The 288,358-nt window shown below is 40.5% G+C and overlaps 5 protein-coding genes and 1 non-coding gene across 10 annotated transcripts; 4 read left to right on the top strand and 2 right to left on the bottom strand.

Annotated features, from left to right (window-relative positions):
• The first annotated feature begins 35,378 nt into the window (after window positions 1–35,378).
• On the top strand, window positions 35,379–38,966 carry MED31 (mediator complex subunit 31). 2 transcript variants are annotated; one of them, XM_058164603.1, is made up of 4 exons: window positions 35,379–35,453; window positions 37,096–37,173; window positions 37,998–38,094; window positions 38,493–38,966. In XM_058164603.1, exons 1-4 carry the CDS (start codon window positions 35,444–35,446, stop codon window positions 38,692–38,694), a joined length of 387 nt encoding a protein of 128 aa, XP_058020586.1. In that variant the 5' UTR covers window positions 35,379–35,443; the 3' UTR covers window positions 38,695–38,966. The 2 variants fall into 2 exon arrangements, with proteins under 2 accessions (XP_058020586.1, XP_058020585.1); XM_058164602.1 differs by lacking the exon at window positions 35,379–35,453 and adding an exon at window positions 36,063–36,673.
• Window positions 38,967–39,885: 919 nt separating this feature from the next.
• On the bottom strand, window positions 39,886–42,965 carry TXNDC17 (thioredoxin domain containing 17). Its single transcript, XM_058164604.1, has 4 exons — window positions 42,777–42,965; window positions 41,945–42,026; window positions 40,577–40,652; window positions 39,886–40,074 (listed from the first exon to the last, which is right to left on the bottom strand). Exons 1-4 carry the CDS (start codon window positions 42,922–42,924, stop codon window positions 40,006–40,008), a joined length of 375 nt encoding a protein of 124 aa, XP_058020587.1. The 5' UTR covers window positions 42,925–42,965; the 3' UTR covers window positions 39,886–40,005.
• Window positions 40,972–64,207, top strand: KIAA0753 (KIAA0753 ortholog). Of its 4 annotated transcripts, XM_058164600.1 has the most exons (18): window positions 43,218–43,236; window positions 43,338–43,410; window positions 45,201–45,332; window positions 47,032–47,608; window positions 49,131–49,237; window positions 49,401–49,463; window positions 50,578–50,796; window positions 51,785–51,953; window positions 52,445–52,650; window positions 52,865–53,034; window positions 53,607–53,693; window positions 55,058–55,136; window positions 55,452–55,541; window positions 57,521–57,655; window positions 59,316–59,394; window positions 59,713–59,833; window positions 60,717–60,929; window positions 62,912–64,207. In XM_058164600.1, exons 3-18 carry the CDS (start codon window positions 45,240–45,242, stop codon window positions 63,027–63,029), a joined length of 2,526 nt encoding a protein of 841 aa, XP_058020583.1. In that variant the 5' UTR covers window positions 43,218–43,236; window positions 43,338–43,410; window positions 45,201–45,239; the 3' UTR covers window positions 63,030–64,207. The 4 variants fall into 4 exon arrangements, with proteins under 4 accessions (XP_058020584.1, XP_058020581.1, XP_058020582.1 ...); XM_058164601.1 differs by lacking the exons at window positions 43,218–43,236; window positions 43,338–43,410 and adding an exon at window positions 40,972–41,101; XM_058164598.1 differs by lacking the exon at window positions 43,338–43,410 and having other exon boundaries at window positions 43,108–43,236; window positions 45,135–45,332.
• An 8,736-nt stretch (window positions 64,208–72,943) lies between these two features.
• Window positions 72,944–73,048, top strand: LOC131189446 (U6 spliceosomal RNA). The gene has a single exon (XR_009153051.1). It is a non-coding gene; the product is annotated as a U6 spliceosomal RNA (small nuclear RNA).
• Window positions 73,049–85,233: 12,185 nt separating this feature from the next.
• Window positions 85,234–273,868, top strand: PITPNM3 (PITPNM family member 3). Its single transcript, XM_058164597.1, has 20 exons — window positions 85,234–85,621; window positions 162,908–162,994; window positions 178,706–178,813; window positions 190,519–190,566; window positions 206,153–206,229; window positions 210,648–210,883; window positions 226,032–226,221; window positions 228,423–228,542; window positions 229,675–229,856; window positions 231,536–231,708; window positions 237,107–237,277; window positions 238,030–238,215; window positions 238,765–238,913; window positions 239,652–239,768; window positions 240,616–240,732; window positions 241,786–241,934; window positions 243,026–243,175; window positions 258,928–259,111; window positions 259,406–259,534; window positions 266,186–273,868. Exons 1-20 carry the CDS (start codon window positions 85,588–85,590, stop codon window positions 266,492–266,494), a joined length of 2,916 nt encoding a protein of 971 aa, XP_058020580.1. The 5' UTR covers window positions 85,234–85,587; the 3' UTR covers window positions 266,495–273,868.
• An 11,358-nt stretch (window positions 273,869–285,226) lies between these two features.
• On the bottom strand, window positions 285,227–288,107 carry LOC131188920 (C-C motif chemokine 5-like). The gene is made up of 3 exons (XM_058164594.1): window positions 287,951–288,107; window positions 286,295–286,397; window positions 285,227–285,622 (listed from the first exon to the last, which is right to left on the bottom strand). Exons 1-3 carry the CDS (start codon window positions 288,024–288,026, stop codon window positions 285,535–285,537), a joined length of 267 nt encoding a protein of 88 aa, XP_058020577.1. The 5' UTR covers window positions 288,027–288,107; the 3' UTR covers window positions 285,227–285,534.
• Window positions 288,108–288,358: the final 251 nt, after the last annotated feature.

Genomic DNA, 288,358 nt, shown 5'->3' with positions numbered 1-288,358 from the left:
ACAAGAACAGTTTTTTCCTGAACGCCATCACTCTGCTAAACAAATAATTCCCTCAACACTGTGAAATTATGTACTAAGTCTGCACTACTATTAGTCTCCTCATCTTCTCATCGTTCCCATCACCCATCTCCTTACACTTATGACTGTATGACTATAACTTTGTTGCTTGTAACCTTTCAATTTATATTGATATTGTTTCCTGATTGCTTATTTGTAACCTATGACTATCATTAAGTGTTGTACCTTATGATTCTTGATGACGGTATCTTTTCTTTTATGTACACTGGGAGCATATGCACCAAGACAAATTCCTTGTGTGTCCAATCACACTTGGCCAATAAAAAATTCTATTCTATTCTATTAAGAAGCAGTTCTTCCTTAGAACTGCAAAGAGGAGACAACAACAGAATGGGGCTAAAGAGAAAGCAGAAGCAGGAGAGAAGGCACAGCCAGAGCCAAAATCAGATTTGCAGAATATACATTAGAATAGAATTTTTTTATTGGCCAAGTGTGATTGGACACACAAGCAATTGGACATTACTGATTCAATGTCAGGATAACATGTTATGACTACAGTAGGGCCCAGATGGGGTGGGAAAAAATGTTGGTTTTAATACAAAAGAGACCCAGATTTAGCTCAGTCCTGATCAATTATGTTGTACAAACACCAAAACATAATCAACTGTGCAGCAGTGTCCAAGTCTCATTTAGTCAGTTGTCCAAAATGATGCAACAACCCACAACTGGAGATTGAGGCTGTATTCAAAACTTTTTAAACTTAGTTACTGGATTAACTTATTATCTAGGTTTGCAAAATAGAGAATCACAGACAATATGAGTTAAATATTTGTAGTATCCTCAAGGAAATATTGTCTTCAGAAAATTAGACCACTGAAGAAAAATGCTAAGGCTGATATATGGCTATCACAAAAATGTGCTATTTTTAATGATAATTTTTCAGCTGGACTGTAACATGAAATTCTCCTTGAGACTATTGCCAAACAAAATCTTTGAGAAATCTTCCAAGTACTTTCACAATTCTTTTAATGTAAAACCTACTTATTATAGAAGAAGTGCAGAAAAAGAAGAAAACTGTTGGCACTCTACTTACCAACAAGCTGCTTTGAAAAATTATGTAAAACTAAAGAGGCTAAGATTTTTTACCCATATAAAACATTTTGCATCAGTAACCTCCAAGTGAGGGTTGTGTCATATTTTTAGAAATATTTTTTCAGGAATTTCAGAAGCAGCATCAATGAAGAGTTGCAGCAAACTGAGCAAATAACAACCATCATGGGCAAATTGGCTGAAATAGTCCCCAAAATTATTACGAATGAAGGCAAGGATAATATTGCAGGATTTATTTATTTATTTATTTTATTTTGTCACAACAATATATGTAGGTATCATACAAAAAGATTATATAGTATATAAACACTTATATGAGTAAATATAAGGAGGTATAAGCATATATATATATATATAGGAAGAAGAAAAGAAAAACAATAGGACAGGAACGGTAGGCACGTTTGTGCGCTTATGCACGCCCCTTATGGTCCTCTTAGGAGTGGGGTGAGGTCAATAGTAGAAAGTTTTTGGTTAAAGCTTTTAGGATTATGAGAAGAGACCACAGAGTTAGGTAAAGTATTCCAAGCACTGATGATTCTGTTACAGAAGTCATATTTTCTGCAATCTAGATTAAAGCGGTTGACATTAAGTTTAAATCTATTAGTTGCTCTAGTATTATTGCAATTAAAGCTGAAGTAGTCTTTGACAGGAAGGACATTACAATAGATGATTCTGTGAGTTTAACTTAGATCTTGTCGAAGGCAACGGAGTTCCAAGTTTTCTAAGCCTAGGATTTCAAGTCTGGTGGGATAAGGTATTTTATTGTTTTCAGAGGAATGGAGAACTCTTCTTGTAAAATATTTCTGGACACGTTCAATTGTATTGATGTCAGAGATGTGGTGAGGGTTCCAAACAGGTGAGCTGTATTCTAGAATTGGTCTAGCAAATGTTTTATATGCTCTGGTTAGTAGTGTGGTGTTTTTGGAAAAGAAACTATGCAAGATTAGGTTTACAACTCTTAGAGCTTTTTTTGCTATGTAGTTGCAGTGGGCTTTGGCACTTAGATCATTTGATATGAAAACTCCAAGGTCTTTAACGGGATGGGGGTCGTCTGTAAGGTAATGTCCATCTAGTATGCACTTAGTGTTTGGGTTCTTTTTTCCTATATGTAAGACTGAGCATTTGCTGGTTGAAATTTGGAGCTGCCAATTTTTAGACCAAGCGGTTAGATGGTCAAGGTCGTTTTGAATGATAGAAGTATTGTGGTGTTAAATAGTTTGACATCGTCAGCAAAGAGAACACAATTACTTGAGATAGGGTCACAAAGATCATTAATGTATAGTATAAAGAGTGTTGGTCCAAGGATGCTGCCTTGAGGAACGCCACTCTTGACAGGAACAGGATTTGATAAAGCGTTGCCAATTTTGACCACTTGTTGTCTGTTAGACAGAAAAGCAGATATCCATTTGTGAAGGGATCCTGAGATGCCATAGTATATTAGTTTTAGGAGAAGTTTATCATGTACTACTGAGTCAAAAGCTTTGCAGAAGTCTATGTAGATTGCATCTATTGATTTGCCTTGATCAAGATTTGTAGTCCATATGTTTTTACAGTGGAGAAGTTGTAAGTTACATGATAATTTTTTCCTGAAACCAAATTGTTTATTGGAGAGTAGGTTGTTAGTTTCTAAATGTGAGGTAATGGATTGGTCGATGATTGATTCCATGACTTTGCAGGTGACGCAGCAAAGAGAGATCGGTCTGTAATTTTCGACTAAGCTGAGGTCTCCTTTTTTGAAGATAGGGATGACTGTGGCTAGTGACCAAAGTTTGGGAAGGGAACTGGTAGTGAAAGCTTTATCAAAGATAATACTTAGGGGTTCTGCTATATTAATGGAAAGTTTTTTTAAGAAGTATGCACATAGTCCATCGGGTCCAATAGATAGCGATGGTTTTAGGTTATGAAGAGCTTTTCCAACGTTATATTCTGTGAAATCTATATGAGTTAAGTCATCATAATCATTGCTGGTACGTTTGTGAAATGTCGGATATGTGTTATCGGAGTTAACGAAAACTGAGCCAAAGAAAATGTTGAAGAGGTTTGCTTTAACTGTTTCGTCATTGCATTCTTTGTTGTTAGAATCTTTTAGTGGTGGGATGGATCTTGAGTCTTTAAGGTTATTGTTGACATCCAATCTGGGTCAGTCACTTGGACCAGAGGTTTAGTCTTCCCAATTATTTGTCAGTGCAATTCTTTAACTATTTCATTCTGAAGTTTATGGAGCTGTGGCTATCTTGTGGACTACTTTTGGAATGATTAAGGGGCCTTAAAATATTTTTTTTTCAGATTGAATGGTCAGAAAAATAGGTTGTTTTGAAACTAATGTCCTAGCTTGGAATATTTTGTTTCAAGACAATCTTTAAACATTTCCTTCAGTCTCCACCTTGAACTCTGGCTCTAGAAGTTTTGCCCAGACTTCATTATAGGGATGCATTTTGGATGATGGTTTGTTATATTGATCTACCATCCACCTCTTTTCAGAGGCCCATTTCACTAGACCTCCTTGAAGATTGTAAATCATGGAAGAAGTAATGCAATTTTGATTTGTCTCACAGCACAAGTAGTTACTCAGGAGCTGAGCTGTCATGGATGATCGATAGCCCACAGTGCAGTAGCAAACAATGTGTCTATGATACCCTTCATATTCTGAAATGGAACAAAAATAAAAATCATAATCACAAATATATATAGTGTGATAGCTATATATGCTGATACATACTGTATCACCCTGTTCTCTCTCTGTGTAAAGAAAATTATGTAGGATACAAAAAAGAGTAAGGCAAATAAATTAAAAGCATAAAGGAAAAATTAGATTTTAAAAAAGGAAAATATAGCTAAAACTAGTTTATACCAACAGCTTTCCATCCTTTGGTTCTCATTCATTCTCTCTAGTTTCTTCAAGCAGGCTAGGCAAGAGCTGATTAAACAGACACACAGAAACCAGGAACTTCTCATAAGGAAGTTTTATTAAAAAAAAGTTAAGAAGGTATCGTGAAATTCTGGCTGACTGTGCTTTATCAAATATGAGTTCAATTTATAAAAAGCAGTATTCAAATTATTTGTGCCTTTTTCTGCTGGCTTTACAAAGAGAGCCAGTAGAAATTATTCTTTTTAGGCAGACATATACTTTTCATCCATTTCTTAGTGTGGTCACAGTCTCATTTAATATAAGGTTGTTTACTTTTGACCATGTGAGAGCAACCCTAATTACTGGTCACTCACATTTGTATTCAATCACCCAAAGTCTTCTTGTTTTACACACATACTTAAGTACTCCTCTCCCACTGAACTTGCTGATTGACATTTTTATAGCAAATGGCTTGATATAATGGCTTGCTTGAGTCCAGGAATTGGGAAATAAGGATAAGCCAATATTTCCAAAAATAGAACAGGAAGGAGTCAGAAGAAAGAGTTTTGCTGTGAAAAACTAAAGGAAGCCAACTTGATTCAGGATCTTTTTTCCCACCAGTTGAGTAGAGTTGGCGATGTCACGTTCTTTCAATCCAAAATTGTTTGCAAAAGGAAAGAAATGAGAGAGCAATAGGAAAACATCTGTAGATGACAGAACCATAGAGAAAAAAAAAGAAAAGTACAGTGGATAATTTTTACTGCATTAAAGGTCTCGAGAGAGAGGGCAAAAATAGGATATTAGACAAACTGTTATAGCTAGAAGCCTTCATGGCCAGTAGCCTTGTTTCTGGCCATATTATTGCAAAGAAAAAGAGAATTGTCCAAGTCTTCCAACTCTCAGCCTTTTGTGCCATAGTGCCTTTTAGAAATCTAGGCTTATGCAACAACTAAAGTCATGGATGATTAATGGGAGAAATTCAATTCTGCTTGAATTGTCTCAGTTTGTCTCAGTAGTATTTAAGTATATTTCAATCATGTTTCTAAATACTGGTATAGCCTGGTTCATTTGAAAATCTTCACAAAGCAGGCCAATACTTTCTAAAAAATTTTTTACCATACCTTGTTTGAACCATTCTTTGAAAATGTCCTTGACAGCATCGGTTTCAGGAGGAACTAAGATTGCTTCTGGCAAGTGGCTGACTTCAAATTCTGCTGGACTTCGAGTATCCTAAGACCAAAGGAATAAACAAACTGAAATCTTGAAAGGACTGGGCAGAATCACCAAGGGAATTCCCACCCCATCTTTTCCCTTCCTTTGGGTTCCTTCCTGGCAGCAGGATCACTTCTTGAGAAGATGGAATAAAGGAAAGTCATATCATAACACTTTTTACTTTTTCTACAAAGATACCAAGCTTCCAGTCCGCTTAAGTAAGGAGGTAACTCAGCAAAAGTAGGTTAATGGAGAATGATTCTAAGACAATGGCAAAGCTTACAAATTACATATTATATTGGAAAGAGCAATTTTCAGATATCCTCAAATCCCCACTCCTTTTTTTTGCAGGTCTCTAGGCATCTACTGCCAAAAATCAGTAGTATAGTCTTCCATTTTGGTGATATAAACTGTAAATAGTAATAATTTATTAATAGTAGAACATACCTAATAAACTGGCAGTGGCCAAGAACAGGAAAATTGAAAAAAAAAGACTAATTCTGGCTACCCAAGACCAAGCCTTAAGAACAAATGCATACAAAGCCAGAATTGAGAAGACAGCAACAGGTAGCAAGTGCCACCTCTGCAAAAATGCTGGAGAAACTGGTGACCACCTGGTTAAGTTGCTACAAGAAGATGGCACAGACTGACTACAAACAAGAGCATGACAAAGTAGCAACAATGATGCATTGGAATATCTGCAAGAAATACCTTTTGCCTGCCAGCAAGAACTGGTGGGACCTAAAATAGACAAAGTAATAGAAAATGAAGAAGCTAAAATGCTCTGGGGCTGTAGAATTCAAACAGACAAGCAGCTGCCACGTAGCATCCCAGACATATCAATTGTCAATAAGAAAGACAAAGATATCTGGATTGAGGACACAGCAGAACCCAGAGGCAGGAGAATAGAAGATAGAAGATAAATAGAAGATAAAAAAATGAAGAAAATTGTAAAATGAAAAGATCTGCAAATAAAAGTGGAATGACTGTAGCAAAAGAAAGCAAAGATAGTATTAATAGTAATAAGCGCCTTGTTGTGATCACTTAAAATCAACTGGAGCACTATTTGAATACCATCAGCATGGATAAAATCATCACCAATCAACTGCGAAAGGCAGCTTTACTTGGAACAGTTCATAATAGTTTTTGCTGGTCACATCTACCCGACCCATCAGAGCGGGGAGGCAGGGAATGTTACGGGTCCCATCCCTGAGGGAGATATACCTGGTGGGACCCAGAAGAAAGGCCTTCTCTGTGGTGGTTCCCCCTCTCTGGAACATCATTCCCCCAGAGATTAGAATGGCCCCCACTCTAACACTCTTCCAGAAGGCGCTGAAAACCTGGTTCTGCCAGTGGGCCTGAGGAACCCAGAGCGGGATGGAGCCCATTAAATGGCTCGTGTGATCTGCTGTCGCCAGGGCAGGGGGTGGGAGGTGAGGGGTGATTTTGTTATATTGTACTATATTAATTTATTTTATTCTTTTTGTTAGTTTTTATTGTTTTAAATGTGGTTTTATATTCTGTAAGCCACCTTGAGTTGCCACGGGCGAATAGGCAGCAATATAAATTCAATAAATAAATAAATAACCTGTGATGATACTTTTAACACCATCAAACAACATTTGCCTATCCCAGGTCTTGGGAAGGATTCGCTAGGTGGATAAAAATACCAAATCCAGTCTAAACATCTGGCTGATTGTGGGAGCAACTGTAATAATTTATTAAATATGTGCTGCCCAACTCTCAATGAGTCTGGGCAGCTCATAACAAGCAAAGAAATTACAATCAAGTTAATAAAACGAAGATAAAGATAGCAGATTATATTAAGTGAATTCAATATAATTTTTAAAAACAGTTCCATCTAAACTCCCAGGAAACCTGTTCCTGCTCTCAGACACAAGGCAGTCCTGTTTACACTATGTTACTGACACATATATTGCTACTTGTAATTTTATGCCTTCTCCTGCTTCTTCCTGTATCATTCTACTTGTAGCCTGAAGAGAACTGAGGTTAAAAAAAGGCAGTAATGGAGCCTTTTGAACAGATTTTATTGGGTTTTGCTGAGAGGGTTCTCTGTCAAGCAACTGATTAGGCTTGTCAACAACTACAGCATTTTGGAAGACATTGTGGTGCCTGGGAGAATATGAAGTGAAGAATATGATTCATTTTAGCAGAAGAAAAATCACCCAACTGAATGGAGCACTGCTTTAAGGTCGTAAGATAGGAAGTCTACCCAAGTATTAATCAGTGGCCCATTTCAAAAATAAATAAATAACTGAACTAGATATGCTTAGTAGAAGATTGATAAAACTTCAAAACTGGTACAAATGTGAAATGGAAAGGTGGTTTCTTTAAGTTCAGATGGGTCTTTAAAACATGATCCATATTTAACAATTAATGAATTTTCTTGGTTCATAAAAGGTAACGGTAAAGGTTCCCCTCACACATACGTGCTAGTCGTTGCCGACTCTAGGGGGCGGTGCTCATCTCGAAGAGCCAGCGCTGTCTGAAGACGTCTCCATGGTCATGTGGCCAGCATGACTCAATGCTAAAGGCGCACGGAACGCTGTTACCTTCCCACCAAAGGTGGTCCCTATTTTTTCTACTTGCATTTTTACGTGCTTTCGAAACTGCTAGGTTGGCAGAAGCTGGGACAAGTAACGGGAGCTCACCCTGTTACACGGCAGCACTAGGGATTCGAACCGCTGAGCTGCCGACCTTTCGATCGACAAGCTCAACAATCCATACCATATGCCATACCATACCATACCATACGCCAAACTTTCAGATGACCATCCAAGTTGCATTTGTGCCATCTTATTGGTGAAAATGTAGTCGGCTAATTGGGGGTTCAAGGTATTGAGTGAACAGATGCTGTCTAACACTTCATCTTCAGACTAAAAACTTGTTCAACAGATAGTAAATCATCTGATTGAAACAGGAGCTCAAGAGAGCAATTTAAGAAACTAGACTGTTGCACAATGGAGTTTTTGTAAATTGTGCCTGATCACCTCTGTTCCTTATGACTCCCCAAAACAGAACTGGCAGAACATTCAGATCTCTAATCAAGTATATTCCCTGCCTCATTTCAGGCAGTGCTTCCCTATGATCTTTCAGCTGTTGATGTGTAATGACAGAGGAAGAGTAAAGAAATTGCAGGCTACATCCCAGTGGTTATAAATAAGCATCTTGCATGCACACCCTGCTTCTATAACCTGGTTGAAAGTAAAAAAATTTTTTTTTGGTATTTCTACACATTTTATAGGACATATGCTAGAAATATATTTGAAGATTTCTAGATAATCTTGAGAAAGCTGGTTACGCCCTGCTCCAGTTTATTTACAGAAGCATATGCACAAGTGCACACATAATCACACATATGCTAGGAAAGTGACCTCCATCTACAGTAACCTACACCTTGCTCCAGGCATTTTGCTGCTATGAACCATAGAAAAACCTACAAGGAATGCTGCAGAAAATAGATTCTCCCAGGTTTAAAAGGAGGAACAAAGTCGCTGAGGCTTAACACACTTAGCCTAAATTAATGAAGCACAATTTCTATATTCGCATAACTATTGTACCCAAATATATAAAAATATTATTGCTTTGTGTAATGACCATGCTATGACAATCGCTAAATTGTAAATTATCCAACCCCTCTAGTCTAGCATTTGGTGGAAATCCTGATTGTGTGTGCTTTCTCTCTCTCTCTCTTTCTTTTTTGGTACAATTGGCAATATTATTGATAGTTTTGAAGACCAAAAATTAGCCACAGTAGAATCAGATTTTCAGAGTGCATATGAAATTCTGGAGGAAATATATCAAACTGTGGGCTCACTGTATGCAAATAGGTTCACAATTCTCCTGAAAAAAAAAATGGAAAGGGATACATAGTCAAATTCGCTGGCTAACAGGATTTCAAGAAAGTAGCTGCATCAGGCTGTATCAGAAAAAAACAAATTTTGTAATCAGTCACAAAGTTAGTCATGGTCTTGCTAACTAGAAAAAGAGTGAAAATCCAATGCAGTTCAAAAGTATGAGGATATACCAATCCTGGTCTCACATAGAATGTTAATTTTAAATATGGGGCATCTGTCAAAAAGGAAGACGATATTTCAAAGCATGCTAAATTGGGAATAAATGCCCTATTCTGACTGATATGACCAAACTGTCATTTTGAGCTTTTGTGTGATGCATAAAAAGAGAAATGAGTAGAACTGAAATGAGTAGGCTGGTAGCAAAGGGCAGCATATAAATCCAAGCAGTCAAAATGGCATTTGACTTTACTCGATTTTCATTTTTGTGAATACTTTGGCAGGCAAAATGGATTACTGCATATATTGCATATTCTCTTTATTTTTCTTTGTAGAATGCATCTTGATGAACACCTGGAAAGCAATAAAGGTAAGATTAAAAACTCCCTAGCATTGAATTTGACTCAGAAGATAACATTGACATAAGTGGGTTATCAATTTCTTCTTCTAGGATCTCTTTCCAACTTAGCCAACCCTGAATTTTACTCAAAAATTCAAGGGAGTCCTGTAGCAGCTTTTCCAGCTGACATGTTTTATTAAAAGACCACCAGACTCCTTATTTTTTGCTGCCATGGACTAAAATAGCTTTCCTCCTAGCATACTTAGCCACAAGACCGTTAGAGCCATCCATCCTTCCACAGGTGGAATGGTTCCCAAATGGCTACTAGAGGAGGGAAGAATCTGAACTGCAGGCATCCCTCACCTTCTTGGTCTCCACCTCTAGTCCATCCATGCTTCATGATCAATCTCAGATCTGCATGCTGAGCTAGATCTACATATTTGGTTTTTCTTTTCTTTTTCCCCCAAAATGGTTCCAACTTTTGATTGGCAGGAATGAGATGCCAACATTTATTTTCTGTTTCACCAAAATCTTTTACCGTGCACTGACTTCTCATGTGAAAAAGAAATCAGGATTGAAAGTGAATCTGTGGTTTGCTCTCTCCTTTTAACCCAGAGGCTATGTTTACTGGGGAGGGATTCCAATCTTTTAGCTGTGATAATAACAGTTTGGTAACCACTAAAGCATCTTGACTAAAAGTTACAATTTCATTTTTAACAGAAACTAAGAATAAGTCCTTTTTAGAAGGTTTTGTATCTTGTTTCCTAAATGAACCAATAGATTGGGTAGGATTATAGGTTGAAACATTTATAATAGCTCATGGTATAAAAATAAACAAAACCACTACTAAAAAAAGTCCGGATAGATATTTCAAGGCTGCTATTATAAATGGAAGGTTTAAAAATAATGCAGCAAAGGAATGTCAGCTGAAGCTTTGCTATTTGGGCTTTGTGGTTAACCACAGGGGTTGTGTTAACCTCTTTAGGCAAGTTCAGTAGGCAGAGTGCCACACTATTTTTGATCTGACTGCCCCCAAATTTAATATGGCTTTCACTGAGCCCTTTTCATGACACTTCTCATAAGCCAAGGCTTTTGCTAGTTCTCCTACTTACAAGCAACTCTCATCCCTCCCCTCATCCCCTCCCCTTGTGTTGGGACTTGCAGTTACATCTCATTCAAGTAAATTCAAGCAAACCAGGCTGGGAACCTTACTGTGAAGAATGAATGGGAAATGTCCTCTGTTGGGAAATGAAACACTTTACAAAGTCCAGAGACTCTACAACTTGAAGTATTTGTGTAATCTGAAGAGGACTGTTTTAAATGTTCCATGAAGCAGATCATTTGCATGCTGGGGAGGTTGCCATAAGCTCTCAGCTACCGGCAGCCCCATAAACACCAGGGAATGAGCTAGTGATGCATCACAGCTGCACTTGTTAAGCAACTTGTTCCTCCAGAAAGGACTTTGATGGCGTTATCACTTTGGAGATAATGACTATAGGATGACTTTTGATGGCTAGCAAGATTGACAAGCTAAATCATCTGTCAAAACTTGCTCCAGGCTTTGTACAATGGTTTTGCAGGCATGGGTTGAAAAGGGATTATAAGAGAGGCTGTGTGGTGAAACAGCTGCAACACATATCCCTCCTTTCACATCTGTCGCCTGTCAATATTAAAGAAGCCAACTGGGAAAGTGTCTAGCATTCTGAGATAGATCTGATTTCACAACTCTGCATTTAGGATAGTTGCCCGTCCTCTCCCACATCTGACTTGGAATCACGTGAATTCAAGAAATATATGGGAAGCCATTAAAGCAAAAATAGCAGTTGGCAGGAGGAAAACAGATTTATTTATTTATTTATTTATTTATTTTATTTTATTTTATTAATTAATTAATTTATTTATTTATTTTGTCACAACAATATATGTAAGTATCATACAAAAAGATTATATAGTATATAAACATATATATGAGTAAATATTAGGAGGTATAAGCATATATATACAGTATATAGGAAGAACAAAAGAAAAACAATAGGACAGGAACAGTAGGCACGTTTGTGCTCTTATGCATGCCCCTTATAGTCCTCTTAGGAATGGGGTGAGGTCAATAGTAGAAAGTTTTTGGTTAAAGCTTTTGGGATTATGGGAAGAGACCACAGAGTTAGGTAAAGTGTTCCAAGCACTGATGATTCTGTTACAGAAGTCATATTTTCTGCAATTTAGATTAAAGCGGTTAACATTAAGTTTAAATCTATTGGTTGCTCTTGTATTATTGCAATTAAAGCTGAAGTAGCCTTTAACAGGAAGGACATTACAATAGAAGATTCTATGAGTTAAACTTAGGTCTTGTCAAAGGCGACGGAGTTCTTTTTCTAAGCCTAGGATTTCAAGTCTGGTGGGATAAGGTATTTGTTGTTTTCAGAGGAGTGAAGAACTCTTCTTGTAAAATATTTCTGGACATGTTCAATTGTATTGATGTCAGAAATGTGGTGAGGGTTCGAGACAGGCGAGCTGTATTCTAGAATTGGTCTAGCAAATGTTTTATATGCTTTGGTTAGTAGTGTGGTGTTTTTGGAAAAGAAGCTACGCAAGATTAGTTTTACAACTCTTAGAGCCTTTTTTGCTATGTAGTTGCAGTGGGCTTTGGCACTTAGATCATTTGATATGAAAACTCCAAGGTCTTTAACAGGGTGGGGGTCATCTGTAAAGTAATGTCCATCAAGTATGTACTTAGTGTTTGGGTTCTTTTTTCCAATATGTAAGACTGAGCATTTGCTGGTTGAGATTTGGAGTTGCCAAGTTTTAGACCAAGCGGTTAGATGATCAAGGTCTTTTTGAATGATAGATGTATTGTCGGTGGTGTTAAATAGTTTGACATCGTCAGCAAAGAGAACACAATTACTTGAGATATGGTCACAAAGGTCATTTATGTATAGTATGAAGAGTGTTGGTTATATATAGTATGAAGAGTGTTGGATCCTGCCATGATTACCCTAGCTAGGTCTTGCTGTATGTGTTATGTATCTTTAAATATTTTGGCGGGAAACAAGCACGTTACTGATTGGTTGAAGCCGCCGGTTAAACAGTATATAAAGGGTTGTTTTTCCCCAGCTTGGTTGCTGGGTTCACCATATATTAAAGAGCTGTTGTCACTACCCTGGTCTCCAGCCTCGTTACTTCCCGAACTTAACACTGGCGACGAAGGTGGGATCTCGAGGCTAAGGAGCACCAGAACCGAGCTGAAGCACGAAAGAACCGAACCCAGCAAACACAGGGCAGAAAAGCGGAGATGGCCAGTTACACTCCGCCCGCACCGTTTGACCCGGCTAGAGAGAAATGGGGAACGTATATGACCCGTTTCGAAAGCTTTCTAGAAGCCAACGAACTGCAAGGAGTTCCAGACAACCGCAAAAGGGCATACTTCTTGAGCCACTGAGGTCCCGAGGTCATCGACATCGCGGAAGCCCTGGCAGAGCCAACGCCGATACAATCGGTATCGTGGCAAACTCTGCAAACCCTGCTAAAAAACCATTTCGCGCCAACGCCGTCCAAATACGTGCGGCGTTTTGAATTTGGAGAGCGCCGACAGCTAGAGGGCGAATCCATCGGCGACTACATGGCCGCCCTGCGGAAAGCCTCCAAAGACTGTGGGTACCGAGATCTGGACGAGGTGCTGCTGGAGCAACTCATCAGGGGGGTCCGAGACATGCGATTGCGGAGGCGGCTGCTATCGAAAAGCAATCTGACGCTGGCAAACGCCCTGGACGAAGCCAGAGCGCATGAAATGTCCACCCAAGCGGCGGAGACATTGCAAAAGCCTCTCACACCAAAGGCGAGCACAAAGTCAACCCCGGTGCACCAAGAAGAGATCCAGACCGAATCCGACGGAGAGGATGAGGAAGGGGTCTGCCGAACCGAGAAACGCGGCAAAGAGGACCGGGACGAATGCGGAAGTTGCGGAGGTCAACACCAGCGTCAACGCTGCAAGTTTAAGGACGCAACATGTCGGCGGTGCGAGAAGAAAGGGCACCTAGCTCAAGTCTGTCGAGCTCCCCAACCTTCCGCCGAAAATTCAAATCGGCCATCAGAGCGGATCGGCAAGGCGACCCGCGATTGGCTCAAACAAAAAAGGCGCGGATTCGAACCAAACGACTGTGGTCATAGGCCGCGCCTCAACCCGAGTGGAGAAGAAGATCTTCACCAAACCCAAAATAGAAGGAGTACGGTGCCGACTCGAAGTGGACACCGGGTCAGCAATCACCATCATGTCCTGGGACACTTTGGCGAAGTCACTGCCATCAGTCGCGAAGCGCCACCTGCAAACACAACGGCTACGAGTCCACGACTACCAAGGGAATCGAATCCCTGTTCGAGGGACCACCTCTGTCCGAGTCGAGTACGGACCACACAAGAAGACCCTGCCCATCACGATCGTCAAAGGGACCCTACCTAGCTTGTTGGGACTAGACTGGTTTCGCGCATTGGGCATGGGCGTGACTGGCATCTACAGAAGTGACTGTAACCTGAAAGACATACTCATGAATGAGTTCGAAGATGTCTTCAAGGACTGCCTGGGCAAGTACAAGGGGACCCCTATTTCCTTCAATTTAGACCCCCAGGTAGCCCCCATTAGGTTAAAGGCAAGGAGAGTCCCTTTTGCCCTCAAACCTAAAATTGACAAGGAGCTAGATAAGCTCATAAATCAGGGGATTTTGGTGCCAGTCGATCACGCAAAGTGGGAGACGCCAATCGTCACCCCAGTAAAACCAGATGGGTCAATTAGAATCTGCGCTGACTACAAGGCGACGCTAAACAAAGCCTTACAGAAAAGCACCCGTTCCTGTGGTGCAACACTTGCTGCACTCTTTGGGGCAAGGGCAAGTCTTTGCAAAGTTAGACTTGGCCCAAGCCTCACCAACAACTGCCCGTAGACGCCAACACAGCCAAGCCCAAACGATTGTAACTCACAGGGGTGCATTCAAGTGTACCATTACAATTTGGGGTGAGCTAAACAAAGCCTTACAGAAAAGCGCTTACCGGTTCCGTGGTGCAACACTTGCTGCACTCTTTGGGGCAAGGGCAAGTCTTTGCAAAGTTAGACTTGGCCCAAGCCTACCAACAACTGCCCGTGAGCGCCAACACAGCGAAGCCCAAGCGATTGTAACTCACAGGGGTGCATTCAAGTGTACCCAATTACAATTTGGGGTGAGTGTGGCACCGGGCTGTTCCAAAACTTAATGGAGCGACTTCTGCAAGGGCTCCCAGGGTAGTTCCCTACTGATGATGTATTGATATCAGCCAGCGTAGAATTGGGGGGCGTTTGAGAAAGGTCTGGGCATTTTCGGTCAGCGGACTAAAGGTTAAAGTGAACAAATGCCAGATAGGGGTAGAATCCGTCGAATTCTTGGGCTACCGAATAGACAAGAAGGAATTCACCCCACTGAGAGCAAGGTCAAGGCAATCAGAAAGGCTCCAGCGCCCAAAAACAAAACAGAGCTACAGGCATTCCTGGGGCTAGTGAATTTTACGCGGTCTTTTAAAAACAAAGCGACCGTTGCTGAACCGCTGCATAAGCTTCTAGGAAAAATACTGTTTGGTCTTGGGGAAAGTCGGAAAGTAGGGCTTTCAAGCAGTAAAAACCTGCTCTCGGCGATAGCCTGCTCATCCAATATCATAGCTCATTGCCCTAGTGCTGGTTTGCGATGCCTCCCTTACGGGGTGGGGCTGTGCTCAGCCACAGACTTCAAACGGCACAGAAGCCCCTATAGCCTTCTACTCCAGAACGATGTCCTCCACAGAGAGGAACTATAGCCAGTTAGATAAGGAAGCGCTAGCAATTGTGTCAGGGTAAAAATTTCACGAATATGTTTTGGCGAGACTTTGAAATTGTGACTGATCACAGACCGCTGTTAGGAATACTGGCAGGCGACCGCCAACGCCTGTGGCACTTTCGCCACGATTGACCCGATGGACTATTTTCTTGGCCGCTTATTCCTACAAGCTGCAGCATCGACCGGAAAGAAGTGGGGCATGCGGACGCGTTAAGCAGATGCCCACTGCCAGGGCGATCGAAGACCCCACTCCGGGGACGCCCATCCTGCTGATTGACTCTTTGGACTCTGGCCCAGTCACATCTAAGGAAGTGGCTCGGGCATCATACCGGGACATTACGCTAAGGACTGTACTCGGTTGGGTACAAAGAGGGTGGCCCGCTGCGCGAGCAGTTTAAGGAATTTGTAAAAACGTGAGGAGCTCTCGGCTCAAGGGGTGCCTGCTATGGGGTGATCGGTGGTAATCCCGGAGAAATTGAGGGAAGGGTATTGGACCTCCTCCACGAGGTCACCCAGGGATCGTAAGGATGAAGGGGCTAGCAGAAGCTATGTGTGGTGGCCACTCATGGACGCAGAGATTGCTGAGAGGGTAGGAAATGCCAGGCTTGCCAAGAGTCAGACCTCTACCCCAACGGCCCCAGTCAGGGAATGGGAAAAACCCCAAGGGCCCTGGTCGAGAATCCACATTGATTTTGCTGGCCCTTTCCACAGCCAAACCTTCCTAGTGGTTGTCGACGCTTTCTCTAAATGGTTGGAGATCATACTCATGAAATCCACGACAGCCGAGGCAGTAATCGCAGCCCTGCGCCACCTATTCGCAACCCATGGGTTGCCTGACACGCTGGTATCCGACAACGGCCCGCAATTCACGGCAGCCCAGTTTGAGGAATACTTGGCAGAGGAGGGCATCCGACATGCCCTCTCTGCGCCTTTCCACCCTGCGTCGAATGGCCTTGCAGAGCGTTCCGTCCGGGCGCTAAGGAGGCGTGTCAGGCTCAAGCCAGGTGACTGGCAAACAAAGATAGATTTCTTTCTGGCCGTTCAGCATAGAACCCCAAGCACGGCTACAGGCAGAAGCCCAGCCGAATTATTGATGGGACGGAAACTCCGGTGCCCACTTGACCGTTTGAATCCCCATTACACACCAGAGGGTTACAAGGGGGAACTAGAAAAAACGAGAGAAATGGGCATAGGCGACCGAGTGTGGGCCCGCAACTATGGGGACGGCCCAAGTTGGCTAGCAGGGCAAATCATAAAAGCAACCGGTCCAAAATCATACTTGGTTGAGTTAAAAGACAACCGAGTATGGAGGCACCACATAGATCAGATAAGGAAACGACTAGCTGAACAATCCGAGCTAAATGAGACAGATCATGACCACTCATTATTTGATCCCACAGCTGACCATAACCCGGGGGAGGCGCAAGACTTAGCTGAGGTCCCGGAGGTCCAGCAGGTTCCCGATGGAAACAGCAGGGAAAATTCAAAAAGTAATCCAGGGCCGGATGGCCAAGAAAAAGAGTCTGCAAGTAATCCAGGGCCCGATGGTTTAGAGGAAGAGCTGGGAGGAGAAAACAGCCCCTCCGACCAGCTCAAAACACCACCCAGGACTGAACCGCGCAGGTCCGAAAGAATTAGGAGACGCCCAGGTTATTTGCGTGACTACGTCGAAAAATAACATGTAAATAATATGTAAATAGTGGTAAAGTGTTTTCTGGGAGGGGAGGAGTGTTATGTATCTTTAAATATTTTGGCGGGAAACAAGCACGTTACTGATTGGTTGAAGCCGCTGGTTAAACAGTATATAAAGGGTTGTTTTTCCCCAACTTGGTTGCTGGGTTCACCATATATTAAAGAGCTGTTGTCACTACCCTGGTCTCCAGCCTCGTTACTTCCCGAACTTAACAGTATGGGTAGCTGATAGAAATTAGCTGCTAGGCAACGGAAAAATATAAGAACGTAGGAAAAGCTTTGCTGAATTAAGCCTATTAGCCCATCTAGTCCAACACTATCTTACATAATGGCTAAATGAATGCATTTGGAAAGTTCATATGCATGTCTGGTTTGGAAGGCAGCAATTCCTTCCCACAATAATTTATTCATTTATTAATTTTATATGCCTCCCATCTCGCTGTCAGTTGATTCTGGATGGCTATTATCACTTCCCTGAGACTACCTTTCTTCTGTCAAGGGGGAAAGCAAGTGAAGCTGACAAGTACAGGGAAATCTGAGAAATTACCAACAGAAACCCAGATACTCTAGTGCAGGGGTCTCCAACCTTGGTCCCTTTAAGACTTGTGGACTTCAACTCCCAGAGTCCCTCAGCCAGCAAAGCTGGCTGAGGAACTCTGGGAGTTGAAGTCCACAAGTCTTAAAGGGACCAAGGTTGGAGACCCCTGCTCTAGTGAAGAAAAGCAGGTCTGATACTGCAAATATGCAAATGAAATGCAATGAAATGTCATTTCAGAATATTGTTAATATGGCATTTTGATATATGTCCTTTCTTTTTGCCAAATAAAATAATGGTGCTGAAAACTTTGACATAAATACAACAGTCTGGTAATATCCAATGTATTCAGGGGGATAAGAACTGAACATAAGTTGTTGATAAGTAATGAGCCTTTTATGTAGATTTGGAGAGATGGTATAGCCATGCTGTAAATTCTTTACATATACAAAAATGGGAACAAATTCAGTATTTACCAGTTGGTATTAAATAATTTGTGGAAATACTTTTTTTCTCCAGATTATTAAAAAAAACTTGGTGATATTTCTAGCAATATAACTTGTTTGGAAGAGATTAATATTTGGAACTGTACAGCACAGAATACGGGATATTGAGGGGTGGATGAAAATGAAATGGGCAGCATATAAACATAATAATTTTAGAGAGAGGGGAATATATATGTAAGAATAAGAAAAATGTGACCACAACTGTGGTGAGAATCTGATTCTTTGGGATAATTCTAGTTTAAAAGTGACCAAAAAAACACTTTCTTTCGAAAATATTAATGAAAAATAAAAGTTACCCTTAATCACTTAATTTAATACATTTTAAAAACTGTTAAACTCCAGAGATTGCATTGGCAAAGGAGAACAAGCTGCTCTGCCTCTCAGCCTCCCTATGTAGGCCATATAGAGCTGTCCCTGAAGTGGGAGCCATTTGGAAAGGTGCCCACTTCTGGAAAGAAGCCCTGCAGGCTCCACTGGGTAAGAAAGCTGTGTGGTAGAATGGCTGCTTCCAGCAAGAGATCCCAAGAGGCTAGAAATGAAACACAGTGTGCCTCGGGGTGGTGAAGGCCTTGGGACACCCAGAGCAGGCTATGTGTGAGCTGGGGTGGTGGTGCAGTGCAAGCCTGAGCCTGCATTAGGTCTCCCAAGACTCCCCCACTGCTGAGGTACCCGAGGCTTAATGACCTGCCTGATCACTTAATGGCTGCATCGGGGAGAGCTGACTTGCAACTGTAATGAACAAACTCCATCGTATGTTGAGGGCTATCTGTGTATGGAACTGCAAGGCCACTGTTTCCTTAATCATTGTACTCAGGAAAGGAATATTTGAGGTTGGTCTATAATTATAGAGATTTTTTGGGTACATAAAGGTCTTTTTCGGTAAAGACATTATAACAAGGTTTCTTTTAAGCGGGTAGGAATGGATCTGACACTTAAGGAAGCACATCTGCCTTAACCATGAGCTAGGCACAAACTGTTTGATTTAATCAGATGGGTGGAGCAAGAATTGAGCAAGTGGGTACAGCCCTCTCCTGTCCTGATACCCCAATTCTGACTTATTTCTTGCTCAACTTTGTCCCCAAAGGACAATGAAAATTGCTCATCGTAAACTTCTCAGTGTTACCTTCCCTGCAATATGTTGATGGAAAAGATACTGCACAATATGAAAAAGCATCACTGGCATCTTTTGGGCAGGTTCTGGGAAAGTAGAGGAGGTAATAAGACTATTGCAAAAGAGGCATCTCAGCAGGGGGCGGGGGGAAGCGTGAGAAAGAAGCTCAGAGTAACTTCTTCCCAATGTTAGGCATATGTTGAGCAGGCCACTTGCCTTGACAGGCTTTCAAGGTTGTAATGCCAATAAAGATCTTTCTGAAAATCCTAGTGTTTCTCATTTCCTGAGTTTGTCAGCCTTATAGAGCTTGTATCAATAAAAATATCAAGAAATAGTCCATCTGCATCCACTGTCATGGAATAGGGTTTCACATGAGACTTAAAGAGGCCTCACTTCATTTTTGATCTGACTTTCCAAGAGTTCCTTCACCTGTGCCGCAGTTTCCACCTATCTGATTCTTTGCTCTGCTAGAAGAAAGAGGAAACATGTTACATGGGTCACTTACCCTAATCATGTTTGTGTTCTACAGTTCAGCCAACTCAGAAAGCTCAAACTGCCCAAGGAGATGCTGATCCAGTTCTACAGAGGAATTATTGAATCTGTCATCTGCACCTCTATAACTGTCTGGTTTGATTCTGCAACCCAACAAGACAGACACAGACTTCAGAGGATAATTAGAACTGCAGAAAAAACAATGGCTACCAACCTGACTTCCATTGAGGACCTGTATACTGCACGAGTCAAAAAGAGGGCTGTGAAAAAATTTACAGATTCCTCACATCCTGGACATAAACTGTTTCAACTCCTACCCTCAAAACAATGCTATAGAGCACTGCACACCAGAACAACTAGATGCAAGAACAGTTTTTTCCCAAACGCCATCACTCTGCAAAACAAATAATTCCCTCAACACTGTCAAACTATTTACTGAATCTGCACTACTATTAATCTTCTCATAGTTCCCATCATCAATCTCTTTCCACTTATGACTGTATGACTGTAACTTTGTTGCTGGCAATCCTTATGATTTATATTGATATATTGACCATCAATTGTGTTGTAAATGTTGTACCTTGATGAACGTATCTTTTCTTTTATGTACACTGAGACCATATGCACCAAGACAAATTCCTTGTGTGTCCAATCACACTTGGCCAATAAAAAATTCTATTCTATTCTATTCTATTCTATTCTATTCTATTCTATTCTATTCTATTCTATTCTATTCTATTCTATTCTATTCTATTTGTAGCCTATGACTATCATTAAGTGTTATATCATTAAGTGTTACATTTGTACCCTATGACTATCATTAAGTGTTGTACCTTGATGAAGGTATCTTTTCTTTTATGTACACTGGGAGCATATGCACCAAGACAAATTCCTTGTGTGTCCAATCACACTTGGCCAATAAAAAATTCTATTCTATTCTGTATTCAATTGTTGGAAGAAATGTCCATCTGGGTTCAGTTCCAAGTGACGAAAAAGACACTGGAAACATGGAGACTGCTTGGAAAGATGGTTTAATGGTGGTCAGGATCACATGGCTTGAGTTCCTGAACAGAAAAGGGGCGAGGTCCTAGCGCGCCCTGGCTTTATGCTTTTTCTGAGCTTTGAACTTCCTGGGGCACAGGAAGAGTATCCTGATTGGGTGTCAGACTCCCAGGTGGTAGGGGTCTTAGCTAGCCTTGCTGGTTGATGTAATCTTCTTAGGTGCCATGTGGTGAGTTTCTGTTGCTAGATGGGTCCTATTGTGTTGCAGATAATGGTCCCATTGACAAAGGTGGGGGGAGGCAGGAAGCTGCAGGGAGCTGCTTTGTCCTTAAAACATGTTTCTCCATTTCTCATCCAGGGAAATATAATATTCTGCCCTTTTTAATATTTCCTAAGATATTTCATTCTTCTAGGAGGGGGATACACTGGTGGATACACTATTCAGTATCCAAAAGTTTTACTAACAGACAAGAATGGAAATTCTCAAACGCTTTTAGAAAACCAGATCCATCAGATTTTTGAGCTAAGCCATTTTAGTTGTCTCAGTTGCTGCAGAGATTTATGGTAGCCATATACTCATGACAACAGAGTTACAGAGAGATCTTTTAAATCACTGACTCTAGTTAAACAGGTATAGAGAACTAGAGAGAATGATCTGGGAGAGGCTAAGCAGAGACTATAGTAACAAAAATGTGCTTTAAGCCCAGGAAACAGAAAGTGTGAGAAAGAGCTTCAGACTGATTCCTCCCTAAATCACTGGGATATGGACAAATGCAGTCAGGCTTTCATGATTCTGTTACTATAGCCTAGGTCAGCAAAGTATAATTGCAGGAAAACATGTGCAGGCTATTTCCTATTTTAAAGGCCTAACAACAGCAAACAAAATCCAGCATGGGTTCTACTCAAAGGTGAAATGCTACCGATTTACCGGTTCACATTTATTTATTTATTTATTTATTTGATTTTTATACCGCCCTTCTCCCGAAGGACTCAGGGCGGTGTACAGGCAAAAATAAAACAATACAATATACAGATTAAAATATTTAAAAAACTTATTTAAATTAGCCTGAGATTAAAAATTTCCATACTAAAAAACCCCATTTAAAATTAATAAAATTTCCCCTTAAAAACTAATTTAAGCCAGCCCCGCGCGGATAAAGAGATGTGTTTTTAGTTCGCGACGAAATGTCCGAAGGTCAGGTATTTGACATAGACCCGGGGGAAGCTCATTCCAGAGTGTGGGCGCCCCCACAGAGAAGGCCCTTCCCCTGGGGGCCGCCAGCCGGCATTGTTTGGCGGACGGCACCCTGAGAAGTCCCTCTCTATGGGAGCGTACGGGTCGGTGGGAGGCGTGTGGTAGCAGCAGGCGGTGCCGGAAGTACCCAGGTCCTAAGCCATGGGCGCTTTAAAGGTCATAACCAACACCTTAAAGTGCACTCGGAAAGCCCCAGGCAGCCAGTGCACCCGGCGCAGGATCGGTGTTACATGGGAGCTACGTGTAGCCCCCTCTATAACCTGCGCAGCTGTATTCTGGACTAACTGAAGCCTCTGAGCGCACTTCAAGGGGAGCCCCATGTAGAGAGCATTACAGTAATCCAAGAGAGGTAGCAGGCGCATGGTGACCGTGCATAAGGCATCCCGAACAAGGAAGGCGCAACTGCGGACCAGGCGGACCTGGTGGAAGGCCCCCTGGAGGCGGCCGTCAAATGATCTTCAAACGACAGCCGATCGTCCAGGAGGACACCTAAGTTGCGCACCCTATCCTTTGGGGCCAATAACTGCCTCCAACAGCCAGCTGCGGCTGCAGCTGACTGAATCGGTGCCGGCATCCACAGCCACTCCGTCTTGGAGGGATTAAGCTTGAGCCTGTTTCTCCCCATCCAGACCCATACGGCTTCCAAGCACCGGGACAGCACTTCAACAACTTCATTGGGGTGGTCCGGGGTGGAAAAGTACAGCTGGGTGTCATCAGCGTACTGCTGGTATCTCACCCCGAAACCACTGATGATCTCACCCAACGGCTTCATGTAGATGTTGAACAGAAGGGGTGAGAGAATCGACCCCTGAGGGACCCCACAAGTGAGGCCCCTCGCGGTCGACCTCTGCCCCCCTGTCAACACCGTCTGCGACCGGTCGGAGAGATAGGAGGAGAACCACCGATATACGGTGCCTCCCACTCCCAATCCCCCCAACCGGCGCAGCAAGATACCATGGTCGATGGTATCGAACGCCGCTGAGAGGTCTAATAGGACCAGGGCAGAGGAATAACCCCTGTCCCGAGCCCTCCAGAGATCATCCACCAATGCGACCAAAGCTACATGAACTGGTAGTGATAAAAACTACCGGTTCTGCTGAACCGGTAGTAAAAAAAAGCTACCGGTTTGCTTGAACCGGTAGTTTAAAAACCTACCAGTTCACTTGAACCAGTAGTTAAAAAAAGCTACCGGTTCCTCCGAACTGGTATTTCCAATGATCAGCTGTGCCGTAGGGTTCAGCTTTGCTAGAAAGCAGGAAATCCTGCTTTCTAGAGAAGCTAAATCGTGTGGCACAGCTGATCGCCCCCTCGCTGTTCTACTTACCTTCCCAAGCCTTCTTTTGGCGCGAACTGCGCATGCACACCCAGCGAACTGGTAGCAAACTGGTTCAGATTTCACCACTGGTTCTATTGCATGAGCAGATCAGAAAACAGTAGCTGCAAGTTCATGATGGCTCTGAAATCCCTCAAGACAAGCACAATCTAGAATATTTAACTTTCTTGCCAGAAGTCATTCTGGCTAACTCGGAAAAAAGACTATGCAGTGGAATGGAGAATACATTAACAGTGTTAATGTTCCTGCCATCCAGCTAACCAGAGAAATTAGCAAACTATTGGATGGAACTTCTGGTTAGAGAGATGCAGTTTCTGTAAGACTACCATTACACCACTAATCACAGAGTAATTCAGAGGAGCTGGTGGGGATTAACTCAAGCCACCCCCTCTCAGCTTTGTTTTTATAATACATTTCAGGATGATGGCACTTTTATCAAGGATGTTCTTGTGAATTTATCCTGCATGGACAACTGCAGACTGAGATTCACAATTCACATCCTCATGTGCAAAAGACTTGTACTATGTCACATAAAGCAGGGGTCTCCAACCTTAGTAACTTTAAGGTTTGTGGACTTCAACTCCCAGAGTTCCTCAGCCAGCAAAGCTGTCTGAGGAACTCTAGTTACTTAAAGTTACTAAGGTTGGAGACCCCTGACATAAAGGTTATCCCAGACCCTTCCACTGATGAAGGTAGAGAACATTTTGTTTTTTAAATAGAAAAGTCTCTGGAGAAAAGATGGAAAAGGAGGAGGCAATAATTTTTCCCTGCAGACACTGATAAATATTTGGAAGCTCAGAAAACTGAACCAGGAGCTATTCACTTCAGGAATGTAGAAATAAATAAAATGTACTGGTATAATCCAGCCATTTGTATTAAGCTTTTTATATCTATTTTCTGTTGTGTGCTGTGTTACTTCCTTTATTTTCCTGTACAACTTTTTTTCACTGTTCAAATGTTTTTCAGGGTATGTTGATAAACATACAATTTTTCTTTTGAAATCTGATCTGAACCTTTTCCAGACTCTTTATAGTGACTTGGAGAATAGTAGCAGACCACTGCCATCTTGTGATCTGTCTGGAGCATTGCATTTTCTTTTGAAAATTTTTTTTAGACGTTTGGGCAACTCTGAAATTATGTTCTTAGAATAGAATAGAAAAGAATAGAATAGAATAACAGAGTTGGAAGGGACCTTGGAGGTCTTCTAGTCTAACCCCCTGCTTAGGCAAGAAACCCTACACCACTTCAGACAAATGGTTATCCAACATCTTCTTAAAAACTTCCAGTGCTGGAACATTCACAATTTCTGGAGGCAAGTTGTTGCACTGATTCATTGTTCTAACTGTCAGGAAATTTCTCCTTAGTTCTAAGTTATTTCTCTCCTTGATTAGTTTCCACCCATTGCTTCTTGTCTTACCACAGGCGCTTTGGAAAATAGCTTCACTCCCTCTTCTTTGTGGCAGCCCCTGAGATATCAGAGCACTGCTATGTTTCCCCTAGTCCTTCTTTTCATTAAACTAGACATACCCGGTTCCTGCAACCATGTTTTAGCCTCCAGCCCCCTAATCATCTTTGTTGTTCTTCTCTGCACTCTTTCTAGAGTCTCAACATCTTTTTTACATCATGGCGACCAAAACTTGCGAATATACAGTAACAACAAACCTTGGTTCACACCTAAACTTAAGCAGCTACGACACTCCAAAGAGGAGGCCTACAGAAAAGGTGATAAAATGCTGTACAATCAGGCCAGAAATGCACTAACAAGGGAGATCAGAGCAGCAAAAAGAAGCTACTCTGAAAAGCTAAAGAATCAGTTTTCAGCAAATGAACCAGCAAACATGTGGAAAACTCTTAAAAATATCACCAGCTATGGCAAACCTCCTTCCCAGGCTGAAGGTAATCAACAACTGGCAGATGACCTGAATGAGTTTTACTGCAGGTTTGAAAGGAAACTACAGACACCTATCTCCACAACCCCCATCTCAGACACACCAACAACAGCCAAGCCTCCTACAACTGACCCCATTTCATTGGGTTCACAACCCCTAGTGATCACAGAAAAGGAAGTGCAGGACCTATTTCACAGACAAAAGCCAGGAAAAGCTCCAGGCCCAGACAAGATAACTCCTTCTTGCTTAAAAGTCTGTGCTGACCAATTGGCCCCTATCTTCACCCATATTTTCAATAAATCACTAGAGATGTGTTATGTTCCTTCTTGCTTCAAACGCTCTACCATCATCCCAGTGCCAAGAAGCCCACCATCAAGGAACTGAATGACTACAGACCAGTTGCTTTAACATCTGTAGTCATGAAAACCTTTGAAAGGCTAGTGCTTTCCTACCTGAAAACCATCACGGATCCGCTGTTAGACCCTTTGCAATTTGCATACCGAGCAAATAGATCAACAGATGATGCTGTTAATATGGCTCTGCACTACATCCTACAACATCTTGAGTCTCCAAAGACCTATGCAAGGGTCCTTTTTGTAGACTTTAGTTCAGCATTCAATACCATCATTCCAGACATTCTTCTAACTAAGCTAAACCAGCTACAGGTACCGGAACAGGCTTGTAAGTGGATCACAAGCTTCCTAACAAACAGGAAGCAGCAGGTGAAGCTAAGCAAGATCACATCAAATACCTGTACAATTAGCACAGGGGCCCCCCAAGGCTGTGTGCTCTCCCCACTTCTCTTCTCTCTGTATACCAATGACTGCATCTCCAATGATCCATCTGTTAAGCTACTGAAGTTCGCAGATGACACAACAGTGATTGGTCTCATTCGAGACAATGACGAATCCGCATATAGACGAGAGGTCAAACGACTAGCCTTGTGGTGCAACCAAAACAATCTGGAACTGAACACACTGAAAACCGTAGAAATGGTGGTAGACTTTAGGAAAAACCCTTCCATACTTCCACCTCTCACAATACTTGACAACACAGTATCAACAGTAGAAACCTTCAAATTTCTGGGTTCTATCATATCGCAAGATCTCAAATGGACAGTTAACATCAAAAACATCATTAAAAAAGGACAACAAAGAATGTTCTTTCTGCGCCAACTCAGTAAGTTCAAACTGCCCAAGGAGCTGCTGATCCAATTCTACAGAGGAATTATTGAGTCTGTCATTTGCACCTCTATAACTGTCTGGTTCGGTTCTGCAACCCAACAAGAAAAACACAGACTTCAGAGGATAATTAGAATTGCAGAAAAAATAATTGCTACCAACTTGCCTTCCATTGAGGACCTGTATACTGTACGAATCAAGAAGAGGGCCGTGAAAATATTTGCAGATCCCTCGCATCCTGGACATAAACTGTTTCAACTCCTACCCTCAAAACGACGCTATAGAGCACTGCACACCAGAACAACTAGACACAAGAACAGTTTTTTCCCGAAGGCCATCACTCTGCTAAACAAATAATTCCCTCAGCACTGTCAGACTATTTACTGAATCTGCACTACTATTAATTGTTTCATAGTTCCCATCGCCAATCTCTTTCCACTTATGACTGTATGACTATAACTTGTTGCTGGCAATCCTTATGATTTATATTGATATATTGATCATCAATTGTGTTGTAAATGTTGTACCTTGATGAACGTATCTTTTCTTATATGTACACTGAGAGCATATGCACCAAGACAAATTCCTTCTGTGTCCAATCACACTTGGCCAATAAAAAATTCTATCTATCTATCTATCTATCTATCTATCTATCTATCTATCTATCTATCTATCTATCTATCTATCTATCTAACTAAATGCAGTATTCCAAGTGTGGCCTTAACAAGGCATTATAAAGTGGTATTAACACTTCATGTGATCTTGATTCTATCCTTCTGTTTATGCAGCCTAGGACTGTGTTGGTTTTTCTGGCAGCTGCAGCACAGTGCTGGCTCATATTTAAATGGTTGTCCACTAAGACTCCAAGATCCCTCTCACAGTCACCACTATTGAACAAGGTACCACATATACTGTACCTGTGCATTTTGTTTTTCTTGTCTAAATGTAGAACCTTACTTTTTTCACCATTGAATTTCATTTTTTTAGATAGCGCCCAATGTTCAAGTCTATCACGATCCTTCAGTATCTTAACCCTATCTTCTGGAGTGTTGACTATTCCTGCCAGCTTGGTATCATCTGCAAATGTGATGAGTTCCCCATCTATCTCCTTGTCCAAGTCATTGTTGAAGATGTTGAAGAGTATTGGGCCTAAAACAGAACCTTGGGGTACTCCACTGCATACTTCCCTCCATGTGGATGTAGTTCCATTGAGGATTACACGTTGAGTGCGGTTGGTCAGCCAGTTACGAATCCATCTGGTGGTGATGCTGTCTAACCCACATTTTTCTATTTTATCTAGTAGTAGGTTATTCTTCCATATTAATGTTTACTTACGCATTGCTTCAATTCAATTCAGACTAATCTTATTGCATTCTTTGACAAAATGACAAAATTAGTAGACCAGAGGAATGCTGTTGATATAATTTACTTGGACTTCAGTAAAGCATTTGATAAAGTAGACCATAACCTACTACTAGATAAAGTAGAAAAATGTGGGTTAGACAGCACCACCACCAGATGGATTCGTAACTGGCTGACCAACCGCACTCAACATGTAGTCTACATCCACATGGAGGGAAGTATGCAGTGGAGTACCCCAAAGCTCTGTTTTAGGCCCAGTACTCTTCAACATTTTCATCAATGACTTGGATGAGGGGATAGATGGGGAACTCATCAAATTTGCAGAGGACACCAAGCTGGCAGGAATAGCCAACACTCCAGAAGATAGGCTCAAGTTACAGAAAGATCTTGACAGACTTGAACATTGGGCGCTATCTAACAAAATGAAATTCAATGGTGAAAAAAGTAAGGTTCTACATTTAGGCAAAAAAACCAAAATGCACAGGTACCGTATATGTGGTACCTTGCTCAATAGTAGTACCTGTGAGAGGGATCTTGGAGTCCTTGTGGATAACCATTTAGATATGTGCAGCAGCTGCTAAAAAAGCCAATACAGTTCTGGGCTACAGAAACAGAGGGATAGAATCAAGATCACGTGAAGTGTTAGTACCACTTTATAATGCTTTGGTAAGGCCACACTTGGAATATTGCATCCAGTTTTGGTCGTCACGATGTAAAAAAGATGTTGAGACTCTAGAAAGAGTGCAGAGAAGAGCAACAAAGATGATTAGGGGACTGGAGGCTAAAATATATGAAGAACAGTTGCAGGAACTGGGTATGTCTAGTTTAATAAAAAGGACTAGGGGAGACATGATAGCAGTGTTCCAATATCTCAGGGGTTGCCACAAAGAAGAGGGAGTCGGGCTGTTCTCCAAAGCACCTGAGGGTAGAACAAGAAGCAATAGGTGGAAACTGATCAAGGAGCAACTTAGAAGCAACTTAGAACTAAGGAGAAATTTCCTGACAGTTAGAACAATTAATAAGTGGGACGACTTGCCTGCAGAAGTTGTGAATGCTCCAACACTGGAAATTTTTAAGAAAATGTTGGATAACCATCTGACTGAGATGGTGTAGGGTTCCCTGCCTGGGTAGGGGGTTGGACTAGAAGGCCTTCCAACTCTGTTGTTATATTATATTATATATTATAATTGTTTAATCAGTAGCTGACCTGGCATTAAAAATAAGATATTTAGTTTGGAAGGTCTAAAGCAGGGCTGAAATCCAGCAGGTTCTGACAGGTTCTGGAGAACCGATAGTGGAAATTTTAAGCAGTTTGAAGAACTGATAGTGGAAATTTTGGGAGTTTGGAGAATTGGCAAATACCACCTCCGGCTGGCCCCAGAGTGGGGTGGGAATGGGGATTTTGCATTATCCTTCCCTGCCATGCCCACCAAGCCACAGCATGCACACCAGCCACACCTACAGAACCAGTAGTAAAAAAAAATGGATTTCACCACTGGTCTAAAGCTTTCAGTTGGATTCTTTGATTAGATTGCCACTTGAAAGGAAGTCCTGCTTTCCCTGCAAGAATAAGATTGTAGCCTCTCATACATCTGGTGGTGGGGTGATTAGAATCCAGCACTGCTGGCTGACTTTGCCCACAACGTAGAGTTCAACCCTGACAGGATCAAGGTTGACTTAGCCTTTCATCCTTTTGAGGTCAGTTAAATGAGTACCCAGATTGTTGGGGGCAATATGCTGACATTATAAACTGCTCAGAAAGTGCTATGAAGAACTATGGTATAGTATATAAGTCTAAGTGCTATTGCTATCTCTACTGCCAGTTACTCAAAGGTACACTCTCCTGACAATTTTTATATCGTATTACCAAACCTCAGAAATAAAAGCAGGACTCTTGAATGCTGGTAGGTTACAGAAATGATATGAATCAGACAGAGGAAATAAATAAGAAAACTCTGAAGATTTGCCAGCATGTGACATGGTGGCTTTACAGGTCTATCCTATCAATTGATATAATCTAATGACCTTAACCTTACTAACATATTGGAAAACTTTTTGCATATCCATCAGAAAAGACAATGATTCAGCAAAGGAGAAAGCAACTTACAAGAAGGAGAAGCTCTCCTGGTTTATCTTCCATCCACTGCTGGAGGGTTTGTGTTGGTATTGACTCGACTCCTGGAAACCGCTCTTCAATCCATTTGATCACCAAAGGTCTCATTTCAGAGGGTTCCCTCAAACCTGAATCTTCAAGGTCTTTTAAAAATTGGTCAGCCATTGGCTTGTGAGGTTCACCAAATAAGAACTTTTAGCTGTAAAAATAAAAGTTGATTGCAAAAATTCTTGACAAAAAAATAGCTTGCAAACAATTTTGATAGCAAAGATTATCTCTTTAGTTAATATAGGTATAAAATATGTTTAAGTGGTTTGTATGTCTCTGCCCTGTTTCATTTCTGCCTCTTGCTTCTCTTTCCCTACAAGCATTCAGAATTCGACCTCTGGACGAATAGTACATAAAACCTGAACAATGAAAAAAAAGATGATTGCAAAGGGAGGAGACACAGTCACAGTAAAAAGTTAATATTGCCTCCTGTTAACAAAAATCTGAAATCACTCTGCCCTTTGAACACTTAAAAACAGGAGGAGCCAAAGAGAAAAAAAGGTGAAGTCTAAAACAAAAGGCATGCTAAATTTGCTTTTAATGCATTACAGACAATATTCCTGCACTTTTGAGAGAAGTGAATTTCAATCAGTGTAATTTTATGTTTTTCTGTATGATACTTTCCTCTTCAATACAACCCAATTCCAGGCTCTGTTGAATTACACTAAAACCATGCTAATCAAACTTTGAACCTGTTTATGGAAAGAAACAATTTAACTCCACAGTTGTTGACATGTCAGAGGCTGGATGGAAGAAGACTAAATCTGTCATTTTGGATATTTAATTTTTTAAATGGAGTTTTAAATATGAAAGATAAAAATTAACAAAAGCTAATATTTAGAATTTATTTATTTATTTATTTATTTATTAATCATATTTATATACCGCCCTATCTCCCGAAGGACTCAGGGCGGTTTACAGGCACTTAAAAAACACATAGATACATAAATACACTATAAAAACAATTAAAAAAACTTATTCTATAAGCCCGTATTTTAAAATATAAAAAATAAAACCCAGTTAAAACCCATAAATTTAAAATCTAGCTCAGTCCTGCACAATTAAATAGGTATGTTTTGAGCCCGCGGCGGAAGGTCCGAAGGTCCGAAAGCTGACGAAGGCCGGGGGGTAGTTCGTTCCAGAGGGTGGGAGCCCCCACAGAGAAGGCCCTTCCCCTGGGCGTCGCCAGGCGACATTGCCTCGCTGACGGCACCCTGAGGAGACCCTCTCTATGAGAGCGCACGGGTCGGTGAGAGGCATTCGGTAGCAGTAGGCGGTCCCGTAAATAACCCGGCCCAATGCCATGAAGCACTTTAAAGGTGGTCACCAAAACCTTGAAGCGCACCCGGAAGGCCACAGGTAGCCAGTGCAGTCTGCGCAGGATGGGTGTCATGCGGGAGCCACGAGGGGCTCCATCTATCACCCGCGCAGCCGCATTCTGGACTAACTGCAGCCTCCGGATGCCCTTCAAGGGGAACCCCATGTAGAGAGCATTGCAGTAATCCAGGCGAGACGTCACGAGTGCGTGGGTGACCGTGCATAGGGCATCCCGGTCCAGAAAGGGGCGCAACTGGCGTACCAGGCGAACCTGGTAGAACGCTCTCCTGGAGACGGCCGTCAAATGATCTTCTAAAGACAGCCGTTCATCCAGGAGGACGCCTAAGTTGCGAACCCTCTCCATCGGGGCCACTGACTCGCCACCGATGGTCAGCCGCGGATTTAGCTGACTGTACCGGGATGCCGGCATTCACAGCCACTCTGTCTTGGCGGGATTGAGCTTGAGCCTGTTTCTCCCCATCCAGACCCGTCGGCCTCCAGACACCGGGACAGCACTTCAATAACCGTTGGGGTGGTCCGGTGTGAAAAGTACAGCTGGGTGTCATCCGCATACAGCTGGTACTTCACACCGAAACCACTGATGATCTCACCCAGCGGCTTCATGTAGATGTTAAACAGTAGGGGCGAGAGGATCGACCCCTGCGGCACCCCACAAGTGAGGCGCCTCGGGGCCGACCTCTGCCCCCCTGTCAACACCGACTGCGACCGGTCGGAGAGATAGGAGGAGAACCACCGGTAAACGGTGCCTCCACTCCCAATCCCTCCAACCGGCGCAGCAGGATACCATGGTCGATGGTATCGAAAGCCGCTGAGAGGTCTAATAGGACCAGGGCAGAGGAACAACCCCTATCCCTGGCCCTCCAGAGATCATCCACCAACGCGACCAAAGCCGTCTCCGTGCTGTAACCGGGCCGGAAACCGGACTGGAGCAGGTCTAGATAGACAGTTTCATCCAGGTGTAAGAAACTGATATGCCACCATACTCTCTACAACCTTCGCCGAGCGGGTTGGAGACCAGACGATAATTACCTAAAACAGCCGGGTCCAGGGAAGGCTTCTTAAGGAGGGGCCTCACCACCGCCTCTTTCAAGGCGGCCGGGAAGACGCCCTCCACCAAAGAAGCAATCGTAATCGCCTGGAGCCAGCCTCGTGTCACCTCCCGAGTGGCCAGCACCAGCCAGGAGGGGCACGGGTCCAGTAAACACGTGGTGGCATTCAGCCTACCCAACAACCTGTCCATGTCCTCGGGAGCCACAGGGTCAAACTCATCCCAAACAATATCGCCAAGACCACCCTCGAGCATCTCACCCGTGTCACCGCAATCTTGGTCCAGACCATCCCGAAGCTGAACGATTTTATCGTATAGATAACCGTTAAACTCCTCAGCACGTCCCTGCAACGGGTCATCCCGCTCCCCCTGGTGTAGGAGGGAGCGGTCACCCGGAACAGGGCGGCTGGGCGGTTATCTGCCGATGCAATGAGGAGGAGGCGTAGCTATGCCTCGCTTCCTCAATCCCACTAGGTAAGTCCTAGTATAGGACTTCACTAGTGTCCGATCAGCTTCCGAACGGCTAGACCTCCAGGAACTCTCTAGGCGTCTTCTCCGGCGCTTCATCCCTCTCAGCTCCTCGGAGAACCAAGGAGCCGGTTGGGACCTGCGCCGGGTCAGAGGCCGCAAAGGCACGACACGGTCTAAGGCCCCGCGGCCCGTTCCCAGGCCGCAACAAGTTCCTCAGCCGAGCCGTGAGCCAGACCCTCAGGAAATGGCCCAAGCTCCGTCCGGAACCCATCCGGGTCCATCAGGCGCCTGGGACGGAACCAACGTATCGGCTCCGTCTCCCTGCGGTGGTGAATGGCGGTCAGAAAGTCCAGGCGAAGAAGAGAGTTATCTGACCATGACAAAGGTTCAGTGACTATTTCCTTTAAGTCCAGATCTCTCAACCACTGACCAGAGAGAAAAATCAGGTCCAGGGTGCCACCCCCAATGTGAGTAGGGCCATCAACTACTTGGGTCAGGTCCAAGGCCGTCATGGAAGCCATGAACTCCCGAGCTGCCATCGATGACGAGCCGGAGGATGGCAAGTTAAAATCCCCCATGACTAAAAGTCTGGGGGTCTCAACTGCCACCCCAGCCAGCACCTCCAGGAGCTCGGGCAGGGCGGCTGTCACGCAGCAAGGAGCAAGGAGCCAGAATAAAGAAATAAGTACCAATAATGCAGAAAAAAGAAAGAAAGCCAGAATAAAGAAATAAGTACCAAAAATGCAGAAAAAAGGATAAATAAATAATTTCTGAAGTATAAATGTAAATTAATGGTTACAACATTACTTTCATGTTTTCTATTCTTTCTAGTTAACAAAAACATCCAAGTTAAGTCAAGAAAAGTCCAAAAGGAGTTTCCAAATGGGAATAAACTTAATAAAATTGATGTCTTTTCACTGATCAAAGCTGTCAGTTTAGCCATTTTAGCAAGTTCCATCTTTACCATCCATTCCTCCATTGTGGGTAATGTCAAGTCATTCCATTGATGCGCATATAATAGTCTAATTGCAGTTATCACATATAAAAATAAAGTTCTGTAACTTTTTTCCAACTTTTTTTAATCATTCTCACAAGAACACCCCTGGCTTCAATTGATATTAATCTTTAAAATTTCCTGAATGAATGTATATAATTGAATCAATTTTTCACCTTTTTTATATGTCCACCAAGCATGGTAAAATGTCCCCACATTTCCTGTATAAATTTAACGTACCTTTATACATTCTAGAATTTTTTTCTGCTGACATATACAAACATCTTTTTATAAAAATTCTCTTTAAGGTAATAACGTAAATTTCAGCCACATATTCTCCCATTGTTCCATTAATATGTGTAACCAAAAAATCAGTCCATTTTATCATACTTTGTTTCAAATTTCAGTAAGTATGCATTTTAGAAATAACATGTTCATTATTTGTACACAGTTCTGTTTCAAACTCAGTCTTACAATGTTCAAAATCAAAAGTTATTTTATTTACTTTAAATCTTGTTAGTAATTGTATATAGGAAAACCATTGAGTATATCCTTCTAATGCCAAATCTTCTCTTGCATTCTTCAGTAAAATCTAGCATCTCACCAAAGTTAACTATTTGTTTAATTATAATCCTAACACTTTAATACCATTTGTAACATTCTTCCTCCAAAGATTAGGATAGTCCTGCTGGAAGGCTTTGAAGACCTGTGTTGCGGTCCTGAGTATGTGAAGGGCCTTGTTTCCTGTTATGTTAATACCAATGGATAATAATATCTGTTGGTTGCTATTGTACTTAATTTTTGTATTGTGTTTTGTTTACATTGTTTTTGTGACTGTTCGCTGTCCAGAGTTACTGATTTGAGATTGCTGCCTAAACAAATGGAATGAGTAAATGAACAAACAGACAAACAGAGGTTTCTGAGGAAAAAGCAAGAAAAAATTTCACATAGCAAAATGGAAGGCATTTTATACCTGTCTAGATTATAATTTAAGTGTGCTCATGAGTTGATCTCCAATAGCACAAAATGAGATTTTAAAAATATTTTTTCAAATACTATCATGAAAATCTTCTCATATTTCTATAAATATTAAAATGTTAAACACCCAGCAATAAAGAATAAAAAACCTGTAAGAATAGCAAGTTCCTAATTTCTGCATTTTAAAAAAAAAATGTGGATGCCAAAGATTGAATTACTGATCAGGCTCATATACAGAATTATAAATTCATTTCCAAAACTACAAAATACGTCCAACATGCTAAACTAAAACTAAATAACTTATATTATAGCTTAGCCTTAGCACAGGAATGGACTTAATATATCCAAGAGTCATGATTTGGGAGTGGTTAAAAGCATTTTATTCTATCATTAGGTTGCCTTGGGAATCTTTATGGTACAACAGAAATATCTGTGAAGAGCCAGTGGGAATACTTCTATAAAATAAAACGCTTCTTTATTTAGCAACTGTGGCCATTGCTTAAATAGAGAAAAAGGCTGGTTTTTAAAAATGCCTTCATGAGGCTAGATATCAGCTTCTGGCATCACTGTTGCCACGGCAACGCGTCCTGACCGCCTCCGGGAATTTCCCAGAATGCACTGAGATGCGTTGGGAGGGCTTAGACTCGCCGCCGCCATCTTGGTGAATGGTGCCTTTGAGATCGGAGTGTTATCTCCGCCACCATGGAGGGCGGTGAGTGGACGCGGGTCCGAGGCAATAATGGGACGAGGAGGGCGGAGGGTTGTCTTTTCCTTTTTAAGAGCCCTAGTCTAAGCAAACAATTGTCGTCCCTTTTGTGTAATTGATGGTATTAATTCAAAAGCCACTCCCGTCGTATAAGTTCATCTGTACAGATAAGTAAGAGAAACTAGCGTAAAAAGCATGGCGGCTTCCTTGCTCTTGATACGGAATAATAGCCTCTTGCTTGGGCGATCGTAAAGGTGAATGAGGCGTGTCCTTGAAGAAGGAAGAATTGATATTAAAAGACCCCCAGCAGTTGCAGGAGCTGGGAGAGAACTCTTGCTTTTCTGTCGTTGCTGATTACAGGAGAGCAGCCCTCCTCCATCAGGTGGCCACCATATCTGTTGCTTCCCAGCAACTCATCATTCCCATGTGGCATGGTCGGTGATGTGAGTTGTAGTTCCAGATTTCAGAAGATCAAAACAGATACATGAAAAGTTTGCACATTGGTTTTTGTAGTATTTTAGCGTATGTTTGTTAGATGTTATACCCTGTATTTTGCTCTGGGAAGTCTTTGGTGGGGGAGGGGGGAAGGGGGGAGGGGAGGGGGAGAGGGCGAATGGGGGAGAAAAAATTAAAAAAAATTTTTTGTTGTAAAACTCTTTCAATTAAAAAAAATAAAGTTTGCACATCATCTGTAAAGCAGCTTCTTGGCTATTCACAGACTTTAAAGACATGCCAAGGCTCCTAAATTGATTGGAACTAGTTCCTCTAGAATTAATCCCACACATCTGACCAGTGTTTTAGAAGTAAAAGCTAATATAATCCTTGATTGTATAAACGGAGACATAGAATCAGAATCACGTGAAATATTAGTTCTGCTTTATAAAGCCTTAGTAAGATCATAGCTGGAATACTGCATCCAGTTTTGGTCACCACATTACAAAAAAGATGTAGAGACTTTGGAAAAAGTGCAGAGAACAGCAACAAATACGATTAAAGGCCTGGAGGCTAAAACATATGAAGAACAGTTGCAGGGTTTGGGTTTGGCTAGTCTGGAGAAAAGAAGGGCTACAGGGGACATGTTAGCAGTATTCCACTATTTGAGAAGTTGCCACAAAGAGGAGGGGGGCAGTTTATTTTTGAAAGCACCAAAAGGCAGGACAAGAAACAATGGATGGAAACTAATCAAGGAGAGAAGCAACCTGGAATTGAGGAGAAACTTCCTAACAGTGAGTACAATTAAACAATGGAACAGCTTGCCTTCAGTTGTTGGGGATGCTTCGTCACTGAAGAGACTGGACAGTTACTTGTCTGAAATGGTATAGAGCAGGGGTGTCAAACTTGCAACATCACATTGTTGTCCCATGATGTATTGTGACTTCGCTAAACCGGGGGTGGGGGTGGCCTGTGTTTGCATCTGGCCACGGACCATGAGTTTGACACCCCTGGTATAGGGTCTCCTGCTTGAGCAGGGGGTTGGACTAGATGACCTCCAAGGTCTGGACCTTCCAGCTCTATTCTGATTGATTGAAGTATAGATTGCCATTTTTTCCCCAATTTTTCTCTCAAGTGGTATAAAAACTACTCATCACCAGGTAGTTAATGCATGCAATATATATTGTATAATTCCACACCTTTATCTTTGTCCCAGATGATACTGGAAATCGACTTCGTTTCCAACTAGAGCTGGAATTTGTGCAGTGTCTGGCAAACCCCAATTACCTCAATTGTAAGTATCTAAAATATAATATTTGTGCTGGAGAAGACTCCTACAAGTCCCTTGCAAGGCGAACAAGCTAGTCAGTCCTAGAGGAGATCAACCCTTACTGCTTTTTAGAAGCCCAGATCCTGAAGATGAAACTGAAATACTTTGGCCACCTTATGAGAAGGACGGACTCACTGGAGAAGAGCCTAATGCTGGGAAAGATTGAGGGCAAAAAAAGAAGGGGACAACAGAGAATGACATGGCTGGATGGAGTCACTGAGTCACTGAAGCAGTAGGCTTCAGTGAGCTTAAATGGACTCCACAGGATGGTACAGGATAGGAAGGCCTGGAGGAATGTTGTCCATGGGGTTGCGATGGGTTGGACACGTCTTCGCAACTAACAACAAAAATATAATATAAATCAAGATCTCTTTATTGACTTCAACCAAGCACCATGAAATCTAGACAGGAAATTACAGTACAAAATGTACAAAACTGAAAACTGTAAAGTATGTAGAAACTAACCAGAAATATATGAATGTGTTCTTAAATAGGCCCAAATTCATAGGCGAAATATTTTAAAGCCAACGTCAAAGATGGTGGCTAGTTGAATTTGTTTGATTTGACTAAAATCTGTACAGTAGGTTACAAGTGAAAAAAAAAGGAATAAAAAAGTTAATATTAGAACTGTTGAAATCAGAAAGCTGGACAGTTGATGAGGACTAGCTGTACTGTTTTGTAATTTTATATTGTGTGTCTTCATTGGAGTTTAACAATTTTCTTTCAGATTGTTTTGAGGTTATACAGAGAAAAACTATTTTAAGTAAATTTATTTTTATATCTCTTAGTTCTTGCCCAGAGAGGATACTTCAAAGACAAAGCATTTGTAAATTATTTAAAATACTTGCTCTATTGGAAGGAACCAGAGTATGCCAAATACCTAAAGTAAGAACTATAATAATATTATCTCTTTTGTATTAAATATGTTTAGAGTTCATATAACACACAGCATAAAACATATTCTTATGAAACACTTGCCAGCCCCCTCTTCTTTTATGTACCATATTTTTCAGAGTATAAGATGCATTCCCCCCCCAAAAGAGGGTGAAAATTTGGGTGTGTCTTATACTCTGAAAAATACGGTAATTGCAAAGCAGTATTGACATGCATGCTTGTTTACTAAATATACTAAAAAACTGGCAATTTGCTTCAAATTAAGTGACTAGAATATTTTTCAATTCTTTCCTTCCTACTGATATAATTCTTTATTTGTTGTCAAGAGTACTGGTGACTTAGGAAAAGCGTTAAAAAGTATCTTATAATTATATTCTTGTATTATGAAGGTATCCCCAATGCCTACATATGCTAGAACTGCTCCAATATGAACATTTTCGTAAAGAACTGGTGAATGCGCAGTGTGCAAAATTCATTGATGAGCAACAGATACTCCACTGGCAACACTATTCCCGCAAGCGGATGCGCCTCCAGCAGGCCCTTGCAGAACAGCAGCAGCAGCAACAGCAGAACAGCACCTCTGTCAAGTGAGCCAGTAGGCGCTACAAAAACTCCTCGCAAGGGCGGAAAGCACCTGTGGATTTAATCTGGGGCATTGTTACCTGAAATGCCTTAGCACGGTGATGGTGTTAGTAAAATGTTGTGGATGTTTAACAGCTTCAGTTTGGAATTTCAGATTTGCAGCAAATGATTTCTTCAAGATGTAAGATGTCCTGATTTAAAGGTGTAGATGTATTTCCTGGTACTGTATAGCAGAAGAGTATTTTGGAACATTTACTGTGAAGTAAAAGTGGTTAAACATTTTTGTTGTATGCTAGTTTGTGGGTGTTAGTAAATGATGTTCTGGCTTAATCCATAGAAATTTAGCCTTGTAATCCTACATCATGTGATTTGGATATAAAGCATCAGCAATAACTGAAACAGGTGGAAAAACTTGTTAACTATAGTTTATAGCATCACTCTTAGCCAGGCGAGGTTTACTGGGCAGCCACCTTTCATCGTTAGTTTAAATAGTTGTCCTACACACTTTAGAGGGTTGGACTAGATGATTCTTGTAATCTCTTCCAACTCTACAGTTAAAATAGTTATGTAGCATACAGTGGAGAATTTCTTGGCTTTTAACTTAAATTTCCTTGTTGATTGATAGGAAAATATATTTTAGATTTTCTGAACCTGCCCCAAGGGAGACTTTGGTGTAATGATTCCTCTAGACCTGATAGAGATAATTTAAAGATAGATATTTTACATCCAAACGGTGTTGGTATTCACTTTAGTAATTCCATTTGTTAATCTCAATGATTTTCCTTTGGTGTTTAAAGTCTGCTTCCTTATGCCTATTCTAGTCCTCAGACAAATCTTTTTCTAAGTCATTTTCTTGATCATTGTAAATGTATAGAATAACTATACTTTTCTCATCCTTGTCCTCATATTCCCTAACTTTGGAAGTTCACTAAATATAAGAACAATATAAAATATATAGAATACAAACTATTCTAAGTAATGAAGCTATACAATTTACTCTTTGAAAGAGATTCAGCAGTGTTTATTGCAGTGGAGGTTCATTTTAAATGTATAGAATAGCAAATTACTGCAGAAGCCTGAATTCTTTCTAAAATATATTTGCCTTAGACAGTGAAACTAAGGGAGTCCAATCTAATTTTATGAATAAATATCCAGTCTCCAGCAAATAGGTTCATATGAACTAGCAACAATTTCAATTGATAGTTTTACAGTGATTTTATTTAAATTTGTTGGTTTATAAATTACAGATTTATTCACATGCAGTTTGACATGATGGTTTCATCTAAAAGCACTTTCTCTGCTGGTAATTGCTTCAATTCCTTAGTCCTCTGTAAACAGCATTCGCACAAGGTCAGATTTAAAGCACTCTTCTTCTGCCAGCTTCTGATGCTGAAACAAAAGTTAGGATATATAGTATGATAGGAGATCCGAGTCCTTTGTAGAAATATTCCTTTCTATGTACTGTTGTTATATTGCTAGGTAACTTAATAGTTACATGGCTTATTTTTGGACACATTTTTCTCAACTGCACTCTTTCCAGTTTTTTTAGTATTCCCACAATCCCTTTTTGGCTACCAGCTGGACTTTTAGAAGACACAAAATTATATCTACTAAATTATTCAATTACCACAGATGAGAAAAAGTTTATCCATTAAGATACTAATGGCCTGACTTTGTTCAGAAAATAACTCTTTGGGCGCTTGTGAGATTTATACAGGATTAGACTAATTTTTTGCAAATATAATTTCTTTATAGGTTTACCATTTTTAGTTGAGAGCAATAAAGCCAGACTTAAGAATAGAGAAGAAATATTTGATAATTCTTCTAAGTACTACAGGCTTTTGACCACATTTGACTCTTTCCAAATTAATTAGAAAATGTATATACTTACAGTTCCATATTTGAGAAGTGTAGGCACCCCAGTTAACTTAAGATTCTTCTTGAATTCATTATTGGGATTTTTCCAGCTATGGAGAAAATGAAATAATGGTTTTATATCTTAAAATATACTTAAATATTGGAAGAAAACCATTTTTTTAAATATTTTGTGTGGCAAAACACACAAATGGAAGTTGCCATATTTGACAGACTACTGAGAAAGGCAAATTCTTGGTAAAAATAAATTACTCTTGAGATGATGTGATCCAGACAGATGAATACAATGCACTCAATCATCTTTTCAAACATTGCTGCGTTTCAGAAAAAAACAACTTTCAAGTGGGGAAAAGCAAAATTTTGAAAATACACAAGACAGCTGCTATGTGTGGAAATCATATGAAAATTGCACATTTGGAGTCTTTTGGATTCAAACAATACATTGGTCCAGAATGCAGCGGTATAAAAAACTTGAGTATGTATCAGCACCATACTTCCAGATGCTGATCATCAGCTATAAAGCTCTACATGGCATAAAAAGGTAAAGGTTCCCCTTGCACATACGTGCTAGTCATTCCCGACTCTAGGGGGCGGTGCTCATCTCTGTCTCAAAGCCGAAGAGCCAGCGCTGTCTGAAGACGTCTCCGTGGTCATGTGGCCGTCATGACTCAATGCCAAAGGCACCTGGAACGCTGTTACCTTCCCACCAAAGGTGGTCCCTAAGGGACTGGTTATTTTACATTAAAATTTAAAATTATTTAAACAATTTCAAATGCAACAGAATAGGCATGCTCAGATCCCATCTTTTAAGCAGTGCTCTCTTACAGGACCCAGTAGGTGTGTCTTGGTTGGAGTACCTGCTGTTTACAATGGGTTTTTAAATACTCATTCCATTTCTAATTTTTGTGTACTGTCCAGGTGAGTGGAAAGATTTAGAAATTTATAAAATACTTAGCAAATACAACCTATTTATTATATTGTAAACTACCTAGAATCATGTAACAGTGAGATGGGTAGCTATATAATCAAATTTCAGAGTCCAAAATGATAAAGTTCAGCTGATAAAGAGATCTGGCAAAAAGGAAAGCAAAGTATAAGCAGGAAATGATTGCAGAGGATCTGATTTGAGTAGTCCTCTGTCTCAACATTGCACTTAAACTAAAGCCAGTATTTCTGTAACTTAGGAGTTCCTTTAAAAAAAATTTTTTTTTTGCTGATAGGACATTCTGCACATGGGGATTTTTAAATATTTTTACTACATTAAAGCCGTCATACAACCTGACAACAGGCTAAACGTTACTAACACTTATGAACCATATATGCAATACTTATTTGGTTGGCTGAACCAAAATAACTACCACCTTTCTCAAAATGTCTTACTTACTAGTCTCTGGGTCCTACTTGGCAGTAAATGAATATAGAACCATCTGGCAGGTTTGGGAGTTCAGCTCGTACAATAGGTTCAGCTAGAATAAAAAAAAAAGTTTCCAATTAAACCTTACAGAAGAAACACTAGTAATAGATTTATTTATTTTTTTATGGCAAAATTTTTATTTTCCATAATAATTCCCACAATTTTGACCAGTGTACAATACAATCACTTATCCAACAATCAATCCTATACTAAAATTATACTCAATCAGGGCTGCTCGACCGCCACTCCCTCCCTTAATCCTTTCTTCCCTTCTCATCCTTCTTCAACTTTCCCCACCATCCTTCTCAATAGTAATAGATTTTATACTGCAACTTTCATGCCCTTGTCTCCAACTTGTAATATCCTCTTCCAGTTTCACTAGTTCCACTGAACTAGAGCATCCAACATGGAAGTTTTCAAGATTTTGGACAACCACTTGGTTGGAATGGTATAGGGTTCCTGCCTAAGCAGGGGGTTGGATTAGAAGACTTCCAAGGTCCCTTCCAACTGGGTTAAATCTTGTTCTATTTCCCACTAGTACTACTTCGTGCGACACGGTGGTGCCTGTATATCTGCATGGACTAATAACTTCGATTTTTAAATTCCTCAAAAGTTATCAGACAAATTATCAAGTAACCTTTTAAGGCAGTTCAACAACCATTTTATAGAAGACATTAGAAATATTTAAATCTAAGGAAGAACTTATTGGTCAAAATCCTTTGCAACTTAAATTTACAGTATCTGACTGCAGGGAAAAAGCGGTGGAGAAAGCCATACGTATAAACGATAAGAGATGGCTTACCCTTAACACAATCTGGGCACCAACTAGTACCGTTGTCTGGATCCTTGTCACCGCTAAAATACACGAATACTTGGCCGCGCTTTTGCTGTTCGCGGGCGACCCGAACGAACTCCTCGTATCCGTGCACAGAGATTTCTTCCCAACCCATGGTGGACTCTCGTGCCTCCGTGGAAGGGCGGAAGTGTGGAAAGACGAAAAGGGAAAAGCGAGAACCACGCCTCCCCCGAGGATGGTGGCCGCCTGGGCCAAAAACTTTCAAAAGAATTTTCGGGATTAGATTGAGGGCGTGGCGAATGTTCCCGGCAGCTAATTGGCCATTATCGCCACCCGTTGTCCTCGAACTGTTTCAAGGCGTCCTTGAAAGCGCCGGTTGCCAAGGAAGCAAGAAGAAGGCGGGATCGGCTCAGCCTGTAGCTGACCCCCGCTATGGCTCTGTAGCCTTCTTCCGGTAATTCGTCAGGTTGGTCCCGTAGTTTTTTTTCTTGGAGAGAGAGAGAGAGAGAAGGGGAAGAGGAAAGGGAATCTCATCTTGATTTTTGCATTTATCTAATCTAAGTACAGCAGCAGCAGCAGGAGGAGGAAGGCCAAAAGTCCAGCTCCTTGCAGCGGCTAACAAAACAAAACTGCATTGGCTGTAAGTGCTGCTCAGAGGGTAGATTGCATTGAGAGGTCCTTAGTGCTGTCTGAACTTGATTGTCCCAAAGGTGCTTTTTTTCTTTTTCAAGAGGCGACTGGACTTTCTGGTTTTTCTTTGAAGACGTTTCACTTCTCATCCCAAGAAGCTTCTTCAATTCTGGATGAGAAGCGAAACGTTTTCAAAGAAAAACCAGAAAGTGCAGTTGACGCCTGGGAAAAAAAAAAAGCACCTTTGGAACAACCATAACCTGAATCAGGGGTCTTCAACCTTGGCAACTTTAAGACTTGTGGACTTTAACTCCCAGAATTCCTCAGACAGCAAAGCTGTCTGAGGAATTCTGGGAGTTTAAGTCCACAAGTCTTAAAGTTGCTACGGTTGAAGACCCCTGACCTGGATGACTGAGAAACTCCATAGACCAGGGCCTCCAACCTTGGCACCTTTAAGCCTGGCAGACTTCAACTCCCAGAATTCCCCAGCCAGCAAAGGTGCAAGGTTGGAGACCCCTGCCATAGACTCTAAGCTTGATTGTTTTCTTGCAGATGTTTCATTACCCAAACTAAACATCTGCAAGGAAACAACCAAGTTCAGAGAGCACCCCTCATTTCAGCTGTGATCTTACACTATCAATAGAGTACACTATACAAGGAGGATCTGATTAGCCTTCCCCAATTCTACTTATGACATTTGGGTGGTCATAAGCAGAACAAAGCTGAACCACGTCTTTGTTGCCTTTCAATCCCTCAGTGATTGTCAAAGCTTGATATAACTCTAAATCTTCTATATCAATCATGTGATATTTTCTGGTGGCTGTTTTTTTTTTCCTGCAAAGGAGTTTTCTACATCTCTGTGATTAATGATTTTATAGATCGTTAAGGATTTTTAAAATGTAATCAGAATTTTTATAAGTAATTGTAGCCGATGATCAGGTATTTATAGTTTAATTTATTCTATTTCTGGTTACAACTTTTTTTGTTGCAAAAGGTTCCTGGCTGTGTGTCTATTATGTTTTAAAGTCTTTGAAAAGAAGAAGTAAACTGTAACTTGTATCATACTATCAATGATAGTAACCTTAATATAAGGAAGCAAAATAGCCTTAATATAAGGAAGCTTTATTTCTGATATTCATCTCTCTGTGTGTTTCTTCCAGATATCTAATACTGGAGACAAGCAGCATTTTTGTGCTGCTTTTTGAGAGATAGCTGGCTATATAGACTCACCTATTGTAAGAGTTTATCAAATTTGTATGGCTACTCCTCTCACACAAAGTGATTCTGGATGGTATACAGTAAAACCAGTAATTAAAACATTCTACAAAACCAATTGAAAAAATAAATATAGCTAAAACAAAACCAAACAAAATGATTCTATAACTTTTAAAAAGGATAACCTTAATAGAATAGAATAGAATAGAATAGAATAGAATTCTTTATTTGCCAAGTGTGATTGGACACACAAGGAATTTGTTTTTTGTGTATATGCTCTCAGTGTACATAAGGAGAATAAAATACATTCATCAAGAATAAAAAGATACAACATTTAGTGATAGTCAGGGTTACTAATAAGCTATCAAATTGTACTAGGAAACAAATTAAAACAATATAAATCAAAAGATACAAACAACATGGTTATAGTAGCACTTGTATTCTAAGCATTGTAAGTGCTGATGAGTGAATTGCAATTCTAAGCATGTTCGGAAAATTAAAATTCTTATGCCTAATTAGTGTCTTTCAGCTAAGAAAACAGAATGTGTTTATGCTAATGGGAATTTAATATTTGGTGACTTTCAGTAATTTCATAAACAACAGGAGCTTGAGCTTCTGAAAATTATGATGGAGCTGCGAAAAGCAACTACAACCACTATTCCTTTGGCATTGCACCCACAAATGGTCAAAAGTGATACAAAGTCTCCACAGATACAGGTATTGTGCAATATCAGCATCTTCTGTGGATTTTACGTGATGAAATGCTAACATGTAATAAGCTTGCCAATATGTATTCTAGCATTGCCAACCTGTAATTTTATTTAAACAAACCAATGATGTGAAGGTGCTGATTCTTAGAATCATAGTGCATGGGATTTGTGTTTTTAATACTAATTAACATAATACCAGTAAGTAAAATCCTGTCTGGATTTGTTTTATGATTTTTGCCTTTAAAAAACTTGCATTTTTCCATGTATGAATTGAGGTATAAGACCTATTTAGATTGTTGGACGTTCCTCAGAGGAATATGAGAGGAATCACAGAAAGTTATGACCCAACATCTGTCTTCTTTCTTTCCTTTTGCAAAGCAATTATTATTACTCCTCTAAAGTTTTGTTATTGTTAGTTACGAAGTCATGTCCGACCCATCGCGACCCCATGGACAAACATAAGGTATAGTTAGGCTATATAACTTCTCTCTCTGTGGAGAAGCTAACAACATGTAGTCCTCAATGGAACTGCTTCTACATGGAGGGAGGTATGCAACGGGATACCCCGGGGCTCTGTTTTAGGCCCAGTACTCTTCAACTTATTCATCAATGATTTGGACAAGGGGATAGATGGGGAACTCATCAAATTTGCAGACAACACCAAGGTAGCAGGAATAGCTAGCAGAACATATTCTGGAAGATATGTTTAAGATACAGAAGGATCTTGACAGACTTGAACTTTGGGCGCTATCTAACAAAATGAAATTCAATGGTGAAAAAAGTAAGGTTCTACATTTAGGCAAGAAAAACCAAATGCACAGGTAGAGTGCAGGTGGTATCTTGCTCAATAGTAGGAACTGTGAGAGGGATCTTGGAGTCCTAGTGGATAATCATTTAAATATGAGCCAGCAGTGTGCTGCAGCTGCCAAAAAAGCCAACACAGTTCTAGGCTGCATAAACAGAGATCCCTGTTGTATCAAGATCACGTGAAGTGTTAATACCACTTTATAATGCCTTGGTAATCTACACTTGGAATACTGCATCCAGTTTTGGTTACCATGATGTAAAAAAAGATGTGGAGACTCTAGAAAGAGTGCAAAGAGGAGCAACAAAGATGATTAGGGGACTCGAGGATAAAACATATAAAGAATGGCTGCTTTCTAGTCTTATGAAAAGAAGGACTAGGGGAGACATGGTAGCAGTGTTCCAATATCTCAGGGGCTGCCACAAAGAAGAGGGAGTCAAACTATTCTCCAAAGCACATGAGGGTAGAACAAGAAACAGTGGGTGGAAACTAATCCAGGAGAGAAGCAACATAGAACTAAGGAGAAATTTCCTGACAGAACAATTAATCAGTGGAACAACTTGCCACCATAAGTTGTGAATGCTCCAACACTGGAAATGTTTAAAAAGAGATTAACCTTTTAGTTAACTGGCTTGGGAAATAATTTAAGATCCTTGTAAGCTGCTTATTCTGTGCTTGTGCAGAGAAACCTGAGTAGGTATACTAGCATATATAATGGTCTCCACTACCACCTTTAATTCTCACCACAATTCTGGGAAGCCACTTGAACTGGTTGGGAGTGATGGGTTCAGTTTTCCGATAGTAGGTTTTGTTGTTGTTGTTGAACAGAGATTTGCATTTAGGTGATTCTAATCCAATACTCACCTTGTACCACACTGCCTGTTTTAAATGTTTGGAACAGCTGCAGTTCAGCCGGAATGCTCCCACATCGTCTGAAAACCTGTCAGTCCACTACACCAATCCCTGTCCAATTATCATAGAAAAGTTGAAACAGTCATCAACTCAACAGAACCAAGGTGCTGGTGATGGAGCTGATCTGGGGAGCTCTGTTGAATTCTCAGTTGTATCTGAAGAGAAGCTCAACCAGGCTGTTCAGTTGGCCAGAAGGGATGTGAAAAGAAAGCACCTGCAAGAGCAAGTGAAGCAGCATCTCACCAAGATGAATAAGTGTCCTGTGGGATTTCGTTGGGGAAAGGAATCAGGGAATGCTGCAGTGTTGAAAGCATCTCAGTCCCACCTGAAATATGAACCCCAGCTTAGTAACCCTTCTAAGATGGAGAGGAACACCACTGGAGCAAAAGTCCTCCTTTGTGATCCAAGTCATGTCAAGTCAGGACCTGCTTTGTCTGATTCTCCACCAACACGTGATCCAGGACCTGGGCCCAAAAAGGAGGAAGACAAATGTGCCATAGAAATCAGAAGGCTACAAAAAGAGCTTCAGACTTACATTCAGAAAATTGAATTGCTAGCAACAAAAGGTAAGGGGGAAAAGCTGACTTAAATGAAGATGCAATATAAGAAAGTAGAAGAGATACAGGTCACTCTCTTGGCCTAACAAACTAGGTACCCACATATAAGTCTGTGATTGGTAATGCAGAAGAATCTTCATGGGGTTTGATTGTTTCCCATTGAATGGAGGCTTTGAATTCAAGGCAACCAGTATTCTTATAGCAAGTCCTGAGAAGTGGGTAAAAGATTACCTTACAGGGAAAGAAAATTGTGACAAGCAAACTATGACAGCAAAGAATGATGAGCCTTTGTAACTGTTGTTCCTAACTTTCAGGACTTCGTTGTGTTACATTCTTAAGTCTAAATGAGGCTTATAAAGAAGACTTGAGTAAGCATGAGGCTCTGTGCTTACTATCCCACTCATTTATTCCATTAGCCATCTCCCAGTTCAATAAAGAAATGTTCGTAATAGTAGTGCTTGACCAGAGACTATTTTTACCGATGTTACTAAACAGAGTATATGTACTTTGCAGCCAGATTGTCCCACAGACTGATTAGAGTCTTAAAATTGCAGCCCGTGTGTTACATACGGTCCCCCTTATTCATTTTCTAAAATCTGCAATTATTTTCTGCAGCACAGATGTTGGGGGGAAAAGTATCAACACAGTAATATATGTGGCCAGACTGAAACTGCTCTATTTTGCAGTAATACTTTTAATTTAATAACTACATGCTTCCTAGCATACTATGATACTTTTAGTTTCTTCATTTTTGTATGTATGAAAAGGCTTCAGTGTTGTGCTCTTGGACTAATGATCTCATGTGACATAATTTGAGTTTAAACCTGCTGGTTTTGTGGCTAGTTGTGAGCTGATTATTTGAACTGCAGGAATTAAAGAGAAGAACTCTTGGAAATCAATTTTAAAGGTTTACACTTGAGACAATAAAGTGAAGAACTGTCTGAATATTGCTGACTTCTTTTGCGTAGTCTGGATCTAAGCTGCTATTATGGGATATAGGGCATTTAATACAGTTTTTGGAACATTTTATGATGGCTTGTGAGTGACACCGACATTTTCTTCATTGTCTCTTCGCAATTGTAACTGTGTTATGCATTTCATGTTTTCTACACCAAATTGTCTGTTCTTAACTGAGCATATGAAGGGATTCAGTGGCTAAGACACTGAGCTTGTCGATCGAAAGGTTGGCAGTTCAGCGATTCAAATACCTAGGGGGTGAACTCCCATTACTTGTCCCAGCTTCTGCCAACCTAGCAGTTCGAAAGCACGTAAAAAAATGCAAGTAGAAAAATAGGGACCACCTTTGGTGGGAAGGTAACAGCGTTCTGTTCACCTTTGGCGTTTAGTTGTGCCGGCCACATGACCACGGAGATGTTTTCAGACAGCGCTGGCTCTTTGGCTTTGAAACGGAGATGAGTACTGCCCCCTAGAGTCAGGAACGACTAGCACATATATGTGAGCGGAACCTTTAACTTTACCTTTAACTTTAACTGAGCCTAATCAACTGTTTTCCTAAACTTTTTTTTCCCAGAGAGATGTGAAATATGTCTGGATCCTGAGGAAGAACGCCGGGTCCATATTCGGAGGCAGGAACAAGCTGTGCGCTCTGCACGAGTGCTCTATGTGCTCCAGCAACAGGTCTGAACAATCTCTGGAAATTTTGGGAAGATATTTCAGACCCAGATTGGGGAATCAAAACAAGGCAGTCCGAACCAGATAGCTTGGTTCCAAATTATTATGCAGACATAGAGTTTTCCAAACTGCATTCTGTTGTTAATTTATTTATCGCACTATCAAACAGGTAAAACAAATCCAAGAAGATCTGGAGAAGTTGAGTCCCCTTAAAATTAAACATACAAAGAAGGTGAGATGAAATTGCTTTACGAGTTTGGGGGAAAAACTGAGCGATGAGGGAAAAGCTTGATTGGAGCATTTGGGACAGTGTTTCTCAACCTCAGAAACGTTTAAAATGTGGCTGGGGAATTCTGGGAGTTGAAGTTCTCACATCTTAAAGTTGCTGAGGTTGGAACCTCCCTGAATGGTCCTTTTGGAGAATAGTTGGAAGTATGCGAGTAGAAGATGACTTTTTCAACCTTGTGTTTAGTGTCCTTTTCACTGAGCTGTGCGATCTGTCAGTCAGACCTGCCGTTTGTTTCTACGGTCTTCCTACGGGACCGTCTACTGCCGGACTCTATCTCCCAGCGTCCGGTGCGTTCCCACAGAGAGGGACTCCTCAGGGTGCCGTCAGCCAAACAGTGTCGACTGGCGGCCCCCAGGGGGGGGGCCTTCTCTGTGGGGGCTCCTACCCTGTGGAACAAACTTCCCCTCGGGCTTCGACAACTACCTGACCTTAGGACCTTTCGCCGCGAACTTAAAACCTATTTATTTCATATGGCTGGACTGGCCTGATTTTAATTTTAAATTTTAATTGAATTGTGATGGGTTTTAAATTTCTGTAATTTTATGGGGTGTAATGTCATTTTAAATTTTCTGGCAAATTTGAATCAGTTTTTTAAGGGTTGTTTTAATTATTGTGTATGTTTGTTTGTATTTTATTTGCCTGTTCACCGCCCTGAGTCCTTCGGGAGAAGGGCGGTATACAAATTAAAACATCATCATCATCATCATTATTATTATTATTATTATTATTATTATTATTATTATTATTATTATTATTATTATTATTATTATTATTATTATTACTTCATGTATCGTTACAGCAGTCTGATTTTGCAGTATTCCATTACAGTCGTTCTTCTGATACAGACTAGAAATGCCTTCTCCAATCTTGGTGCCTTGGGTTGTGTGGGTTTCAACCCTCAGAATTTTCCTCAGTACCCATTCTGGAGTTTGTTAAAATGAAATCCACGTATCTGGCCAAGCTGCCAAGGAACTAGTATTTGAAGATCGGGTGGAATTGCTTTTGGCTGTCTTGACGACTTGATTCAAGCCAGAATTCTTTTTCCTTTGTGATGCAGTCACGAGCTATGGCCAAGCTGGCAGCAGCTCACCGAGGTGCCATCCGAGCTCTGCAGATGTTTGTCACTCATTTTGCTGACCAGTCAGAGCAGCAGTCTGCCTCTGCGCATTGTAAAGAGCTGGGCAATCTCATCAGGCAGCTCTCTCTCTGTTCTGCTCGCCTCGAGATGGACTCATCCATTCCTGATATCATCATAGATCTGCTGCTACAAATTGAGGTCAGGAGAGAGTGAGTTTTTTCTTTGCTTGTCATCTAAGGCAGGGGTCTCCAACCTTGGCAACTTTAAGACTTGTGGACTTCAACTCCCAGAATTCCTCAGCCAGCTTTGCTGGCTGAGGGATTCTGGGAGTTGAAGTCCACAAGTCTTAAAGTTGCCAAGGTTGGAGACCCCTGATCTAAGGCAGTATAATATAATTCTTCATGGGGAGGAACAGATTTCCTTCATCCAGAGAAGACTTTGACATAAGTATTAAATGTTTTGGCATTTGGTCTGTAAGGAATGAGCCATTGGTCTTGAGTTTCACATCGAATTGAGAATATGTTAAAAATTATCTACTGTATATGCTACTAAAGCGCGTAGTAAATTTTAACTGGGCAAAATGGTGCATCATGGGCAACCATTTTTGAACCGAGGAACCCAAATGAGCTAACTTGCAGAATATGTCTAAAATCTGGGACTCAAGACTCCTGTGGAATTGAAAGCTGGCAAATTTTATAAAACATGTCATGATAAAAAAATTATCATAAAATAGCTTATGACATAATATAAAGTGTCAGAGAACATTTCCTGTGCTGATGTTTGACTCTGCTGTATAGTTCATTGTGGGCTATTTTCAAGGCAGATACATCTTTCTAGTAAAGGCAGGACATTAGAAGTTCTGTCATTTTTTAAGGTGTTGAGGAATCTGGTGAAGAAATATTTCTGAAAGGATGACTCAACTGATTCATGGGTTGTCTCATTTTTTTAAAAATGTATTGTGCCCACAGGATGAGAAATATAATTACATTATCTTAAAATTATCCCTAAATCTTGTAGCAGACAGTGAGTATGTTAGCTAGCTAGCATTTTTTCTTATAATTTATTCAGAGGTGGTTTTGCTTTTTGTCAATTAAGAAGGCTGAACATCCACCTGAACTTTGCATCCTGTGTGGGTGTTCAGGGTAAGATTTTTGTGTGTTTAACATGATACAAATTGCTATGGCAGGATTTGGACTCTGTGTTGTCCCAAAAGGAGTCCCCCAGGAAAGGGCAGGAATGGCTCTCTACCTCTCAAGTTGATGCACCAAAAAGCACCAACAGATTGCCAAAAAAACAAAAGAAAACTTGTGCATTGGACCGAAAAAAATCTTCAGTAGCTCGGAAACTTCTTCCCGGTGAGTCTTCTGGGTGCTGAGTGAAAAGAAGTTTGATTAGTAATTCTTACAGATCATGTCTGATTTCCCCCCAGAAAAATCGTAGACCCAGATGAGTTGGAGATTTCTGGGTGAACTCATTGTAACTTAACTTCCGGTCCAATTGGATGGGCAGAATTGAGGAGGTTCAGAATTGAATAGTTCAGAAGATGATGCTGAGGGGAAAAATGGTTATTTGGATGTTTATTATGTGAAGAGACTCCTGCTTCCTCTTAAAATTATTCCCTCTGCTTCCTATCCTAGATCCTACTGTAATTAAGTCAAACTCAGTATGTTTGCCTCTGTTTGTAGTAAGCCTCTGCTGCATACTGTTTTTCCCTGTCCCCTATTTTAGATAGTAAGTGCCCTGTGGTATGCAACTATTCTTACCTCTCTTTTTTTGGTAAAGTTTCATGGTCATATAATAAATCAATACGATTTATGTGTAACATTGTCGTAACAAATTACTTCAGATGAATATCGAGAATCTGCAGACCTGTTACCAGATAAGACAATCAGTCACTGCATCGCCAGAGCCCAGGAAGACGTACTCCCCGTTGAGCGAGGAGCAGTTGCACAGTGCAAGGGTGAGGCCGTAAGGAGATCAGGACCTTTGAAAGCAGAACTGAAAGCAGGAACTCTGAAGAAGAGGGGAGGCTTGTTTTCCCTCAGACCTCAGGTACAGTTATATAATCATCAGCTTCTGCTCCTCTTCCTTGTCTCCAAGCTTAATTTTAGGTGCTGTGAGACACACTTTCTCCCCTGATGTAATGTCTTTTCCTCCAAAATTACAGTGATTGAAACGAAGGCTTTAATAGATGTTGTTGCGTAGGAAAAACTGCTAAAACGTGTCTGGAAGCACATATTATTTTAATGTTTTTGTTTCTCTAAAGGGTAGCTGTCGACCTCCCAAAACAAAAACAGTGCCACCTGTATCCAAACAAGCCCGCTTTCTAGATCCCACCGTTGCATTCCGGCTTAAGGAGACCAAACCACCCGTCCGAGACAATAGGGCCCCATGGATGCCTCCCAGTGTCAAGTCTCCCCTCCACTCTGCTCTGCGGTAGGTTAACACCCTTGCGAGGGCAGTTGTTAGGGGTATAAACATCTACAGTGGATTATGACGCTTATGATGGTTCATTTATGGCAGATGGCATAATAGTTTCTTCAAGTATAGCTTCTGAGATTTGATCTGGAGATTGAAACATTCAGAGCTGCTATGTACTAAGATGGATCAGATATTTGATTCATTTGGTTCAGTATGATCTTCATTCTGCAGAATTTCAGATATTTCCAATGATCACTTAGTGATGATATGGAATGAACCTAGAACTTTCTGAATGTAAACTTAGTCATGGCCTTGTAGTCACCACTTTTGAGATCCTTTTGAGTTCGTATACTATAGCAATTGTCAATCACTTGTGAGGAGGCCCTCATGTTCTTTGGAGACTCATTCCCGTCCCTCTTTCTGGAATGCTTGAAAGAAATGTTTCATTCACCAAATGATGTTTACACCAGTGTCAATAATTAATTTATGATGTGGAAATGCATAATTGGTGCCAGTGGGATGGCAAAAGTTATGATAAGCATGTCTTGTTATTTTTCTTCTCCCATTTAAATTCAACATTCTTGTAGGCAACTGGAGAAAAATCCAGAAAATCTGGAGCCATCTCTGGAGATAGAGACAAAGGAAAAAGAAATACCTGAGAAAGAAGTGCCCAGGTAGGCCTGAAAGGGAGGGTGGAAGGTTGTGGATTTTAAAATAATTACATTTTGGGAATCTTTCTCTCTCCACCTCCTCTCTCTCCCTCTCCCTCTTCTCCATCCCTCCCTCCCTCCCTCCCTCCCTCCTTGTATCTTCAAGTAAATTTTTCATGCCTAGTCAAATCTTTGCTATGTTCTTGGCAAGGTGTTTTGGAAATCATTTGCCTTTGCCTCCTTCTAGGGTTGAGAGAGAATGGCTGGCCCAAGGTCATCCAGCTGGCTTTGTGCCTAAAGAACACACAGGCTCTGGGTTTCTGTCCTGAGGCCTTAATCACTACATCTAACTGTCTCTTTCTCATAGATACAGATTTTTTTTCTTTGTCCCCAACAGATATCATTTGTCATTCTAAATTTGGACTGAAACCCATATGGAAGAACATTTACTTTGGGAATAGATCTGAATTGGATTTGGTTTCCTAGACCAGCATAGAATATAGCAAGTAAAGAAAAACTAGCTATGGAAAAAAAATGTGCCAATACCCTATATTTTACATCCTGACCAAAAAGCAGTTGGGATGATTTCCCAAAATTATGAGAGAAAAGGAAAAACTCTGCTTTGCTTCCATCGTTGCTTGTTATTTATTAGTTGAACCTAAGAAGGCAGAGTAGAAGTATCTGTATAGGGCAGTCCCAAATGCCATGTTTTCATAAAAAGCTCTGTGTATACATTTATCATGTGTTGCTTTCTTCGAAAACTATGTACAATTAACTAAGTCCTTACACCTGCTTGGTACTTGACCTTGTCTTGTCAGATGTCGAGAGTAGAGCAACATTTCACAAGAATATTTCAACAGAAAAATCTCACCATCTTTTCCCAGGGGAATAAAATAAGATTTCAGATCTAAATAATCACCTGACATCATTATTTCACCTCTTCTGACAATGTTCTATATTATAGTCTTCAGTACTAACTTGGATAGGAGCAGAAGTGATGACCGAGGCATCGGTTGACTTTTCACTTTTGGAAAAGGCTTCCAATTTCTGTGATTTTGAGCTGTGGGAAGAAACTTAGAAGCTCCAGTTCCCTGGGTCTATTTCCCTTTTTTGTCTTTTGCATTTGGTGAGGAAAGAATTAAAACTTGGGATGTATTTTGCTGTTTCAGTCTTATCTCTCAAGAACGCAAACGGGAAAGATTTTAGGCCCTTCCATATTATTATAAAAGCCTGCACTCTGAAAGGCATAGACTTCAGAGTGCCCAGTCTGGAGAGATGCTGAATTATGCTGTCTTATTATTATTGATATGTGTTCTTTCAGTCACATTTTAAAAAGATGACATGAGTCATCAGATTGTCAGTGTGCTGTATTGTTTGAAATTTTTCAGGGACAATGGGGCTTCCCCAACAGAGGAGGTGGAGCAAGCTGATCCTGAGGGCCTGGAGTTTCTTTTTGAAAAAGCGCAGGTAGAGTATCTCATTCTTTCTCTTTTCCTTTTGATTTTCTTGACATATTTCCTTGCTGAGGAACTGAAGAAATAACTTCCTCCTTTCTTTTCAGAGATTTTATTGAAGAGCGCCTCAGGGCTGGATATTTCACATAAGTCGAGTCTGACTCAACTCTTGCTTCCAAAGCCTTACCTCTTGTTATCAGCCAGGACTGCAAGTAAAATTATTGCCTTGGCTAAATGCAAGAAGTAAGGCTTATAAGGCAGCAATTGAGTCACGCTTATTACAATTAATTAATTCATTAATTAGACTTATATCCTGCTTTTCACATAGGAGCTCAAGGCAGCACCCACAGTCCCTCCATCACAGGGCAACGATGGCACTCAAATAAGGAAGTCTGAAAATTTTGCCTTTCTTTATGAGGTACTTAATTGTGTTTATTTTCCCTCTCTATCTTTTCAAAAATACCTGTAAAGTAAGTTTACAGATGCCGTAGGAGTATGGTTGCCAATCCCTGCATTACATATTTGGGCAGACCTGGGAGAAAAATGGCTTTAAAAATGGTACAGAAAAGTTCAGCTGTCTAAAGTAGATGTTGAATGTGGTTATGGGTGAAACGAAAGCTCCACGTTTGTAAACAATTGTGGCTCTCAGGTTTAATTCTTTTTCTCCATTGTATTGAATGCCGTGTTGTCGAAATACATCACAAAGTCCGTGTGAAACCACCTCTCCCCACCTCAGTTGTTGAGCTCACTTGATTGTTAAACAGTTTCATATTGGGCATCCAATGCGTGATAATTTATGCAATAAGTGTCAGACTTTACAAAGTAATTAGAAAAAGTGCCAGACTTTTCATCCTCCTTTCTTTTGAAATGGGCTATGTATTTTACCATCCCTATCCCCCAAAGTAATTTAGCTTTGCAACATTGCATCAAGAGAGTATCTTGGCTAAAAAAAAAAAAAGAGCTTTAAAGGATTCTAAAGCCAAATAAATTTCCCCATAGAGACAATTCTACATACTCATTTTTAGTTTTTTTCACTTTTAATATTCTGTAAGGCAAGAAGAAACCAAAATACAGGACAACAACCCAGAAGAATATATTTCAATGTTCAATCATAATTTTCAAATGACACTAAATTTAAAATAAGAGTTAGCATAAGTTATATAATTATATAATGCAGCATCTATATTGTGGAAATAGTTATTCTGGGGAGACCAGGCTGGTTCCCTCTGCTGGTTTTCCACAAGCCTTTACATTTTTTCAGAGCCTTCCCTTGATTTGAGTTGTTTTTTATTTTATTTTTTTTCAATTCATCAAGTTGTGTTTTTCTTTTTGCATGGAGTTGTTTTATATTACATTTGTCTATTCTTTGCCAAGAGTCCAATAAAAATGTGATTCATACTTCTGCAAAATCATTTGAACTTTATCAGTAACTTTTTCTGAAAGAGCAACTGGCCATACTTTAGCATTATCCACTAATAAATTATTTTTGAGTGATTATTAATTTTGTAGCTAGTAGTAAGAGAGCTGCTCGAGAAACTATAAAAAGTTCTTAAACCAAGTTTATTTTATTAAACTTCACCAGAAAGTCCTAATTCAGACTGAGGTGATGTTGGCCATCTTGACTAACTGATATATTTTTGTTTCATTAGAAATTGTATCTCTCCTTGGAAAGAAGGATTGGTCAGGGGGGATCTTTGTGGCATAACCATTCAGAACTGGATACCAGGAAAATTCAATGTACCTCTAATATTGTAGGCTTGTGATTCTGAACCTATAGCATGTGTGCCACAGGTGGCATGTGGAGCCATATCTGTGGACATGCGAGTGTTGCCCTAGCTCAGCTCCAGTTTGTTTGCGTGCGCCAGCCAGCTGATTTTCGGGCCTTTCAGGCCCACTGGAAGTCGGGAAATGGGCCATTTCTGGCCTCCAGAGGGCCTCCAGGGGGTGGGAAAGGCCATTTTCGCCTTCCCCAGGCTCCTAGAAAGCCTCTAGAGCCTGGGGAGGGCGAAAAACGGGCCTCCTGGGCCCACCGTGCCATCACCTGCCAAAAGCGGGGAAACTGCAGGTGTGTCGCACAGGCATGCATGAGTGTGTGTGTGGGGGCACATTGAATTATGGGTGTGGGCACACACTCGTGACACCCCCCCCCCCGCACGACCCCAGGTTTTGGCACGCGAGGGCAAAAAGGTTAGCCATCACTGCTGTAGGGTGTTACAATTCATGGAACATGATTTGGGGTCACTGAAGATGCTTTGTGGCTTGGCTTCTCTCATTCTCCCAGTGGATATTTTGTGTGTAGGCAAGTAGTTATAGAGAACACAATAAGCTATTCTCTCTCCCTCTCCCTCTCCCTCTCTCTCTCTCTCTCTCTCTCTCCCTCCCTCCCTCTCTTGTTAGGATGCAACAAGCTTACCAGGCATTTGTTTGGAGGATTGCCATCTGGAACAGTTCAAGAAGTTGGAACATGAGGCTCTTTCTGCACTCAGCATCTCTGACTTGGAGACAATGATGAAGAGGATGGAGGAAATAGAGGTGCATTCATTTGTTGGTTGCTGTCCTATGCCTGTGCATCACATTATTGAGCTTTGCTTTGAGGTCTCTTGGGGGTCAGGCACTTCAAGCACTGAGCTCAAGGAATAGTTTGAGAATCTGCTGTATTTTGCTGCTATAGGCACTGTATTTTGTCATCCTGCAAGGGGAAAAAAACCAACCTATTTGTCGTGTGCCATCTGGCATTTTTGCACATGAGAAAAACGGGGAGAAATAGCACAGGTTCTACTCTATCCTTTCTTCCATCTTCTCCTAATCTGACATTATTCTGATGTATTGGGATTGTAATTCTCAGAATTCCTTTTCAACCAGCATAGAGTGCCAATTGGGGAAGGCTGCCTTGTGCCAAAATTTGTGTCTTATAAATTTAGGGCTTGCTCTGCTCTCCTTTATTGAAGATTCCTTGAGTTTTCTGATGGTTTTACTTGGAGATACCCAAACTGCTAGAAATGTAGAGAAATTCATTCTGGCCAATACTCCCATTTCTCTTGCCCTTATTCATTATCTTTTTTTTTGTTTAAATAATTTTTATTTCCATTTTCCAACATCATATTTATGTACAAACTATTATCCATCATTAATCATTAATTTTATTTATTACTGATTCAGGCCTGCTCGACTGCCACTTCCTTTCTTCACAACCTCCCAATTTGGGGATCAAATTTTGATAATGATGCCCTTATTCATTATCAAAATTTGATCCCCAAATTGGACACTTTGGGATTATATGATTTTATGTTTCTTTTGTAATTTTGTTTTTGTCTTTTTGTAGGCTGCCTAGAGTCCTGCTAGCTTGTGGCAAGACATAAATACTGTACATTTATTGTATCCTGTACAAAAAGTATTGTATAAAAGTACTTTTTTCCAGAGAGAGAAAAGATAACTTCTCCCATTCTGAATTCTCCATTAATTAAAGTTTCTCATTGCATAAAAGTAGAGCAGTTTGCTTTACTAGAAATGTTTTAATCTGTCAATCTCCCAGTGTTGTGACCTAGGCCCAAGTAGTTATTACCAGACACAATCAATCCTAAATAAACATATTTTATTAGAACAGCTGAGAATTACTTCAGTCTCATCTTAGTCCAAATTAAGTCCAAAACAAAGTCCTTCAGAAAAGGTCCTTATCACAAACCTTTGTCTTCTTTGGCACCCTGCCAAAGGCTTTTCTTGGCAAGAACCCCACGAAGTTCATAAACAGGAGACAGCATTGCTTTCCTACAAAGAACCCAAGAGCCATTGCTGATCTTTTAAGCCTTATGGAAGGGGCCAATCATCTCCTGGCCTTACTTCCGAGTCGTCCTTTTTGCTTTAGCTGCTCTTGCCTTCTGGCAGCTCTTTGCACACGTACACTAGAAACAGGCTCCTCCTGTTCCTCTGCCTCTCTACTGTCCGCCTCTGGAGGCTCCAGAGTCCGCACATTGCTCCCAGATGGCCCTGGCCCCATCTCTGCCTCTAATGCAGAGCCCTTGTCCGGGCCTTCTGACTCCAGGATTGACCCATTGTCCTCCCCAGCCTCCTCACTGTCCGACTCCGCTGCCAGCTCCGTAGGCTGCTGGTGGACCACAACACCCAGTTTTTCCCAAACCCAGTCAAACCAACTAAAATATTTGATTAATACTGGGTTTATCTTTCTATATTGAAGCACTATCAAGAAACTGTGCGCAGACGATACAACCAGATTGCTTATGCTGATGTTGATGTCTGGGTCCAGGAGAGCAAAGGTGAGCTTCTGGTTTGGTTTTAGATTTTTAAGAAATAACAGCTGAGCAGTGAACGGTTCTCTTTCATTCTTTGGTTGTGAGTATATATTTTTACATTCTTAATATGTGTAAATTGTAGAGATAAAGGAAACAGACGTGGTTGATACTATAACATAGTCTTTTGGTTAAACTCATGGTCAGCAAATAAATATTCCATAGATTATTTTTGGCTATTTTTTCTATAAAAATATGTTAACTGAATGGGGAAGATGGAATTTGAAATACAGTGGGAGGTAGTATTGGTGAGGTAATTATTTTTCTAACAATTCTTTCTCCTAGAGGAAGAGTGTGTAGTGAGAGACCAACAATCTGCAGTTGTTCATCCCATCCAGATAACAAAACTAGATAATCACAAAGAGCCACAAGTAGCCATAGTGTTGGAAAAACCCTTGGATGCCAGGTGAGTTAGAGATTTAACAGCTTACTGTTGTTAAACAGCATCACCTTTGTTGATGCTAAAAGTGGATTTGCCCCCTTGGCTAGAATGTTTGGAGTGTTTAGGAATAATCAAATTATCAAGTTATCACAGGGCAGCAGTAATATTAGTACTTCAGGAAAATAGAAGCAATAGAATAGAAGCAATAGAAGGACTCTGGGAACTAGGCAGATAGGAACTTTAGGGCTAAATAGACTGAGACAGTTCTATCTAGCCCTCCATTTTGCTTCACATGATTCTTCAGAGAAGTTTATGAGCACAGCAAAATTAAAACTTTCAACGTGAACAAATGGATGAAAGTCGGAAGGCGGGCTGAAATGAAAGAGAAGCAGCTTTTCTTTCTTTGACTTTTCACCTTCTCACTGAAACTTGCTTGCCTTTATTGTTTTCTTTAATTGTTTGGGAGACAGATAGCTGAGGTCTAAAATCAGTGGTTGAAGTTACACAAGAGATGGGTTAGAAAGGAACAGGCACCTACGGTTAGGGGAAGTGAGCATTTAAATAAACTTGGGTTACAATAGATGGTCTTCTTTTAAGCTTAAGTGAGCTTGAGAGGAATAAGCCAAGCTTGCTAAAGAGGCAGAGGACTACAGAAAGAGTTAACAGCTTTTCTGTGGTGAGATTTTATTGGTTTTTAACTATGAATTTGATTTGGGGGTTCTAAATCCTTTGTATAGCAGGCTCAGGGAAAGAAATGGGGGAGAAGACAATTGCCATCGTGCCCAGCCTGTTTGCTTCTCGTAGGTGTTAGTTATAACAGGACTGTCTCAGTGAAGTAGAGGCTTTTGGTCTGATCCAATTTTAGGGCTTATTTTTTTCCTAATTCTGGTTGTATTTGTGCTTTCAGCGCTATTGATGAAGAACTGTCAGAGCCCAGGAGTGGGACTCTGCAGTCTTTTACACATCACATCCCCCCACAGAAAGAGTCTGGCACTTTCCTCTCAGTACCAAAACATGTTCTCCAAAGACTCTGTGATTATGATGCCCGATACCGGCAGCACCTGAAGGGCATTTTCCTCGAAGAGGTGGGGCAGTTTAACCCTTGGAACATTGCAGAGAGGTATCTTGGTGTGCTTGCTTTCTTTGTATCTTCTGGAGGGATTTGCTTTTTTATTTCAAAAACCCATACTTCACTCTGTCAGAAAACAAGAGTGCCCTTGGTTGGGGAATTCTGGGAGTTGGAGTCCACATATCTTAAAGTTGCTAAAGCTGAGAAACACCAAATTAGAGGTTGAAGAGAATTGTGCTATGGATTCTTTTAGAGCCACTAGGGGGCAGTCAATCTCTTTCTGTTTTTCCATTTTTCTGCCTTTGTTTTTCTCTGGCTCCTTTCACAATTTTCCAATGGGGCAAAAAATAATTGCTTTGTCTAGTTAGGCTATTATTTAATTTTTCAGACTAATTGCCTTCTTCTTGGATATCTTGTCACCTTCCTTCACATTTCTGTTTTAGAGGGATTGTCAAGAGTAGCTGCTCTCACAGTTTCTACTTCCTTCCTTCCCCAATTGCCATAGCTAATGTTTTTGTTCCTGTTTTCTTCAAGCCCACCCCCGGTGGGACACAAGCTCTTTCTCATACCTGATTCACATATATGTGGAATCCCTTTATATTAGGATCAGGACTGTGGTGCACCAAGGGAGGTTTGAGGGAACAGTTCCTCCAGGTACAGGCAAGAAAGATGCTGCTGAAGACATGAGGTTAGCAACAGGTGTCAAATGGGGTTGCTGCTGCCTATGCCCTGATCAGCTGTTTGACAGCAGTGCATCTGTGACAGAGGACAAAATCTGCACCTTCAAGTCAGTTTTGACTCTTGATGACTCTTGATGACCTCTGCAGTTTTCTTAGCAGCATTTTTCAGAAGTGGCCCGCCAGTTCCTTCTTGTTAGTTGTAAAAAATGGTTGTGAGGGAGGAGGAAAAGAGCTTTATCAAGATTATGGTCAGGAAAAAAAAACTTGAATCCAGAATGGAACTGAGCAAATTAAGACACCACAGTCTTTGAACCGGGAGACTACGAGTTCTAGTCCTGCCTTAGCCATGAAAGTTGGCTAGGTGACTTTGGGCCAGCCATTCTTTCCCAGCTCACCTTACCTCACAGGGTTGTTGTTGTGGGGAAAATAGGAGGAGGAAGGAGTATTAGTTACATTTGCCTCGAGTTATTTATAAAAAATAAAGGTGGAATTAAAAAATATTTTTTAAAAAAGCCCAGTGATATGAGGAGACATCTCATGCAACACTCTCTCTAGTTCTCAGAGATAAAGAGAGAGAGGGATGAAGCACATTCACACTTGAAAGATGTTGTTATGGTATCTTTATAATAACAGTAATATTATAATATAATATAATATAATATAATATAATATAATAAAATATAATATAATATAATATAATATAATATAAAATAATATAAAATAATATAATATAAAATAATATAATATAATATAATATAATATAATATAATATAATATAATAATATAATATAATATAATATAATATAACAACAGAGTTGGAAGGGACCTTGGAGGACTTCTAGTCCAACCCGCTGCCCAGGCAGGAAACCCTACACCATCTCAGTCAGATGGTTATCCAACATTTTCTTAAAAATTTCCAGTGTTGGAGCATTCACAACTTCTGCAGGCAAGTCGTTCCACTTATTAATTGTTCTAACTATCAGGAAATTTCTCCTTAGTTCTAAGTTGCTTCTTTCTTTGATCATATTGGCCTGCATGACTGCTTTCCTAGTCTGGCCTATCTTGAAGGGTTGAAACCAGAACCGAGAGAAATGACTGGAGAGGGAGAGGGAGGTTTACATGCTGCTGCTCTGGATCAGGTTGCAGGATGTTGTAGAACAGGGGTGTCAAACTGGCGGCCCACAGGCCAGATGCATCACATGCAGGCCATACCCACCCCAGGTCTGCGAAGAGAAAAAGCATCACAAAACATCACATGATGGTAACTTGATGGTGCAAATTTGACACCCGTGTTGTAGAAACTTTGGAACTCAGGTCTTGCCTGTTAAGCTACTTCCATTTCTTTCCTTTTAGCCTGGCAGAGGAGCTGACAGAGGAAACGTTGACAGATGTAGCAGCTGAGCTCCATGGCTTCTGTGAGGACTATGCAGAAGCTGTCTTCACTTCAGAGTTTTTACAGGTGGCTGAGTAAGTGGCCTTTTGAAGAACACCGATAAACCAGGCCTTTCAGTGAATACTGTTTGGCGGAAAGATTGAACCTGACAAAGACCAGTTCTCAGGAGTGAAATTTGACAATTCATGTATTACTTTCTATGTTCCTTCTTGGGAAGGCTGGTACTGGTGACATAAATAAATAATGTTGGGAGAATTCTGATCCTTGAAAGCTTGAAAAACCCCCTCACTGTTCCTTTAAAGAGATTTTATGCCTTTCAAAGCACCTTTTCCCAATCATTTTCAAAGCATGCACAGCCTTATTGTCCATTTCATGATTCATTTGGGCTGAGTATTTGACAAATTATTCCCCTCCAAAGTTCTATGTCTTATAGAAAGGTTCACTAGTTTCTTGGCTGAGTTCTTACAGTGGCAGCCATCTTACAAGGTTGCTCATTACTCAAGGGCTGAATCAAGTTAGTTCAGGCAGTGACAGAAAATGCCAGCTTTGTATTGTGGAGAGCTCACTCCTAGAGATACTACAAGTTCAGCTCCTGGTTTCTCTACCGCTGATGTTGATAACATATACCTCATTTTACAGTATTTCAGGTAATGAAAAAAAAGTAGGTGTCCAATACTTGAAAAAGTTGCTGACCCTGAGATTCTACACCAGTTTTTGGGAAAATGAATAAGATACTTCTAAAATGTCCAAAAATCTGTGAAAACCCTGTCAGTGGCTAATGGCAACATAGGTTTGGTGAAAGATTTCCAATGACGTCCATATTACTAGGTTGAACTTTGGATGCCATTTCTGTTTCTCTTCTGTTCTGTTTGATTTCAGTGAGTCTTGTTTACCTTTTCTTAGGGGGTTATGAATCAAACCATTATTTGAGTTTCTGTTTGATCCTGATGTCCCTTCCTATTGAGATGCTCTCCTATCATTTGTAGTCAGTCTGCTGTATTTCACTGTATAGAAGGAAGAGTTATGCATGTACAGCACTGATTTTAATCTGAATTAAAAGCAACCACTCAAGGCTGAGACAATGAGGAGTTTCCTTAAGCCAGCTTCTTTTTAAAATAAAAATTAAATATTTATTTTACTGCTGCTGTTTGACTAGCCATACTTATTTTATATACAGTCCAGAGGTATTTGTATGATAAATCAATGCAATTCATACTTGATTACTTTGTTTTTCTACATAAAAATTATTAAACCAGCTTAATGTACTTAAATGTTTCGTGTAATGATTTTTTTTTCTAACTGCATTGTTTTGTAATTTGTGTTTATAAAAACGAATTCTTAAAAGAGGACGGCAGAAAGGCTTCAGTCACTGTGTTGCACAAATTATTAACCCATTGGTTTTGAGTTGTCTCAATGTGACCAAAGTGAGATTTTTGAGGGGGGGGGGCACTGCTTGTGTTTGCTTCTTCCTTGTATTGCTAATGCCTTACTGGAAGGTCACTAAACATCAGCCATTTGTGGCTGCTGTAGATACAAAGTCTGGGACATCCTTGGCTTTTTGGCAGTGCTCAAGAGGCTGCAAATTAAGGGGACCTTTTTCTTTCTTTGAAAGAGTGAAATGGACAGTGGTTGAGGTTTTTTTAAAGGGGTGTGTATGTGTGTTTGGGGATCTATTAAAGAAGGAATTTCTTGGGACATTTCCACACGTATCCTACCCCCAGTAGATGGCAACAAAACAGAATAAAAGAGTTGGAAGGGACCTTGGAGGTCTTGTAGTCCAACCCCCTGCTTAGGAAGGAAAACCTATAGCATTTTAGACAAATGATTATCCAATCTCTTCTTTAAAACTTCCAGTGTTGGAGCATTCACAACTTCTAGAGGCAAGTTGTTCTACTAGTTAATCGTTCTGTCAGGAAATTTCTCCTCAGTTCTAGGTTGCTTCTCTCCTTGATTAGTTTCCACCCATTGCTTTTTGTCCTACCCTCAGGTGCTTTGGAGAATAACTTGACTCCCTGTTCTTTGTGGCAACCCCTGAGATATTGGAAGGCTGCTATCATGTCACCCCTAGTCCTTTTTATCAAACTAGACATACCCAATTCCAGCAACCGCTCTTTATATGTTTTAGCCTCCAGTCCATCTAATCAGAGAAGGGAATGTTTTCCCCTCAAGGGATCAATTGAGTTTGAAAAAGAATTGACTATCCCAGGGATGTCAAACTAGCAGCTTGCAGGCTGTATGTGTCATGCGATGGCCACACCCACCTTGGTTTAGCGAAGAGGGGAAAAAGTTGCATTACGTCATGTGACAACATGTCATTGCGAGTTTGACACCCCTGGACTATCCATATTCATGAATCTCAAAATAATTGATATAATAAAGACTGGTATAATTAATTAGTGAAAGCAGTAGACAGAACTTGGGGCACTATTAGTAACATTACATTTGAACCCCACATTTTATTTATAAAGCTGCCTAACTGGTGTGCATGAGTTCATTAAATTTATACTCCACCTTTCTACATATACCTTATAAGCACTCAAAGCAGTTTAGAACATAGCAAAATATAAATTGCAAACCATAAGGAAAATCAATACCATCAAATTTAAAGCTAGTAACATTAAAAACAATCCATAGCCCCCAAAAAGATTATTTTTGACATTTTATAAACATTTGACAGACTGGGGACCAAATAAACTTCCTTGGAGACTCTTGTAGTCAATCATATAGAAGAATATCTATGAAGATTCTCAGTCATCCAAGTCATGGTTGTCCCAAAGGTGCTTTTTTGAAGAGGCAACTGGACTTTCTGATTTTTCTTTGAAGATGTTTCACTTCTCATCCAATAAGCTTCTTCTTGGATGAGAAGTGAAACATCTTCAAAGAAAAATCAGAAAGTCCAGTTGCCCCTTGAAAAAGTACCTTTGAGACATATAGAAGAAGGCCCTCACCTCTGTACCTAATAGTTCGGGTTCTGGCATTAGGGGCATCTTTCAAAGGGCCTCTTCTAATCCAACATTCATAGTAGGAGAAGAAAGTCCATCAAGTGATTAAGTCTTAAGCAATTTACGGGTTAAAAAGATCAATTGCAGCTATTGTGCCCAGTAGGCAACTGGCATCCTGCACAAAGCTTTCAAAACAAGCATTAAGCGATCTTATAGTTAGCAGTCTGGCTCACTGCTTTATTTTTAATCAACAATATCTTCACATTACCTGGATTTAATTTCATTTTATTTTCTCTCATCCAGTCTCTCTCCAAACTCATAATAGAGATTAAGCAATCAGAGTGTTGATTATTTCCTTGAGTTGGATGGTATAGAGTTGTAGGGGTAGAGATCATTACCAAAGCAGTTTCATTGTGTATCTCAAATGGAATGCCAACCCAAATTGCTTCCAGATAATTATTTTCATACAAATGCATCTGGATCTAGTAGACCACCAATAACTTGATCAGTTGTTCCAAGAAAAGAATATTTGACATTGGCTTTAATTACTGTCTTATAATTACAACACTTTCTGTGATAAGAAGAATTTTAAAATTCTCTCTCTGAAATTGGTGGAAACACATCCCACACTCCAGGTGGCTATAATTAGCTTGGTTAATCATGTGTCAACCTATAATAGTCAGTCTTTGTTGGAATCCTTACAGGCTGTGATTTCCCCACCTTGCATACATATATCATTCACACCTGTATTATGCAGCTTGTAATGGATATTTAATAATTGCTCATTTATACGTTACACACTGAAATAAAAACCAAATTTACGATTCTAATTCTCGTACTTACTTGCTGCCACAAAAAACTGATTAAAATAGCAGGGACTGTGAGCCAGCGTTTCTCTGCTTTGGCCGTTTTGAGAAATGTAGACTTCAATTCCCAGAATTCCCCAGTCAACAATCCACACATCTTAAAGGAGCTAAGGTTGAGAAACATTGCTGTAAGCCAGGGGTGTCCAAACTTGGCCCTTTGGAGAGTGGTGGACTTCAACTCCCAGAATTCCCCAGCCAGCATGAGCTATAAATTTAAGCAAGTTGCTAGTTGGAGAATTCTGGGAGTTGAAGTCCACCACTCTCCAAAGGGCCAAGTTTGGACACCCCTGCTGTAAGCGAATTTAGCCATCAGTTCAAGGTAAAAGAGTCGAGTGTCAGTAGCACTATTCTCTAGCCCAGGGGTCTCCAACCTTGGTCCCTTTAAGACTTGTGGACTTCAACTCCCAAAGTCCGTCAGCCAGCAAAGAGGAACTCTGGGAGTTGAAGTCCACAAGTCTTAAAGAAACCAAGGTTGGAGACCCCTGCTCTTGCCGTCAAAATGAACATTGATGGGGAGATGCTATGGAGCAGGGATGTCGAACTGGCAGGCTAGATGCATCATGCGTAGGCCACACCCACCCCAGCTCCGTGAATGGGGAAAATGTTACAAAACAACACGTGACAGCAACGTGACGTGGCAGGTTTGACAACTGTGCTATGGCGTGTACAGATAGTTGATTATGGATAAATGATGATCTAAAATGAACTAAATTAACTAGCCTCCTTTTCTCCTTGTATTGTACTAAGTTGGAACAATGTGTTCATCTCTGGCCAGCCATTTTCAATTACTCCAATTGCAGGATTGTCACAATTTAATTTCCTTTTTAGAAAGGAAAAGTGCTTTCTCGTCAAAAAACCACATCTTCATCTACCAGAATGGGGAATTTAGCTATTTATTTATTTATTAATCACATTTATTTATTTATATTTATTTATTTATTTTGTCATAACAATATATGTAGGTATCATACAAAAAGATTATATAATATATAAACACATATATGGGTAAATATAAGGAGGTATGAAGAAGAAAGGAAAAACAATAGGACAGGAACGGTAGGCACGTTTTGTGCGCTTATGCACGCCCCTTATGGTCCCCTTAGGAATGGGGTGAGGTCAATAGTAGACAGTTTTGGTTGAAGATTTTATTGATCATTGGGTCTTAATTCTCATGGCTGCCCAGCTGCCCAGCTGTTCCAGGCCCTGGAATGAAATATTTTCCTGTTCATTCTGGGATTATTTTGTTCATTAGTCATGTTCGCAAATGAATCTATTATTTTGCTATGATTTTATTTTAAAGCTGTTCTTTAGCCACACACTGAATGTGTTTACACAGGTGACATTTTACTCAAACAAGGCTGTTGATAGGTTACGTCAAGCTCTAGGTATCCCTCCATGTTTCGTTTCATAATAATTCAAGTACTATTTCAACAATATCTTTTCACTCATAATTTTAGGATCATCACAGGTTGCTATGAACACCTAAGGCCGGTTATGTGATGGGGCAGGATGGGAGCTGAACTATCTCCCAACACATTTCAGGTATCAGGTTGTATAGACAAACTAAATTCCTCTGAGCCATTGACCCTGAAATTGGGGAGCATAAGAATGCAACCCTTTGTAGGGGTTCTTGGCCAAGATTATTGGATCGGGATTTGGAGTTTCCCTGAAACATCTCTAGAATATGCACTGAAGCAGAAGGATAAACAAAGTTCATTTCTTCATGTTGCCCCTTTGGGCTGTAATAATTGGGGTTTCCAGCAGTGTACTCAGCAAGGGCACTTCTACTGACTGCCGTTATTTTAAATTCCCTTCTCTTTTAGCAACAGTTGGAAAGCTGTGCATTCTGCTGGGGAAAAGCTGTTCAGGGAGAAATAAAGAGGGCCGGTATATTAGAAAAGCTAATTTAGTAAAAGCAGGAATGATTCAGCCTACACAGTCATTTTCTCTTGTAACTGTCACATTTCTGCTTTTTGGCAGATAGCTTAGACAGGAAGTAAAAACAAACCAACGAATGAACTATCTAGATTGTGACTAAAAAGGTCATGATAAGCCATGGCTAAAACTAGCTGCAACTCCTAGTCCAAGAACAAACTTTGACTTCTAATGGTAATTTGCTTTTTCAATTGATAAGCTAACCACCTCCCTGGTTTATTTGTGTTCTCAAAGAAATTTTGGTTAGTTCTCTATATGTTGTGCCAAATCCTCCTTTTCAAAGATGTCCAGTTTATGTTTAGTTAAGTCCATTTGCTGCTTTAGATTTCTTTTTTGAGGTTCCTTTTGTAACTCTACCTCAAGTCTTCTACATTCTTCTTCTAGATATTTCTGTCGTTGTTTCTTCCGTTTGTTTTTATTTGCCATGTATCAGAGGTGGTATTCAAAGGTTCTGACCAGTTCTAGCGGAAATTTTGAGTAGTTCGGAGAACCGGTAAATACCACCTCTGACTGGCCCCGCCCCCATCTAGTCTCTGCCTCCCGAGTCCCAGCTGATCATGAGGAAATGGGGATTTTGCAGTATCCTTCCCCTGGAGTGGGGAAGGAATGGAGATTTTATAGTATCCTTCCCCTGCCACACCCACCAAGCCACGCCCACAAAACAGGTAGTAAAAAAATTTAAATCCCACCACTGCCATGTATGATATAGCAACTCTCCTCATATATGCTTTTGCAGTATCCCATAGATTTTGTAAAGATATATCTTCTTTCTTGTTTTCTTTGAAGAAAAAACTCATTAGTTTTTCCATTGCCAGTCTAAATTCTTCATCCTTTATAATTGATCTATTTAGAGTCCATCTAGAACTGACTTCTAATGGTAATTTCGATCTCCACATCAGACTTGGAAGTACAATACAAACAACAAACCATAATCTAGGTTTGCCTAGGAATCTAGCCATAGTTGGTGCATTTAAGTGGCTTGGTTCCCCTATTATGGCTATCAGTGATGGGTTTCAATTTTTTTTTACTACCAGTTCTGTAGGTGTGGCTTGATGGGCGTGGCATGGTTTGGTGGGCATGGCATGGTGGGCATGGCAGGGAAAGGATACTGTAAAATCTCTGTTCCCGCCCCACTCCAGGGGAAGATTACTGCAAAATCCCCATTTCCTCCTGATCAGCTGGGACTTGGGAGGCAGAGAATAGACGGGGGTGGGGCCAGACAGAATTTTTACTACCAATTCTCCGAACTACTCACAATTTCTGCTACCGGTTCTCCAGAACTGGTCAGAATCTGCTGAAACCCATCTCTGATGGCTATACCATGATCTGCCTTGTTGAGTTTAGCAGTGTGATGTGTGAATAAAGTGTGGTTTATTCAACAAGAAAGTTAGAATAATTAAGAATGTCTTAGCATCATGTCTGAACCCAGTCACTGAACATCAATTAGCAATGAGGTTTGTGGGTTTTTTCTTCAATTCCATGAAAGATGAAACCTAATTTATAATCATATGCCACAAAAACTAAATAGAGCTTCCATGCTCAAAGACACTTTACTTTTTCATGTAAATAAATGGGTGGTCAATGCTGGTAGTCCTCGAGTTATGACCACAATTGAGCCCCATATTTATGTTGCAAAGTGAAACATTTGTTATATGAGTTTGGCCTGTTTTACGACCTGTTTTACAACCTTTCTTGAAACAGTTGTTAAGTGAATCATTGCATTTGTTAAGTTCGTAACACGGTTGCTAAGTGAATCTGGTGTCCTCATTGACTTTGCTTGTTAGAAGGTTGCTAAAGCCAATCATATGACCCTAGGACACAGCAACTGTCATAAATTGCCAAGCATCTTAATTTTCATCATGTGACCATAGGGATGTTGCAATGTGAAATATGAAAAATGGTCATGTCACTTTTTTCAGTGCTGTTCAGGGGTGAAATCTAGCAGGTTCTGACAGGTTCTGGAGAACCGGTAGTGGAAATTTTGAGCAGTTCGGAGAACTGGCTGGCCCCAGAGTGGGGAGGGAATGGGGATTTTGCAGTATCCTTCCCCTGGAGTGGGGTAGGAATGGAGATTTTGCAGTATCCTTCCCCTGCCATGCCCACCAAGCCACACCATGCCCACCAAGCCATGCCCACAGAACCAGTAGTAAAAAAAATTGGATTTCACCAGTGGTGCCATTGTAATTTTGAACAGTCACTAAGTGAACTGTTGTAAGTCGAGGACTAGCTGTACTTGTGGCCTTTCTGGAAATAAGGTTAATTATCTGGGTCAATGTCACTGACCCAAGTTAAATCAGGAAAATTGTTTTTTGTCTGATAGATTATAGTCATGTTTCAGCAATTGTTTTTACATATTTACCTTATGAGTATCTAACAAATGATGGCAAGGAGTAACTTACACAGTTTCAATTAATAGTTGTATTCCTTTTTGTGAGTGGTGAAAAAACAGGAATGGAGCTGATGTCTAAGAGAGGCAACCATCCTCGATAAGGGTGGGAACCCACAACTCTTTGTTGTCTGAACCACTGGCATGAATCTACCAGATGGAACAGCTTTCTTTCATGTGTTCAAACCAAATGCTCAGTAAAGCATTTGATAAAGTAGACCATAACCTACTACTAGATAAAGTAGAAAAATGTGGGTTAGACAGCACCACCACTAGATGGATTCGTAGCTGGCTGACCAACCGCACTCAACATGTGGTCCTCAGTGGAACTACATCCACATGGAGGGAAGTATGCAGTGGAGTACCCCAAGGCTCTGTTTTGGGCCCAGTACTCTTCAACATCTTCATCAATGACTTGGACGAGGGGATAGATGGGGAACTCATCAAATTTGCAGAGGACACCAAGCTGGCAGGAATAGCCAACACTCCAGAAGACAGGCTCAAGTTACAGAAGGATCTTGACAGACCTGAACATTGGGCACTATCTAACAAAATGAAATTGAACAGTGAAAAAAGTAAGGTTCTACATTTAGGCAAAAAAACCCAAAATGCACAGGTACCGTATATGTGGTACCTTGCTCAATAGTAGTAACTGGGAGAGGGATCTTGGAGTCTTAGTGGACAACCATTTAAATATGAGCCAGCAGTGTGCAGCAGCTGCCAAAAAAGCCAACACAGTTCTGGGCTGCATAAACAGAGGGATAGAATCAAGATCACGTGAAGTGTTAGTGCCACTTTATAATGCCTTGGTATAATGCCACTTGGAATATTGCATTCAGTTTTGGTCGCCATGATGTAAAAAAGATGTGGAGACTCTAGAAAGAGTGCAGAGAAGAGCAACAAAGATGATTAGGGGACTGGAGGCCAAAACATATGAAAAACAGTTGCAGGAACTGGGCATGTTAATGAAAAGAAGGACTAGGGGAGACATGACAGCAGTGTTCCAATATCTCAGGGGTTGCCACAAAGAAGAGGGAGTCAAGCTATTCTCCAAAGCACCTGAAGGCAGGACAAGAAGCAATGGGTGGAAACTAATCAAGGAGAGAAGCAACTTAGAACTAAAGAGAAATTTCCTGACAGTTAGAACAATCAATAAGTGGAACAACTTGCCTCCAGAAGTTGTGAACGCTCCAACACTGGAAATTTTTAAGAAAATATTGGATAGCCATTTGTCTGAAATGGTGTAGGGTTTCCTGCTTGGGCAGGGGGTTGGACTAGAAGACCTCCAAGTTCCCTTCCAACTCGGTTATTATGTTATGTTATGTTAAGATCTGGAGCCAAAGCACCTGCTGAAGGCCTTGAAAAAATAATTGAAGATCAGCCTGGCATCTCAGGGGAAAAAGCAGCAACCTCAGCCTGCAGGGATACTGCTTCCACTGATGAATGGAACTGTACGGAAAGCTCTGAAAGGGATATCAGAAGGCTTCGGCCCAAGCGGCCAGGAGGTTTAAAACACTACATAAAGCTGTAATGCATTTTGACTTAGTGCCACATGAGCCATATGAGCTTAACCGTTCCGAATTGTAATGTCTGATTTATGGCGTAGTATGGTAGGTAGGTGATTCTTCAGTTGTGTTATTTTTCAGTAAACCATCTCTACTCAATTTGTTTAGCAATCTAGATTAGGTCAGGGCTGTTCAATCCTGACAACCATTTCAACCTTGAATCCTGAGAGTTGGAGACCACACAACTTAAAAGTTGTCAAGGTTGAGAAATATGGATTACACTAATGGATGGGTTCACGCTTCCCATTAAACTATAATTTGTTGTAATTGTGACCTGACTAAGCTAAAATGTATGTTAGCTCGCTTCGGCAGCACATATACTAAAATTGGAACGATACAGAGAAGATTAGCATGGCCCCTGCGCAAGGATGACATGCAAATTCGTGAAGCGTTCCATTAAAAAAAATGTATGTTAGAGTTCAATTAGTGGCTGAGGGATTCTGGCCTGCCTTCAGGTACTTATCAGGGTAGTTGTTCTGACCCAGCCTTAGCAGAAGCAAGAAACAGACTCCTTGTCACAAAAAAACCCCTCTTTATTTACCTTTTGTGAATTAATTGCATTTACCCACCAAAAAGTCCAGGAAAGAGTCCTGCAAGGAGTTAACAGCAGCAGCAGACCTTATCAGTTCCTTGCAATAATTGCAAGGCCAGGCCGTGAGCTCCCAGCCAAAAGGCTACAAATTCAGTTCTGGCAAGCAGTCTTTGATGCACGAAACACAATGAGCAAAATCTCCAGAAATATGAATTGTTGTCTCAAACGACAACCATTCCCTTTTCCTTCTATTTATTTCCCAGCCACGGAGGGGCCATTCAGCATCCATGTGTGCTTTGCTTCCCAAGTTGACGTCTTGTCCTCCGTTGCTCACCTCTCCTAACTGCCCTGCGCATACGTGCATCTGGAACAGTCCTCAGCTATTCTTCCTCCTCACTCATATCAGCTTCCAAAGGCAGCTACCTCTCCAGTGGCTGGGAAATGTCGGACGGTCCTGGCTCTATCTCTGCATCTGATGCAGAGCATCCATCTGTCGTGTCCCACTCCTCCGCTGACGGCCGGGTCAGGGAAATCCGAATCAGGCTTGCCTCTGCAGCTCTGCCCAAAGTCCTAGCAAAGTCCTCAGAGCAGGCAGGAGACCAGTAAGTGACTTCAGCAAGATAAGTTCGACTTTTGCCTGACTCAGAGACTGCCAGAAAGCAGATCCTTTATATAGGCCATGGGGTGTGGCTCCATGACTCAGCACTCATTAAGGCCTGCCCCTCCCTTCCTTCTGTTGCCTCCGCCTATCCAATCTTCTGATGCGAGGATCACTCCAATCAGCTGTTGGTAATAAACCCTCCTCAGGCTCACATGCTGTGGAGGAGGGGGAGGGGTCTAGCTGCTCCGTTTGCCTGGGCATGGAGTCAGGGCTGGGGCAGGGAGGTGCTCCTTCTTCTGCAGTTTGTCTGGGCATGGAGCCAGGACTGGGGCCGGGAGGCATACATTCCTCCGTGTTCGGGAGCAGATAAGAAGGCCCCGGCTGCTCTGAGGGCGGGCAAGACACAACACCATCAGAGCCTTCCCCAGACTCCAGAACTGGCCCAAGTTCCTCCCCAACCTGCTCATTGTCTGAGTCTGCCATAAGCTCTGCTGGCGGCTGGCCGGCCACAACAATAGTAGAGGAGGAATATGGAAATTCTAACCAACATCAATCAACAGACACAAGAGGAAACACAATGTTCCTTTTCAAAGAAACTGGAACTACAAAAGAGTACAAAGAACTTCATTACCGACTGGGTATAAATTCTAAACTACCATTCCCACCTGCCAGGAAATAGTATGGCTAACATTTCATAATGTTATGTTAACATAATGTTTCATAATGTTATGGCTTACATAACAATGTAAGCCGCCCTGAGTCTTCGGAGAAGGGCGGGATATAAATGTAAAAAAAATAAAAAATTCCTGGATTGCAATAATACAATTTTTAGCCATGTTTGTCCTTGTCTCTGTAGGAGCCAAATAAGGACGAGGTTCATACAGCCTGCTAAGCCAGTCTATGTTATGTCTTAGCACAGCACATAAACCTAGCCTACAGCCAACTGACTTCTATGTGAAATGTTCTTCAGCAAAAGACAAATGGAAGAAGGCAGACAGATGAGCAGACATATGTTGTTGTTGTTGTTGTTGTTTGCATTTATATCCCGCCCTTCTCCGAAGACTCAGGGCGGCTTACACTATGTTAGCAATAGTCTTCATCCTATTTGTATATTTATATACAAAGTCAACTTATTGCCCCCAACAATCTGGGTCCTCATTTTACCTACCTTATAAAGGATGGAAGGCTGAGTCAACCTTGGGCCTGGTGGGACTAGAACCTGCAGTAATTGCAAGCAGCTGTGTTAATAACAGACTGTCTTAGCAGTCTGAGCCACAGAGGCCCATTGTTGTCTTCCCCACCCATTTTGCAGTTGACCAATACAGTCCTTGGTTGTATAAACAGAGGCATAGAATCAAAATCACGTGACATATTAGAATAGAATAGAATAGAATAGAATAGAATAGAATAGAATAGAATAGAATAGAATAGAATAGAATAGAATAGAATAGAATAGAATTTTATTGGCCAAGTGTGATTGGACACACAAGGAATTTGTCTTGGTGCATATGCTCTCAGTGTACATAAAAGAAAAGATACGTTCATCAAGGTACAACATTTACAACACAATTGATGGTCAATATATCAATATAAATCATAAGGATTGCCAGCAACAAGTTATAGTCATATAATCATAAGTGGAAAGAGATTGGTGATGGGAACTATGAAACGATTAATAGTAGTGCAGATTCAGTAAATAGTCTGACAGTGTTGAGGGAATTATTTGTTTAGCAGAGTGATGGCCTTTGGGAAAAAACTGTTCTTGTGTCTAGTTGTTCTGGTGTGCAGTGCTCTATAGCGTCGTTTTGAGGGTAGGAGTTGAAACAGTTTATGTCCAGGATGCGAGGGATCTGCAAATATTTTCACGGCCCTCTTCTTGATTCGTGCAGTATACAGGTCCTCAATGGAAGGCAGGTTGGTAGCAATTATTTTTTCTGCAGTTCTAATTATCCTCTGAAGTCTGTGTTTTTCTTGTTGGGTTGCAGAACCGAACCAGACAGTTATAGAGGTGCAAATGACAGACTCAATAATTCCTCTGTAGAACTGGATCAGCAGCTCCTTGGGCAGTTTGAGCTTACTGAGTTGTCGCAGAAAGAACATTCTTTGTTGTCCTTTTTTAATGATGTTTTTGATGTTAGCTGTCCATTTGAGATCTTGCAATATGATAGAACCCAGAAATTTGAAGGTTTCTACTGTTGATACTGTGTTGTCAAGTATTGTGAGAGGTGGAAGTATGGAAGGGTTTCTCCTAAAGTCTACCACCATTTCTACGGTTTTGAGTGTGTTCAGTTCCAGATTGTTTTGGTTGCACCACAAGGCTAGTCATTCGACCTCTTGTCTATATGCAGATTCGTCATTGTCTCGAATGAGACCAATCACTGTTGTGTCATCTGCGAACTTCAGTAGCTTAACAGATGGATCATTGGAGATGCAGTCATTGGTATACAGAGAGAAGAGAAGTGGGGAGAGCACACAGCCTTGGGGGGCCCCTGTGCTAATTGTACAGGTATTTGATGTGATCTTGCTTAGCTTCACCTGCTGCTTCCTGTTTGTTAGGAAGCTTGTGATCCACTTACAAGTCTGTTCCGGTACCTGTAGCTGGTTTAGCTTAGTTAGAAGAATGTCTGGAATGATGGTATTGAATGCTGAACTAAAGTCTACAAAAAGGACCCTTGCATAGGTCTTTGGAGACTCAAGATGTTGTAGGATATAGTGCAGAGCCATATTAACAGCATCATCTGTTGATCTATTTGCTCGGTATGCAAATTGCAAGGGGTCTAACAGCGGATCCGTGATGGTTTTCAGGTAGGAAAGCACTAGCCTTTCAAAGGTTTTCATGACTACAGATGTTAAAGCAACTGGTCTGTAGTCATTCAGTTCCTTGATGGTGGGCTTCTTCGGCACTGGGATGATGGTAGAGCGTTTGAAGCAAGAAGGAACATAACACATCTCTAGTGATTTATTGATTTATTTATTTATTAGTACTGCTTTATAAAACCTTAGTTAGTAAGACCTTGAATACTGCATCCGGTTTTGGTCACCACATTATAAAAAAGATGTTGAGACTGGAAAAACTGCAGAGAAGAGCAACTAAGATGATTAAAAGCCTGGAGACGAAAACAAATGAAAATGGTTGCAGGATTTGGGTTTAGATAATCTACAGCAGTGGTTCTCAACCTGTGGGTCGCGACCCTGTTGGGGGTCAAATGACAATTTGCCAGGGGTCGCCTAAGACCATTAGAAATATGGGAAGTATACTTGCAAGTCAAAGAATCGTGCTCCAATGGTTGACTCCACAAGCCAGCTGCAAGCTCTTCAAATCGCTAGCCGAATTCGGCTTCAGGCGTGATGAATTAAAAAAGAGAGAAATCTTTGCTCTGATGTCTCCCTCTCAAGCCAGCTGCAATCACTCCCAATCGTGAGCCTAATCTGGCTTCAGGCGCGATAAATTTAATAGGGGAGGAGTCTCCGCTTTAATGCCTCCGTCCTCAAGGCAATCGCAAGCAGTTCAGATCGCTAGCCAATATGGCTTCAGGCGCGATAAATTCAAAACGAAAATAATTTTACGGTTGGGATCGCCACATCATGGGGAATTATATTAAGGGGGTCGCCACATCGTGGGGAATTGTATTAAAGGGGTCGCAGCACTATAAAGGTTGAGAACCACTGATCTACAAAAAAGAAGGACTGAGGGGGAAATGATAAGCAGTATTCCAGTATTTCAGAGACTGCCACAAAAAGGAGGGGATCAACTTATTTTTCATAGCACCAGAGGACAGGACAAGAAGCAATAGATGGAAACTATTCAAGGAGAGAAGCAACCTGGAACTAAGCAGAAGCTTCCTAAGTGAGAACATTTAATCAGTGGAACAGCTGGCTTTCAGAAATTGTGGGTGCTTCATCACTGGAGGTTTTTAAGTACAGACTGGACAGTCACTTGGCTGAAATGGTATAGGGCAGGGCAGAAGCTTCTGTGCATGCGCAGATCACCTATGATGACATTGGGTCAGTGGGTGGAGCCTCCCACCAGTTTTACTACCAGGTCTTGTGAACTGGTCCAAACCAGGGGCAACCCATCACTGGGCCAGGGTCTCCTGTTATATAGCAGGGGGTTGGACTAGAAGACCTCCAGGGTCCCTTCCAGCTCTAGGCTGATTTGACTTAGGTGCTACTGTTAAGGTGGGCATCATGAGAAAGGGCTTCTTCAGAACCCAGGTATGGATTTGTTCTCTGGTACCAAGTTTCATGCTGCTACTTATCAGGAATTGTCCTTCCAAAGAAGCAACATTTCACATGAAGTAGTTGTAGCCTAAAATCATAAAGGAAGATAGACGAACTCGGGTTAGGCTATAACAGGGGTCTCCAACCTTGGTCCCTTTAAGACTTGTGGATTTCAACTCCCAGAGTTCCTCAGCCAGCTTTGCTGGCTGAGGGACTCTGGGAGTTGAAGTCCACAAGTCTTAAAGGGACCAAGGTTGGAGACCCCTGGGCTATAAGGCATTCTGAAGCATCTTACTTGAGACACCCCATTTTTTATGCATGCTCTGGCCTTACTGGGAATGTAAGGAGAAAATCACTGTAATTTCTCAAACTTGTTGTGGTTCACCAGCAGCCTGCGGAGCTGGCAACGGAGTCGGACAGCGATGAGGCTGAGGAAGAGCGTGGGCCAGTCCTGGAGGCTGGGGAATGCCCAGATGAGGGCTCTGCGTTGGAGGCTGAGGTGAGGCCAGGGACATTGGGGAGTGAGGTGCGGACTCCAGAGCCTCGAGAGACTGACAGCAGTGAGGCAGAGGAACAGGAGGAGCCTGTTCCTAATGCACGCATGAGAAGAGTTGGCAGAAGGCAAGAGTAGTTCAAGCATAGAGGATGACTCGAGAGTAGGGCCAAGAGATGATTGGCCCCTCCCATCAGGTTTAAAAGACCAGCAATGGCATTTGGGCTCTTTGCCGGAAAACAACATTGATATCTTCATCTTGTTGAATTTATTTTGTATCGGTGTCTTCTGAACTTTTGCTAAGAAAGGCCTTTGGCAGTTTGCCTAATTGGACCAAGGTTGGTGATAGGACTGAGGAATTGTGTTGGGAGGAATTTGCTTTAATTTAGTTGAACTACGCTGAGAATGAAGTAATTCTCAGCTGTTCGAATAAAGTTTGTTTGTTTTTACACTGACTGAGTTTCCTATTACCTACTTGGGCCTGGGTCACAACAAAACTCTGAAGCCAGTCCAGAAGGATGCCATGATTGATAGTATTGAAAGTGATTGAAAGATTAAACAGCACAAGTTTGGACTGACCTAACCACACTCATCCTAAGGCTCCAAAGGTCATTGACAAACATGACCAATGGTCTTCTTGAGATGAAACCTGGGTGAAATGGGTCCAGAATCTGCTTCCTGCCAAATTCTCTGGAACTTCTGTCTGCTCATTTTCCCAACAACTATGGAAGCCATTTATGCAAGTAAACACTTTTCTCATGAACGCCCTTCACATCATTTGAAATATGCCCCTTGCCCTAAAAGGCTGTCTACCCTGAAATCAAATCAACCAGGATTTATCAACATCTGCTTTGGCCTGTCAAAAGTCCAAGGAAATCTTTATTTAGCAGTCCATTCAGGGAGAAGACACGTCCTTTCTGAACATCCATTAAGATAAAATTATATCTTCCATGTTGATTTACATTATTTGTGTAGTGATGTCAAAAATGCAAATTAAATAAATGACATAATGCATTGATTTGCATTATACATAAATGACACAGTTTGCATCACCACCTAATGGCATTACACATATGTAAATTGACTCAACTGATGTAATTTCTGTCATTTGCATAATTATGCCATTACAGAAAGAGCTGCAAATAAAGTCAATTAACAAAGGATTGTGTTTTTTTTTAAATTGTGTCATCTGAGCTACATTGGATGCAGTGAATGTATTTATTATTCAGGAGAGATGTCTGAATAAAAATTTTGTCCATTGCATTGCATCTGAATTCTAAATGAGGATCTATTAATTCCAGGTTTCACTATCTTTTGAGGGGCATTTAGCAACTCACTGTTTCCGGATCTCGCTTTCAGCTATTTTACATTCTGACCCATTTTGATATCTCCCTGTAACTGGAGTACGGGATAGATTCAGCCTGAAGATTAAGGAGAAACACAATAAATAGTCTCAAAATATTCAAGGGGTGGGTTGTCACACAGAAAACAGAATCTTCAGTGGCGTGACAGAGGTTAGGATTAGATTCATTATAATGACTGTAAGGGAAATTATAAAGAAGATTGTGCCTATACTGTTAGGAGAGACTTTCTAACATTGGGAACTCTTTCAGAATGAGTCAGACTGAATCAGGATATGGTGATATCCTTTCCTTTAAGAAATGTCCATGTATCCTTTTTTTAGGGAAAAGACTGCCTTATCAACATGGCAAATCCTGTGTGGAGCAAGGAACGGTAGTGGTGATTGGACTTCCAGAGATCATTTTCAGGCCTTAGGATTCAATCCCAGTTTTTCCAAGGACATCTTGATTCCTCCCAACTGGGTTGGGTTCTAAATTTTGTAAAGGTAGCCCTCAACTTATGACCACAGCTGAGCCCAGAATTTATGTTGCTAAATTTATGTTGTTTGACTTTTGCCCCATTTTATAGATTTTTTTTTTTTATTGGCCAAGTGTGATTGGACACACAAGGAATTTGTCTTGGTGCATATGCTCTCAGTGTACATAAAAGAAAAGATACGTTCATCAAGGTACAACATTTACAACACAATTGATGATCAATATATCAATATAAATCATAAGGATTGCCAGCAACAAGTTATAGTCATGCAGTCATAAGTGGAAAGAGATTGGCGATGGGAACTATGAAACGATTAATAGTAGTGCAGATTCAGTAAATAGTCTGACAGTGTTGAGGGAATTATTTGTTTAGCAGAGTGATGGCCTTCGGGAAAAAACTGTTCTTGTGTCTAGTTGTTCTGGTGTGCAGTGCTCTATAGCGTCGTTTTGAGGGTAGGAGTTGAAACAGTTTATGTCCAGGATGCAAGGGATCTGCAAATATTTCCACGGCCCTCTTCTTGATTCGTGCAGTATACAGGTCCTCAATGGAAGGCAAGTTGGTAGCAATTATTTTTTCTGCAGTTCTAATTATCCTCTGAAGTCTGTGTTTTTCTTGTTGGGTTGCAGAACCGAACCAGACAGTTATAGAGGTGCAAATGACAGACTCAATAATTCCTCTGTAGAACTGAATCAGCAGCTCCTTGGGCAGTTTGAGCTTACTGAGTTGGCGCAGAAAGAACATTCTTTGTTGTCCTTATGACTCCTCCTCCTCCTCTTCTTCTTCTCCTTCTCCTTCTCCTTCTCCTTCTTCTTCCTTCTTCTCCTCCTCCTCCTCCTCCTCCTCCTCCTGTTAAGTGAACCACTGCAGTTGCTAAGTTAATAAGTGAATTGTTAAGTGAATCTGGCTTCCCCATTGACTTTGTTGTCAGAGGGTTGCAATAGCGGATCATATGTCTCTGGGAGACTCCAACTGTCATAAGTATGAATCAGTTGCCAAGCATCTGTATGTAAATCTTGTGACCATAGGGATGCTGCAAAGTGTGTGTAAGTGTGAAAAATGTTCAAAAGTGATTTTTTTCCAGTGCCTTTGTAACTTGGGACGGTCACTAAATGAACTGTTTTAAGTCGAGGACTACTTGTAGAGGGCAGCCATTGCTGTTGACAGTTTCAATGGCATAAATTACTAACTATTTCCTGTGCATGCTTTTCTTTTTCTTTAGAAAGCTACATAAAATGCAGCAATGAAGGTTGGGGCTTTCAGAACTGATTATTTCTTTATGGCAATAAAAATGATTAGGCTTTGAATAATCAATGGGTGTCAGTTAAATCATAACAATTGTGCGAAAGCCAACAAATTATTCTATGAACTGCTGGTGTTGTGAAAATGTGGACTGGTGCCATAAAGGAAACTTGTACCACATTTAAAGAGCATTTTGCCTGAGTAAGGGCTTTTGATCTAGTATCAGTGGAGTGGAAACAGTTTGGAAAGGTATATCAGAAATCAATTTCTCCAGGACATGCACAGTCAGGGTTTTTAAAATGATTAAAACTTAATCAAAGTTAATTCCACTCAAATGTCCACAAAGCACTATGGTAAAGTTTGGTTCTGGGAGGATGGGGATTATTGAAGGAAAATGGGCATGAAAATATGAAATATTACACGGCAGGGAAAATATTAGAAGGGGAGCCATTTTATGGCTGGCCAAAACGCATCTCAGGGCTTGTGTATCTGTTGTGATGTTGCCTCCCGTTTCTACAGTCGTTGTAAATGGCAAACTTTCATATTCTATTTTACCTTTGAAAACAGAATGTGGAGTCCTTGGTGCTCTCTGAGCTGGGTAGTTTTCTTGTAGAAGTTTGATTATCAAACTAGGTAACATCATCAGTCCTAGGAGGGAGTGGAGTTCTTGTTTTTATATACTAGTGCACGGGTGTCTTACTCGATCATGTCACGTGACATCACGTGATGTATTAAGATGTTTTCTGCCTTTGTGGAGCTGGGGTGGGCGTGCCAGTCTGACACCCCTGTACTAATGGTTTCCCCTGCCAGTGCTGGGTATAGTCTTGGTGATCCCTTGATTAGGCTATTCTTTACTGTTAACTTGTTTATCTGTATTGGTAGTTCCTCCATCGGGGTATTGTTTACTTCTTGATTGTTAGTCTAGTGTTAATCTTGATTCTAATCTTTGCTCCTCTGTGTGTTGGTTGCTGTTGAGGAGGTGTTTTGGTCTTTCTGTTTTCTTTTTGGCTTGTTGATTGTCTCCTTGGAATGGTATGTTAATGTTGTTTATCTATATGTAGCTGTTGATGGTCGATTTGTCAAAGTGCCAGGCTTTCAGAAATTCTCTAGCATTTTTGGACTTGGCTTGATCTAGGATGCTGACAGTTTCACCATTGGAACTATGGTTAAGTCCATCCATGTGTTGTGAAATTAAGGAGTTTTCGTCATGTCTTCTGACTGCTAGTTGGTGTTCATGAATGCGCTCTGCTGATCTTGTGCCTGTTCATCCTACATACTGGCTGTTATAGTCCTTACACTGTATGTTGTAGATGAGTCTTTTTTTCTTTCTTTTGGGGCTGCTGGAATTTTTGGTTTGGACCTAGCCAGGTCTCCAACCTTTATTGCATGTTTTTTCCATGACGTACTTAATCAACTGGAAGGCCTTTATGCTGGCATGAAGCTGCCCGCGAAGGCCCACAAGAGAAAATTTGTTACTTGGAAAAACAATGTCCATGACCTGCACATACAGAAACAAGAGAGCATGTACTTCTCTAATGCCTGTATTACAGAGATATTCATACTAGCCTCATCTCACCATTACTATATAAATATTCAGGGCACACAGGACATTTGTATACCTCCCTGCTGCTTGCAGAAACTAATTCTGTTATAACATATAATGTTGCTAGGTTCTACGCAGCAGTGCTTGAAATCCATCAGATGATGATGACCTGTGCCTCAAACCAGCCTTAATGAGCATTTAATTTGTTGGTCAAGGGTGTTTTGTATTGTGATAGAGTTAGTTAGTCATATATTAACTTTTATGTTCCCCTATATTTAATGTTTTAATTTTAGTAGATTTAGATGATTTTTATTTTTCATACATTTTAGCTTTTTAAAATATATTTTGAATGCTTTTTAATCTTGTGTATCTTTTGTTTTCATACCTTTTAGCTTTTTAAAAATTGTCTGTATCACATGCTCTTTATGCTGGTCTTTGACCATAATAAAGGTCTGATGGAATGTAATCACAATTTCAGCAAACAGAACACGGTGAATTCAATCCTAGCACTTCACATTGAAACAGAATCTATTACTGAGTGATGGAAACCTATTTGCCCAAGAGACTTTGGAGACCCATTGGTGATGAGAACAGAGGAGCTACTATAAGGATAATGGATGGGATCATCACCTTTATGAATTTCTTTCTTAAATCTGGGTCTAATTGCCTGCCCACCTGATAGGCAGAGACGGAGTACAAGAAAACGTAAGTTTTGCTCTCTCCACCCAAGATCCTGCACGGTGCATCCTTCCCTATCAGTTGTCCTCCAGCTTTTTGGGCACAAGTCCCAGATTTTTCAGCCAAGGACCATGTCTTGTGGGGGCCTTTTGAAAGTTGTGCCATTGTAGCTGGACCTCCCCTCCTCCACTTATAGGAAAGGCTGGCTCCATCACTGAATTCAGAGAGGTAACAGATGCAGCCCATGTTATTTTATGGAAGTCAGAAAGACAGGGACACTAGTCTGTCCCTTGGAAGCAGTGGTGAAATTCAATTTTTTTTACTACTGGTTCTGTGGGCGTGGCTTGGTGGGCGTGGCAGGGGAAGGATACTGCAAAATCTCCATTCCCGTCCCACTCCAGGGGGAAGGATATTGCAAAATCCCCATTCTCTCCCCACTCTGGGGCCAGCCAGAGATGGTATTTGTCGGTTCATCAAACTACTCAAAATTTCTGCTACCGGTTCTCCAGAACCTGTTAGGACCTGCTGGATTTCATCCCTGCTTTGAAAGGAAGGCTAAATTACTGGTCCTTATGAGGTTGGGATATCCGCATCAGCATAAAGGAAGTCCTTGACAGTTTGTTTAGTGACCGTCTGAAGCTACAACAGCACTGAAAAAAATGAGTTATTTTCCTCACTTAACGACTGCTGCAGCATCCCCATGGTCACGTGATCAAATTCAGATGCCTGGCAACTGAGTCATCTTTATGATGGTTTGCAGTGTTCCAGTGATCACCTTTGATGACCTTCTGACAAACAGTCTATGTGGGAAAGCCAGATTCACTTATCAACCGCGCCACTACCGTAATTTTAACAACTGCAGTGACTCACTTAACATGAAAGGTCGTAAACATGGAGAAAGGCACTTAACAAATGTCTCGCTTAGCAACGGAAATCTTGGGCTCAATTGTGATCCCAAGTGGAAGATCTTTAATTTCAACAAGCCAGGTTCTCTTGGGATTTCCTACAGCAAGGCTATTGCCATAATTCTGGAGAGGGAAAGATAAATACACTGAGTTCATTCACACAACACGGTTACCGAATTTGCCTATTTCGTGGGTTTGCACAATATACCGCTAATTGTCTTAATAACCTGATCACAGCACTTCACCCACCCACCCTCCAATTCCAGCCAAACTTAGCACGTACAGTTGAGTACAGCCATCGCTAAATTTACTTGAAGCCCGTGGTGCGAATTCCGACATCCCCTTTGCGAATGAGCTCTGTACATGCTCGGGACCTTCTTTTTGCTCTGCACACGGAAGATTCCCTCCCATCGAGTTTGGTCCCGAAGACGCCGTGGGGCAGGGCGGGGAGAGCCGCTGCGATCCCCCCCCTCCGCTGCTTTTCCACAGGGGCGTGACGGGGGTGGTGGTGCAGCTTCTCCAAACTCAAACGTTTCTGCCTGGTTGCGCGGCGGCAAAACCTGCAGCCGCTGCAGCAGCCCTGCGCCACCGGGAGGGTGCCATCACTTTGGGGCCTCGGCGTGGGGTGGGTCGGCACGGCAGCCCCTCCCCAGCCGCTTAAAGAGACCTCTCCCCCACCTCCCTCCCCGCGAATTGGCTGTGGTGCCTTTAAAGGAAGGGGGGCGGCGGTGCGAGTAGCAGCAGCAGCAGCGGTGGAGCAGTTCCTCCAGCGGTTGAACGGGAGCCTCTGTCAGGCCGGGGATCGAGACGCAGCTTCTCCGCTGGAGACGGCGCGCAAGCGGCAAGGAGAAGCCAACGGGGAGGCGCTGCGCTCGACGGCATTAAGAGGCGATGGCGACCGACCCGCCGCCGCCGCCGCGCCCAGGTGAGCGAGCTTCTGCGGCGCGGCTTCTGGCTTCCCTCGCACGTGCCCCGTCGTCCGCTTCGGCCATGCCGCAGCTCGGTAGCCGAGGCATGGCCGAAAGGGTGGGTGGCTGGCTGGCAACGAGGGGGGGGGCGAGAGGCTTCCTGAGCACGTGCAGAGCGCTCTGGCTCAGGAGCGGCGCGCGGGAAGGGAGCCTTTCCCCGCCGGAGTTACGCAGCCTTGGGGAGTCTTGACCCGCCGCGCCAAAGCTGGGGCAGGCAGGGCGCCTTGTCTGTGAAAGCGGCGCGCCCTCCTTTGAGTAGGTGCAGCCTTGTGGTCGTGTTCCGTCTCCTTCGGATCCCGCTGGATCCCATTGCGGCTCTCGTTCTCGGCCTCTCAGCGCGAGGACTCTGAACATGTATGGAGTGCTTTTCTGCTGTTGTGGCAGGAAGGCGCTGTTCCTCTGTTGCTTCTACTCCTGTGTTACCGTCTGTCGGTCTGTTCAGCACACTGCGCCACCCGCTTCAAATCCAAATAACTGAAAGCTCTTTTAAATTTCTTGGGGTCTGGGTAAAAGCCCGCTGCTTTCATAGACATTGTCCTGGCACTTCATCCTGCTGGGTCAAGGAAATCCATAACGGTAACTTGGATTTTACTCCATTGTCACTTTCCCGGGTGCAATTCTTGCTCGGGTTGGGCTTCCTTTGGAGGGGAAGTGCGCGGAGACTGATAGCGTTTTCTGACAGTCGAATTTATTAATAGATGGGTTAAGCAGTACAGAATGCATATTTTAACTTTGCCGAGGGAACTGGCAAACCCCCGCTGTCCCTTTATCACAGCTTTCCAGAGAGAAAATAGCACCACTGTGAATTCATAGTGCTGTCAAGTCTCAAGGATGAGACCTGGGTGTTTTTAGCTGGGACAGAAAGAAATTCTCCATTGCAGGCACTTTCATGGCAGCTGAGAGAAGAATTGTGAGCAAACTGACAATTACCGGTAGCAGGAAAGAAAGAAAAGAAACAATTTTTGCCAGAACTAGTATGGCAGTCCCCAACAATATTGAATAATTCTTCTGTGGCCAAGTTTCCAGTTTTGTTACACTTGTATGACATGTGTCTCTATTAACCCTCCATCTGCTTTTGCTAGTGTTTGGCTTCAAGTTTAAATGGCAAAAATAAGCACTTTGTTCTCCAAGGTATGTGTGTTCAATTTCAGATTATTGGGAAAGCAAAGCAAAAGGAAACCACATCCCCACCCCTCCATATAAGCATGGGTTGCAAAAGAGAGTGTGAGGTTCCCCCCCCCCCACACAAAATTGTTGATTTTTTTCTGCCCTTCCTCAGGCATCTTATAAATGTATGTGCTGGTGTTTCCCAGGCAGTTCAGCACAATTATTTTATGTAGAAATGCAAAGGTTAATGAGGCCAGTTGCCCTTTCGGGAAGAATATACTGTATGCTGTTTACCAGGAGGTGTGTTCAGGATGGACACAGAGAACCAGGTCTTTGTGCCTTGTCAACTGGGGTTTCATTGCATGATGCCCAGCTTTGCCATGACAACTCTGATTCTGTAACATGCTCATTTCTCTCCAGGTATCTTCAACAACGTTCCATCTATTTTGTGGCTCTGCTTTGGTTCCTTTTGAACTTTTTGGAAATGTTCAGATGGGATAGAATGGAGCCCAAACTGACTGGCTTCTAAGGGTCCTTTGTCACCTGATGCAAAAGTGAATGGGGTTGCCTTTATAACTATAATAATTCATTATTATCTCCCATTTCCTAAGCATTAGAATTTTTAAAAGTAGTACCATTTCTGGTTTTGCTATTCCTTAAATGCCACATGAGACGAAGGTACCTATCTGATATATATGCTTATTTTGCAAGCTAAAGACAGTGTACCAGAATATAGGTGTTTCCGAAACAGGAATCCACAATAGCTGAAAGCTCTTTGGTTTTCTTTTCCGAAAGTACCATCTGACCCTTGGATGCTTTGGGCAAACCTTGGCAAGAGTTATCTCTTAAATTAACTAAGCTGACTTCCATCTGTTTCTCTGCTCTGTGACAAGCTGGGTTCACTTCTCTATCCTCTGGTGGGCATTTCATTCTGAAGGCATGCAAGTTTCTGATTACTAATTGATTGTCCATTTGTAGTCATTAAACTGAGTTGACCTGCAAGAAAGATTTTTGCAAGTTAAAGCTCCGAAATACAGAAAGTCCTCAACTTACAACTGTTCATTTAACAGCCGATGTTAACAACAGCACTGGAAAAAGTGACTGATGACTGTTTTTCATCCTTATGACCAATGCAGCAGCCCTATGTGATCAAAATTCAGATGCTTGGCAACTGATTCATCTTACGATGGTTGTAATGTCCTGGGTCATTTCTGACCTTCTGACAAGCAAAGTCAATGGGGAGAAGAAGCCAGATCCACTTAATAAACCTTTTACTAACTTAATAGTGGCAATGGTTCTCTCAACAACTGTGGCAAGAAAGTTCATAAAATGGAGCAATACTTAACAACTTTCTCACTTAGCAATAAACGTTGGGTGCAGTTGTGGTCATAAGTAGAGGATTACCTGTAATCGTTTGGATGTTTCAGTCTCTCTAGTTCGGAGATTTTAACAGTCTCTATGACCTTGGGAAGGTTGCATCTCAGCTGTAGCCCCCAGTACTTCTGTGAAACTGAAAAACTGAGGCAGCAAATAAATTGCCCCTATATATAAAGAATTCTGCAGCAAGGAGCTGAATGAGAGCACTGGGCTTACATTTAAAGCAGGAGGCATGTGATATGAGAAAAGTGCTCAGATTTGGCTTGGGACCGTATTATAAGAAAGCTGGCTTTTTCTCTTAATTAGTCTGACTCCACCCTTGGTTACTGCTTTTTTTTTTTTTAAATTTACATTTATATCCCGCCCTTCTCCGAAGACTCAGGGCGGCTTACATTGTGTAAGGCAATAGTCTCATTCTATTTGTATATTTATATACAAAGTCAACTTATTGCCCCCAACAATCTGGGTCCTCATTTTACCTACCTTATAAAGGATGGAAGGCTGAGTCAACCTTGGACCTGGTGGGACTTGAACTTGCAGTAATTGCAGGCAGCTGTGTTTAATAACAGGCTATCTTACAGCCTGAGCCACACCGCGGCTCTTTTAGGACATTGCTGTAGGAGCGAAAACGGAAGACACTTCCCTCCAACAAGTGACAATGCTGTAGAAGGGTGTGCCTGTGTGACAGATCATTGAGGTGCTAGCAGTTAGGGGCAATTAAACAAGCTCCCTTATGCCTTTAGTGTTGTAGCAAAAATTCCTAATATGTTACTTGTTAGAGGCTAAAATTCTTACCGGCTCAAGGTTTTCTCAGCCTTCCATCCTTCCAAAGTTGGTAAATGAGGACCCAGATTGTTGGGGGCCATATGTTGGGGGCAGTATGCTGACTCTGTAAACTGCTTAGAGAGGTCTGTAAAGCACTCTGAAGTGGTATATAAGTCTAAGTACTATTGCTAAAGCTGGCTGTTTGACCTGTAAAACAACAAAGGGAAAGAGAAAGATGTTAGCCAAGGTAGCTTTTCTACTGCTATTTTATGAATCATTCCTTTGAAAAAAATTCTGCTTTAATTCTGATACTTATTCCCTTTTCTGGACGAGGTCATAAAGCTGCCTTAACATCTGTTCCAAAGTGAAACAAGCACATCTCCCGATTTTGTTCAGAAAATGCTAAGGAGATGAACTCCCAAGAGTTTGAAAAATTTCTGATGGATTTTCTTTGTTTCTTGCTGAGGACTTCAGAAAAGTTTGGGAGAATCTTTATATAATGGGTTAGTTTTTTTTACCTCGCAGAACAGGAAAAACAACTTGAGCTTTTAATTTTTCTAGGAGAAAACAGGAAGGCAGAATCTGCCTGGTCTTGAAGGAAGTCTGTCATCTACCATTGGGATGGTTCCAATTGGAGGCAAGGGTTTGATTCTTTTTTCACTTTGTATGGGCAGAGGTGACCTCTCTTCCTTTTTTCATAACTGGCTGCCACTAATACTGATTGCTGAAGAGGTGCCCTGGCATAGTGCTGGGTACATCATTTGGATGGGCAATGATTCGATTTTACGATGCACCAGGAAATACTTGGGCTAGAAAATAAAAATTAAAACCGTGACAATGACTTCCATATGGTTGCCTTGAAAACTCATGAATATGTCCCTGAAGTTATCTGGGGTCAAATTCTAGTTAGAAGGACTCTTACTCTTTAGTGTTTTATGTATGCATAGCTGCAGCTGAAAAAATGAATCACTCTGGCTGGCAATTTAGAATGCGGTGGTACTTTCCCCCTCCACGTTCATAATAGTACGTGGGAAACTGTTCCCGAATGTTTGCAAGAGTCAGGTGTCGAGGCGTGGCTTTCTCAAGCATCCTGGAAATTATAGTGCTCTAAAGGAGGGGTGTCAAACTCGTGTCGTCACATGACGTATCGTGACTCTCCCCCCTTTGCTAAACTAGGCATTGGTGTGGCCAGCGCGTGACACATCTGTTCCATAGGCCGAGAGTTTGACACCACTGCTTTAAAGTATATTCTAAAATGTGCTTCACTTTCAGGAAACTGCGGCAGAATTTCTGAGGCCTCTACTCCAACTGCTACTTAGGAATAAATTCTGGACTTAATTAGCAGGAGGTACTCATTTCCCCTCATCAAGTTGGAGGAAGATGGATATTTTTTCATTTTTTTTCTTCCAGCATGGGAGAATTCAGGGCTGAATATTGTACTTCTGCTAATCAAAGTACTTTCAGTTCAGTTTATTGCACATTGCCTTATCATAGATAATCTGCTTTTATTGTTTTGCCTGATGTGTGAACCAGATCTTTCCAGATTATAAACTTGCATCCTTGGCACAACAGTCATGTTTTTATGAGCTGTAAAGTGTGACTTAATGTTAGCTGTATTTAAGGCATCTAGCACATATCCTCTGGGTCAGGTTTAGCAGTGTTCCTGATCGGTGAGATATATTTTAAATTGGATAGTCATTTATTTATTTTTAATTTGCTTTACTGGTATTTGATTTGTTTAATGATTTAGTATGCCACCCAGACTCTCACTGTTTGAGTTGGGTAGCTATATATATGTTCTAAATCAGGGGTCTCCAACCTTAGTAACTTTAAGGCTTGTGGACTTCAATTCCCAGGGTTCCTCAGCCAGCTGTGCTGGGAGCTGAAGTCCACAAACCTTAAAGTTACTAAGGTTGGAGACCCTGATTTAAATAAATAAATGTGACTTAACAAAATTTTGGCTGGCCATGGTTTGTTAGTCTTTTGGTAGACATCTCTACAACTTGGTGCATGTTGCTGCTGCTTCTCCTCCTGCATGATTATATTTTTAAAACCCACAGTTACCCAAGACCTCAAAATCTCATGAAAGAGGTAGGAAAACATTCGTTTTTCCCAGTCTGTTTTCAAAATAAAGCTCTTGCTGCATTTCAATAGGAGTAAGAGCTGAAATAGAAGCATGAAAAACATAGATACCATTGTAGGAACAGCACTACAATCAATCAGTCCTGAACCCCATCTTATTTTACCAGTGACATAGGCTGCTTAATTGCAACTTAGGCATTAGCACAAACTCACATGATATGGAAACTTTGTTTAAAGTAAGCTAACCTACATTAAGCTATGGTTAGTTTGGCTGGGTATTTCTGGGAAAATAGCTGGTTTATTCATATGTTATGCCCATCGATCATATCATGGCTTGATGTGATGGCTTGGGTTATATGCCCAATGACTTGAGTCCCATAACATGACAAACTATCCACATCTATTTAAGCTTAGTATAGTTTGTTATGTAAACTCAGCCATTCTCTGGGCATGCACAACCATATTAACTAGTTTGATCCATGGATGGAGCTAAGATAGTTGAACAATATAAATTACCTTATTGGGCAAACCCAATCCAACATGTGAAATGCTAGCCTCTATGGTTAACTCCATCATGATTAAAGCCCATCATGTGCTATTGTGTTGGTCCAATCTGTGAACCCAGTTAATAATGGGAAAGCCCTTGGCTGCTGAATGAAAGTGAAAATGAAACTCTTGTCTTTTGTAAGTGACAGGTTTGAACAGAGTAGTGTTACTGAACCCGGCATGCTATCTCCAAGGCTGTTATTAACAGCAAGCAACAAAATGGATTAAGCTAAGTAGCTTTAATTGAATCAGGGAACTTAACCTGTGATATGACAGCTACCTGGCTTAATTGTTGAAGATCAGGTGTGAACCTCTGAAAATATATTCATTTTTAGTTGAAATAAAAAAACCTCGAAGCAGAGCAGCTGTTTGTGGGGAAATTGTGGGTTTCCCAAGCAATGTCCTTTTTTCTAATCTCCTCTTCAGGCTGTGGATGTGTGTTGACATTTGACGGAGAGAACATGAATATTAGCAATTTTGGGAAGCGGCATCATTCCTAATAAAGGGCCAGCATTGTGGTTATAGCACTGGAGAGGATGAAACATCCTGTCTGTGTATAAATTTTCTGTCATCCCCATTATTTTTGAAAAGGAAGCAAGTAAGAGAAGAAACAACTAGACATGAACTTGGGAGAACAGGCTTGATTTTCTGAGGTATTGCTAAACATTTTGTTTTTCCTAAGAAGGATGATGATTAGCTTCTCCCAAGAGTTTCTGCTTTTTATTTGTCTGTTTGGAAGAAAATCCAAAGAAAAAGAAACCCCCCTTTGGACAAATATGTGGTTCAGAGGTGTGTTTCAGCAGGTTCTGACCAGTTCTGGAGAACCGGTAGCAAATATTTTGAGTAGTTCGGAGAACCCATAGGAAAAATTCTAACTGGCCCCACCCCCCATCTATTCTCTGCCTCCCAAGTCCCAGCTGATTGGGAGGAAATGGGGATTTTGCAGTATCCTTCCCCTGGATTGGGGAGGGAATGGAGATTTTACAGTATCCTTCCCCTGGATTGAGGAGGAAATGGAGATTTTACAGTATCCTTCCCCTGCCACTCCCATCAAGCCACACCCACAGAACCATTAGTAAAAATATTTGAAACCCACCACTGATGTGGTTTTCTTTCACCTGTTTTTTCTTGTGGAGTAAAATTGTTTGGTAGAAAGACCCAGCTGATAGCATTGCTACTATGTGGATAGTAAGCAGCTTTGGCTTTTTGATATTTATGGTGCAATAAAATATAGATAAGCCAAAACTGATTTGATACAGATGAGAGAATTTGTGGAGAAACAACACTAAGGAGTTTCTCTACAGAAGGATCAGACCTCTGGGCTGGATCAGTACAAATATTGGTTTATCTTAATTAAGCTAAATTGTTGCCTTTGTGTATTAGTTTTTACAGAGCCTTCTTGGCCCCAAACCAAGCAAAGTACATGTCTTTAATGCCATCTATAGAAAGTCATGAAGATTTGGGATCATAAAATGAAGTTGGATAGTTGGTAATCCAATTTATAATGGGAAGTCAGTTATTTACTATGCTGTGTGAACTAGGTATAATTTGGATTATAGGTTTGTTTCTTCTTGTTATAGGAACCTAATACTATGTTTGTTGACCTGGGCTTATGAATGATATAGAATAGAATAGAACAGAACAGAACAGAACAGAACAGAACAGAACAGAATAGAATTTTTTATTGGCCAAGTGTGATTGGACACACAAGGAATTTGTCTTGGTGCATATGCTCTCAGTGTACATAAAAGAAAAGATACGTTCATCAAGAATTCTAAGGTACAACACTTAATGATAGTCATAGGGTACAAATAAGCAATCAGGAAACAATATCAATATAAATCGTAAGGATACAAGCAACAAAGTTACAGTCATACAGTCATAAGTGGAAGGAGATGGGTGATGGGAATGATGAGAAGATTAATAGTAGTGCAGATTTAGTAAATAGTTCAACTGTGTTGAGGGAATTATTTGTTTAGCAGAGTGATGGCATTTGGGAAGAAACTGTTCTTGTGTCTAGTTGTTCTGGTGTGCGGTGCTTTATAGCGTCGTTTTGAGGATAGGAATTGAAACAGTTTATGTCCAGGATGTGAGGGATCCGTAAATTTTTTCACAGCCCTCTTTTTGACTCGTACAGGTCCTCAATGGAAGGCAGGTTGGTAGCAATTGTTTTTTCTGCAGTTCTGATTATCCTCTGAAGTCTGTGTCTGAAGAATAAAAGAAGCAGTGCTAGAGGTTTCAAAGCATTCTCCCCCCTCCCCCCAAAAAAGTATTGGATAAAGGCTGGTTGGTTGACCTTTAATTTTGATTCTGCAGACACTGACTTGGACTTTCCATGGGGCAGGACACAGAGGCAAAGCAAAAGAGGCAATGGGAATATTTCAGGTACTTGCTGGAAAAGTAGGTTCACTAGGAAGGTGTAGAGGTGTTACCTGTTCAGTGTTGGTAGATATGTGTATTTTTAATGCAGATGAATCATGCTTTCTTTCCTAGATTTTGCTGTTGAATTATAATAAGTATTTCTGGGACAGAAGTTATGTATACTACAGTTATATTAATTGGGTTTGCTCATCTTGCTCAGCTGTTATTTGTTTAATTATGACTAAATCACAATTGGCTGGAATCATACATTGTATTAAACTATAACCCATGATTCATAAATTACAATAGCAGGTTTGTACGACACAGCCAAAATCCAAGAAGTCACATTGTGCTTTGGTGTGTGCCATACAATAGAACACAGATGTGAGAATTCAGAAAATTATTTCCAACCAAGCTAAAGAGACCAGTCTTCTGATAGGTTTGTTCTGCCCCTGGTGCCCTTTTATTTATTTGGCCTTCCAACTTGCCATAGCAATTCTGGGAAGTTTACATATGGTTAAAAACAAACACAAAGGAACCAAACACACCAACATCCAATACAGAAGACTGAGACCAACTGCAGCATTCAGATTCAACTCCTCATTTCTAGGTAGGATCATCCAACCCTTTAGAAAATGCCTGCAGAAAAGTAGGATTGTTCATTTAATCAAACTTTAATACAGCCATATCAAGTTTTCAGGTCCTTATGGGAGGCCATCTGACTCTCAGATAGGATGCTGTTCCACAGGGCAGGCTTTGTGATAGAAACAGCATCCTACTTAGGTTCCATACATGACATTGTCTCATAGAAAGCATCTGAAACATGCCCATTATATTCAGTCGCATAGGATAAGCAGACACATTGTAGACAGGCAGTCCTGCAAACAACTGCATGGAGGTCTTCCAGCTTGATGAGTCATGTTTTGCATTAACCCAGGTAGCCTATAAAAAGCCAGCGCAGCTTGTAATGCTGCAGATAACTTGGTGATCTGCATCAAGCTATGGTTGACTCTTAACCACATAGATTTTCTTGATGATGATCTGTCCCTAACCAGATCTTCCAACCTGCACTCATCATTCCTGTAATTGAATCTATTCATCGTGCATCACAATGCACTCATAACTATCTGCACAACTGCATTTTCAACCAATTGCAGCTTCCAAGTGGTCTTCAAGGCGACCCTGTGTAGAGTATATTGAACTAGTTCAAATGGGAGGTGACCAAGGCATAAGGAACCATGAGCAGGACCTCCTGATTCAGGAATAGGCATAGTTTGCATACAAGGTGGATTTGTGTAGAGGACCTGTTGGCCATGGCTGCTACCTTCAAGAGCCATGAAAATCTGCTCGGGTGTGTCTGTGTGTGACCACATCCAGAACAAAGATGGAGATTCCCTAGAACAGGGGTCGGCAACCTTAAACACTTAAAGAGCCATTTGGACCCGTTTCCCACCGAAAAGAAAACACCGGGAGCCACAAAACCCTTTTGACATCTAAAATGAAGATAATGCTGCATATATCGTTTTTTACCTTTATTCTATGTATAAAAAAACTATAATGTGTTGCATTTATGAAATCAACGAACTGCTACAGAGAAAACAACAGCATGCAACAAAAACATTTTGAACTCCGAAAAAAAAGATGGGTCACAAAGCTTAATAAATCACATGCCGAGGGGTGTCACACATTGGCGGTTGTGATGCATATTTTGAGTGACAGGGTATGAAAGAGCCACGTGCAGCTCCAGAGCCGCAGGTTGCAGACCCCTACCCTAGAACCAGTGAACCTCAAAGCCCACAACCACTTGGTCTTGCTCAATTAAACTGAAGCTCGTTCCTCACAGTGCTGGATTTTATCATTACATCTCTTCCCCTCTTCCTGCTGTCAGTTACTGGTGAATTTAATTGTTCCTCATTTGGTTTGGGTTCTTTGCCTTTCTTGCCTTTTTGTTAGATTTAGAGCAACAATATCTATTCTATGTACTGTAGTTTGTATGGCTCCTGTGAATGATACGCAGTTGAAATTGCATGCAAATGTTACACAGATATGCAAAGTAACATGTGAACCTTGACAGGCAGGAGCTGAAATAAGGCAATGCTGTATCTTTCAGAGGCAGGGGAGACTTCCCCAATCTTAGGCACCTTCTGTAAGACTACTGGAGAACAGCATCTGGGTAAATTAACCTCAACCCTTTCAGAAGAACCTTGTCCCTGGAGTGAATGGGTTGAACAGAAGCTCATTCATAACAATCCTTCTTTGATAGATTAGATGGCTTAATAGGGAAATTGCACATTTAGCCAAAGATATTAATCACACAGCAAGGCATCTAACAGCTACATTTTAAACAGTATCCCTGCAAGAGATGCAAAAATTGCGCTGAACAAACAAATACAGAGATTTGTATCCTAATCAGGGAAGCCAGAGGTGCTTATCCATATTATTTTTTTGTCTATCAGCTCCTGTTGCTCACTTTTGTAAGCATTATCTGTCAGTTGTTCAGCTGATGTTCTTGTCAGGTTGTCTCTTCAGACATCGTCCAAAATTCAGAATGAGTGTGCAAGATTGGCCTTGCAGCATGGGGTCAAGAATAGAAAAATGGGTGAACCACTTAGCCACTGATGTCTGCAGAAAAAGCAGTGAAAAAATATGACAAAGGATGTAGATGATTGTGAGTATAGATACTATTTCACATCTCCCCACTATTAAAAGGGACTCTAAGAAAAACGAAAAAAGTTTTCCTTCCTTGCAATCTTTGCTCTGGGCAAATGGCTCTGATGCTGCTAGGAGAGTCACCCTGATTCTATGGTTGGGCTCCGATTTTGGCCCCTGTGGCCTTTAAGGAGGGAGGGGCGGGACCAGATTTGCACTGGCTGCTTCATTGAGTGGTGAGTGAGCAGTTTCCATGACAACAAAGGCTACTCTGAGATCTTCACAAGCCAGCATTGCTTACTTTGGGGGTGGGGTGGGGTGGGGGAAGAGAAGAGAAGAGAGTCTCAGCATTTTTCTCATGTAGCGGTGATGGTGGCCAGACATCAGAGTTGGGCTTTTCCTCTGCGAGTCATAAAGAGAAGAGTCTGACAACTGGTTAAATGGAGGTAAAGTGAAGGAATTGGAACCTTTTTTGTGTCTCCAGATAACTTTATTTGTGAAGGTAGGCAATCATGATCTCGCAGCTGAGCTTACCTTAGAAAGTGTTGTGAGAGTGAAATGGAGAGGGAGGTCGACTCTGTCTGTCACGATCTCTGAAGGAGAACACACCCCAAGGGAAAACAACAACAGGGACTTTGATTTTGGCTCCCTCTTTTGCTCCAGGAACACCTAGGGAAAAGAGGGCTTACAGCAGACATTTTTTTTAAACAAATAGACAAACTAGAACAGTTCCAAAGAAACCAGTGAGATGAGGACTACAGAAGACATATCCTATAAGGCAGGGACTTAGGCAGAATTCTGGGAGTTGAAGTCCACAAGTCTTAAAGTTGCCAAGTTTGGACACCCCTACTATAAGGAAAAGTTGAAAGAATTGGGCTTCTGTACCCTGAGAAAGAGATGACCAAGAAGCAGGGGTGAAATCCAGCAGGTTCCGACAGGTTCTGGAGAACCGGTAGTGGAAATTTTGAGCAGTTCGGAGAACCAGTAGCAGAAATTTTGAGTAGTTCAGACAACCAGCAAATACCACCTCTGGCTGGCCCCAGAGTGGGGTGGGAATGGTGATTTTGCAATATCCTTCCTCTAGGAGTGGGGAGGGAATGGAGATTTTGCAGTATCCTTCCCCTGCCACACCCACCAAGCCACACCATGCCCACCAAGCCACGCCCACAGAACCGATAGTAACAAAAATTGAATTTCACCCCTGCCAAGAAGTGACATTGAAGAGTATCCTATGCACATGACCAAAAGGCCCATTCTCTATTGTCCAGAAGACCAACTTAGATCTAAAGAGATATGACGCTTTTCAACAGAAGGAGCAGGAATATAATCACGCAGAGAAGCAGAATGCCTGGGAACCATCCATTGGAGTGCTTTAGAACAGGGGTCTCCAAACAGTTTGCTGGCTGAGGAATTCTGGGAGTTGAAGTCCACAAGTCTTAAAGTTGCCAAGGTTGGAGACCTCTGCTTTAGAACATAGAACGTCATCAGAGTTGGAAGGGACCTTGCAGGTCTTCTGATCCAACCTACTGCTGTGGCAGGAGATGCTATACTATTTCAGACAAATGGCTGTCCAGTCTCCTCTTCAAAGACTCCAATGATGGAGCACCCACAACTTCTGAAGGGAAGCTGTTCCACTAGTTGATTGTTCTCACTGTTGGGAAAATCTTTATGGATTTCCTTAATTATTTAGGGAGTTAGACCAGATGATCTGTAACTTTCCCCTCCCAAATGTTTTTGATTCTGTTAATTAGCAACGTAGCCGAAAGTGCTGAAATTAAAAGAGTTAATCAGGGACCTGGAACTAACTAAAAGATTTTTCATGCACATGTTGATGAACATTAAACATGTTCAGATGACTGACATGTTTCATTCAGAATATTCCTTTTATTTTTCTAGGGAGTTGGGGTAAATTTGAAAGAGATATAATTGCTCGTGATGCATCTTCTATCCTGTTGTATACCTTGGTAAACAGCATTCACGAGGTTTTTTTAAACATTTTTTAAAAAATGACAAGTTCTGATCAAAAATGACAGAATTGAGGTTGTTGTTTTTTAAAAAAAAATGTCTCCAGTGTTTAGAGAATTTTCTTTGTCCCTGTGTTTCATGTCAAATAAAATTTGCAAGTTTTTTAATTTACATTTTGTAAAATGTAAATAATTAGAATAGAATAGAATAGAATTTTATTGGCCAAGTGTGATTGGACACACAAGGAATTAGATAACAAAGAAGAAGTATCTACGTTATACATTATTCCATTTAAACTTAAAGGGAAAAAATATTGCCTGTTTCCAATTTTGGTTGAGCTCCTGGCCAAATCATCTAGAACAGGGGTCTCCAACCTTGGTCACTTTAAGACTTGTGGACTTCAACTCCTGGAGTCCCTCAGCCAGCAAAGCAAAGCTGACTGAGGAACTCTGGGAGTTGAAGTCCACAAGTCTTAAAGTGACCAAGGTTGGAGACCCCTGATCTAGAAGCTTTCTCATTCTCTATGTGATGGATCGTTATATTAATAAGCCATTAAGAAGGCTTTGTTTAGTTTCCTTCAATATAGTGGTGAAACTGGATCTGGTATTAAGATGCGTTTTGTGATCCAGGGAATCCTTGGCTCTCTGTGGTCCAAGCTGTAAGCTCATCTGGGGTGGCTGCTCTGAGGTTTCAGAAAGGATGGAAAGATGATTGTCATTATAAATGGAACGCAAAATTTAACGGGAAAAATAGAATCAATACTGTACAATTGAATGATCTGCAGCTTGACTGGCTTTGCTGATGAAGTACTTCTGTTCTTTCTCTATCCCAGACTACGTAAAAACAGACTGTCCAAAAAGCAAAGGAGGAGAAAAAAAGGGTAGAGGAGGAGAGTTGGGACTTTATTAGGGAAGAAAAGAGGATGCCCCTGAAAAATTCAGTTAATTTTGTTAACTGAGGTTCTTTTGCCCCAGCTGCCATATAAAATTGGAGTTTTGCCATTAAATATCTATTAAATATCCAAATTGCTGTGCCTTCTGTTTTCTGCAGCAACAGGGGAGAAGTGTATCGTTCTGTGGTAGTTGCCCTCTCAGACCCAATAATGCACATAATCCTTTTTGTACCATGCTGCTGTAGCTATAAGCTGTAGCTTTAAGCTGTAGCTATAAGCTGTGTTTCTTTTTGCTACCATAGCATTCAGAGTTTGATAGGCGAAACCCTGCAGCTCCCGTTGTTTTCATCGACTATTGGCTTCTTGGCTTTGACACAAGTTGTGATGTTTAAACAGCATATGCTATACATGAGCTTGACTCTGAGAGAGGGAGAAAGAGAGAGAGAGGGAAGTTCTGGAAAAATAAACAGTATTTTTCAAGGTGTTAAAGTTTTGTTGTCCTGGCTTAATGCCAGTTGAATGTAGCTTCTGCCTGGGTTACTTGCAGTCCTTATTGGCACAAGTGCTTAATGAGGCTCTTGACTGCAAATAGGACTTGAACTTTTCAGAGTCTGTGCACTGACCTTCTTTTCTAATACAGACTAATTTATTTCTTATGGAAGCTGTCTGCGCTCTTGAGTTGCAAAAGAGCTCATGAAAGAAAAATGTTATGGTACTTTCTATAAAGGGAAGGTGGGCTTAGCCCATCTTGTTTGTCATTCATTTGAGAGAAGCTTCAACTGAGAATTCCAAAGCTTATCTTCAGAAGGATCGTTCCCTATTCTCTTGCATTGCAACAACGCAAATGTTCCCCTTAGTTATGGGCTTTAGTTTCTGTTTTCTTTGGCTTATGGCTGAGGCTACCTTATAGCAGAGTACCAGTCATAGCATTTTAAAAAACTGCTGTCTCAGGTTTCTGATCTTCATTAAGCTTTTCTAATTCTTTGGCCAGAGGCAAAATATTCTACTTCAGATAAGCCAAGACAAATTGTGTAGCATACTAAGAAAACTCTAAGCTGAGAAAACCACTGTGCGACGGATGAGAACCTGCAAATGACTTATGAAACTTTTGCTAATGGAGATCCCATTCCATGTTATATTTGAGAACCATATGAGTGAAAAGGACTGTAGATGACCTGAGTGATTGCCAATTTCTTTTCACAGATGTATCAACGCTCCAGGAAATACTGTAGTATTTTCTTACTGCAAATTGGAACTATCCTTGCAATTCAATCCTGTTGATTCCCTTCCACACATTATTGATTGCTCTTTTGAACCTGTATTTCTGCAGTTCCCACCCAAAATTATCATTGGCTTATTTCCTGTAGGGCCTCTGCCTTCTGTTGCTTCTCTGCCACAGCATTCTGTTTGCTGGCAATCTGTTAAACCTCATATTTAGGACAATTATTGATGCTCTGTTTCATTTTCTAAACCTGCCAGCTCCTATTTCACTGACTTTGGGGTTTTCAGTGGTTGCAAATTCTGGTCTGTATTTAAATTTACTGAAGACGGCTGTTCCCTGTCTTTGCAGAATTGGGTATTGGCTTTATGCTTTCATCATTGCTTGTTTTGTCTTTATTGCTTTGTTTGCTATTCTATACGTTTCTGGTGTTCTTATGTATGGATCAGATATTGATTCAAAGTCACAAAATCAAAGCAACAATCAATTCATATAGTATCTTAGACTCAGATAAAATAAGAAGTGGTCCGAACCGTAATCATTTGGAGGAACTTAGGCCATCAAGATAAGCCATCATTGGGTTTATTAGTTTCTGAACAGTTTGTTATATGAATTTAGCAATTGTGTGTGTGTGGTGGTGGTTACATCCAGATTTAAATATCAGTGAGTTACGTGAATCCAGGGAGCAGTTTTTGAAGTAGTGAATCCTCTGCTTATATAGAATAAATATATACTGTAGCAACATATCTTGAGAGATCAGTCTTTTTATTAGCCATTGCTTTATTTTGCTCTAGCCATGCTACTTATCCTCTTTATACACATGGCACCTACTTCAGTGGTAGTTGGTTTGCTTCACCCCTTACTCTGGACCAGCTTTGGAATTTGAGCTGAAATATTTGTGTGCTCAGCCATCTCCATAGAAAGACCAAGTCTGTGTGCAGTTGATTGGCAGTAAGCAGCCTTTGGATCAACCAGTCTACCTGGCCTTATAACCTTGTTACAGAACAAACTTTGTTTTCTTGTGATGACAGCTTGTCAGACCATAACGTGTTCATTGTACTTTTTTGTGAGTCTATGATGTAGTCTTCTCTTGACTTAGAGACTGTTCTATCTGCACCAGATATTTTCTACTCTAACTAGCTTCTGGCAAAGGAATTTTTTATAGTTTTGCTGCAAGGGTTTTGATTTCTGTCTCTCAAAAGGCAGAATTCAGGTAGAATTCATTCCTTTCAACAAAAGGACGAAGGCCGTATCCCTGCATGCACCCAACCACAATAACAAATGGCCTGGCAACATTTTTCTGCCTTATCCCCATGTTACTTTCATGTGAACTTCAGCTCATGAGTGAGATACAAACAAGATAAAGTTATCTTTAGCTTTACAAACGTTAAATTAATATTTTCCCCCTTACTTCAATAACATAAGCAGCTTTAAGGTGCATCCAATCAAATCACTTGACTTAGGGGGAAATTCAGATGACTGGCAGTGATGAAACAGAATCTTAGAAGCAGGATAAGGATCAGCAAATTGGGACAGTAAATCACCCTAATAAATATTTCTGCCAACCAAAGTATGAGTAGATAGCTTATCAATTTTCTATAGAATCAATGGGAGATGAAACCAATAATAGATTTCTCATAGCTGCAGCTTATTTGTTTATTCTAAAAAGCTGAAGGTCTATGGTGGTTAGTTCCCACTTTGTTGGATGTTAGTTAAGGAGGGGGGAAGATATTTGAGGTTCACTAAGTGCACCATCTTGCTCATCTTTCTTTTTCCAAGTTTGACTTCGTTGTTTTTGTTAACAGTATATTGTTCCATATTGTTTGGTGTATTCTGAGTTGCCCAAAATTGTTTGGAGCCAAGCAGTATCAAATTAACCAATCAATCAAATATTGTCTCTCACTGTAAGCCAGTGGAACTTCTAGATTTATAGTAAATCTCTAATACGTGAGTTGGTGTAGAAAAATGGCTGAAAACGTTGACTTTCTGGGTCTTGCAAGGCTTGGACTGCAGTGACTGGGCAGAAACCCTCATAGGGCTGTTGGTTGAGGATTTCTGATCTTTGGCTTAATTGTCAGATGTGAAGGAAGCACAACTCAGTTCTCTTACCCGTTTTTTGTTTGCTGCCCCCTCTCCCCTTGCTCTCTGAAATTGTAGCAAAGTTGCATCCACGATTCCCAAATTAGTGTCTGATATCACTCTGGAACCTGGCATGCTGTGGAACGCAGCTAGCTGGCTTGCGTCAGCAGAAGCTCATTGGCATTCTCTCTGGTGCTTTCCTCCTCATCAGCATGCGCAGCAAGTCTCTGCTTGGGTTATTTTTAGCCTTCCAAGTTTTAGCCGAATTAAGATTCTTCATTTTCTCCTACCTCTATGGTTGTGCTTACAAGTCTAGTACATGGAGATTATATGCTTTGCAATAAGGTCTGCTGAATGACCTTTAGTTAGGCTCACTGAGGCTGAAATCAACTTGGAATGTCAGTTCATTGCTTTGGAATTATTGATCATGTGCACAGTGTGTTTCTTCTCATAAATGTGGAATTTGATGGAAGAATAACGACTCCCTTCCCTTTTAGAAAGTATGCCCTGATTGAATGCTGTTTTCTTATGCAAAAAAAAAAAAAGAGGCGGGGGAAGGTTAGGATGCTAAATCACTCTGCATGGAAAAAAGAGATGCTTGTCTGAGAGATATAAACTGTAGCGTGGTGTGGCTTGTTCTTTTTATCCTTTCTAACAAATGGAATGTTGGACGGAAATTAAGTAATGGGATTTGCAATTCTGTCGGTCCATCTATCTGCCTGCCTGCTGATCTATCTGTCTGGGTATCAGCAGGATAATGCTCCCAAAACTGAACAAAACAAGACCAAATTTGGTATGGTTAAATAAACCTGCCAAAGAAAGGTTTAAAAAATTTAAAAAGGGCTGGGTCTAGTTACAGGCTGCACAAAACAGAAATCGTTTGAAGTGTTGTTGACAGCTCCATTCTAAGCCCCTCCTCCATCATGCTCACAGGACCCAAGAGAAGAACATCTTCCCAGTGCACAGATATACAGATGCACTATAAGAGAAAAAACAGAAAGACCCATTTACAACACATTAATTTGTTACTTAGAAGAAAGCACAGGTGCCTCCTGTTGGGAGAAATATCCATCTGGTTCAGTTCCAAGTGGGGAGAAAGATACTGGAAACATGGCGGCTGATTGGAAATATGGTTTATTGATAAACAGGACCACATGGGTTTGAAGTCCTGGAGCAGCTAAACACATGGAATGGAGAGTGAAGGTTATTTATACCCTCTCTAGGGCCTTGCCCTTAAGCTTCCTGTTCCTGTGGCAAGGACATGTATTCTATTGGTTGCTGTCAGACTCCCATGGGGCTATGCAGGGGTCTTAGCTAACTTTGTAGGTTTTCTGAATCAAGCTTGGTTGAAACTTGGGCTGATGCAATGAAGTTCCTATTGTGGCTGAATGGCTTTGCCCTGAAAGATAATCCCATCATCCTGGAGCTGAAGGCCTTTTATCTTGTAGATAGACTGGCCCAACCCTGCTGAGGCTATTAAAAAAGGTAGGGGATGCTTTCCAAGAGCATGTTTCTCCTTTAGGGTCTGAGCCTGGTGCCAAAGTCAATAATGGAGGCCAGACACGAGGTACAAGTTTTCTGATTACTTTTTATTGGAGTACTCCAAGGAAAAGGGCTCCTGGCCAAAATGCCAAGAACCAAGAACAAAGGGTTAATAAGCTTTATACATTTTCACTAAAAGAGAAGGCAGGACAAGGTAAGATAATAAGAAATATCATCTAATAAACATTTTAGTAATAATTTTACAGTTTGTTCTATTGGTCTCTAGCTGTCCCTATTCCTAAACCTTGGCTAATGAATGTCCCAGGAGTTATCTAATACACATTTAATTGGCTGCAGGCCATCTGTATTCCTAATTTTTAGCTGAGGCCTGCAAGTTGCCTAACTCTTGTTACTTTTATCAGCTTTCTAACTACCCATAATTGTTGCAAGATTTACACGTGCATATTTCCTGTAGATAAACATTCTTTGTTCTTGCCAGACACAGTCCACAATTACAGTCTTCCTGATTTACTTTCAAGTGTGTGTCATGACCTTGCTTTATTTTAGCATACAGCCCATCATAATATTCTGCCATTTATAATATTTCCCAAAATATTTCATCCTTCTAGGAGTGGGGTGGGTGCTAACTTTCTACACTCCTATGGTGACTTTGGGTAAAGGGCGTGGAAAGAATTCAAGAAGACATGCTGTGCATACTTTTCCTAACCTGTTTATTCTTGCCAATTCAATGGAATGCCGGAATGTAACGATTAAATAGGATTAGGGTTTTGTCTTTCTCTGTGTACATTTTTGAAATCTGATCAGGCAAGACAAAATTTGTTTTGGGGAGGAAAAGGAGAATTTTGCAAAAGAAAGATCATGTTTGGTAAGGAACAAGATTAGGCCAGGGCCTTCAGAGGAAAGCATTCCTCCTACCATCCCAAAATCCTCCAATGTTCCTATGGGAGAGGCCTTTTTGGGCAGTGGCTTGGAATGATGGTGATGAGAACATTTTAAGCCCCCTCCTTCCTCATTAGACCCAGAGCAGCACATATGCAGTCCCTCCCCATGTTTTTCACTTACACAGAAAACCCTGGTAGTAAGCTGCTGGTAGTAAGTTGGCTGGAAGAAACTTGAGAAACTATGCTCTGCATGATTTGCTTAATTTGTTAGTGTAATGAAACTGTGGTGTTGCTTCAGGAAATAAATATAAAGCCCGCATCAAACTGCCCATATCTGCGTTGTAGGTTTGGTCTAATTATGTGTTGGTGACTACACAGCTCTTTTTGGGGGGGGAGCGGGGTTTACTTCTGTCTTTATTATTTTTATAGATAATTCAGAGTGGTGAACATACCCAATACTCCTTCCTCCCCCTAGTTTCCTCACAACAACCACAACCCTTTGAAGAGAGTTGGGCTGAGAGACAGTGACTGGCCCAAAGTCACCTATTTATTTATTTATTTTGTCACAACAGTATATATAAGCATTGACATGTAACAACTATATAATATATAAGCATATATATGAGCATAAGTAGTAACTATATTAATTAGATATAATGAAAGGGAATAATAGGACAGGAACGGTAGTCACGTTTGTGCTCTTATGCACACCCCTTAAATCCTAGACGGATTTAAGCCTAAGTTTGTGGAAATGGTTGGTGGTATAGCATGTATAGGAAAATACATTCTTGCTTCATTCAATAGATCTTTGCATTTCATTTGTACAGCCAGAACCCGGAAGGTTCTAAATAAAATAAATAAAATGCACGTGGCTTGACAACGGTGTTTCTTTCAGTTACTCATCCATTGCTCCCCATAAATGTGCCTTTTTAATGCAAGTTGGTCCAAACAAAAGACACTGTCTCGCTTACGATGTGCCGGTTTCCCCCACCTTGTTATTAAGAATCTTATCAACACAAGGAATGTTTAACTTAGTACTGATGAAACCTAAATTGGAGTAATTAAACAACATTAAGCAAAGAGATGTAAATGTACATGAATGTAAATTGGTAGACCAGAATAATGAATACTGCTATATGTGTTAATATATATATGTTGATGTAACGTTATTATACTACCATTGAGAAGTAAATAGATACGATAGAATAGAGAACCACAAAAGCCGATACAGAAAGCTGTAAAATGACCTTAGATGATATGTAATTGTTTGCTGTGTTTTGTTTTGTTTTTATGTATTTGTGGTTGTTTTTTATGTTGTTTTTAAAGACAAAACTGTTTAATAAATTTTTTTTTTTTTAAAAAAAAGAACTTTACCAACACAATAACCACCCAATCTCTGCTTTGATAAGTTTTTCCATGGCTTTGAAATTGTACTTGTTCCACATCACTAATCTGGCTAATGTTTTCGCCAAGTATCAAATGCTTTGTATGCTGTCCAGAGGAAATAATGGAAGGATTACAGGAATAATATTTTTCAAAGCTTTTTGAATAGGCTTTTATTTCAGGGCCTTTTAACTAGCTATCTGGTCACAATGGCAGGGCTAGAAACAGGCAAATCTTGTGAGCCTCTTTTTGTTTCTAGAAATAATTCTGCGGGGGTTTCTGAGAGCACAGATGACGTGCATGGTTCTTTCTTGTCCCTCTGTTTGGGTGTGAATAGGCTTCTTGTTTTGTCATTTGTCGGTTTGGTCTGATTGAAGCTCGACATTTAGCATCCTGCAGCATTCGGTAGAAGCACAGTGCACCCCGTGTGGCAAACAGGAAGCATGAGAAGGCAGCAACTCATTAAAACAATCCAACTGAGCTTCTGCAAACAACTGAGTATTTGGAACAGGAAGAGTGAGTGTGCCATTTTGGTATAGGCTAGGCCAAATGGCAATCCCCACTCCAGAAACGATTTTGAACAGCTTGCTGTGCAAAGTTGGAATCGGACTACCATAGAATTGGATGAAATGGAGGTCTTTTAGTCCAACATCCTGCCCACAGCAGCAATTCTCAAACTCTCCCAGAGAAATGGCTGTTTGCTTAAAAATCACCAGTGATGGAGCACCCACAACTCCAGGAAGCAGATTATTCAGGGGTGAAATTCAGCAGGTTCTGACAGGTTCTGGAGAACCGGTAGCGGAAATTTTGAGCAGTTCGGAGAACTGACAAATTGTCGTGTCCCACTCCTCCGCTGACGGCCGGGTCAGGGAAATCCGAATCAGGCTTGCCTCTGCAGCTCTGCCCAAAGTCCTAGCAAAGTCCTCAGAGCAAGCAGGAGACCAGAAAGTGACTTCAGCAAGATAAGTTCGACTTTGCCTGACTCAGAGACTGCCAGAAAGCAGATCCTTTATATAGGCCATGGGGTGTGGCTCCATGACTCAGCACTTATTAAGGCCTGCCCCTCCCTTCCTTCTGTTGCCTCCGCCTATCCAGTCTTCTGATGCGAGGGTCACTCCAATCAGCAGCTGTTGGAAATAAACTTTCCTCAGGCTCACATGCTGTGGAGGAGGGGGAGGGGTCTAGCTGCTCCGTTTGCCTGGGCATGGAGCCAGGGCTGGGGCCGGGGGGTGCTCCCTCCTCTGCAGCCTGCTTGGGCATGGAGCCAGGGCTGGGGCCGGGAGATGCCCCCTCCTCAGCCTGTCTGGGCATGGAGCCAGGGCTGGGGCCGGGAGGACATTCTTCAGCGTTCGGAAGCAGATAAGCAGACCCCGGCTGCGGTGAGAGCGGGCAAGACACAACACAAATACCACTTCTGGCTGGCCCCAGAGTGGGGTGGGAATGGAGATTTTGCAATATCCTTCCTCCAGGAGTGGAGAGGGAATGGGGTTTTTGCAGTATTCTTCCCCTGCCACGCCCACCAAGCCACACCATGCCCAGCAAGCCATGCCCACAGAACTGGTAGTAAAAAAAATTTGGATTTCACCACTGAGATTATTCCATTGCTTAATAACTCTCATCAGAAAATACTTCCTTATTTTGAGTTTGCATCCCTTAGTCTCAAAATAAGTGAGAGTTTATTCACCGGAGACAAATTCTATCCCATCCCATCCCATCCCATCCCATCCCATCCCATCCCATCTCATCCTCCACTCCACTCCACTCCACTCCACTCTTCGTAACATTTTTACCCACTGGCTCTTGTCTTCACTGTGGCAAATATATTTACATCCTCTTCCCTGTGATAGCCCTTCAATTATTAGAAAACTGCTATTGTGTCTTCTCTTGGCTGTCTACTATTTTGACTGAACATAATTCCTTTAACTATTCTTAATAAGATTTGGCATCCAAGGCCATCACTATCTTTGTCGCTTTTCTCTGCATTCTTTCCAGTTGCTCAGCATCCTTCTTATATTTTGAGGACCAAAACTGGGCCCTGTATTCCCAGTGCAATCTAAGCAATACGGTGTAGAGTGGAGCTGTCGTTTTCTGTGATCTCACCTTTATACCTCAGTTGGTGTGGCCCAAAACTGCACTGGTTCTTTTAGCAGTTGTAGCTTATTGCTGGTTCAGGCTTAAGCTGTGGTCTGTCAGGCCACCCATATTCTTCTCAACAGTATTGCCTACCTATCTTGTACTTGTGTATCTGGTTTTTCATACTGAAATACAGAATCTTTCGTTTTTCAACATTTTAACTGCATTTGGCTGGATAGGGCCTGATATAAAGATCCTTTGAACCGTGAGCTTCTCTTTGGGGTATTAATAATTCTCCCCACCAAATTTGTGACGTTTGCAGATTTATTGAATGTCCTTTCTATTCCTTTGTCTAAGTTATTTATAAAGAATTGAAGAGAAGGCGGCCCAGGACATTATCCAAAATTTCCCATTGCATTTCCCGTTCCATGTAGAGAGATATCTATTAAGGATTGCTAACTTGAGACAAAAATCCTACTTCTTTGCTGCTTGCAGTCACCTTCTCACTTCCCGGAAGATTCTAGAAATATGCAATTCATACCAATAAGATGAGGTAAAAACCAGCATGTTGTAGGATCCTAGCCACTTTGATATCTTCTGAGGATCATGCTGTTATATAGTACTGTATATCTAGCAGTAATACTATGAGAGCATTTCAGTTGTGTTTTGTTAACTCTGTTTTAGATATAGCATATTATGTGACAGAATCACCAAGATGGACACAGCCCAGTGAAGACTCTGAAATGAACAGGAACTATATAAGACATGGTAATCTTGCACATATCTTGTTCATCTTGTTCAGTTATACATTGAAAAACATCCTGGGAGATCATATCCTATTAATCACTTCAACCTATGTTTGGAATTTCAAATTACTAACTTGTGGTTTTAAAAAACGTGTCAATTGGCAGCATTGTTGATTTTTACTGGTTGAATTGAGGATTTAGGAGGATTAAGGAGCACAGCCTGGTGGATTAACAGGTGGAATGAACAGACAGGAGCAAAATTTTCCTCAAAGTGGCTGTTTTGTCTAAAAAGTGAGTGGATAGTTGAAGCGCCCAACAAATTGTCACACTTTTTTTGAGGTAACGTTCTTGTCTTATGTAAGGCTTTTGTAGATGTTGTCATGTTTACTCCAAACAGAATGTGCTGGCTGTATGCATTTATTATTTTCCTCTACACCCAGGCTGTGGAATTCTAGGAGTTGAAATCTATACATCTTAAAAGTTGTTGAGGTTGAGAAACATTGCTGTATTCTGTTTTACAGTTTGAGGCAGGGGTTCAAACTCTATTTCATTGAGGGATGTATCAGGATTATGTTTGACCTCGGGAGGGCCAGGGTGGTCGTGGCTAGCTCAACATCACTCGTTAAGGCTCCGTTTTCAGCCACGATGTGCTCCTGCAGCCCTCTGCCAGTGAAAACGGGGCTCTGGTTGGTCCTTCACTGTTTCCAGAGTGGTCCTTTAGGCCAGATCTAAGTACCCTGTGGGCCGGATCTGGCCCGCAGGCCTTGACTTTGACACACCTGGTTTGAGGAAACAGCACAGAGGTGGGTTTCAGCAGGTTCTGACCAGTTCTGGAGAACCGGTAGCAGAAATTTTGAGTAGTTCGGAGAACCGGTAGTAAAAATTCTGACTGGCCCCGCCCCCATCAATTCTCTGCCTCCCACGTCCCAGATGATCGGGAGGAAATGGAGATTTTGCAATAACCTTCCCCTGGCATGGGGGTGGGAATGGAGATTTTACAGTATCCTCCTCTGCCAGGCCCACCAAGCCACACCCGCAGAACCGGTAGTAAAAAAATTTGAAACCCACCACTGAAACAGCAGTATTTGTATGATTCCAACTGTATGACTAATGTCTGTTTTATAAATAGAGGAAGCCATACAGTAGAAACTACAGGGAGAGTTTGTAGTTTTGATAAGTAGCGAGTGAAGGAAAAAGCCTACCTTTGGACTCTGTCAGTGAGTGAATGCTACCCTAGTTCTGCCATTCAAAAAGTTGAAGGGAGTTGAAGCTTTTTTTTTCTCACACTCTAGTTTATTGAAGTCAATAAAATGTTTTGAAAGGAGAGGCAAGGGACTTCTGGAAAGGAACAGAGAAATCATTTCTTCCTATCCAAATGAGAAGAGGCAGGTGAATATTAAGCAATGATCCTTTCAATTGGGAGTTTATTCCAGATTGTGGAATAATCTTCCCAGCGAATCTCTCCTGGAGGCCATTGCACTGCAGTGCTGAAGCGTCATTTATTCTAATCCCTGAGAAATTGTAGATATGAGCAAGGAACTAATAGTCTGGAGATGGGCAAGATTTATCCCTGGAGTCAAAAAATGGAGGATTGTGGTTTTGATCTGCGGAATGCAGTCATTCCTCTTGTGGCATCACCTGGGAACAATTCTAGAATTGATTAGAGCCACGGTAGCGCAGTGATTAGAATGTGACATTGCAGGCTGACTCTGCTCATTGCGGGGTGTTCGATCCTGACTGGCTCAAGTATGACTCAGCCTTCCATCCTTCCGAGTCAGTAAAATGAGGACCCAGATTCCTGGGGGCAATATGCTGACTCTGTAAACCGCTTAGAAAGTGCTGTAAAGCACTATAAAGAGGTATCTGATATTGCTATTATCAGATGGTTTGTGAGTAGCTACTAAAGTGTACTTAGATTATTAAGAGCCAGCTTGAGTTTATCAAAAATAAATCATATCAGCTTAACATGATTTTAATAGCTAATGGCTTGTCCTATCATAAAAACATTCTGTTCTCTGTATCCCATTTTCAGCAACGCATGAAAAATATTTGAATGGTACAGGTTGTACCTAAGGCATGTGTTATTCAGCAATTCTATAAATGACTTTATAAGGGAGATACTTATGCTAACTACAGGGTACATGCAAGGGCAGATAACCTGGTAGCATACTGAATTAAGATTCAGAATGACCTTGACAGGTTACACACTGGGACATAATCAGAGTTAGTTGAAGGTACTGTGTTTTCTAAATAAAAGAAATTGGTACTCTCTTATTTCAATTTCAAGAGTAATTGGATTGATTTTTGTGGTGTTATTATTTATATTTTTAAAAAGAAAGAATAGGAAACAAGTACAAAGGCATTAATTTGTTATAAACAAACCAAGTTCATTATGCATGTACAGTATTGATATTATGCTGTATAATAAATGTTAAATTTTGTCAGTTCTTTTAACAGTGAGAAAAACTGGAAATTAAGATGTTAGTATTTCCAGTTCAGATTGTTAAATACAGTAGTCCTTTCAGTGGATAAAGTGCTTGATCAAATAAAGAAAGAGATAGACTCCTCAGCTCATTATATACCTGATGGAGCATAAGAATCCTTCCAATCTTGTAAAATCAACATCTTCGTACCCATAAAATATGTAATTTCATTGTCCCACTGTTAGTTTCCAAACAATTGGTTTCCAATTAAAAGAAAGAATCTACAAGAAACCAACAAGTATTTCAGTCCATTTGAATTAGCAATTGAATCCTCCTTCAACTCTAGTGATGAACTAAAGGCAAAACTTGAGCTTGATTCCTAATTATTGTAATGTGATTTTCTTGGCAGTAGTTGCCAGTAACTTTCCATTTTGGTCCCGCATCCCAATATCAACCAAAGCTGACTGCATAGCTTCTGAAATGAGCCAAAGTCAGCTAGCCTTACCCAAACCAATTCTGGTGGACCCAGAAAATATAAGGAGGAATTTATCAAGCACCTGAGAGAAAAAAATCCCTGGAATTTGTTCTCGGTTGGAATCCAAATATGGAGCCAGATCCATTGGAGATGCCCAGGGAGCAGACTTAGTCCTAGTTATCTGGAAGGAGTTTAACTCTGTTAACCACTTGAGAAAGTAGACAGTGCAACTACTTGTTTATTAAATCTTTGCCCCTTCTGGTTGGTAAAACCCGCCAAGAGGGTGTCTTGCAGGTGGGTCCAAGCAGTAATTAATACATTCCCTGCAAGAGGGGGTATTCCTAGGACCTTAGGAAACCTTCACTGGATCCCATCTGCCAACACATTTTCTGTTTAATTTAGTTTCTCCATTTTAGAGAAACTGGTGGAACTTCAGAAGATCCTAGATTAAATGGATTATCTGTAGCTCTTTCAGTTGAGTTTCAGTCTGGTTATGGAAGAGAGACGACATTGGTAGCACTTGTAGCTCTCTAGGAGGAGCGGGATAGGAGTAGAGTATCCATTCTTGCTCTTGGTTGCTTTTGATACCATTGACTATAGTATCCTTTTGGGCCAACTGCAGGAGCTGGGGCTGGACTGCGCCATCTTAGGCTGGTTCAGCTCTTTTCTTCAAGGCAGGTCTCGATCGGAGTTTACACAGGGAATGAGAGGTCCAGTTCATGGCTGTTCCTTTATGGTATGCTGCAGGGCTTGGCGTTGTCTCCACTCCTTTTAAATATCTACATGAAATTGCTGGGTGAGATCGTCCAACATCATGGGATGAGGTATCATTAATATGCAAATAATATCAAATTTTATATCTCCTTCCCTGGTGAGCCAAGGAATGCTGTAGCTACCCTCTAGTTGTGCTCGGAACCCTGATAAAATGGAATGGCTGTGGCTTCAAGGGACTTTGGGATCTGGAAGTTTATCATCCTTGGTTTTGAAGGGGCTTGCACTAACCCAGACAGACCTGGTGTGCAGTCTGGGTGTTCCCCTAGACTCATGACTCCTGCTCAAAGACCAGGCGGCAGTCATGATAAGGAGAGCCATTGTGCAACTTCATGTGTGTGCCAAATGTGCCTTTTCCTGGATCATGAACCCTGCACCAAGTCACCCATGGGACATCTCCCAGTTGGATTACTGCAATATACTCTACATGGGACTACCCTTGAAGAGTATTCAGAAGCTACCAACTGGTACAGAACACAGCAGTGCCGACAATGCTGGAGGCCCTTTGAGTGGTACATAATTTGGGGATATACTCAAGCAAGATGATTTTTTGAGCATTTTACTGCTATAGTGCTGTTATGTGAACTGTGCTTACTACCAGCTTGCTTCCGGGTCCAATTCAAGGTTGTGGTCATTACTTTTAAAACCCCTTATGACCTGGATCCAGGGTATCTGAAGAACCATTTCATCCCAATGGAATTATCCTGCCCCACTCATTCCAATGAAAATGGCTTACTTTGGATCCCGTTGGACAAAAGGTTTCGGCTGACAGGGTCCAGGAGAAGAGTCTTTTCTGCTGCGGCCCCTCCATTGTCTGGAAAAGTCTTTTGCTGGAAATGAGGTCCAGCCCCATATTCTGTGCCTTCCAGAAGAGTCTAAAAACTTTGCTTTGCACTTGGCCTGGGCCCCCAACATGGGTCTTCTATGTTGGGGGTGGCTTACCAGGTAAATGTCTGTGTAGATTCTCAGTCATCCAGGTCATGGTTGTCCCAAATGTGCTTTTTCAAGAAGGCAACTGGACTTTTTGGTTTTTCTTTGAAGACGTTTTGCTTCTCATCCAAGAAGTTTCTTCAGCTCTGACTAGATGCGGAGAATGGAAAGAAGTACAAATCCTTCCATTTCCCCACCATTCAGTCAGAGCTGAAGAAGCTTCCTGGATGAGAAGCAAAACGTCTTCAAAGAAAAACCAAAAAGTCCAGCTGCCTTTTGAAAAAGCATCTTTGGGAGTTACCAGGTAGAAAAAAATCTCCACACCCAGACTGCCCATCATCTTGGTGTTTAGCTTTTCTATTCAATCTTTTCTATTTAATTTTAATCATTTTCTAGTGTTTTTTATATTCTGTTATATTTTGAGCCATCCAGAGTCCTTGTATCAGTGAGATGGGCATCATAGAAATTAAACAAACAAATAAGGAATATATCTGGTAGAAAATATAAGCAAACAGCTTCTTGTTAAATGGTATGGGAAACTCTGTAACAGCGTGAATTGTATGTGAATGGAACAAATTACTTTAAAAAGTTCTGGTAGGATATTATAACTGTATCCTGCACTACAAAGCTTGCATTCTGTTTGTGGCTAGATTAGATTAAGATATTTTTGACTATATTATTTATATAATTTAATTATGCAGCCAAACTAACTCCTGCACACAGAAAATTATTGCATTAGAAATGGTTCTAGCCTGGCCTTTTCTTTTCCAATGTGTGGTAATACCTTTGAGTGGGCAATTTCAATTTTGTGAGTCCCACAGCTGCTGCTATAAGTGGTAATATGTAGATACGATCCAAATTCCTAAAGGTTTATTGTTCTGAACTATAGCAGTATAATACTCAAAAAACCATCTTGCTCGTCTCTAGAGAGCATACCCCCAAATTATATTGGTGTTGGCAGGAGCTAAAATTGATTTACTATGTTTGAAAAAAGACACTAAGATCAATAGGAGATTGATTGTGTTTAGGAAGAATTGAAAGAGAACAGAGCTTTAACCAAAGAATGCCTTCAGAGATTGGTTTAAATCCTTGTAAACCTTTGGATTCATTTCCTGAGTATTTGGAGATGTAATCCTGTAGCCTTTTACCTTCTTCAGAATTTTTGAAGATGTATGTAATCCCTCACCTTTTGGATTCTGTTTTTTTTTTCCTTCAGCAAGATTATAGGTCATGTTGTCTCACTTCCAGCCACCTTACACCATAGTAATTATATGAATTGTACTGTGCTTTTGAACCTGGTTTTATGATAAAAATAAAATTAGTCATCTTAGTAGGGGAATTTAAAGGAATAGAAAAATGTTTGAATGGCTTTTAGTATGGTTGGCAATTTTCTGGGTTGACTTAGACTTGGGCTGGAGGAAAAGATTCAGAAATTGGTTATGCTGGAGGTGGGGGAGAGAGGTTCAACCTTGGAAGGACTTTGGGATTGTCTCAAGATTTTTCCTTATCCTTCCTTTTTTTATCCTTCCTTCACTGCAGTTTCATATCTACATTAAAAGCATTAGGGCAAATAACCTAGTTAACTGATCTAAGTTCTCAGTAATATGATTGGCTAAGGTCAGGAGTAGGTTGTGACCAGAGATGGGGTTGGGTTGGATGAAGACAAACATTACAAGCTGAGGATTAATGTAGTGATTATTTGCATGACATTTATTTATCAGATTTAGAAACTGCCTATTTCCCTCACGGAGGGACTCTGGGTGATGTACAAATAAAATGTTAAAAACACAAAAACTGAATATGAAAAATTAAAATAGAGACAAGGCTGGTAAAATACAACATTAAAAATTAATTAAAAGACAAGAGGACGGCATTCATGGCCACAGCTCCTGCTGCGTGCACCTCTCTGAGCCCCAAGCGAGATGGCAAGAGTTAGGTCTTCAGATATTTTTGAAAGACCAGGAGACTCGGGGCCTGCCTTGTCTCCAGAGGGAGAATGTTCCAAAGGACAGGGGCAATGATATAGAAGGCTCTCTTCCTGGACCCCACCAGTTGAAATCCTTTAACTGACAGGGTCTGCAACAACTCGGGAGATGAGGTGGGTGGCAAGCAAATCTAATACATACATACACACCAGTGGTGGGATTCAAATTTTTTTGCTACCGGTTCTGTGGGTGTGGCTTAGTGGGTGTGGCTTGGTGGGCGTGGCAGGGAAAGGATACTGTAAAATTTCCATTCCCTCCCAATCAGCTGGGACTCAGGAGGCAGAGACTAGATGGGGGCGGGGCCAGTCAGAGGTGGTATTTACCATTTCTCCGAACTACTCAAAATTCCACTACCGGTTCTCCAGAACTGATCAGAACCTGCTGAATACCACTGTTGTGTCTTGCCCGCTCTCACAGCAGCCGGGGCCTTCTTATCTGCTCCCGAACACGGAGGAATGTATGCCTCCCGGCCCCAGTCCTGGCTCCATGCCCAGACAAGCTGAAGAGGAGGGGGCACTTCCCGGTCCCAGCCCTGGCTCCATGCCCAAGCAGGCTGCAGAGGAGGGAGCACCCCCCCGGCCCCAGCCCTGGCTCCATGCCCAGGCAAACGGAGCAGCTAGACCCCTCCCCCTCCTCCACAGCATGTGAGCCTGAAGAAAGTTTATTTCCAACAGCTGCTGATTGGAGTGACCCTCGCATCAGAAGACTGGATAGGCGGAGGCAACAGAAGGAAGGGAGGGGCAGGCCTTAATGAGTGCTGAGTCATGGAGCCACACCCCATGGCCTATATAAAGGATCTGCTTTCTGGCAGTCTCTGAGTCAGGCAAAGTCGAACTTATCTTGCTGAAGTCACTTTCTGGTCTCCTGCCTGCTCTGAGGACTTTGCTAGGACTTTGGGCAGAGCTGCAGAGGCAAGCCTGATTCGGATTTCCCTGACCCGGCCGTCAGCGGAGGAGTGGGACACGACAACCACCTCTTACACATACACACACACACACACACACACACACACACACACACCCTTCCTCCTGGGTAGGACAGACTGATGTTGTGATTGGACACAGATGATTCCGTTGTGATGGGACAAAGATGGTTCTGGGCCCATGCCATTTAGGACTTTAAAGAGATCATAGCCAAAATTTTGAATCTGACCCGGAAACAAACCAACATCTAATGCAGCTCACATAGCAAAGGTGTTATATGCGCTGTTCTTTGGCCACCCAAGATTGCTCAAGAAGCTGCATTTGTACCAGTTAAAGCTTTTGAATACTTTTCAGTGTAGAGCACATTGCAATAGTCCAAACTATGACCGAGCAGAGAGTCTCCCTGTCCAGAAAAGGGCATAAATAGCACACAACACATTAAAACAGTGATATGCACACTGTATTGTTTGCACCATTGATTATAATGTTATTCCTGTAATTATTCCTGTTGTGGTCATGAAGTACCACAACAGAAAAAAACCCTTTAAATTATGTTTAAACTATAGTGAGCTAGAAACTGGCCTTGGCATTAATTTGGGTCTACAGGTATAACCTCAGGCATACTTATAATTGTTCTGTCGGAAGGTATTTGGTAGCTGGTTGATCTGACAGCTGCATTTATGTTTAGAACAATCACAGATGCCCTGGTACATCCCTACTGTAGACTCTTGCAATGTGCTGACTGGCTGAATTTGCACAGCACAAAGTGCTGTTTGCAATTTAGCAGGTTGCAGGAGCTCAGCTGTTGTTTTAACAGTTACAGTAAGTTAACTGAACATGTCACTTTATATCAGAGGTCCCCAACCTTTCGGACCTCAGGGACCACTAAATTCATAATTTTAAATCCCATGGACCACTAATATGATTTGCTTAATGACCGGCTGGGTGGGTGTGGCTAGGTGGTCATGTGACTGGGTGGGCATGACCAACTTGATGTCACTCACGTCAAGGGGTGCCTCGCCGGCCTCTACTCACCCCTCCCCTCCTACCCACTCCTCCCCTGCCTGCCCCGGCTCATTAGGGCCCCAACAGGAAGCAGTTGTTGGAGCTAAGCAGCCACCACAAGAAAGAATTGGCAAAACAGCTCAGTTCAAATTGGATCTGACCAAGAAGGAGGCTCAGCAGAAGCACTTCACTAAGGACTAGGAACATAGGCTTTCCAAGCAGGGGGAAGACCTGCAGGAGTACAAGGCCTGGTACCGGCGCCTGGAGGCTCAGTGGGCTGAGATAATCAGCCAGTTCCAGGCCATGATGCAGTCTCACTGGAACAAGGTTCTCTGGCTCTTCGCCACCAGCAGCACTTCCCTCCAGCCTTCGCCCAAAGCCCTGCACCAGGAGGCTGAAGCAGACCCCAACCCACACAAAAAGACCCTGAAGGGGGAGACTCTCTGCAGCAACACAAGTGTTCATTGCACGTATCCAGTCCAGGGGCTGTAGTTTGAGGACCTCTGATTTAGTGCAATATAAAAAATGCAAATAATTTTTCTGCGGACCACCAAAATTTTCTCGCGGACCACCAGTGATCCACGGACCACCAGTTAGTGACCGCTACTTTATACCATAATATGTTTTTTTTGGGGGGGGCTAGCATGTTATATGAACGTAACAAATGCCCTTTATAGTTTAATATATTGTGTGACTCAGGACGCTGCATGGGATAGAAGTTTTCAGAAGCAGGAAGCTGGAGCTCCACCCAGAAGAAAATAAGATTGTACCTTTTTTTAATGCCTGCTGAAGGGATATGTGGGTGTGGGTCTTGAGTCTGGGTGGGTGTGGGGCGGGGGAAAGGTAAGAAAAAAGAGTTCCTCAGATACAGCCTTTCTCTCGTCACTCAATTAGAAATTCTTTGGAGCAATTTTTTTTCTGTCTGGCTCTTTGAAGAACTATATGCTGGTTCACATGGCTTTAGAGTGAAGTAAAGGTTAAAGTTGGGGTTTTGTGTCTAGATATTTTACATAGGGTGCATATTAGGATTCTTGGAAAATAACTTGTTAAGGCATGTTTTCAAACCATCAGTCATGTGGTGATGACTTGCACCTTCCCTTGTGCAATGTATTTCCATTGTGGGCAAAGTGTCCCTTCTATTTCTCTGTTAGTCAATCCTCTCTTTTCAAGTTCGCTAAAATTATCTGCATGGGGAATCTTTTTTTTTTTTTTTGAATAATTTTTATTTCCATTTTCCAACATCATATTTATGTACAAACTATTATCCATCATTAATCATTAATTTTTATTTATAACTGATTCAGGCCTGCCCGATTGCCACTTCCTTTCTACACAACCTCCCTCTCTACCTCTACTACTTCCTCTCTACCTCTACTACTTTCCCATCCTTCATCTCCTTCACTTTACTACTTCCTCTCCTCCTTCTCCACTCCTCCCTTCTTCCACCCTTCTTCCACCCTATCTAACCTTCTTATTCCCCTCCTCCTTCTCTACTCTTTCCTACCTACTTTCTTTCCTTTTCTTCCTGAAATGGCAGTCGAGCATCCCCAATATCATTTTAAATTTTTTTTTTAATTTCATATCTTCAAAAATTACTGTACATTAATAATCAATCCATGTATCATTTCCCCTTCCCCTCCTCCCCTTCCCCCCAGACTTCCCAGAGCAAATACCGGGTATTATAACCAACAATCACAAGCTAAAGTATGCAAAATATACATAACCTCCCACCTTTAAAAATTTAAAACTTTAGATCCCCTCACATTAAGAATAAAAAGATAGGAAAGAATAATAAAAAAAAGAAAAGAAAAGAAGCAATACCAACTTCACATATTACTTCTTCTTACAGTTCATTTTTAAAATTAATCCATCTTCTCAAATTCAATTTTTTTTTCCACTTGTATATTCCTTCAAATTTCATAAGTCCATTTCTCAAATTACAGTCCATCTTCTCGAACTCAAATTTTTATCACTTATATATTTCTTCAGTTGCCATAACATTTAATGTCCGTTCTTCTTACAGTCCATTTTAAAAATTAGTCCATCTTCTAAAGTTCAATTTTTTTTCACCCACTTATATATTCCTTCAAATTTCATAAGTCCATTTCTTAAATTACAATCCAGCTTCTCAAATTCAAATTTTCATCACTTATATATTTCTTCAATTGTCGTAAGATTTAATATCCAATCTTCCAATACTACTCCATCAATCAAATATCATTTCAAATAAAATCTCTCAAATATAATATTTCCAGCTTAACTTCATAACTTTTACTATCTATAAACGTATCAATTAAAATAAATAATCATTTAAACTACATCCACAATATAACAGTAAGCAGTTAAAATCATTACATCCACATTATCTAAATTCATAAATTTCACTTTCCATCCTTCACAATTGAATAATATCATCCCATAGATTTATACCATACAAATAGCAAATAACAAAATCCTATAATTTATATCCTAAACAAATCAATTCCAAAATTAACCATAATCATCATATTCACATCTTAAACATTCCTCCCCTCTCCCATTCTATTTTGCATCATTTCCAAACCAGTTAACTTAGCATCTAACAACAAAGGATTCCCACTCTTTAAAACATTAATATAAAAATGTCTCGCTTTCATAACTGAATTAAGAAAATACTTTCTACCTCTAAAATTCAGTGACAAACCCATTGGGACTTCCCATCTAAAATATATCTGATATTTCTTAAGCTCATCCACCAAAAAAGCAAATTCTCTTCTGTTTCTTAACATTTTAGGAGGAATTTCCTTCATCATTTTTATATCTTGTCCCAATATCTGAAATTTATTTTTATAAAAGGCTTGCAAGATTTCATGCCTAACCTTTTTAGTTGTAAAATAAATAACCACATCCCTAGGTACTCTATTTTGTCTTGCCCACCAAGAATTAACACGATAAATTCTTTCAATATTAATCTCAAAATCTTCTGGCTTCACACCCTTTATCTGTGCAAAGGCTTGCGTAAAAATCTCCTTTAAATTTTCCTTCCTATTTTGTTTCAACCCCCTCACCCTTATAGCATATTCCATTAATCTATATTGTAATATTACTCTTTCTTCATCTGCCCTATCTACCTTTGCCTTTATATCTTCCATCTTATTATCTAAGTTCCAATTGTTTTGATTTTTTTGAATATCTTCTATTTTCCTTTGCAACTCTAAATTAGTTTTATTAAATTCTGCAAGATCGTCCTGCATCTGAATACAAGAACTTAATATTTGCAATTGCATCCTTTACCATTTTCATTTCCTCTTCTGCTCTTCCACCATTTCCTTAAAATCCAACATCTCTTTCTCTATTTCATCAAATTTTGATCTATTTCTAAAAATGACTCTCCAAAACTCCTGTAAAAATTTCTTACTTCCTTTTGATTTCTTCTTTTAATTTTTGAATCTGAGCTGAAGAAATTTCAGCTGAAATTTCAAAGTTTTAATAACTTTTGGCACTATTTGCTTAAAGGCCATTTAAAAAAAAGGATAGCTTAATAATAAACCAAAAAAGAAAGAAGAAAAATTTTAAAAGAAATTTCAAAAACCCTATCTTTTAAGTCTATAATCCCAAGGAAGATGAAAAAATATAAATCATAAGATTCTCATTTCTTCCAGTTAGTCAGTATCTTCCTATATATCTTCTTTTTCAACACACTTTTGGCACTATTTGCTTAAAAGCCATTTAAAATATATAACAAGTCAAGCCCAAAAAGAGAAAAAATATAAATCATAAAATTCTCATATCTTCCGTTTAGTCAGTATGTTTCTATGTATCTTCTTTCTTCTACTTCAACACTAGCTGTTAGTAAGCATTTCTACTTTCGTTTTCAGAGCACACATTCCACAAAACCGCCATTTGCTTTCTTCTCTCCTATCTTCGCAGCCAATAAATCCTCAGGGTTTCACAATCTTCTTACAAGCAGATGTTAGAACTCCAGTTTTTGCTCCGTCCACGTTTAAATCCGTCATTAAATCAATTCTTGTCGTGGCGGTTGGATGCTTCGTTTGTTTGCCATGAAGGCAAGTGCTTCTCCTAGCCCGGAGCTTATCAGATTATAGAAGGAGAACTTCCCACCAGATAAGGGCATCTCAACCTCAAATCTAATTGCTCAGCTTTCCTCCTTCGCCCGGAGGAAAGAATACAAGCTGTTGGACTGATTTACGATGTCCTAACAGCTTTTACAGACTAGGGAGTCAGCAGCTAAATCATAGCTGCTTTCTGCACGAAGCAGAGCCAAACCGGAAGTCGCTGCATGGGGAATCTTGATGCCATCATATAGCAGAACCCGAGCAAAATATTCGTGAGCTGAAGAAGCTTCTTGGATGAGAAGAGAAACATCTTCAAAAAAAAGACCCCTGGAAACTCCAGTTGCTTCTTGAAAAAGCACCTTTGGGACAACCATGACCTGGATGACTGAGAATCTCCATAGACATTTAATTGAGTAAAACCCATTCCTTGGTTCAAGAGGCTGTTCTCCCATGCTAAGAATTTAGCAAATATTCTTTGCCCATCTCACAGAAGAATTTTCATTCTCACCTGTTGGTTATAATATTTTGCCATTTTCACTGTTAAAAGATTGAACACATCTCTGCACATAGGACACACTGTATCTGTTTGTTGGATTCAGCATGGTCAGCCAACTTAATATTGTATTTTCTAACCTACTCTTACACCAGGGTGCTCTTAGCCTACAGGTCACTTGACATCTCCAAGCAAGTTGCTAATTTCATTGTACTGGCCATCAGTATCAGATGTCCAGCTGTCAAACAGCTTTGGTAAATACAATATCTCTTTATTTGTCTGCAGCTGTCAGTATTAAGTCTATACATTTTATTGTTTTCCTACATTTTGCTTTAGTTTTTAATGGTAAAAATAAATTAATCAGTAATCAGTCAATGGGAGGTAAATTTTTCTTACATCAAATCTGGAGGAGTTGAAAGGCATGAAGTTCAACAAGGGATCTGCAGTTGCATTCCAGAAGAATGTAGTATATAGTGTAATCATGCTCTTCTTAGTACCATCCTGTTTCATTGTGTTTATAGCCATATTGTTCAAGGTTATCTGTCATGATGATGCCATTTATGGTGTTTTTCTGTAATATTGTAGAATTTTTGCTATATCCTCCTTAGCCCTTTAAGGATAAGATTTGCTCAAGAGTGTCAGAACTCTGAAATGCATTGGTTAAAAAAGCTAGGAGCCAATGCAATTGTTATAACAGGCTTTTAAAAATCTTTTATTATTCAGGCAGGCAGCTACTTTCTTGAATATCTGATAAAAGAGGATATAATTTTATGAAATCTCATTCTGAGAGGTTTTCAAAGCCCATTGCCTCTTCATGGCAATTATTGTTGCGTGTCACAAAAGTAGTTGAAAGAAGGTATTTGGGAAGATTATTAACAATTTTTCCATGGGTTATTTTCAGTTTTTCTAGGCAATTCCAAACAGAGCTTGACCTCTTCAATGTGAATGCAAATGTCATGTTTTCTTAAAGTTTTCAAAAGTGGATGATGCTATAATCATATTGATTATCTGAATATTTTAAAAATTTGGTCTTATTAAGAGACAGAGAACTGCCTCTTAATTCTAGCCAGGCTAGACGAAAGTTAAGTTCTCATTGAGAACTTAATTTTGTTGCTAGGTTGGTATATGCTAGCATAGGGAGTTTTGTACCTGAACTATTAAACCAAGCTTGTCAGTAAAATTAATCCTTCTGACTTTTGTTTGAACGTTCTGTACTGGAAGAAAAAGCATTTGGCCTGTAGTACCACTCCTTCACCATGATTCCAAAATTGTTACTGGACCATTAAAAGGAATTTATTTTGCATCTGGATGTTAACTAGTGTTTGCGTGCAGTTGCATTATTTGTGGAGCAGATCCAACTGAGATGACAGAGACATCATTTTGCTTAGTTATCTGTGATTGTTTTGGGTCGGTGAGTTCTGAGGAAGCAGGCTTCTCTGTACCTTAAGTCCAGCATGGTGTGGGCTGGATCTCTGTCCCTCCTGGTTAATAAAAGCATCCAAGAAGGTAATAGGGGCTGGGTATTTGAAGTGGTAATACATCCTTGGGTGAGAGGTATTTCTTGAAAGCTTTGAAAGAGGCACTGATGTATTCCTTTCTCTTGGTCCAGCAATTGCAGATAACTGCCCTGTGTTTAACCTTCTGGTAGAGTAGATAACGAGTGCACAGCTACAGAGACTTCTGGAAGAAATTATCTTGATTCTTGTCAGTAAGGATTCAGGTCTGATTAAAATACTGAAACCACATTGATCTCCCAGCTCGATGGCCTCTAGCAAGACTGGAATAGGAAGAGTCTAAATTGCTTGACTTGTTAGCAGTCTCTGGCACCATGGTATCCTTTCAGAGTAGCTGCAAATTTTAGGAGGGAAGCCATGATGCTTTGGTGGCTTTCTTCCTTGAGTTGCCAGTTCTAGACAGTGGAAGGAAATGATGAACCCATGGCTACTGAACTGCATGGCTCAGTCCTTTCCCTCATACTGTTTAATAACTACATGAAGAGACTGGATGATGCCAGAGGTCAGCATGTTTTGGGGTATTATCAATATACAGATGTTACTCAGTTCTGTTTCTCCAGTTCTGGCAAGACAGGTAATATGGGGAGATTCTCAGTTGTAGAGACTGTCAGGATCTGGAGGAGGGAAAATAGGCATCAGGGTTCCAAGTAACCTCCTCAACCAAAGAAGTCTCCAAGGCTAGAAGTTCCTCAAAGTTCCATTTTATTAGAGATGTCATATTGGCATATCTGGGAAAACCCGAATCTGAAAGCTTCCAGGTTTTCCCCACCAAAAGAAAGTTCAAATCCCTTCCCCTGCACCCACATGTCCGTCACATGGTCCGATCCAAGCACCGTCCCAACTGGAGATACCTCCCAGTCACACCACTCCAGGTGCAGGGCAAGATGTCCTTGACTTTCTGAGAAAGGAATGTTATTATGACTATATATCAGCCTTGCTCCATACAATTCCCCCCTCCCAGTTTCCCACAGCACTAAGTGTGACAACCCTGAAGATCCAGAGAAAAAGATGGCCTCCAGAGCTAACAATAAGCTGAGTTCAGCAAGCTGTGAATATATAAACCTTCTGACTCCAGTAATGTACTATATTTACTGCTAGATTTAGGTGGAACTTGCTCACAATTTAGGGATTCACTGGATTCACACCCTCAGCAGGTGAAGCCATGGCCACTCTAACCTTTGCAGAATTGTACTGTTTATCTTGTACACCAATTTTAACTTGGTAATATGTATTGTCATTGCTTTGATATTTCTAAGCTTTATTATGCTGCATGCTGCTTGGAGCCATTTTGGAGAACAACACTATAGAAATACTAATAAAAATATCAAATAAATTCCAGTACTCTCAGTAGAGTTTTCTTTCCTTCAACAATGAGCTGGGCACAAGAGTTTTCAGTAATTAACATTTCCTGACCTGTGTCCTTAATAGGATCTTGCTTGCATTGGAATTGTGGAAAATATAATTTGCGTCTTTGTGGCTGTGAGTGATACAAGTAATTTATCATAGAGGTGCTATTATTAAGTTACTTTAGTCCTTGAATCTAAAAATGGGCATTTCTTTCTACGTGCAAAGTCAAGTGCTCCTCCCCTGAGTATATAATGTTTTTTTTAAAAAAAAACATAAGAAAATATGCAATAGCAAGCTAGTGTGATTTCCACTAGACTCTGGTATCTGTGACAATCCATATATTGATGCTAGATGTAGAATATATATTGAGAAATAGAGTTTCCCAGGGGAGGAAAGCTAGAAATGTAAAGGAACAACAGACACCTGATTACATAACACATGAGAATAGAATAGAATAGAATAGAATAGAATAGAATAGAATAGAATAGAATAGAATAGAATAGAATTTTTTATTGGCCAAATGTTTTTGGACACACAAGGAATTTGTCTTGGTGTCTATGCTCTCAGTCTACATAAAGGAAAAGATACCTTCATCAAGGTACAACACTTACAACACTTAATGATAGTCATAGGCTACAATTAAGCACTCAGGAAACAATCAATATTAGTATAAAGCGTAAGGATACAAGCAGCAAAGTTACAGTCATAAGTGGAAGGAGATGGGTGATGGGAACGATGAGAAGATTAATACTAGTGCAGATTTTGTAAATACTTTGACAGTGTTGAGGGCATTGTCTTATGAAGCATAAAACAGTATTTCCATTAAGATTTGGAATGAGTGGGAGGACTTATTGAGTTTAAACTCAAGAGGGTATAAGAGGCAGACAACAGCTTTAACTGTCAAAAGTCAATGAACTGTTTAACGTGGCTTTAGTCCTAGTGTATAAGATTCTTTAATAGCTATCCTTTTTTGAGTGTTTGGAAATCTTCAGCCTAATTCAAATCTGCCATTAAGAACCTGATGCTAGCCTTGTTTGCTGTGACCTTTTCCATCATTTTCAAGATGGGCTTTTGGGAGGCACATGATTTTGGCCCTGGGTTCCATTCCTGCTGCACCACAGATCCTGAGTGTTTTATTTTATAATGGTTTATCCAGTAGCTCAAATTTGGAATTTACTGAACCATTCATTTCTTAATAGACAGGATAGTCAAAGCATTGATCCTCTGATGTGTGCCAAGGAAAAATGTTCTATTCAGGGCTAAGAATAGAGCCTTAAACCCAGTGGTGAAATCCAATTTTTTTTACTACTGGTTCTGTGGGTGTGGCTTGGTGGGCATCACAGAGGAAGGATACTGCAAAATCTCCATTCCCACCCCACTCTGGGACCAGCCAGAGGTGGTATTTTCCGGTTCTCCGAACTACTCAAAATTTCTGCTACCAGTTCTCCAGAACCTGTCAGAACCTGCTGGATTTCACCCCTGCTTAAACCCTTATCATAGGAGAAAAGATGAAGATCTTTAATGACTTTAATGACTTCATGATCAGTTCCAAAGTTGTCAAGAAAATTGTCCAAAAGGAGTATAGGTATGCAAAGGTATCCTTGTTGCTGTTGAATACTAATCTCATGTGCAGAATGGAAAACTCTTCAGTCAATCTTTTTTTAACATTGAGTAGGCTTGTATAGCCATTATATATTGGGAACAAAGTTCTTTTATCACTGTTGCACTAAGAAGATGACGATTTATGCCATGATGACATCACAATGTTTGAGGAAATTTAACTCAAGGTTTTGTTCATTTTTCATTTGAGTAGCTGAAGTTTCTGAGGCAATGCAGAAAATAAGCTTTTTTGAAATTTCTGACCAAATTGTTGAGATTACAATAAATTTTGTAATAAAGATTACAGTAAATGTTCACTTAAGTTGAAAATATCTGTAAGTAGTATTAGTCTGTGGGGCCATGACCACAAATAGTACAAGTTGGTGTTTGCAATGTGTGAAAAAACTCTTAGAATCATAGATTATATATTACGAAACATCAACGCTCTGAAATTTAAATATTTTTCAACATTAATTCACTAGTCATGTGTTAAAAGTTTCAGGATGTCTCAAGAGGCTTCATTTCACAATCTCCACAAGGAATATCTTACTTTTTCTGCTTCACACATAGAAAGCTGGAAATTAAAAAGGAAGAAAATTTTCCATTTACTTGTAACTCTGCTTGTTTCAATGGATGTTAATGAGATTTGAATATAGTAAATTCTGGATTGCTCCCAGATCATCTTCTGTTTTTTTTTCTGGGTCCATGAGCCATCATGCTTACTTGAATACAGCTCTGAGTTTCTGCTGTTAGTTTTATGGGGAAGAACTGGGCAGTTGAGTAAGGTCCTTTACTGAGTTTGATTTCCGGTGACTTTATGAACATATCCATGTAGTTTTGTTGGCAGCAGTACAAAAATGGCTTTTATCTATTATTGAGACATGCTTTAAAATTCTCCAGTCTAGACTTAACATCCCTTCTATTCCCTGAGGTCTCCCACTTGAGCATTAATCAATCCTAACTTTACATAACTTTCAAGTTCAAGTCATGTTTAAATGCTGCCATCATCTGCTGAGTGAAGCAAAATTATAGCACAGATTCCAGCTTGAGAATCTTTCTCTTTTGTGAATCCATAGAAATGTTTCAGTGTAAGTTTTTTCAGCCAGTGTAATGAAAAACTAGTACAGTTTAGCTGAGAGTTGAGACATTTGTAGAGCCACTAACTTCAATGGCAATGAAAAGGGTGCTGTCCAACAGCTATTTATATTTTTATTTTGTTTTTCCTCCCAAAAGAGTCAAGAGTGGTATGCAAAGAATGCAAAACAAGACAATTTACAAAGAATAAAAAATAGTTATTAAAGAAGAAAAGCAATTAAAACAAATTTTCATCCTGGAACAATTGTTATCATAACCTATGACACTGAAATTCCTCTGAATACTAGCCATCCGTAGGTGAAATTTCATGAATGAGTTCCTGGATGGCTACAATTTATGAAAAACAAATGACCCCAAGATAGCTGCAAGGGTTTGTAATACATGCAAGTACACATATATACATGCTGCCAAACATCCAGATTTTGATCGTATGACTGGGGCTATTGAAACCTGTGTGGCTACTGTAGAAGGAAATGCACTGTCAGACCTCAAAAACTAAGAATACAGCAATTCTTCTAAGCAGATTTCTTTATTGTTCCTTAATTATAGACAGAATCTTGCCAAAGCAAACTACTGCCCTCATAAAACATACACTCTGGGAACTATTAAGGAGGCACAGTCTTCACCCTCTTTCTCTCAGACAAACTGTTTAAACTGAGTTGCCTCTTGGTCTTTTGGAATGCACTCCCTTCCTCCTGGGAATCCAGACTACATTCCATCACAAGACCTGAGAGAGTGTAACTTGTTATAATGATATCTTGGACAGTTGGAATCAAATTAAGGAATCAATTTTTTTTATACTCTAAGAAAATCTAGAGAAATCTAAGGCAATTTCACAAAACTGGGACCTATTCAGATGTATACATTTAAACCACTGTAATTCCTAACAGTACCAATACTAGGTTGAGAATTGAGAGTTTTAAGTTCACATATCTGGAGTCACACCTGTATATTGGGGAATACACAGTTGGGGATATACAATTAAGGAAGGTTGGTTATAAGAATGAAATGGGGTTGAAGCTGCTTGTCCTTGGAGGAAGAATTGGGTCCATTCTTTTATGCTTTGTTTAACTTGACAGTAGGGAACCCATTTTGTAAGAGGATCTTTCTTTTCCTGCATGTAACTATTTTTAATATTTTATTTTCATTTGTAAAAAAAAAGGGGGGGTATTCTATCAATGTTCTTATTTGAACCAAAGGTGCTTTTCAAAAGACAACTGGACTTTCTTAGTTTTTTCCTTGAAAACGTTTCACTTCTCATCCAAGAAGCTTCTTCAGTCCTATTCAGAGGGTGTTCATCCCAAAGCACATAGCTAAATGTCTGTGGAGATTCTCGATCATTCAGGTCATGGTTATTATCCCAAAGCTGCTTTTCAAAAGTGTCAAGTGCACTTTCTTGGATGAGAACTGAAACATTTTCAAAGAAAAAAACCAAGAAAGTCCAGTTGCCTTTTGAAAAGCACTTTTGGGACATCCATGACCTGGATGATTGAGAATCTCCATAGACATTCCTATTTTGAAATTTCACAATAAAAATCAAGAAAAATTGTCCAGTTTATCCCACATTCCTCATGTTTTTCTCTACAATTATCATAATGTATAATGTGTCTCAACAACTTGGTCATTTTATAATTTATCAAAAGGATTTTTTTTTTAATATAAAAAAGCAACTTCCTTTGCTTCAATAATTTACTCATTTAAGTATTTGGCCATCGTTTCATCAGTCAAAGTACTGAACCTGTTTTGGGCAAATGTATTTTATTTTTCAGTTTTTGGGCATAGTTGAAAAAAAATGAGAGTTTTTCTGATAAAAGAAAACAGTTTGCATTAACACATACCTTCCTTCCTTTACAGCAATTTCATAGATTCAGATAAAGGATGAACAGTTATAGGATGCTGACTAATAAATCTGATTTTGTCAGCAATAGAGAAATCTTTTTTGCTGTTCTAATAGAATATAGCTTCAGTCCACTATGAAAAAACATGTACCAATATGCATTATCTCCTTTGCTGCATTCAGAGAATAAAGCATTTCAGGAATTCTAATGACTTGGGGAAATTTACTCCAGTGTACATCTCCCTTTGCGGCCGAGGCTCCGCTCTGCTAGGTTGACAGGGTACTATTTCCTTGAATACAAAGGGGTACATTATAAATAACTTCAAAGCACTTAAACTAAAGAGTGGAATGTCATGGTAAGTTCCTAGGGGAGCAATAGAGAAGAACCAGAGTTTTATCAGAAACTGAGTTGTGAATTAAAGTGCAACAAAGATATTTTAATTCTTAAACTATAAAGGCTATCCCAGAGGAAAACAAAAAATAGCAGGCATAAGACTATGCAGTGGACCAATTTCTGCAATCAATGGCGCATATATTTCTTTCTCCAAACCTGAGAATAAATGGATGAAGAATTGATTTATGAAATGTTAAGCACGGACTCGAGTTGCAGAAGTTTGGATGGTTCTGAAGTCCTTAGGTGCATATCTTCTGCTCTTAGCAAGTCCTGATCAGGTGCAATAGGACCAGTTGAGCCACCATTTAACCTTAAAATGAAAACATGGAATGTGGATTTTGTGTCATAAATCCATCTTTTTAGTACCAGGAATATATGGTGCTTGCTAATTCTTTAAAATTATGTTAAGAGCTTTCTCAAGACATAGTTGTAGCATATGCATGGTACAACTTGGCTGGTATCCCAAAAATGACTTTTTGAATAGTTTTGTATGGAGGCAGCTACCCAATTAATTAGCAAAGCAATCTAATTAATTAGCTTAATATAGACAGTGCCATCCATTGTTGGTATGTAGGCAAATCGTGTAAAATGTATTTAAACTTTATTTCCATCAAAGTGGAGAACAGAGAAGCACTGACCTGATGTGTCAAGGTTCCAGAAAAAACCTCTTCTGCATAAAAAAAACTCAGAAGCCATTGTTTTTCAGAGTTCTTTACTAGAATGAGGAAACTGGCACACGATGAGTGAAATTCCAAAACTGAATTTCCGGATGCTTTTCCCAGTTATACAAACCCCAAGAGTCCCACCCCCCTGACCCCTTTGATGGTCACATGGTCCCACGTTCTCCCAGTTCATTCGAATATCTTCCCGCCACTCCTCCTGCAGATGTGAACACCATCCGACCTTGACCGTTTGAAGAATGTTACCATACCCCTCAGCCCCCCTTCTTCCCCTCAGGGGAAAAATGTGGCAGCGTCTGGAACCCTAAAGTCTAGTATGGTTTCCAGGCCTGACAATGGATGCACAGAAAAGGTGTGCACTTTTTTTGTTGTTTCTATTTCAGAGTAGCTTATTTTTTTAAAGAAGCTTTTGTCCTCATTCTCCTCTCATCATACACTTGCATCTGGTTACCAAGAAAGGAAATGTGGATGAATTTGGTTGAACTGCTGCTCTTTTGTAATAACCACAAAGAGATTCGTTAGATCATGAACAGATTTAACACTTAAAAAAAAAGAAACCATTTTGTTCAATTACCCCTTCTTTTCTCTATGTACTTTTTGTTGTTGTTTTTCCCAGGATCCTGGTGGAACAGAGAAAAAGGCTGGATCTGAACAAGGAGTTTAGAAGCAGAGCAAACATAGTATCCTGGGCAGGGGTGAAATCTATTTAGCTTCCTTACCAGCTTGGAACTCCACACACTGCGTGCACACGCTCGCTTTGCTCATGCGCTCGTGCATCACATGTGTGCGCAGACCTGCGCATACACAAAACCACCTGCACATGCGCAAAACCACCTGCGCATGCACAAAACCACCTGCGCATGCACAAAACCACCTGCGCACGCGCAGAAGGTAAAAAACACATTACTTCCTGGTTAAAACCCCCAGGAAGTAATTTATTTATTTTATTTATTTTATTTTATTAGATTTTTATACCGCCCTTCTCCCGAAGGACTCAGGGCGGTTTACAGCCAAATAAAACAGAACAAGAATAAATACAAGATAAAATAATATTTAAAAAACTAATGAAATTGGCCCAAATTAAAATATAATTAAAACAGTAAAAACTCAATTAAAAACTAAAATCCTACGCCAGTCCTGCGCGAATAAATAGATATGTCTTCAGCTCGCGGTGAAAGATTCGAAGGTCAGGAAGTTGGCGGAGTCCTGGGGGAAATTCATTCCAGAGGGTGGGAGCCTCCACAGAGAAGGCCCTTCCCCTGGGGGTCGCCAGCCGACATTGCTTGGCGGACGGCACCCTAAGGAATCCCTCTCTGTGAGAGCGCACGGGTCGGTGGGAGGCAATCGGTGGCAGTAGGCGGTCCCGTAAATAACCCGGCCCTACGCCATGGAGCGCTTTAAAGGTGGTAACCAACACCTTGAAGTGCACCCGAAAGATCACAGGTAGCCAGTGCAGCCTGCACAGGAGTGGTGTCACATGGGAGCCATGAGCGGCTCCCTCTATCACCCGCGCAGCTGCATTCTGGACCAACTGGAGCCTCCGGGTGCTCTTCAAGGGGAGCCCCATGTAGAGAGCATTGCAGTAATCCAAGCGAGAGGTAAGAAAAGCATGAGTGACCGTGCATAGGGCATCCCGGTCAAGGAAGGGGTGCAACTGGCGAATCAGGCGAACCTGATAAAAAGCTCTCCTGGAGACGGCCATCAGGTGATCTTCAAAAGACAGCCGCCCATCCAGGAGAACGCCCAAGTTGCATACCCTTTCCATCGGGGCCAGTGACTCGCCCCCAACAGTCAGCCGCGGCTGCAGCTGACTGTACCGGGGTGCCGGCATCCACAGCCACTCTGTCTTGGAGGGATTGAGCTTGAGCCTGTTTCTCCCCATCCAGACCCGTATGGCTTCCAGACACCGGGACAGTACTTCGATAACTTCGTTGGGGTGGCCTGGGGTGGAAAAGTGCAGCTGCGTGTCATCAGCGTACAGTTGGTACCTCACCCAGGTGACACCCAGGTGGCTGATGTTGACGGTGGTTCGGCGATTGCTACTGGATCGCCGAACCACCAGCCATGATCACTACCGGATTGCGAGATCCGGACAGAACCGGGAGCATTTCACCCCTGATCCTGGGCTGGATTCCTAGATTGAGGCTGGCCATGTAAAGAGTGATGGGCAGGAAGTATGGGAGAAAGGAAGTGGGGAAACATGGCTAAAAATCAAGAATCATCAAACTTTAAACTCATAAAGACATGGCAACACATCAGTTAAACTGTCGGAGGCCTGGATGAAGGAGGGTGAAAATTAAGTTACAGGGAGTATAAATTAAATTGCATATCCATATTTACTAACTTTTTAAATTCAGCCTAAAAGCTGTTATCTACCTATGGTGTGTTGTGGCTGAAGAAACTTAAGGCAAATATGAGCCTTGGAAGTCTTGGAAAACTGTGCTGAGATTTGCCAGTGAGTCCAAGAGCAACCAAGTACAGATACAGAAGAAGGATACAAAGAAAAAGTGGAAATAGACAGCATCAGAAGGGAGGACGTGGGAGAAGAATTGGAGAGGCAGGAAAACAAGAGGGAAGAGTATAACATTATCCACAGTATTTATTTTATTTTATTTATTTATTTATTATTTAAATTTGTATACCGCCCTTCTCCCGAAGGACTCAGGGCGGTTCACAGCCAAGTAAAAAATGAATACATTGTAGATACAATTAAAATACTAATAAAAAACTTATTTGAATTGGCCACAATTAAAATTTAAAGATAAAACCCATTAAAAACCCATAACTTAAGAAAACTAACCCAGTCCAGCGCAGATAAATAAGTAAGTTTTGAGCTCGCGGCGAAAGGTTCGGAGGTCCGGAAGTTGACGAAGTCCTGGGGGGAGTTCGTTCCAGAGGGCGGGAGCCCCCACAGAGAAGGCCCTTCCCCTGGGTGTCGCCAGACGACACTGTCGCGCCGGCGGCACCCTGAGGAGTCCCTCTCTGTGAGAGCGCACGGGTCGGTGAGAGGTAGTCGGTAGGAGCAGGCAGTCCCGTAAGTAACCCGGCCCTATGCCATGGGCGCTTTAAAGGCGTTCACCAACACCTTGAAGCGCACCGGAAGGCCACAGGTAGCCAGTGCAGCCTGCGCAGGATAGGTGTCACTCGGGAGCCACGAGGGCTCCTCTATCACCAGCAGCTGCATTCTGGACCAACTGCAGCCTCCGGATGCCCTTCAAGGGAGCCCCATGTAGAGAGCATTGCAGTAGTCCAGGCGAGGCGTCACAAGGCGTGAGTGACTGTGCACAAGGCATCCCGGTCTAGAAAGGCGCAACTGGCGCACCAGACGAACCTGGTGGAAAGCTCTCCTGGAGGCGGCCGTCAAATGATCTTCAAAAGACAGCCGTGCATCCAGGAGAACACCCAAATTGCGGACCCTCTCCATCGGGGGCAATGGCTCGCTCCCCCCAGGCAGCCGCGGACTCAGCTGACTGTACCGGGATGCCGGCATCCACAGCCACTCCGTCTTGGAGGATTGAGCTTGAGCCTGTTTCTCCCCATCCAGACCCGTCGGCTTCCAAACACCGGGACAGCACTTGATAGCTTCATTGGGGTGGCCGGTGTGGAAAAGTACAGCTGGGTGTCATCAGCGTACAGCTGGTACCTCACACGAAGCCACTGATGATCTCACCCAGCGGCTTCATATAGATGTTGAACAGAAGGCGAGAGAATCGGCCCTGCGGCACCCCACAAGTGAGGCGCCGCGGGGTCGACCTCTGCCCCCCCGTCAACACCGTCTGCGTGCGGTCGGAGAGATAGGAGGAGAACCACCGATAAACGGTGCCTCCCACTCCCAATCCCTCCAACCGGCGCAGCAGGATACCATGGTCGATGGTATCAAAAGCCGCTGAGAGGTCTAATAGGACCAGGGCAGAGGAAAAACCCCTATCCCTGGCCCTCCAGAGATCATCCACCAACGCGACCAAAGCCGTCTCAGTGCTGTAACCGGGTCGGAAGCCGGACTGGAACGGTATAGATGGGTGGTGTGCAGTGGTGGGATTCAGCCAGTTCGCACCACTTCGGGAGAACCGGTTGTTAACTTTCTGAGCAGTTTGGCAAACTGGTTGTTGGAAGAAATCATGAGGGCAGAGAACCGGTTGTTAAATTACTTGAATCCCACCACTGGTGGTGTGGGAGGAGAGAGAGGTGTTTCTTTTCTTTTCTCATGAAGTTGGAATTCAAGACCACCCATTAAATCTTAATATAGGGAGATACAGGACTTGATGTAGTGAGCTGTAGCTCATGACTCTGAGCAACATTTGTTTCCACCAGACTGTTGATTGACCACAAGAAATTCTCGTTTATGCAAGGCAGAGTTAATTTCATGGTCAACCCTTGTGGCAATGGCAAGTTATTATAAGAAATTCCTTAAGTTCACGGAGGGTCAGGATCAGTGGTGAAATCTGAACCGGTTTACTACCAGTTTGCTGGCTGCGCAGGCGCGCTGGGCGCACACATGTGCAGTGGGTGCACACATGCGCAGTGTGCACCAGACACCAAATGTGAGGTGTGCATGCAGGTGCGCACAGGGCACGACAAAAGGAGGTATGGGGTAAGTAGAACAGCACGCTGGGGCGGGTGGGTGGGTGATCAGTTGTGGCGCGCAATCTTTTTTTTTACTTTTAAAAGCATTTTTTTTCAACCTATTCAGCCGAATAGGTCGCGCAGCTTAGCTGGGATCATCAGAGCCTTTTTTTACTTTTTAAAAGCATTTTTTAAAAGAAGCAGCAAACGGGCGACCAGGCGATTAGGTGGGCATGGGCGGGGTGTGTGTGCATCAGAGATTTTTGCTACTGGTTCTCCGAAACACTTGCCACCATCGCTGCCAGATCAGTTGATCCGGTCCAAACCGGAAGCATTTCACCCCTGGTCAGGATATAAATGGTGGCTGTGGTAGTTTTAGTCTTTGCCATCTCATGTGTCACTGCTATGAGAGAAGCAGCTCTCTAAATCATTTAAATAAATTAATAAATTGCTAGTATTATTAGTTACTGTTTTTACTTTCTGGATCACAACCAGCATACCTTAACCATCTGTTGTTTGGAACCAACTAAAGAAGATTGTTGGTCATGTGACATAGTATTGTAGCCTATATAGACCTAATAGCAATAGCATTTAGACACTGCTTCACAGCGGACCTTATGGGCGTTACGGAGACCTGGTTGGGCCCAGAAGGGGGCGTGCCCCTTGTTCAGATGTGCCCACCGGGTTTCCGAGCATTTCATCAGCCGAGGGGCCAGGGTAGGGGTGGTGGGGTGGCGGTTGTGATTAGAGAGAGTCTAGAGCCGAGGGAGACCACTGTACCTCAGATTGCCGGGTGCGAATCCCTCTTTGTGAGATGGGGTCATAGATGTCAGATGGGCTTGCTGGTCGCGTACCTGGCTCCTTGCTACGTGACAGCTGCCCTGCCCGAGCTCCTGGAGGTGCTTGCTGGGGTGGCAGTTGAGACCCCCAGACTTTTAGTCGTGGGGGACTTTAACTTGCCATCGTCCGGCTCGTCATCGACGGTAGCTCGGGAGTTCATGGCTTCCATGACGGCCTTGGACCTGACCCAAGTAGTTGATGGCCCTACTCACGTTGGGGTGGCACTCTGGACTTGATTTTGTCTCTGGTCAGTGGTTGAGAGATCTGGACTTAAAGGAAATAGTCATTGAACCTTTGTCATGGTCAGATCACTCTCTTCTTCGCCTGGACTTTCTGACCGCCATTCACCACCGCAGGGAGACGGAGCCGACACGTTGGTTCCGTCCCAGGCGCCTGATGGACCGGAGGGTTCGGACGGAGCTTGGGCCATTTCCTGAGGGTCTGGCACACGGCTCGGCTGAGGAACTTGTTGCGGCCTGGGAACGGGCGCGGCGGGGCCTTAGACCGGTCGTGCCTTTGCGACCTCTGACCCAGCGCAGGTCCCAACCAGCCCTTGGTTCTCCGAGGAGCTGAGAGGATGAGCGCGGAGAATACGCCTAGAGAGTTCCTGGAGGTCTAGCCGTTCAGAAGCTGATCGGACACTAGTGAAGTCCTATACTAGGGCTTACCTAGTGGCAATGAGGGAAGCGAGGCGTACCTACGCCTCCTCCCTCATTGCATCGGCAGATAACCGCCCAGCCGCCCTGTTTCGGGTGACCCGCTCCCTCCTACATCAGGGGGAGCGGGATGACCCGTTGCAGGGACGTGCTGAGGAGTTTAACGGTTATCTATACGATAAAATCGTTCAGCTTCGGGATGGTTTGGGCCAAGATTGCGGTGATCTGGTGAGACGGCTGAGGGCGGTCTTGGTGACATTGTATGGGATGAGTTTGACCCTGTCGCTCCCGAGGACATGGACAGGTTGTTGGGGAGGCTGAATGCCACCACATGTTTACTGGACCCGTGCCCCTCCTGGTTGGTGCTGGCCACGCAGGAGGTGACACGAGGCTGGCTCCAGGCGATTACGAGCGCTTCTTTGGTGGAGGGAGTCTTTCCGGCCGCCTTGAAAGAGGCGGTGGTGAGGCCCCTCCTCAAGAAGCCTTCCCTGGACCCGGCTGTTTTAGGTAATTATCGTCCGGTCTCCAACCTTCGCTTCGCGGCGAAGGTTGTAGAGAGTATGGTGGCATATCAGTTTCCCTTGCACCTGGATGAAACTGTCTATCTAGACCCGTTCCAGTCCGGTTTCCGACCCGGTTACAGCACGGAGACGGCTTTGGTCGCGTTGGTGGATGATCTCTGGAGGGCCAGGGATAGGGGTTGTTCCTCTGCCCTGGTCCTATTAGACCTCTCAGCGGCTTTCGATACCATCGACCATGGTATCCTGCTGCGCCGGTTGGAGGGATTGGGAGTGGGAGGCACCGTTTATCGGTGGTTCTCCTCCTATCTCTCCGACCGGACGCAGTGGGTGTGGAGGGGGGGGCAGGGGCCGCCCCGGGGGCCCCTCACTTGTGGGGTGCCGCGGGGGTCGATTCTCTCGCCCCTTCTGTTTAACATCTACATGAAGCCGCTGGGTGAGATCATCAGTGGTTTCGGTGTGAAGTACCAGCTGTATGCGGATGACACCCAGCTGTACTTTTTCACACCGGACCACCCCAACGGTTATCAAGTGCTGTCCCGGTGTCTGGAGGCCGACGGGTCTGGATGGGGAGAAACAGGCTCAAGCTCAATCCCTCCAAGACAGAGTGGCTGTGGATGCGGCATCCCGGTACAGTCAGCTAAATCCGGCTGACCATCGGTGGCGAGTCACTGGCCCCGATGGAGAGGGTGCGCAACTTAGGCGTCCTCCTGGATGAACGGCTGTCTCTAGAAGATCATTTGACGGCCGTCTCCAGGAGAGCGTTCTACCAGGTTCGCCTGGTGCGCCAGTTGCGCCCCTTTCTGGACCGGGAGGCCCTATGCACGGTCACTCACGCCCTCGTGACGTCTCGCCTGGATTACTGCAACGCTCTCTACATGGGGCTTCCCTTGAAGGGCATCCGGAGGCTACAGTTAGTCCAGAATGCGGCTGCGCGGGTGATAGATGGAGCCCCTCGTGGCTCCCGCATAACACCTATCCTGCGCAGGCTGCACTGGCTACCTGTGGCCTTCCGGGTGCGCTTCAAGGTTTTGGTGACCACCTTTAAAGCGCTCCATGGCATAGGGCCGGGTTATCTACGGGACCGCCTACTGCGACCAGATACCTCTCACCGACCCGTGCGCTCTCACAGAGAGGGACTCCTCAGGGTGCCGTCAGCTAGGCAGTGTCGTCTGGCGACGCCCAGGGGAAGGGCCTTCTCTGTGGGGGCTCCCGCCCTCTGGAACGAGCTCCCCCCAGGACTCCGTCAACTTCCGGACCTTCGAACCTTCCGTCGCGAGCTCAAGACACATTTATTCATCTGTGCAGGACTGGCTTAGATTTTAAATTTTATAGGGGTTTTAAATTGATTTTAATATTTATATTTCTATTTTTAATGATAGGGCATTGGAATAAGTTTTTTAAAGATTATTTTAATTTTGTGTATCGATGTTTTATATGCCTGTGAACCGCCCTGAGTCCTTTGGGAGATAGGGCGGTATATAAATTTAAATAATAAATAATAAATAAATAAATAAATAAATAAGTGCTTTACAAACCTCTCTAAGCAGTTTACAGAGTCAGCATATTGCCCCCAACAATCTGGGTCCTCATTTTACTGACCTCGGAAGGATGGAAGGCTAAGTCAACCTTGAGCCAGTGAGACTCGAACTGCCAAACTTCAGCAGTAGCCTGTAGTACTGCATTTTAACCACTGCACCACCACGGCAATCCAGCAAGTTTCTTCTTATCTTTTTGTAAGAGTGTAGGATATGCATTGACACATAAGGTAGGGGCGTGTGGTAGAGGGTCTTTGGAAATAAATAAAATAAACAATAAATTAATTAATTAACAATTCTGAACATTTAGCTCTTTTTAGATATTTGGCTAGACGAGGACATTCAGAGTCTAATATCCAACTGGCAATATTGAGCAATACTGGCAATACTGAGCACATATGATAATTCTATTGTACTAGAAAAACATTTTTAAATGCTTTTCTTTTCTCTTCCCAGATCAAGAGTCTGATATTAAATCTAAAGACAGGGGACAAAACCAGGATCTTGCAGGGTCATAGAGACAAGAATCCAACAGTTTCAGGACAAAGCTGGCTAAGAGCAATTGTTTGTCTTTTGTGAAGGAAGCACTCACCTCCTGGATACCACCAAACCTCCTCCTATTGCCCTTCCATTTGCATTTTTCTTGGGTGACTTTGAATGCTTTCAGATAATAGCTCCCCATAAATGACTCCCTTTTCACCTATTATTCTGGTCTTTCCAAATTGTCTGAATAACAACATTGGAGAGAGGAGGGAATGCAAGAGGAAATTGTCCTCCCCATAATTTTATTCCCAGTCCTGTTGATCAGATGATCAAAAACACAAGTAAACAACAGCAAAGAGAAGTCTTGTTCCATTGGTACAAAGGAGCTCCCCTGCTCCCCCTCATATATTATCTATGTACCCCTGAGTGTATGTACAAGGCAGGATGGATGGGGAAAATGTAGATGAATGCAGGGGTGAAATGCTATCGGTTCGGACCAGTTGTCCAAACCGGTAGTATTAAAAGCTACCGGTTCGGGCGGACCAGTATTTCCAACGATCAGCTGTGCCGCGCAATTTGTATTCGCTAGAAAGCAGAAAATCCTGCTTTCTAGTGAATCTAAATCACGTGGCACAAATGCCACCCCCCCCGCTGTTCTACTTACCTTATTAAGGCTCCCTTTTTAGTGCTGCGTGGTAGCGCCTGTGGTGTGCTGGTAGCAGACCTTGGAGGATTTCACCACTGGATGAATGTATATAACAGAGAGAGAAAATGGATGGATGGATGGATGGATATGAGAGGCTCTAAATGGAGAGATGTAAGGATATATACTATAAGAGTTGAATGCATGTTTTTCCTATTTTAATATTAGCTCTGTGCATAGGAGTTAATCTAACAACTTTTATATGCATGTCTTTCCCTAGGTTGAGAGATTGTGGCAAAATCAGTTGGTCATCTCTATTTTTTCATCTTTTCCAACCTCAATGGCTGTGTTTGCAAGGTTTAATTTGGTTACTAAATTTCCTTTTTCAAGATTTCAACAATACTCCAAACCACAACAATATCTAGCCAGGGTGAATACTAAACATGTGCAAACAAAGCAGAGGGGGTTGTGCAGTTAAAGATTGCATTCCAAAGTTTGAAATCATATGACTCATGAATAGATTTCTGAAAGGAAGATTACATCTTTTGCTGACCTTGGGTTACTAAGTCGTGCCAACACCTTACAATACATCTGGAAAACAAGCACAGATTTTTCAACAAAGACAAATGGCTCTATACCTTGAATAAATGATTATACTATATACATTTTGAAGACATAGGACACATCTTGGTATCCTGAATGCTCGTCTCTGAGTAATGCTGTATTACATTTATTCTATCAATACTGTATTCTTTCATAATTATTCAAAAATTTTATTCAAGAAATAAAGCATCCTTTGCACCAGCTGAAATGGTCAGTCCTATGTAATCTCTCTTGTATAGCATATCCAAGGCACCAGAAGGCAGTTCATCAAGAGGCATTCCTGCCAGGCTTCATGTATAGTAGTTTTGGATATTGTCTAGCTAGAAAAGAGCAGGTTATAGCAGTGATGGTGAATCTTTTTTTCCATGGGTGCCAAAAGCGCATGCACGTGTGTGACAGCGTGCATGCATGTGCCAACACCCATAATGCAAGCCACTCCTGCACATGCACGCGTGAACCCCCTGTGCGACCCATGCATGCGTGCACAACCTCCGTTTTGGTGCTAGCAGGCCTCCCTGAAGGTTCCTAGAATCAAAAATGGGGTGTGGGTGGCGCCGCAGCCTCCCACCCCCCACGCATGCACGTGCGTTTTCCAGCAGAGACCCAAAAATCAGCTGGCTGGCAGAAGGCACGTGGACATGCGTGGTGGAGCTTATCTGGGTGTCAGCTCATATGCCAGCAGAGATGGCTCTATGTGCCACCTATGGCACGCATGCCATAGGTTCGCCATCATGGAGCTATAGATATAATTTAATATGAAAAACTTTTTCTCTTCCACCTCCTGCCTCCCCACACACACCCGATCTCCATGGCTTAGTATATAAACCTTAGTGTATAAAAACTGAACTTTGAATTTGAGTGAAACCTAATAGGAAGATGTTTTTTTGATGCTTACCAGGGGAAAAGATGCAATGTTAGAAAAATGCCCTCTTTATACTTCTCTCACTCTGGAAGGGAAAAGCAAGCGCATCTAAGTTTTCCATGAAATGAATGCTTGTTGAAGGAGAAAACAACTCTTGAGTGCCTGATAAAAGATTTCATTTCACCAAACAGTGATGTTTAAAGTTCACCTTTAAAGCGCTCCATGGCTTAGGGCCGGGATATTTACGGGACCGCCTACTGCCACCATTAGCCTCTCACCGACCAGTGCGCTCTCACAGAGAGGGCCTCCTCCGGATACCGTCAGCTAAACAGTGTCGGCTGGCGACCTCCAGGGGGAGGGCCTTCTCTGTGGGGGCTCCTACCCTCTGGAACGAGCTCCCTCTGGGGCTTCGTCAACTCCCCGACCTCAGGTCCTTCCGCCGCGAGCTGAAGACGTTGCTGTTTCGAAGAGCAGGACTAGCGTGAACATAGTTTTAAATTGGGGTTTTAAATCAGGGGTTTTAAACGGGGTTTTAAATTTGTATTTAAAAGTTTTAGGCCATCAATTGAATTAATTTTCTATTCTTTTTTGCTGTTTTATATGTATTATATGTTTTCTGTTGTTTTATTGGCTGTGAACCGCCCTGAGTCCTTCGGGAGATGGGCGGTATACAAATATAATAATAATAATAATGTGATTCCCCAAGAAAGCTTCTAATGGGTCTTGTCTCTTTGTAAGTGTGTGTGAATGAGTAAGGGATAGTGTATGTGTGTGTACAGCTGGGCTCTGCAGCTGGAATGACTTACATGAGATGTTTTGTGTGAGAGAGGGAGGGGGAGAGGGAAGGAGGGAGAGAGAGAGAGAATATGAATATGAATATTGTTCCAGTTTTTTTGCAGATACATTTTCCATTACACAGTTCAGGTTGCCAAAGCTTTGAGTGATGCTCTTGCACACCAGTAATTGTCTTCAGTGTTCATTCTCTTTAGCTCTGGCTTGTGGTTAGTTGCAGGCAAAGGAGAATGTTGTGGTAGCCTAGCAACTGGTAGGCTAGGAAACTATATTTCACTGGAGCTAAAGTGGAGTTAAAAGGTGCTTCTGTGGAGGGAAAAACTGGTGGTCTTGTCTGAAAGTCAGAAGTCGGCCCAGTTCTCTGGCCATATTGCTTAAATTTTATAGTGCTCTTGGAAGAAATTTGTTGCTAATAGTCAACACTTTAGACCAGGGGTGTCAAACTTGATTTCATCAAGGGCCACATCAGGGTTGTGTTTGACCTCAGGGGGTGGAGGGCATGGCCGGGGGCCCGTGGCCAGCTTGACATCACTTGTGCTGGGGGTGTCTGTGGTGGCCCAAGCACTCTGCCAGAGAAAACGGGCACCCAAGCTCCATTTTCAGCTATGACGGCCTCCTACAACCCTCTGCCAGCGAAAACGGAGCTCATGAGGGCCACCCGCAGGCCTCACAAGCTCTATTTTCACTGGCAGAGGCACCGCGAGCCAGTCCTTCATTGTTTCCAGGGCAGCACCATGGGCCAAATCTAAGCACCCCACTGGCCTGATCTGGCCCTGGGCCTTGAGTTTGATACCCCTGCTCTAGGCAGTGTCCAGAATAGTGTCCTCTGTTCTGTGATTCACTGACATGGTACCCATCTTTTCATCTTTGGCTAGCTTCTCAAAGTAAACCATGATTAAACAAACCTTGAGTTAGCACAGACTACCTCTAAATTTGGGGAAGACTTGCTGGAGGTCATTGGGACCACTGAACAGTATTATTTAGCCTTAAAAGCCTAGGATTCAGCTACAGAAACTTTTTCTGATCTTTAGTAAAATTTGGACAGATGACCCATGACTGTCCTATTTCAGACCAGTAGTATCTTCAAAAAATGCAACAAAGCTATCTAATTTCAATGAAAGGGAAGCAAAACACAATCAGTCTACAATTCTTGAACAATTTTTTGGTGGTGATTGATTAATTATGTGCCATCAAGTTGGTCTCAACTCTTAGTGACTACATAGATGGATTTGTTTCCAATCTGGTCCTTTTTCATTGGTGTATCTGTCACCCCTGTAATTTAATCCATTCCATGTACAGTACTACTCGCGTCTTTTTCTTCTTTTTCCTTCCATCTTTCCCAGCATTACAGATTTCCTGAGAGAGAAAAGTATGTCCAAATTATGATAATATGAGCTGATCATTTGTGCAGTCTCTTGAGTCATTTGGGTGAGAGCTTTGGGTTGATTTGCTTAAGGACCATCTGTGATATTTTCTCTAACCCTAAAGTTCAGAAGCATCACTACACTTGACATTCTGTTTCTTCAAAATCCAACCTTTGCTTCTACAAAGTGTCCGGTTGGTAGCTATAATTTGTTGTTTTTCTTTCTCAGACCACAGAGAATGTTAGCAGGGATGTGGTACCTGTGAGGGGAAGGACGAATATTTCAGTCCTGAGAACAGTGGAGATAATTATTCAACTCATGGGGCTTTTTTCAGACAACATATATACTGTTGTGATAAATATAAATAAATAAATAAATAAATAAATAAAAGAGAAAAGAAAATATAACTTGCCAGATAGTCCTGTAGATATGAGTGCCATGATCCACTGTGTTTTTGATCAATCAAGATTTCTTTATAAGAAAAAGAACATGTATGGTCTGTATATTAGGAAACTAGTTTTAATTTTATCCATGCAATATGCAACATTCCTTGCTAATGATAAAGAGAGCCCTATTTAGTTGGGGGAAGTACATAAAATGTACTTCACACACATTTATACAAAAATGCCAAGCTCCTTTAATGCTAAATTTGGTTATGTTTTTATGTTGTAGCATGTAATGCAAATTGAGCCCATTTAATTAAAGAATTTTTCAGTGCATTATGCAACCCCCAAAAGATGATTAATTAAGCGTATCACATGAACACTGTCATGTAGTATCCTTAAAAGTAGGAACAAGTGAAAATAGCAATACTGAAAATAAGTGAGTTTGCCAGAGGTTCTTTAAGGAACAGAAAGTTCATATAGAGGGCTACGTTGCAACCCTTGGGTGAGTTAGTTATTCCTGATTAATAAATACAAATTGTGTAAAATTAACCTAATATATTAATCCTCAGTCCCATGCTTGCTGTTAAACCCAGGTATCTGAAAAAAGGTCCTTTCCCATTCTTTTCATATTTTTAAGAAGTGTTTTTCTGTCTGAATGGGATGAGAAGAACTCTTTTGCTTTTACTTGGATCTACTGAGGCAGCATGATACTGTAATGTGCCTGTGAAGTGAAAACTCTTTGACAGACATCTCCCTGTGGGATCTGAGGGCAATAATTGATTTTCAGTAATTGGGCTGAGTGGGATGACTATCACTAAGCAGAAAGAGTGAGTGAATTAGTGAGAAGGAGGGAGGGAGGGAGGGAGGGAATTGTGCTTGACTTGGCAGAGATGGAATGGGCATGTTATTGAAGGAATATTTTACTCATGCACCTTGATCAGAGTGTGTTTGATGTTGCAGCTGCAATCTAGGAAACAGAAACACGTACTCCTCAACTTAAAACAGTTCATTTAGTGACCATTCAAAGTTACAGCAGGATTGAAAAGTGTGACTTACGACCGTTTTGCACACTTAAGACTTTGGTAGCATCCATATGATCAAATGATCAAAATTCAGAAGCTTGGCAAGTGGTTCATATTTATGACCTTGCCGTGTCCCAAAGTCTTGTGATCATCTTTTGCGACCTTCTCATAAGCAAAGTCAAAGGGGAAGCCAGATAGGATAGAATAGAATAGAAATTTTTATTGGCCAAGTGTGATTGGATGCACAAGGAATTTGTCTCGGTGCATATGCTCTCAGTGTACATAAAAGAAAAGATACCTTCATCAAAGTACAACATTTACAACACAAATGATGATCATAGGGTACAATTTAACACTTAATGGTAATCATAGGTTACAAATAAGCAATCAGGAACAATCAATGTCAATATAAATCATAAGGATTATCATACAGTCATAAGTGGGAGGAGATGGGTGATGGGAACGATGAGAAGATTAATAGTAGTGCAGATTTAGTAAATAGTTTGACAGTGTTGAGGGAATTATATGTTTAGCAGAGTGATGGCCTTTAGAGATTCACTTTACAACCAGTTTACTAATTTATCTAGTGCAGAGATTCACTTAACAACTGTGACAAGAAAGGTTGTAAACTGAGGCAAAACTCACTTAACAAATGCCTCACTTAACAACAGAAATTTTGGGCCCAATTGTGGTTGTAAGTTGAGGACTACCTGTACTTTTTCTTCCATGAGTGAATCAGTCTTGTGGATCTGGTGCTTAGGCGAATGGCCATCTTCATGCAGGTCTGAGTAGGCCAGGACATTTTTGGAATCCAAAATTTCCAGTGACAAATGACACCTAAGCTTGGCATTCTTTCAGTAGAGATTCTCTGTCTGCTATAATTTCAGACTACATCCTCTGCAATCAATTAAATCAATTAAAATGGGCTTCTGTTCCAGTGGTGGGTTTCAAATTTTTTTACTACCAGTTCTGTGGGTGTGGCTTGGTGGGTGTGGCATGGCTTGGTGGGCGTGGTTTGGTAGGCGTGGCAGGGGAAGGTTACTGCAAAATCCCCATTTCCTCCCGATCAGCTGGGACTTGGGAGGCAGAGAATAGATGGGCCAGTCAGAATTTTTATTACCAGTTCTCCGAACTACTCAAAATTTCCGCTACCGGTTCTCCAGAACTGGTCAGAATCTGCTGAAACCCACCTCTGTTCTATTCCCTTAATTTATTTTAACTACCTATTTTAAAGTGAGGCTGATTAAATGATAAACCCCCATAACTTTAACCTTAGACTGTCTACTATTGATCTCACCCCTTTCCTAAGAGTTTAGTAAGGGGCGTGCATAAACATGCCTACCATCCCTGTCCTATTGTCTCCATTTATTTGTATCCATTTACTATGTTCATATTTCTGTTTATACTGATACCTGTTATCATGTACACAGTGGTGAAATTCAAATATTTTTACTACCAGTTCTGTGGGAGTGGCTTGGTGGGCGTTGTTTGGTGAGTGTGGCAGGGGAAGAATACTGCAAAATCCCCATTCCCACCCGACTCTGGGGCCAGCCAGAGGTGGTATTTGCCAGTTCTCCAAACTACTCAAAATTTCCTCTGCCGGCTCTCTAGAATCTGTCAGAATCTGCTGGATTTTACCCCTGCATGTACATGTTAGACAAAATAAAGAAATGAAATGAAATGAAATATGCCCTACCATTTCAGATCATACTGAATCAAGTTTGAGAACAATATCCTCTTCCTTTTCAGAAGAAAAATCTGTTTTGGGGAGAGAAATGGAATGATGGGGAAGCCCCATTTGAGTTTTCTGTTTCTATATAAGAAAACGTGACCAAATTTTGCAGTGCTGTATAGGAAAAAAAAATTCTACTTGATGTCTCGGTAGAAGCTATTTAACGTCACGTCAACTTAGAAGTATAACATGCAATAACTTGGCAGCCACAAAATACAACTGGTTATTTTTGCTGCAGAAGAGGAATAGTTAATTTATTGCAATTTTAAATATTTTTAAAAAGCCAACGATAACAAGAGAGTAGAGCAGGGAGAAATGCCATATCACAGTGGTTCTCAACCTTGGCTACTAGAAGATATGTGGGCTTCAACTCCCAGAATTTCTCAGCCAGCTATGCTATGCTGGCTGGGGAATTCTGGGAATTGAACTCCATATACCTTCAAGTAGCCAAGGTTGAGAAATACTGCGATATCTAATAGGTCTGGAGATAGTTGAATTTTTTAGCTTTAGCTTCCTCTGTGAGGTGGGGGCTCAGTTTGTGTTATTTTGACTCTATGAACGGTGGGAGGATAAGGAGTTTAGCACTGTTTCATTCTTTTTTTCCTTGGTTTTTTCCCCTTCACTTATAGCAGGGATAGGACTACTCCATGCTGAAGCAATGTTAAGGATTCTTGTATAGCAACTTAAGGCTAAATATAGGATGGAGATGCCAGGCTTCGTTATACTTTACAGTCCTGCCATTAATATGCATTCCTTCTTTCAGTGTGGTATTTTCCCCCACTAGTTTAGATCACCTAATTTGCTCTAAAGCTGTGTATCTTAAACCTTTTTCTCTGTCACGCCTCCTTCTCACTTTGTATATATTTTCATTATATTTACTAATGTTTAATAAAACTAATGTATTCGTTTTCCACATAGGCCGTCAAATAATTTTGATTTCATGGACTCCCAAGAGGCTCTGGGGGGCGGGGTCCCCCAGGGTCTTAGGATCACACTATTAAAAAAACTGAATTGGAATGTTATAGTATGTAAATGGTCGCAGTTAAGCTTAAGATGTAAGTAAGACTTGTTTAATTGTAAAAATACAATTAAAAATAAAATAAAAAAACTGCTCTAAAGGAGGATGGAAGATTGTTAGTGGCCTTGAGAACATTGCTATAAACTCAAGAGATCTCCTCTTGCAAAATCAATGTCTACTTTTCTCAGACAGTCGCTTGATGTCAGACCTACAACATCAAATCTATGAAATCTATTTTCCCCACAACAGTAATCTTCTGGAGTGGTGGTAGGGCTGAGAGAATGTGACTAACCCAAAATCACCCAGTGGTTTTGATACCTAAGAGAGGAAGGCTGGAATTCATTGCCTCCTGATTTCTAGCCAAGCACCTTAACCACTACATTTATTTTATTTATTTTTATTTTATTTTATTAGATTTTTATACCGCCCTTCTCCCGAAGGACTCAGGGCGGTGTACAGCCAGAATAAAATACAGAATATATACAATTAAAAGAATTTAAAATAAACTATTACTAAACGGCCGATAATTTAAAAGATTTAAAAGATTTAATAAGGCTCCCCTGATTTGTGATCTGATTCAGAGGGAGTCCGCGGACTTTATGGGCATTACGGAGACCTGGCTGGGCACAGAAGGGGGTGTACCCCTGGTTGAACTGTGCCCTCCGGGTTTCCGCGCATTCCATCAGCCGAGGGCCCAGGGTAGGGGTGGGGGGGTGGCGGTTGTGATTAGAGAAAGTGGAACTGGCTTCTCCTTACCCTAAGGACATAGTCACTTGGCATTTCGGGAAAGTGGAATTGAGGGACTGACATTAAAATTCAAAGCCGGAGGCTTTCCTCCCTTCTTTGTGTGCAATCCATTCTGCCTTCCCACCCACTCATTATTCCCTTTGGCTGCTTTTATCTTTCTTTTCCTTCTGGCTGCCAGTTCTTCCCAGGTGTTCCACCAGTTTGGCTTAATTAAAATCAAAGTCTGGCTTTCCTTTCAATAACCCATTTGTAGCTGATTTAATTTTTATGAATTAATAAGGTGTTTTGCTCCCCCCACTTTTTAAAAAAAAAAATGGGGACAGGCATTTGATGGTTGGAATTGCTGCCAGTCTATCCACAAAGATGGACAGAATGCTATTTTGGCACATGGAAGAGATTAAATAATTTTTTGTTAAGTCTTGCATTGGGGGATGTCTACTAGGTATATATGTGTTTAGCAAATAAGCTGTGCTTCTTAATTGCTATTTCCTCTTTTCCCAGTGAAAGTGCTAGGATCTCAGTAAAGGTGGTTTGAAAATGTCTGTCATGTGACCTTTAGACAAAGGTCTTCCAAGTGTGGGGTTTCTTAGTCACATGACATCCTTTCCTGTTTCTCCAGTTCTGAATGATTGACACCATCAGTCTCTTTATATAAAGTCTCTTTATGTACAAATAAAGGAGAATATTTGTAGCTTAGGGTTGAAATGAAGGGTCCTTGGTGCTCTCTGAGCTTGCTTGTTTTCTTGAAGACGTTCCATTACTCTAACTAGGTAACAACATCAGTGCTAGTCCTGATGCAGAGGTAACTGATGCTGTTACCTAGTTAGGGTAATGAAATGTCTACAATAGAATAGAATAGAATAGAATAGAATTTTTTTATTGGCCAAGTGCGATTGGACACACAAGGAATTTGTCTTGGTGCATATGCTCTCAGTGTACATAAAGGAAAAGATATGTTCATCAAGGTACAACATTTACAACACAAATGATGGTCAATATATCAATATAAATCATAAGGATTGCCAGCAACAAAGTTACAGTCATACAGTCATAAGTGGAAAGAGATTGGTGATGGGAACGATGAGAAGATTAATAGTAGTGCAGATTTAGTAAACTCAGTGAGGACCAAGGACCCCTTGTCTCTTTATGTATATCATATTGTATTATTTTCTTTTGTTTGCAATATTGATGTTTTTAGATGAACATGAAATAAAGCAACTTCAATTCCAAAAATCACAGTAAAAAAAGCAAAGTACCCAAAGACATTTGGGTTGATTTAATGTTATTATTGAAAATTTATGCACAATAATAAAATGTTTATGTACCTTTGGAAACAGATGGGAGAGAAACACATATATGCTTCTCGGGAGAATGCTTCCCACTCTCCAGAATACTAACAAAAAGGGTCAGTTCCGTGCAAGAATCCATCCCTAAAGCTTCAGGACTTCTGAGAGTCTTTATTTTGTGTTATAACATTCGCAGTTAGCCTTTCCCTTCACATTGATGGCAATGTCGCTCTCATTAAGAAAGATAATTAGAAATGTTAGCATTTTGTCTCTACAACAGGCAGCCTCTCTTTAAGACAGATGGAAATATAGCAACCTTATGCCAACTTGATTTGCATATTTCTCCCTTCTTTGGCAATTTTCCTGATACAGAAAACTTTGTATAGTGGGGGCATCCTGCTGCTACCAGTTCCTTCCCTATTTAGGAAGCCAAATTGTCTACAAATCAGTGAGTCTGAAGAAGTCCAAGTTTGCATGTTGCTCATCCTTGTCATGGTTGAGTTTTGATAACGTAGTGTTTGGCCAAATGGCTGCAATATTTTGCAAAAGCAAGCTGTTATCGTGAGAAAATAATGATGGCCCCATTCTTTGCCAATAAACAGTAGATACCATTCATGAAAATGACACCAAGAGACATTTGCCCTGTGAAGCCATCATGTCTTCCCAGGAGGAGATAAAAGACTTAGGGGAAAGGCAAATGAAATATGAAATAACATTGAGAAACCTCATCAGATGCATATAAAAAGAAACCAAAAAAGGCAAATGATTCCCCCCACCACAAGTTCTTTCTCATTTCAGCATCAAGGGCAAAGATTGCTTGTTTTGATCTTTTGCAGAGAAGAATTGGATCTATTTTTGGATATACCAAACTTTGCTAGCATCATGAGTGCTTCTGTCACAAATAATGTTCTTGTGTGAACCAGGTCTTTTGAATAATTATTTATATAGCACCTTCTGTATTCATGGAGCTTTACCATGTCCCATGAAAAGCTTATAACCTAACATTTGAAAAGGGGAAAAGTAAAATGAAATTCAGTAAAGCTATTGGAAAACCAATAGCATAGCAACATATAATTATTTATTCAACTGCATGTCCTCAAGTACTGTAATTTTTTTAAAAGAGAATTTTATTACATGGAACCACTGTTTTTAGAAAGCTTGGATAAGAGTAGCAAAATAGGATATTCCAGATTAGCAGGATCTGATTGGCCCATTTTCATAACCAGATGTGAAACCTAACTGCAATTAATCCCAGCTGTGGATGATTATTGAGACTTGAGTAAGCATAGAGGAGGATTTTATTTTTTTTCTTCCCTGCTCAAGTCCTGAAGAAATAATTATTCTATAGATGGTGTTCGCTTTGGGGGTGGGTCACATCAGGGCTAGTGGAATCTAAACAAAAAACATTTTTAGATGCAGACTTTCCTCAGGATTTAAGCAGGGAGGGAAATGTTAAATCCCAGTAAGTTTCGGCTATGTCCATATTGTATTATTTTTTTAAAAATAGTATGTTAAGTAAATTGATTCCTTCACTACTGTTGCCTGAGTGATATTATAGTTTGTTTGCAGCTTGAAAATAAAGGCCTGCAAAATTGCTTCCTTTAAGGCATGGGTGTCCAAACTTGGCAACTTTAAGACTTGTGGACTTCAACTCCCAGAATTCTAGGAGTTGAAGTCCACAAATCTTAAAATTGCCAAGTTTGGACACCCCTGCTTTAAGGTAAAGACGAAATGCAAAAGAATGTCCTTCAAGCCCTAAACATTTATCTTAATAATACCTAGGCTCAATTAGCAAGTTTTTGTCACTTTTTGTAGTTTAATTTGAAAGACTATTTGTCTGAGAACACTTAGCATTAAGTGGATTTTATTTAACATAGCCAAGCTGTTAGCATTTTCCAGGTTTTCTGCCTTCGAAGCCATCAAGATACTGGCTTCGTAACTGCAACATTAATTAGTTTTAATTGGTTATCTTAAATTTATAAAAACATAGCCTACTGTATTTATATTAAATGTGTTCTGCAGGAGAAATTGAGAGGATTTGGTTTATAGCAAAATGTGGCTGAATGATTAATCATTACTTGTATATGCCAACATATTGTTTGGGTATGAAAAGCAGAAGAAAACAGCAAATGATTGGCATTAACCTACCAGCATGTCAGCCCAGTTTGACTCATGAGTTTCTTCACTATATTTGGGAAATTGGGAGTGTAGTAAAATTTTGGAATAATCAGCTTAATATAATTTTAAAAAATAACAGCTACTCTGCCCTCTGACTGGATTCTATTATTAAGGGTTATCTTGGTTGAGAAGCCATCTATCACAGATTTTTAGAAAGAAGAGATGTTCAGCAATTGAGCCTTCTGCCCACAGAGCATGTGCTTTCTCATTGAGTTAAGATCTTTGGACAGAACTACAATTAATTATTAGAGGAAGAGCCCCCACCACCCCCAAGAGTCACACAAATTTAAAATAAACTTACAACAGCAGCCTGTGACCTGTAATATCATGAACAGGATATAACAACCTCTTTAGAAGTCATCTTCACCCAGAGTGTGACTCCTGTCCTGTTATACACTTGATTGTTAATTATGTAGCTTGTCCTCATCAGTTTGAAAGGCTCCCATAGTATAAGCATCTGAGGGCTCAATGAAGGAGAAGGCAAAATGATACATAATGGCATGACATAAATGATACCACACAACACTTATATCAACTTCGTGATGTCATACCAATAATTCATGCAATAATGATGCACATATTGCCATTTTAATGTCATTGTTACTTGTTACAGATGTTGCTGGACTGTAATTATAGACTAATGAAAATGAGAACTAAAAAGATATGACACCAAAGGAAAAAGTGAAGTGTTGAGAAAACTAAAACAGAGATAAATTAGGCACCAGTTCAGAGTGATCTAAGAGCCCAGTTTAGCTCAAAACATCAGTACTGAGAGAAGATGGCAGGTCCCTTTCTTTTCCTGTACTTATTCACAGGCTGTGGGTATAGGTTAGGTCACCCTGGCCTAGCTGTCTGAGGCAACATCAAGAGGAAATAGCATTTCTTAACAAATCGATGCAATTTTGAAATGGAAAAAGAAAAATCCTAACCTAAGCGAAGAGGAAAAAATATATTTGGCCATGAACTTCTGCTTTGGGCCTCTTGTATCAGCAAAACATTGTCCGAGCATTTGGGCTGAGAGACCTTAGGACAGGGCTGTCAAACTCAGGGCCCACAGGCCAGATGCATCACTCATTGGACGTGCCCACAGTTGGTTTAGCGAAGGGGGAAAAAGTCGTGACGCCGTGATGACGTGAGTTTGACACCTCTAATTTAGGATATGTCATAAGTCCTTTTCTTAGTGCCATTTCACATCAATCTACTTGAAGTATTACAGTACCATTCTGTCAGTGTCTTTGATGTTCTGTTGTTGGATTTCATTGAGAAAGGTATATTTCATGGAATGGGGAAGAGAAAGGGTAGCACACACTCGATTTTCATCCATCCATCAATGGATCAAGAGCTCTTGAGAGATTGCATCCAGGTTTTCCAGAAAATATATAATGGGAAGAGGACATTTGGCTTGTTTACAGTGGTCTTTTGTTTATTTGCATCCAAACCATCACAGTTAAAATAAAGCATGCTATACAACATAAAATATAAAATACAAGATTAAAATATGTATAAGTCAAACAAATCTTCCTCAGAAACTAGCAATGTTAATTGTATTGTGCTGCAAAGAATCCTCACTGATCGGGGCACAAAGGATAGGCATACATATGTGTTGTTGTCTACATGTTTACAGTATAAGAAAAGGGCAGATGCAAAGAATCCTCACTGATCGGGGCACAAAGGATAGGCATACATATGTGTTGTTGTCTACATGTTTACAGTATAAGAAAAGGGCAGATGCAAAGAATCCTCACTGATCGGGGCACAAAGGATAGGCATACATATGTGTTGTTGTCTACATGTTTACAGTATAAGAAAAGGGCAGATGCAAAGAATCCTCACTGATCGGGGCACAAAGGATAGGCATACATATGTGTTGTTGTCTACATGTTTACAGTATAAGAAAAGGGCAGATGCAAAGAATCCTCACTGATCGGGGCACAAAGGATAGGCATACATATGTGTTGTTGTCTACATGTTTACAGTATAAGAAAAGGGCAGATGCAAAGAATCCTCACTGATCGGGGCACAAAGGATAGGCATACATATGTGTTGTTGTCTACATGTTTACAGTATAAGAAAAGGGCAGATGCAAAGAATCCTCACTGATCGGGGCACAAAGGATAGGCATACATATGTGTTGTTGTCTACATGTTTACAGTATAAGAAAAGGGCAGATGCAAAGAATCCTCACTGATCGGGGCACAAAGGATAGGCATACATATGTGTTGTTGTCTACATGTTTACAGTATAAGAAAAGGGCAGATGCAAAGAATCCTCACTGATCGGGGCACAAAGGATAGGCATACATATGTGTTGTTGTCTACATGTTTACAGTATAAGAAAAGGGCAGATGCAAAGAATCCTCACTGATCGGGGCACAAAGGATAGGCATACATATGTGTTGTTGTCTACATGTTTACAGTATAAGAAAAGGGCAGATGCAAAGAATCGAAAGCAGGAGGGCTGGCATTTGTTTGTAAGATGATTTTAACTCCTGACAGAGAAGTTATTTGAAGAGTGGAGATGAAGAAAGATGGCGTTTGTGTTTTGAAAGTGAAAGCTAAGGAAATGCTAATTACAATTGCTGGCGTGGAACCTCTAAGAAGAAAATAACAAGATTTTTTTTTTCCAAATGGAATTCTTTTTAAAAATCTATTTTTTTTATTATAATCTTTTTCTTACAGTGTTTAAGAAGAAAAATTTATTGGGTTTTTTTCTTTTATTCCCCCTTTTTTTTTCTTCTTCTTGATATTACTTAGTTTAAAAATGGCTTTTAAGCAAAGAGATTTAACCACTTCTAAATTATTGGAAATATCTTCACTTCAGGTATGGAAATTGAGAGAGGATATTAAAGAAAGTCTAAGGAATTTTTTACAGGAGCTTATGGAGGCTCATCTTTCAGAAATAGATCAAAAATTTAATGAAATGGAGAAAGAAATACTGGATTTTAAAGATTTGGTGGAAGAGCAGAGTAAGGAGATGAAAAAATTAAAGGAATCAATTACTCCATTATTGTTATCTAGTACACAGACAGAAGAAAGACTGAATGAATTTAACCAAATTAATTTAGATTTGCAAAGGAAAATAGATGAAGTTCAAATTAATTTGAATTTAGAAAATAAAATAGATGATATTCAGGTTAAGGCTGATAAGGCAGAGGAAGAAAGGGTTATATTACAATATAAATTAATGGAATATGCTATAAGGGTAAGGGGTTTAAGAGAATCTAAAGAGGAAAATTTGAAAGAGATTTTTATTCAGGCCTTTGCGCAGATAGAGAATGGAACCAGAAGATTTTGAAGTTAATATTGAAAAAATTTATCGTGTTAATTCCTGGTGGGCAAGGCAGAAGTGTTTACCGAGAGATGTGGTTATTTATTTTACAAATAAGAGGATTAGGTATGGAATTTTGCGAGCATTTTATAAAAATAAATTTCAAATATTAGGACAAGATATAATAATGATGAAGGAAATTCCTCCTAAAATGTTAAGAAGAAAAGAATTTGCCTTTCTGGTGGATGAGCTTAAGAAACATCAGATATATTTTAGATGGGAGGTTCCAGCAGGTTTAACACTGAATTATAAAGGAAGAAAGTATTTTCTCAATACAATTTGTAAAGCACGAGATTTTATACTAATGTATTAAAGATTGGGAATTCTTTGTTAACAGATGTTAAGTTGAATGGTGAATAGATGGTTGAAAATGTGTAAGATAGAAGAAGGGAGGAGAATGTTTAACTTTATTACATATGATTATGGTTAATTTTGTAAATGATTTATTGTGGATATAAATGTGTAATTTTAGGGTACTATATGATATATTAAAGGTATAAAGGAATAGGAAGATGGAATATTGTTTAATTTTGGAGGATAGATAGTAAAATTTAGGAATTTGGATTAAAATATTATATTTAAGAGATGGATGTAATGTTAATTAGAATGTAATTGTTATAATAGATATATTTTGGATAAGTTATAGGTGTAATTTTAATAATGTTATTTGATATAAGTAAGGTAAAGTGAAGATTTTAATTACTACAATTGATACTTTGGATATTTGTAATATTATTTGTTGTATATATAAATGTTAAAGATGTGAAAAGATGGACTATTGCTTACCCCTGAAGGTTGGACAGAAAAATTAAAGAGACTAAGTTGGAAATATGAACTATTTTTGAGAGACTGCTAAGGAAGAAAGACATTTTAGAAGAACCCTTGGTGAATATTGGAAGATGGAAGCGTTGTTTTGATATTGATTGATGAAGGTTGGATATTAAAAACTACGTACTTTATTCAAGAATAAACACTAACTCAATCGGAAACTTCTGAGAACTCTAGGAGTGGAATGGTCTGATATATAATGGAGTGGAAGAAAAGTATCTTCTTTGTCTTTGGAAGGGGAGTGGAGGTTTTAAGTAATGGCTCATACCCAACATTCCCCAGTCGTACCAACAATGAGTACAATGACTTAACACAAATAGATTTCACAGAAGATAATGTTGAAAAGGCCCTTCGCAAACTGAAACCATCTCTATCTATTGGACCTGATGGACTATGTGCATACATCTTAAAAAAGCTTTCACGACCATCTCCTTCCCAAACTTGGTCATCCCTGTCTTCAAGAAAGGAGACCCCAGCCTAGTTGAAAATTACAGACCAATCTCTTTATGCTGCATCACCTGCAAAGTAATGGAATCAATCATCAACCAATCCATTACCCTCCACCTAGAAACAAACAACCTACTTTCTAATAAACAATTTGGTTTCAGAAAAAATTTATCCTATAATTTACAACTTCTTCACTGCAGAAACATATGGACTACAAATCTTGATCAGAGCAAAGCAATAGATGTAATTTACATAGACTTCTGTAAAGCTTTTGACTCAGTGGTACATGACAAACTTCTCCTAAAACTAAAATTCTATGGTATCTCCGGACCACTCCACAATTGGATAACAGCGCTCCTGTCAAACAGACAAGTGGTCAAAATAGGCAGTGCCCTATCAAATCCTGTTCCTGTCAAACAGACAACAAGTGGTCAAAATAGGCAGTGCCCTATCAAATCCTGTTCCTGTCAAACAGACAACAAGTGGTCAAAATAGGCAGTGCCCTATCAAATCCTGTTCCTGTCAAACAGACAACAAGTGGTCAAAATAGGCAGTGCCCTATCAAATCCTGTTCCTGTCAAACAGACAACAAGTGGTCAAAATAGGCAGTGCCCTATCAAATCCTGTTCCTGTCAATAGCGGTATTCCCCAAGGCAGCGTTCTTGGACCAACACTCTTCATATTATACATTAATGATCTCTGGAACCATAATAAAAGCAATTGTGTTCTCTTCGCTGATGATGTTAAACAATACAGCTACCCTTCAAAAAGACCTTGACTTTGTGTTGGAATGGTCTGATATATAATGGAGTGGAAGAAAAGTATCTTCTTTGTCTTTGGAAGGAGTGGAGGTTTTAAGGAATGACTATGGATTATGATTTGTGCTAGATTTTAATTTGTTGTTAGTTTTATACCCTGTACTCGGTTCTCGGAAGTCCTGGGGGTGGGGAGGAAGGGAAGGAGGGAGGGGCAGAAAATGGATTGATAGTTAATGTACAAAGATGATTGAAGATGTATAATTAATGTAAGATCGGACCTGCCTGGTTACTACTTTAGAATGAAGGAAAGAAGGAGTAGAAGAGAAGGCGGAAAGAGAAGAGGAGGAGGAGGAAAGGAAGGAAGAGGGAAGAGGGAGAAGAAAGGAGTAGGGAGGAAGAGGAGAGGATGTAGATAAGAGAGGGGAGGATGGCTATGGAAAGTACAGAGCCCCTGACTAAGACATTGCACATGCGAACATGTTAACCTCACTACTAACATGGGCTACCTCTTGCCCATATCCTCTCATCTTCCTGGGTGACCTCAATCTACCTCTTATTAACTGGATAATAAACAAATGTACAATTGAACACATCCACACTACCCTGTACAATGCTGTTACAAATCTAGGTCTTGATCAACTAGTAACTAACAATACAAGACACAACAACTGCCTTGACCTCATCTTCTGCAACAACTCAAACTCAATTTGTGGACTACAAATAAAAGAACCCTTTTCCAACAGTGACCACAGCATGATAGACTTTTGTCTCAATATACGCCCTGACAAAAATCTTCATAATAACAGTATTCCAAAGTACAATTTCAAAAAAACCAACTATGACCTTATAAACACAGACCTCTCATATCTTGACTGGCAAAATCTATTCTCAACCTGTATCACTGCTGAAGACCACTATAGAGTTTTCCTACTTGAAGTCAATAGAGTCATTAAACTATATGTACCACAAACCACCACCAAAATCAGGAAAAACAAATTACCCATATCAATAAAAAAGCTCCAATCCCAAAAAAAAAAATCCCTCTGGAGAAGAAACAAAACTGGCTATGTAACCAACTTCAGAAACTGCTACAAAAATATATGCAACCAAATAAAAATTGAATGCACCAATTACCACATCAAACAAGAAGAAGACCTTCTGCGCACAAAATCCAATCGTGCTTTTTATAATTTTGTGAACAACAAACTTAAAGACTCGAGATCCATCCCTAAAAGGATTTAACGGCAAAGAATATAATGATGAAACAGTTAAAGCAAACCTCTTTAACACATTCTTCGGCTCAGTCTTTGTTAACAGTAATGACTCATACCCATCATTCCCCAGTCGTACCAACAATGAGTACAATACTTAACACAAATAGATTTAACAGAAGATAATGTTGAAAAGGCCCTTCGCAAACTGAAACCATCTCTATTTATTGGACCTGATGGTCTATGTGCATACTTCTTAAAAAAGCTTTCCACTAATTTAGCAGAACCCCTAAGCATGATCTTTGAAAAAGCTTTCACGACCATCTCCCTTCCCAAACTTGGTCATCCCTGTCTTCAAAAAAGGAGACCCCAGCCTAGTTGAAATTTACAGACCAATCTCTTTATGCTGCATCACCTGCAAAGTAATGGAATCAATCATCAACTAATCCATTACCCTCCACCTAGAAACAAACAACCTACTCTCTAATAAAAAATTTGGTTTCAGAAAAAAATTATCCTGTAATTTACAACTTCTACAGTGTAAAAACATATGGACTACAAATCTTGATCAGGGCAAAGCAATAGATGAAATTTACATAGACTTCTGTAAAGCTTTTGACTCTGTGGTACATGACAAACTTCTCCTAAAACTAAAATCCTATGGCATCTCCGGACCCCTCCACAATTGGATAACAGCGTTCCTGTCAAACAGACAACAAGTGGTCAAAATAGGCAGTGCCCTATCAAATCCTGTTCCTGTCAATAGCGGTATTCCCAAGGCAGCGTTCTTGGACCAACACTCTTCATATTATACATTAATGATCTCTGTGACCATATTATAAGCAATTGTGTTCTCTTCACTGACGATGTTAAACAATACAGCTACCCTTCAAAAAGACCTTGACTTTGTGTTGGAATGGTCAAAAACTTGGCAACTCCAAATCTCAACCAACAAATGCTCTGTGTTACACATTGGAAAAAAGAATCTGAACACTAAATACAAGCTCGATGGACATTACCTTATAGATGACCCCCACCCCATTAAAGACCTTGGAGTTTTCATATCAAATGATCTAAGTGCCAAAGCCCACTGCAACTACCTCACAAAAAAGGCTTTAAGAGTTGTAAACTTAATTTTGTGTAGCTTCTTCTCCAGAAACACTACACTACTAAACAGAGCATATAAAACATTTGCTAGACCAATTCTTGAATACAGCTTGCCTGTCTGGAACCCATACCTCATTTTGGACATTAATGCAATTGAGCGTGTCCAGAAATATTTTACAAGAAGAGTTCTCCACTCCTCTGATTACAACAAAATACCTTATGCCACCAGACTTGAAAACCTGGGTTTAGAAAATTTAGAACTCCGCCGCCTTCGACATGACCTGAGCTTAACTCATAGAACCATCTGTTACAACGTCCTTCCTGTTGAAGACTACTTCAGCTTCAATCACAACGATACACGAGCACACAATAGATTTAAGCTTAATGTGAACCGCTCCAATCTTGATTGCAGAAAATATGACTTCAGTAACAGAGTTGTTCATGCCTGGAATGCACTACCAGACTCTGTGGTCTCTTCCCAAAATCCCCAAAGCTTTAACCAAAAACTATGTACTATTGACCTCACCCCATTCCTAAGAGGTCTGTAAGGGGCATGCATAAGAGCACAAGCATGCCTACTGTTCCTGTCCTAATGTTCCCTTTGATTGTATCCAATTTCATATAGTTATTACATACTTATGATTATATATAGAATAGAATAGAATAGAATAGAGTAGAATAGAATAGAATAGAATAGAATTTATTGGCCAAGTGTGATTGGACACACTTGTTTTGGTGCATATGCTCTCAGTGTACATAAAAGAAAAAGAAAAAAAAATACTTTCATCAAGGTACAACATTTACAACACAAATGATGGTCATAGGGTACAATTTAACCCTTAACGATAGCAACAAAAAGTTACAGTCATACAGTCATAAGTGGAAAGAGATTGGTGATGGAAACAATGAAAAGATTAATCGTAGTATAGATTTAGTAAATAGTTTGACAGTGTTGAGGGAATTATTTGTTCAGCAGAGTGATGGCCTTCGGGGAAAAACTATTCTTGTGTCTAGTTGTTCTGGTGTGCAGTGCTCTATAGCGTCATTTTGAGGGTAGGAGTTGAAACAGTTTATGTCCAGGATGTGAGGGATCTGTAAATATTTTCATGGCCCTCTTCTTGATTCGTGCAGTATACAGGTCTTCAATGGAAGGCAGGTTGGTAGCAATTATTTTTTCTGCAGTTCTAATTATCCTCTGAAGTCTGTGTCTTTCTTGTTGGGTTGCAGAACTGAACCAGACAGTTATAGAGGTGCAAATGACAGACTCAATAATTCCTCTGTAGAACTGGATCAGTAGCTCCTTGGGCAGTTTCAGCTTTCTGAATTGGAGCAGAAAGAACATTCTTTGTTGTCCTTTTTTAATGATGTTTTTGATGTTAGCTGTCCATTTTAGATCTTGCAATATGATAGAACCTAGAAATTTGAAGGTTTCTACTGTTGATACTAGGGACACGGTGGCTCAGGGGCTAGGACGTTGAGCTTGTCGATCGAAAGTTTGGCAGTTTGGCGGTTCAAACGGGGTAAGTAAGTAAGTAAGAATGGGGTAAGTAATGGGGTGAGCTCCCGTTACTTATCCCAGCTTCTGCCAACCTAGCAGTTTTGAAAGCACGTAAAAATGCAAGTAGAAAAAATAGGGACCACCTTTGGTGGGAAGATAACAGCGTTCCGTGCACCTTTGGCGTTGAGTCATGCCGGCCACATGACCATGGAGACGTCTTTGGACAGCGCTGGCTCTTCGGCTTTAAACGGAGATGAGTACTGCCCCCTAGAGTCGGCAACGACTAGCACGTATGTGCGAGGGGAACCTTTACCTTTACCTTACTGTTGATACTGTGTTGTCAAGTATTGTGAGAGGTGGAAGTATGGAAGAGTTTCTCCTAAAGTCTACCACCATTTCTACAGTTTTGAGTGTGTTCAGTTCCAGATTGTTTCGGTCGCACCACAAGGCTAGTCGTTCGACCTCACTTCTATATGCGGATTCATCATTGTCTCGAATGAGACCAGTCACTGTTGTGTCATCTGCGAACTTCAGTAGTTTAACAGATGGATCGTTGGAGATGCAGTCATTGGTATACAGAGAGAAGAGAAGTGGGGAGAGCACACAGCCTTGGGGGGGCCCTGTGCTAATTGTACAGGTATCTGATGTGATCCTGCTTAGCTTCACCTGCTGCTTCCTGTTTGTTAGGAAGCTTGTGATCCACTTATATACGCTTATATATGCTTATATACCGTATACCGTATAGTTATTTCATGCTTATGCTTATATATACTGTTGTGACAAATAAATAAAATAAATAAATAAAATATGTCAGTGTTTGAGGTTCCTTCAGAATGCTATGTGTCTGAGAAGCAAATCTGTAATGTAGCATCGCATCCTAAATCTGCAAGTGATCTGGGCAGTCCCTTATCTAAACAATGGAGGTATGTCAGCCAGTATGATGATTTCCCAAGGCTAAAGTTAAAGCATATTGGACTTGCCCTCAATTTAAGTGCTATCATCTGAATTAAATACAATCTGATAGGGTCAAATCCTAAGGCTTCTGCCAGCAAGGGAAAATGAACAGCTTTTCCTTTCTGTAGCTACCAATGGTAGGGTAATAAAATAGGTCAGCTCCACTTTTCCCCCTGTTCCAGGTTGGATCATTCAGAGTTTCTCTTAACTTGCCCCCTCCAAATCCCTCTTGATGTTTAATGTCCTTTATCTCTGGTGTCATCGGATTTCTGGTTACAAAGGCACAATGGCAATGAAAAAGTTCCCAAACATAAAAGTCTTTATTTGATGCTCCACAAAGAGATCCTCAAAATCCCATGACTACTGCCAAGGTCCTTACAATTATTTAGTTACTTAAGAAATTGTTATATCTATTCATTTATTAATTGGTTATGTCTGCATCAAAATTGCATAGGAGAAAGAAGCATGTTTTTACATTAAATGATAAGGTTATTACAGTCAGGGAAAATATGATTTGACAGCAGCAGTTTTTTAAAATATGTATACCACTATGTATGTATGTATGTATTTGAATTTATTAGCCACCTCAGTAGACTCACATATGCTTAATAATATATATTTTAAAGTTGCTGTCCGAATGATGGAAGGTTTTAAACATACAGAATGTTTGATTGGACTCCATCTCATAATCCTCTCTTTGCTAATATTGCATTTCTCCCCTTTTTCAGTTGGATTGCACCAGTTTAGCTCCCAGTGGCTGATGGAAGGCATCGACTCAGTGGAAAGCTCTGATGATGAATTCTTCGATGCGCGAGGTTTGTAATCCTTCTTCGTTGGTTCTGAGCTGTCAAGTTTTCAGGGAGTTTAACAAGCACAGTCTGTGTGCAAAATTTACATTTATGTTTAGCTTTCTTAAAATGAAAAAGTCTAGTTTTATTCTCCTTTTAGGGCTTTATTTAAAACTATTCCTGTAGACTGGCTTTGCAGAAAAGAATTTGTAATGTACTTGGAGAATCTCTCCACTGAGGGTAATTTATGGCTAATTTGTTTGGTTTTTTTTAAGAAGGGGAAAGGAAGGTGCTATAGCCATTGGTGATCTGAAATTGAGTAATTGGGGTTTTTCATTTTGGAGAGGATTGTCTATCTGCATGGAATATGTGAATATTTGTATCTAAAGTTAAAATACGCTGGACGTGTTGCTCCAATTAAGAGCAAGATAATGCAGATTTTTTGTCATATTGTATACACATTTCTTGAAAGACGTTAGGTAAATTTTTGCTTGTTGCTTGTTATGGCTTTCCTTCCTTGATCTATTTGCTCAGGGACTGAGATTTGATGTTGTGCCAAAACTAGACTGTGGACTCTGGATGGCTCACATACCATAGTTTAGGTTAGCTAAAAATAAAGTGAGGAGAAAATTACAATCCATCCTTCTCTGCAATTTTGTTTTTGCTTGACAGAGAGAAACAAAAACGCCCTTTTCAAAGCAGGCATAAACTCTTAGATCAAAGCCCTGCTCTGGAACTTCTCAACTTACTCAAAAAGTATGCCACTGTTTTGTTAGTGGAGGGCTTTTTTGGACATTTAACAAATTTTTTTGCTTCCATTTTCTGCCATATATGTAAAGGGTCCTATTGCTTAAAACCTAGTATTTTGGAAGGCTTTGGGATGACAGACAATGCCAGGTTACATCATTTATCAAAAGTTTTCTGTATATCTCTTTAAATTAACTTTTCTGCTGCTTGCATTAATTTAAGTGGAACTTGTGAGGGAATTTATTACTATATGGTCATCTGTGTATGAATAAAGGTAGCATTTTGTTTTGGTTGGACTATTGAGTGATCTTAGTGAAGGCATGGCATGGAAAAAAGATTTTCCCCCCTCAGATTTGTCTCTGGATCTTAGAAATTGCCAAATTAATTGCTTGCTCAAATATTGTGACTTTGAACTCATTTTGGAACCTTGCAGACTTTATAACAGCAAAAACTGTACCCAAAGATAATGGATATCTGCAGCCACAACAACTTTTATGGATTGTTTTCTTTCATTTATCTGCTTTAGGACCTATTTATTTCCTGACTTCTTGCATGTAAATGGCATGGTCCAATTAAACTGAGGTGCACTTAATCATTCTGATTAATTTTGGATTCTTTAAATTTAACAGCAGATATGTTCTCTCCTTAATTAAGGTGGCGTTAGAGAATCTACGGGCTTTAATCCATTGCAGAGATGAAAAGCTCACAATAAACTAAAATCATGAGCCAGCAGTGTGTGGCAGCAGCCAAAAAAGCTAATATAATTGGTTGTATAAACAGGGGCATAGAATCAAAATCACATGAACTATTGGTACCACTTTATAAATCTTTAGCAAGACCACCCCTGGAATACTGCATCCAGTTTTGGTTATCACATTACAAAAAAGATGTTGAGACTTTGGAAAAAGTGCAGAGAAGAACAACTAGGATGATTAAAGACCTGGAGACAAAAACATATGAAGAAGCATTGCAGGAATTGGGTATGGCCAGTCTAGAGAAAAGAAGGACTAGGGTGACATTTGTTTGTTTGTTTTCAAACTTTTTGCTTTAAGATTTCTTGTATTTATTTTATTTCACCCCACTTTTTATTAGTTATAATATAAAAAGAAAGTACAAAAGCAAATCATAGGAAAAGTAGGGGAGGGAAAAGAGAAGAGAAAAGTGTAGAGAAGAAGAAGAGAAAGAAAGAAAGGGCATTGACTTCCGACTCTCTTTGGTGGAATAACAAATAACACTGAACCTCAATTTTTTATCTTTATATAATAGTATAAACTAGCCATTTCTATAACAACCAATCTATCTAATCGGTAAAACCCAAAATCAAAATTTCATTTTTTCCCTACCTCAAGCACAAAGCCCAGAAGTGGTTTCCAAGTAGAAAAAAAAGCACTTGCATTTTTTTTTCTTTTATCAAAGCAGTCAATTGAGCCATCTCTGCTAATTCCATCAGCTTTTGCTACCATTCATCCACTTGTAGGGAGTAGAGTGTCTCTGGTCCTTTATTTTTGACTTAACTCCCAGAGTCCCTCAGCCAGCAAAGCTGGCTGAGGAACTCTGGGAGTTGAAGTCCAAAAGTCTTAAAGGGACCAAGTTTGGACACCCCTGGAGTAAAGCATCCTTCCATTTTTGTGCATAAAATAATTTTGTTGCAGTCAACATATATAACATCAAAGTTCCAAGGGGTGACATGATAGTATTCCAGTATTTGAGAGGCTGCCACAAAGAAGAGGGGATCAACTTATTTTCCAAAACACCAGAAGGCAAGACAAGAAACAATGGATGGAAATTAATCAAGGAGAGAAGCAACCTGGAATTAAGCAGAAACTTCCCAACAGTGAGGACAATTAACTGGTGGAACAGTTTGCCTTCAGAAGTTGTGGGTGCTTCATCACTAGAAGTTTTTAAGAAAGGATTGGACAGCCAGCTGTCTGAAATGGTATACCGTATATACTCGAATATAAGCCGATCCAAGTATAAGCCGAGGTCCCCAATTTTACCCCAAAAACTGGGGTAAACTGGGGACTCGAGTATAAGCCGAGGGTGGGAAATGAGGCACCTACCGGTTGGGGAAACCCTCCCTCCCTCAGCTGAGAAGGCTGGCGGCTCCCCCGCCCCGCCCTCTCACTGCACCGGCAGGGCTTCCGTCCGGTAAAATGTGAAAAAAAGGGAAAAAAAAAACTCGAGTATAAGCCGTATATACTCGAGTATAAGCCGAGGGGCTTAAAAAAAAAAAAACTGAGTATAAGTCAGAGAGAGTATAAGGACGTTTTTCAGCACAAAAAATGTGCTGAAAAACTCGGCTTATACTCGAGTATATACGGTAAGTCTCTTGCTTGAGCAGGGGGTTTGGGCTAAAAGACCTATAAGGTCCCTTCCAACTCTATTCTGATTGATAGGCTGCAAATATTGATGACCGATAATAATACAGATCTAGTTTCAACCTCAAATATATTGGCACTCTTGTCTTTACTCTTTGGAAGTAGGAGTGGAAAAATGATTTGCCAAAGCTTTTCTATTTTTCTTTTTTTAAACATCTTTTTGTGACTTCATGTATTTTCTGATCATTGTTCTCTTCTTTGATACCACTGCTGAAAAAATGGGCAGCTGCTATTTTTGGGGTTGCTCAGCTAGATCTGTCATTTAAAGCATGAATGGTATGTGTCCTCAGACATACGTTTTAACAGAGACAGAGATTCTCCATAGCAACCACAGGTACATAGTGACAGGACCAAAGTCAATATTCTTATATTCAAAGACTCTTTTTAAAAAAAACAGTATTGGTAAAACCTGGGTTGGTCTAGATTCTCAATGATTTAATGCTCTAATATATATGTGCTATCTATTAAAGCACTAAATCTATGAGAATCTAGAGCATTAAATCTGCAACTCACAGCAGAAACAAAATGCACAAACAGAGAACGCTTACAGCATTAGATTAAAATCTTCAATAGGGAAGACACAATAAGAAGCCTTCTTTTTCCTCCTGATAAATGTACTTCTTGAAAATTATAATGTGAACTTTAAAGGAAGCTGCCATAGGAACAAGCAGGAGCTTCACTTAAAGTGCAAATGTCATATTTTGAGTAAACATGCATGTTTTTTTTTTTAAAAAAAATCCAGTTTATCTTAGTGTCTACATTATTAGGCGGAAAAAACCTCTAGGACATAGCACTGCTATTTCTCTGTAGCAAATGCATATATAAAATGAGTAAATTGAATGTAGTACTTAAGAAAATTATGTAGTAAAAAGCAAGATTTTTTATTTATTAAACGAAATAAACTCTGGGCCAAGAATGAAAGTGGATTGAATATGAAAGAGAAGTAAGTTGTGATAAAGAGAGAATGTATGAGGATCAAATTATTACAATATATGAAATATCTGAAAGAAAATTGAATGGATTTAGATGAGAGGAGAGAAAATAATTGATGAAATTGACATGATTCTGAAAAAAAAAAGATCAGTATATGATGTGGTACATGGTGAATAGTAGGATGATTTGCAAAGATAGAAAGGTGTCTTGCAGTGTACAGTAGAATAATGTTGATGTAAACTAGTTTTCTCATGTTTCCTTTTCTTTTTCTTCTCTCATCCCTAATTTCTTTGTCTCAGTATTTTTTACTCCTTTTTATGTGGATAATGTTGTTTTCCACCAAAGGGAATAGTGTAATAGATGAGTATGTAGTAAATGCACATCTTCTAAATTAGTTTTGTGGTTTCATCGTATCTTGATAACAACTGACATACGCTATATTGTTTACAAATGTTCTTAATAGAGATCGTATTGCTTCTTTTATTTAAAAAGTATATACTTTTAAAAATAAATTTCCTAATGTTGACATTTAAAAATCAAAGCTATCACAGTTTCATATTTTGTACCAATTTCAAAAGGATATCTGATGGCAAAGGATCTTTGCAGAATTGAGCACTTATGGTTCATGGGTACAGTGAAGCTAGAGTTAAATTATCTTTACAAAATGACTTGGTCTTGCCAAAACAGTAGTTACATATGGCTGTATTTTTTTTATAGTGATGTCAGTATATGCATAGATTTTGAGTAGATAGAGAATATAAGGTATGAAATTTAGGACAGCAAAAAAAATTGCACAATTTTATACAATTTGTAAATCAATTTACTGGAGCACAGTTGAAGACAGACAGTTGCTTTCATGCTAAGTCTCTCTCAAAAACCATCAGTGGTTATTGGTTGTAATGATCCTGTGGTACTCCCAAAGCCTAAGACATGAACATGTTGGAAGATACGAGATTTTCAGGAGACTACTGGGATTTTTAGAACCATCTACTTAACCCTTGTGAGAAGAGAGATTCTAGTTTAAAGGGGATTGGGCAAGTTGGTATCCTACAAATATTTTGAGCAACAATCCCTTTAATTGCTGTCTATTGATCATACGGACTGAGGTTTATAGGAATTGAAATTATCTGAAGGGCACCCAGTTGATTACTCCAAGAGGATCTATCTTGACCTGATCTTCAGGGCTGTTCATATAGTGATGAAATGTCTGGAAGCAGGGGTGGGCTGCTGGTGGTTCATAGGGGTTCGGGAGAACCTCTAGCTAAGATTCTGTGCAGTTCAGAGAACCCCCAAATCCCACTCCAGTCTGGTCCCGCCCACCCCTCCACTCCCAGGAGTCCCCACACAGCCTGTTTTGTATGCAGGTAAGTGCAGGGTGCACACGGAGGCTTTGGGAGGGCAAAAGTACGGGCCTACCGGAAGTTTGGGAAGGTCGGAAATGGGCCCGTTTCTAGCCTCCAGAGAGCCTCTGGAGCCTGTGGAGGCCATTTTTGCTCTCCCGGAGGCTCAAGGAAAATCTCCGGAATCCGGGGAGGGCAAAAACGCCCCCCCACCATGGTGCAGGAGGCCGACTAGGCCATGCCCACCATGGCCACGCTCACCCAGCAACCGGGCAGAGAACCCCTTGCTAAAATTTTTGAAGCCCACCCTGCCTGGAAGGGAGAATCAATCCCAGTAAATTGTAAATTATTGAAGCATGGTACACAGGAATTTTATAAACATGTTTCCTCACTGAATGAGTGAATTGACAGCAGATGGCTCCCCTGGATTTGATTTCAGTTTGATATATTTTATACACAACAAATGGCAGTGTGCTTGATAAACGGAAAGGCTTTGTTTAGGAACTCGATGTAAATACCTTCTTTTCAGCATTTTTCTTCCCTTGGGTATTCTAAAAGAAAAGAAGGGAGCCTTGCAGGTTCCTCTCTACACTGTGCTTTATACTGTTGAGGATTTAAAGAAGGGCAGACTTATAGTCAGGTCTCATGAAATTGGAATTCCTAAGTTGAACAAAACCAGGTTCCACGTTTGAAATGGGTGCCATATTTAGTTGCAGATCAGATGATTTGCTCTGGATAGTTCACATCTTTATCAACAAAAATGTTCAAGCTTCTACCTGATTTCAGGGAGCAGTAGAAGCAGTCAACCACTATTTATCACCTGTGACAGGCTTAATGGGAAAAAATAAACTGCAGCTTAATCCAAACAAAAAAAAATACTTTTGATGGATGAGTAATTTGACTCAGGTATAATTATCCAGCCTGTCATGGATGAGGCTGCGGTCCTATTGGAAGTTTATGTTAACAATTTGGGAATGCAAATTGGTTCTCCTGGGTGACAAAAACGGTGAAAACAAAGCTTTTTCCAGCTTTTGTTGGGCCTCTATTAATAACTAATAAATCCAGATCTTGCCTCCATCTATGCTTTAGTTGTTTGCAGAGTAGAACATAGAATAATAGAGTTGGAAGGGACCTTGGAGGTCTTCTAGTCCAACCACTATATTATTGTACTATAATCATACTACAGCTTGTAAAAATGGCCTTGTCCGAACAAGCTTCCAGAAACTTCCACAAATGCAAATAATTACAGGATACTGTCTAGGCACATAGACCTGACTATCTCACAACAGTTTTGTTGTCTGTAAATTTGTTTCACTTTTTTCTGTGCTCAACTCAAATGATTAACATCTAAAGCTTCCATAATGTATGGTCTACTCTAGACAACTCAAAGGGGATCCATCTTCTCTTCTCCCATCATTATCTAGATCTCTGCTTCTTGTCTTACAACTTAGGCTACATTCCTGTGATCCAAGTCAGATTAAAAATGTATGCATTTGTACAACATGTTGTTGGCTTTGGAAGCCATACTAGGCCGGAGGCTTCCGCGCTGCCACTTTCCCATGTGTGGGAAAGTAGGACGGGGGATTTGGTAGAAGGGGCCATTAGACATAATAACATTCTTCCTGCTGGTCAAGGTCAGGCCAAGACTGCATCTGGACTAGGAGTGGCTGGAGTGATGTCTTGCGATGGAACGGTTGATGATTGGAGCATGTGATCGGAAGAGGGATCAAGGAGGTGGTGATTTTGGAGTTTGTCTTACTGAGGAAAAACCCGGATCCCGAGATTCGGAGTTTCCCCAGTTGTGCCAGTTTACCTGTGCTAGTAAGAGAACTTTGAAAGATGTTTGCTTCGGAGTCTTTTCTGCAGGAGGGGGTTTTCTGGAACGCTGACACATGCACTTAATTGCTGGTAACTTCAATTAGCTCCATTGGGAGATGTATGTGGACCTGGCTTAGAATCTGAGGTACAAGCAGCCTGTTTGGTTATTTGGCAGTGCAATAAATTCTACAAATCCAGAAAAATGATTTAATTTGGTAAGCATATTTAGTATGCTGGGTGAATGTAGACGCTATGAATTATAGTGCAGGGGTCTCTAACCTTGGAAACTTTAAGACTCGTGGACTTCAACTCCCAGAATTCCTCAGCCAGCTTTGCTGTCTGAGGAATTCTGGGAGTTGAAGTCCACGAGTCTTAAAGTTTCCAAGGTTGGAGATCCCTGTTATAGTGGACAGCTTCCGTCAGTGCTAAATAGTTGGTTGCAAAATGATTATTTAGAATTTTCTTTGGATGAGTATTTTCCTGATTTGTTTTCTTTTTTTTTTCTTTTTCAACTTTAGTCTCTAGAAATTATTGCTAGTACTGCTTATGCAAGTTAGGATTATATTTCTCTTATTATTAGAATAAGGCTTATGCAAATGAGTTTTAAATATGTTAATGTATCTGAATTCTTCTGGAAATAAGATGGGATGTAAAGTATTTAAAACAAACAAATTGGTGAGGAGGTTATTGTTTGTAACTCCACACCATTTTACAGGGGGCGATGGCTCAGTGGTTAAAGACACTGAGCTTATCACCTGGAAGCCTCACAGCCCAGGTTCATGACCTGAGTGCTGTGCAATGAGGTGAACTCCCATTGCTTCTCACTTAGGAGGGAAGGTAACAGCTTTCCGTACACCTCAGCATATAGTCATGCTGGTCATATGAGCATGGAAATGTCTTCGGACAATGCTGGCTCCTCAGCTAAGAAATGGAAATGAGCACCACCCTTAGAGTCTGAATCGACTGGATAGAGAAAACATTTATCTTTACCATTTTATTGGAGTCCATAAATAGTAATTATGTATTTTCAATTTGCTTGGGTTTGTCCTGAAGATGGTGGGACATGTAGCCCATGCCATCCATTTGCCTAAATTCAACACCTTCCCGGTTAAAGTGTACATATGTGGGAATTCCTATTTTCCAGGTAGTAGCCATTGAACTCTCTCTATATTTATTTATTTTTATTTATTTTTATTTATTTTTATTTGTCACAACAATATATATAAGCATCACACAAAAAGATTATATAGTATATAAATATATGTATATATATGAGGGAATATTAGGAGGTATAAGCATATATATATATAAGAAGAAAAAAAGAAAAACAATAGGACAGGAACAGTAGGCACGTTTGTGCTCTTATGCACGCCCCTTATGGTTCTCTTAGGAATGGGGTGAGGTCAATAGTAGAAAGTTTTTGGTTAAAGCTTTTGGGATTATGGGAAGAGATCACAGAGTCAGGTAAAGTGTTCCAAGCACTGATGATTCTGTTACAGAAGTCATATTTTCTGCAATCTAGATTAAAGCGGTTAACATTAAGTTTAAATCTATTGGTTGCTCTTGTATTATTGCAATTAAAGCTGAAGTAGTCTTTAACAGGAAGGACATTACAATAGATGATTCTATGAGTTAAACTTAGGTCTTGTCGAAGGCGACTATTTTGTAGCAACGGAACTCCTTATAAGCATTTGGACTTGCTTTAGTAAATTGTTTCACTGCTTGGAGTCATTGCATCAATAATCCAAACCCTTTAGGGATAGACAATTTACCTTTGCCTTCTATAAGAACACAGCAAGTGCTAATGAGTCTTAGTTGCTGAAGGCTGCTATGCAGTCTAGTCCCCTGATATGTCATTAGTTAAGCTAGATGGCAACTGTACTTAGCCCAGCCTCTCCCACTGAAGTGGGGGACAGCCAAGTCTAGGTAATGAAAAGAGAGATGATAAATAATATGTGAGGTCATATTGTGAGTGGGAAGCAATTGCTGGCAACAGCTAGGGTAACACTTTTAGTATCAGGAGATCAGCAAGGATGGTGCTGTGTCATTCAAAAATGGCACCCATATAAATGTTCACTATTCACTTGGGATATCTACCCTTTAAGTATTATCATTGTGCTCTGCCTAGAATTTGATATACTGATAACTACTGGAAATAAAGAGGTGATTCAAATTTTAGGCCTCCTTTATTTCTACAGGCAGGCATATTATATGGGGAATATGTCCTTGCAAAGCCCTCTGGAAAACCTGGGTATTTTCCACTTAGGCTGATTTTGCTTTCTGTTGATTGTCAATGAAGTAATCCTGCCTCTGCTTTCTAGGCCATCACTGAAATTACATGGTTGTGGTTTTTTTCTCTTTGCAGAGGAGGTGGCGAAGGAAGAATGCCATCCTTCTGGGGATGAGTCAGTGGAATTCCAATGACTTGGTGGAGCAGATCGAGACAATTGGAAAGCTGGATGAAAATCAAGGTACAATTTTGGTTTAATCTGTGTCCAAATGAATAAGTGCTATCTGGTTTTTATTATGAGTGCGGCAAAATTTGGGACTGATATATAGCAATAGCACTTAGACTTATATACCGCTCCATAGTGCTTTTACAGCCCTCTCTAAGCAGTTTACAGAGTCAGTATATTGCCAACAACAATCTGGGTCCTCATTTTACCGACCTCGGAAGGATGGAAGGTTGAGGAAGGTTGACTTGAACTGCCAAACTGCTGGCAATCAGCAGTCAGCAGAAGTAACCTGCAGTACTGCACTCTAACCAGTGTTGCCTGGCGACGCCCAGGGAAGGGCCTCTCTGTGGGGCTCCCACCTCTGGAACGAACTACCCCAGGACTTCGTCAACTTCCGGACCTCCGAACCTTCCGTCATGAGCTTAAAACACACTTATTCATTCGCAGGACCGGATTAGATTTTAAATTTATGGGTTTTAAATGGTTTTTTTTAATATTGTTTTAAACATTTTAACATTTTTAAACATTTGGCCTTTTAGAATAAGTTTTTAATTGTTATTTTACTTTGTATTTATGTGTTTTATTTGCCTGTGAACCGCCCTGAGTCCTTCGGGAGATAGGGGTATATAAATACGATTAATAAATAAATAAATAAATAAATAACCACTCGCCACCCGAAGTGAAAATGATGATTTAAACAGACTTTTGTGGGAGGAGACGGGAGCAAAGGGACCCTACAGGAAAAGGGATCCCATATAAAATATAGGTTGGTATTTAAAATGATCAGATACAATTAATGTATAGTTGCAAGAGTTATTACAGTATCTTAAGTTTCTCCCATGTTCTTGCTGTTTGTTGAAAGCACACAAATGGGGGCTTTCTTGAGTCAATCTTGAGCGGTCAGGATCAAATGCCCAAAACTTTTCGCAGCCTCGCCCCTAATTCCTCTAGGTTTTCAGCTGATACCAGTACATCGTCAAAGTATGGTACCACCCCTGGTAGGCCCTGCAATAGCCGCTCCATCAGGTTCTGAAATAACCCTGGAGCTACACTGACCCCAAACTGTAATCGGGTACACTTAAACGCCCCTCTGTGAGTCACAATTGTCTGCGCTTCGGCTGTGTTGCTGTCTACGGGCAGCTGTTGATAGGCTTGTGCCAGGTCTAGCTTGGCAAAAACTTGCCCATGCCCCATTGAGTGCAGTAAGTGCTGTACCACCGGAACGGGGTAAGCACTCTTTTGCAACGCTTTGTTCAGCGTTGCCTTGTAGTCAGCGCAAATCCGGACCGATCCGTCCGGTTTGACTGGGGTGACTATGGGGGTCTCCCACTTAGCATGGTCAACTGGCACTAGAATTCCCTGGTTTACTAGTTTGTCCAGTTCCCTGTCAATCCTGGGCTTTAGGGCGAACGGGACCCTCCTAGCCTTTAGACGGATAGGGGCAACTTGGGGGTCTAAATTAAAGGATATAGGGGTCCCCTTGTACTTGCCCAGGCAGTCTTTGAAAACGTCCCCAAACTCCTTCGTGAGTGTGTCTTTGAGGTCGACTTCGTTTCTGAAGATTCCAGTCACTCCCATGCCCAATGCTCGGAACCAGTCCAGTCCCAACAAGCTTGGCAGGGTCCCATCGACGATGGTGATGGGCAGAGTTTTCTTGTAGTGTCCATACTCGACGTGGACGGACGTTACCCCTCGAACAGGGATGCGATTCCCCTGGTAGTCCTGTACTTTTAGTCTTTGTGGTTGCAGCTTGCGCTTTGCGATGGCGGGTAAGGCTCTCACGAGGTTGTCCCAGGACATAATCGTGATCGATGAGCCGGTGTCCACCTCCAGTCGGCACGGCACCCCCTCAATCTTTGCTTTTGTGAAGATTTTCTTTTCTATGCGTGTTGATGCGTGACCCACTTTCACGACAGTTTGGTTTGATTTCGCGCCTTTTTTAAACTGACCACTCGCGGGCCGCTTCGTCGTTCCCGCGCTCTGATTGGTCGGTTTGAATTTTTGGCGGGAAGGTTGGGGAGCTCGACAGACCTGTGCTAGGTGCCCCTTCCTTTCGCATCGCCGACATGTTGCATCTTTAAATCTGCATTGTTGTCGTTGGTGTTGCCCTCCGCAACTCGCGCAGTCGCCCCGGTCGTCTTTCTCCGGCCTCCCGGTGTGGAAGACTCCTTCCTCGTCCTCCCCCTCCGATTCGGCCTGGACCTCTTCACTGTGGACCGGGGTTGATTTCGCACCAGCCGTTGGTGTGACCTGCTTTTGTAAGGTCTCTGCCGCTTGGGTGGACATCTCGTGAGCCCTGGCTTCGTCCAGGGCGTTTGCCAGCGTTAGGTTGCTTTTAGCCAGCAGCCGCCTCCGCAAACGGATGTCCCTGACCCCGCGGATGAGTTGCTCCAGCAATGCCTCGTCCAAGTCTCGATACTCGCAATGTTTTGAGGCTTTTCTTAGGGCGGCCATGTATGCACTAATGGACTCGCCTTCTTGCTGTCTGCGCTCCCCGAATTCAAACCGTTGCACATACTTGGATGGCATCGGTGCGAAATGCTTTCAGCATAGTTTGCAGAGTTTGCCACGGTACCGACTGTACGGCGTTGGCTCAGCCAGGGATTCTGCGGTGTCAAAACTTCTGGACCGCAGTGGCTCAAAAATAGGCTCGTTCCTGTTGTCGGAAACCCCTTGAAGTTCGTTTGCTTCGAGGAAGCACTCGAAGCGAGCCATGTATGACCCCCATTTCTCCTTGGCTGGGTCGAATGGCGCTGGCGGTGTGTAGCCGGACATCGCTGCTTTCCGCCCTTGTTTTGCTGGGTTCGCGTCTTCCTGGTGAGTTCAGCTCTTTTCCTGGCGCTCTTAGCCTCGAGATCCCACCTTCGTCGCCAGTGTTAGATTCGGGCAATAACGAGGCAGGAGACCAGGATAGTGACAACAGCTCTTTACTATATGGTGAACCCAGCAACCCGGGCTGGGAAAAACCTCTCCTTAAATACAGTTCAGCCGGAGGCTTCAACCAATCAGCAACGTGCTTGTTTCCCGCCAAAATATTTAAAGATACATTACAAGTATTTTCCTGATTTGTTTTCTTTTTTTTTTCTTTTTTATTTATTTATTTATTTATTTATTGTTTATATTTATATACCGCCCTATCTCCCAAAGGACTCAGGGCGGTTTACAGGCATTTAAAAGCAAGAAATACAATAAATACAATTCTAAAAACAATTAAAAAACTTATTCAAAAGCCTTAATTAAAAATATAAAAATTAAAACCCAAGATAAAACCCATAAACTAAAAACTAACTCAGTCCTGCGCAATTAAATAGATATGTTTTAAGCTCATGCGGAAGGTCCGAAGGTCCGAAGCCTGAGGAAGTCCAGGGACGAGTTCATTCCAGAGGGTGGGAGCCCCCACAGAGAAGGCCCTTCCCCTGGGCGTCGCCAGACGACATTGCCTCGCTGACGGCACCCTGAGGAGTCCCTCTCTGTGAGAGCGCACGGGTCGGTGAGAGGTATTCGGTAGCAGCAGGCGGTCCCGTAGATAACCCGGCCCTATGCCATGGAGCGCTTTAAAGGTGGTCACCAAAACCTTGAAGCGCACCCGGAAGGCCACAGGCAGCCAGTGCAGTCTGCGCAGGATGGGTGTTATACGGGAGCCACGAGGGGCTCCCTCTATCACCCGCGCAGCCGCATTCTGGACTAACTGCAGCCTCCGGATGCCCTTCAAGGGGAGCCCCATGTAGAGAGCATTGCAGTAATCCAGGCGAGACGTCACGAGTGCGTGGGTGACTGTGCACAGGGCATCCCGGTCCAGAAAGGGGCGCAACTGGCGCACCAGGCGAACCTGGTAAAACGCTCTCCTGGAGACGGCCGTCAAATGATCTTCCAAAGACAGCCGTTCATCCAGGAGGACGCCTAAGTTGCGCACCCCCTCCATCGGGGCCAATGACTCGCCACCGATGGTCAGCCATGATTTAGCTGACTGTACCGGGATGCCGGCATCCACAGCCACTCTGTCTTGGAGGGATTGAGCTTGAGCCTGTTTCTCCCCATCCAGACCCGTACAGCCTCCAGACACCGGGACAGCACTTCGATAGCTTCGTTGGGGTGGTCCGGCGTGGAAAGGTACAGCTGGGTGTCATCCGCATACAGCTGATACCTCACGCCGAAACCACTGATGATCTCACCCAGCGGCTTCATGTAGATGTTAAACAGAAGGGGCGACTTTAGTCTCTAGAAATTATTGCTAGTACTGCTTACGCAAGTTAGGATTATATTTCTCTTATTATTAGAATAAGGCTTATGCAAATGAGTTTTAAATATGTTAATGTATCTGAATTCTTCTGGAAATAAGATGGGATGTAAAGTATTTAAAACAAACAAATTGGTGAGGAGGTTATTGTTTGTAACTCCATACCATTTTACAGGGGGCGATTGCTCAGTGGTTAAAGACACTGAGCTTGTCACCTGGAAGCCTCACAGCCCAGGTTCATGACCTGAGTGCTGTGCAATGAGGTGAACTCCCATTGCTTCTCACTTAGGAGGGAAGGTAACAGCTTTCCGTGCACCTCAGCATATAGTCATGCTGGTCATATGAGCATGGAAATGTCTTCGGACAATGCTGGCTCCTCAGCTAAGAAATGGAAATGAGCACCACCCTTAGAGTCTGAATCGACTGGATAGAGAAAACATTTATCTTTACCATTTTATTGGAGTCCATAAATAGTAATTATGTATTTTCAATTTGCTTGGGTTTATCCTGAAGATGGTGGGACATGTAGCCCATGCCATCCATTTGCCTAAATTCAACACCTTCCCGGTTAAAGTGCACATATGTGGGAATTCCTATTTTCCAGGTAGTAGCCATTGAACTCTCTCTATATTTATTTATTTTTATTTATTTTTATTTATTTTTATTTGTCACAACAATATATATAAGCATCACACAAAAAGATTATATAGTATATAAATATATGTATATATATGAGGGAATATTAGGAGGTATAAGCATATATATATATAAGAAGAAAAAAAGAAAAACAATAGGACAGGAACAGTAGGCACGTTTGTGCTCTTATACACGCCCCTTATGGTTCTCTTAGGAATGGGGTGAGGTCAATAGTAGAAAGTTTTTGGTTAAAGCTTTTGGGATTATGGGAAGAGATCACAGAGTCAGGTAAAGTGTTCCAAGCACTGATGATTCTGTTACAGAAGTCATATTTTCTGCAATCTAGATTAAAGCGGTTAACATTAAGTTTAAATCTATTGGTTGCTCTTGTATTATTGCAATTAAAGCTGAAGTAGTCTTTAACAGGAAGGACATTACAATAGATGATTCTATGAGTTAAACTTAGGTCTTGTCGAAGGCGACTATTTTGTAGCAACGGAACTCCTTATAAGCATTTGGACTTGCTTTAGTAAATTGTTTCACTGCTTGGAGTCATTGCATCAATAATCCAAACCCTTTAGGGATAGACAATTTACCTTTGCCTTCTATAAGAACACAGCAAGTGCTAATGAGTCTTAGTTGCTGAAGGCTGCTATGCAGTCTAGTCCCCTGATATGTCATTAGTTAAGCTAGATGGCAACTGTACTTAGCCCAGCCTCTCCCACTGAAGTGGGGGACAGCCAAGTCTAGGTAATGAAAAGAGAGATGATAAATAATATGTGAGGTCATATTGTGAGTGGGAAGCAATTGCTGGCAACAGCTAGGGTAACACTTTTAGTATCAGGAGATCAGCAAGGATGGTGCTGTGTCATTCAAAAATGGCACCCATATAAATGTTCACTATTCACTTGGGATATCTACCCTTTAAGTATTATCATTGTGCTCTGCCTAGAATTTGATATACTGATAACTACTGGAAATAAAAGAGGTGATTCAAATTTTAGGCCTCCTTTATTTCTACAGGCAGGCATATTATATGGGGAATATGTCCTTGCAAAGCCCTCTGGAAAACCTGGGTATTTTCCACTTAGGCTGATTTTGCTTTCTGTTGATTGTCAATGAAGTAATCCTGCCTCTGCTTTCTAGGCCATCACTGAAATTACATGGTTGTGTTTTTTTTTTCTCTTTTGCAGAGGAGGTGGCCGAAGGGAAGAATGCCATCCTTCTGGGGATGAGTCAGTGGAATTCCAATGACTTGGTGGAGCAGATCGAGACAATTGGAAAGCTGGATGAAAATCAAGGTACAATTTTGGTTTAATCTGTGTCCAAATGAATAAGTGCTATCTGGTTTTTATTATGAGTGCGGCAAAATTTGGGACTGATATATAGCAATAGCACTTAGACTTATATACCGCTCCATAGTGCTTTTACAGCCCTCTCTAAGCAGTTTACAGAGTCAGTATATTGCCAACAACAATCTGGGTCCTCATTTTACCGACCTCGGAAGGATGGAAGGTTGAGGAAGGTTGACTTGAACTGCCAAACTGCTGGCAATCAGCAGAAGTAACCTGCAGTACTGCACTCTAACCAGTGTCGTCTGGCGACGCCCAGGGGAAGGGCCTTCTCTGTGGGGGCTCCCACCCTCTGGAACGAACTACCCCCAGGACTTCGTCAACTTCCGGACCTCCGAACCTTCCGTCGCGAGCTTAAAACACACTTATTCATTCGCGCAGGACCGGATTAGATTTTAAATTTATGGGTTTTAAATGGGTTTTTTTTTAATATTGTTTTTAAACATTTTAACATTTTTAAACATTTGGCCTTTTAGAATAAGTTTTTTAATTGTTATTTTACTTTGTATTTATGTGTTTTTATTTGCCTGTGAACCGCCCTGAGTCCTTCGGGAGATAGGGCGGTATATAAATACGATTAATAAATAAATAAATAAATAAATAACCACTGCGCCACCCCGTGGAAGTGAAAATGATGATTTAAACAGACTTTTTTGTGGGAGGAGACGGGAGCAAAGGGACCCTACAGGAAAAGGGATCCCATATAAAATATAGGTTGGTATTTAAAATGATCAGATACAATTAATGTATAGTTGCAAGAGTTATTACAGTATCTTAAGTTTCTCCCATGTTCTTGCTGTTTGTTGAAAGCACACAAATGGGGCTTTCTTGAGTCAATCTTGAGCCGGTCAGGATCAAACTCCTGGCAGTGAGCAGTGAGTTAGCCTGCAGTACTGCATTCTAACCAGTGGTGAAATCCATTCTTTTTACTACCAGTTCTGTGGGTGTGGCTTGATGGGCGTGGTGTGGCTTGGTGGTCATGGCAGGGGAAGGATACTGCAAAATCCCCATTCCGTCCCCACTCCTGGGGGAAGGATATTGCAAAATCTGCATTCCCACTCCACTCTGGGGCCAGCCAGAGGTGGTATTTGCTGCTTCTCCGAACTGCTCAAAATTTCCGCTACTGGTTCTCCAGAACCTGTCAGAACCTGCTGGATTTCACCCCTGATTCTAACCACTGCACTCCCACAGCTCTTATTATAGCAATCCTGTCCACAGCCTATGATCAGATAACCTATATCACTTGGCAGGAATATTTTTGATGGCCTTTTGAAAAAGATAGGACAACCTTACAGAGAAAAAAATTCAGCCGTCTCTTCCATGGAACTATTAACAGGCCTCTATTCTAAGGAACTAGTCCATATAATATAATATAACAACAGAGTTGGAAGGGACCTTGGAGGCCTTCTAGTCCAACCCCCTGCCCAGGCAGGAAACCCTACACCTCTCAGTCAGATGGTTATCCAACATTTTCTTAAAAACGTCCAGTGTTGGAGCATTCACAACTTCTGCAGGCAAGTCGTTCCACTTATTAATTGTTCTAACTGTCAGGAAATTTCTCCTTAGTTCTAAGTTGCTTCCCTCCTTGATCACTGGGAGAAGAAATGGCTAGTTCTGGCATGCCTTTCCATGTACTTTCAGTGACAATTCATATTCATGTATATATTAGATTATATTGCCAATGGGCACTGCTTACCCTAAGGCTGAAGAAAACTTTGAGGAAAGGAAGGGGATCGACTTGCACTTCTGATTTAAATTAGGTTTAGAAACAGATTGGTCAATTACGGAGAAACTGTCAGTCCTGCCCAAAATACATATCAGTATATCAAGGGAAAACAAGACAAGGAACCCATGGAAAGAATTCCTTTGATCCCTCTTCCATTTTCTCAAATTGCATTATATATAGCTAGTCCAATGCTGAGGTCTGCAAAAGAAAATAAGTGTATCATCATCATCATCATCATCATCATCATCATCATCATCATTATTATTATTATTATTATTATTATTATTATTATTATTATTATTATTATTATTATTATAATATGCAGTTATTCCACAAGGCATTTAGAAGCAGTTCTCTTGTGCACAATCATAGCGAATGTTGTTGCCGAATGAATGGCTTAAACTATTCAGTTAGGTGGGGATTAGATTCTCATAGATCAGGCCCCAGATTTCGACAGGTTTTTTTAAAAGGATTTGTATACAACCTTGGGGATATCCGAGGTGACTCCTTCTCCATGTCACCCTGAAACATATGGATCAGCTGTGAGATTAACTGGCTGTCAGTGTATCTGTGCAAACAAAGTGGTTTTGTATTCATTTTGCTGATAAGAAGTTGAAAGTAGGTGTTAGTTTAAATTTTAATAGAAAATAGTTTTCACAGGAGAAAGAGGCTGAATGCAGCAAAGTAGAAACTCTTGAAAACAGCATGATTATCGGAAGAAGCTTAGAAATGTATGATTAGCAGCTGCAATGACTAACTTTAAATTAGACAATTGTAGTTGTTGTTGGTTTTAAACCAGAAGGGAATCTAGTAATTTTAAATGGAATAGACAGTGTTGCAGTGCTGAATCTCATTTGTCCACAATTTATACAAAATCTATAAGTATTCAAGGACGCAATCTGAGGAAAGAGCGCTAAAGAATAAGAGAACTGGCATGGGGCCTTATCTATTCATTGCAAAGGAGCCTTGAGGTATATTTGAAGATGAAGTAAGAAAACAGATAAGAGTTTTTGTCATAGGATTACATGCTAGATCAAGGTCTGTTTTCAGTCCATATCATTAAATCAGAAAAAGAGGAAATCTTGCCACCAATGCCTATAAGCACTTTCTTGATTCTAGAATTAAGAAGAGAAGGTAAGTGCAGAACTAAAAGAAAGCAAATATATGGCAAGTTTGTATAATTTGCACATTGACTAGAGCTGAAAGCTGGAGTTCAGAAAAAAATATTCTGATTTGAACTTTTGACATTCTTTCCCATTGGAGAGGGGGGACACATGCTAAGTCTGGAGAGATTTTCACAGTTTGCTGCCAATCAGTCACAAAGATATAAACCAACTTTCTTAATTGTTTCACTTCAGATTGTGTGCCTTTTGCTAATAACGCTGATGCAAAATACCACCTGAGACTGGTATTTTTATGGTCTATTGTAGAGCTCATATCGCTGGCTCAATAAGTTGTACTTGTGCTATGTTTTATCATTAGTTTAAATAAAAAGAGGAAAAACATGTTTTGCACCTGAACCTTTAAATGTGCCTTGTGCAATTTTTCTAAGTAATATTTTAGTTATTTAGAAATATGAGTTTTAGAAAAAGAAATTGAGAAAAAAATATCCAGGATAATAGGAATATAAATTTTTGTCTGAATTGACATATTTTAAAGCTATTTACATCTTTAAATTGTTCATATCTTCAGATTTTCCAGTCTCTGTAAAACTGTAGAAATTGTGTAGATTGGTTGGGAAAGGTTTTAAGAAAATGTTGAGGAATGGTACCAAATAATATATTTGTCCTCTAAGGTGCTTCTTTAGTGCTCCTTCAGAGCATCTGACTAACCACAGTTTGAGGGAAATACAAATTATACCCAGCCTCCTACTTGTTCATTATACTTTTTCCAACACTCTTTTCTGTTCTTGAAATAGAAGGCAGAACTGTATCCTTCCTTAATGGATTTCTTTATTCATTCTCAAGGGTGACCATTTCCACTAAATCTATTTGAGGTAGCTAGGGGTAGGATGAGAAAAAGCTCAGTTGCCTTGTGCAATTGTTTACACACACACACACCATTAAATTGCTGGAATAATGAACTTACCTGCTGAAGTTATATTAGATAAATAATAATAGAGTTGGAAGGGACCTTGGAGGTCTTCTAGCCCAGCAGTCACCAACCAGTGATCTGCGGACCACTGGTGGTCCACGAGAAAATTTTGGTGGTCCATAGAGAAATCTTCATATTTTTGCCGGTGCACCCTGGTAGAGGAGCTGCGGCGCAAGCGGGCCGAAGCAGCGATTGCGATGGCTGGAAGCTGTGGGAGCGAAGCACTTATGCAGCATCAGCATTCCATCTCGGTATATTTGCCCAGCGGGTGGTGCAAAGCAGTCCTTGTCTCCTGCCGCTTGGGACAGAGTGGTAAATGGTGGTCCAAGGAGCAGCCGGATTTTGCTCTCTATTGCGGATGCCAGATCGGCCCCCTACAAGCTCTTGTCTCTCGAGGAGCGCTTGCTGAAGCGGCGTGGGAAACTTCGGCCAGGCTCCTCAAGAGACGAGAGTTTGCAGGGCGCCAATCTGTCGTCTACAATGGAGAGCAAAATCCGGCTCCTCCCTTGACCAGATGCCATTTACCGCTCCAAGTCCCAAGCGGCAGGAGATGAGGGCTGCTTTGCGCCACCGGCTGGCGCAAATATACCGAGGCGGAATGCTGATGCCGCACAAAATGAAATAGAGAAAAAGAGACAGAATGAAAGAGAGAGAATGAGAAAGAGAATGAGAGAGAGAGAGCGAAAGAGACAGAGAGAATCAGAGAATGAGAGAGAATGAGAGAAAATGAGAGACAGAAAATCAGAGAGAATCAGAGAGAGAATGAGAGAGAAACAGAATGAAAGAGAATCACACAGAGAGAGAATCAGAATGAGAATCAGAATGAGAGAGGGGGAGAGAGAGAGAAAGAATGAGAGAGAAAGAGTGGGAGAGAGAGAGAGAATGAGAGAGAAAGAGTGGGAGAGAGAGAGAGAATGAGAGAGAAAGAGTGGGAGAGAGAGAGAGAATGAGAGAGAAAGAGTGGGAGAGGGGGAAAAAGAGAAAGAAAGAGAGAATGAGAGAGAGTGGGAGAGAGAGAATGAGTGGGAGAGAGGGGGGGAGAAAGAAAGAAAGAGAGAATGAGAGAGAAAGAGGGGGAGAGAAAGAAAGAGGAGGAGAGAAAGGGGGAGGGAGAGAGAAAGAATGATAGAGAAAGAGTGGGGGAGAGAGAAAGAGAGAAAGAGAGGGGGAGAGAGAAAGAGAGAATGAGAGAGACAGAGTGGGAGAGAGAGGTGAGAGAGGGAGAGAAAGAGAGAGGAGGGACAGTGCCTGAGGGACCCCATCCCATCACTGGGAGTCCAGGCGCTTCACCAAGTGGCGCATTGGATTCATATTAGTGGATTTAAAATTATGAACTTGGTGGTCCCTGAGGTCCAAAAGGTTGGGGACCCCTATTCTAGTCCAACCCCCTGCCCAGGCAGGAAACCTTATACCACTTCAGACAAATAGTTATCCAATATCTTCTTAAAAATGTCCAGTGTTGGAGTATTCACAACTTCTTCAGGCAAGTTGTTCCACTGATGAATTGTTCTAACTGTCAGGAAATTTCTCCTTAGTTCTAAGTTGCTTCTCTTCTTGATTAGTTTCCATCCATTGCTTCTTCTTCTACCTTCAGCTGCTTTGGAGAATAGTTTGACTCCCTCTTCTTTGTGGCAACCCCTGAAATATTGGAACACTGATATTATGTCTCCCCTAGTCCTTCTTCTCATTAAATTAGACATACCCTGTTCCTGCAACCGTTCTTCATGTTTTAGCCTCCAGTCCCCTAATCATCTTTGGTGCTCTTCTCTGCACTCTTTCTAGAGTCTCCACATTTTTTTTACATCCTGGCGACCAAAACTGAATGCAGTATTCCAAGTGTGGCCTTACCAAGGCATTATAAAGTGGTATTAATACTTCACGTGATCTTGATTCTATCCCTCTGTTTATGCAGCCCAGAACTGTGTTGGCTTTTTTGGCAGCTGCTCCACACTGCTGGCTCATATCTAAATGGTTGTCCACTAGGACTCCAAAATCCCTCTCACAGTTATTACTATTGAGTAGTAACTGTTAAATGTTATTGGTATGTTTATAAGTAGACTGGTATATATTACAATAATTGGTAATTTTACAATATAAAATATAATTTTATTTCTTTAATTAAACAAAACTACAAAGAAAAAGAAAATGCAAAACTTTTGAACACTTTTTATAGAAATTGGGAAAAACACCCACCAATCTTTGTTCAGGAATCTTGCCTTTGATTTTTCCTAAACCGAAGCAACATGACAAATTAAATCAGGTTTTGTAAACAACTAAGTTCACTATTGCAAATCACTAGGAACTAAACAGCTTCTATGGTTCAGTGGTGCTTAAACATTCAGGAAATTGCTTTGGTTAAAAAGTTCACACAAGCCCAAATTGTTATGAAAATATCCACAATTAGATTAATTCAAATACACAGTTTTCCAGCTAAATGAATCTTCATTCTACCAAGTTATCCTTGTCTGTGCAAAGGTTCTATATTTTTTTCTGAGTCCGTATTTTTTTTACTTTTTTGTTTATCATCTAATTTCTAATTTGTTAGTTTTTGTCTTGGTGGTTTATTTAATTGTATTTTTTTTAAGTTCAGATTCTGTGCACAAATAGATTTTTTCTCTCTCTCTACACCACTGATAAGCTGAGTGATGCAGTGGCCACATACCCAAACAGTGTTTCAAAGACCGCAAAATAGATAATTAGTGGGTGGGCTTTGAAGGACAGCAACATGTTTTACAGTTGCTCTTGACAGTGATATGAAGGGCTGCCTTGTGTTCCCTGCTAATTTATGTCAGTCAACATCTGATGATTCAGGGGGAGTTGAGAAAGATGCTGTCTGCATTCTGAGCATCTCTCCTCTTGACAGTGAGTAGGAAAATGCATTTAATCTGACAGTGAGCCGAGCCATTCTACGGGAAATAAATAGACAGTTTTGAAAGGAGATTTTACAGCTGATTTCTCTGAGGAATCATGTAATTTCAGTGTACGTTCATGGGACATTAAAAATATTTTAAATTAATTTTTAACATTGTGTCTCATAATTCTTGTGTTGTATTTGATTTGTCAAAGTTCAACTGGAATTGACAGAACTGGTTCTTCCTTGCAGGGAATGGCAGTATGTTAAAATATAGTCAGCTGCAGTTTTATTGATCTGCTTGTGACCCATAAATTTTCCTTTCCAGTTTTCTGTGTCCATAAGAGTTAGTTTGGTGCAGTGTTAAGGCACCAGAGTAAAAACTAGGAGATGGCAAATTATAGTTCTGCCTTGGGCATAAAATCAGCTGGGGGACTTTGAGCCAGTCACTTCCATAGGAAGAAGGCAAGGGGAACCATTTGTGAAAATCTTGACCAGAAAACTGCAGAGACTTGTCCAGACAGTTGCTAGGAATGAAGGCAATACTAAGGCTTAAAGTATTATTTGAAGATGGAGTTATTTTAGTAGAGAACTCTGCTTGCTAGCTACAAATTCTAGAAAGAAAGATAATAGGCAGAGCAGAAGGGTAAGATTAATAAAGATATTTAGAGCTTTAAAGATTGTAGCATATTTTAGAGGCAAAAATACTTTGTTAAAAGTAATAGAGTAGTATCAGGATTGTTGATTTGATGCTATCTGTATGCATAGTTAGGAACATATGCAGTGCCTTTGATCAGACTTCCAGCCCACCTAATCCACCAGTCTGTTTTCACAGTGACCAACCAATTGCAGAACCAACCATCTTCTAGTTTCCTAGAAGATGGTATTCATTGTTATCAAGGCTAATAGCATAGAATCAACATAGAGTGTAAGTATTGTATTTATCCAGTTGCTCCTCACCAATAATAGAAAATGCAAAGTTCTTGTTTTTCTATATTCATTTCAGCAGTACAGTAATATTTTTGTTGCTTTATCAGGGGTGTCAAACTGGCGGCACATGGGCCGGATGCATCACACACAGGTTACGCCCACCCCAGCTCCGCAAAGACAAAAAACATTATGATATGTCACATGACACGATCGAGTTTGACACTCGTGCTTAAGGTAGATTCTTTGTTGGACAAAGAGGGACCTTGGAGAGCTCCCTTGCTTCTATCCCCACCTGAAGAATTGAAATTCTGTCATCTTCTGTTGGATAATTGATTGGTGTAATTTGTCCAATACTGTACTGTAAACCTATGCAGATATCTGGATTTAATGACAACGTTTCTTTCAGAGTATATATAGGCACAGATGTAGCTCTTGTTGAGCATACCTTAAAACAACGGTACTTTTTCCTGCTTATGTGATTTCTGCTGTAGAATCATAGGATTAGTTTAGTTTCTCGTGAGATCCCAGGGAAAGACATTCTTGCCTTTCAAATCAAGATCTCTGCATAGTTATAGTATCTATTCTGAGAACCAATCCAGATGTACAGTTTGATCTCCTGAAGGTGGGAAGGACCTTTGTGTACATTATAGATGAAAAGCAGCTAGAGAAGTCTACATATTTCATTGGGAAGTGGACAACATAGAATAGAATAAAATAACAGAGAAACTAAGTTTCCTGCTTAGGCAGGAAACCCTACACCACTTCAGACAAATGGTTATCCAAATCTTCTTAAAAATCTCCAGTGTTGGAGCATTCACAACTTCTGGAGGCAAGTTGTTCCACAACATGCATATAATCCTTTCAAATGAAGGCATTTTAAGAGCAATAAACCCAGTTGGCCATATGGATAAGATGAGTGACTATTGTGACTTGAAGAGGTACAAATAATACATATTAAAGTCTACTTTTGGAGAGACTATCTTGGCAACCATACACGACAGCAGTATGTATGGATTCCAGCTGCATTTAGAAGGACAATGAGAAAACTAGTGTTAATAATGAGAGAACTTGAAACCAATCCACTAAAAAGTAGTTGTAGGATTTGTAGCCAGTGAGACTGCAAGAAAGATAGAATCATTTTATGCAAAATATGGAGCATATTCATTCAGGTCCTGCATTTCCCATTCCTGCAGAAGCCAAGACTAAAACCAATGGATAAAAGCTGTAAACTTTTAGAAGTACTTGCTAACAATATTTATTTAACAATGGATCAATTTAACAATTGGAAAAGACACTATTTTCTCAGTGGAGACTTAAGAAACTATTTGTCCAAAGTGGGCCCTATATCTTTTAATTCTATTCATCAACAGCTGGCTGAGTTGCTGCTAGGAATTACTGCTTATTTCATCAATGTAAAATTGGTGCTAGGAAGCAGGTTTTTTTTAGTCAAATTAGTACATTTTTGGACGGTATTAACATGATTAAATAGAAGTGGATACTTTCTTGATACAAATTTATATATTTCTTGTTCCCACATACTGGAAATAATGAAGGCTATCTGGTCTCATAGTCTGTGAGCTTTATCTGATATCTGGTTGGTTATTTTGGTTAGTCTGAACTTGAAAGACCAATTAATGATGATATTTGCATTTAGTAGTCTTTACATTTATGCTGCTTTGAGTTATTGCTCAGTCATTCTACAGGATTACAAGCCATTATAACCCATTTTAAAATATTTTTTCCTAGAAGATTAAAATATGAGCAGCTGGAAATTCAGCACAATCCCATTCTAGTGCAATTTACAGGTAGGAGTGAGAGCGTATCTGTAAGGCATCCCGGTGATGATGTAGTTTTCGCAGATAACTAAATTAATCCCTCTTGGAAACCTCCATTTTCCCCCCTGCTTGCTGTAGTTGCCACAAATACTTACATTGAACTCTTTTTAATCCCCTGAACAAAATTAATTTGCTTTAGTGTTCAATCTGCTATTCAGTTTGAATGTTTGTGGTTGGCAACTCATGGAATCTTCTGGTTGGCAACTCAGTATTTGCATTGCAGTTTTTTAATTGTCGCTTTTTTAAAAAAGGAATCTTTTTAATATAGTGGACCAAAATATTTCACCTGGCAATTAAATATTCTATATAAGTATAGACTATTGCACTCAACAATATGTGTTATTATGACAGAGCAGAGTATGGTAGCAGTATTAATGCATGGTTAAGCTGGGGAGTTTGCTTTCAATATTTATTTATTTATTTTATTTGTCAAACATGTACAAGATAGCAGGTATGAATATGAACATTGACATGAATGAAGGAAATGAATACAAATAAATGGGGACAGTAGGACAGGGACGGTAGGCATGCTGGTACGCTTATGCACGCCTGCTTTACAGACCTCTTAGGAATGGGGTGTGGTCCACGGTAGACAGTTTAAGGTTGAAGCTGTGAGGGTTTAAAGAAGTAACAACAGAGTCAGGTAGAGCATTCCAGGCGTTGACCACTCTGTTTCTGAAGTCATTTTCTTCAGTTGAGTTTGGAGTGGTTTACCTTCAGTTTGTATCGATTGTTTGCCCATGTATTATTGAGGTTGAAGCTGAACAAATCGTTGACAGGTAAGACATTGTAGCAGACAATTTTGTGTACTATGCTTAGATCACCACATGCAGCGCAGTTCCAGATTGTCTAAGCCCAAAATTTCAAGCCTGGTGGCATAAGGGATTCTATTGTGAGTAGAGGAGTGGAGTACTCTTCTCGTGCAATACCTCTGGACCCGCTCTGTCGTATTAATATCTGATATACAGTGTGGATTCCAGGCAGATGAACTGTATTTGAAACATATTTAAAATGTATGTGAAAGTTGGTACCAGTTCTGATTATTTTAAAGGGGGACTGTACAAACACATGGAGGATTGTGCCATCAGTGCCCAGAAATCTTCATGATTAAATCAGAGGTAGCATATCTTAAGTAATAACTTCTGGAATGCAACAGTGAACAGCAGTAGAATTTTTCCCTCCTGTAAATATTTGGGAGCTTCCCTGACTACATTGGGCTGGCACTTGAAGAATACAGAAGGACTAGTTGGGCTGCTGGAGAAATTTGAATAGTGGTACTATTCCAGATATTAATTACAGCTTTTGGAAATCTGGAAATGAAACAATATGTTCTTCTATGATTCACATTTTATATTTTACAACAATAGAGTAGGTAACTTTTATTCTTTCTATTTGACAGCAATATATGATTGCAATGAGATGTTTGGATAAGCAATGATTTCTATAAGCTTAATATATACAGTACATATATTAGAAGTTTTATATTGGTACATTTGGAATTCCTCCCCCCTCCTTTTTTTCCAGGTTTGTTTTGGGGTTGTTTTGTAATTTATTGTCTTTTGTATTTCATTGTTTTATTTCTGTATTTGTGCATTTATTTTTGTAGTCTTGCTATAAAAAAACCCAAGAAATTTGGGGAAATAACACACTTTTAATCCAATCATTTATAAATTAGTGTTCAGTGATATGCTGCTTCTATACTGAGAGGTGCCATTGTGACTAATACCATTAATCATCCTATTTTCTGTGTATTTGTTTTTTAAAGATCTACTAGCCAAGGATTGCTGTTTTCTGACTGAATTGCATTTAATTAGACATGGTGGAAAGCAATTCTTCTTCCTGTTAGTTCAGATATCATAGCTGATTCCAACAAGCTCTATAATGCACCCTGAATTCTAACATCAGTAGAGAAGAAGCAGAAATGTTTTCCTGTGCTTGCCCTTGGTTCACTATAAAACTTATTGTAGTTATGCCAGCAAAGTAAACATAATTTTAAAGCCATTATCCATATATTGATGCTGCTGAAAGGAAGCAGAGATGGAGGACAGATAGATGAAATTAGAGGAAGCCACAATGGTTCATCTTTAATGTGAGCTGAATGGATGAATTTAGGTCTTGGGGTTGGGTACTGATGGGTGATGTAACAATTGAACGAGTCTATAGAAAACACAGGTATTTATGAATAAAATCTTAACACCTCTGTTTCTATCTTTGACAGGTGAAGACCCCACTTTTTGCTCATCTGGTGTTCTACATGAAAAACAACGTGAGTCCTGCAGCTTTTAAAATGTATTTCCATATTGAAGGTTTATTGCACTGTCTAAAAGTACAAACAATGGGTAACTTTAACTCTGTCCTAATACTCATTAAAATATATTGCCCCCTTGTGTGGCATTTTCTTTTCTTTTTTTTACAAAACTTACTAGGATCTCAATCCTTTTCTAGTTTAAAATACTTTTGTGATCACTTGCTAACAGGAAGCGTATGCCAGCAGCCATGCATAAGTTTATTCCTCTGTAACAGATTTGTTATTATAAACAGCTAGCAACAGTGCAACAGATGGCATAAAAACTGACAACTTTTTATGGGAATGTGAAAATGGGAAGTATGTCTCCTTTCCTTCTCTCCTTTTACTGAGATGGCACGTCCTCAGATGTTGGCATTTTAAAAAAACAGATCTAAAAGAGATTATTCAGGTGTTGAGGCCCAATGTTTTATTCCCATGTGAGCCTGAATGTACTTAGTTGCTCTGATCAAATACGGCATCTTGGCAAATTCTTCAGGGATGAAAGATAAGCACATCTATCATTTTCCAGAACTACTTATGGATTCCGTCATTCTGCAGCCTTTTGCAGTGGGCAGCATACACTTTCTCAGCCATTATCTTCTTGCTATTCTATGCCAAATGTAAACAAGGATAGCAAGCGATCTTTATCCTTCTCAGATGCAATGACTGGGCCTAGATATTGCATTAAAGTATAGCTTGTTTAATTGTGATTCATTAAATGAAGTACAATTAGTTTTCTTTATACAAAATAATCTACCTTACATATCTTGCTTATTACAGTAGTGGCCAAAAGTGTATTTTTGAGGTTTGATGGCTAAAACTTTTTTTTTTTTTGAGTTTCAAGATAATCATGTTCCACTGCTGGAATGGCCTGGGAATAGCCCAGACCTTAACCCAATTGAAAATCTATGGAGCCGACTAAAGAAACTTGTTAGTCAGAAGCAGGGGTGGTATTCACTTACTTTCCCTACTGGTTCAAAAATATGAGTGTGCGCGTGCTCAGCCTTCCGCTTCTATGCATGCGCCTGACCTTTTGCGCATGCACCCAGCCTCAAAAACGTGCCAAAATAGGATGCCATAGAGCTGGGACAGGTGGACGATTTTCACTACCGGTTTGCCTGAACTGGTCTGAACCAGCTGAATACCACTTCTGGTCAGTAGTGTCCCAGCAATAAAACCTAGTTAATAGAAGCAATCATTCAATCTTGGTTTCACATTATAACAGCTGCAGAACTAAAAGACTTGGTTCACTCCATGGGAAAAAGTTATAAGGCCGTAATTCATGTTAAAGGATATCCAACTAAGTATTAACGGACATGATAATTTTTGTATATCTTGTTTTTTCTATGATGATAATTTTTGTATATCTCATTTTTTCTACATCATTCACTTTTCTTCTTTATACTGTAACTGCTATTCTAATAGCAAATCCTTCATAAAAATTATTGCATTACATTCTTGATTAAATTATCTTTCCATTGATATATAATTTTATGGTACTACTAAAAAAAAGTGGTGTTATTAGCTACTTTTAGAAAATACACTTTTCCCAAAAGATTTCCACAATTTTGGCCACTACTGTATATTGCATGAACCAGGCCAGTAAATACTTGATAGGTTTCTGAAATGACTCATATCCTTCTCTAAAGAAGAACCCTCCTTATTTTTGCCTTTCGCTTGTCCTCAGTGGAGGCAGTGAAGTTCATCTGTCAAGACACATAGCTACAGATCCTCTGAAAATTTTAGTTTTTGTTGCACAGTCTTATTTATATAATCCACTACTTTCTCCCAAAATTTGGTAAGTATAGGACATTGCAAAGAAGCATTAAAATGTTCTCCATCTAATGGTTGATCATGGAGGCTGTCCTGGCAAATTCTTTTTGTATTAGTAACTCCGATGCCAAGGGCTATCTGAGTTGCTTTGTTTATTTATTAAACTTGTATTACGCTAACCCATCTCACCAGAGGTGAAGCTGGGTGGTTTACAGACATTTATGCTTTAAGGAGAATCTGTGGAAAATACTGTCTAAACTTATGCATATCTCAAGGAAAACAGGCTATTTTTTGTTCACATTGCCTCCTATATTGAAAAAAGCAATCTCTTCTGATCTCCAGTAATTGTGTTCAAATGCCTTTAAAAGCTTTTCTTGTTGAATGTTTGATTGGCATAAGCAAAATGGAGGGGAACTGCCTCCTGAGCATTCTCCAGAAAACATTCCACTCTGTAGTTGGGATATGATATGATCTGAAATGAAATCAGTTCAAATTTCTTAAACAGAAATCCTATCACTCCAGCATTCTCTTAATAACTGATTTTCAAACAGGAGGGACGGCTCTCGAAATGTAATTTGTGCTTCAAAGCAGACAGAGAAAAATGTCTCGGCCTCAATCCCTTGGGCCTACTAAAACTAGCCTTTCAAATATATATCTTCAGTTTGTGAGTTATTTTTGCTATGAAACATTGTGAGTCAAGAATTCCTTTAATTAGAGATTTCTGAACCAGAATAATGAAAATACCTTTTAGAGTCCAGTATTTCCATGAAGCTGAGTCCTACAGTGCCAGGTATCTCTTATTCCCCAGTAGCTGTTGTCTTGCACACAGAATGAGAGAATTAGGAAATAACAACGGAGTAGAGTAGGCTCAGTGGCTAAGACACTGAGCTTGTCGATCGAAAGGTTGGCAGTTCAGTGGTTTGAATCCCTAGTGTCGCGTAACGGGGTGAGCTTCTGTTACTTGTCCCAGCTTCTGCCCATCTAGCAGTTCAAAAGCACGTAAAAAATGCAAGTAGCGGGAAAGTAACAGCGTTCCGTGCGCCTTTGGCATTTAGTCATGCCGGCCACATGACCATGGAGACGTCTTTGGACAGCGCTGTGTTCTGTCCCCCTCCACAGTCCAGGAGACACGAGCGATGACTTAATTAGCCGGCAACTATCAGCTCTGGCAGCAAACTAGCGAGCGTCTGCCAAGTGTCTCTGTTATCTCTCTTGATGCCAATGAGTCAGCCAGGAAACCATGGACAAACAGGACTTCAGCGCTAATTCTCCCTCTAAGCAGTTGATTTGCTCACCACGAAGTGGTATAGCAGCCCTTGCTGCTTTTATATCTTGTGGGGTGTGGTTCCATGACTCAGCACTTCCTAGGCCTGCCCCACCCCTGCTTCTATTGTTCCCGCCTCTCCTGCCTACGAAACCTAGGGTCCAGCCAGGCCTGATTGCCACCAGCCGGGTCTGGAGGTATGGCCTGGGGGGGAAGAGTCAGGGGATGGAGGCCTCGTTATCTCCTCCACCTGGCCTGCCTCTGGGTCCTGGAACTGAGCCAGGGAAGCCGGTGCTCCAGAGGTAAGTCCTGATGGCCCTTCCCCCTCACTTTCCGAGTCACTTTCTGGCAGGGGGCCCGGCTTGGGGGGGTGCAGACACAACACACTGGCTCTTTGGCTTTGAAACGGAGCACCTCCCCCTAGGGTCGGGAACGATTAGCACATATGTGCGAGGGGAACCTTTAGAATAAGTATATGCAGGGCTCCAGACCACTTCTTTCTTTAAGGACTGCAGAGCTGAACTACACAACATAATTTTTTTATGCAGCACACATTGCCCCATCGCCTCTGCATATAGTAGTCTCAATTGGGATTGAGCTCCCAATTGGAAACAAAAATCTGAACAGATGCATACTGTATTTTTTTTAAGTATTCATTTAAAAAATGAATATAGGAAGTGTCGTGTCCCACTCCTCCGCTGACGGCCGGGTCGGGGAAGTCCGTATCAAGCGTGCCTCTGCAGCTCTGCCAAAGTCCTATCAGAGTTCTCAAGGCAGGCAGGAGACCAGGAAGTGACTTCAGCAATCCAAGTTAGACTTTGCCTGACTCAGAGAATGCCAGAAAGCAGATCCTTTATATAGGCCATGGGGTGTGGCTCCATGACACAGCACTTATCCAGGCCTGCCCCTCCCTTCCTTTTGCTGACATCGCCTCTCAACTCTCCGGAAGCGAGGATCTCTCCAGCCTCCAGCTGTTGGCAATTCTAGCTCATGACTGGCCTCACATTCTTCAGGCTCACATGCTGTGGGGGAGGGGTTTAGTTGATCCGTTTGCCTGGGCATGGTGCCAGGACTGGGAGCTGAAGGCACGTCAGGCCCTTCGTCTTGCTCGGCCTGTCCGGGCATGGTGCCAGGGCTGGGGCCTGGAGGCATGCCAGGACATTCTTCTGAACTATCAGCGTCTGGCAGGAGATAAGAGGGGCCCGGCTGTGGCAGGGGAAGAGGGCGAGACACAACAGGAAGGAATATACATCTTTTACGCACTCCTATAATAAATCTTATATTTGTATCATACAGTTCTTATATAATTGTTAAAATTTGTCTGTTTATTTAATAATAGGAAAAAATATGAAATTTATTTTATTTATTTATAATTAAACTTTTATACCTTCTCCCGAAGGACTCATAAATTTGACTCATCAAATTAAGTATATAATCTAATATATACAGTCTTGTTTTCTAAAAGTTCCAAACAAGATTCCCCATAGTGATCAAAACATACAACCAATTAAGAATAACTTCTATGGGGCTTTATGGCATTCATAGTAGGTAGGAGCTTCCCAGTTTGAATCTTCTTTTTCAGTAAATATTCATAGCCAGTGCTAAATTGTTCCTTCCAGATAATGTAAAATAGGGAAATGCATCAGAGTCTGAACAGTTTTTCATGTTGGGCATTGGTTCAGTCATTTGTTCCATTGTAGCACAGATTAGTCTTGTTTAATCAGAGAGTGAATGGCTGTTTACCTTTTCTTCCATGGATCCCCTTGCTTTTACTCAATTAAAATTCATCCAAATAACTGGAGGATTTTATTGAGGCAGAAACCCATAGAACAATTTTGTTGCCTGTGGCATTGTCAGCCTCTTCAATAATGGAAGTATGCTACCTTTCAGCAGCTTAGTTCATTCATTCATTCATTCATTCATTCATTCATTCATTCATTCATTCATTCATTCATTCATCTTTTATAGCCAAGTGGGCATCTTACACTTCTTCTCCATATCAGAGATCTTTTCTGGTAATGTTAGTAACGGAATGCTTGGTCATCTATAGTTGCATTAGAAGTTGGAGTATCTAATTTCACCCTGTAATATTAATTTGGATCTCCACGTTCTGATTCAGGATATATAATCCCTTTTTTTTAAATGCCCCTGTGATTTAATCATCTGGTCTTTTGGACAGGCTAAAGACAAGTGAACACATTCGATCCAGAACTAATCACATTGGTTTCATATTGTAGTATGCATGCTAGTGCTCATCTGATTGTTTCGATTCTTTCAGGAAGTCAATGTAAGGCTTAGCTCTTTTTTGACAGAAATGAGATAAGGAGCTGACGAGCCAAAAAAAGTTGCGATTGGACCTTAGGACAAACTTAACTCTCTGTTTAGAGTAGTTGTACCTTGGACTAAGTGTTCCATCTTGATTGGCCGGAACACTAAGTATTAATAAAAGAATTTATGTAGTGAACCTGAATGAAGGATATAAGAAAAAAGGAACTTTTTCATACAGTGTGCAGTCTATGTAATTCACTGCACAATATGTGGTAATAGCCACCTACTCGAAAGTCCTTTCTATTCATAGAAGAAAGAGCTCTCAGTAGCTGCCAGTCATGATCTAGTATCAGATACATATTTTAGCAAAGAACACTGGAAGAAGTTATTGCTCTCATATCCTGCTTGTGAGTTTCTCTGAGGGTTGTTAGCTAGCTACTTGGTCAAAAGAGGATGTAGACCTATGGCTGTGTATGGCCGTTTTTAAAAAAAAACTATATTCATGAAGGTTAGATTAACCAAGCAGATTCTTCTATATTGCAAAAACGAGTGAGATCTTTCCCCTACTTGATGAAGAACTCGGCAGTATTAGTATTAATATGTACTTTTCAAACAAGTCAGTTTTAAAGGATCTCTACAGCTCAATCTTCATTTGGAGTTCATAACATCAGTATTTATTTTTTTAAAAAGCCCTTTAAAATATACTGAAAATGGGGATAGGGTAGTGGTGGGTTTCACATTTTTTTACTACCGGTTCTATGGGTGTGGTTTGGTGGGCGTGGCATGGCTTGGTGGGCGTGGCTTGGTGGGTGTGGCACGGGAAGGATACTGCAAAATCCGCATTCCCTCCCAATCAGCTGGGACTTGGGAGGCAGCGAATAGATGGGGGCGGGGCCAGTCAGAATTTTTACTACAGGTTCTCCGAATTACTCAAAATTTCCGCTACCGGTTCTCCAGAACTGGTCAGAACCTGCTGAAACCCACCTCTGGGATAGGGACTTAAGACGAACACGGATGTTCCCCTATGGGGAACCCTACCCCGTACCCCTTCAAGAGTCCCTACCCCTACCCTACGCTTTGCTTTTCAAAACCTTTGGTGCCTTTTTTTCCCCTTCAAACTTTCATACTGTAGAACCCATCTGGAAAGTCAAAGAATTGCAAAGCAATTTTAGGAGAGGTAGGAGTAAAACAGAAGTCTTATGCCATTTTAAAGAGTAACAAATTTGATACATCATAAGCTTTTCTAGATCCATGAATGTTGTGATCATGGTATGTGGGTTAGATTTCAAAATGTCATAAGATTCTCAGTGGTAAATATAGATAGGAGAGTTCCTGGTGGGTAGGATTTTCTATCATCTTGCTGTTTCTAACTTGTTTCAAAATATGTCCAATTTTCGTGCAGATTTTTCTCAAATCTATATTGTTAAATTATACAACCAATCAACACCCACCCACCCCCTTGCTGTTTGAATAGTGAGCCATTATGTATGCTGAATGTCACCTTCTGTGCAAGATTTGATTTTTACCTCCTTTGTTCCCATAGTTTGCTTAATGATGTAATTAGCATGAATTGCAGTAATAGCAGTATAAATAAGATTGCCAGGGAAAACTGGTAAAAATCTGAAACCTTACCTGAGAAGTTCTTTTGAGTCCTGCTAAGCCTCGGTTATAATTTTTCCTCATTAAAGCTTTTCTTGCAAATAGAAAAACATAATTTGCCATATAATCAGCTTCATTTCAGCAGGTAATGAAATTTCTCTGTTTTCTTTACACTCCTGCTCCCCACCCTACAATGTACTAGCCCTTTCAATGGCTTTCTTTGATTACACTGCCATCTGTGCCTGGGACAATTTGAGTTTATCTCTCACATTTGTCATATTGGTAGACCGATTCTAAAAAATGACATCATCTGCTTTCTTTTTTTAAAAAAACTAATCTTTTGTTTGATTTAGCATATCTGTGGGCACATGAGCATTGCCCTAGCTCAGCTCCAGCTGATTTTCATGCCTTCCGGGCCCACCAGAAATCAGGAAATGGGCTGTTTCCGGCCTCAGGAGGGCCTCTGGTGGGGGGAAGGCCATTTTCACCCTCCCCAGGCACCTAGAAAGGCTCTGGAGTCTGGGGAGGGCAAAAAACGGGCCTTCTGGTCCCACCGAAAGTTTGGAAATGGGCCATTTCCAGCCTCCGACGGGCCTGGGGGGGAGGCTATTTTTGCCTTCCTCATGGATGTCACGCATATGTGTCACACATACACACACACACACACACACACACTTGTTCCCCCTGCTTTTGGCACACGACGGCAAAAAGATTAGCCATCACTGGCCTAGGGGATCAGAACAAAAGCCCTATTCAGAGTGACCCAGTCTCTTCTGGGTAGGGAGGGATAGAAGTGGCAAAAACATCTTCAGACTTGTTATGGCTTGGTGAATAAAGAGATCAACTCCAACGGGCAGATCTGGCCAGGGAAGCTAAAGCCCAGCCTTGTGGTGTGATTTTGGATGCGTTTGAACCAGTGACTCCTTTTTTTTTTTTAATCAAATTTTATTGATGTTTTTTCCTCCACCCCCACCCCCACATATTTTATAAAAGAGTATTTGCCATATCCTACCTTAGACAACTTATCCTATCCAAATATATTTTACTTAGTTACAATTTCTGCCAAAATATTCTTTTTCCATATTGTTTAATCATAACTTAATATTTCTATGCTTATTTATATAGACAACATCTTCATTTTTTTTAAATTTGCATTTATATCCCGCCCTTCTCCGAAGACTCAGGGCGGCTTACACTATGTTAGCAATAGTCTTCATCCTATTTGTATATTTATATACAAAGTCAACTTATTGCCCCCAACAATCTGGGTCCTCATTTTACCTACCTTATAAAGGATGGAAGGCTGAGTCAACCTTTGCCCTCAAGTTCTAATTTCTCCATTTTTACTCATATATATTCTCTTTTATTTTTTAGTAATTCATTCTTTATCCTAATACATTTACACACGTTCGGGGTTGCTTTTCTTCCATTTCATCTTTTTTGTTTTACAGCAATCTTTCTTCTCTTTTTTTTTCTTTTCTCTCCCTCCCTTCTTTTAGCCTTCCTACTTTCTTCTTCCCTCCTTTCCTACTCCTTCTCTACTTCCCCTTCCTTTCTCCCCCTCCTCCTTTCTTCCTCCCTATCTAAACTTCTCTCCTACTCTTATTTCCCCTCCCTTTCTTCCTCCCCTCTTCCCTTTCTTCTATTCCTCTCTCTCCTTCTCCCTTCCTTCCATCCCCCTACTCCTTCTTCCATCTCTCTCTATTGCTGTATTCATTTTCAGTTCAATATTTTTCACTATGGTGTCCAGGCAACCCTGACTTTTCCTCCATTTATTGAACGTATTTCTCAAAATTCCCCTCATATTTTTAAATTATTAACAATGTATTTCAACTTATTCCATTTTTACCTTAAAACCTTTTAGCTAAGTTAACCTTCCAACTCTTATTCCCACTTCAATGATTATTTTTCTTTCATTAGCATTTCAATTTTATATCTCACTTTTCACCTATAAACCATTCTATCTGTCACATTTCATCTTCTGGTCTATTTTACCTTAAACAGTATATTTCTTCTTTTTTTACTTCTTACCATTTACTAACATTTCAATTTTGTATCTTAATTTCAATTAACTCCTTTGTTCTTTTCAATCTTTAAAACACACTTCTTTACCATCATTATTGTTTCTCTCTAATCTACACATCTTCAGGCAGCAAAACGTATAACCCATTCTATCTTTCACACTGCATCTACTGATCTATTTTACGTTAAAGAGTATATTTCTTCTTTTTTGCTTCTTACATACATTTCATTTCATCCTTACTTACATCCCTTTTACAAAAATCTATATATTTCTTCTAAATTCTTACATACAATTTCTACTACCAATATCCTTCTCTTAAATCAACATATTAATGTTTTAATTTCCTTTCTACTATCCCCTTTTAACCATTTTCTTTTAGTCTCTCCACAATTCCATTTCTTAATATTTTCCTCTCTTTCTCCCATTCTCATATCTCCTTTTTCTTTTTCTTGTATCTCCCTTTCTGCCTCCTTTCTTTAATTTTTACTTTTAATTTTCCCCCTCAATTTTTTCCCATTACCTTCTCTTCTCTTCTTTTTTTGAGAAATACTCCCCCCATCCATTTTTATTCTAACACTGTCAATCCCTGGTGCCTCAGGGGTCGATTCTCTCGCCTACCCTGTTCAACATCTATATGAAGCCGCTGGGTGAGGTCATCAGTGGTTTCGGGGTGAGTTATCATCTGTACGCTGATGATACTCAGCTGTACTTCTCCACCCCGGACCACCCCAACGAAGCGGTCGAAGTGCTGTCCCGGTGCCTGGAAGCCGTACGGGTCTGGATGGGGAGAAACAGACTCAGGCTCAATCCCTCCAAGACGGAGTGGCTGTGGATGCCGGCACCCCGGTACAGTCGGCTGCAGCCGCAGCTGATTGTTGGGGGCGAGTTAGTGGCCCCAAAGGAGGTGGTTCGCAACTTGGGTGTCCTCCTGGATGGACGTCTGTCCTTTGATGAACATCTGGCGGCCGTCTCCAGGAGGGCTTTCTACCAAGTTCGCTTGGTTCGCCTTCCTTGACTGGGATGCCTTATGCACAGTCACTCACGCTCTGGTCACGTCTCGGTCGGATTACTGCAATGCTCTCTACATGGGGCTGCCCTTGAGGTGCACCCGGAGGCCACAGTTGGTCCAGAATGCGGCTGCGCGAGTAGTAACGGGAGCCGCTCGCGGCTCCCATGTAACACCACTGCTGCGTAGTCTGCACTGGCTTCCTGTGGTCTTTCGGGTGTGCTTCAAGATTTTGGTTACCACCTTCAAAGCGCTCCATGGCTTAGGACCCGGGTACTTACGAGACCGCCTGCTGTTACCCTATGCCTCCCACCGACCCGTACGCTCTCACAGAGAAGGTCTCCTCAGGGTGCCGTCCGCCAAACAGTGTCGGCTGGTGGCCCCCAGGAGTAGGGCCTTCTCTGTTGGAGCATCGAGGCTCTGGAATGAACTTCCCCCAGGCCTACGTCAAGTGCCTGATCTTCGGACTTTCCGTCGTGAGCTAAAAACATATTTATTTATTCAAGCGGGACTGGCATAATGGTTTTTATAGTTATAATCTTAAATTGGGGTTTTTATTGGGTTTTTTAAATTTTTTATAATTTTAAATTTAAACTTTTAATTATCAGCCTTTTGAAATTTGCTAGGTTTTAATTGTTGGTTTTAATTGTATATGTATTGTGTTTTATCTTTGGCTGTACACCGCCCTGAGTCCTTCAGGAGAAGGGCGGTATAAAAATTTAATAAATAAATAAAAAATAAATAAATCCCAGTGTAATCATCTATATTTTTAATTTCAATTATTTCCTTTTCAGCATTGTCTTCCTGCTTCTCTTACTTCTCATTCATATTTTCTCTTTCCTTTTTTTTACATTCTAACCAGTCCTCTGCTTCTTTATTTCCCTTAAATGCTTCTCGTACCTTTTGAAACATCTCCCTTAGTTCCTCATACTCATACTCCCAATTCTCCATGTTATCAATTTAAAGAGAAAGGATTTTTGAATGTATTATTTTAGTTATATATAGTTCAAATTCAAGTCCATATAATATCTCTTTTTTCTTTTTTCTTTCCAAATAGTGTCCAATTCAAATGTTCACTTAAATCATTGCAGTTTGAGTCTTTATTCTTTCCACTTCTTTTTGAAGTCGTGCTCCAGCTGTTTAAACAAATACTCCTCCAGTAGTCTACCAGGGTGGTCTAAGTAAACTTAATGCAATGCTTTCTTTTCACCACAAGGTGTCTCTCTCCAATTCACAAATCCCCTGGCAACAAAATATTGAATAGAATAGAATAGAATTTTTATTGGCCAAGTGTGATTGGACACACAAGGAATTTGTCTTGGTGCATATGTTCTCAGTGTACATAAAAGAAAAGATACGTTGTTAAATCAGTTGTAAATCCACAAAGATAATTACTACCTCTTCTTCAATTAAATCCTTTTGTTGTTAAAAAATTATTTTTGTTCGTTTTCTTTTTCTTATCTTATTTTTAATTTCTTCCAAGTCCAATTTTTTTTTTTTTTTTTTTTTTTATTCAAAAAGTTTTTATTAGTCAAAAAAGGTTTATACAAATACATATCAGGTATGGTAAATTTTCATTTTTCTTATCTAAAATAAGAATTTTACTCAAATTTTTTAACACATACAACAGCCATAAGGCAAGCAGGTGACACGAAGTAGCTAAGTTTGCAAATTTTAAATACGTAATAAAGAAGAGTCAAGAATAAACAGAATATCGTACAAAAGAGAATAAGGAAAACCAACACAATCCCAAATATCTTTATCACTTCCTAGTTTTGGATCTCAGAACTCTGGGTTCAGCCTGACCCAACTCCAGGGCCGCAACAGCGGCAGCCGCTCAGCCCCATGATCTATAACCTCCCTTCTTCAATTCCTGGGTCATCTGATTCCAGGAAGGCTTTGTGTTCCTCCACATAGGCCGTAGCCTCCGCAATTGTACTGATTTTTTCGTAATGCCCTCCCGGAAAATCATCAATCCTCTGGCATCAGCCATCTGAAGCCCACTCCTTCTGGTACAATTTGCTTGACAAAAATAATATTTCTTTCTTTTTCACGTACCTGTCTGGGAATCTGCCTCAGAATGGCTATCTCCCTGCCCCTGTAAATCAGTGCCCCACTCCTATGTTTTCTAAGAATTTCATCTCGTCTCTCTTCTCACAAATTTGACATGAACCTCTCTGGGAACTGCATGCGTGCATATTGCGAATTAACTCTATAAACTCGATCCACATCCCAATTCATGAAATCAACACCTCTCCCAAGAAATTCTCCCAACAATTTAGTCACAACATCTCTCAAGTCTTCTTGGTCCACTTCTTCCAAATTTTGAAACCTAAGGAAATAAGACATTTTATCCATCTGTAGTCCAAGCACAGCATTGCCTGTCGTCTCCTCTCTTTTCTGCACTGCCCGCATCTCACCCTCCAAACCTTCCACTTTCTGCTTGTTTTCTGCTGAAACTTGTTGAGTATCCTTTAAATCCTTTTGGATAGTCACAATTTCTGCTCTTATTTCATCCAATTTCTTGTCCATATTAGATAACTTTTCCAAAATTCTCTCCATCTCTCCAGCAGTTGGTCTCTGACCTTTGCCATTAAGGAAAAAAAATACAAAATCCTCAGGCAGGCACAGTATCCTTGTAATTTCCTCCGGATCCACCAGGGGGCACTCACAGGAGCAACGAGTCCAGAGTACAGTTAGTCAACCAGGAAGCCGAAGGGAAGTGATGTCATCAAAATTCTCATAGTGAAGGCGGAAGCTGGACGCCACCACTGTTCCCCAGAAGGAGGGGGGGCCTCAAACCTTCCCTCCTAAATTTCTCCATCACCTCTTCTCTCCAGAGCTCCACAAAACCGGTAATCTTCTTATTTTAAGTTCTCCTCTCTCCAGAATAACTCGTGCTCCTTCCAACCGCAGGGGAGAAAACCCCCGCACTCCGGGCACTCCACTCACGTTTACCGATATTCCCTTCCTTCTCCTCCTCAATTCTTCTCCGTGCCCTGTTCACCACCAGGCTGCTGCAGTTATAAATCAATGCCCGGTGTCACGGGCACAGCGCCCAGGCGACGACCAAAATAATGGAAGTCCAAGTTCAGACTGCATTTAGCTAAATTCATTGCTTGACTTTTGGCTGGTCATTCTTTCTAACCTACTTCTTGGCTAGTGAGGATAAAATTAAGTGAGGAAGCGCTATCCATACTACCTTGATCTCCTGGAGAAAAGACAGGATACATATTTAATGGATGAATAAACACTGTTCCATAATGTAGGCACTCATGAATAGCCAAAGAAAATCTTCCACTCAATAACTAGTAGCATTTTCCAGTTGTTGGAGTGTTGTTGTTTTTACAAGAACTCGGTTGAGGACAAGACAGAATAATTACTTTTTTAAAAAAAGTTTTTTATTTTATAAACTAACAAACATTTAGTACATCAGTCATTCCTTCCGTGTGACATCTCAGTGTTTTCTTCATGGCTCCATCTTTTTATTGTTTCTTCTTTCTTCACTTCAGTTTAAAACATTACCATTTTTCCACAACTGCATTATTCTAATTATACCATTTTCTTACATAATTATCCATTGCTTATATATACCTTTCTTCTAACCAATGGTAGAATTTATCCCATATCTTAAAATATTCTGAATCCTCTCTTTCTTTAATCATCAAGGTTAATCTATTCATTTCTGCACAATCTAAAAATGTTCTAATGATTTCTCCTTACAGGGGTATTTTCTCTGCTTTCCAATTTTGTGCAAAAACAATTCTTGCTGCTATTATTACATGTCTAATCAAACAGATATTTTCTTTACTGATTTCTCTGATAGAATCTCCAGTAAGAAACAACTCCGGTTTTAAGTCAATGCGTTGTTGGGTCATTTCTTCTAACCAACCCTTTATTTTCTCCCAATAAGACAGAATAATTACTGTTGACTGGAAATGGGTGCCCTTGAAGTACAGTCAATTCACTGGCTGAGGTGTCAGAATTACAAAACCATGGCTGTTTAGATCTTGGCTGAAGATTCATATCAACAACGCAGCAATCCGGTTCACAGCTGTCAGTAATTGGGATATTAAAAGCAAAAGATAATATTCCTCTTCTTTTGTCTTTCAGGGAAGGTTGTTGAAAACTGTACTTGGTATGCAGTTGATGTGAACTCTGAAGAAAGCAGATTATCTGTACTGAGTTCAGTTTCAGGATGGAATTTAGTATGGAGACAGACCTGGTTAAGATTGTAGATTATCTGTGGTAGGATGGAGATGGCGCATCCATCCTTGTGCTCCTTGATTTCTCAGCAGCTTTAGATACTGTTAACTATAATATCCTTTGGTTCTAGAGGTTGGGGTACCATTTTATGGTAGGGGTACTATTTTATGATAGTTCTTTTATTTCCTTGGGACTCAACCAATGTTGGTTGAGGAGAGGTTGCTCCTTAGGTCCTTCCTTTGTGGGATGCCGCAGATCACAACTCTCTGTTCTATTTTATTCAACATCTACATGAACTAAGTAAGGTCATAAATTGGTCGTAAATTGAACTGGTGACAACTGATGCTTTCAGATGATTGTGAAGAAAGGTGGTTAAACAGTCAAAGCAAGGGAAGTCCAAGTTCAGACTGCATTTAGCTAAATTCATTGCTTGACTTTTGGCTGGTCATTCTTTCTAACCTACTTCTTGGCTAGTGAGGATAAAATTAAGTGAGGAAGCGCTATCCATACTACCTTGATCTCCTGGAGAAAAGACAGGATACATATTTAATGGATGAATAAACACTGTTCCATAATGTAGGCACTCATGAATAGCCAAAGAAAATCTTCCACTCAATAACTAGTAGCATTTTCCAGTTGTTGGAGTGTTGTTGTTTTTACAAGAACTCGGTTGAGGACAAGACAGAATAATTACTTTTTTTAAAAAAGTTTTTTATTTTATAAACTAACAAACATTTAGTACATCAGTCATTCCTTCCGTGTGACATCTCGGTGTTTTCTTCATGGCTCCATCTTTTTATTGTTTCTTCTTTCTTCACTTCAGTTTAAAACATTACCATTTTTCCACAACTGCATTATTCTAATTATACCATTTTCTTACATAATTATCCATTGCTTATATATACCTTTCTTCTAACCAATGGTAGAATTTATCCCATATCTTAAAATATTCTGAATCCTCTCTTTCTTTAATCATCAAGGTTAATCTATTCATTTCTGCACAATCTAAAAATGTTCTAATGATTTCTCCTTACAGGGGTATTTTCTCTGCTTTCCAATTTTGTGCAAAAACAATTCTTGCTGCTATTATTACATGTCTAATCAAACAGATATTTTCTTTACTGATTTTCTCTGATAGAATCTCCAGTAAGAAACAACTCCGGTTTTAAGTCAATGCGTTGTTGGGTCATTTCTTCTAACCAACCCTTTATTTTCTCCCAATAAGACAGAATAATTACTGTTGACTGGAAATGGGTGCCCTTGAAGTACAGTCAATTCACTGGCTGAGGTGTCAGAATTACAAAACCATGGCTGTTTAGATCTTGGCTGAAGATTCATATCAACAACGCAGCAATCCGTTTCACAGCTGTCAGTAATTGGGATATTAAAAGCAAAAAGATAATATTCCTCTTCTTTTGTCTTTCAGGGGAGTTGTACAGAGCCTCTCTGAGGAAACATCGCTATCCTGCACAGGGTAGCATTGAAATCCATGAGGACACTGAGGTGATGCTTGGATACCTGCAACATGCTTCAGGCAGCTTCTGCATCTACAGCAGGGGTGTTCGACTTAGGGCAACTTTTAAGACTTGTGGACTTCAACTCCCATAATATCGGCTGGGGGTTTCTAGTAAATTGAAATCCACAGGTCTTACAGTTGCTAAAGTTGGACACCACTGATCTATAGCAATACAGTACTCAGATTTTTAGAATATTTCTTTTAATCATCATATTTTTGTACCTCCCATCTCACTTAAGTGACTCTTAGGATTTTGCTACAAATATGCTCCAAAATGTCAGATGTTATAATGCATCAGGGGGAAAATCTTTTGATTCTTAGCAGTCAAAACAGACTTTGACTCCAAAATTACCTTTGCTGGGCTGTTATTTAGCTAACTACTGTAAATCGCAACCTTCATCCATATTTTGGGATTTGATTCTGTTATTGAGAAAGCAGAGTAGAGAGACATCCACGGCTTTGCTATTTTTAATTTTAAACATTTTATTTATTTATCAATCAATCATACTGATATAATCATCCATCCCATAAAAATGTGATTCTAAGAAGCACAGAATAAAAATGTTAATGATGGTTTCAATTTATCTTTTAATCTGCAGACTTGAGCTTTTTCTAATATGGCAAAATGCACTAGAAAATAATAAATTACTCTCTGCAGTGATCGTATTTTCCACCCTCTACTTTCTCTTGGGTGAGAGTCTGTGGATAATTTAGGACAGGGGTCCCCAACCCCCAGTGCATGGACCAGCAACAGGCCACACAAACAAGCGAAGCCCCATCTGCAGAATGCAGGCAGCACACAAGACCACACAGCCTCCGGTCTGCGGAAAATCTTTCTCCATGAAATCAGTCTCTGGTGCCCAAAACTTTGGGGGCCATTGATCTAGGACTACTGATTCCTGATATATGATGACTTTCTACCGCCGTACCATAGAGAATATTTTAATTTACTGCACCTGTGTATGGTTTGCCAGTTGCACAGTGGCAGATGGGACAGCACTCCAAAGGGTTAACATAATTGTCCAAAAGATCATTTATTTATTTATTTATTTATTTTGTCACAACATCATACAAAAAGATTATATAGTATATACACATATAAACATATATAGGAAGAAGAGAAGAAAAACAATAGGACAGGAACGGTAGGCACGTTTGTGCGCTTATGCACGCCCCTTATGGTCCTCTTAGGAATGGGGTGAGGTCAATAGTAGAAAGTTTTTGGTTAAAGCTGTTAGGATTATGGGAAGAGACCACAGAGTCAGGTAAAGTATTCCAAGCACTGATGATTCTGTTGCAGAAGTCGTATTTTCTGCAATCTAGATTAAAGCGGTTTACATTAAGTTTAAATCTATTGGTTGCCCTTGTATTATTGCAATTAAAGCTGAAGTAGTCTTTGACAGGAAGGACATTACAATAGATGATTCTGTGAGTTAAACTTAGGTCTTGTCAAGGCGACGGAGTTCCAAGTTTTCTAAGCCTAGGATTTCAAGTCTGGTGGGATAAGGTATTTTGTTGTTTTCAGAGGAATGGAGAACTCTTCTTGTAAAATATTTCTGGACACGTTCAATTGTATTGATGTCAGAGATGTGGTGAGGGTTCCAAACAGGTGAGCTGTATTCTAGAATTGGTCTAGCAAATGTTTTATATGCTCTGGTTAGTAGTGTGGTGTTTTGGAAAAGAAGCTACAAAATTAGGTTTACAACTCTTAGAGCTTTTTTGCTATGTAGTTGCAGTGGGCTTTGGCACTTAGATCATTTGACATGAAAACTCCAAGGTCTTTAACGGATGGGGTCGTCTGTAAGGTAATGTCCATCTAGTATGTACTTAGTTTTAGAGTTCTTTTTCCTATATGTAAGACTGAGCATTTGCTGGTTGAAATTTGGAGCTGCCAATTTTAGACCAAGCGGTTAGATGGTCAAGGTCGTTTTGAATGATAGAAGTGTTGTCTGTGGTGTTAAATAGTTTGACATCGTCAGCAAAGAGAACACAATTACTTGAGATATGGTCACAAAGATCATTAATGTATAGAATAAAGAGTGTTGGTCCAAGGACGCTGCCTTGAGGAACGCCACTCTTGACAGGAACAGGATTTGATAAAGCATTGCCAATTTTGACCACTTGTTGTCTGTTAGACAGAAAAGCAGATATCCATTTGTGGAGGGGTCCTGAGATGCCATAGGATGTTAGTTTAAGGAGAAGTTTATCGTGTACTACTGAGTCAAAAGCTTTGCAGAAGTCTATGTAGATTGCATCTATTGATTTGCCTTGATCTAGATTTGAAGTCCATATGTTTTTGCAGTGGAGAAGTTGTAAGTTACATGATAACTTTTTCCTGAAACCAAATTGTTTGTTGGAGAGTAGGTTGTTAGTTTCTAAGTGTGAGGTAATGGATTGATTGATGATAGATTCCATGACTTTGCAGGTGACGCAGCAAAGGGAGATCGGTCTGTAGTTTTCGACTAAGCTGGGGTCTCCTTTTTTGAAGAGCGGGATGACTGTGGCTAGTGACCAAAGTTTGGGAAGAGAACTGGTAGTGAAAGCTTTATCAAAGATAATACTTAGGGGTTCAGCTATATTAATGGAAAGTTTTTTTAAGAAATATGCACATAGACCATCAGGTCCAATAGAAAGCGATGGTTTTAAGTTGTGAAGAGCTTTACCAACGTTGTCTTCTGTGAAATCTATATGAGTTAAATCATCATAGTCATTGCTGGTTCGTTTGTGGAATGTTGGATATGTGTTATCGGAGTTAACAAAAACTGAGCCAAAGAAAATGTTGAAGAGGTTTGCTTTGACTGTTTCGTCATTGCATTCTTTGTTGTTAGAATCTTTTAGTGGTGGGATGGATCTTGAATCTTTAAGTTTACTGTTGACAAAATTATAAAAGGCACGATTGGAATTTGTGCGTAGAAGGTTTTCTTCTTGCTTGGTGTGGTAATTTGTGCATTCAGTTTTAATTTGGTTGCATATGTTTCTGTAACGGTTTCTGAAGTTTGTAACATAGCCTTTTTTGTTTCTTTTCCAGAGGATTTTTTTTGATTGAAGCTTTTTTATTGATATGGGTAGTTTGTTTTTCTTGGACATGGTAGTCATTCGTGGTACATATAATTTAATGACTCTATTGATTTCAAGTAGGAAGATTCTATAGAGGTCATCAGCGGTTATGCAGGTTGCAAACAGATTTTGCCAGTTCAGAAGTGAAAGATCGTTGTTTATAAGGTCGTAATTGGCTTTCTTGAAGTTGTAGTTGGGAGTTCTGGTGTTATGACTAATTAAGTATGGACGATATTGAGACGAAAATCAATCATGCAGTGGTCACTGTTTGAAAAAGGTTCTTTAATTTGTATACCGTAAATTGAGTTTGGATTGTTGCAGAAGATGAGGTCAAGGCAGTTGTTGAGTCTTGTATTGTTAGTTACAAGTTGTTCAAGACCTAGGTTTGTAACAGCGTTGTATAGTGTAGTATGGATTGGGTCAGTTGAACATTCATTGGTTGTCCAGTTAATGAGAGGTAGATTTAAGTCACCAAGGAAGATAAGAGGGTATGGGCAAGAGGTAGTCCATGTTAGCATTGAGGTTAGCATATTTGCGTGGGTAATGTCATAGTCGGGGGCTCTGTAGCATAGTAAGAATCGAAGAGTAGTGTCAAGGGATAGGTCGCATACTATGGTTTCAGGAAGAGAGAGTTTATGTGCTACTTGGATATTTTTTAGATTCAGTGTCTTTTTGTAAAAGATAGCCACTCCACCACCTCTTCGGTTTTCCCGATCTGATCGATAGACTTGATATTCTTTGTTTGAGATAATGGAGTCAGGAAGGGATGAATTCAGCCATGTTTCGCAAACAAAAATGATATCAAATGTGCCACTGTTTAATAAGAGGATAAATTCAGGTAATTTGTTGACTATGCTTCTTGCATTTATCAATTTGCATTTGAGATCATTGGTTGCCTTCTCCCTCTTTGGAAGAGCTCTATAGCTCCCGCTGCCTTAAGAAAGTTCAAAACATTCTTAAAGATCCATCTCATCCTGGGCATCTTTTTTTGAACTATTACCATCTGGCAGGCGGCAAAGGACAATAAAAACAAGGACAAATAGGCTGAAAAACAGCTTCTATCCCAGAGCAATACCTATAGTGAATTCTATTGTATAGTGCAATATTAATGCAATATCAGGGGTTTTCAATTCAATTGTATAGAAGGTGAAGGCTGTGTGTTTTTGTTTTATTTTTTATGTATAATGAACACAGAAGATGGCATTTAATTTCATTGTACGAGGTGCAATGACATTAAAGTATAATACTAGTATCCGAGTTTTGCTCTTTTTCTCATGCAGTAAATGTAGCATAAAACAAGACTGCTTTCTCCTCAAATCATTTGGTTTCTTTTTCTTTCCCCCTCCAGGAAGGAAGTCAGTTGCGCAACTGCAGAACACATGTCCTGATTCTTGTCCTTCATGGGGGCAACATCCTAGATACAGGAGCAGGGGATCCCAGCAGCAAGATGGCTGATGTCAACACCTTCACCTCTGTATTTGAGAAAGTGACCCAGGCTCACTTCCCTTCCTCACTCGGCCATATTGTAATCAGACTTGTTCCTTGTCCAGCCGTCTGCTCTGAAGCCTTCTCCCTCATGGCAAAGTGAGTTCTGCTCCTTCCAGGGGTGAAATTCAAAATTTTTCTCTACCGGTTCTGTGGGCATGGCTTGGTGGGAGTGGCAGGGGAAGGATACTGCAAAATCTCCATTCCCACCCCACTCCTGGGGGAAGGATATTGCAAAATCTCCATTCCCACCCCACTTTGGGGCCAGCCAGAGGTAGTATTTGCCAGTTCTCCAAACTACTCAAAATTTCTGCTACCAGTTCTCCAGAACCTGTCAGAACCTGCTGAATTTCACCCCTGCTCTTAACTATCACATTACATATTTCAGTGAATTAGGGAATGGAATGGAATGGAATGGAATAGAATAGAATAGAATAGAATAGAATAGAATTCTTTATTGGCCAAGCGTGATTGGACACACAAGGAATTTTTCTTGGTGCATACGCTCTCAGTGTACATAAAAGAAAAGATGCATTCATCAGTAATCATAAAATACAACACTTAATGATAGTCATAGGGAACTAATAAGCAATCAAATCATATTAGGAAACAGTTAATATAAATTGTAAGGATCCCAGCAACAAGGTTACAGTCATACTGTCATAAGTGGAAGGAGATATAATATAATATAACAACAGAGTTGGAAGGGACCTTGGAGGCCTTCTAGTCCAACCCCCTGCCCAGGCAGGAAACCCAACACCATCTCAGTCAGATGGCTTTCCAACATTTTCTTAAAAATTTCCAGTGTTGGAGCATTCACAACTTCTGCAGGCAAGTTGTTCCACTTATTGATTGTTCTGTCAGGAAATTTCTCCTTAGTTCTAAGTTGCTTCTTTCCTTGATTAGTTTCCACCATTGCTTCTTGTTCTACCCTCAGGTGCTTTGGAGAACAGCCCGACTCCCTCTTCTTTGTGGCAACCCCTGAGATATTGGAACACTGCTATCATGTCTCCCCTAGTCCTTCTTTTTATTAAACTAGACATACCCAGTTCCTGCAACCGTTCTTCATATGTTTTAGCCTCCAGTCCCCTAATCATCTTTGTTGCTCTTCTCTGCACTCTTTCTAGAGTCTCAACATCTTTTTTACATCGTGGCGACCAAAACTGGATGCAATATTCCAAGTGTGGCCTTACCAAGGCATTATAAAGTGGCACTAACACTTCATGTGATCTTGATTCTATCCCTCTGTTTATGCAGCCCAGAACTGTGTTGGCTTTTTTAGCAGCTGCTGCACACTGCTGGCTCATATCTAAATGGTTATCCACTAGGACTCCAAGATCCCTCTCACAGGTACTACTATTGAGCAAGGTACCACATATACGGTACCTGTGCATTTTGTTTTTTTGGCCTAAATGTAGAACCTTACTTTTTTCACTGTTGAATTTCATTTTGTTAGATAGCGCCCAATGTTCAAGTCTGGCAAGATCTTTCTGTAACTTGAGCCTATCTTCTGGAGTGTTCTGGAGTGTTGGCTATTCCTGCCAGCTTGGTGTCCTCTGCAAATTTGATGAGTTCCCCATCTATCCCCTCGTCCAAGTTGTTGATGAAGATGTTGAAGAGTACTGGGCCTAAAACAGAGCCTTGGGGTACTCCACTGCATACTTCCCTCCATGTGGATGTAGTTCCATTGAGGACTACACGTTGAGTGCGGTTGGGTGATAGATGGGTGATAGGAATGATGAGAAGATTAATAGTAATGCAGACTTAGTAACTAGTTTGACAGTGTTGAGGGAATTATTTGTTTAGCAGAATGATGGTGTTTGGAAAAAAAATTGTTCTTGTGTCTAGTTGTTCTGGTGTGCAGTGCTTGATAGCGTTGTTTTGAGGGTAGGAGTTGAGACAGTTTATGTCTAGGATGCGAGGGGTCTGTAAATAGGCTTTCTATGATAATTTTGTGGGAAAGGAAATGAGATACACCTTTTGGTAAACTCTTCTTCCTCCATGTGCACTTACATCTGAGAAGTGGGGAATAATAGTGGCCTGCCTTGTAAACTGCTATTGTGGAAGAAGTACGAATTGTGAAGTATTGCTGGATTAGAAATGACAGGTTAATAAACAGAAGAAATAGCAATAATACTAAATAGTGACATTGTATATAAATGGGAATGTAAGAAAAGTCCTGTTTTCAGCTGTGGCCACAGGTGGCTCAGGCTGTATTGGTTGATTCTTTTTTTAGTGCCTCTGGCTTTTTGAGATTCCTACAGGGAATTTTCTCAGCACAGTTACATGTACCTCAAGCTATGAGCTGAGAGCTTGAAATAAAACATAAACCTCCAAGGCCACTGCTGAGAATAAAATTCCTGAATGCTGAGATTGGTTTAGGCAATATTTATTTTGTTCTGCGGGAAACTAGGAAAAAACCCACCTTCTTAACAAGAAGCAATGGGTGGAAACTAATCAAGGAGAGAAGCGACCTAGAACTAAGGAGAAATTTCCTGACAGTTAGAACAATGAATCAGTGGAACAACTTGGCTCCAGAGGTTGTAAATGCTCCAACACTGCAAGTTTTTAAGAAGATGTCGGATAACCATTTGTCTGAAGTGGTGTAGGGTTTCCTGTCTAGGCAGGGGGTTGGACTAGAAGACCTCCAAGGTCCCTTCCAACTCTGTTATTCTGTATTCTGTAACATGAAGCCACCGGGTAGGAGTGGTGGGGACAGTCCAGGGGATTGATATACACTGATAAATCATTTTTGGAGAAAAGTAGGAACTTAGCAAAGATTCGGTTCTGTTTCATCTGGAGTGTCACATCACCTGGGAAGAGAAGCACTGAGCTTTTCAGCCTCTTGTTCTTGAATGTTCTTTGTGCTCCCTCCCTCTCTTTAAAAATTCCATTTGCGTGCTTTTAACAAACAGCAAGAACATGGGAGAAACTTAAGGCACTGGAATAATTCTTGCAACTATACATTAATTGTATCTGATCATTTAGATATTTTAGATAGGCTCCCTTTTCCTGTGCGGTCCTGTCCCATAAAAGACACAGTTTCAATCAGGATTTTCACTTCCCCTTCAAGGGGAAAATATGGTAGCGAAGTTCTTGGAACAGGGAGAGCCAAATGCCTCTTTCTAATTGCAAAAGAATCCCTTCCATTGTCTTCTCTGGTGGTGAGAGTATTCTAACTTCAGCTCAGCAAAGGGGGTCCAAAAATCTTCGACTAATTAGTAGTTTAGATTCTTCCCTCTCCCTTTTTTCAGAGACAGAATGAGGAGCGTATATCATGGAGATGGACAACAATTGGAATTGGTACCCAGTTCTCTGAATGCCTCTCCAACTCTGTAAATCTGAACATTAAGACTATTTTTTTTTCTTCCTACTCTCGCCATGGCAAACCTGGCAAACAAAACTGTTCTGGGGATAAATGTAGCAGAGATCTCCACATATACCAACTTGTGCCCTCAAAAAAAAGGTGGATAAGTAGTACGCACTAACTAATCAGCTGCCAAAGGCTGCACATACACAATAAGCTCCCAGAAATTAACCATACAGTATGCAATAAAACCCTATAGCCATAGAAATAAAATTTATGGCCATCTTTCTGTATCCTGGATAATTGTAGACAATCTGTTTTTGGTGAGCAGATTATTAAAGTTACTTTACATGCTATAGCCGTGATGGGAAACCTATGGCACGCGTGCCACAGGTAGCACACGTAGCCATATTGGTGGGCATGCGAGCGTTGCCCTAGCTCAGCCCCGGTGGGCATGTGTATGCCGGCCAGCTGATTTTCGGGCCTTCCGGACCCACCGGAAGTTGAGAAACAGGCTTTTTCCAGCCTCTGGAGGGCCTCTGGGGGGTGGGGAGGGCCATTTTTGCCCTCCCCAGGCTCCTAGAAAGGCTCTGGAGCCCGGGAGGGTGAAAAATGGACCTACCGGGCCCACCATGCCATCGCGTGTCAAAAGCGGGGGGGTCACATGCACATGCATGGGTGGGCAGGGCGCATTAAATTATGGGTGTGGGTACACGCGTGCGATACCTCTCCATGCTCTCCCTACTTTTGGCACACAATGGCAAAAGGGTTAGCCATCACTGTGCTATAGCAAGGGCTGACCGTGTTTCCATCAAGATATTTGCTTATGTATCTATTGCCAACTTACTAATTGAACTCTATGACAGCTGAACAATGAACTCATGAGAGAAGCATGGAAATGTGTTAATTGCTCAAGGTGGAAAAAGCTAGAGGAGAGAGACTGATGGCCCCATAATGCAAGGGGCTAAGAAATAAGTCAAGAGCCCTCTCCCTATTCTTCAAAAGGAAAAAGGTCTTCTGCAGTTACGACATAAGTCTAAGATTGAAAATCAGGCTTGTCAGATGCTACATCTTTTCTATCCTGCTCTATGGAGTAGAGAGTTTGTCTCTGACAGAAAGCCACTTGAAGAGGCTAGAAGCATTTGAAATGTGGATTTACAGGCAGCTGTTACATATAGGTTGGGTTGACAAAATCAGAAGCGAGGAGGTGATATGCTGCCTGGGAAAGCCAAGGGAAATCATCAAAACCATAAAAAAGCAAAAGTTAGAATATTTTGGACATGCGATGCATCACTCAGAAAAATGCGGCATACTTCAATTAATCCTCCAAGGAAAGATTGAAGGCAAATGAGGTCCAGGCAGAAGAATAACGTCATGGCTTCAAAACCTAAGGGACTAGTTTGGACAAAACTCAACAGCACTTTTTCGTGCGGTTGTTGATAAAAATAGGATTGCCAACATTGATTGCCAACGTCCGATGACGAATATGTCACAACAAGAAGAAGAAGCCCTCTCCCTGCTGATTTTCCAGAAAGTTGACGACATAATGATTCTCAGCAGATGGAAGAAAATCTCTTGTTGATTAATTCCTTGCATGCTGAATGGCCTACAACCCAGATTTTCTGTTGTACTTGAAAATTGAAAGCCTGGTGGTTGCACGTTGTGTTCCTTTGCTGGGCAATAAATATTTCCTCCTACTTTGGTTCATATGAAAGTTCTGCTGATTAAATATATAAAATATCAGATATAATTAGAATCTTCAAAACGATCAGTGTGTTGGTTTTTGCATCAAGTAGGAAATGAATTCAGAAGCAGAATGAAAACTTTCTATTCTCCTACCTTCACTTCATTAGTTACAACAATATAATTGGCACTAAGTGAGCTGGCTCTTCTGTCAAAATATTGCTCCTTCCCTAATTGCTGTTCTCCTCTGTGTCTTTACAGACATTAATTTAGTTAAATAGCACTATAAATAATTAGATTTCATCATGTCATTCTGGAGTTCCTCTGTGTTCAGAGATTGTAAAGCGGTCAGTATTATGTTCCAGGTCAGATTGACCAGAGGACTAGAGAAAATGATGTTCTACTATCTTGAGGTGAGAGACAGCATTTATGTTCTGAAAATTATAAGGCTGAGATCAAGGAAGGCTGACATTTATCTGAAACTGAACCAAAATTGCTCTTTCTGGTTTTATCTGTTTCATTGGCACTGTCTTTCCCTTGCATTTGCCTTTCAATCTGGCTTTGTTTGCAATCATCAACATCGTGTAGTCAGATTCATTTTGCTGTTTGTCTCTGTGACATCACCTGGTGACTATTCCAGGACATGGGAAAAACTAATAGAAGGAAGAATTGATCCTGTACCAGCTAATAAGAGAAATACAGGGATAATTAACAGGATGTTGAACAAAACCAAACAACCTTTCCTCTCCTTTGAAAAATTAATGTTCATCCTTCAGTTTAAATGAGACAATCTTCAGCATAGCTATACTATACATATAATTAAAATCAGCAGATTGTCTTGACTGGAGAGTATCATCAGAGGCAAGTTCTTAGAAAAGGAGTTTCCAGATTCTCTAGGAATCATAGAGCATATAAATTTAATAAATTATTATTGTTGCTGTTATATTCCCCTCACAGGAACGCAGTGACTCAGTGGCTAAGACCTAAGACGCTGAGCTTGTCGATCGAAAGGTCGGCAGATTCAGTGGTTCGAACCCCTAGTGCCGCGTAACAGGCTAAGCTCCCGTTACTTGTCCCAGCTTCTGCCAACCTAGCAGTTCGAAAGCACGTAAAAAAAATGCAACTAGAAAAATAGGGACCACCTTTGGTGGGAAGGTAACAGCGTTCCGTGCGCCTTTGGCATTGAGTCATGTCAGCCACATGACCACGGAGACATCTTCGGACAGTGCTGGCTCTTCAGCTTTGAAACAGAGCTAAGCACCACTCCCTAGAATCAGGAACGACTAGCACATATATGTGAGGGGAACCTTTATATTCACCTACATTTGGAAATACTGTCCAGGTTAAATGGAAACTTAAGTCCAGCTTTTCTGGAGTATGTCAATTTGAAAAGAATTTTCTGTCTTTAAGCCTCTGTCTTTTACATACTGGATATTCAGGACAGGAAAGTAATCTTTGCTAGTTGTTGTCAACTCTAGAGGGCAGTGCTCATTTCCATTTTGAGACCATCAGCCAGTGCTGTCTGAAGATGTTTCCTCAGTCATGTGGCCAGCATGACATTGCAGAACACTGTTTCCTTTTCACCAAAGTGGTATCTATTTATCAACTCATATTTGCATGCTTTCGAACTACTAGGTGGGCAGGAACTAGACAAAGAAACTCATTACGGAACACTCAAGTCTCAAATCCGGGCTATCAGCTTGCTAGCTGACAAGCCCAACATCTTAACTGCTGAATCATCACACTGCCCCATGAGATATTTAGAGCCAAAATAATTTCCAGACTATCCCAGAGTTCCTTTTTGTTGTTTTCCAAAGAAAAATGTGCTACCCAGAGGAGATAGCATAGGCTGTGCTCCAACAAAATCCAATGACTCTCTAATGTCAGTCAATTCAGTGTCTTTGCCCATCTTTTCTTACTTATTAATGTAGGTGTTCAGATTTTCAGAAGATTGCTTCTGAATCTTCTAACTTAGCTTTTGTGGATAGATGTTCGTAGCTCAGTCTCTTCTCTGTGTGAGTTTGTGGAAGCCCCTTTTCAAAACTCCCTACATTAGTTTTTCTCACCACATCTTAAGCAGTAGATGCAGGGATGAAATGCTCCCAGTTTGGACCGGATCAGATGATCCAGTAGCAATGGTGGTGGGTGGTTCGGAGAACCGGTAGCAAAAATCCCTGCCCCCACCCCCCACCCATGCCCGCCGAATTGCTCGGTCGCCTGCTTGCGCGCTTGCCGCTTCTTTCCGGCTCACTCGCTTTTCCCGCCTGAATGGTAGAAATAGGTTGTAAAAAATGTTTTTAAAAGATTTTTAAAAAGGCTCTGACGATCACAGCTGAGCTGGATGATCATCAGAGCCTTTTTTTAAAATTTCAAAAGCATTTTTTTTACAACCTATTTGCGCAACTCACATTTGGTGCATGGTGCGTATTGTGCATGTGCAGCCAGCAAACCGGTAGTAAACCAGTTCAGATTTCACCACTGAGTAGATGTGTGTATTCATTTAACCCTGCAGAGTTAAATTTGGGAACATCTGCTCCAGCCCTCACATGTCTCCTTGGAAAGCCTGGCTGATGTCTTGCAGAGTTTTTCTGATGAAGTGAAATAGTTGATTTGAATGCGCTCCTAACTGAGCCATTTTCCTTGTGTGTTGGCGTGGAAAAAAGAAAACGACCTTGCAACTTTTGCCATTCTTTTGCAGCATGGAAGAAGGAAGTCTGGGCCTGACACTACAGGTCCCATCAACAGAGTTCTTCTTACCCTTTTCTCCCTACCTGTAGTCATAAAGCATTCAGAGATCCTGTATCCTCTTGAGCCTATCATATCCTTGGATGCTTGCTCTAGTTTTCACTTCCTTTCCTCCCTGCTGGGCACCCCTTTCCCTCTGTCCCCTCCCAGGCCTTTACACTTCAAAGCAGCCCTTGGTTATTTCAGAATAAGGATGGAAATGACCCCAGAATGGCAGAGGGCAAATTGAGGCTCTCACTCATAGACTGGGGACAAAAGGAAGACAACATTGTGGGGGCACAAAAACAGGTAATGATTGTACTGTGGCTCAATGCAAGTGAGGAGGTCTTAGCTGAATTGGAATAGCCTTCCTAGAATAAATATAAAATATTTTTAAATAATGCGGTTGTCCCACCAAAACTTTGCAGGGTCTTGAGCTACTGCCTAGTCAATGCTACTGTAGGGATATTTTGCTTCTTGAAAGAGCTAGATTTCAGCTGGTACTTGCCTTGAACAACAGATGATATTTCAAAGTCCACTAATCATTGAGAGATTATCAGAATTACAATACAGACTATCAATTTATTGATAGAACGCAGCAACAAGATTTTGTAGCAGTAATTAAGCTTTTAATGGAACAATGTCCTGCTGACATTGGTTAAGCCCCTTGATTATAGGGCGGATGAAAGACAAAGACATGGAGGAAGGACAGAAGACTAAAAGAAGTGGGAGGGAAGGAAAGTAAAATGGAGAAGACAGGAACAGTAAAGCAGTAGGCTTGAAAGGGTTGGAATGGAACAAAAAGGGAAAAGCACTAAGAGCTGCAGTGTTGAAGAAGGCTGAAGTTCACATTGTTTCCTGAAATAAGCAAGCCAACCTGACACACTACAATTATAATAGCTCTTGTTTAACCTTTAAAATAGGGCTGTAAGAAACAGTGCCCAGTGTTTATGAGCAGGATGGAGTTTGCTTGCACTCTACATTGGACAGAGGATCATTTCCCCTATAAAAAGCTTGATATACTTTTTTACTAATCTCCTCGCTTCAGTCACTTGGAGCTCATTTTCTCAATTGTAGCTGTTTATGCGAATCTGTGGCAGCAGCATGGGAGGCAGAGAGTTCCTGACAAGGTGCCTGGTCAACTTTTCCTAATCTTGCTGCTCTACATTTTTGCTTTAGATCAGGAGTGTCAAACTTGATTTCATTGAGGGACGCATTAGGGTTGTCTTTGACCTGGTGGGGGGGGGAGTAGGCATGGCCATGGTGGGTGTAGCCAGCTCGACGTCACTCTTGTCGACAGGCACCTATGATTATGAGAGTGAGGGACCCTCCCTCACTCTCATAATCCCTTCCTTCCTTTCTTCCTTCCTTCCTTCTTTCCTTCCTTCCTTCTCTTCTTTTTCCTTCCCTCTTCATTCTCCTTTTTTCTTCCTTTCCCTCTTTTTTATTTTTCCTTCCTTGCTCTCTTCCCATCTTCCCTTCTTTTTCTTTTTCTTTTTCTTTGTCTTTCCGCTTTCCTTTTCTTCTTTCCTATCTGTTCTTGCATGCTCAAATGCAAAAGGGGAGTCATTTCTCCTTTTGTTTTGTTTTTAGTTTGTTTTGCTAGCTCGCTGCCAATGAAAACAGAGCCCGGGGAGCCCACACATGTCCCTTTATGCCCCATTTTCAGCAGCAACGACCTCCTGCAGCCCACTGCCAGTGAAAATGAAACTCCAGGGGCCGCACATGGTCCCCCAAACTCCATTTTCACTGGCAGAGGGCTGCGGGAGGCTGTTGCAGCTGGGACATGGGGCATGGGGAGGCCACATGCACTCCCCGAGCTCTGTTTTTGCTGGCAGAGGCACCGCGGGCTGATCCTTTGCTGTTTCCAGGCTGGCCACTGTTGCTTTAGAGGTTCCTGATCTGAAAGCTGGAGTTGATAGCTATTTTTCTGAGCTTTCCTATCTTGTTCTACCTCCTTCTTTGAACCGTAATTTAAAGTTCTTCTTTCAGGCTCTGTAAAACTTTTTCCAAGTTCCAAGCCCTGCAGCTGTTTGGCTATTTTAGATTGAGAGGAGTAATTTGAGTGGCTGAGCTCAAAAGAGCATTTTTCTAGAATCTTCAGTATCCTTTCCAGCTGAAGGCAGCTGATTGTGTACTCTCCAGAGCTTCAAATTGAAATGGGAAGGGATGCAGCTCAAAATCCAGCATCTGTGCTGTATTCATCAGCTCCCAATTAATAGAATAGAATAGAACAGAACAGAGTTTTTTATTGGTCAAGTGTAGAATTTGTCTTGGTACATATGCTCTCAGTGTACATAAAAGAAAAAATGCCTTCATCAAGGGACAACACTTACTTAGTGATAGTCACAGGATACAAATTTAACACTTAATGATACAACATAGAACATAGAATAACAGAATCAGAAGGGATCTTGTTCCAGTCCAACCATGTGTTCAAGCAGGAGACCCTATAGCATTTCAGACAAATGGCTGTTCAGTCTCTTCTTAAAAGCCTCCAGTGATGGAGCGCCTACAACTTTTGAAGGCAAGCTGTTCCACTGGTTTATTGTTCTCACCAGTAGGAAATTTCTTCTTAGTTTTAGGTTGCTTCTCTTTAGTTTCCATTCATTGTTTCTTGTCTTGCCTTCTGTGCTTTGGAAAATAGGTTGACCCCTTCATTTTTGTGGCAGCCCCTCAAAAATATTGGAACTGTGCTATCATGTCTCCCCACATCCTTCTTTTCACTAAACTAGACATACCCAGTTCCTGCAACCTTTCTTCATGTTTTAGCCTCCAGCCCCCTAATCATCTCTGTTGCTCTTCTCTTCACTCTTTCCAGAGTCTGAACATTTTTTTTATGGTGATCAAAACTGGATGCAGTATTATACTAAGGCTCTGTAGAGTGGTGCTAATACTTCATGTGAATTCAATTCAATCCCAGTGTCCAAGATAGAGCTTGGAAATCTTGCAGTCTTGTATAGCAGCAGCCAGTCAGCACAGATAGTACTAAGCCAAGATAAATGGTCTGGATTAGTAATAGGCAGCTTTCTCTATTGCTGCAGGCTCTGTTTGGACACCCAGAAGCCAAAATTATCCTCCAGCCTATACAAGTGCTGGTCCATACTGCCTCCTTGTGGCATATAATTGGTCATTCACAGAGTTACGGTAGTAGAAGAGAAACAGACCTGCTTTTCCAGGGAATAATGGTGAAGCCAAAGCTGTAAGTTGAACCAAAGAAAAACCTTTAATACTTGCAAAGCTGAGCAGCCTGCAAAATGCTTCTCTTCCTTCTTGATTTTTGCAGAGGGGCGGGGTATTCCTGGACCTCTTTCACAGAGACCCCTGTTTTACCATGATTGCTGAGAACTGATGGCTCAGTATCTCCATGATGTTGATGTGGGTGCTTCTTAGAGGACCCATATTTTTATTGGTGAGTTTTGCACGGCCATATGGGCAGGACTGCTCCCATCCTTTTTTTTTCACCTGGAATTTGCATTGTGCTGACAAGCAGAATGTACAAGATGTGTGAAGAGCAGTGCACAAAAGAGTGTGCAGTTAGCAAGTTTATTTCACAACTATGGAAACTTCTAAACTGTTCATTTGCCCATGCCTCCATATTCCTTCACCTTTCCCTTTGTGTTATATGTTATATGTATGTGTGTTATATAACAATGTTTTGTCAAAAGGTTTAGCAACTACCAGTAGTCTTCAAAAATTATTCACACTAAGAGTAAAGATCTTTTCTCCCTAATCAGGTTTACCAAATTAAGGAGGCAAAAGATGTAATGGCGGCTGCTGCCGTCATTGCTTTCCCTTCTCAATTTACCCAAAGTTGGACTTCACCATCAGGCTTTCATTTTTATTTTTATTTTTTGTTCTCCCACCATTTAAATTTTCTTATTTAGTAATGCACTAAATCCTCTCCCCTTATTAAGTGGGGCTGACACTTTTTTTGGAATGGCTGATAATTTGAAACCAATTGGAGTGATCATTCCAAGAGAAATAGTATGCATTAATGAAAAAAAACAACAGACTGACAGTAGCAAACATAAGACAGCAATTAAATTTTACATGCTGTTAAAACAAATGTCTTCCTCTTCCTAATTAAGGCTTTCATCAACTAGTGAAAGACTACAAGGAGAGTCTCTCCAAAAAGTCAATCCCATGATTTGGTGTAATCATAAAAAAAGGCCTCTCAAACTGTGCTACGTTCTGTGTTGGACACTTGCATGGTGATAACACCAAGCCAGTGCTGGTGTTTTCCTGTCCAAAATGCTAGCTCCCTTGAGAGCTCAGGAATATGACTTTTCTTCCCCATCTCTCTGCATCCAGAGAAATGTTTGGGTCTCTGTCCTTCATTTTTAAGCTAGAGAAGCTAACTTCCTGTGCACTGCTTCCTTCCATTTTATGTTCAGCTGAGGATCATGAGCTCCTGACCATGTGTTGCCAACTGTAGGCTAATAGGGCAAAGTGCATTAGGAATATTAAGCAAGTTGAGTTTGTGGCATGGCCAATTTTATTCACATGGGTCAAGATACTGTTCATCTCAACCAGCCCCAGGAAGACCCTCTCGATTAGTATGTAAGATACAGGCAGGATGGTATGTATGAAAAGTAGGCAAGCTCTAAAGCAGAAACAGGAAAGAGCATTTAAACTCCCAGAAAGTTCAAGGAGCAAGACCCAAGGAAACTACCTGGTATTTTAGAGGTAATTCCTTCCCTGCCATAGAGGACCATGGAGAAAATTGCATTCAGTTTTGGTCACCACGATGTAAAACAGATGTTGAGACTCCAGAAAGAGTGCAGAGAAGAGCAACAAAGATGCTTAGGGGACTGGAGGCTAAAACATATGAAGAACGGTTGCAGGAACTCGGGATGTATAGTTTAATGAAAAGAAGGACTAGGGGAGACATGATAGCAGTGTTCCAATATCTCAGAGGCTGCCACAAAAAAGAGGGAGTCAAGCTATTTTCCAAAGCACCTGACGGTAGGACAAGAAGCAATGGGTGGAAACTGATCAAGGAAAGAAGCAACCAAGAACTAAGGAGAAATTTCCTGACAGTTAGAACAATTTAATAATAATAATAATAATAATAATATTTTAATTTGTATACCGCCCTTCTCCCGAAGGACTCAGGGCGGTGAACAGCCAAAATAAAATACAAAAGGAACAATACATACAATACTATGAACAACCCTTAAAAAACTTATTCAATTGGCCAAATTTAAAATACAATAACACCCTATAAAATTGACAGAAATTTAAAACCCATAAAATCAAATTAAAAATTTTAAAAATCAAGCCAGTCCAGCAAGGCGGAATAAATAGGTTTTAAGTTCGCGGCGAAAGGTCCTAAGGTCAGATAGTTGTCGAAGTCCAGGGGGAAGTTCGTTCCACACGGTAGGAGCCCCCACAGAGAAGGCCCTCTCCCTGGTGACCGCCAGTCGACATTGTTTGGCTGACGGCACCCTGAGGAGTCCCTCTCTGTGAGAACGCACCGGTCGTTGGGAGATAGAGGACGGCAGTAGAGGTCCCGTAAGTATCCCGGTCCTAAGCCATGGAGCGCTTTAAAGGTAGTAACCAATACCTTGAAGCGCACCCGGAAGACAACAGGTAGCCAGTGCAGTCTGCGCAGGATAGGTGTTACATGGGAGCTTCGAACTGCTCCCTCAATAACCCGCGCAGCCGCATTCTGGACTAATTGGAGTCTCCGGGTGCTCTTCAAGGGGAGCCCCATGTAAAGAGCATTGCAATAGTCCAAGCGAGAGGTCACGAGAGCATGAGTGACCGTGCATAGGGCATCCCGGTCCAGGAAGGGGCGCAACTGGTGAATCAGGTGAACCTGATAAAAAGCTCTCCTGGAGACGGTCGTCAAATGGTCTTCAAAGGACAACCGTCCATCCAGGAGCATGCCCAAGTTGCACACCCTTTCCATCGGGGCCAATGACTCGCCCCCAACAGACAGCCGCATCTGCAGCTGACTGTACCGGGGTGTCGGCATCCACAGCCACTCCGTCTTGGAGGGATTAAGCTTGAGCCTGTTTCTCCCCATCCAGACCCGTACGGCTTCCAAACACCAGGACAGTACTTCGATAACTTCGTTGGGGTGGCCTGGGGTGGAAAAGTACAGCTGCGTGTCATCAGCGTACAGTTGGTACCTCACCCCAAAACCACTGATGATCTCGCCCAGCGGCTTCATATAGATGTTGAACAGGAGGGGCGAGAGAATCGATCCCTGCGGCACCCCACACATGAGGCACCTCGGGGTCGATCTCTGCCCCCCTGTCAACACCGTCTGTGTCTGGTCAGAGAGGTAGGAGGAGAACCACCGATTAACGGTGCCTCCCACTCCCAAACCCTCCAACCGGCGCAGCAGGATACCATGGTCGATGGTATCGAAAGCCGCTGAGAGGTCTAATAATTCCACTAATTAATAAGTGGAACAACTTGCCTGCAGAAGTTGTGAATGCTCCAACACTGGAATTTTTAAGAAGATGTTGGATAACCATTTGTCTGAAGTGGTGTAGGGTTTCCTGCCTGGGCAGGGGGTTGGACTAGAAGACCTCCAAGATCCCTTCCAACCCTGTTGTTGTTGTTGTTGTTGTTGTTGTTGTTCTTCTTCTTCTTCTTCTTCTTCTTCTTCTTCTTCTTCTTCTTCTTCTTCTTCTTCTTCTTCTTCCTATTATTATTATTATTATTATTATTATTATTATTATTATTATTATTATTATTATTATTATTATTATTATTATTATTATTATTATTAAAATGACAGTGATAAGAGACTGTCATGAGAGGATGGCCAGCTTACTTGAGTGTGTATTTTTAAAAACAAATAGGTATTTAACAAACATATTTATGCAAATGTATTATTTTTACCCACAAAAATTAAAACTTCTTGTTACCAGGAAATAAATGGTCTTCTTCTTCTTGTGCCATATCCGTCATCGGATATTGGCGATCATGTTGGCAATCCTATTATTAACAACAGCCGCACGAAAAAGTGCTGTTGAGTTTATCCAGACCAGTCCCTTAGATTTTGAAGCCATGAAGCCATGGCATTTCAGGGGGAGCCTGGAATCCCCACAGAGGGCATCCCCGGGTGGCAGATTGGGGGGCCCTACCCAGTATGGCTTTATGCTGTAATGGCGGGTTGGAGGGAATCAATACCTCATGTGGACCAATAGGCCTGGTAAGTAGCAACTGCTGACTCATCAGTATCAACTGAAGGGGGAGGCCATATTGGTCAGAACGGCTTCAGAAGAACAGCACATGGTGTGGTGGCAGCCACTTGAACAGCACGTACACAGCAGTGTAGAAAGCAAAAGGAAGACTACTACACTATATGTTTCCTAGGAAAATCATGCTCATGGCGGCAAAACTTAAAAAAATTTGACTACTGCAGGTGACTAATGTCAGTTCAGTTGAATGTGTCCTCGTTCATCTTAAATTGCCATATCTTTTCCCCATCCTCAATGTAACCTAATATTTATAATGCTCCTGTTCTTAATTGCGATAAATTTGCATTGCCATCCCCTTCTGTCTCTTTAGCCTGAATCCTTACAGTTATGATGAGACATCTCTAAGTAGCAGTGAAGATCACATCCCGCTGGCCGCCTTGCCCTTGTTGGCGATCTCTTCTCCTCAGTACCAGAATGCAGTTGCCATGGTGATCAGCAGAGCCAACCAAGTTTATAATGAATTTCTTGGATCTCCTGATGGGGCAGGCTTTAATGGGCAGGTAAGACCACTCTTCTTCCTGCTGGAAAACCTAAAAGACATCATTATATCAGTATACTGAAACTGATAAAATTTCTTTTTTCGCAGGAGGTATATACTTCAGTCTTTATTTCTTTAATCAGAAAATACTCCACTGCTACTAGTAACAAAATAAGAAATTAAACAATATATCAGGCTCCTAGCTCTTGCACTTTTGCTCCACGTATAATTTGCTTCCTGAAACCATGGTATTTGAAATAGATGGCATGACGCTTGTGGACTGATCTAAATGGAGAGGAAATCTACATTTCAGGCAGAGACCGCACTTATTTTCAGTTTCTGAGGGCTACAGAGGCATGATAGTAATAGAATGCTGTCATTTGAGAGTGGGGTGGATTTCTCCCTCTCCCTGTTTCACCTTGCAAATATTGGTGCTTGGAAAGTTTCAGGAAATAAGTGTCGTCTCAGGCGTAACTTTCTACATAATTGTGAAATTAAAAAAGGAAATATCATGCCACCAATTTAGTCTAGTGGTTAAGGCACTAGGCTAGAAAGTGGGAGACCCTGAGTTCAAGTCCTGCCTTAGTCATGAAAGCTATCTGGGTGACTTTAAGCCAGTAACTCACAGCCCAACCTACCTCACAGTATTGTTCTTGTGGAGTAAATAAGAGGAGGAAGGTGTGTTGGATATCTTTGCCTCCTTGAGTTATTTGCATAAGTAATAACGGTGGGATATAAATTAATATGCTGGCTCAATTTTGGAGAATTCTAGAGACATGTAAACAGGGGTTGATGGACCATTTGTAGTTACTCATATTGGCTCATTGACTTTTTAAAGTTTATCCTATGTTTATTTCATGTTTCAAATAACTCTGAAATGGAAACTGTAGAGAATGTGATATCGAAAAATAGAGAGAAAAATCAGTTCTTATTTGATAGTTATTTTGTGGTCAGATAGGTGCAATTCAGGAAGAGAGGGGCAGTCCATTGGAGTGGGTTTTTCATCATCTCACTTTCTTCTGTTAGGTAAGAATGAAGAACATCGTCCCTGAAATTCTAACTTAAAGATTCCTACAAAAATCACCCATTCTAGTTTTCTTACAACATCAGCCATTCCTCCCAAGCCTCACTTTGACATAACTTTCCTCCCCTCCACTATTGATCCTCAAAAAATTCAATAAAAACCATTTCCATGGAAAAATTAATATGTGGAAGAGGAGATAAAATTTATGAGGAATCCTGATAAGAAAATAATCTCCTTAACTTCCTTCAAAACCCCACAAGGAAGGGGGGGAAACATTCTTTTTTCTACTCTTCTGTTCTACTAATGAGTAGTGATATACTTTGCACAGTACTGGCGCTAAATAAAGGCTTAATAGTTGTGGTCTCTAGATTCTCCTTTTCATATCATAATGCTTTTCATGCCAGACTGCACTGTGGATTGAACTGGTTGAGTTCTCACAGAACTTTGGAAGGAAAGCAATAGGAAAAACAATATCTCGGGAATTAGAAACAGGAGGATAAATTAGCATAATGGTGCAGTAGAAGCCTGCTTCTTTAGATTTTAGAAGGTGGTAAAAAGGTAGACCTGAACCAATACTAGGTTCTTTATAATAAGTAAACAATAGTTGAAGTAGGCATGTTTATATCCAGGGAAATGGTTTGGAGAATTAACCTTCCTTAAGATTGCTGCAATCCAGTGCAATTTTGGATGATCCCTATCATTGATTATCATAGTAATGTGAACACCTTAATTTAATTTCTCTGTATGTCTCGTTTATGTGATACTGATTATATGCAAACTTGCCATATCAGCTTATTTTATCGATGCAGCTGATATAAGTGAATTCACATATTGAAAACCTATTTTATTATTTCCAGTATGGTAACTACAAGAAATATTTTCTCTCCATAAGGAGCTATAGCCTATTGTAAGATCCTTCCTGTGTTCATGTCTTTGCTGTGTGACTGGAAGATTTGTGACTCACCTGTGTCTGGCTTTGGATTCTCAACACACATTACACAATGCTACAACATTAAAAAGTTTGCAGTTCAAGGTATCGCCAATATGCTGTGTGAACCACGCAATCCTGCAAAGCTATAAAAAGAGCCATGAAATATTTATTTTGTTAATCATAATACTGTATGGTATGCGACTGTAACGACATAGGGCTCTCTGATTGGGCCAAATCACAAACTTGGTCCTGCTTCTTGGTCTTCCAGGTGTGCCTTGTGGGGGACTGTGTAGGAGGAATGTTGGGCTTTGATGCCATTTGCTATAGCACGGGACTAGCAGATGAAAGCCAAGTCAGCAGCAGAAGAGGCAGCACCAGCAGTGTTCAGGTATGCATGGGAGAATGTCAGAGAAGGCAGCCACTGCATATCTTATCATCTACGATAGGAGTGTTGCTAACTGGAAAGCTGTAAATTATTTGGAATGCCATGACAGTGAAATGGTATAAAACTCCTGTGAGCTTACTGTATAAGAACACTATGCACCAACACAGGTGCATAGCAATCTTGAATGATTGATATGAAATATGAGCTAGCAGTGTGCGGCAGCAGCCAAAAAAGCCAATGCAATCCTAATTTGCATAAACATAGGGATAGAATCAAGATCACGTGAAATATTAGTACCACTTTATAAAACCTTAGTAAGACTCCACCTGGAACACTGCATCCAGTTTTGATCACTACATTATAAAAAAGTCGTCGAAACTCTGGAAAGAGTGCAAAAAAAAGCAACAAAGATGATTAAGGGGTTGGAGGCTAAAATATTAAGGACAGTTGCAGGAACTGGATTTGTCTAGTCTAGTGAAAAGAAGGACTAGGGGTGACATGATAGCAGTGTTCCAATATTTGAGGGGGTTACCTGAAAGAAGAAGGGCTCAACTTATTTTCCAAATCACCTGAAGGCAAGACAAGAAACAATGGATGGAAACTAATCAAAGAGAAGACCAATATAGAACTAAGGAGAAATTTCCTGACCATGAGAACAATAAACCAGTGGAACACCTTGCTTTCAAAAGTTGTGGGTGTTCCATCACTGGAGGCTTTTAAGAAGAGACTAGACAGCTGTCTGAAATAGTAGAGGGTTAGGGTTAGGGTTAGGGAGTTGGACTAGTGACCTCCAATCTCCCTTCCAACTCTGTTATTCTGGAATCTGTTATTCTATTGTTGTTTTTCTCTCATTGTCCAAAGACCCTAAATTTTGCCACACGTTTATGTTAGTTTTATTTATTTATTTATTTATTTATTTATTTATTTATTTATTTATTTATTTATTTATTTATTTATTTATTATTTAAATTTATATATATATATATATATATATATTTTAAAAACTAACTTCATGTTGTTGATTGCAGTAAACTTTGTGAATGAAAATTGTATCAATACTACAGCCCCTTCATGTGTATCTTCATAGTAATTTCCCCCTTTAAAATAAACAGACATATAAATAAATTTTCTCTAGGATAAACCTGTTTCAGCTGAAGATTCAAATCTAGAAGACCTCAAGCGCCTCAGCAAAAGTAACATTGATATCTCAGGAATAATGGAGAATGAAGAGCCCAGACAACCATTGCCTCGGAAACAAAGTGACTGCTCCAACTATGACTGTGATAGCATAACAAACCATCATGCTTTCCTATCCAGGTAACTAAAAACCTTGCATGAAGAAAGTGTTAATTCAAGCAAGTAGGAGCAAGACTTAGTGTGAACTAAGCAATGAGTAGATAATGTCAGGTCGGCTGTATGGCCTGGACTTGGTATTTATCTACCTTTTCATTCAGGTTGCCAAAGAGAGCTTTTAAAAAACACACAGGTATACTCTGGAGCCCCTTCCATATGTGAGACATCGTCAGAAAAGTAGGTTTTCCAATTACTTCTCAGATAGTAAGAATGCAGATTTTGCAGATTGAAATATTGCAGATTTTAAAAAATAGTACATAGGGCACAAACCTTGTAACTGATGGAAAAACAGGTGTTAGAAAGTTGATAGGTTTTTAGTGCTGATAGTTCTGCATTCAAAAACTCTAGTTGCTGCCTTTATGTTTATTCATAAGCTGAATTTTGTATTTGCAAATATAAATTCTTCTTTCATTCTTGTTTATTTGGAATAGATTAAATAAGACTTTAGTCTTTTCCTTAGGACCGATGGTTTGGAACCAACTCACAAAAGTGCACGCTCACAAACATAAACAAAAATATTTTGCCTGCTTCCAAAATAAACAGACCAAAGCCCTCCCAGAAGCTAAATTGTTCTCCTGGTTGGTGAAAGTAAACCTGCTTCTCTCTGCCTCCTGTGTCCAGAAATGCACCCATTCCCATTTTTATACATTGATTCACTTACCAATATATTTGCAACCCTTAAACATATTTCAGGTATGGTAGTCCTCAACCTATGACCACAAGTGAGCCCAAAATTTATGTTATTTATTTATTTATTTATTTATTCATATTTTTATACCGCCCTATCTCCCTTGGGACTCAGGGCGGTTAACAACCAGATAAAAATATACATATAAATACAAATAAAAACATCCATTAAAAAACTTATTATAATTGGCCGAATAATTAAAATGATGATAATAAAAATAATAAAATCCCCATTAAAACCAATTCGAATTTAAAATCTAGTCCAGTCCTGCGCAAATAAATAGATGTGTCTTAAGCTCGCGGCGAAAGGTTCGGAGGTCAGGAAGTTGGCGAAGTCCTGGGGGAAGCTCGTTCCAGAGGGTGGGAGCCCCCTCAGAGAAGGCCCTTCCCCTGGGTGTCGCCAGCCGGCACTGTCTGGCCGACGGCACCCTGAGGAGTCCCTCTCTGTGAGAGCGCACGGGTCAGTGAGAGGTATCCGGTAGCAGCAGGCGGTCCCGTAAGTATCCCGGCCCTAAGTGCTAAGTGAGACATTTGTTAAGTGAATTTTGCCCCATTTTAGGACTTTTCTTGCCACATATGTTAAGTGAATCACTGCAGTTGTTAAATTAGTAACACTGTTGTTAAGTGAATCTGATATCTCCATTGACTTTGCTTGTCAGAAGCTTGCAAAAGGGGATCACATGCATCCCAGCACATTGCAACCGTCATAAATGTGAGTCAGTTGTCAAGCATTCAAATGTAAATCATATGACCATGCGGATGCTGCAACAGTCATATGTGTGAAAAATGGCCATAAGTCACTTTTTTCAGTGCCATTGAAACTTCAAATGGTCATTGAGGGAATTGTTGTAAGTCGAGGACTACCTGTGGTCTTTATCTAGTTGATTTCAGCCTCAAGTCTATCATCATTGTGGAATGGAACCATGTTGTTTCACTTTTCTTATTCTCTTTCCCAGCATCCACTCAACGATGTTGAATGAAGATGCAGAGTTTCCCCCAACAAACACTTCAAGCACGTTGGATGTAAATTTGGGGCGATTTGAATTTGAAGTGTCTGATTTCTTCCTCTTTGGTTCACCTCTCGGTTTAGTGCTGGCTATGCGGAGGACAGTCCTGCCCAGTCTGGAAGGTGAGTGATGCCCATCAGCTGACAGATAGCCACTCTTGGCTACTTTCAGCCAAACTTTTATGTCCCTGAATAGAATGAGTTTGTCTCTGAAGAGCAGAAACTTCTTTGGGCAGATTATAGGAGTGCTATTTTTCTAAAATTATTTTTGAAAAGAGATTTTTCTATAAATAGTAGTAGATCCAACATCTCAAAATCCACAACTTTTAACCAGTTTTCAAAACAGTGAAAGTCCTTCTCATGATGATGCTTTTCTTCCCACTTTTTCCTACTTGTTAAAGACTAGGTTTTTATTTAACGGCAGCTGAGACCATTGCAAACATTGTGTTCAGTATCAAGATTTCTGAAATAATCCATTTGGTGGGTTCTTGTCATTCAAGCTGAATATCTATTTTAAGAGGTCTTTACAATTGTATAACAAGAATCAATCCATTGCTGGTGGAAATTATTCATCCATGGACCAATATGTGCTTTAAACACTGAAGTTTTATCTGATTTATTAATCAGTCTGGCAGAGCAGACATTTGGTGTAAATACCATTAATACCATTGGATTGTTCTTTGCTTAGCCCTGGGGAAATTCTAATCTGATTTTCAAAGCGCAGTTTCCTATTTAGTTTGCTATAACAGCTTTGATTAGTGATGAAGCATAGATAGGCAGGTGCTGGAATTGTCTCTTTGTGAATGTTGAGTAATGACAACTTTGTCTTGCAAAGCCAAACTAGGCTAGAAATAATTTGTTTTTTGAATAAAAAAGAGACGTTAGGGAATGATAGACCATTTTGATAAACCTTTTCTAGTTCATCATGTTCCTATATCTTCATTGTTATGAACAACTCCAGTTTTATCAGTTTCACAGAGTAGATAGGCTTCCTTGCAAGCTTAATTTTCTTGCTGATTATTTATCCTTAAAACTCACTTTTATCAGAGATTCAGCACCTCGCCTTATTCAGGTCTCTTAGCAGTTCCATTTTTAGAAATCCAATATTTTCATTCTGTTATTGTGTAAATGAACAATCATTTAAAGAGAAGAATATAGCATAATAAAGCATGTTGATTAAGTAGCTAATATCAGCAGGATGTGAGGGAGGTAGAACAATTCCTTGACTCTAAAAAAGAACAGTGGTTCAGAAAGCAATTAATTAAGGTTGTTAAGAACTCTGTAGAAAGAATTACAAGCTTAAACTATTCAAATGCATTCCATTTACAGAATTTTTTGATTTTAATATGTACAAAGGGACACCTATAGGAACTGTGTGGGAAGCGAGCAAAGCGTTTATTAGAGGGATATTGATTTATTTGGACAACAGGCAAAGGAATAATAAACAAAAGCAGCGTAGATATTTGGAAGAAGAAATTCAAAGGAAGCAACAGTTATTAATTCAAAACCCACAAGATCATAAACTTAAAGAGGCTATAAAAATATTACAGAGTCAATTTAATATGTTAATGGCAGACCAGGTGGCAACGAATATACAATATGCTAAACATAATACTTTTTGTAATGCAAATAAACCTGGGAGATGGTTGGCATATAATTTAAGGAAGAAACAGAAAGCACGTGTCATACAAAAAATAGAATATAAAGGTAAAGAGACATATCAACAGGATAAAATTAAAAAGGCATTCTCAGAATTTTATACTGCACTATATGCAAAAGACAAAATATTGATAGGGACATTTATGATTATTTGAAAGATTATAAGGTGAATATTCTAACATTAGAACAGAGGGAGGAGCTGAACCGCCGATAGCTACTGGAGAAATAGTGGAGGCAATTAAACAATTAAAATGGGAAAACCCTGGTACAGATGGTCTTACAGCAACTTATTATAAAAAACACAGGATGAAATATTAGGCCCACTTAAAGAATTATTTAATCAGATACAATTAGGAGTGGAATACCCCGTCATGGAAAACATCTTTTATTTCACTGATACCAAAGAGGAGCAAGACTGCTCTAAACCTGGTAACTATAGGCCGATTTCACTTTTAAATAATGATTATAAGATTTTGTAAAAATAATAGCAAATAGATTAATGTTAGTTTTACAACAAAGAATTCATACTGATCAATCTGGTTTTATAAAAGGGAGGCAGATGAGGAATAATGTTAGACAGATTATTAATATATTGGAATATTTGGAAAAGAAGAATACTTCAGCGGCACTTATTTTTTTGGATGCAGAGAAAGCCTTTGATCGATTGCATTGGGATTTTTTATTTAAATTAATAGAGAAAATGCAATTTGGAGACTGTTTTATTAGAATAATTAAAGCGATTTATGGAGAGCAAACAGCACAGATTATAGTAAATGGTAGTTTGACAGAAGTTATTAAGATTGCGAAAGGAACAAGACAGGGATGTCCCTTATCACCATTATTGTTTGTTTTGACTCTGGAACCATTATTAGATAAAATACGAGAATTAATGACAATAGAGGAATTAAGATTAGACAATATGAGTACAAAGTTAGAGCTTTTGCAGATGATGTAGTGGTTACGTTAATGAATCCTATAAATTCAAGTAGATTTTTGTTGGAAGTAATTGATAAATATGGAAAGGTATCAGGATTTAAAATAAATCAGAATAAAACAAAAGTGATAATTAAAAATATGTCTATACAACAGAAACAAAAACTAGAGGAAATGACAGGATTTGAGGTAGTAAAAAGGTTAAATATTTACGGGTCTATATTAGCTCATCGAACAAGAAACTTTATAAGAATAATTATGACTTGCTATGGCAAAAAGTTCAGAATGATATGAATGGCTGGAAGAAATTGCAGTTATCCCTATTGGGAAGGATTGCGGCTATTAAAATGAATGTGTTACCTAGATTTTTGTTTCTGTTCCAGATGATACCTATAATTAAAAAGGATAAAAATTTGGAAGATTGGCAGAGTGGGATTAATAAATTTATATGGCAGGGTAAAAAGGCGAGGGTTAAAATGAAAATAATACAGGATTCACGGGAAAGAGGTGGTTTAAGAATGCCTAATTTTAAACTATATTATGAAGCAGTAACCCTTTCAGTAATAAGTGACTGGTTTAACTTAACAGAGGAAAGAATTTTGAATATAGAAGGTTATGACTTGTTATATGGATGGCATGCGTACTTATTTTATGGAAAAAAGTGGATAGGGCTTTTAAGAATCATGTGTTGAGAAGTGCTCTTTTGGTCTGGAATAAATATTCCTATAAATTAGATTATAAGATTCCTATATGGGCGAGCCCTAGACATGCAATAGAGAATATAAATATAGAACAGAAACAGGAAATGATTACATATAAAGAACTTTTGTATGCTGAAGGAGGTAGATTGCAATTAAAATCATTACAGGTATTAAATGAAGAAGGAGGAATTATACTTGGTTTCAATATGGGCAAATAAGTGCTAGATGGAAAGAAGATCAAAAATTGGTATAATGCAAAGGGAGGAAAATTTAATAAAGCAAATTAGAAATCAGACCCAGGAGCATATAAAGAGATTGTATAATGTGTTGCTTGAAATAGATTCGGAAAAGGATTTGGTAAAGGATTGTATGATAAAATGGGCACAGAATATTCAGGAACCAATAATGTTGGAAACATGGGAGAAAATTTGGGTTAGAAATGTTAAGTTTACACAAGCACAGAATTTAAGGGAAAATTTTTATAAGATGTTTTATAGATGGCATTTAGATCCCAAAAAATTATCATGTATGTATCCTAATATCCAAGCGAAATGTTGGAGGTGTGGTTTGTGATGATGCTACATATTTTCATATTTGGTGGACTTGCAAGAAAATTAAGGTCTTTTGGATAAGAATTTGGTGGATTATTCAAAATGTACTGAAGAAGAAGATAAAGTTCCTGCCACAATTTTTCCTTTTGGGAATTATAATGGATTGTACAGGGATTGAGACTAAATTGATTTTGAACTTAATAACAGCAGCAAGACTGTTGATTGGACAATACTGGAAGAAAGAAGAGATACCTACAATAGAAGAATGGATATTGAAAGTTATTAATTTGGCTGAGATGGCTAAAATCTCAGCGTTTTTAAAAGACAATACGCAGGAAAGATATTTAATTGAATGGAAAAAATGGATTGATTATCTACAAAACAGATATCAGATTAAGAAATATCAGATTGCCTTTGAATAATTAGAAAGTTATTTTATGTAATGGGGAGGGGGTTGGGAGACGAAAAGCTTTGGATGTGGTTATTTGGATTGGACTTTACCTTGTGATTGACCCGGGAAGCCGGGGGTGGGGGAGGGAGGGGGATGTTTTGTTTTTTTTTTTTTTTTGGGAGGGAGGGGGAAAAAAGGGGGAAAATGTTTTTGTTTTTTTTAAAACTCTTTCAATAAAAAAAAAAAAAAAAAAAAAATGCATTCCATTTACATTGCTTCAAAGAAAGGCAAGCCATAAGGAGGCCAGGGTCTTATCCCCTTGCCCTAGGAGGTGAACTGGCCCCAACCCCACAATTATTATGCTACTATTCTGCAATTGTCTGCTCATTTCTTGCCCAGTTATTCGGCTAAACAAAAAAAAAAAAGATGGAAGAAGCAAATTTAAAATGCAGAAAAACTGGAGCTAGACAACACCATTGGTTGTCATCTCTATACAATTGTATAAAGGAGACATGGTGATTCCATCTTAAAAGTTTGATTAGAAATATGATTGAAGTCCTCTCTAGCTAGCTTATGTGCAGAGAGAAAACAATATTGAGGTTTTTAATTTGTTGGACTGGAATTTGAATGGGACTATTATGTGTTTTCTGAATTGCAACATAACTTGCACACCATTCCAGTATTTTGAAGAAGAAGCATAGGAAGGAAGGAAGGAAGGAAGGAAGGAAGGAAGGAAGGAAGGAAGGAAGGAAGGAAGGAAGAAAGAAAGAAATAGATGCAATAAATGGAAAGTCACCTTGTTCAAATAATGTACAAACTATGGAATTTTATTTGATATGTGTTCTAAGTACCACACCCATCAAATTGTATTCACTCAGGTACACACTTTCTGTGAAATCCAGCATATCAGGAGGTGGCTTGTTTGGGTACACTGGACTCTGATTTAAAGAATATTTTTTAATCTTAAGAAACAATTTGATTCAGAGATGGCTTACTTAAGTGATTGAATGGAAAAATGATTCTTTTAAAAAATTAATTGTTTTGTTTATAGGAAGAAAGAACACAGAATCCTCTTTTAGCAAGTGGAAAGTATTGTTATTAATTAACATATATTTGCTTAAACCATAGGGATGGGTTGGAAGGCAGAAGGCAGGACATAGCTCAGAATTGACTCCATTGTTTCCCAAGTACTTGACTCTTCTTCCTTGGGAATTTCACATCTTTGGAAATTTAATGACATTTTTTTTGTACTCTGAAGATGAGTCATCCTTTCTCCCTGTGTTTAGTCTGCCAAGTACATCCAGCCTGCAGCCAAGTTTACAGCCTCTTCCACTCAGCTGACCCTTCCGCCTCCAGACTGGAGCCATTATTAGAGAATAAATTCCACCTTCTGCCTCCCTGTACTGTACCAAGATACCAGAGATATCCCTTGGGAGATGGAAGATCCCACCTCTTAGGTATTTATGTCTTTGGCTTGTACAGTTCACAACCTGTTGTAGTCATGTAACCTGTCTTCCAAGTACTTCGGCATGCCTCAGCCGTCTAGACAATTATGCAAAATGATCTTTGCAGAGATGAATGAATAATAATTCTCTGCCAAGAATCAGCTTATGCTGTCTGTGGAGTTTCAAGGCACCGTCTCATGGTTTGCCCAGAAGATGACATCATAGGATTTTTTTTCAATCTGTGCACCTTATCATCCAAGCTTGCCTCTAGACAACATATTGTGCATTCATACATTCATACATATTAGAAACTCATTGTCTTACAGATGTGGAGTTTAATTCCCATAATACCCTAATTATTAGACTCTGGGATGAGCCTTCCCCACACCCTCCTTTACTTGCAGGTCCTGTCTTTCACAAAGATTGTGTTTCATATGTTATGTATCCCAAAATTATGATAGGAAACACCACTTGCTATTGTTTTAATAAGGAAAGGAATGTTTCATACTTCCTATTCATTGGCTTGGCTTTCTGAAATCTGTGTGGTTCTTCCTTCCTGGTTTTGCCCATGATAACTACGCCAATTAGAAAACATACATGGCTGAATTAAGATAGGGGGAGATTACCTAAATGGCTTCCTAAAGCTTAGTAGTCCTTCCATGCCCAAATGCTTATCCTGATCAATACATCTGGTACTATTTTTCAGAAACTTTACTTGCAAAAAAAGTCTCCCTTATCTGATTCAGCTCTTTCCCCACTTACAGCTGATACACTCCAATATCATAGCAGCCTGTTTGCTGAAGACAGTTCTGCAAAGTCATCCGTCATGCAAGAGACTTTAGCACTTCCCAATGCTGTACAAGGGAAAATGCGAAGAGGAAGCCTGGGCAGCAGCAACAGTGAGAACTCTGGGTCAACAGAGAGCTTAGTGTCCAGCAACATAGCAAACAGTGAGTGCAATTAGTTTAAACACTAGAAAGTCAAGTTGGACTAGTGGTTATTGCAGTGGTGAAATCCATTTTTTTAATTACCAGTTCTGTGGGTGTGGCTTGGTGGGTGTGGTGTGGCTTTGTGGGCTTTGTGGGCATGGGAAGGATACTGCAAAATCTCCATTCCCACCCCACTCCAGGGGAAGGATACTGCAAAATCCCCATTCCCTCCCCACTCTTGGGGCCAGCCAGAGGTGGTATTTGCTGGTTCTCCAAATTACTCAAAATTTCTGCTACCGTTCTCCAGAATAACCTGCTGGATTTCATCCCTGAGTTATTGGTAGCTTTCTCCTTGTGAAGCCCTGCCTGTTTTGGGTTGGCTTACTGTTGGCAATTTGGTGAAATAACTCAAGAAAAGCCTTTGTCAACAGCTGCATTTAGCTTTTGCCTCTGGATCTCTCTTCTGAGGAGTTCACTCTGCTCCTTCCGGCTAATGTTATTCTCAGGTAGGATCTGTGGAGCTTCTGTGATGTGGAATAGACAAATGAAATGCCTGTTTGTTTTCCACAGTAACTTCCAAATGGTGGGGAGCCAAGCGAATAGATTATGTTTTGTATTGTCCGGATGTCCTCACAGCCTTTCCTACAGTGGCTTTGCCACATCTCTTCCATGCCAGCTACTGGGAGTCAACAGATGTGGTTGCTTTCATTCTGAGACAGGTAACAATGCCTTCCTTGTGTGCTCTCCCTCCGTCTATATCTGTGGATCACAAATACAATGTGCATTTTCTTGGCCACAAAACTGAATTGATGGCCTTGCAGGAAATCCCTGCCTCATTTAACTAATTCAGTTGCTGTGTGGATTAAATCGGCAAGCCACCCTTTCAGTGTAGAATAGAATAGAATAACAGAGTTGGAAGGGACCTTGGAGGTCTTCTAGTCCAACCCCCTGCTTAGGCAGGAAACCTATACCGTTTCAGAAAAATGATTATCTAATCTCTTCTTTAAAACTTCCAGTGTTGGAGCATTCACAACTTCTGGAGGCAAGTTGCTCCATGATTGTTCTAACTGTCAGGAAATTTCACCTTAGTTCTAAGTTGCTTCTCTCCTTGATTAGTTTCCACCCATTGCTTCTTGTCCTGCCTTCAGGTGCTTTGGAGAATAGCTGGACTCCCTCTTTTTTGTGGTAGCCCCTGAGATATTGGAACACTGCTATTATGTGTCCCCTAGTCGTTCTTTTTACCAAACTGTGTAAGAGAAGGTAAAAATGCAGTTAAACTAATGAAATGGCAAAAAGATTTATGCAAATTTTCCCATAGACAAGAACTTCTTGCAAGCAGTAAGCCATTGTTCTAAACCTGTGGTGTACCAAGATTCATTTATGCCATTATTTTGAACTTATTTGGCAGAACAACTACCTGTATGTTGAGTGCAGTTCCCATGTTTGTTTCATTTCAGGTGATGAGATTTGAAACCATCAATGTCAAGGAAAGCAACAGTTTGGATCCAGTGACTCTCAGCCCTTCAAATCCTCGAGAGAAATGGCTGCGCAAAAGAACCCAAGTCAAGCTAAGGGTACAGGATTGCCTTTTATCCAATCTCTCTATAACTTAGCATGTTTCAAAGGAACTGAAGCTATTTTAAACCAGTTTTCAAAAGAAAAAGAAAACAAGAGCAGCCGTGGTCGCTCCACCAAAATGGGTTGATGCATTTCAGATTTGGTTCAATTCATTACCGCTTGATTTTTTTAGACAGCTGCCGTTAGGGTTATATTTTTTAATTGCTTTTATTATTTTGTATTTGTCCAAGTAATCTATGGAAATAGAGGGCTATAATAAAGTTTAATAATAACAATACCAGTTGGGTCAGCATTTGAAAGATAGGAAATGACGAAATACTTTTTGGTACTTTTTCAAAGTTGGCAAAAAAGCCAGAAGGATTTCTGATCAGCCTGTCTTGTTTAAAATATAAAAGTAGCAGTCAAAGCCTGAAATGGATGCATATGAATCTCAGTGGAATTTTATTTTAATTTGTCAAAGGTCTAATTAAGGAAAGAGGTCCAGTTAGGTGTAGTGATAAAGGCACAAGGCTAGCCATGAGATCATCAGTTTATCCCACCTTAGGCAAAAAGCTAACTAAGTAACCTTGGGCTACTTGCTCTCAGTCCTAGAAAGCAGGCAATGGCAACCCACTTCCAAAATCTTTCCAAATTGCAGGAACTTGCCTAAAAGTCAGCATTGACACAAACATTCATATGCAGAGTTAAGGAAAAATCAAGAAGGCTTGTCCACATATCAACATGTAAGGGCTGACGGGTTGTTTTTCCTAATCTCAGATGTTCAAAAACAAATACCGTTTTTCTAGGTTGGATAGTGGTTGGGATGATCCAGTCACTTCATTCCCTTCCTTGCTTCCTTTTCAGAACGTAACTTCAAACCACAGATCGAATGATGTCATTGTTGCAGAAGATGGCCCTCAGTTGCTAGTTGGCCGGTTCATGTATGGACCACTTGACATGGTGGCTTTAACAGGAGAAAAGGTAACATTCCAAGGTCATCCTTCCCTCTCTCCCTCCTTCCCTGTTATGCCGTTGAAGACATGTAAACACATTAAGAACATAAGAAGAGCCCTGTAGCTGACCAGACCAAAAGCCCTTCTATTCCTGCATTTTCGTATCAGCTGACCATATTCCAAACTCATATAAACTAGATATGAGTTCAATATCTCCTCTCTATTGCTTATTCTGATCCCTTGGCCTGCAGTTTTCTGAAGAGAAATATGTCTATAGCATTTAATTATGCCCTTCCATGTATGAGAGGATGCTTGTAGGAAGCTGGCTTGTTCTGAATCAGATCATTGCTCTTTGTGCCAACTCTGCTTAGGAACAGTCCACAGAGTTTCAGGCAGCAAAGTATTTATTTCTTTTGATTTTAAAATATTGCCTGTCGGAAATATTTTAGTTAAAGAGCGCTAGAGAGTGAACCTCACAAACAAAATATGTATTCTAAAATTATAGGAGGGACCAAGCTCATGCCCTACCCATTGCCAGAACTGCAAGATCTTTAATTGGTGATTCACATTTTTGTTCTGTCTTTTACGAGCTAGTCCTACAGATGTTTGAAAATTACTATTGTTTTCCCTTTATTGTTTCTTCTTCAGGATAAACATGCTGTGCTCTTTCAGCTATTTCTCATTGGACTTGGTTTCAAGGCCCCTCACCATCTGGATTGTCATCTGGCACTATCTTTCTTAAATGTGGCACCTAGAATTGGACACACGCTTTAGCTGCAGACTGAACAGTACAGAGCAGCGAGCTTTTCTTGTGCTTCTATTAAAACCGACTAAAATTGTCAGTGATGTCATACTGCTGAAATAGCTACTAACCCTCAAAGCTTTTGCCAAAATGTTTTAGGCTTTAAGATGCTGCAAAACTATTTTTTCTTTGAGAGACTAATATAATATCCCTCATGAACTTTGATGTTAACTGTGTATGTGTGTCGACAGGAATTCGTTTGCCTAACCTGAACTTCTCTATTCCTGCATTTTAATTCCATAAAGGAATTTTACCACATGTTCTCTTTTCATCTTTCAGGTTGACATCTTCATCGTGACCGAACCTTCCTCTGGACGTTGGGTCTATTTTGATACAGAAATCACCAATAGTAGTGGTAGAATCTCATACAACGTTCCCAAAGACAAAAGACTTGCTGTTGGCGTCTATCCTATTAAAATGGTGGTCAGGTAAGTCTGGAAGGATATAAATACATCCTTAAGTTTTTGAGAGATTGAAGATTATGTCCTACTCTCATAAAATGTTAATCAAATTCTAGAGTTAGAGTTTTCTACAGCACATGTGCTTGAGGCTGGGAGTTGATGGGTGGAATTATTTATCATGAATGAAGGCAAATATACGTGTCCCAGAATAATGTTGCAGGATCCAATTTGGGTGGATCACCAGGACCAGAGGTTTTGTTTTCCAAGCCTTCAGACTCGTGCTGGAGCTCATCTTCCGGGCACTTCTCTCTAGCAGACTGTGTATTTTGGGCTGTACTGTGTGTGTTATTTATATGGTTCCTATTGTATGTAGCTTTTTAGATGTTCTCTGAAGATGGGCTCCAGCACAAGTCCAAATGCTCATAAGAAAAAACCTCTGGTCTTGATGACCCGTCCAGATTGAATATTTATTTTCAATTATAATATACTTGTTTTAGGGATCATGCTCCAATTTTCATCCGTTTTCGTACCATACCATGTCATGGCAGGAAGCTTTGGCCTCCAGTTTTACAGTTACAGTCCAAGAGCTGCAAAAAAGGAACTAAATGGTGCTTCTTGTAGCTCGGGTCACAAATTGCCCATTGCTGTTGTAATGACTACAGCATTTTTATTACACTATCTTAGAATCCTTATCACTCAGTGCCAGTTACTATTATAGAGATAAATGAGCCACAGAAAGCAAGAATTTTGCTATTGGAATTTGGCAGTAAAAATTTCCTTTGGTATGCATGTCCTTGGGCTGATTCATTTGCAGAATGAACACGTTGACAGATCACAACAATCTGACATAGTCCATACGCATGTCTCCCTCTTAATAGCTGTTCCCCAGTAATGGGATATGCAAAGCTATGTGTTCACAAAAGGAAGATATGCTTTGATAGTCTTCCACTCTATTAACACCTTTCTTGGAATTTCTGTATCATTTAAGTAAGCTATGACCATCATATGAAAAGCTGAAGAGTTTTTTTTCTTCTGATCTCAATACAAGGCCATCTGAATGGGTATGATAGCTTTCTATTATACCGTAATTGTTTTGTATCTTCCTTCATGGTCATCAGGGGAGATCAGAGTAGTGCCATAAGCTACTTGACTGTCCTTCCTCGAGGAATGGAGTGTGTCGTCTTCAGCATTGATGGGTCCTTTGCCGCCAGCGTCTCCATCATGGGCAGTGACCCTAAAGTCCGAGCCGGAGCAGTTGATGTTGTCAGGTAAAGGGCATCTCACAATTCCATTAAGTTTTATTTTTTGTTTATTTTATTAGATTTATTATAGCCTCCTGTTCCAGGAGATTCTGGGTGGTTTACAAAATAATACCAAATTAAAACAAGCCAGCAAAAACAACCATTATTAAAAAGCATAACAGTGCATATCACCATGCCCAGCACATTAGAATCAGCCAGGTTTTAAGGGCTTTTCAGAACCCCAGGAGAGAGAGAGTGTTGTCTGTATCTGGGGAGGGGGGATGTTGTTCTAGAGGGTGGGGATCACAAGGGAGAAGGCACAAGATGGCATAAGATGGCAGCCTTTAATAGAAGGGACCTGGAGTGCACCCAACTCAGCCAGTGGTGGGATTCAATTTTTTTTACTACAGGTTCTGTGGGTGTGGCTTAGTGGGTGTGGCATGGCTTGATGGGCGTGGCTTGGTGGGCATGGCAGGGGAAGGATACTGTAAAATCTCCATTCCCCCCCCCCACTCCAGGGGGAAGGCTATTGTAAAATCTCCATTTCCACCCCACTCCAGGGGAAGGATCAGGGGTGAAATGCTGCCGGCTCTATCCAGCTCGCGGAAGCAGGTAGCGCCAGCGGTAGGTAGTTCGGAGAGCTGGTAGCACCGGTGGCAGGAAGCTCCTCCCCCCAAAACCGGGACATCATCACATCCCGGTTTTGACAATCTGCGCATGCACAGAAGGCTTTGCACATGCGCAGATGATGGCGCGCGCGCAAACGACACACGGCACATGCATATCAGCGAGCCAGTAGGAAAGGTAAGTACATTTCATCCCTGGGAAGGATACTATAAAATCTCCATTTCCACCCCACCCCACCCCACTCTAGGGGAAGGGAAGGATACTGTAAAATCTCCATTCCCTCTCCACCCCACTCACCTGCTTTCCAGCTCCACGTGCAGGGCAACAAAAGAAGACCCAGCCGATCAGCTGGGACTCGATCAGCTGGGACTCGGGAGGCAGCAAATAGAAGTGGTATTTGTCGGTTCTCCGAAATACTCAAAGTTTCCGCTACCAGTTTTCCAGAATGTACCTGAATGTACCAGAGAAAGGTGATCCTTCAGATAACCAAGTCCTATTCCACGAAGGGGTTTAAAGGTATCAATCAGCACCTTGAATCATACCCAGAAGCCAAATGACAGCTAGTGTAACAGTGGTGATAAATGGGCACAATGAGGAGTATCCATTACTGCTTGTGCTGCTGCATTTTGAACCAGCTGTAGCTTCTGTCTGGTCTTCAAGGGCAGCCCCAGGTAGAGTGCAGTACAGTAGTCCAGTTGTGAGGTCTGCACTGCCTTCTGGGCGAGGAAAGAGCACAGCTGCCACACAAGACATTTCTGTGCAAGGGAAAATTAGTCAATCCAAGTAGAACTAGTCAGTGGCTTCCAGACAGAATTCCTGAACTTGCCTATAAAGACAGCCCCTTTTGTCTACTGATAAAGCAGTCAAGTGATAATCATTCCTGAAAGAAACTATGCATTGGCATATTCCTGTCAGTTGCACCTTGGAAATAATCTGTTTGGGAATAACCCTGTTACATTTTCACCACTTGGTGGCAGGAGTGCTAGCGAAGTATCCCCAGGCAAAACTTCCAGGCGCCATGAAATATTAAACTGTGAAACTATTCTTCAAGTTTTTGAAGAAAATTGTGTTTCCTGTCTCCATCATATGCCCCCTGACCCCTCCCTACTTTTTCCTGTGATTCTCCTGCCACCAAGTGGTCAAAACAGGAGTGAAGCACCTTGTGCAAGGAAGGGGAATTTCCTGCTCCCCCCACCCCTTCAGTCCTGTGTTGACTGATAATATGGCTGTGGAGATGTTTAATTTTGCATTTTTATTATTTTAGAGTGTGCACCACAACTGGTATGTATTTCCGTTCTCAAATGGCTGGGAACTTTGTTTACAGGAATCAGAGAGAACTGTGGGGGCACAAAATATTGGCCAGATCTGCTTAGTCATAAACCATTCCTACATTAAGCCATAAATCATGTTTGATAAACCACAATAGCATTCACATTCCAGGCTAAACCAAAACCAAACAAGTTTCTCAGTGGCATAAAACATGACCTGAGGTCATGTGATCACTTTTTGCTACCTTCTGACTAGCAAAATCAATGAGGACGCCAGATTCACTTAACAACCGCATTACTAACTTAACAACTGCCCTGATTCACTTAACAACTGTGGCAAGACAGGTTGTAAAATGGAGCAAAAGTCACTTAACAGATGTCTCACTTAGCAATAGAAATGTCAGGTTTCCAAGGGATGAATCCCATTCAAAAAAGAAATAGGCAAAATCTATCTTCCCAAACAAATTCCTTTTATTTAGGTAGTCATCAAATTGGCAAAATCCATTGTAATTCCGGATCTGACACAAACTGGAATTACACCACATAATACTGCAAGTTAGAACCATCACTCAAAAGTCACATTTTCCAATAAACACTCAATCCACATTTCCCGATGTCTTCAAACTCCGCCTTTCATTCTCACCAGGTGCAGCCTCTGTTCCCACGAGAAAGAAAGTCACCTAGCAAAAACAATCCACACTATTTGCTCCTTCCCCCCACCTTAAGAATGTGGCGAGCCCCCCAAAAAACCCTTACATAGGAAAGAGAAAGAAAAGGAATAAATGAGTATACTAGAGAGCTAAATAAAATGGCTATACATATGTCAAATTCTGGCTTGACAGGCTACCCCCCCTCCCATTGAAAAGAAACTCCTGCAACGACACAGAATACAAAAAGATTGCTATTAGGTTAAATATAACAACACACATACATATAAAACTTAACCGCCCCTGCCACCCGCAAGATCCCCTTTGGGTTTATGTGGATACTTTTCATGGAATTTCCAAACCAATCTATCAGCATTAACTTTCCAGCTTTTTACCCAGGTGGCTTCTGAAATGGGATACCCCTTCCAGTGAATTAAATATTGTAACTACCCTCTGTAAATTCTAGAATCCAATATTCTTTCAATGTCATAATGTTCATGCCCAGCAGTGATTAAAGGCTTAGGAGCTGCACGGTCTGCTAGCCGCAATGAAGAAGTAATAAACAGCTTTAAACAAACTACTGTGGAAAACTAGATATATTTTCCCTAACAAGCGAGGGAATTTTAGTTGTACAGTTACTTGATTTATTACTTTGTTTATTTGAAAAGGTCCCAAGAACTTTGGACTCAGTTTTCTAGAAGGCAACTATAATTTCAAGTATTTAGTTGACAGATAAACTTTATCTCCTACTTTGAAAAGACATTGCTGTGAACGATGTCTGCTAGCTTACTTCTTGTGCATTTCTGCTGCTGCACTCAAAGCCTTTTTTGTATTCTCCCACGACTCCTTTAAGGAGTCCATCCATTCTTTCACTGACATGGATGGGGTGGGGTGTCCCTCGGCAACTCTGGCATGGGGATAAATTCCACTCCAGTATTAATCTGGAATGGGGTTAATCCCGTGCTGCTATAATCTACCTCAGCAAAAGGCAATAAATCGGCCCAGTTGGACTGTTGGTAATTTACATAACATAACACCTTAAATATTGACCAGTCATCGCATTAGATGGTTCTGCCGATCCGTTAGTGCTCGGCTGGAAAGATGAGCTTAACCCTTGAGATGGCCCAATAGCTTTTATAAACTCCCTCCAGAACTTTGCGGTGAACTGCACCCCTCTGTCTGAAATTATCCTGTGTGGTACTCCATGTAATTGACAGATATGGTTAACAAACAGTTTGGATAATTTCCTGGCTGATGGCAATCCTGGATACATGACAAAATGAGCCTGTTTGGAGAATAAATCCACTACGGTACAGATGACCATATTTCCCTCATTCTCCAGCAGGTCTACTATAATGTAATAATGATAACAGAATTGGAAGGGACCTTGGAGGTCTTTTACTCCAACCCCCTGTCCAGGCAGGAAACCCTACACCACTTCAGACAAATGGCTACCCAATCCCTTCTTTAAAATGTCCAGTGTTGGAGCATTCACAACTTCCGCAGGCAAGTTGTTCCACTTATTTATTGTTTTAACTGTCAGGAAATTTTTCCTTAGTTCTAAGTTGCTTCTCTCCGTGATTAGTTTCCACCCATTGCTTCTTGTTTATAAAATCCATTCCTATTTCCTCCCAGGGTCACAATGGGTCTGCCACAGGTGGCAACAGTCCTGGAGGTTTTCCTTGTCTGGTCTTCATGGTAGCACAAGTGGCACAACTTTTTACATAGTCCTCAATGCTGCGCTTCATCGTTGGCCACCAAAACTGTCTCCTGACCATGCATAGGGTTTTTAGATAACCAAAATGTCCTCCCTGTTTTGAATTATGGCTTTTTTGAAGTACATGGAGGCGTAAGGTTTTGGGGACATATAACTTGGATCCTTTCCATGCTACGCCATCTCCTTTTACCGATCCACAGTAGAAAGCGTCCTCACTTATTGCATCATGGTATGGCATGCCGGTCTGACAGCCGTGGATAGAAAAACATTGCAGAGAGTGGTGAGCATAGCACAAAACATCATGGGCTGTCCCCTGATACCACTAGATGAGATCACTAGGGCTCGCTGCCTTAGAAGAGTGAGGAGAATTCTGAGGGACGACTCTCACCCTGGTGACCACTTCTTTACCCTCCTACCATCGGGAAAGAGGTATAGAAGTATAGCCAGGCGCAGAAACAGGCTGAAGAACAGTTTTTATCTGTGGGCTGTCAAACTCCTGAATGTGAAATAACATCATAACTATGTAGTACGATGGACTTGCAGGGCCAACGCAATGTGTAACATGTTCACACTGGTTCAATAGGACTGGGTGTTTTGCTAATATGATTTATTGGGTTAGGGATTTTCTGTCTTCACTGTGAGCTGCATTGTGTGTGTGGGGGGGGTGCACTGAAGGAGCTCAATCAATCACATTGTACATATGTTGTGCACTGACAATAAAGATTTGAATTGAATTGAATTGAACTAATAGTTAATAGGGTTTTATTTTATTGGTACCAAGGGTCTGTTCTTAGTTGGTTTTGTAATTTTTTGGTCATTTCTGATTTATTTTTGATCTCTGGTCATTTGGCTTGTGCCTGAGTGATCACCTGAGCTGCCTCCTCGGGGGGAAGGTGGAATTATTGGGTGAATCCCTTCTTCTCACTTGCTGTTAAATTGGGGTTTTCATGAAAGCCCATCTGCTAATAGGTTTTTTTTTTCCCCTGGGAGGTACTTCAATTGGAAATTGAATCTTTTGAAGTACTGCACCCATCTAACTTGTTTTGGGGAGAGTTTCCTGGGAGTTTTTAGGGCTTTTTTTTTTAATTTACATTTATATTCCGCCTTCTCCGAAGACTCAGGGCGGCTTACATTGTGTAAGGCAATAGTCTCATTCTATTTGTATATTTACAAAGTCAACTTATTGCCCCCCAAACAATCTGGGTCCTCATTTTACCTACCTTATAAAGGATGGAAGGCTGAGTCAACCTTGGGCCTGGTGGGACTTGAGCCTGCAGTAATTGCAAGCAGCTGTGTTTAATAACAGGCTGTCTTACAGCCTGAGCCACCCACGGCCCTAAAGGGTTATTGATGCCCTCTAAAAACTGTCTCCCAAGTCAGTAAAGTCTAATGGACTGCATAAGCCTCCTTCTCCCATACTGCCCACCTCCTTTCAGTTTCTGTAAGGTTTTTGGACGTATATGCGCAGGGCTGCAGGTCTCCCTTCGCGTTTTTCTGGAAGAGCACCGCTGCCACTGCTACGTCACAAGCATCAGCTTGCACTACGAAAGGGAGGTCTGGGTGTTTTAGGATGGGTTCTTGTGCAAAATTTCTTTTCAACAATTCAATGGCTTTTTGACATTGTAAGGTCCATTTCAGGGGCTACCCAGGTTTTGGCTTGGTTGGTCCCGTCTCCCCCCATTTTTAATAATTCAGTTATTGGAAGTACAATTTCAGCAAATGAGGGGATAAATTGCCAGTAAAAGTTTGCAAATCCCAAGAAGCTTTGCATGTGAGTTCATGGGGGCTGCCAGTCTAGTACTGCTTTCACTTTTGTCAGGTCCATCTCTATCCCCTGGTTTGAGATGCGGTAGCCAAGATAATCTAGGATGTCCTTATGGAATTCACATTTGGACAACTTTACATATAGCTTTGTGTCCAGTAATTTTCTTAAAACTTTTTGCACTAATTTGATGTGCTCTTCTAGGGTTTCATTGTAAATAAGAATGTCATTCAAATAAACCAGGACCCCTTTATACAGATGTTCATGTAGGACCTTGTTTATCAGCTGCATGAAAACCCCTGGGGGCCCTTGTAATCCAAATGGCATGTGTCTGAATTGAAAACTGCCTAGGGGGCAGTTGAAAGCAGGTTTCCATTCATCCCCCCCACCAAATTTCAGACTCAATTGTGGTTGTAAGTCAAGTACTAACTGTAAAAGGAAAAGTGGAAGCCTACATGAAAAAAAAAATTGCCCTGAAGGCCTTTAAAGGCTTGGAAAGATGTCAGGCCCCTCAAAGAAGGTTTAGTCAAGTTCACCTTTGTAGGCAGATTTCCTCAAATGCTTTCAGTCAGATTGGAGTTTCATGGAAGGAGGAGTTTTCTCAAACAGTCTGCAGTTAAGTATCATAGGGCTTTAAAAGCATCAATTTGCATTTTGCCTGTAAACAAATTGGCAGCTAGTCCAATGCTTTAAGCAAAGGTGTAATATGGTCTCTTAGCATTGTTTCCTAGACTCACCTGGCTATTTAGTTATGTAACAATTAAAACCTCCAGGTGCTTAAGACTCCCAGGCAATGCCACCTAGAACACATTAACATGGTCAAGCCAGGATTTTACCATTATGTGCACCACACTTTTAAGTAACCGTCTTCCAGAAAGGGGGACAGTTGAGGTCTCAAACAAAACTTTAAGGCAGTCCTGTTTTTTCTCTCTCTCTCTCTCTTCAATCTAGAAATTAGATTTGTCCGTAAGCTGCTCCAGGCTGCCTACCTGCTACTTCTGGGAGAATGTAATCTCAGGCAGAAGTACCATCTCTTGAATTATGGTCTCCTACAATAAATAGGTTCATTTTCTCCAGATGCAGTTTTAGTCCATTTTTCTCTCACTCAGCCCATTACTGGCTATAGGCAGGCAGCTCTGCAGGGAAACAGTGCAATTTCCTGACGATGTAATACCAAATCAAAGATCTGGAGCAAGGTGACATTAGTATATTGAGGACACCTTACCCTAACCCTAACCTCGCTCCAAATCTTTGGTATGGTGTTTAGCAGTTTCAATGTAGATATTGATAAACCTCGGAGACCAAATAGAATACCAAGAGGTCCTCTTTTTTATATATAAAAGTTTTTTTTATTTTATAGACAAACAAACATACAGTACATAATCCATTATTCAGTGTATCATCTGAATACATCTTTTGTGTCTTCTTCCTATTCCTCCACTATTTATAATATCTTAATATTGTCATTTCATTTATTGTAATATTTCTCCCACATTTCTTACTTTTCCATTAATACATTTATCTAACTTCTTTCTCTTCTTTCTTCTTCACTCGTATCATTACAACATTATCCCCAAGAGCTCCTATTTGATTTAACAACTGCAGTGTTGTTAACTGCAGTGTAATCTGTCAGTGCTTTCAAAAGAAGGATGAGAATAGCTTCATGATGCAAGCTACTTCCCTTTTAGGAGGATATGCAATCTTCCACTGCATATAGAAAAGAAAGAACCATGACTCAGCTTGCAATCACTGACCCTCCCTTGTCTGACAGACAACGCTGAGCAACTCTGTCCAAGCTAGAGATGGAACCATTGTTGACCTATTTCTAAATCTCAGTTATCTAGTTTACCAAAATTGATAATATCTATAGCCAAAGAGATAAGGGCTCAGTGGCTAAGATGCTGAGCTTGTCAATCGAAAGATCGGCAGTTCAGTGGTTCGAATCCCTAGGGCCGCGTAATGGGGTGGGCTCTCGTTACTTGTCCCAGCTTCTGCCAACCTAGCAGTTCGAAAGCATGTAAAAAAATGCAAGTAGAAAAATAGGGACCACCTTTGATGGGAAGGTAGTGTTCTATGTGCCTTTGGCATTTTATCTGTGGGCTGTCAAACTCCTGAATGTGAAATAACATCATAACTATGTAGTACGATGGACTTGCAGGGCCAGCGCAATGTGTAACATGTTCACACTGGTTCAATAGGACTGGGTGTTTTGCTAATATTTATTTATTTTATTTTATTTTATTTTATTTTATTTTATTTTATTTTATTTTATTTTATTTTATTTTATTTTATTTTATTTTATTTTATTTTATTTTATTTTATTTTATTTTATTTTATTTTATTTTATTTTATTTTATTTTATTTTATTTTATTTTATTTTATTTTATTTTATTTTATTTTATTTTATTTTATTTTATTTTATTTTATTTTATTTTATTTTATTTTATTTTATTTTATTTTATTTTATTTTATTTTATTTTATTTTATTTTATTTTATTTTATTTTATTTTATTTTATTTTATTTTATTTTATTTTATTTTATTTTATTTTATTTTATTTTATTTTATTTTATTTTATTTTATTTTATTTTATTTTATTTTATTTTATTTTATTTTATTTTATTTTATTTTATTTTATTTTATTTTATTTTATTTTATTTTATTTTATTTTATTTTATTTTATTTTATTTTATTTTATTTTATTTTATTTTATTTTATTTTATTTTATTTTATTTTATTTTATTTTATTTTATTTTATTTTATTTTATTTTATTTTATTTTATTTTATTTTATTTTATTTTATTTTATTTTATTTTATTTTATTTTATTTTATTTTATTTTATTTTATTTTATTTTATTTTATTTTATTTTATTTTATTTTATTTTATTTTATTTTATTTTATTTTATTTTATTTTATTTTATTTTATTTTATTTTATTTTATTTTATTTTATTTTATTTTATTTTATTTTATTTTATTTTATTTTATTTTATTTTATTTTATTTTATTTTATTTTATTTTATTTTATTTTATTTTATTTTATTTTATTTTATTTTATTTTATTTTATTTTATTTTATTTTATTTTATTTTATTTTATTTTATTTTATTTTATTTTATTTTATTTTATTTTATTTTATTTTATTTTATTTTATTTTATTTTATTTTATTTTATTTTATTTTATTTTATTTTATTTTATTTTATTTTATTTTATTTTATTTTATTTTATTTTATTTTATTTTATTTTATTTTATTTTATTTTATTTTATTTTATTTTATTTTATTTTATTTTATTTTATTTTATTTTATTTTATTTTATTTTATTTTATTTTATTTTATTTTATTTTATTTTATTTTATTTTATTTTATTTTATTTTATTTTATTTTATTTTATTTTATTTTATTTTATTTTATTTTATTTTATTTTATTTTATTTTATTTTATTTTATTTTATTTTATTTTATTTTATTTTATTTTATTTTATTTTATTTTATTTTATTTTATTTTATTTTATTTTATTTTATTTTATTTTATTTTATTTTATTTTATTTTATTTTATTTTATTTTATTTTATTTTATTTTATTTTATTTTATTTTATTTTATTTTATTTTATTTTATTTTATTTTATTTTATTTTATTTTATTTTATTTTATTTTATTTTATTTTATTTTATTTTATTTTATTTTATTTTATTTTATTTTATTTTATTTTATTTTATTTTATTTTATTTTATTTTATTTTATTTTATTTTATTTTATTTTATTTTATTTTATTTTATTTTATTTTATTTTATTTTATTTTATTTTATTTTATTTTATTTTATTTTATTTTATTTTATTTTATTTTATTTTATTTTATTTTATTTTATTTTATTTTATTTTATTTTATTTTATTTTATTTTATTTTATTTTATTTTATTTTATTTTATTTTATTTTATTTTATTTTATTTTATTTTATTTTATTTTATTTTATTTTATTTTATTTTATTTTATTTTATTTTATTTTATTTTATTTTATTTTATTTTATTTTATTTTATTTTATTTTATTTTATTTTATTTATTTATTTTCTGTCTTCACTGTGAGCTGCATTGTGTGTGTGGGGGGGGTGCACTGAAGGAGCTCAATCAATCACATTGTACATATGTTGTGCACTGACAATAAAGATTTGAATTGAATTGAATTGAACTAATAGTTAATAGGGTTTTATTTTATTGGTACCAAGGGTCTGTTCTTAGTTGGTTTTGTAATTTTTTGGTCATTTCTGATTTATTTTTGATCTCTGGTCATTTGGCTTGTGCCTGAGTGATCACCTGAGCTGCCTCCTCGGGGGGAAGGTGGAATTATTGGGTGAATCCCTTCTTCTCACTTGCTGTTAAATTGGGGTTTTCATGAAAGCCCATCTGCTAATAGGTTTTTTTTTTCCCCTGGGAGGTACTTCAATTGGAAATTGAATCTTTTGAAGTACTGCACCCATCTAACTTGTTTTGGGGAGAGTTTCCTGGGAGTTTTTAGGGCTTTTTTTTTTAATTTACATTTATATTCCGCCTTCTCCGAAGACTCAGGGCGGCTTACATTGTGTAAGGCAATAGTCTCATTCTATTTGTATATTTACAAAGTCAACTTATTGCCCCCCAAACAATCTGGGTCCTCATTTTACCTACCTTATAAAGGATGGAAGGCTGAGTCAACCTTGGGCCTGGTGGGACTTGAGCCTGCAGTAATTGCAAGCAGCTGTGTTTAATAACAGGCTGTCTTACAGCCTGAGCCACCCACGCCCTAAAGGGTTATTGATGCCCTCTAAAACTGTCTCCCAAGTCAGTAAAGTCTAATGGACTGCATAAGCCTCCTTCTCCCATACTGCCCACCTCCTTTCAGTTTCTGTAAGGTTTTGACGATATGCGCAGGGGCTGCAGGTCTCCCTTCGCTTTTCTGGAAGAGCACCGCTGCCACTGCTACGTCACAAGCATCAGCTTGCACTACGAAAGGGAGGTCTGGGTGTTTTAGGATGGGTTCTTGTGCAAAATTTCTTTTCAACAATTCAATGGCTTTTGACATTGTAAGGTCCATTCAGGGGCTACCCAGGTTTTGGCTTGGTTGGTCCCGTCTCCCCCCATTTTTAATAATTCAGTTATTGGAAGTACAATTTCAGCAAATGAGGGGATAAATTGCCAGTAAAAGTTTGCAAATCCCAAGAAGCTTTGCATGTGAGTTCATGGGGGCTGCCAGTCTAGTACTGCTTTCACTTTTGTCAGGTCCATCTCTATCCCTGGTTTGAGATGCGGTAGCCAAGATAATCTAGGATGTCCTTATGGAATTCACATTTGGACAACTTTACATATAGCTTTGTGTCCAGTAATTTTCTTAATACTTTTTGCACTAATTTGATGTGCTCTTCTAGGGTTTCATTGTAAATAAGAATGTCATGCAAATAAACCAGGACCCCTTTATACAGATGTTCATGTAGCACCTTGTTGATCAGCTGCATAAAAACCCCTGGGGGCCCTTGTAATCCAAATGGCATGTGTCTGAATTGAAAGCTGCCTAGGGGGCAGTTGAAAGCAGGTTTCCATTCACCCCCCCCCCCAAATTTCAGGCTCAATTGTGGTTGTAAGTCAAGGACTAACTGTAAAAGGAAAAGTAGAAGCCTACATGAAAAAAAAATTGCCCTGAAGGCCTTTTTAAAGCTTGTAAAGATGTCAGGCCCCTCAAAGAAGGTTTAGTCAAGTTCACCTTTGTAGGCAGATTTCCTCAAATGCTTTCAGTCAGATTGGAGTTTCATAAAAGGAGGAGTTTTCTCAAACAGTCTGGAGGCTTTAAAAGCAGCAATTTGCATTTTGCCTGTAAACAAATTGGCAGCTAGTCCAATGCTTTAAGCAAAGGTGTAATATGGTCTCTTAGCATTGTTTCCTAGACTCACCTGGCTATTTAGTTATGTAACAATTAAAACCTCCAGGTGCTTAAGACTCCCAGGCAATGCCACCTAGAACACATTAACATGGTCAAGCCAGGATTTTACCATTATGTGCACCACACTTTTAAGTAACCCTCTTCCAGAAAGGGGGACAGTTGAGGTCTCAAACAAAACTTTAAGGCAGTCCTGTTTTTTCTCTCTCTCTCTCTCTTCAATCTAGAAATTAGATTTGTCCGTAAGCTGCTCCAGGCTGCCTACCTGCTACTTCTGGGAGAATGTAATCTCAGGCAGAAGTACCATCTCTTGAATTATGGTCTCCTACAATAAATAGGTTCATTTTCTCCAGATGCAGTTTTAGTCCATTTTTCTCTCACTCAGCCCATTACTGGCTATAGGCAGACAGCTCTGCAGGGAAACGGTGCAATTTCCTGATGGTGTAACACCAGATCAAAGATTTGGAGCAAGATGACATTAGTATATTGAGGACACCCTACCCTAACCCTAACCTCGCTCCAAATCTTTGATATGGTGTTTAGCAGTTTCAATGTAGATATTGATAAACCTCGGAGACCAAATAGAATCCCAAGAGGTCCTCTTTTTTATATATAAAAGTTTATTTTATTTTATAGACAAACATACAGTACATAATCCATCATTCAGTGTATCATCTGAGTACATCTTTTGTGTCTTCTTCCTATTCCACAACTATTTATCATATCTTAATATTGTCATTTCATTTATTGTAATATTTCTCCCACATTTCTTACTTTTCTATTAATACATTTATCTAACTTCTTTCTCTTCTTTCTTCTTCACTCGTATCATTACAACATTATCCCCAAGAGCTCCTATTTGATTTAACAACTGCAGTGTTGTTAACTGCAGTGTAATCTGTCAGTGCTTTCAAAAGAAGGATGAGAATAGCTTCATGATGCAAGCTACTTCCCTTTTAGGAGGATATGCAATCTTCCACTGCATATAGAAAAGAAAGAACCATGACTCAGCTTGCAATCACTGTCCTCCCTTGTCTGACAGACAATGCTGAGCAACTCTGCCCAAGCTGGAGATGGAACCATTGTTGTCCTGTGGCTCCTATTTCTAAATCTAGTTTACCAAAATTGATAATATCTATAGCCAAAGAGATAAGGGCTCAGTGGCTAAGATGCTGAGCTTGTCAATCGAAAGATCGGCAGTTCAGTGGTTCGAATCCCTAGGGCCGCGTAATGGGGTGGGCTCTCGTTACTTGTCCCAGCTTCTGCCAACCTAGCAGTTCGAAAGCATGTAAAAAAATGCAAGTAGAAAAATAGGGACCACCTTTGATGGGAAGGTAGTGTTCTATGTGCCTTTGGCATTTAGGCATGCCAGCCACATGACCATGGAGACATCTTCGGACATCGCTGGCTCTTCGGCTTTGAAACGAAGATGAGCACCTCCTCCTAGAGTCAGGAACAACTAGCACATATGTGTGAGGGGAACCTTTACCTTTACCTATAACCAAAGAGAGAACACAATCTACACAATTTACACAATCAAACTCACGGCTGACAGGCCGGATGTGTCACATGCTGGCCACGCCCATCCCCTAGTTTAGCGAAGGGGGGGAATCCTGATACGCCATGTGATAATGTGAGTTTGACACCCTGCCCTGATCTACACCCTCTGTTCTTGCCCAAACAAAGACCATCAGGCCAGCCAACCCAAAGCCTACCTTGAAGCTAGTTTGAAATGTGTCATTATTTTATTGGGTTTTGTCTATCACATTGTTATATTGCCACAAACTGGAAAACTTGGCAGTGTCGTTAGAATAATCTGCTTCATGCAGGACTGGCTACAATTGATAAGACAGCAGTCTCTCAATCCCTTTACCAACCATGCTAGATTAGAGACTAGCTTTTAACTGCCTGTCTTCTTAAGAAGTGGAAAGCTCCTTAAGAAGTGATCTAGTAACTATCTTTTTTAAATAAAGAGGCATTTGGCCTTCCCTCAGAAAAGCATGCCTAATTTTAAATAATATGTAATTACTAACATCCTCTTTGCTAGTTGGAAGCCAGGTTGTGCAAGGATATAAAAATATTGTATTTTCAGAAAGCTCAAACTGCCCAAGGATACAGTTCTACAGAGGAATTATTGAGTCTGTCATCTGCACCTCTATAACTGTCTGGTTTGGTTCTGCAATCCAACAAGACAGACACAGACTTCAGAGGATAATTTTTTTTAATTTGAATTTATATCCCGCCCTTCTCCGAAGACTCAGGGCAGCTTACAATGTGTTAAGCAATTAGAACTGCAGAAAAAACAATGGCTACCAACTTGCCTTCCATTGAGGACCAGTATACTGCACAAGTCAAAAAGAGGGCTATGAAAATATTTACTGACCCCTCACATCCTGGACATAAACTGTTTCAACTCCTACCCTCAAAACGACACTATAGAACATTGCACACCAGAACAACTAGACACAAGAGCAGTTTTTTCCTGAACGCCATCACTCTGCTAAACAAATAATTCCCTCAACACTGTCAAACTATTGACTAAATCTGCACTACTATTAATCTTCTCATTGTTCTTATCACCCATTTCCTTCCACTTACGACTGTATGACTGTAACTTTGTTGCTTGTATCCTTACGATTTATATTGATATTGATAGTTTCCTGATTGCTTATTTGTACCCTATGACTATCATTAAGTGTTGTATCATTAACTGTTAAATTTGTACCCTATGACTATCATTAGTGTTGTAAGTGTTGTACCTTGATGAAGGTATCTTTTCTTTTATGTACCCTGAGAGCATATGCACCAAGACGAATTCCTTGTGTGTCCAATCACACTTGGCCAATAAAAATTCTATTCTATTCTAACATGCTATCTACTTCCTCATGTATTGCAAATTGGGGTTGATCCAATTAAACCCTCATAGTTAACTCTGTTAAAAATACAGTATTCAGATAGCCCCAAATGTAAAATAATTTATCTGTACAAACTCCTAATGTAAAGTGTCTCTGAAGTTTCTAAGGTAGAACTGTGGGAGAAGGGAAGAGAACTTGGACCAAATTTATTGGTGGATTCAATATATGTGGGGACAGAGGGGGAAATTTAATTGCTTTTCTTCTTGTATTTTGGATCACTGTCTACAACTTTTGTAAACCGTGTTGAATATGCATTTTTACTTTTTTCATTAATATGCATAATTTATAAACTTTTATCTTAAGAAGGAAAAAGATGTCAGCAGTGACTGGGGAATTTGGGAATTGAAGGGGCATGCATAAGTGCACCTGCGTGCCTACCACCCCTGTCCTAATATTCCTTTTTACTTACTCTTTTCATGTATCCAAATTATGTTTATATTTTTACATGTTATCTTGTATATGATTGACAAAAATAAATAAATAATAAAGTCCATGCACTACAAAAGTTTACCAAGGTTGAGAAACACTGGATGAGAAAGAAAGTTGAAACTGAAAGTAATTGATTCAGGAGTAAAAGAGGGAACTTATTATCAAGAAGACTGTGTTAAATAATACAGAGATATGAACATTTTGAAGGATAATTCATGTTTATTTATTGGTTTCAGAATTATTTTTAAAGTGCTATGCATTTGCATTCAATTGTAAGCTAGATAATTTTATCCCCCTATCTCTGACTGTTATAGGATGCTAATAACCATGGGACCTCAGCTCCTTACAACTTCACTTTCACAACCATCATATGCAATTCCCTCTTCCTAACCATCTGTTTTTCCTCTATGGTTACTTTCTCACCTTTTGGTACTCTCCCATTCTCACTCTCCCCTCTGGGTCTAAACTGTTTGATGATCCCAGTTGCTTTCCCCTTCTCTCTAACACAGGCATTGGCAAGATCTTGGCTACCTGATTATCTATATCACAGGACGTCCCGACATGCAAAAGCAACGTGTTGTCTCCTGGCTGTCTCAGCACAACTTCCCTCAAGGAATGATTTTCTTCTCTGATGGTCTTGTCCACGATCCTTTAAGGCAGAAAACCATTTTTCTCCGGAATCTTGTGCAAGAGGTATAGTTGATAGACTTCCTCCTTGCCCTTTCCGGAGCATTGAATGGGGAAGTTTTGAAGTTTGGTTAATTAGACACTAATTTTCCTGAGTAGTCAGATCAGATTCATGGCCAAGAAACAGCCATGATGTGTGAGCTAGGACTCCAATAATCCGTGTATACTTCATAGTTCAAATTTATGATTTCTAGTGACCCAGACTGATGATGTGAGTCAATTGGGGTGTTAAATATGGGAGCTATAAGCTCTGACTGGTATCATATTTTCATGGCTAACCCTTGACATTTCTCCCTCCAGTGCCACATCAAAATTTGTGCTGCGTATGGCTCCATGAAGGACATTTCTGTGTATAATGTCCTGGGTCTTTCCCCCTCCCAGATTTACATTGTTGGACGACCGGCGAAGAAATATCAGACTCTGTGCCAGGTGATTTTTTCTTTTTCTTTTTCTGGAAGATATAAGGGCCCTGGAAAATAAGGAGGGTTCTGGGGGCATTGTACAATTATCTCTTGTGAGATGGAATTTGTCTGCAGCAACAGCAAACCAGAGCACTTAGTTTAGTCTTACATACCAGCATGCATTATATAGAAGCACATTAAAGGATATATGCACTCTCCTTATTTAAGTTTTAATTGTAAGTCTAAAAATCATAGAATTGCGGAACTGGAAGGAATCACATGGATAATCTCATCCAGTGTTTCTCCATGCTGTTTGGGGAATTCTGAAAGTTAAAGCCCATACATTTTAAAGTTTGCTGAGGTTGAGAAGCCCTGATTTACTCCTACCCCCTGTAGTGTATAAGAAAACTAATGAAACCATCCTTGAAAGATGCTATTTCTTTTTAAAAACTCCAGAGAATTTCAAAGCTTCCTAAGTAAAAAGTTGCACTGTTGAACAGATCACCATTATATATAAATAAAACCTAGGTAGCTGCAACAGATTCCCATTCTGGAGTCCTTGGTGCTGTCTGAGCTTGTTTGCTTGTTTGCAGAACTTAATTACCCAACTAGGTAACATCCTCAGGTACCATCGGTATAACTTTCACTGGATAATAAAATGTCTGCATGGAAACAACAAAGCACAGAAAGCACCAAGAACTCCACAGTTCAATCCTGAGCTACAGATTCTTTCTTCTACAGGTAGTCCTTGACTTAGAACCACAATTGTGACCAGAACTTCCATTGCTAAGTGAGTCTTGCTCACCCTTTTTTCCCATGGTCATTAAACAAATCACACAATTCTTAAATGAGTCCAGCTTTCTCCGTTGACTTTGTTGGAAGCCCCTTGAGAAGGGTGCAAATGACTGCAACTGTCATATATACATGCTGGTTGCCAAGCACCTGAATTTTGACCACATGGCTGTGCGGGCACTGTGACAGTCGTAAATGCCAAGACGAGTCATAAATCACTTTTTTCAGTGCCATTGAGCTTTCAATAGCGGAAAGCCTCATAATTCAACAACTCTGTATTATGCCCATTATTTCTGACCCTATGGAAAATATTTCTTGATCGAAAGAAGATGGCTCTCTTGTGCAACTGATGTGTCTCCCCAGTTTTGTTCAAAGTGAATCTCCCAGATTCCTTCAATCTTTTTGTTATTTATTAAATTTGTTTGCTGCCCATCTCACTGCAAGGCAACTCTGGGTGGCTTACAACATTAAAGAGAGCATTATAGAGCATGTTCTCAAGTCATAGCATCATCTGTTTTATCCTCCATGGGACCTGCTCTAAGTTGTCGCATACATCTAGAAATGGGCTGCCAGAATTATAGACATTCCAGGTGTAGAGGGGAATAAGAATTTCACTTATTTTTGATTCAGTATTCCCCCTAATGTAGCCCAGAATAGTGTTAGTGCTGCTTCTACCAGCTGTCTAATAGCTGCCTCCTGTTGTAAATGACCACATCTAAGACCTTTTCCCATGTAATGCTTCTAAGACATAAATCTTCTAATCTACTTAAGTATTATAACTATGCTTTCCATGCCAGCAGAATAAGACATCAGCATTTTTTAAACTTATCTTATGTTATAATAATAATAATAATAATAATAATAATAATAATAATAATAATAATAATAATAATAATATAACAACAACAACAACAACAACAACAACAACAACAACAACAACAGAGTTGGAAGGGACCTTGGAGGTCCTAGTCCAGCCCCCTGCCCAGGCAGGAAACCCTACACCATTTCGGACAAATGGTTTTCCAACATTTTCTTAAAAATTTCCAGTGTTGGAGCATTTACAACTTCTGCAGGCAAGTTGTTCCATTGATTAATTGTTCTAACTGTCAGGAAATTTCTTCTTAGTTCTAAGTTGCTTCTTTCTTTAATGGCTGGCTTCAGGCGCACATGCTATCGGAGGGAGGTTTGTTTGTTCGGTTTGTCCGGGCATGGTGCCAGGGCTGGGGGCTGGAGGCATGCCAGGACATTCTTCAGCACTATCAGCGTCTGGCAGGAGATAAGAGGGGCCCGGCTGTGGCGGGGGAAGCGAGCGAGGCACAACACCTGTGCTCCAGGATCTTTGAAAGATATAGTTCAGTGGTTCTGAGATTTCGTCTGCCAGTTCCTTCAGAACCCTGGGGTGTTCTGTCCTCTCTCACCTCTGTCCGAATGATGGCTTAATTAGCCGTCACTATCAGCTCTGGCAGCAGAATAGCCAGTGTCTGCCAAGAGCCTCCGTTATCTTCAACGACGCTCGTGAGTCACCTAGAAACAAACTTCAGCTCTTCATCAGTGGATTTGCCTGTTACAAAGAGACACAGCAGCTCTGGCTGCCTTTTATATCCTGTTGGGTGTGGCTCCATGACTCAGAACTTCCTAGGCCTGCCCCACCCTTGCTTCTGTTGTTCCCTCCTCTCCTGCCTAGGAAACCAAGCCTGATTGCCATCAGCTGGGTCTGCAGGCATGGCGGGGGGGGGAAGAGTCAGGGGATGGAGGCCTCGTTATCTCTTCCACCTGGCCTGTTTCTGGCTCCTGGAGCTGAGCCAGGCAAGCTGGTGCTCCCGAGGTATGTCCTGACGGCCCTTCCCCCTCACTGTCCAAGTCACTTTCTGGCAGCAGGCCTGGCTCGGCGGGCGCAGACACAACATGGGGTGTAATCCATCCGGTCCTGGTGATTTGAACTCTTCTAGGGTAGACAGATGTTCACTTACCATTTTTTTCCCTATTTTAACTTGTGTTCCTAATCTGTTTTTTGTGGTGCTGTTTTTGATAGGTTGGATTGTTTTTTCCTTTTGTGTAAAGATAGATGCAAAAAATGAGTTAAGTAGATCTGCTTTCTCCCTGTTGCTTGTCACCTTCTTGCCACTTTCTCCCAGCAATGGGCCAATTGTTTCCTTGACTTTTTTCTTGTTTTTAACATGTTGGAAGAAGCTTTTTTTGTTATTTTTTTACTTTTGTCGCTAGCCTTTGTTCATTGTGAGCCTTAGCTTTTCTCATTTCATCTTTACAAGCTCGGGCTATTTGCTGATATTCTGCCTTAGTTATTTGCCCCCTCTTTCCACTTTTTATACTTGTCCTTTTTGTCTTTCAATTTGTTGAATAGTTCTTTATGCATCCATGCTGGTTTCTTTTGAGATCTATTATTTTTCTTCCTCCTTGGTATTGTGCTAGACTGGGCTTTTATAATCTCACTTTTCAAAATTTCCCAAGCTTCTTGAGTTGTTTTCCCCTTGAGGAGTATCATCCATGGAATCCTTCTCAGCTCTCTCCGAGTTTATTGAAATTAGCTCTTTTGAAGTCCAACACTCTAGTTTGACTGTGTTCTACTACTTGTGTTTGCATTATGTTGAATTCCAATATTGCGTGATCACTTGCCCCCAAGATTCCTATAGCTTCAACACCTTCTATCATTTCATCTCTGTTAGTGAGAATTAAGTCCAATATGGCTGATCCCCTTGCTCCCTTCTCTACTTTTTGGGAAACAAAATTGTCTGCTAGGTTTGTTAGGGACCTGTTGGATTTTCCACTTGGTGCAGAGTTTGTTTCCCAGTTGATGTCAGGGTAGTTAAAATCCCCCATTACTACTGTGATGTGCTTCCTACATACCTTAGTTAGCTGACTACCAAAAAGTTCATCTACTTCCTCTGTTTGGTTGGGTGGCCTATAGTATATATCTATGGCAATATCAATTTTCCTCCCTTTAATATTGACCCAAATGTATTCCAGATAATTTTCATCATTGTTGTGCTCTATTTCTGTACAGATGTAGTTATATATAGTGCAACTCCACCTCCTCTTTTAATTGGTCTATTTCTTTTAAATAATTTATATCCCTCTAGCTGTATGTTCCATTTATCAGTTTCATCCCACCAAGTTTCTTTAAGGGCAACAATATCATATTTGCCCTCATTTACTTGAATTTCTAATTCACCCTGTTTATTCCTCATACTCTGTGCATTGGTGTATAGACATTTGAGTCCATTTTGATTGACCTTGTGTTTACTGTCTACATAACCTGTGTTTTGCCTGATTGCCCCTACTTTCTTGCCACCTGTTTGATTAGTGCACATGGTATGGCACTCACTATTAAATGCTTGGTTTTGCTTGATAGCAGGGCTGATAATCTTACCCACACAGACATCTATGTTACATGCACTGATAACCCTATTAAATGTGGATTGCTGGGGACAGAAATGTTCTGTATCAATTAATTCTCTGTCCCCGCTGTTCAGTTTAAATGTTTATCCAGAAAATCTGTGAATGTATTGCTAAGTAACTCAATCCCTTTCTTTGATGGATGCAATCCATCTCTTTTGTACAGTTTTTCATTGGACCAGTTGCAGACATTGTGACTAATAAAACCAAAGCCTTCCCTTTTACACCACTCCTTTAGCCACACATTAAACTCCACTACACGCTGGCCTTTACCTTTTTGTTCCTTATATACTGGTAAAACCTCTGAAAAGATAAGCCTATAACCTATACTACTAAGCTCATACCCCAAGCTCTGGAAATCATTCTGCACAGAAAGTGCATCCTTTTGGGACAGATCATTTGTGCCAAGATGTATAATAGCATCAACATCACAATCCTAACTGGCATTCTTGACTATCTTAAGAATATGCCTCTTGTCTCTGCTGTTAGTAGCACCTGGCAGACACCTGACCTCTTTCAAAACCTCCATATCCTTTCCTAAATTTACATCCCTTACAATTGAATCATCTATCAGAAGGTTGCATTGCTCTGATTTATACCTGATTTGTTTTAAACATTAAATTTGGCAGACCTGATTAATATTCTTTTTTATAATTTTTATTAAATTTTACAAATGCAAAGATAGAAATTTAATACAAGCTAAGAAGAATATAAAAAAGCAAAATTCCATTAGGAGCTGTCAAGAATAATATTATATATATTATTATTAAATACACACCCACACCCACACATATATGTATTTAATAATATATATATATAATATTATTATTCCTTAATATTAATATTCCCTTAATCAAGTAAATCAATGTTATACTCAAAATCTTCATATCTCAAAATCTATACCCCAAATTCTTACATGAATATGTCCAAGAACCAAGTTTATCTCAAAGGATTTTACAGCATATAAATGATGCTGTTTTAAAAATCAAATTAATAGACAGGATAAATCCTTACATATTTAATGAATAAAGATAGAAAGAAAAGATATCTGCTTAAATGAAATTGTCTTTATTTGATATTTTATGTTCTACTTGGAAAGGAACTTGAAAATTGGGCAAATAAAAGTCTAGACTCTATAGCAGGAAAGATAATTTCTAGCAGTTCTAACAACAAATTGTTATCCCTCCCATTCAGGAATTCACCAGCAGCTGCTGTCTGGAGTTGGCATGTGACATGGCTAAAGATTGTGTTGCATTGCTCCATGAAAAAGATCCACTTTTTCCTAATATAAGCCAACAAACCAAACAGCTGAAAAGTACTCCGATTTTTTTTTAATTGATCTGTGGTCACAGGGTTTTTATTCTCAGTGGAAGACAAAATTTTACAGGCACTTTTATCAAGCCGATTTCATATGTCGTCTTCCCTATTTTATTAAGACCAAACAGTAATTGGTTTAGGAAAGGAACAGCCGACTCTTTGACCACACATAGTTATTTCTAATTTGCTGCTATCTCTAGCAATTCGCTAAGGCAGTAAATTGAATGAAGGGAGTTTGTTTCTAATCTTGTGTAAAGCCTGTATGTCACATTTATTCTCTTCCCTGCCAGAGAATGCTTGATGCACCCTATCTTCTTCACAACACTTCTAGTTTATTCTGTTGTGCTCTCTAAATATGGCCAGCTAATGTTTGCTGATTTCCAGATCCTGCATTTTAAAAAGGCTTGCAATCAATTAGGTCAATTGATCAATTCTAATAGTTAAGCACTTTCAGTATATAAACAGATTGGGTAGTCTACTGTGTTTCCACATTTTCTTCTAGCTAATCCAAAACCACCCACTCTTGCCCACTCACTCATCCCTCTGTGGAGGCTGTAAAGCAGTGGTGAAATCCATTTTTTTTACTACTGGTTCTGTGGGTGTGGCTTGGTGAGCCTGGTGTGGCTTGGTGGGCGTGGCAGGGAAGAATACCGCAAAATCTCCATTTCTGCCCCACTCCAGGGGAAGGATACAGCAAAAACCCCATTCCCTTTCTACTCCTGGGGGAAGAATATTGCAAAATCTCCATTCCCACCCCACTCTGGGCACAGCCAGAGGTGGTATTTGCTGGTTCTGCGAATAATCAAAATTTCCGCTACCGGTTCTCCAGAACCTGCTGGATTTCACCCCTGCTGTAAAGTCCCTGTGTTCTTTGCATTTCTTACTGCAAATGTAGACAAACACTACCCTCAACTGGAGAACCTACTTCCTTGGCCAATTCCTTGACACAAATTCTGTCTTAATCCTTACAGATGGCCGCAAGGAAAGAGCCAGTTGATTGGTCTGTTCTTGATTCACTTGTCCTTTGTTGGCTTTTAGTCTGGTTGGTTGGTGTTTGGGGAGAAAGAAGAACAGTGAAGCTTCTGCATTACATTACTCCCTCTGTGCCACAGATGATGCTAACGTTTGTCAACTTTGTTCCCCTTCTCTTCTCCAGTTTATCAGCGAAGGTTATGCAGCCCATTTGGCTTCCCTGGAGTTCAGCCTCCGTTCCCGGCCTAAGAAGAACAACTCCCGCATGATCCTAAGGAAAGGCAGCTTTGGTCTTCATTCACAACCTGATTTCCTGCGCAAGAGGAATCACCTCCGGAGAACTATGTCCGTCCAGCAGCCTGACCCACCATCCTTGACCCCCAAGCCAGAGCGTGCCCAAAGCCAGCCCGAATCAGATAAAGACCATGACCGGCATCTGCCCTCCATAGTGTGGATGAGAGGGGGGGTTCATAAGTTTGAGTCTGTCCCATAGCAAGAGCTGGGGTTGCACCACCAGGCCTCTGGCATCCTGCAAAGAGCTTGTAGGCATTTGCTCTTTGAGTTGCACTTGGCAACTTCATGGTTCAAAGTGATGGAGAGGATTGGAATTCACAAAGCTCTGGCAGCTTCTGTCTCCCCAGGGGAACTTTCTGTTCGTTCCTCTTGTTTGTATCCACTCATGAAACATTGAAAGTAGAGAAAACGATTTGTACCAGCCGCAGTCTCTTGCGGGGGTGACACTGGACAGGAAAATGAGCTTGTGTCTTAATGTTTACTTCGTAACAAAAGTGTGCAATAAAGCAGAGCGGAGAAGCTCCAGCTTATCTCAGTGAGAAAGGGCCTCACTGACAGCAACCACGTCTGCTTCTGGAAAAGGCAGCCTTCTGATGTGGCAGCAGCAACATCTGCAGTTCTTGGGGCAAATAAGAATCAAAGGGAGGAGCCCATAGCTGTGCACTGGGGGATCTCTTGGGTGCCTTAAGCCCAATATCTTTTCATCCAGACAGCTCTATCACTGGCTCATCACCAGAGTTAGGTCTCAATTTTACTTATTTATCAGAGACTTCAATAGAGGCAACACATGAACGTGGAAACCAGTGGTGAAAAAATTGAACCCTGGATTCAATGTAGGCCTACTGTTTTTTAGATGTGGCACCCATCTTCTGTGGCCACACAATAGCATTTTTTGCTATTTTTGCAGAAAACTATAACGTCTAAAGAAACTAAAGGGATTGTCTGCATCCTTCTGCCACCATAATCCCACTGAAACTCCTTCATTCCTGCTACTCACAGTGTCCTATTTGTTGAACACACTGATGAGCTTCAGGAGAAATTTTCTGTGCCATATTTCCAATGCTTTTAAGAGATCCGTCTGTTGCCATTTCTGAATAAAATATGTATCCCAAATACTCAGTGATACGGTATCGGTTTTCCATATGAAAGGGTCCCATGACAAAACCTGATATCTCCAGTTAGGGCTGGTAAATCCTAGTCGATTTAAATATAAAACGAGTTAATAAACTAGTGAACTTATTCAAAATAAAGGAGTTTATTTTGTTTCTATAAGGTAAATATGTATGCATAGCATACATGCTTTTCAGGAGTCTCTCACCTTTTTCCCCACTATCAGATGCAGTGTAACTCTAGAAAATACAGAGTAAATGAAACTTCCATGCAACACTTGAGAAAGAGACTCTGTTCTGAGCCCGATCCACCTGACCTCGGTAGAAGTTGAGTAACCCCAGTTAAGCATTACCCCATCATAAGAATGAGCCACGGTGGTACAGTGGTTAGAGTGCAGTACTGCAGGCTACTTCTGCTGACTGCCGGCTGCCTGCAGTTTTGCAGTTCAAATCTCACCAGGCTCAAGGTTGACTCAGCCTTCCATCCTTCCGAGGTGGGTAAAATGAGGACCCAGATTGTTGGGGGCAATATGCTGACTCTACAAACTGCTTAGAGAGGGCTGTAAAGCACTGTAAAGCGGTATATAAGTCTAAGTGCTATTGTTATTGCTATCACAAGAAAGAACAATGGAAGAACGGCATAGGGAATGAGTCAGGAGATAGCAAATCATATTGTACTACTAAATATTGGAGTAGGGTACAATAGCCCATATTTTATAGCAGAAATAATAGGCAAAACATGCCTGTCATCAGTTCTTAGGATTGACCAAACAAGATAACAGCACTCAAGAATCTTACCCGTGAATAATTGAGCTTTTTTCTTTATGTGAAGTATATCAAAGATGGATATTAGAAAGCAAATGGTGCCTACAATAATGAAAGGAGAATGAAATATGGCAAATTCCTTCATGGCTTAATTGCTGTACAATCCTGAGATTAACTATTTCCTTGCCTTTAATTTCCTTGCCTTTAATAATTCTGCTTCTGATAATACAACAGTATACCTTTCCTAAGCTGCAACAACAAAATTTACTCAGAGAGTTAATCAAGGGCTTTGTAAAAAAAAATTAGCTGTCAGTGTCTCGTAGCTAATGCAATCTTGATTTTTCCTGTGTCTTTAAAATCTTTTCTCCCTATGGGCATCTGCACCGGCTGCATTATTCTCCTTTCATAATGATTTTTGTGGAAACTGCTCTTCAGAGATTTTGGATCACTCTTGAATCTACATCTGTTTGGCAGCTGAAGACTGCTTGTTCCATCTCTGCCTGATAACCATTTTTTCTTCTTTGTCTTCTGTAGTCTTAGACTCCAACAGCACTAACTTTTTACCAGCCTCTTAACCCACTTTGGCTTCTTTTCCCTATGGGACACTATATTTTCAAACTATCTGTTTTCCCCAATTCTTCTCAGTCTCGGGTTGTCTGCTTGAAGTAAAGGTGGAGTCTCCAAGTAATTATATGACAGGATGGGTTGATTCTGAGCATCAGACCCATTTGATAACATCTCTTGCTTCCTCCGATGTTCAAATCATCTCCTCCTTATTCTGCCACAGTTATACATTAGTTTCCCAAGAGAATATCCATAAATCTGAAGCTGCTTTCTGATTGAGGGTACTATTTAACCTTCATGATTTTGACAACATGGGAGCACAACTCTTATTATTTCCAGCCAAGTGTGCAACACATTGGTCCATTTATCTATCACATGCTGTCACAAAGATGACAAAAGAAAAGAAGCAGGAAATGCAATCAAAACACCAACCCGCCAAGTTGTTGATCTTGATTGATTGGTTGATTTTTGAGTACAGAAAGGGCAGGTTGTTCTCTCTTTTGGCTCTCTTATCTCACCACACCACTCAAAAGCTTTGAATAGCTTAATGTGGCATTCCTTTGTTTTATCTCTTGTTCTCCTTCATATAAAGAATGCCTCTTTAATCATTCTTTTTATTGGCCTTTTTCTGGTTCTTGCAATAGGTAGGAATAGCATATAGACTAGAATTGTTAAACTGCTCAAGTTCATACAGTGCATGGTTTTGATTGATTATACTGCATATCCTCAAATTGGTAGGTAAGGCTAAAATGGGTAATTGGTGAATCAGGCCTTTGTGAGAATCCAGCCATTAGTTGAACAAGTGGTGAGAATTTGACCATGATGTTAACATGGTTTCTTTCTTTAGATATAATAATGTCTCAAGGTAGTGTTTTTGAAAGCTGCATTTAGTGTTTTTAGTGAACCCAGTCAATAATAAGCATCCCTTACACCAAGATTCAATCAGATAGCATGGGTTTAAAAACCAAATTAGATGTAACCTAGCAAGTAAATTTGCTATTTTTAAAAAAGAGATAGACATAGGCCATCTTTTCCAAGCAATTGAGGATTGAAGCAAGTTAAGGCTGAAGAAGAATTCCCAATCATATTTTGCAACAGTGCATTATGGGTGACTACCTGGAGAAAAATAGAGAGTCCCCAGGGTGTTGTAGCAGAGTCCTTCGTACCAGGTAATTCAGAGTTGAACACATCAACTTTAGCTCATGATTATAGTAAGGGACTATATCCCCCAAACTGTATTCTTGAATGCGTTGCAGTCCTCCATGCTTGTAGGAAGGGGACAGAATAATTGCATCTCGATGTGTGGCAAATCCATAAAGTGTGCAAACAGGTTTGTAAATTAATTTAAATATAACATGTTACAAGAAATGGTTTTGTAAGGTCAGATCTACTGTATTGGCACCTGAGAGATTTTAGCAAAACAAATTCGTTGGCCCTGGGATTATCTTCTGGTATTCTTCAAGTACTGTTTATTTAAAAATACATTCCCCTCTTATTCATCTCGGACCTCCACATTTAATAATGCTTCTCCTTCCACTGACTTAATTATTGCCTCAGTAGGTACTTACAGGCTATTTATGTGACTCAACATAAGCTTTGCTATCCAAAAGTGGGACAAACAAGAATGTTCAGACATGACAATTTCGGAATCTCTACCAAAGGGTTCCCTGTAGTCTCATTTTAGGCCTGAAGCTTTAAGATATGGAAACACTGGCACTAAAACGAATAATGTATTGTGTTGGCTGACATTTTCCATTCCCATGTGGGCTGCACCCACATCCTGTTACTTTTCGCTGTAGTTTTACAGGAGAGTACGGTGTTTTTCTGATGCTTTGGAATTCACCTGGAAAAAAACAAAGACTGGAACAAGCAACTAGACAAGAGATATGAAAGGTTGCTTAAACAAGGTTGTGTTCTGTTTTGTTGGAAGCAAAAAGTATCAAGTGCATTCAGATGGGGAATTTGTAGGAAAACTGAAGACCTGGATAATTCTAAAACATTACAGTAAAGAAGAAGGAACACTTGTGAACTATCTTGGAATAGCAGTCTTAGTATTGGGATAAATGGATGTTTGAACCTACGTGTTAGGACTGATCCTAACTTGGATTGATCACTTTGTGGGTCTTGGATTCAATCTTTGAGGAACAATCTGTTGGATTCCCCAAAGTTACTTCCATCTACCAGTGTGTCTCTTTCTGAAGATAAATAGAAAAGAGTATCCAGTTAACCAACACATCATCTTCTTTCTCCCCATCCAGGACTGGGACAACCTTAATGTTCTTAAATGCCTTGTTAACAGTTCCCTTTATGCTGCTCCCTCATATTTAAGAACTTGTTCTTTAAAAAAAAAGCCAGTGAATAACAATGGTGGCTTGTTAAAATGTGTGTTGTTACGAGACGACATGTATATGGTTGTGCTGTGTGTGCGCATACACGTGTGTACAGTGTTTCACATCAGTGCCATTGCTAACTTTGCGTAGCAGAAGCTAACTTTTATATTACATGTTTTGTTCAAGGTTTGGCTGTTCTGTTGTGGCATTGTGAAAAGAACTTAGACTCCGTTCCAGGTATGAATAGCACTGTTGATCCAAATCTGAGCTTTCACATTTAAGTAGCACTAAAGGAAATGTTGGGCTGGCAGCTTCTGCTGCTTGATCCAAATATTTCTGTGGTGTGTCTTTTTTCTGAAGTAGCCTTTGAGTCCTCTTGAATGTTCAAAGCTAAGAGGTTTCTTCTCATTCATTGGCATTTACAGATCAACAACTCCTATTTTTATGACTCATTGGGTGGAAAATCACATCATTCACCACATCATTTGAATGCAGCATCTTCTGTGTTGCACCAAGGTGGTGAGGGAGGGAGGGCAAAGAAGAATGGAAAATGATATTCAAATGGAGCTAGATGTGAGTATTTTTGCCTTTTTTCTACACAAGGCACTTGTGCTTTGCAGTGTCTCCTGTCAATTGACAGAAGTCCAGAACCATTATTGGAAGTGGTGAATATCTTCTACAAAGGCATTCTCTTGCAAAGTAAGACAAAACAGTTTTGTAACAATATCAGGTAAGCAATGCAGGCTGATTAAGGGTCATTTGAAGGCTGAAAGTTGAGTTCATAAAAGCTCCATGCTGGTAGAGATTAACTATTTCACATTTTTTCTGCTCCCATCACTTGCACTGGTTATTATTTTCTCCTATATTTGCCAATAGAATGAATCCTTCAGACAGCAAAATGCTAGACACACAGTTTCTCCTATTCCTGTTGTAAAGCTGGAGCACATTTGGTCCCTACATTTCTTCATTACAAACAGGTAGATTAATTTCCAAATTCTAAAGGGTTCTGCAACCTTCCAAAGAACCAAATTCCCCAGAAAGCAGGATAAAAACCATTTGTGCACCATATTTGATATCATTTGCTATTCAAAATGTTTAATGCTAATCTGCAAAAGTATTTAATACTTGTATTGATTTTTTAAAATTATCTTGGAAAGATGACATGAAGTTGTTGGCTTATTAGACTTTATGTTAAAAGGGCCCAAATCAATATAATCTGAGGCACTAATAATCCTAAATATTTTCTTATTTTCATTTTTTGAGATGAAATTTCCATTGGCGAGGCCAGGTATGCCGATTCATCTCTAGACAATTAGATTTGTACAAATCTTGGTTTAGTCAGTAGACACAGCTGAGCAAAAGATACCCCTTTTGAAGTATGGAGAAATCAATGCTTATTTACAAGTTTCCATTTTTTCCTGGCCACCTTTCCAAGTCAACATATATTAGGCTGTTTTCTTACAGCCTTGGCAGATATTGTGACATAGTTATTCTTCCCGGAACTCTGGCTTCCTGCCTTATCAATGTCACTCTTTACATCCATAATTGCAAAATACAAAATAGCTTTGATCCTTCTCCATCGAGGGGTGAAATGGCAAAATTAAAAACCTGTTCTTGTTTTCTGGGTTAATTATGAATATTGATTTCAGATCTAGTGATCAGCTCTTCCAAATGTGATTTAATCATTGAATTGGTTCACTGTACTACAAATAAGCTACTTTCAAGGCGTTTTAGGTTCTCACCCCTGGGACTCCTAGACTATGCTTTTCTGAATTGGCCTCAAGATGTTTTCAAAACTCAAGATTTTTATGGCTCTGTGGCTCTTGGAAAACACTTTCGGGTGACATTTAGAGATCAATTGAATGGTTGAAGGGCATGATTGGAAAAACTGAGGTGCTTTGAGAATTAAACTTTGAATTGCTAAATGTAGAATGAGTATGAGCAATACGGAGGATTGTCAAGTATGTAATGATGGATAGCCAGCTAAATCTTTATGGAACAGTCAGAGAGACAGAGACTATGGTAAAAAGTAAATAATTCTACCCTGCCTCTCAAGGCAGCATACCAAATTGGCCTTGTTATTTCTTGTGTATTTGAAGTTTTTTTTAAAAAAGAACAGCTTGGATCTGAAAGCTGCCATATATTTATATTTTTATTTGTACGATTATTTTATTTATATATTAAATTTGGAGATTGCCCATCTCCTTCACAGAATTGACTTTTTAACACTGAGATGCCAAAGAATGTGAGCTTTCAACTGAAAAATTGTTTGTTACGAGTCTGCATATGAGAATATGTTTTGAATTTTGGATAAATTCCAGCAGCAGAGAGAGAGGTGGTCAGAATATCTTAATCATATAATCATTTCCAGTGTACAGCTAATGAATTTCTTACAGAGAAGCTTAAAAAGATGATTGGGGGAGGGGGGGGAAGTGTTAACATTTTTTCCAAATTGTATTTTATTTTATTTTCTGCTGGTTTTTAAAATCTTCTGGCATAACGTGACTTAATGTCAAGTATCACACTTCCTTCGCCTTTCAGTATGTATCTTTTTAAATTCTTTCTTCGATGTGAGAGCATTTTTCTGTTGCTCGGACCCACAATTTCTGATTAATTGTTTTAACATTCAGTTTGATGAAATAAAGCACCAGACCTTCTTGTTTGAGACTAGTGTTTCTTACTGTTTCCACGTGTGCATCTTTGGTTCGTGCACAAAAATAGGTGTATCTATTCCTACTCTATACATTCTACAAATCCCTGACTGTACACAAGCAGAAGAGGAAATAAAGCAATGTAACTTCTAAATCAAGCTGAGTCTTTACTGTCTGCTACCGCATGTCCTTCAAATCCCTTACATCAGGGATGTCGAACTTGATTTCATTGAGGGCCACATCAGGGTTGTGTTTGACCTCAGGGGCCAGGGTGGGTGTGGCCAGTTTGATGTCACTCATGTCGGGGCACCTCTGGTGGCCCAAGAGCTCTGCCAGCAAAAAGGGGCCCCTAAGCTCCGTTTTTGGCTGCAGTGGCCTCCTGCAGCCTTCTGCCAGCAAAAATGGAGCTCTGTTTTTACTGACAGAGGCACCGCAGGCTGGCCCTTTGCTGTTTCCCCATGGGCCAGATCTAAGCACTTGAGTTTGACACCGCTGCCTTGCATGGTTTTGGATGAACAGATAGCGGAATGGAGGAATGACCTGTATTCCATTTCATGGAGTAGCCTGCAGATGTGGGAGGTATGTGGACTGTAATTTGTAAATAGGGAATGCCTATCTTAAGTGGCGAATAATTAGCCAAGCAGCCATTCAAGGCTAAAGTTAATTAACCATATTCACTCAATGTGTTCTACATGCTATGGGAATTAATTCATTGGGATTTATAAACCTTTCTAAGCCATAGGCTTAGGAACAGGGTAGAAAATACTCATACACTGACATTCCATGACAAAATGGCAGATTTTCAATGGCATTTTAGAGATTTTTACATCGAATTAAAAATGGAAATTAAAGTGCTGAGCCTCTGAGCTCTAAGCACCCATTTTGACTCTTAAAATTGCCAAATTCCTTTCAAAATGTACATTTTTAGATCATTCTCCTTGTGGTCCTCGGAAGCCAAAATGCTGCTTTTAAGTGCAAGACTGAAAAATGTGTAGATCCTGTCAACTGCAGTTTGTTCAACAAACTCTGTATAATGTGATAAATCCACAACTTAATTTAAATTGCAAATAACAGAAATAATTAAATTACCAAAAAAAAATTAACTACAGGAAGTCCTCGCCTTACTACCACAAGTGAGCCCAAATTTTCTGTTGCCAGTGAAAATTTTGTTAAGTGAGTTTTGATCACGTGATCATGGGGATGCCGCAATGGTTTTTATTTTATTTTTTATTTATTAATTTGATTTTTATACCGCCCTTCTCCCGAAGGACTCAGGGCGGTGTACAGGCAAAATAAAACAGGTAATACAATGTACAATTTAAAATACGATTAAGAAACTTATTTTATAGTTAGCCTAAGAAGTTAAAATATATAATAGACTAAAACCCCATTTAAAATTATTAATAAAAAATTTAAAATTGATAAAATTCAAGCCAGCCCCGCGCGAATGAACAGATGTGTCTTCAGTTCGCGACGAAAGGTCCGAAGGTCAGGAATTTGGCGTAAACCCGGGGGAAGCTCGTTCCAGAGTGTGGGAGCCCCCACCGAGAAGGACCTTCCCCTGGGGGCCGCCAGCCGACATTGTTTGGCGGACGGCACCCTGAGAAGTCCCTCTCTGTGAGAGCGTACGGGTCGGTGGGAGGCATGTGGTAACAGCAGGCGGTCCCGTAAGTACCCAGGCCCTAAGCCATGGAGCGCTTTAAAGGTCGTAACCAAAACCTTAAAGTGCACTCGAAAGGCCACAGGTAGCCAGTGCAGCCTGCGCAGGAGCGGTGTTACAAGGGAGCTACGCCTAGCTCTCTCAATCACCCGCGCAGCTGCATTCTGGACTAACTGAAGCCTCCGAGTGCACCTCAAGGGGAGCCCCATGTAGAGAGCATTACAATAATCCAAGCGAGAGGTAATGAGCGCATGAGTGACTGTGCACAAGGCATCCCGATCAAGGAAGGGGCGCAACTGCCGAACCAGGCGAACCTGGTGGAAGGCCCTCCTGGAGACGGCCGTCAAATGATCTTCAAACGACAGCTGTTCATCCAGGAGGACACCTAAGTTGCGCACCCTATCCTTTGGGGCCAGTAACTCACCTCCAACAGTCAGCTGCAGCTGCAGCTGACTGAATCGGGATGCCGGCATCCACAGCCACTCCGTCTTGGAGGGATTAAGCTTGAGCCTGTTTCTCCCCATCCAGACCCGTACAGCTTCCAAACACCGGGACAGCACTTCAACAGCTTCATTGGGGTGGCCCGGGGTGGAAAAGTACAGCTGGGTGTCATCAGCGTACTGCTGGTATCTCACCCCGAAGCCACTGATGATCTCACCCAACGGCTTCATGTAGATGTTGAACAGAAGGGACGAGAGAATCGACCCCTGCGGCACCCCACAAGTGAGGCACCTCGCGGTCGACCTCTGCCCCCCTGTCAACACCGTCTGCGACCGGTCAGAGAGATAGGAGGAGAACCACCGGTACACGGTGCCTCCCACTCCCAATCCCCCCAACCGGCGCAGCAAGATACCATGGTCGATGGTATCAAAAGCCGCTGAGAGGTCTAATAGAACCAGGGCAGAGGAATAACCCCTATCCCTGGCCCTCCAGAGATCATCCACCAATGCGACCAAAGCTGTCTCCGTGCTGTCTCCGGGTCGGAAGCCGGACTGGAACGGGTCTAGATAGACAGCTTCATCCAGGTATTGGGGTAGCTGTCATGCCACGGCACTCTCTACAACCTTCGCAACAAAGCGAAGGTTGGAGACTGGACGATAATTGCCCAAAATAGCTGGGTCCAGGGAGGGCTTCTTGAGGAGGGGTCTCACCACCGCCTCTTTCAAGGCGGCAGGGAAAACCCCTTCCAACAACGAAGCGTTGATAATCCTCTGGAGCCAGCCTTGTGTCACCTCCTGAGTGGCCAGTACCAGCCAGGAAGGACACGGGTCCAGTAAACATGTCGTGGCGTGAAGCCTCCCCAACAACCTATACACGTCCTCGGGAGCCACAGGGTCAAACTCATCCCAAATAGACTCGACAAGACGTGCCTCCTCTCCCTCGCTTGGATCATCCCAATTTCGGTCCAGACCGTCCCGGAGCTGAGCGATTTTATCGTATAGATAACCGCTAAACTCCTCGGCTCGTCCCTGCAAAGGGTCATCCCACACCTCCTGATGAAGGAGGGAGCGGGCCACCCGAAACAGGGCAGCCGGGCGGTTATCTGCCGATGCAATGAGGGTGGAGGCGTAAGAACGCCTCGCCTCCCTCATTGCCACTAGGTAGGTCCTAGAATAGGACCTAACTAGTGTCCGATCAGCTTCGGAGCGACTGGACCTCCAGGTGCTCTCTAGGCGTCTTCTCCGGCGTTTCATCTCCCTCAGCCCCTCGGAGAACCAAGGGGCCGGACGAGATCTGCGCCGGGTCAGAGGCCGCAAAGGCACGACACGGTCCAAGGCCCCAGCCGCGGCCTGTTCCCAGGCCGCGACTAGTTCCTCAGTCGTGCCATGGGCCAGATCCTCAGGAAATGGCCCAAGCTCTGTCAGGAACCTCTCGGGGTCCATCAGGCGCCTGGGACGGAACCAACGTGTAGGTTCCGCCTCCCTGCGATGGTGAGTGGCGGTTCGGAAGTCTAGGCGAAGGAGAAAATGATCGGACCATGACATTGGTTCTGTTACTAAATCATCTAATTCCAGATCATTTAACCACTGTCCAGAGATATAAATCAGATCCAGCGTGCCTCCCCCCATGTGCGTAGGGCCATCATTTACTCGAATCAAGTCCAAGGCCGTCATGGAAGCCTGGAACTCCCGAGCTGCCGTCGATAGCAAGCCAGCTGATGGCAGGTTGAAATCCCCCATGACTATAAGTCTGGGGGTCTCAACCGCCACAGCAGCAAGTACCTCCAACACCTCAGGCAGGGCTGTGGTCACGCAGCAAGGAGCCAGGTATGTGATCAACAAGCCCAACTGATTCCTATGGCCCCACCGCACATAGAGGGATTCACAGCCGGCAATCTGAGGAACAGTGGCCTCCCTCGGCACCAGATCTTTCACATGGTTATGTGAAAAATGGTCATAAGCAGGGGTGCTATTCAGCAGGTTCTGACAGGCTCTGAAGAACCGGTAGCAGACATTTTGAGTAGTTCAGAGAACCAGCAAATACCACCTCTGGCTGGCTCCAAAGTGGGGTGGGAATGGAGATTTTGCAATAGCCTTCCCCCAGGAGTGGGGAGGGAATGGGGATTTTGCAGTATCCTTCCCCTGCCACGCCCACCAAGCCACGCCCACAGAACTGGTAGTAAAACAATTTGAATTCCACCACTGGTCATAAGTCACTTTTTTCAGTGCTGTTTGCACTTTGAACGGTCACTAAATGAACTGTTGTAAGTCAAGGACTACCTGTATTTCTTATAAGCTGTTTTAGCCTACTGTTTCCACCATCAAGGGAAATAACATTGGCTTATTAAATGGCAGAGTGGGATTACTGTTTCCAATAAAGCTTGAATACAGGAGAAATAAACCATTCTGACTAAAGAGAGAGAGGGCAACCTATTCCTGAGTAAAAACAACAACAACACCACAATCTCATTTTGGATTTCCAGGAATGATTGTTGCTTGTTGAGGTTAGTGCCTATCTATCACATTCACTGTATCTGAGAGCTTTAGGCTTCTCGTTATGGTAAAAATTTTCAGGCCTGCTTTTCTATGCCAAGTAGCTGAGAATATAACATCAAGCCCATGAATAAGCAAGAGGTGATAATGAATAGAGTAGAATTTAGAATAGAAAAATAGAATAGAAAAATGAGAGTAGAGTAGAGTAGAATAAAGAATAGAACAAAACTAGTGGTGGGATTCAAATTTTTTTACTACAGGTTCTGTGGGTGTGGCTTGGTAGGCATGGTGTGGCTTGGTGGGCGTGGCTTGGTGGGTGTGGGAGGGGAAGGATACTTTAAAATCTCCATTCCCTCCCCACTCCAGGGGAAGGTTACTGCAAAATCCCCATTTCCTCCCGATTAGCTGGGACTCGGGAGGCAGAGAATAGATGGGGCGGGGCCAGTCAGAGGTGGTATTTACCAGTTCTCAGAACTACTCAAAATTTCCGCTACCGGTTCTCCAGAACTGGTCAGAACCTGCTGAATACCACTTCTGAACAAAACAGAATAGAATAACAGATTGGAAGGTCCTTGGAGGTCTTCTAATCCAACCTCTGCTCAGTCAGGAAACCCTATACCAGGGGTGTCAAACTCATGTCACGGTGGCGTCACGTGATGTATTGCGGCATTTTCCCCCTTCACTAAACCAGGCAAGGGCGTGGCTAGCTCATGACACATCTGGCCCGCGGGCCACGAGTTTGACAGCACTGCCCTATATAATTTCAGACAAATGGTTATTCAATCTCTTCTTAAAGACTTCCAGTGTTGGAGCAAGTTGTGATTGATTGTTCTGTCAGTTTGATTTTAGAAATTAAATATATTTAAGAAGCAAGCAAGGTAGGAAGGGATTATCCCTTATTAATTACTCATCTCTTGATGAACAGCCAGCCCAAGAAACTGAACAGGGCTGTTTTGGAAATGACAGTAGATTATGTGGAAAAGAGGTGTGTGTCTCTTTGAGTGGATCTTTGCTCCTGATAAGAGGTCTCTGATAGACAGGTCTCTACAGTTCTTTTGGTAACATGTTTGGAAGTCATTGCTTACTTCTCAGGGCTGAGAGCAAGTGACCAGATGGCTTTGTGCTCATGGCAGGCCTAGAATTCACATCGAACTGCCTCTCCAATGCATATCCATACAAGTAGTATAATAATAACAACAGAGTTGGAAGGGACCTTGGAGGCCTTCTAGTCCAACCCCCTGCCCAGGCAGGAAACCCTACACCATCTCAGTCAGATGGTTATCCAATATTTTCTTAAAAATTTCCAGTGTTGGAGCATTCACAACTTCTGCAGGCAGGTCGTTCCACTTATTAATTGTTCTAACTGTCAGGAAATTTCTCCTTAATTCTAAGTTGCTTCTTTCCTTGATCAGTTTCCACCCATTGCTTCTTGTTCTAACCTCAGGTACTTTGGAGAATAGTTTGACTCCCTCTTCTTTGTGGCAACCCCTGAGATATTGGAACACTGCTATCATGTCTCCCCTAGTCCTTCTTTTTATTAAACTAGACATACCCAGTTCCTGCAACCGTTCTTCATATGTTTTAGCCTCCATTCCCCTAATCATCTTTGTTGCTCTTCTCTGCACTCTTTCTAGAGTCTCAGCACCTTTTTTACATTGTGGCGACCAAAACTGAAAGCAGTATTCCAAGTGTGGCCTTACCAAGGCATTATAAAGTGGCACTAACACTTCATGTGATCTTGATTCTATCCCTCTGTTTATGCAGCCCAGAACTGTGTTGGCTTTTTTAGCAGCTGCTGCATACTGCTGGCTCATATCTAAATGGTTGTCCACTAGGACTTCAAGATCCCTCTCACAAGTACTACTATTGAGCAAGGTACCACATATACGGTACCTGTGCATTTTGGGTTTTTTGCCTAAATATAGAACCTTACTTTTTTCACTGTTGAATTTCATTTTGTTAGATAGCGCCCAATGTTCTAGTCTGTCAAGGTCCTTCTGTAACTTGAGCCTATCTTCTGGAGTGTTGGCTATTCCTGCCAGCTTGGTGTCATCTGCAAATTTGATGAGTTCCCCATCTATCCCCTTGTCCAAGTCATTGATGAAGGTGTTGAACAGTACCGGGCCTAAAACAAAGCCTTGGGGTACTCCACTGCATACTTCCCTCCATGTGGATGTAGTTCCGTTGAGGACTACACGTTGAGTGCGGTTGGTCAGCCAGTTACGAATCCATCTGGTGGTGGTGCTGTCTAACCCACATTTTTCTACTTTATCTAGTAGTAGGTTATGGTCTACTTTATCAAATGCTTTACTGAAGTCCAAGTAAATTATATCGACAGCATTCCTCTGGTCTACTAATTTTGTCACTTTGTCAAAGAATGCAATAAGATTAGTCTGGCATGATCTGTTTTTGACAAACCCATGTTGGCTTTTGATTATTACTTTGTTTGCTTCTAGGTGTTGTGATTCGTTGCTTGATTATCTTTTCCAGAATCTTCCCCGGTATTGAGGTCAGGCTGATAGGTCTGTAGTTTCCTGGATCTGTTTTTTTTCCTTTTTTGAAGATGGGAACTACATCAGCTCTTTTCCAGTCCTTTGGCAGTTCCCTGTGCTCCAGGATCTTTGAAAGATATAGTTCAGTGTATAGTCCTGAATTTATGACCACATTTGGGATCAGAATGGGCATCACTAAGCAATGCAACCATTAAGTGAGACATGCCTGATTTTATGACCTTTTTGCTATAGTTGTTAAGTGAATCACATCGTCATTAAGCAAATCCAGTTTCCCCCATTAACTTTGCTCGCTTGTCGGAAGCCACTTGGGAAGCTTGTAAATGGTAATCACATGAACTCATGTTTGACAAGTGCTTGAATTTTGATCATGTGACCATGGGGATGCTACAACAATTAAAGTGTGAGAACTGGTTTTAAGCCACTTTTTCAGTGCCATTGTGGCCTTGAACAGTCATTAAATGAATGGTTGTATATTGAGGATTATCTGTAGCACTGTATTTGTGCATCAAATTAAAAGAGGAATCGAGATCACATGAAGTGTTAATACCACTTTATAATGCCTTGGTAAGGCCACACTTGGAATACTGCATCCAGTTTGGGTCGCCACGATGTAAAAAAGATGTGGAGACTCTGGAAAGAGTGCAGAGAAGAGCAACAAAGATGATTAGGGGTCTGGAGGCTAAAACATATGAAGAACGGTTGCAGGAACTGGGTATGTCTAGCTTAATGAAAAGAAGGATTAGAGGTGACATGATAGCAGTGTTCCAGTATCTCAGGGGCTGCCACAAAGAAGAGGGAGTCAAGCTATTCTCCAAAGCACCTGAGGCTAGAACAAAAAGCAATGGGTGGAAACTAATCAAGGAGAGAAGCAACTTAGAACTAAGGAGAAATTTCCTGACAGTTGGAACAATTAATCAGTGAAACAACTTCCCTCCAGAAGTTGTAAATGCTCCAACATGGGAAGTTTTTAAGAAGAGATTGGATAACCATTTTTCTGAAATGGTCTAGGATTTCCTGCCTAAAGGGGGTTTGACTAGAAGACCTGCAAGGTTCATTCCAACTCTGTTATTCTAAAGAGAAGGATCCATTATAGAAGTCTATAACTGGCTTGTACAGCTATTCAAGGGTCTGACAGTAGTTTTCAATCTGACACTTTTGTCCTGGAAGCAAGATTCCAAGTTTTTAAATCTAGGAAACCTCCAAGTTCATTATTAGCTCCATCATTGGGAATCCTGAAGGACCACATTGGGACAAATCATGCTAAAGAAGATCTAACAATGCGGTTGCTAAAAATCAGCATGACGTAATCATTTTGTTTTCAACGGGGTGAGAACAGGATCATCAATTTCCACTTTAAAGATTGCTGCTAGTCATTTGGAAGCCATAACTGAGATGCCAGATGATGTGCTGGCTGTCTGCCTCTCCTTAATAAAATTATTTTGTGCGTATTTTCCCCTGCTCTGTCCATAACCTCACTTGACTCATGGTTTTGTTTTGTTTTTTGTATAGGGAGACTCACTTGAATAGCATGGCATGACTAGAGATTAGTGATTTTTTTAGAGAGTCATGCAGAGAGGAAACAAGAGGAGGAAATTCAATGGAGGAATTCCCCTTAGTGCTCTTTAAAAATGAAAAAAAGGTGAAGCAAATTCTGATTACCGTACTTTAACCCTTGTTTAATATTTTCTAGACTCTTATTTAGTTTAATAATTACATAAAAAAATTCTGCTATGTATTCAAAATAGACTGTGATTAATATATATAAAATTATATTATTATATACACACATACACACACTCACTCACTCTCTCTCTTTTGAGAGCTTCAGAATTCCAATGAATGCCAGTGTTTACACAAAAAATTGACAATATAGGTTATCTTAACATAAGCACGCCCAAGTATAATTGTAGGAACAAGCGTCCTTTGGGGAAAAAATATGTGTGTGACATTGTGTTTTTATTACATACACTTGGGATGACAGCAGTATATGTAATTGTTAATGCTGGACTAGAAAGGTCTAGCCTCTTGCTTCCGTGAGGATGGGTCACTTTGGGCCTGTCCAGTGGTGGGATTCAAATAATATAACAACCGGTTCTCTGCTCTAATGATTTCTTCCAACAACCAGTTCACCAAACTGCTCAGAAAGGTAACAACCGGTTCTCCCGAAGTGGTGCGAACTGGCTGAATCCCACCACTGGGCCTGTCTTTTCCTCAGCCCAAGAAAGGAAGAGTATTGTAACATGATGTAAATTTACAGAGAGGTTAAAATATATCTGTGCTTATAACTTTCTCTATCTTTAACTTTTCTTTTTCTTGCCCTTTTTGCTTTTCCTTTGATTTCTTTTTCTCCCTTAATTTGTTTAGTTTTTTTTATCTTCTTGTTTAAAAGTTTTAATAAAAATTAAAAGATTAAAATGAAAAAGAAGGAAAGAGAGATTTGAGGATTGTTAGCCAAAAGTCGATAGCAAATGTCCCATAAAATAACCATAACAAACAGTATCCATTAAAGGATCTGTTTCAAAATATCATAGTCATTATAGTAATGTGAGCCTCGTCTACAGAATAGCACAGGCAGATTTAAGCATTATAAAAACAGAAACTGACCCCAGGTTCGTACAAGCTTTTTTCACATCTGCACAGCTCAGTCCAACAATGTTTAAATCACAGTATTGTGCACAGATTCAATGGCATATTTTAAAAGAAAAGAGTTCCTCTCCATGAAGTAGAGGTGGTAATAACCACATGCTTTCATGTTGGAAATCCCAGATCTGCAGAAACTCCCACCTGTATTAGTTACAGTGCCACATGGTTGATACTGGTGTTAACGATGCAGGAAGACAGCCAAGCCCCACACAGCTGTGCAAGACCAACCAAGATTTCTTCAAAGTGCCTTTAAGGCTGGTCTTGGCTAAATGCCAAAGCTCGGAAGCTAAGGGGAATTTTCTATTGTCATTTAGACTGACTTAATTAAAGTGCAGTCACTTTAAATGACTTTAAACTCTCCTTCCCAGGTTTCTTGTCACCTGGGCTAAGATGCTGTTTGTGATAAGCGAGCTCTTGATTACTTATAAACAACCCTTCCCCTTCCCTTATCTCTTCCTTGCAAACAGAGAAAACCTGCAAGGATTCAATGTTAAAGCAGCATCCATCTTGCATCAAAATCCCTATTGCATGCAACCACATAAACAGCAGTATAAGGTGGGTTTTTTTAAAAGAAGAATAAGAATGCTGGAAATGAAGAGGAAACCAACAAGAGTATAGCCGTTTTAGAATGGAGCCACGACTTACATGAGTATAATGATAAGAGAAGGAGAGGAAGGTCTGGAAAGTAAAAGAAGGTAGAAGAGGGAAGAGTGTTAAAAAGGGGGCTGGTGACTGGGCAAGCCCGACTAATTGTATATAACTGTACATTGGATGAGCTGTTTGATATGATTGTAAAAATAAAACTTTTTTATGAAAAAAAAAAAGAAGGCTTTACTCTGACTATAGAGTATCTCCACAGCCTTGCAGGCTGCTGCTTCCCTGTCTCATAAGTTCCAGTGCACCAGCAGCACAGTCAATGGAGGGTATAACGGTCTGTGGGAATGACTAGTGGTTGGCTGCTGGGGGTTCGCAGGGGTTCGGAAGAATCTCTAGCTAAAATTCTGTGCAGTTCGGAGAACCCCCAAATCCCATTCCTGGCTGGCTCCACCCACCCCACTCCACCCCTCCCAGGAGTCTCCACACGGCCCCTTTTGGATGCAGGTAAGTGCAGGTGGAGGCTTAGGGAGGATGAAAAACGGGCCTACTGGAAGTTTGGAAAAGGCTCCCATTTCTGGCCTCCAGAAGGCCTCCAGAGCCTGAGGAGGCTGTTTTCGCCCTCCCGAAGGCTCAAGAAAAGCCTCCAGAGCCCCCCCACTGTGGTGCAGGGGGCCAATTAGGCCACCCACCATGGTCACGCCCATCCAGCAACTGGGCAGAGAACCCCTTGCTAAATTTTTTGAAGCCCACCCCTGGGAATTAAGTTGGGAGTCAGGGCAGACAGAGGCAGATAACAGGCAATTTAGCCTGCAGCAGTGAGTAGGGCAAGAGACACAGGGGGGACCATCCCTAGTTTCTTGAGCTGTATAAGGGGATGGAAGAGGAAGGTATTTTCAGATTTGCAAGATTCTGTTAATGGAACCTTACAGTAAAGTAAAAATAGTTCATCTCACTATGTTTCCTGTCTAGTCTACCTTGCAAGATTGACATCCATCTTTCAAGTCTGAAAAGGAGGGATGCTATGGAAGCTCCAAGAATCCTCACTCCCAAGGAAGGAGAAGAACCAGAGCCCAGACAAAGTCCTAGTCCATCTTTCAATGAAATAAGAATTGTTGTGTAACCTGAAGGAGCTCTCAGAAAAGATTTCAAACATAGACAAGCAGAGACATGTATGGATTCCATAACCCTGAGATTTATTCATACATTACGTTTCTGTCAAATGTTTTTCAGACCCTTTAGACAAAATGAACTACTTCTTTTAAAAAATAATAATATAAAATACATAAGATATCTGCCCATAATTTAAATAAAATACATTATTTCATCTTCCATCAATGAAGTTTAAGTTAGGAGTGCGCAAGGTCAGAATAAGAGTCACGCATGTTCTTTTTTTTTTCCCCCCATATCCAAAGCATTTTAAAAGTGTTGACTTCTTGGGGCTTCTCCAGGTGAGTATGAAGGAGGTGGAAGGTTGTCAGTTTTTGGACAAATATTTTACACGATCCTGGACCCATGGCTCACTGGGATCTGCACACATCCGTCGGTTCACATGTGTGATTAATCTGCAGAAGAGACATACACATACATATTTCGTCACCAGCTGGCAAGAAAGCAATTCTCTACAATTGGCACCACACTCGGTTTTCAAGGGGCTCTGCCCCCCCCCCATCAGTTACCCTCAAGAGGCTCCCGTTCCAAATTGATTTCATGAAAGGAGGTGCATGGGCAGATGTCCACTAAATCTTTCAATTAATTTAAATATTTAAGCTAAAGGGATGATTTGCCTGAAAATTGTGAATCGAAGTGTTGAACTAAACTGCACACAGGCCCTTTCAAGAGGGAGATAAATTTAGATTTTGGTATAAGGATATCTGCAGAGGGGGCGACAAATAAATCAAGATAGCAGCCAAGGGCCTTGCCATTGAAACCCCACCTCTTTATTAATGTTTATTGCAAAAAATGAATATATATATATATATATTTCTGAATGAACTCCTCTCTGGCCTCATTGTGATATGTTTGGTGGAAATGCCTATCAACAAGGACTGCAACTAATTTTACATTTAAATTAAATTCACATAAAGTCAATGTAGGAAAATATAATAATTATAGCTGGTGCATTTTTCTATAAAGGCGTCACACAAAGATACTAGATGTTTCAAGGGCAGCCAACATCACATTTAACATATTCAGGAATCGCTTAGGAGCTGATAGATATTTTTTTTAGTACTTACATGACAGCTTGCCTGGAACACCTGGCGTTTGTATATTCATAGGACTTCAGGTTCTTCCGTGGAATAGGCCTGGTTACATAGTCAAAACAACAGAGCCTGGGGTCTGAAAGACAGGAAAAGAGACTTGTGTCATTTTAATATTTTCCCTTCCCCAGTCACTGAATCTTGAACCTGAACTTCTCACCTGCTAGTTTAGAATATCTACCATTCCCCTTATATAATATGGGCAGATTACCATGGATCATATTATTGTTGCTGTTGTTATTTAGATTTATATCCAACCTTATTTTGTACAACTCAAGGTAGCATACATAGCGAATGTTTCATCCTCCTACCAAACAGCCCTAGAGAACTAAGGCAGAATGACTGGCCCAAAGTCTTTTAAACAATGTGCTCTGGTACAGAGCTAGAGGTGGAGATTTGTATTTTACTTCTAGTTGTGAAAATTTCAGAGGCAAATTCAACAATGAATTCTGCAGAAATTAATAATGCAGGAATTGTCTCACTCAGGTAAAATCCTTCCTTCCTTCCTTTCTTCCTTCCTTCCTTCCTTCCTTCCATCCATCCTTCCATCCATCCTTTCTTCCATCCTTCCATTCATCCATCCTTTCTTCCATCCATCCATCCATCCATCCATCCTTTCTTCCATCCTTCTATTCTTCCTTCCTTCCTTTGCAATAGAATGGATTCTTACTAGTATGTATCTATTAGAAATAGATAGTGACTATGTGAGCCCCAAAGCACTAACTCCAAAAATGCTACCCGGCACTAGAGGATAGGCTTTAGATTTCTCGTACATAGGGAATCCACTTTCCTTTTGTCCACTCAATGAACAATGTTCAATGTGGAAAATAATTCTTTTTGCATGCATTAATACAAGTGATACTGTATTCTCTCCTCCCACAAATCCTTGAAATGCCTTATGATAATTATAAAAGCGTTTTGGAGTAAAAAAGACAAATGTTATATATCCATCTGCCCTATCCTCTTTTGAAACCTGAAAGGAAGAGTTCATTCTCTCCACATACATCTTCTGAAGGGTTGGACAGGGTGCTGCTCTCTCCTTCTCATTTTGAATTTAGCTCCAACCAAGTGGGCTTAATTCTTCTGCAGAGCTTCCCTTTTCAAATGAGGTTGTACTTATACCCTGAGTAGCATTGGCTGTCCCTAACTGTTTGTTGTATGACCAGCACTTTCAGGAGAGATGGTTGAGCCAAACCTAAAATCCATTTCAAGATGGCAAGGGTTATATAACTCTGAATGTAGGTAAAAGCTAAAGGAGTCCCTGAGGATTTAACTCTGCTGGTGATTGCCAACTATAGGAACGCTACTCATCTCCATTTCAATGCCACTGAGCCAGCACAATTGGAAGACATTTCTGCAGTCATGGGGCCAACATGATATCACAGAGTACTATTACCTTCCCACCAAAGTAGTACCCATTTATTTATCTGCATTTGCATGCTCTCGAACTGCTAGGTTGGCAAAAGCTGAGGCAATGGGGGGAGCTCACCCCATCACTTGGTGCTCAGGTCTCGAACCTAAGCTGCCAGCTTTTTAGCTAACAAGTCTAGCATTTTAACCATGAGCCACCTAACCACCCACAAAATCCCCAGTAGGCAGGATGCTAAAAAAGAGAAGAAAATGCAGTCTTACCAAACTGAGCCTGAGCTTGGGATAAGAACATAGCAGCAACCAGGAAGACGGCGAGGGTAGCCAGGGAGCTGTTCATCTTTGCTCTTGGATCAAACGAGAGAAGAAATAGTAGTTGGGGTAGCTTGTGCACCTCCCTAGCTCCATGCTGAGAGGCAGAACTTCTCATGTTTATATAGACTGGTTGAGGAGAGGGTGGAGATTTGCTGGAAATATCTCATATCTGAGAAATGATGACATAACAGTAAAAAAAATTTGCTACAATCAGTTCTCGGGACGAAAGCGGAAGCAAATGTTGGCAGAGAAACTTTACAAAGCGGGTGGCGGTTAAGTCAGGGATTTTGGAAATAACATTCCTGGCAGGGGGAAAAAAATGGGAATGGTGTTAGAAGAGCAGAATAGCTTTTTCTG

This window comes from Ahaetulla prasina, chromosome 1 (genome assembly GCF_028640845.1).
Source record: "Ahaetulla prasina isolate Xishuangbanna chromosome 1, ASM2864084v1, whole genome shotgun sequence".
Taxonomy (NCBI): domain Eukaryota; kingdom Metazoa; phylum Chordata; class Lepidosauria; order Squamata; family Colubridae; genus Ahaetulla; species Ahaetulla prasina.
This window is presented reverse-complemented; position numbering and strand designations above follow the sequence as displayed.

Excerpts from the sequence above, each read along its gene's own strand:
- TXNDC17 (XM_058164604.1), bottom strand. The coding sequence starts at position 42,924 with ATGGGTTGGGAAGAAATCTCTGTGCACGGATACGAGGAGTTCGTTCGG. Across the intron at positions 42,027-42,776 it reads GTGCCCAGATTGTGTTAAGG|CTGAACCTATTGTACGAGCT; the intron begins GTAAGCCATCTC and ends TTTTTATTCTAG. Across the intron at positions 40,075-40,576 it reads CACTTCTCAAATATGGAACT|CATCAGAAGCTGGCAGAAGA; the intron begins GTAAGTATATAC and ends CTTTTGTTTCAG.
- LOC131188920 (XM_058164594.1), bottom strand. The coding sequence starts at position 288,026 with ATGAACAGCTCCCTGGCTACCCTCGCCGTCTTCCTGGTTGCTGCTATG. Across the intron at positions 286,398-287,950 it reads CCAAGCTCAGGCTCAGTTTG|ACCCCAGGCTCTGTTGTTTT; the intron begins GTAAGACTGCAT and ends CCTGTCTTTCAG. Across the intron at positions 285,623-286,294 it reads TGTTCCAGGCAAGCTGTCAT|ATTAATCACACATGTGAACC; the intron begins GTAAGTACTAAA and ends TCTCTTCTGCAG.
- PITPNM3 (XM_058164597.1), top strand. The coding sequence starts at position 85,588 with ATGGCGACCGACCCGCCGCCGCCGCCGCGCCCAG. Across the intron at positions 238,914-239,651 it reads TTGCTTTCATTCTGAGACAG|GTGATGAGATTTGAAACCAT; the intron begins GTAACAATGCCT and ends GTTTCATTTCAG. Across the intron at positions 259,112-259,405 it reads TCCGGAATCTTGTGCAAGAG|TGCCACATCAAAATTTGTGC; the intron begins GTATAGTTGATA and ends TTCTCCCTCCAG.
- MED31 (XM_058164602.1), top strand. The coding sequence starts at position 36,619 with ATGGAAACTAATCAAGGAGAGAAGCAACCTGGAATTGAGGAGAAACTT. Across the intron at positions 37,174-37,997 it reads AAACCCCAATTACCTCAATT|TTCTTGCCCAGAGAGGATAC; the intron begins GTAAGTATCTAA and ends TATATCTCTTAG. Across the intron at positions 38,095-38,492 it reads GAGTATGCCAAATACCTAAA|GTATCCCCAATGCCTACATA; the intron begins GTAAGAACTATA and ends TGTATTATGAAG.
- KIAA0753 (XM_058164601.1), top strand. The coding sequence starts at position 45,240 with ATGATGGAGCTGCGAAAAGCAACTACAACCACTATTCCTTTGGCATTG. Across the intron at positions 45,333-47,031 it reads CAAAGTCTCCACAGATACAG|CTGCAGTTCAGCCGGAATGC; the intron begins GTATTGTGCAAT and ends TGTTTGGAACAG. Across the intron at positions 55,542-57,520 it reads ATTTTGCCTTTCTTTATGAG|GATGCAACAAGCTTACCAGG; the intron begins GTACTTAATTGT and ends CTCTCTTGTTAG.